At 44.0% G+C, this 255,176-nt stretch overlaps 1 pseudogene; it reads left to right on the top strand.

The window, feature by feature from the left end:
* Positions 1–40,763: 40,763 nt before the first annotated feature.
* On the top strand, positions 40,764–247,844 carry LOC138301708 (STE20-like serine/threonine-protein kinase; annotated as a pseudogene).
* The last annotated feature ends 7,332 nt before the right edge of the window (positions 247,845–255,176 follow it).

Below are 255,176 nucleotides of genomic sequence, written 5' to 3'. Positions count from 1 at the left end.
GGCATGTCTTTTAGGGCCATTTCTGCCCCCCTTGAGGGCAGATCAGCCTATTATTTTTAGGCTGGTCTGCCCCCAAGGGGGGCAGAAACTACTAGAACGCCAGGGATTTATTTTTATTTGTTTATTTTTGTGGGGGGGCGTCCCCTTGTTCACGGGGCGCCCCCCCAAGGGGGGCATTGACCTGTTGCCCATTTCTACACCCCCTGGGGGCAGATGGGCCTATTTTCTTAGGCCCACCTGCCCCCAAGGGGGGCAGAAGCCACTTAGACACCAGGGATAGTGTGTGTGTGTGTGTGTTAGTGGATGGGTGGGGCCTTGGGCAAGGGTCGCCCCCCACTTTGGGGGCACATGTACCCAGGCCATTTCTGCACCCCTTGGAGACAGATCAGCCTATTATTTTTAGGCTGGTCTGCCCCCAAGGGGGGCAGAAACTACTAGAACGCCAGGGATTTTTTTTTATTTGTTTATTTTTGTGGGGGGGCGTCCCCTTGGTCACGGGGCGCCCCCCCAAGGGGGGCATTGACCTGTTGCCCATTTCTACACCCCCTGGGGGCAGATGGGCCTATTTTCTTAGGCCCACCTTCCCCCAAGGGGGGCAGAAGCCACTTAGACACCAGGGATAGTTGTGTGTGTGTGTGTGTTAGTGGATGGGTGGGGCCTTGGGCAAGGGTCGCCCCCCACTTTGGGGGCACATGTACCCAGGCCATTTCTGCACCCCTTGGAGACAGATCAGCCTATTATTTTTAGGCTGGTCTGCCCCCAAGGGGGGCAGAAACTACTAGAACGCCGGGGATTTTTTTTTATTTGTTTATTTTTGTGGGGGGGCGTCCCCTTGGTCACGGGGCGCCCCCCCAAGGGGGGCATTGACCTGTTGCCCATTTCTACACCCCCTGGGGGCAGATGGGCCTATTTTCTTAGGCCCACCTGCCCCCAAGGGGGGCAGAAGCCACTTAGACACCAGGGATAGTTGTGTGTGTGTGTGTGTGTGTGTGTTAGTGGATGGGTGGGGCCTTGGGCAAGGGTCGCCCCCCACTTTGGGGGCACATGTACCCAGGCCATTTCTGCACCCCTTGGAGACAGATCAGCCTATTATTTTTAGGCTGGTCTGCCCCCAAGGGGGGCAGAAACTACTAGAACGCCGGGGATTTTTTTTTATTTGTTTATTTTTGTGGGGGGGCGTCCCCTTGGTCACGGGGCGCCCCCCCAAGGGGGGCATTGACCTGTTGCCCATTTCTACACCCCCTGGGGGCAGATGGGCCTATTTTCTTAGGCCCACCTGCCCCCAAGGGGGGCAGAAGCCACTTAGACACCAGGGATAGTGTGTGTGTGTGTGTGTGTGTGTGTGTGTGTGTTAGTGGATGGGTGGGGCCTTGGGCAAGGGTCGCCCCCCACTTTGGGGGCACATGTACCCAGGCCATTTCTGCACCCCTTGGAGACAGATCAGCCTATTATTTTTAGGCTGGTCTGCCCCCAAGGGGGGCAGAAACTACTAGAACGCCATGGATTTTTTTTTATTTGTTTATTTTTGTGGGGGGGCGTCCCCTTGGTCACGGGGCGCCCCCCCAAGGGGGGGCATTGTCCTGTTGCCCATTTCTACACCCCCTGGGGGCAGATGGGCCTATTTTCTTAGGCCCACCTGCCCCATAGGGGGCCAGAAGCCACTTAGGCACCAGGGATAGTGTTGTGTGTGTTTTTTTTTTTTTTTTTTTTGCTTTTTTTTTTGAGGGCTGTCCCCTTTGGCAAGGGTCGCTCTCCATGGGGACACACAAGTAAAGGTATTTTCTGGCTTCCTTGGGGTAGACAGGTCTATTTTATTAGTAGGCCCATCTGCCCCATGGCAGAATCCACTTAGGCACCAATTTCTAAATGTTTGATGGTGGGGTGTTTGTCAACTGAAGAAGTCTTTGCATTTGTGATAAAAAATGTTTTCCTCTTTTTGTTCTAGTTCAAAGCTTTTGCTTTATTTGCTGTGGCTCCTTGCGGTTTTGGCGGTGGTTGACCTGCAGTTTGCACAGTTGCATGTTTTAGGTAAGTAAAAACAATTTACTCCAAAGGAGTATTGTTGCCATGCATGAATGACATGTTTGTAGGGGGGTGTACTAAATGCAGGATTGTGTGTGAAATTGTCCTTAGGTTTGTGCACAATGATATTTGTTTTGTCTTATTTCTAATTTGCCTTTCTTTCTTTATTTTTAGTGGGATATCATTGGTGATTGCTGTGTAGTTGCTGGTGAATCAAGCTTTTTCAGGCAAGTGAGCGGTATAGTTTTTGAGTTTGTAACTCTTACTAACAAAGCTACACTTTGTCACTTGTCTTACACAGTGCTGGTTGTTGGTGGTGAATTTGTCCAGTTAATTTTAGCAGGAGATATCATGGCTAGCCGCAGGATGACCGCTCAGCAGGTGGTTGGTATGCTTTTTGAGTCACAGTCTGATCATGACTATGAGACAGACTCTGCATCTGAGGCAGAGGAGGAAGTCAGAGATTCTGGCAGTGATGTTTCTCTTGGAGGGGAATCTTCTGATGATGAAGCCACACTCAGTGCAGATGAAGGGCCTGTTGTAGAGGAGGACATTGATGTGCCAATAGTGCAGCAACCTGGGGCTGAAAGGTTTCCCGTTATAAGACCTGATGTCTGGGTTGCCCCAAACATGCAGCAGCCAGAGTTGCCTGCCTTTACTGGTCTCCCGGGGTGTAACGCCAATACAGAGAACTTTATGCCTATCAATTTCTTTGAGTTATTCATGGATGATGTGTTTTTGGAAGAGATTGTTGAGCAGACTAATTTGTATGCGGAGCAGCATTTGAGGGACAACGCTGCTAGACTTAGGCCACACTCTAGAGCTGCCCAGTGGATTCCCACTAATTTGGAGGAGTTAAAAAAGTTTTTGGGTTTGACTTTTTTGATGGGGTTGATAAGGAAGCCGTCACTGGCTTGTTATTGGTCTACTAGTCCCTTGATGGCAACAGCTATATTTCCAGCGACCATGAGTCGTAATCGGTATTTGCTTCTTCTTAGGATGCTGCATTTTGTTGACAATGCATTAGCCTTGCCACGAGATCACCCAGATTCTGACCGTCTTTTTAAGATTAGGCCTGTCCTTGATCATTTTGTAGATCGGTTTTCGGAGGTCTATGTTCCAGGCAAAGAGTTAAGTGTGGACGAGTCTTTGGTCCTCTTCAAGGGTCGTTTGGTTTTTAGGCAGTACATTCCTAGCAAAAGGGCACGATATGGAATTAAATTGTATATGCTGTCTGAAAGTAGGACAGGATATGTGTATAGTTTCCGTGTGTACACTGGTAGGGATTCCAATATTGACCCCCCTGGTTGTCCTCCCACTTTTGGAGTTACTGAGAAAATTGTGTGGGATCTTGGTAGACGACTGTTCAACAAAGGTCACCATTTGTATGTAGATAACTTCTACACTGGTGTGCAATTGTTCAAGGAATTGTTTAGAGTGGACACAGTTGCTTGTGGCACAATCCGTTCTAACCGGAAAGGCTATCCAAGGGAGCTTGTCTGTAAAAAACTTGAGAGAGGACAGTGCTGTGCCTTGCGGAACGAGGAGCTGCTAGCTTTGAAATTTTCAGATAAGAGGGATGTCTACATGCTAAGTACCATCCATGATGAGAGTACTTCCCCTGTGACTGTTTGGGGCCAGGTTGCTGAAGTGCGCAAACCTGTGTGCATTTTAGATTATAATAAGCACATGGGAGGTGTAGATAGAGTTGACCAGAGGTTGGAACCTTATACTGCTATTCGTAAGTCTTACGTTTGGTATAAGAAGTTAGCACTTCACCTCTTCCACTTAGCAACCTTCAATGCTTTTATTGTGTTTAGGGATAGGTCTCCAGAGTCAAAGACGACATTTGTGAAATTTCAGGAGTCAGTGATAGAGAGCCTTATTGTGGTGGAACAGGCCAGAGTTCCTAGAGAAGCAGTGGTGGAGGATGTGGCTAGATTGAAAGATCGCCACTTTGCTGAGCACATTCCTCCCACACCCAAAAAAGACTTTCCAGCTAAGAAATGTAGAGTGTGTTTTCGAAGAGGTATCCGGAGGGAGTCTCGAATGTACTGCCCGGATTGTCCTTCAAAGCCTGGGCTGTGTGTCGGTGCTTGTTTTAAGAATTACCACACCCAGAAGAATTTCTGGGAACAACCATGAGTATAAACTCATGTCTGTTTTGTATTTTCATGTGTTTAGTTTCATGGTTAGCATTTCTGTCATGTTCTTAGTTAGAGCTTTTGTGTTTGTAGTTTTGTAATTCTTTCTACTTAGTTAGGGGTTCCTCTGTTTAAAAAAAAAAAAAAAAAAATGATGCCATTGTGGGTGGAGTGGGGCTTGGCTGAGAGTGTACATATTGACTTGCTGTTGGCTACTGCAACACACTGCCAGCCAAACACCAGTCCACACACTCCCATCAGCTGGTGTGATTGTTGTATCAGGCACGTGGGCATATGTAAGTGATGGGCCCTTGAGTGGCGCTGTCTGTCGATGTGAGTGTTGTAATGTGCTGGGCCCGTGGCTGGCGGTGTGAATGGCCTTGTGTGTGTCATGTATGAAAGTTGTGTGAATGGACTGTAAAGCGGTTGGTGCCTTGTCGCGGCTTTACAGCTCACGAGCTGCGAGTCATTGGTTCAGTTTTTTGCCTTTCAGTTACTAACAGTGCATTTCATTTTTGTGAAAGCTCTTGTTAGTAACATTTGATCCACTGAACCATCACTCACCCTCGTGCCAAATCCAACCAGTATGTGTGGTAAAAATGACAAAACCTGCTCCGCTGTAATCAGGCGTCGCAGCACACCTGTGACACGCTAGGTGCCTCAGGTGGGACCCCGATGATGAAGCATGCCACCAACTTGGTTGGTGGGTGAGGGGTCTTTTTCACATAACCTAACTGTGTTTCTTTTCAAAATTTTAGTGTTTGGCACATCACGGACGTATGTGGGCACATCAAAACGATATATTACAAAACTACCTGTGTTTGGGGGGGAGAGGGCACCTATGTTTTTGGTCCTGTGTGCGGCCTTCATCTAGGAAAACCTACCAAACCCAGACATTTTATAAAACTAGACACCCCAAGGAGTCCAGGGAGGTGTGGCTTGCGTGGATCCCCCAACATTTTCTTACCCAGACTCCTCTGTAAACCTCAATGTGCTTAAAAAAAGCATATTTTCCTGACTTTTCTTCGTAGGATCACCACTCCAGCACAAAATTCCTACTCCCCAGTGTTCCCCTCAGCCTCCCAAGTAAAATGACACCTCACTTATGTGGGTCCCCAAAGCAGAGTCAGTCTAAAGATGTATAAAAGAATATGTCCTTATAAACTTGCTGTGCTATCCCCTCTATCTCTACAAGTTTTGGGCCTTATTCTGTTGCAGGCACCTGGCCCACCCACACAAGTGAGGTATCATTTTTATCAGGAGACTTGGGGGAACGCTGGGTGGAAGGAAATTTGTGGCTCCACTCAGATTCCAGAACTTTCTGTCACCAAAATGTGTGGAGAATGTGTTTTTTTAGACAGAATTTGAGGTTTGCAAAGGATTCTGGGTAACATAACCTGGTCCGAGCCACATAAGTCACCCCATCTTGGATTCCCCTAGGTCTCTAGTTTTCAGAAATGCACAGGTTTGGTAGGTTACCCTAGGTGCCGGCTGAGCTAGAGGCCAAAATCTACAGGTAGGCACTGTTTTCAATGAAAAAATGTGATGTGTCCACGTTGCGCTTTGGGGCATTTCCTGTCGCGGGCGCTAGGCCTACCCACACAAGTGAGGTATCCTTTTTATCGGGAGACGTGGGGGAACGCTGGGTGGAAGGAAATTCGTGGCTCCTCTCAGATTCCAGAACTTTCTGCCACAGAAATGTGAGGAACATGTGTTTTTTTAGCCACATTTTGAGGTTTGCAAAGGATTCTGGGTAACAGAACCTGGTCCGAGCCACACAAGTCACCCCATCTTGGATTCCCCTACGTCTCTAATTTTCAGAAATGCACAGGTTTGGTAGGTTTCCCTAGGTGGCGGCTGAGCTACAGGCCAAAATCTACAGGTAGGCACTTTGCAAAAAACACCTCTGTTTTCCTTCACCAATTTGGCTGTGTCCACGTTGCGCTTTGGGGCGTTTCCTGTTGCGGGCGCTAGGCCTACCCACACAAGTGAGGTATCATTTTTATCGGGAGACGTGGGGGAACGCTGGGTGGAAGGAAATTCGTGGCTCCTCTCAGATTCCAGAACTTTCTGCCACAGAAATGTGAGGAACATGTGTTTTTTTAGCCACATTTTGAGGTTTGCAAAGGATTCTGGGTAACAGAACCTGGTCCGAGCCACACAAGTCACCCCATCTTGGATTCCCCTAGGTCTCTAGTTTTCAGAAATGCACAGGTTTGGTAGGTTTCCCTAGGTGGCGGCTGAGCTACAGGCCAAAATCTACAGGTAGGCACTTTGCAAAAAACACCTCTGTTTTCCTTCACCAATTTGGCTGTGTCCACGTTGCGCTTTGGGGCGTTTCCTGTCGCGGGCGCTAGGCCTACCCACACAAGTGAGGTATCATTTTTATCGGGAGACGTGGGGGAACGCTGGGTGGAAGGAAATTCGTGGCTCCTCTCAGATTCCAGAACTTTCTGCCACAGAAATGTGAGGAACATGTGTTTTTTTAGCCACATTTTGAGGTTTGCAAAGGATTCTGGGTAACAGAACCTGGTCCGAGCCACACAAGTCACCCCATCTTGGATTCCCCTAGGTCTCTAGTTTTCAGAAATGCACAGGTTTGGTAGGTTTCCCTAGGTGGCGGCTGAGCTGCAGGCCAAAATCTACAGGTAGGCACTTTGCAAAAAACACCTCTGTTTTCCTTCACCAATTTGGCTGTGTCCACGTTGCGCTTTGGGGCGTTTCCTGTCGCGGGCGCTAGGCCTACCCACACAAGTGAGGTATCATTTTTATCGGGAGACGTGGGGGAACGCTTGGTGGAAGGAAATTCGTGGCTCCTCTCAGATTCCAGAACTTTCTGCCACAGAAATGTGAGGAACATGTGTTTTTTTAGCCACATTTTGAGGTTTGCAAAGGATTCTGGGTAACAGAACCTGGTCCGAGCCACACAAGTCACCCCATCTTGGATTCCCCTAGGTCTCTAGTTTTCAGAAATGCATAGGTTTGGTAGGTTTCCCTAGGTGGCGGCTGAGCTACAGGCCAAAATCTACAGGTAGGCACTTTGCAAAAAACACCTCTTTTTTCCTTCACCAATTTGGCTGTGTCCACGTTGCGCTTTGGGGCGTTTCCTGTCGCGGGCGCTAGGCCTACCCACACAAGTGAGGTATCATTTTTATCGGGAGACGTGGGGGAACGCTGGGTGGAAGGAAATTCGTGGCTCCTCTCAGATTCCAGAACTTTCTGCCACAGAAATGTGAGGAACATGTGTTTTTTTAGCCACATTTTGTGGTTTGCAAAGGATTCTGGGTAACAGAACCTGGTCCGAGCCACACAAGTCACCCCATCTTGGATTCCCCTAGGTCTCTAGTTTTCAGAAATGCAAAGGTTTGGTAGGTTTCCCTAGGTGGCGGCTGAGCTACAGGCCAAAATCTACAGGTAGGCACTTTGCAAAAAACACCTCTGTTTTCTGTGATGTGTCCACGTTGTGTTTTGGGGCATATCCTGTCGCGGGCGCTAGGCCTACCCACACAAGTGAGGTATCATTTTTATCGGGAGTCTTGGGGGAACATAGAATAGCAAAACAAGTGTTATTGCCCCTTGTCTTTCTCTACATTTTTTCCTTCCAAATGTAAGACAGAGTGTAAAAAAGACGTCTATTTGAGAAATGCCCTGTAATTCACATGCTAGTATGAGCACCCCGGAATTCAGAGATGTGCAAATAACCACTGCTTCTCAACACCTTATCTTGTGCCCATTTTGGAAATACAAAGGTTTTCTTGATAGCTATTTTTTACTCTTTATATTTCAGCAAATGAATTGCTGTATACCCGGCATAGATTGAAAACCCACTGCAGGGTGCAGGTCATTTATTGGCTCTGGGTAGCTAGAGTTCTTGATGAACCTATAAGCCCTATATATCCCCGCAACCAGAAGAGTCCAGCAGACGTAACGGTATATTGCTTTCGAAAATCTGACATTGCTGGAAAAAGTTACAGAGTAAAACGTAGAGAAAAATTGATGTTTTTTTCACCTCAATTTCAATATTTTTCTTTTTCAGTTGTTATTTTCTGTAGGAAACCCTTGTAGGATCTACACAAATGACCCCTTGCTGAATTCAGATTTTTGTCTACTTTTCAAAAATGTTGCGGTTTCTGGGATCCAGCGTTGGTTTCATGCCCATTTCTGTCACTGACTGGAAGGAGGCTGAAAGCACAAAAAATCGTAAAAATGGGGTATGTCCCAGTAAAATGCCAAAATTGTGTTGAAAAATTGGATTTTCTGATTCAAGGCTGCCTGTTCCTGAAAGCTGGGAAGCTGGTGATTTTATCACCGCAAACCCTTTGTTGATGCCCTTTTCAGGGAAAAAAACACAAGCCTTCTTCTGCAGCCCATTTTCCCAATTTTTTTGAAAAAAACTAAATTTTCACTGTTTTTTGGCTAATTTCTTGGCCTCCTTCTGGGGAACCCACAAAGTCTGGGTACCTCTAGAATCCCTAGGATGTTGGAAAAAAAGGACGCAAATTTGGCGTGGGTAGCTTATGTGAACAAAAAGTTATGAGGGCCTAAGCGCGAACTGCTCCAAATAGCCAAAAAAAGGCTCGCCACAGGAGGGGGAAAAGGCCTGGCAGCGAAGGGGTTAAGTAAAATGTGTTGATGAAAGGCAGTAATTCCCAAAATTATTTGTAGTGGAAAATCAGTGTAAACAGTTTCAACAAGATTATGGGAAACGTGGTAAAAAAAACGAGCTCTGGCAAAGGTCTGACGTTGGTGGTCAGTCTTTATGGCTAGGGCCACTGGATTTAAGTGATTGTGTGTCCATAGTGATTTTTGCATTATAGATTTGCCGCCTTTGACACATAATCCATCATCTGCCTCATAATCTGCTGATTTTAACAAAAAAAAATGTTTCTAGCTCAAATGGTTTAAAAGATACTAAAAATGCAAAGACACATTTTGCCACTCAGTGGAAGGCCCTTTGCAAACCTGGATTGGTCACTTGTCTATTGCTTATTGCTATATTTGGGTACTAAACCTGTACTAATAAGGTGCAACCAATGCCCAGAAAGTGTTACCAAGTTTAAAAATGACAAAATAATGAAGTAATACCATTACAGAAGTGCCACATTATGCAGCACATTATGCAGCATAATTTGCCTTTTCTTGCCATATAATTTACCCAACCCTGCTGCATAATTTGACTTTCTCCTGCCGCATAATTCCAGAGGCCCTGCTTATGGCTTTGTCCATGCATGTCTTGTTTTGACATTGTATTGATTCCTGTCTTGTTTTAATGGGATACAGGAGTTAGCTCTGCCTTTGGCTTGCAGATCCGTGCCCCCGTCACTTAGTGACTTTTACCCTACTTAGCTTGCTCTGTTTTAGCGCATTTATTTAATTAAATCTTTTAAGATGGCTGCCTTGTTTTTAATTAGGCCCATTTTTTTGTTTGTGTTATCAGTGCCACCAGGCTAAGGCGTCAATATCAAGCGACAAAGATAAACAAACTCGGTATTCACATTAGGTACTTTCCCTCTTTATGCTTTTGAGGGAATTGTCTATATAAATTACCGTCCCAAGCATGTCTTGTTATCTATTGTTTGGGAACAGACCTACATCAGGGGTCCAAACAGATCTGTATAAACACTTCTTACTTAAAAAGATAATCAGAGACCAGATGCCATCGCTGCTATCGATCCAAATCAGTTAGTGACACCAAAAAAGAGAAAAAAGAATTGGGGTTAAAAATATTGAAAACTTTTATGGTAACAAATGATAGGTTTCCACTAGCACCAAAAAGCTACCAAGAGAATCTACAAAATTACCTTCTAATAAAACCTATGATCAAATCCATTGTCCAGGTTTGGGGAGAATAGCTTACATATCTAAGAAATATGGTAATTCTGTCTCATAAATAAAAATGTTGGTGAAGAAAGACTTAACCTGTTGTCATCACTTACAGGGCAAAAATAGTAATTGCCTTGATAACCACCTTGATAAAAATGGCAAATAATCCCAAACAATGTATGAAACATATCAGACTAAATAATATATAAAAACCAGCTGTGAAAAGATATTTCTAAAATTAAATTTAAATTTACCATACATGATATCTTATATAATAGAATAATAACTGCATGTAAAATGAATAAAGGGCAAGCTTCGTAACATTAATAAACCTGTTACAAAGTGTCATGAGGAAAAAGGAACTTGAAAGCAATATGATAACAGGTAGATAAGGGGCGCTAGGTGGTAATTAATGTCATCATGTGCCCTTACTTAGCCTCATTGAGTCCAAATTAAATTGATTTGATAGCCTCAATCCGTTTGCCCTCTTGCAGAGTAAAAGTGGTTTCTACCTCAAGTGTGTGTGGTAATCAGTTTGATGAGCTGCCAACTTAAGTATTCTGTGATGTGAATGGTAGAATGTTGAGTGTGCATGGAATGTTAGGTGAAGCCTTGCAGTTCAGTACAGTTACAATGAGAACGGACCCCCTAACAGGATTTCTCTGGCTGGGAGTGTAACCTTAGGGCCTTAATGAAATAAATAGATTGCATGCTACCTGTGTTGCTACGGACTCTTGTGTGAAGACTGGAGAAACTGTAGAATTCTGGTACCAATGAGGAGCTGTTCCAGAGATAGGAGATGGGCTACGGAGACCCGGTGTGTGTATTGTCTTGCATGTTTTAGGGGCCCCCCAACGGACTCCATATCACTGTGACATAATCGCAGGGGTTCGTGGAGGGCATGGCTTGCACGGCTAAGAAGGTGGTCTTAAGTTAGCAAGCTCCGTGGAATAAGCCCCATTACCCTTTGTTTATTCCTGCACCAATAAGACATCTATGGCCAGAAATCGGCAGCAGCCATCTTAAAAGCAGCTGCCTCATTGATGGAAAATTTCAGCAAAGATCGATGCTCCAGAAATGAGCACTGTACAGACTTGGCCCAAAGCATGGTGCCTGTACATTAAACGTGGACCTACTGAGACTCATTGGGGTGATAATATGTCAACATAGGGCGCTCACTACAGTGGCTCACAAGGTGGGCACAGCGAGCTGCACTCTCACAGTGGACCCGGGTGAGAGTTCCAGTTGGGAAACAACTGGGGCCTCGCCTGGAAGGCACACTGAGATAACCTGCTCTGAGGTACCGTGTGGGCCCCGAGGGAGACGATCTGCATCGGAATGCTGCCTGGAGGTTGCCGGCGTGGATAGTATACATAGTGCGGGGGCTGCTGAAGTTGGGGAAGCCACACTTTCTCTCACACCCCCCCTCTTCTTTTCCATGAGCCCGTGCGATAGTCCACCTGAGCCACCCGTCGGAGACCGAACAAACTGAACGAATGTCAGAAACCACATTAACCAGATTAAAGAGAAGGTGCGGTGCACCACGATCACTTCACTGGGGACATTCTGATATGCTTCATCACTACTAGCAGACAGCACTGCGCAGCACCAGGCTCTGTCTACTGAGATGTGCTCCCTCGCATAGTTATTGACAGCAGACAAAAGACCATATATTGCAAGTGTTGAGGACTCCTGGACACCCCGCAACTCTGCTTTTCCAGACGGAGCCACAGATACCATCACCTGCGCAACATCCCAGACATGAGTGATCACTGGCCCCTTCAAAACAGTACCCCATCCATCGCTTTCGTGCTGCCAGTGACCTGTGATAAGAGTGGGGCTGCTCGTGCTGTGGAGTTCAAATCTAGACAGACACCAGCAAGCAGGCCGTCTCCACCTTAGACCTCTGACTGAGCCACAGTAATGTCTCCCCATTACTGCAGAAAAATTGTGCACACATACACCACTGCACAGGGCCCAAATATACGCACATCAATAATGACTGCAACGCATGCCAGTGTGCAACTGAACCAGAGCCCTCGGGTACACAACATATCACTTGACGCCAAACTAATCTCAGTGCTGGAAGCAATAGAACACACAAGAACTTCCCTGGAAAACAGAATTGATAACATAGCCGCGGACCTAACCCTACTACTGCAGACCACTGCAAACTTGTGGATAAAGTAACTGCAACAGAGCAAACAATTGCGGAAGTACAGCCAAAGACTCAGCAGATAGAATCATCCCTCCAGACCTTATCAGAATGCGTACATATCCTGGAGTGACGAGCGGTGGACGTGAAAGGAAGATCCCGGTTGAACAATGTACGTGTTGTTGATCTCCCAGAGGGAACAGAAGGGCAGGACGCAGTGGCATATACGGAGCGCTAGATCCGCAAACTTTCACAATATTTCTCCATTGAATGGGCACACCGAGTGCCAGTGCAGAAACCCTCACCTGGAACTAGTCTCACCTGGAACTAGTCTCACCTGGAACTAGTCTCACCGACCACTAGACTTATGTTTGCTTCATCACTTGGACAGAGATGCCATCCTGTGACAAACTTGAAAATTGGCTGAATTAAAAGTGGATAATGCAGACGTCATGTCTTAGACTATACCATGGCTGTACAGCATCAGTGCAACTCATTCTTAGCAGTGAAACACCTCCTCTGGGGACTGGAGATAGATGCTTGCTCCTATTCCTGGCGCACTGCGATTGGTGTGTGAGGGAACTACACACTTCTTTGATACCCCTGAATCTACGTGGGAATGGCTGAAATGCACTGGACAACGGACAATTCGTAGGACATCATTATCATGAGAAACCGCTCAAGCCACACCAGGGAACATTAGTCGTGAGCGCAGGAGGGGCCCGTGGCATGTGCCTTCCCCTAAAGCTGTGCCTAACCGTGAACATATATTTAAGGAACACCGTCAAGCACTACAAGTCGCTACGCTTAGACTCCAAGAGGCACTCTACCTCAGAAGATGATTCAGCTCGGACCTCTGAAGACGAGAGCTCTGTATCCACCTGGTCGTCTCCATTGAACTCTGAGATGCTACCAGAAGTGACTCTGCAAACAGCTGACATAGTTCTGTAATTCATATATGAGAGTCACCATACCGCACTATTTAATACATGATATTCTAACGTTCACTACTCTAAGGTGTTCTCCTGCAGATGCCCGAAGGCTGAAGAGAACTAATCACATAAGGATATGTAAGAAATGTCTTTATATAAATTTCTATGATAACTTAGGCCATGGTTGATGTAAGCGTAACAGACGAACATCGCGCACTGTTAATCTTGGGCAGAGATAACATTGATTGCCACAACATCTCACTGCACCACACAACAACCCCTACACTTACCACAGTGTGACCCTTCGAAGATATAAGTTTGGACGGACACTGGTCAGATGCATCCAGATGGTATTTTTATTTTCTTCACCATATTTGATATTAACAGTTACGTTCGTTATATTTGTGGTTATGCGCTTAGTAGTTAGTGGATAGCCCCTCAGCCGACAGCAATCAATGTCCCTATTGTGCCAGACCCAGACACAGTGAAACACTTGCTTGTTACCCCTGCAGAATACAAGATGACACATAGTAAAGTGATACCGTGCGGGGTATTCACTCTCCTGTACGTCAATACACTACCTACTCTTACCTCAGACGTCACTCTGCTCTCTTAAAAGAAACCAATCTGACACACCTGGAAGCAGTTAGTCTGCAGCACCAATAGCATGGGCAAACCTGTGCGACTGGTGTCGTTTTGTATGCTAGAGGAGTGCTCATCTGGGCTCGACTGGGTGTGCTGTTTGTGGCAAATGAGGTGAGCACTGATGCAGAGGGACGCTATGTGTTCATAAAAGGCAAATTAGAAGCTTGTAGTTTATTGCGGGGACACATCTATGCTCCCAGCACTGAGCAGATTTCCTTCTTGCACCAACTTTCACAGATGTTGTCTCCCTGGAACGGCCTCCTTTGGATTCTTGTGGGAGATTTCAGTGGTGTACTAAACTTGCACTTAGATCATTTCTGCCCTTACCTCGAACAGCAGCCACATCTAATGTGCACAACCTGCACAGTGGTTGCAGAACTGGCAACTTACAGATGTGTGGCACTCCCGGGATGGCACCATTTGAGTAAAATCCTTTTATTCGGTACCGCATCACTTGCATGTTAGAATAGACAGACCGGTTAGCACTGAGGACCTCCTTACACACTTCATGAAAGTCGAATATTTAGTACACACCCATCCAGACCACATCCCCCAATATTTAACACTGGCCTGGGAATTGGGTAGGCCTTTCGTTCCAACATGGCGATTGCAGCCGACAACCCTCGAAGACCCACCATTCTGGTCCTCGGTTGACACTGCTGTTACTGAGTGCTTTGAACACAACTCTAACACTACAGATGCTCATTTCTTAGAGTGGGATGCCTTCAAGGTAACAGTACGAGAACATTGCTTAGGTGTTAACTGGAACATGCGTCAAACTTGACAAAGGTATACTTAGTATAGTAACTAAACTACCACATCTTGAAACAAAGCCTACAAGGGAAGCATGCAACAGACTCCAACTAGCAGAGGCACAACAAGAACTGTCAGCATTACTAGACCACTTGCGCTTGTGCTGCTTTAACTAAACCAGCCACTCGGCCTGGACTCATGCCGCGGCTCATAAAACTGGTGCTTTCCTAACCTGGCCTGTGGGCCAGGAACAGACAAGCAGACCGGTTACAGGGTTGTGCTCTTCATAAGATGGCTTGCTTTATACGCAACATGAGTTAAATCGAGAATTAACCCAGTACTACACTTCAGTGTACGCATCTACAATCCGTGCTACTCCAGAAGCTGTCACCTCCTACTTGGAGCCAGTAGTCATTTTGGAAGTCACTTCCACGGACTATGACAGGACATATTGCATTACTTCAGATAATTGCTCTTTCCAGGCTACTATACCGCTTCGAGAATTTACCAATATATATTTCACCCCCATTCTTCCATGCTTCAGAGAGTGCACTTTGAGACTTTATATGGAACACCTCCTGCTACAGAGTGGCACTTTTTAAACTTTACCAACCAACCAACTGTCGTGGACTGGCAGTGCCAAACTTTGAGCACTGTTATCTGGCATCTCAGTTGCAAGGGGTGACAGGGCTGGATGTTCGAACTTCAGCTGTCAGGCACTGCAACCACGGCGCCAGCCTGGCGACAAACACAATTGCTACACTTATTTCTACCCCTGCACCCAAACCCATACTACTGCAAGTGGCATATTGTTGCTTTCACCAAAGCATCTACCTCACAAAGAAAACCCTTGAGCCCTGGCACTGGCTCTATTGGGAAGCACATTACCTCTAGAGCAGAACTGATGCAGTGGCATGAAGCGGGGGTACACACAGTGCACTATACTGTATATAGTGATGGGATAGTATGAAACCATGGAGGAACAGGAGGGACTTCAGCCTGGCCAATTTATCCTCTACTACTCGCTGATAAGTGCACTAAGGAAGGAATGGGCAGACATGACACACAACCCGCTGATGCATAACATCATCCAGTATCTTCATGTGCTAGGCAATGGCAGACACCTTGTACACTGGTTAGTGGATTCTGTGTGTGCACACGGTGCCCCCACTCGAGAGATTCCGCGCCGACTGGGAGCGGGATCTCGACAAGGCGTATTCAGACACAGAATGGTATGCAGTACTTGAGGGCCCCACACATGTCCGCTGCAATGCCAGGTTTAGTTTAATACAATTATAGATTGCAAAAATCAACAGGTATTCCCATCGTACAGATGCTGAATGTCCTAGATTTGGTCTGGTGGACGCGGACATTCAACACATACTGTGGTCATGTCCTTGACTGTGCCACTGTTGGCAGGGAGTGCAACACGACTTGTCTCTTTGCACCAAACAAAAGGTGTTAAACACGTAGGCAGCATGTATGCTGGGGCTATTCCACTTCCTGCTTCGTAGATCTTGGACTTTTACTGGCCAAAAGATTAATCATCTGCCGGTGGAAGTCATCCGACCCCACCCTGACTGGTATCTTGGACACAGTCACTCTGTGTGGTCACAAGCTGAGAGCGTTGCTCTGCACAGAAAGGATAACTTGGGACTACATAAACACCCTGTAGTTAATGCATGAGACACTATAGTATTGGATGTTCCTGTTGCATTACACTGTACTGCAGACACTACACCCGCAGCCAATGTAATCGCACCGCCATTAGAAAATACTCCCTGACCCCTGAGATAACAAAACATCAGACATGGAGGCAAAATGTACTACTCCCTAACACACCACACTGATTGAAATTAGAAATTTTCACTGTCATGTGTTACACCTCCACCTCATACTGTGAAAACCAAATCTTGGTGGGCCATATAGACCTGAGAAAACTGTAAAAGGGATATTCCAAAACATTGTTATACTAGTTATCTATGCAAAAACACACTATTTCTGTTGCTCCATATTCTAGCCACTAGTAAACCTTGTAACCAAAACCATACTATGTATTTGTATCGTTTGTAACACCTAAATGTCAAGATGCAGATAAAAATGCTCCTCTGGGACAGGGCTATCTTGTCGGACTCCATACTTGTTAATTCACTCCATTGTGCTCAGTCAAGTGTCATCGAGTGTCATCAACTGTTTGACAAGATACCAAATGCTGTAATGTGTCTTCAAAGTGTGTATCTGATTAAAGTTAAACCAGAATAAACAAATTTAAACAAAATCAGTGTAATCTAATGAAAACTTGGTTTAGAATGTTGGAGTTTACAGGTACATGCAGAGGAATAAAGAGGTGTCATTTACAGCTCAATGTGTATGATTTACAGTAAGCTTAGTTTGTGGCGCAGTCATTGGTGGGTACCCAGACTGGAGAGGACACTACAACAGGCGACAAGATAGGGGATGAGTAACCTGAAGAAGAAAGTGCTCTCCTGGAGAGTTTGCAGTGGTCCAAGGAAACTGCTCGTACATGCTACATGTGCCTTCGTCAAAGTGCTGAGACTAAGGTTGCCATATGTGGAGTCAAAGCGCAACTCAAGCTGGTATTAAGCATTTGATTGGAAAGAAAGCTTTACTGAGAAGTCTATACAATGTTGGTCAAGAAGCTACTCACAAGACCTACTAAAAGGTACTACGCTGCCACACCAAATAAAGGTATACATTGCACACTTTGTTAACACTAAAGGTGGATAAACCAGGATTACAAAGTGCTGCATGGCAAAGATCAACCGGGTGTTAGTAAATGGAAACTGGCGTGTACAAAGGAGGAAATAAATGACTTACCAAACCCGCTAGAGAGGGGCATTGTTCTCCTTGACAGAGTGGCTCAAGGAGAAGTGCTCAGGGTTGTGCTTACTAAGCTGACCATACCCGAAGCAGTTGATCATCAGGCTGCTATGCGGGGCTCAGAACAACTTATAAGGTCTTCAAAGAACTAAGAGTTAAATGCAACAGTTGATTTTGTAAAATTTGAAGATGGCGTATAAGAGAGAAGACACAATTTCAGTTAATGTAAAAGATGATCCTAAGGTTCACACAGCAAAAGACTTCAGCAAAAGTTTGCACAAACATGATAATCCTACTGTGTCAGGGAGCACTCTACTCTCAACGTCAATAAGTTCTATAATGGTTTACAATGCTGCCACCAGCATAACACCTCTACCTTTCAAAAGCGCCAAAAAGCAAAATATTTGTGATAGACTGCTTGGATAGAGATATTTGAAGATTTAATTGATACACTTGATATTTACCTCAGAAAAATATGCACGTCTGACTGGTTGCATGTGATGTAAAATGTCACTTAAAGAAAAGTCGCATACCAAAGCATACAAACTCTGTCCAAAGTTGACATCGAAAAAAAAAATGTTTTTTCGATAACTTGCATTATTGAGGGGTGCAATGATAAATATAATAATGCCTGAAGAGAAATGCAATGAACTGTCTCCATTACTGCGGCTTATTGGGCTGCCACGACACCCATAAAGAGTCAAGGTTCATTTGTAGCGACAGTGAAACATATAAAACAAAGGTACCAGCACCGATCCATGTGCTTCAAGGTACAGCATCAAGTGCCCGTTTGCTCAATTTCAACGCAGCTGCTGATATGGGACTGATTTCTGTGAATTGCAACATGAATGCTCATCACAAATAATAAGTCAGTTCCCTTTGTTGTTTCATAGTTTAGGAATGCTAAAGACTATTAAAGTAAAACTGCATATTAATGAGGATGTCAGTCCTGTTTCTCAGATACATAGACAAATTGCTTTACATTTACAAGAAGCTGCTGAAAAAGAAATTAAATTGTTACTTAAGCATGACATTATTGATCGTTGCACTGGTTCAACACCATGGGTTTCTCCCATTGTAGTACTGCCTAAAAAGGACAGTGAAGGAGCTGTGAGCATATACCTTGACATACGTCCGGCAAACAAAGCAATTGAATGAGAGCGACTTCCAGGGCTACACATTGCTGACATGATAATGTAATTGAATGGTGGCAAGGTCTTTTCTCAACTTGATTTAAATAAAGGTTATCATCAGTTGGAACTTGAAGGAAGCTGCAGGTACATTACAGCATTTTCTACACATTAGTTTGTTGAGATACAAGAGACTTAGTTTTGGTGTGCTATCAGCTGCAGAACTTTTCCAAGACTTCATTCAACGTATCTCACAGCCTGTTGTGAATGCATTCAACTATAGCATTGACATTTTAGTTTTTGGAGCTACACAGAAGGAGCATGATCGAGCCCCCACACAAGTATTTCGGTTACTCAGGTTTGACTTTGAATGCAGACAAGTGTGAGTTCAACAAGACAAAACTGAACCTCATTGGCCATATCTTTTCTGATGGGGGGGTATGTGGCCTGATCCTGCAAAAGTACAAGCTCTGTCAAATGCTGATCCTCCACAAGATGTTTCTAACATACATTTTTTTCTTGGCATGGCCAGTTACTGTTCAAGATGCATATAACACCTTGCCTCTGCTAGTGTTCCACTACAAGAGTTGATGAAGAAAAATGTTTCTTTTCAGTGGTCACAAGAATGTGAGAAAAGGTTCAATAGATTCAAGCGTGCCATTGAAAATGCGACTGAAATGGAACATTTCAGTCCAAGTCTTCATACAGAGGTTATGGTCGATGCTAGCCCGGTCGGGTTTAGCCACTATCCTTGCACAGCATAGTGGACGCCCAAATGCTCGACCGCATATTGTGGCCTACGCTAGTAGAAGTGTGTCCCAAACAGAGCATGCTTACTTACAACCTGAGAAAGAAAGTTTGCCTGTGGTATGGACTTGTGAACATTTCCATGTGTTCCTGTATAGAAAGCCTTTTACGCTGATAACTGATCATCAAGCTTTACTAACTATCTTTGGCAATCCAAGAGCCAAGATGCCCCCTCGCATTGAACAATGGGGACTGTGATTACAAGAGTATGATTGTACAGTTGTGCATCATCCAGGTAAGGATCAGAATCCTGCTGACTACTTTTCGCGAGTGGCTATACAAGGTCACGGTACTCCATCCAAGGCGGCTGAAGCTTACATCAATTTGATTGTCAAGTCAAGTACACCAGCTGCTATATTATTAGCCCAGATTGTCACTGCCTATAGCCTTTATAGTTATATGCTGAAGTTACAAGACATCATTATACATCCGTTGTGTAAAACACACATTCAGACTCTCAATAATAATGGTGAATATATCAAGATATAAAATGTCAAAGCTGAATTGTCCATAACTTAGGAAGGAGTGATACTGCAAGGGTCAAAAATCCTAATTCTGCGGGCTCTGGAATAGAAAGCGATTGAAGTGGCCCACAAAGGACATCTTGTTATTGTTGCCACAAAGAGGGCTCTTCACATATTTTAATGAAAGAGTTGAAAAAGAACTCCAGGCCTGTCAACCATTGTTACTCAATGTACTCTGAACATGTTGGAACTCCCTAGACGTGCATGGGAGAGAACAGCCTTCAATTTATTTGACCCACTTGATAACGGACATCCATTGAATGGTGATAGTAGATGAATACTCACAATTTCATCTGGTTGAAAATCTTTCATTCACAACTCACAAATTAGTTATTGAAAAACTAGATGGCATATTTGCAACATGAGGCATTTGAGTCATTGTGAAGTCTGATAATGGATCGCTCTGTAGTAAAGAATTCACAGAATTCTTAGAGCATCTGAACATCAAGCATTAAATGATTACACCCTTATGGCTGCAGGCCAATGGACTTGTAGAGTGCTTTAGGAGTACCCTAGAGAAAGCAGTTCAGTGTGCAACTCTTGGGAATCTCAATTTGAAAACAGTATTGAATTCTACTCCACAATCTCATTGTTCAATACCCCAATCAACCACAGGTGAAAGTCCTGCAACTTTGATGTTTGGGAAAGCAATGACAACCACGTTACCTCAGTGGACCCCCAAGAGAGTAAAGTGAAAATATGATTCGTACAAGGGACTTGGTTATCAAGCAGAAAATGAAAGCTTATACAAACAAGATGACCTGCAGAGGTCATCTTGTTTATAAAAGGAGATTTTGTGTTCACCCGACAGATACGCAAAAGAAAATCTGATGCTCCCTACAGTGCTGAACCTTTCCAAGTGGTGTCTATTAAGGGACACATGGTGACTGCCCAGTGCCCTGGGAAGTCTGTTACCAGAGAGACTACCTACGTTAATCCTGTGTTTCATCCGTCTTTGACTCAAAATAGTAAAAGAAGTGACTGCTGCTGATTCTTTACCAACTTTACCAATCCCAGACACTGAAGATGACTGCTTCCCTCAACCAGATCGGGTTGTATGATCAAAGCTCCATGAAGATTGATCAAAGAGAAATTGTTGTACTTTTGTGTGTGTGTGTGTGTGTGTGTGTGTGTGTGTGTATGTGTATATATATATATATATATATATATATGTCTACTGCTGTTTTTTGAAAAAATATAATGTTTCATTTAACAGAAGGGGAGATGTTGTGTCTTGCATGTTTTAGGACCGAACCTTTCTGGACCCCTGACTGACTCCGTAAAAATGCGATGTAATCACTAGAATGGTTTGGAATGAATCCATTGTTTAGATTGTTGGAGTTCGCAGTTACAAGCAGAGGAATGAAGACGTGTGATCTACAACTTAGTGTGTGGCGTAGTCATTGGCGGGTACCCAGACTGGTGAGGATGCTACAGAGTCAATCTCGGGGTCGTGAATGAACTAGTTTGAAGATGCCCAGCTTCACTTCTGCCAACAAGTGACGTTAGCAGGTGTTGCTGGGCAGAAGAGCTCAGTGAGGAGCACGGGCAAAAGAGCGATATGAAAATTTTAAAGAAACAATAAAAGCAGTTATACAATATGGTGTTTAGTCTCTCATAAACTGTAAGGGGCCAGCTGCTTCTAAGCTAAGGTGGGTTTTTGTGCTGTAGCATATTAAAGGCATCAATTTCACCTGTGGGATAGAAGTGATACTTTTAGGCACTGTCCAAGGAGGAAGGTTACAATGACCACAAAACCAGCAGGAGTGTGCCCTTTAGTATAAGGAGTGTCGTTCCCCAGTGTGACTGCACAGAGGCACTTATTTTCCTATGATGTGAGCCTTGTTATTTGTAAGGAGAAGCGTGAAGGGTCATGGGGACTTAGTGGCATTGTGAGCAGCAACGTGCAGCAAGTTCAGAATTAGAGGCTGCCTTTCGTTGAAACCATGATGGAAGTGTACTATGGCATGTGGCTCATATGAGGAATGACCTAGGCACTGTGGAGATTTGAGACCAGAGCACAAGTGAGGAGGTTGGACTACTGACTCAAAATCTGATGGAGACCTGTCTTCTGTGGACTTGGGTAGCCGATGTAGGATCTTGTGTTGGAGTTCTGTAGAGTATCAGTGCTTACCTTCTGGAAAAGTGAAATAGAATTAAAACGAGCTGACAGTAGAAATGATTTTTGGTACTTTAGTGGTCTAAAACTGACTTTACAGACAATATTCGCCTTAAGACAGTGGCACTGGAAATAGCGTTGAAAGTGGTTATTTTAGAGGTTCGAGGGGAATGGAACTGGTTATAGCACGGTCTTAAGCAGCAGGGAATATGTGAATAATGTTGGATCTGTTCACGTGAAATATTGAATTGTTTTCTATGTAATTTTGTGGATATTAATGGGTGGAAAATCTTATGTATCTGAAAGTGGTAGATGAATGCTTTAAAGGTTATTTCTTTGGAAGATACATGTTTATTTTTGCAAATTAGTATGCTTTTAAAGTATTTTGGAAAATGTGCATGTTTCTAATGTTGTGAAGTGTTTTCTGTATAACTGGAAGTATTGCTAAATTAAAGTGTATGTTGTTGCAAGTTTAAAGCTACAAGGCAGGTTTAGGAATTGTGAAGGTACCTTCATGTGTGTTGAATTGGACTTATGTTGTACACTAGTGTGTTGTAAATTAGAAGTGAGGGTGTGGGTAACAAAGTGGGGAGGTGGAATTTAGTGCTCATGTGTGTGAGTTTGTGAGATTGTTTTGCAGACGTGCGTGCACTAGTGCATGAAGATGAGGAAGATGAGCACGCTGTCATGTTGTGTGATCTTGACGTTGCCAGAGTGGGCAAATAGGGCACCTGTTTTTGATTTTGCAATGGTGGAAAACAATAATAGCCTGTTTCAAGAGATGATACTTTCTGAGTGTTTAGGAAAGTGTAGTACACTAGTTTATGGTGATGTGCAGAGGCGTACCCTGGAGGGAGGTCTATATAAAGGGTTTGGTAGCTCAGCAAACTAATGTATCCATTCCAGCAATCTGTGTTTAACGTGACAGACACAGGTTTGAATTCTGGCAGGTCCGCTCAGTCTTTCCTCTCTCTGAAGATGATAAAATATACCTGTTTGTTAATTTTTAAAGGTGTGAAAGCGGCCCACGATGTTGCGAGGTATGCATTATGGTGTTAAGAAGGAAGAGAAGAGTACTCTGTTGCAACAGGAAGCTTGGGGAAGTGTGGTACCCTTTGGTGCCGAGTGTTGAAATCACAGGCACCACTCATGTGCTCTGGGACCAGTCACCACTGTGTATGGGAGGGGAGTTTCTGCAGGTGCGTTGTGCTGGAAGCAGAGAACATGAAGATGATATATTTTGTATTTGGGTGTGTCCTCTGTATGTGATGAGACCAGTCAACGTTTTAAGAAAATGGAGGGATTGGACAGGTGCATGGAATTGGAGGCAGAGTACCTTGGCTTTTGACTTGACTTGACTTGTCTGTGTGTGTGTGTCTGTGTGTGTGTTCAGCTTTCATGAACTTAGGTCAGAAAGTGTAGGCTGTAGTATGTGGGTGCTTCATGACACTAGTGCCTTAGGACATTGGTCTTTTATACTGATATGGACCGTGGCTGATGGTGGAAGTACTTGCCTGCATTGGTGTTAGTTTTTCAGAAGTTCAGTCTGCTCATAATGGGGGCTACCATCATTATGGACTCAAATCTAGCCAAAAGGCAGCAGCGGCCTGCCCAGGGTGACAAATGAGCATAAAGTCAACAAGTGATAGAAGTAGTAGCTGGTTTGTGGATTGCTAATGCTTTGTGATTTAGTGTTCTTCACTAAACTCTTCCCTAAATTGGAGCAGCTTTGAGACAATCCTCATGGATACACAAATGCTGTTCCAAATCCTATTTCTGTAGATGAAAAAGTCCTGCTGCTTTGTTTTACTCTTAGTCAGCTTTCTGAAAGTATCATACTACATGTGTTCTGAGACCAACTAAAGATGGTAAGCCTCACTGCAGGTTAAGCAGGGGTGCTGGTCAAGACTGCTTTGTTAATGATGCAGTTGGATTTGTCATGCGTTGACTGGCAACTAGTGTTGCGTAGGCTCTCATTATTCTAATGAGACTACTGGATTTTGAGCGGCAGAATCGTCCGTGGTTTGGTAGACTAAGTCTAACCCATTGTGGGTGAGATCTGTTGCTCCAATCTGGGTTTTGCTCCGGCTAACAAGCAGTGCCTCATCTCTACCCAAGGATAGTGATGACTGGGCAGCCGAGCGCATGACATACTTGGCTTCTCAGGGAAGTCGTGGTCACTCTGGTCCCATCCGGTTCTCATTTACAATTCGATCTCATATATAAATGACAAACAGAAGCAGTATTCTTTCAATAATGAGTTTAATAACCAGGACGACACAGCATGACAATATTAAAATTGTAACGAGTGGAGTGAAGCATAAAAACAACACTATCATATTGTCACTATAATTGATGGACTAATCCCTACCTAGGTTATGATCGAGCACAGCATGTTAAGCTCCAGATCTGCCCACCAGGTTCCCCTGGGAAGACCTCAACCCCCCATACCTGAGCAAAGGCCTGCGGTCTGCGTTAGCATCTGTAGCAAAGCAATCAGCATACAGTTGTGGTTCCCTGGCTGGAATCTCCCTCTAACATGTAAGGGACAAGGAAGTGTTTTTATAACAACATAACTGATGTTCTGAGAAAATGTCCCTACTTAAGGATGTGTATTTTCTACGAATGTTGGAGACTAAACTTCTACTACGTTCACCAGCAATGTACCGTGCTGTGGCCTTGGAAGGAGCACAGAGTGATCAAGAATGTCTTGTTTGAGAACAGAGTACTGGCCTAGACAAAAAAAGTTAGATAAATGGAAAATAAAACAAGACCGTAAAAATGGTTATTGTAACAATAATAAGAAGAAGCTGCATAAAATATATCTAGGTTAAAGTGCACAACGGCCTAGTGTGTTAAAATAACGTGCATGGATCTATAACTAAAATGGCTACACAACAGTAGAGCCAGTGGAGTTCAAGCAGAATGAAGGATTGTTGGACTTGGCCCTTTTCTCAGGGTCATCCCCAAACTTTCTCTCTCATTTTTTTTTCTGACCATTTTTAGTTGACTTTAGGACTCTGGGAACTTTACCGCTGCTAACCAGTGCTTAAGTGCATATGCTGTCTCTCTAAATTGTATTGGTGATTGGTTTATCCCTGATTAGCATATTAGATCTTCTAGTAAGTCCCTAGTAAAGTGCACTAGAGGTGCCCAGGGTCTGAAAATTAATTGCTACTAGTGGGTCTGCATCACTGATTGTGCCACCCACATGAGTAGCCCTGTAAACATGTCTCAGACCTGCCACTGCAGTGTCTGTGTGCGGTTTTGCACTGCCAATTCAACCTACCACGTGTGCCCACTTGCCAGGCCCAAAACTTTCCCTTTTAGTACATGTAAGTCACTATAAGGTAGAACCTAGGTAGCCCTTTGGGCGGGGTGCAGTGTATTTAAAGGGTAGGACAAATGCTGGTGTGATTTACATGTCCTGATAACGAAAAACAAATTTGGCACTATTTCTCAATTGCAAGGCCTATCCCTCCCATAGGTTAATGTGAGGACTGCCTTTAAATATACTTTAACTGTAGTTTCCCATTGGGAGCAGATGAAGATTTGGTGTTTGGGGGTCTCTGAACTCACAATTAAAAAATACAACTTTTGGTAAAGTTGGTTTTTAGCTTGTCAGTTTGAAAAAAATACTTTTAGAAAGTGGGCATTTTCTTGCCTAACCATTCTGTGCCTCTGCCTGCCTGTGGAATCGACGTATGGGTTAGACTGACAGCTGGGCTGTTTGCGAATTCTTTTTAGACAGTGACACAAAGGGAAGCTGAGGTGTATCCTGGATATCCTAATGAGTCTTCCTGAGCTAGAGTGGGAGGGAGGAGTTGAATCCTGCACCTGAAGGGGTTGTGCCTGTCCTCGCACAATGCAGTCTCCAACTCCCTGGTGTGTCTGGGGCCAGGCCTGGACAATGCAGGCTCTTGTGAACAACAGAGACTTTCTTTTGAATTTTGCCTACTTCAAAGGCAGAAATGACTATAGTAGCACCAAAACCCCAGACTTTCACATTACTTCTGGATCAAGAGGAACCTGTGCCAAAAAGAAGAGCTTGATGCTTGAGGGGGACCTGCCACCCTGCCTGTTGCTTTGCTGTGCTGGCCTGCTACTGCTGTTTCTACCTTAAGAGGGAAAGGACTGGACTTTGGCTTCTGAAATCCGGCTTGTGAAGTTTCTCCATGGTCTTGGACTGAGCTTGCCCCCTGTTTTGAAGTCTCAGGGATATCAAAGACTTCATCTGCCAGTGCCTGGGCTGAGACCCCAGACTTGCTAAGTGGTGCCAAATCCAGTCCCTAGGCCCTTAGAAGTGGAAGCTGGTAACCTGCGGGAGAAAATTCATGCACTTCTGTATGCATGTTAGAAAAATCAACGCAGCGGCTGTTCGACTGCTAAAAATTCGACACAGCGCCTGCTTCGCATCTGGAGAATCGATGCAGCATCTGTTACCAACGCGGACCCTTCACACAGCATTTCTGAATTTTCCATGCATCGACCCTGGGCATCACAATCTTTAACATCACCGCACGGACCTGCTTGTCTGGAAATGGACGCATCCCTCCCCTGCGAGGAAAGAATCCTCTTCTGGACCCGCTTCTCACCGTGACCAAACAAGTCAACGCCATATCTTCTTTCTGCTTCCTCACTCTCTGCATGCTCCGAAAGATCTTCCGCTGGATCCCCGCCGACACCAGAAAAACTGTGACCCACGCCCTCGTCACAAGCCACCTGGACTATGGAAACACCCTATACGCAGGAACCACCGCTAAACTCCAGAAACGTCTGCAGCAAATACAAAACGCCTCCGCCCGCCTCGTCCTCGACATACCCCGCAACAGCCACATCTCCGCCCACCTGAGACACCTGCACTGGCTTCCCGTCAACAAAAGGATCACCTTCCGGCTCCTCACCCACTCACACAAAGCCCTCCACAACAAGGGACCCGAATACCTCAACCGTCGCCTCAGTTTCTACACGCCCACTCGTCAACTTCGCTCTGCCAACCTCGCACTCGCCGCCGTCCCTCACATCCGCCGCACCACAGCAGGTGGGAAATCCTTCTCCTACCTGGCAGCCAAGACATGGAACTCCCTCCCCGCCAACCTCAGGACCACCCAGGACCACCCTGCATTCCGGAGGCAGCTCAAAACCTGGCTCTTCGAGCAGCAGTAACCCCCTCCGCCTAGCGCCTTGAGACCCACATGGGTGAGTAGCGCGATTTATAAATGTTTTTGATTTGATTTGATTTGATTTGATTTGAATCAACGCATCTCTTACCCGGCAGATAAAGAATCAACGCATGGCCTCACTTGCGAGTAAAGAATCAACACATCACTTGCTTTTCCGATGCATGCCCGCCCACCCGTGCAGCTTTATTTTTTTCGTATACCAGATAATTTGTGCTAAAACAACGCATCCATTGATTTCTATCTCTACTTGTGTATGGTTTTTTGTCGTTTTGGTCTTATTTGATTTAGATAAGTATTAGCTATTTTCCTAAACTGGTGTGGAGTCCTTTTGTGGTGTTTTCACTGTGTTACTGTGTGTTTTGGTACGAATACTTTACACATTGCCCCTGAAATAAGCCTGACTGCTTGTGCCACGCTGCCAAGGGGGTGAGCTGGGGTTTTCTGAGATGTGCATCTCCCTTACCCTAACTAGAGTGAGGGTCCCTACTAGTACAGGGTTTAAAACGACTGCCAACTAGAGACTCCATTTCTAACAGGGATGATGTGATCATATTTCTTCAGGTGCTGAGTGAGGCGCTGCAACTTGTAGGATGCCCCTAAGAAGTGCCATTGTGAAGTATGGGAGGCAATGGAGCAAAGTGCAAGTGTATGACTGATTGACCTGCGATAATGAAGTTGCTCTCTCGAAGAAACTGTTTCACTTTCTATAGAAGAGAGAGCTGGTACCATGCTGTCTTTGTTTTGCCCAGGGTGAATCCAGTGACTTGGCATTCAGTGAACGTTAGGGTTTCGAGCCATCAAAGGTCATGTTATTGAGCCAGGTTTCTACTATGTCTTGTGTGTTGTTCTTGGCATACAATGGGAATTCTGTTTTGGTCGGGGTGAGCTTCAGGTAGGCTCTCTATTTCCATGTCTAGATGATGTGGAGACAGTGTTTGAGGCATTGGATGTATGAAGCAGAGAAGACTTTTAAGTGGAGTAATGCATCATTGGTATATTGGTGAGTCTAGATGCTGTTAATTGTGAGTAGGGGTCCAAGTGGCTCCAAGATTAAAGATGACAAGGAACCTGTCATCAAAGGAATTTTGCAGACTCTGCTGTGTTTTGAAAAATTTTGTGGAGGGTACCCCAGACATCCATCAGCTCTACCAGGCCATAGTCATACTAGATTGTGCTCCATACGATTTTTTTGAAAATGTTTTCATCGTTACTAAAGACATTGGCAGAACAGATATCTATTTGGTGGTACTTAAGGGTTTGTAAGATTAACCAGGATTAGGAGGCAGACTTTCACTTGTGAAAGAGATGAAACATGAGCAATTTCCTGCAGACATTTAAAGATGGTCTAGTTTACATTGTGTGGCGTCAACTGTCAACAATTATTGGCAAAACCAAAAGATTTGTCCTTGGCAAGCTGGTGCAATGTTATTGTTTTTACGTTATTTATTGCAAGTGCCACAAACATATAAAATATGCCACCTAAATGTGATTACCAGGAGCTTAAAATATAAAAATGTAAATTAAAAAAAATGACAGTTGCATATATATTTAGTAAAAAGAAGTATGTGCTCCTACCAGGCAGGTGTATTCAGAACTTATGGAAAACCCTTTTTTTTGTTTTGATCCACATCACACTAAAATATGATTTCAATTTGTTTAAAGAAAATGTACTATTGACTTTGAATCTATTGTACTTCAAAGGCATTGTTCAAATTCAAAAGAATGTTTATACAAAAATGAATAAGGATGGAGAATGGGAAAAAAACATTGGCAAATTAAGGTGTTGTCTTAATTGTTCTGACACTAAAATGTACTTCAGTTTAGACAGATGTCAACATGTGGAAATGAAAAAATGCTGTTGCACTGCTAAAGAACTAATTGCTGCAATGGGCTGACCCATTCTGCATGCTGTTTTGGGTGCATGGAAAATATGAATGACAGTTAGGTAGGTCAAATGAGGTTGAGTACTGACCTGAAGCCTCACTTTGAATATGTATGAATTTTTAGGTTGGATCCTACCAGGCAGCGCAACTGAGTGGTTGCAAAGACATTTCAGGGATATGCTGAAAGCTTCCTTTGAAATGCATTCCACCCATTGTTTAATCTTGGCTAGGAATTTTGTAACTCAGGAGCATCCCCAAACAAACATGTTGGAGTTCAGAAGTGACTAAGCAATAAACAGGTTTTTAAATTTAGGTTTTATCTTCTCATATTTGCTAGCAAAGAAAGAGGTTAAATGTTAGGTTCTGATGGATACAACTACCTGTGGATACAACTACCTTATGAATTCTCCCAGTGCGCCAGCATTCAATGTAAAAAAAAATCCTAGCTCCTCACGCCGACGAAGACGTCACAATTGCACGGGTCCGCATGCAACTCTGTCTTACGTTATGGCAGTAAGAAGTCCTCGCTGGTGTGCTGACGTCAGTTCCCTTTTTTCTGCGCCTTCAACGTTCACATTTTTTTTCCTACCTCTTAAACAGTTACTGTTTTGAGGAATTGTTGGTGAGTGTTACAATGTCTCCATTGGAAGAAAAAAAAGGTATTTAAGCCTTGTTATGAGTGCGGGGGTCGCATATCAGTGACGGCTCCTAATGAGAATTGCTTGTGGTGCCTGAACTCGTACCCCGACATGGAGGGATGTGTGTCCTGCCAGCGGATGAACCCGAAGGCCTTGAAGGAGAGAGAGGCTAAGCTCTTCTTGACAAAAGCTTAGAAGGAGAAAAGGCGAGGTATACTTCTTCACATAAGTCCTCGAGGTTGCATAAGAAGCGACGCAGGCACGAATCTCGACTCTGTTCTTCCAGGGATCGGTCTCGGTCCCCTCTGAGACGGCGGGGTGGGAGATCAGTCACACGGTGACTCATCAGCCTCAGAGTCCACAGAATTCTCCGGCGCCGACTTTGATAGAGGTCTCCGAGCCCCCGGTGAACCCTACGGCTCAGTTTTCTCCTGTGTCCACTCATGGTCAGGAGTCGGGTGTGCAGGCATTGGAGTCTGTTAAGACACGTCAGAAGGAGCAGAGGTTTCCTGCCTTCCCGACTCTGGAAGCGGATCCATCAGCTTTCCTCAATGCTATTTTTAACATTTTTAACAGAGCTATGGCCACCGCTAGTGCGAATGCTGGTCCCACGGGTCCGCTAGCATTCATGCTGGGTTCGCCGGTGCCGTACAAGCAGGCTCACTTTGTACACTTCTGTCGGGGTGAAGGTGCTGGTTTGGTGCCGATGACTTCGCACCCCTGGATGACGCTGCCGATGGAGTCGATGCTGGTGCCGGATGGATCCAGTTTGACCCACAGTATTCCTCCACCCTCTCCTCTGCAGGAGAGTCCATCTACTTTGAGACCAGCATCGTCGACGACGGCTAATTCTCTGTTGACGCCGCGTTTGGAGTCTAGACTGAGGTTGAGGAGAAGGGCCTTGAGGCTCTTGGAGGAGAAGGAGTATCAGCAACAGCTGATGGAGGAAGGAGAAATTCTGGAGTCTATGGGTGAATTTTAGGGCCTAGACTCTGCAAGTGGCTTGGATACATCCCTTGAGTGGGATTTCTCGTCCACTGGTGAGCTCACAGCGGAGGCAGATTCTTACCAAAGTGTCAAAAGAAAGGCTGCTGAGTTTTTGAACCTTCCTTTTCCGGCATCAGAGGCAAAGACAAACATTTTAACTGAGGTGTTACATCCATTAGCTACGTCTTCTGGGCATCTCCTTCCTTTTTAATGATGCCCTTACTGAGCCAATTCTGGACATTTGGAGGAAGCCTGCGGTTTCCAGGACTGTGGATAGGAGGTTCAGAGTTGCATCAGTGGATCCGCAGTTTCTGTCACAGCATCCAATCCCTGAGAGCTTGGTGGTGCAAGCCTTGTTCTGCCAGGTCTGCTCCTGGTTCGTTCCCTGTGACTCCTTCAGATAGGGAGTCTAAGTGTATGGAGCAAACAGCTAAAAAGGTCTTCTCCTTGTGCAGTATGACCTTGAAGTCTCTTAATGGTAAATGTGTGCTGGGGAGATATATCCATGCCCTGATGGACTTGGCAAGAGCTGTTGTGCCAAGATTGCCTCAGTATGTGCAGGGACAGTTTGCTGAACTCCTGTTGTACAGTCAAGCGGCCGCCAAGCAGGTTATTCAATCTGGCTTGGACACAGCAGATCCGGTTGCCAGGTCGATGGGCACTTCAGTGCAACCAGGAGGCATACCTGGCTCAGGGCTTCTGGTTTCTTCACTGATGTTCGGGCTACTCTTATGGACCTTCCTTTTTGATGGCAAGAAGGTGTTTGGGTCCAGAAGTGGTGGATGTTATCTTATCGGCCAGGCAACACTCCACCAAGACTGTCTATGGCAACAGATGGGCAAATTTGTTAATTAGTATGGAGAGAGGCAAATTGATCCCTTAAAGGCCCATTTGTCTGATGTTTTGCTTTTTGCCCTTTCCTTGGCACAGAAAGGTTGTGCAGTTGTGACTGTGAAGGGTTATTTGTCAGCGCTGTCTGCCTTTCTTTGCTTTCCTGATCAGCCTTCCTTGTTTAAGTCCCCTATAGTCATTAGGTTCCTTAAAGGCTTGACTAACAAGTTTTCTCCCACTCCGTTTGTCATGCCTAAGTGGTATTTGAATTTGGTTCTGACTTTTTTGATGGGTTCACAGTTTGAGTCTATGCTTTTTTGCCCGTTGAGGCATTTAGTTTTAAAAACAGTTTTCCGAGCGGCTATCATGTCAGCTAGACGTGTATGTGAAACCTTCTTATACAAGCTTTCATGCTGACAAGGTGGTCTGAGAACCAGGGCGGCTTACCTTCCTAAAGTGGTCACTCCCTTTCATATGGGTCAGTCCATAACACTCTGGTCCTTTTACCCTCCTCCCCATCCATCGAAGGAGAAGGAAGGACTTCATCGCTTGGATCCAAGAAGGGCTCTGTACAGAACAGAAGGAGGGTACATTGAGGGGGCAAGAAACTTTAGAGTTGATGAGCAACCTTTTGTTGGATATGTTTGCAAGATGAAGGGCAGAGCCGTCCACAAGAGAACTCTTTCCAGGTGGGTCATTCTTTGCATAAAGATTTGTTATTCGCTAGCCAGGAAGGTTCCTCCAGAAGGTATTAGGGCCCATTCCACCAGGAATAAGTCTGCCACTTCGGCCTTGGCTAGAGGTGTCCCAGTTGTTGAAATTTGTAAGGCCGTAACTTGGGCTTCCCTCCACACTTTCACAAAGCATTATTGCTTGGACTCAGAAGTTAGAAGGGACGGCCATTTTGCACATTCTGTTTTGCAACATTTCTTGGTTTCAGCAGTCAGGCACCCACCTCCGAGTGCGGAACTGCTTTGGGATTCTATTCATAAGGTGAGGAATCAACAGGTAGTTGTATCCATCAAAAGAACAAGTTACTTACCTTCAGGTAGCTACTGTAGCCACCAGAAAAAGCATTACTGAAGGTAAGTAACTTGTTCCTCTGGCTTCCATAGGTGCTGAAAGTAGGGGCATTTGAAGGGACGGGCGCGGGGGGGAGGGAGTTCTGAAGCACCCCCAAGATAACCATGTTGGATTTTAGGAGAGAATGAGTAATCAACATGCCTTTTAATTTTTTTATCTTGTCATATTTGGTTGCAAAGAAAGAGGTTAAATGTTAGGCTCTGTCTTCCATAGGAGCTGGAAGTAGGGGCATATGGGTGGGGAGTTCTGAAGCACCCCCAAAATAACCCTGCTGGAGTTCAGAATTGAATGTGCAATAAACAGGCCTTTACATTTTGTTTTTATCTTGTAACATTTGCTTACAGACACAGTGGTCCAGTGTTAGTCTCTGTCTTCCAGAGAGCTTGTTGTGTACTTTTCTTTCTCTGACTTCAAAGTGAGGTGATTTATGTTACAATCATGCAGGTTACTGGGGATGTAAAAGGAAAAGCTTTACAATGATCTTGTTTTCTAGCACACAACATAATTTAAATACCAGTTAATGAACTGTAGGAACATTTCAGTATATATTATATTTAGGATAGCACAAATAAAACACATATTTTGTAACTCTAAAGTGTGGTGAAAACAATTATTTTATTTTAATATGCTCATAATAAATCAGTACAGTAGGTGATGCTGATTTCCACACATTATTGTATTATCATTTGTAAGCTGTATAGTTTTATCAGTAAAACTGAATGCCTGCAAATGTAATGGTAATTTCAGTTAAAAAATGTGTTGACTGTAATGACCGTGCTCTACCAGACCATGCATATGTAACTTTGCAACACAACTCCACTCAGTGATACTCTACTCCACTTTACACTACTATACGCCACTCTACTCTTCAGCATTCTGCTCCACTCTATGCCCCTTCCAATCTACTCCCCTCCGCTCTACTTCACTCTGACACTCAACCTTACACAGCTCCACTCCCCTCCATGCCACTATACTGCACTCTGTGTCACTGCACTCCACTCCATTCTAAGCACCCCACTCTACAGCACTCCACTCTACCCCAGTCTGTGACACTCTACTCCACTATGTGACTCTATGGCACTCCACTCTATGGCACCCAACTCTATGATTCACAACTCTGTGCTACTCCATGACATTGCACTCTGCGGCATTCACCTCAGTGATACTCCAGTCTACGCCACACCAATCAACTCTACGACACTCTATGCCACTTCACTCCACTCTACAACAGTCTACTCCACTCTACGACTCTTTACTCTACACTGTGCCATTCCTCTCTGACCTGCTCTACTCCACTCCACGCCACTCTAAGCTACTCCCTGAGACACTGCTCCACAATATGCCAGTAAACCTCACTCCATAACTCTTTTCCACTCTGCCAATGTACTCCTCTCCGCTCTACGACATTCTACACCATTCTGCTCCTCTCCATTTTATGCCACTCCAGTCTGCGACACACCACTCCATTCCATGACACTGCACTCTAAAATACTCTGCGCCTCTGTACTCTACTCTGACACTCCACTCTGACACTGTACTCTATTCCACTCTACTCAACTCCAATCTACTGCACTCCATTCCAGTCTGCACTACTCCACTACATTCCAGTCTGCACTACTCCACTCCACTAACTGACCCTGACTTATTTTTTTATTTTTTATTGATCTAGGCACACAAGAAACCTAACGTTGTTTCTAACCACATCTAAAAAAAAAAGAAATTGAGCCATTTCAGATTGCTATCGCCAATTGGTAAAAACTGCTGCAACTAAAACGGGCAAAAGATGTGGAAAGTGGATGCAGAGCTACAAGAAAACAAGTAAAGAAAATAATCTGTATGAGAAAAAATGAATAAGAACATGGGGTGATCATTAACAGGCGTGGAGGCTGAAATCTGGACGTGAATGAAAGCTGGAGTGATTTCAAGAGATGACCGAAGTGCTCGTTTTTGTGTTCGTGTTAAGCATCTGCACCGTCGTTAGCAGGTGAAAGGGAGAACGGTGCAATCATTTATATTTCATCACTTGCTGAAAGCAGAGATGCCCTACACTTTCTTTGGCCGGGACACGAAGAGACGAATGGATAGATCACTGACCAGATATATTATTGCATGTGTCCATTTTGCTGGGAACTCCTCAAAGTCCCCAGAATAATGTTTTTTGTAAGAACAATATTTTTCAGTATGGATATAATCTTTGACCATAGGACTGCTTGCACTGATATCCGCAATAAAAGCAAGATGAAGAGTTCCCCATAACGCTCTTTCACAACTGCACAGAAAGCATATTGAAGTTGCTTCACAGTTATAGGAGCTTGCTGGTGCGCATTCACCTAAGAAACTTTATTGGAAAACAGACAATTTCATTGACAACGACAAACTAATATTGAAACTTTCTTAAAGAGTTTATCCCATGGAGTACTGAAACAGTGTAGGAAACGTGCATGGTTTGTCCCCAGGGGATATTTACTAGCTCTCGACAGACAACAGCATTGACAACCCATTTTTTGTAAATACATTTAATCCAGCTAGGAAAGATTTGAGGCAAATCATCCACAGTGGAAAATTGTTCAAGATGTACTCAGTATGTGTGACGAACCCCATGTGCTATTTCGAAAGGGGTCAAATATTTGTAATAGGAGCTCTCCACCATCAAGCCACCAACCATGCCCTCTAAATGGGGCCTGCCACCAGTCATTGGTCATTACAGGTGCGGCACTTGCAGTACTTGAAACCATTGTTTGAGACAAAAAAAACATTTAAACGCAATGAAGTAAAATGTGCTTTAAAGAAATTCACGTACTGCAATTTCAGTGCAGCGGTATATGCTGTTTGCTGTCCCTGCAGTGGGATAAATGTTGGTCAAACTACGCAGAACGTGAAAGCAGGGACCTGAGACATCGAAGCAGCCTGAAATGTGGAACATCTGGGGCACGATTGGTGGTACATAAAGATGTGGGCACTACAGCATGCTCTTGCAGCCCGTGTATACACAGACCCATCACCTCACTGCTGCATTACCTTTCCGTACACAGAGGACGAACCAGACATGGTTGACCCCACTCAAGATCACTGCTTTTTGCTCCTGATTTCCAGGCTTCATACCTACGCAGGAGACTGCTATTAAGTCCGTTAGACTTGCTGCTAGCTCATTGTTCGTTTTCCTTATCTCCCTTGGAGTTTATGCTCCCAGTGGAATGTTTTTGCTTTAATCTGTGCTACACTGTCTTTCAAGTCATGGTTCTTTTCTAGGACCGACTGCCGACATTATTATGTAATTGTACTGAATGCGCAAAGGCCTTGATGCCCCGTGATTGATACTTTACCTTTATATCAATTCCAGAGCAACCTTTTGCTGTTTAGGGCAAAGCCCACCAGACAGTGCAGCTTTCTGGTTTGTGAAAGACATCTTGCAGACATTCGGAAAGCTTCAAAAGAGATGTATTCCTCTGCCCATTAGTTACCATTGGCTTTGTGGTTTGTAATTTACATTAGCTTGCTTTCTGTTTGCTGACTTTATCTGTTTTAGGCTGTCCAGCTTGAGTTAATCCTTTCCTGTGAAGCATAGCCTGTTTACAGTGGCCCCTAGTATTCTTCCAACAGTGCTTATTTCTGTAAAGGCCTTTAAATCGTGTTCTTTCTTGTCACATTTGCTGTGCATTCAGCAACAGATGTCAAATGTCAGGCTCTGTCTTCCGAAGGAGCTTGGGGCCATATGTACGAAAGCTTTTTCCCATAGAAACAGAATGGGTAAAATCCTTTGGTACATCTGGCCCTTGGTGTTTGCTTTTCTTTCTCTAACTTCAAAGTGAGAGTATTTATGTGAAAATCATTCTGCGTTATGGGGGCGTGGTTGAGGAAGGCTGTACAATGCCATTTTTTTGTAGCACATAACAACATTTTAATGTTTGTAAATGAACTGTGCAGATATTTCTGAATGTATCCAAATTAGGAAAGCACAAATAGAGCAAATTTTTGGGGTATTTGTGAAGGGCAGTGGAAACAAATAGTTTTATACAACCAAAACAGATCATTACAATAGGTGATGTTACTCCCACACATGTTCGTTTGTGCGCTGAATGGGGCTAACTATATGGTTACATGACAATGTTTCTTGCTAATGTTGTTTTTATTGTGGTGTCCTCAAGGGGCTGTTGTAAGCATTACAGTCAACATATCAACATGGTACAATATTCACGGCACTCAGAAACTAGCCCATAATGCTTTGCAGGGCATTAGTTTTGCAAAACATTTTTGCTCATAACTGGCGGTCCTAGGACAATGTGACCACCTTCAAGACATTCAGCACAGCATGCTATTTTGTCTACATCATCGCTGGGTCCCACCCTAGGTTAATGGGAGCCCCAAAATAATACCCCTCCCACCACTCAGTGTCTCTGTTATTTCATGGCTGGAACTTTTGTTTTACAGATGACAGTAATTTTGTTTTAAGGGCCATATTTGTTATATCATTGCAGTAGGCCTGCTAGCCTTCAACATGTGTAATGCTCTATGCCCTCTATGGGCTAAATATATGGTTATACTGCTTTGCTTTCTGCCGTTCTCTTTTCATGTAGTTATGCTCTGTAGGGGCTAACTATACGGATACATGACTATGGGGGTTATTACAACTTTGGAGGAGGTGTTAATCCGTCCCAAAAGTTGCGGTAAAGTGACGGATATACCACCAGCCGTATTACGAGTTCCATAGGATATAATGGACTCGTAATACGGCTGGTGGTATATCCGTCACTTTACCATCACTTTTGGGACGGATTAACACCTCCTCCAAAGTTGTAATAACCCCCTATATTTCTTAAAAGTGCTATTTGTATTGTGGTGTCCTCTAGGGTCTGTTCTTAGCATTAGAGACAACAAACTACAATATTCGCAGGCACAAAAACTCTCCCTATGATGCTTTGCAGGGCATTACTTTTAGAATTTTTTTTTGCTCGTAACTCAGCATGTAGTGGTCCTAGGACAATTGGGCCACCTTCAAACGTTAACCACAGTCTGCTGTTTCGGTCTACATGATCGCCGGGTCTGCACACTAGGTTAGTGGGGATCCCAAAATAATAACCCCTCCCACCATTCAGTGTCTTTTTAAGTGCTCTTACGGCTGTAACTTTTGTTTTAGAGCTGAGACTAGTTTGTGTTTTAAAGGCCTTATTTCTATTTTTTTTACAGTAGGCCTTCTAGCCCTAAACATGTGTAATGTGCTATGCCCTCTACGGACTAAATATATGGTTACACTGCGTTACCTTCTGCCATTGTTTTTTCATGTGGTTATGCCCTCTATGGACCAACTATATGGTTACATGACCATGTTTCTTACACATGCTATATTTCATTGTGGTATCCTCTAGGGGCTTTTCTGCCCATTATAGTCTGATGCCAAAAGTTTAATGTTTTTATTGGGTTTACATGCTAATTGTATATGCTTTACTAATCTCGTCTTATTTCTGTTATGACCATGATTCAGGCCAACTTAACATCCTTATTACACTATGACTGTTTGAACACTCTTGAAATGTTTGGGTGACCTTTCTAGTTCATTTATCTCACTTCTCCTCCGTGGCTTTTCTTTTTTCTTTTAAAGAATTGTGCCAGCCAGCAACTCTGTTGGTGGGGTGGGGGAAGTGGTATTCTATTGGAAGTAGCATAGCATATTTAAATTAGGATGCTAAATAGCAAATTTTCATTTGTAAATGCAGATAGAGGAAGAAGGTAAGCGGAAGTGCTTTAGTTGTATGCTGGGCCACTGAATGTATGTGGCAGGAAAAGGCTAAATTATAAGGCAGGTTTAACCAATTTATGTGGAAAAGAAAGTTCAGTTATGAATTTACAACACAATATCTCTAACCTAAGCACATGTGAGACTCATTACATTGCAAATGCTTGTTTTCTATTACAATACATGGCTGGCAGGTTTTTGATAGATGAATTCCTCTGCATCATTCGCACTCTTCCACCCACACCGATCTCGCTCAGTTCACACTGCCAAGCATTCAAAGCTTACACTGCCAAGCATTCAAAGCTTACAATGCCAGACAGCTTTTTTCCTATTCTGTGCAATCCTTTTTAACTTTATTTAATAAACACTGCTACCTTTTAGAGAACAGTTGAAGTGATCGTGTGTGTAAAAGGGCAAGTACCAAGCCCATTACTATTCCAGCAGGACAGTTAGACACGTGTTTAGTTTTTTATTCTTTACCACAGATAACCAAGAAATCTTGCAGTTCTTGTTACGTTTTCAAGTTTCCCCACCCACAACACCATAATGATGCTCATGTCATGTACGTTTGTGTAACACTTAATACCTTTTTTATGCTGCAGTAGCACTTAAATAGTCTTGGCATTGTTCGTGGGTCTTGGGATTTTTCTTTTGACATTGTGTATGGTTATGTCTTGTACTTTTTAAGGTTAATGTTGGGTACATGGTGTCTAGTTATGAACAGGCTATTGTATTGTTCAATAATGCTATGGTGTCTGGAGCCATTAAGAGGGTAAAAGAAGAATTTTAATTCCACCTCTTCCAAGACAGATGGTGCATGGATGTATGTGGAGGGTGCTGCCTACAGAAAATCGGCTACTGGACCCAAATTTTAATTGATGATTGTCTTCGATACCAGCTTCTTTCTCTGGGGAAGAGGTGCTGTTGTTATGATACTATGCAAATAAGAGTTCTTCTGCGTCTTAAGTTCGTTATTGAGGAGAGTACTTTGACAAGGCAAATACCAGCATGAAGGCAGATAGACAATTAGAAGTATAATGGTTTATGAAATGGTCAGAAAGGGAAACAAAAGGAAAATTATGTTAGGCAAAGGCAAAAGGAGAGATGACTGAGGTCTACCTTCTCATGTAACTGATCACATTTTGGTGAGGCTTGCCAGTATCAAAGTCCAATCAACAATATGAAAGTGAAGCTGGAAATTTTTAGATTGAAGTGTTGTCACCCTTAAATAACAAATCTGTTAACATGTACAGCAGAATCAAGGAAAACTGCAACTAAGCTGTGTGAGCGCAACTCATGGTGGATATCATTAACAGAAAAATATGTTAGCTGATCAGAGACCGGATACTTGTAAATCTGACAGGCCTATTACCAATTCAGAGATTTAGGAATTCCAGGTGGAGTGACCTGCAGTGATCCATGTGGATTTATGTCCAGTCATTGCAAAAGAAACAGAACTTTGACAAATCTGACTGTTTCTTCTACAGATGACCTAATATTATTTTAATCACACAGCCACTTAGAGTCATATATTGACATGTTGTGGTTGTGAGCCTTGTGACTGAGTTGTGACTCTCTTCATAAAGATCTCAAGCTATGGGAATTTATCCATGATGCATGCAGTAAGGAGCCCCTGGTCATGATATCATTAATCTGTTAATCTAATTGTTTGGAAAAATGCATGAATTGAATTCGCACAGGTGGCAGGAGAATTGCCTCTATAAATTAGACATTTAACCCTCGCCAGAGGACAGAGCGCTTTGGATATTGCGAAATCAGTTTTTCATTTTTTTCAGTTTGTCCGGACAGTGGAGCTCAAGGAGGTTAAACCATCTAAAGATAAATGGTATATACTTGGCACTTAAGTTCGTCCTACAAGATATCCAGTTGTCTTTCACTGTATTTAAAGACACCTAGGGAGAAGCTTCCCCAAAAAGATTTGGTGCTCATTCCACCAAATGTGAGACGGTTTACCAGGGACCTATCATAACTGAGGTAGGATAGTCAGCTGTTTGTCTGTTTACGCAAACCCTCTTTTCATTTGCTTCATTTGGGAAGTGTTGCCACATTGGGTCAGACTCTTCTTTACAAGATATTTGTTTCACTGTTAGAACATTACACCAATTTTGTGTCCACCCCACAATTTTCTTTCTACTTGTAGTCTTATGTCCATGCTTGGCAACAGGAACGTCTTTTTGATATTAAAAAGTGGAATTCAGGACTAGAACGAGGGAGAGAAATGTAATTTCATTTACATGAATGTAGACCCTAATGTAATTGTAGTTCCATGCCTTGATAGTGAAATCACAAATCGGTACTACCAGTGAAGTCAGGATGAAACCACTCATAAATAGACAAACCTTAAAACAGCATTGTTGGGGGGGTAGGGTGGAGAAAATAAGTTCACCAGAGACCTGCCAGTGTCACAAGCAACTTTATTTCTTATGGCAAAGGCAGAGTATTTTACATGGACTCATTCCACCATCTGACCACTGAAGTATTGGATGAAAATAATGCAGCAGGGGTGCTAAAATGGCCTGCCTGGTCATTACAACTGATGTGGCAAGATTCCAATAACCAGCCCATTCCACACTCCCTTAATGTCTTTCAAGACAGCTGATTTATGTGGAGATTCTTGAATTGTCTTTGCTGCATTTACAAACAAAGTGTTTATTCCTAAAGCGGTCTTCAAGTGAATGTTGCTTTTTAATATGTGATTGATGATTTGTAGAACATCACTTGTCAGGATAACATGTAGGGCGCCTCATATCTATAGATGTTGATTTAAACTTTGTTCTGTTCATTGGTTTGTCTAGGCTCAGAATAAAGAGACTGGCATCATGGCAGCAGCAAAGGTGATTGATACCAAGTCTGAGGATGAACTTGAAGATTATATGGTGGAGATAGACATTCTTGCCTCCTGTGATCACCCAAATATCGTAAAACTTCTAGATGCTTTTTATTATGAAAACAATCTTTGGGTAAGTGCTGTCTTTTATGTATTGATCGTATGTTATGCCAAGTTATACTTATACAGCGACAAACTAAGTTTTACGTTTTGTGGGATGCATTTTATTTGTTATATTTTTGCATTTCTCCCTCTACCATAACATCTTATTACAAGAGGATTTTAGAACTTTTGTTTCGAACAGGTATATTCTTTAAACTGCCCAAAAACCTAAGACATTAATTGATGTGCACAGTTGCTCCTGCTTGTTTTGCAGTTACATTTACTTATCCTATGTTATGTCCCATCTTCCAGTATAGTTAAACAAACAGACTTTCACATCTGTCAATATGGCTCCCAGACTCTTGCCCCCAGTTGGCCAGGCAAGCTATCATTTGCACTGGCAACCTCAGCAGATTTCATTACTGAGCACAGTTTTAAAAAGTGATAAGCCTGTATGTTTTCTCAAAACAGTTTGCCCCCTTTGGGAATGGAACAACTAAGGCCCATGAGCTTGCTTGAATGAAATCAAAATTGTAAATGTGAAGCAGGAGCTGAAGGAGTTAGTGCCAGCCACTCTGACATTTTTCAGGAAGGCCTGTCAGATTATGTATGTATGAAATTGTTTCCACCCTTCATTCCCTCTGATGATCAGTACGAGTGGGAAAGCAGTGAAGATCTGTTTCACTTATAAAGGCATGGATAAATATGCTTAATTTTATGTAAAGGGTAACAGAACTCTCATTAGTTCCCAAAATATTTAAGTAGCATTGCAACTGAAATGCATCAGTCTATCCAGAAGTGTAACAGTGCCCACAGTTCTAAGCCGATAAAACGGACCCCCCAAACCGCTTGTTTGATAGTAAAAAAAATTAATTGGGGTGCTTTGGGTCCTTCACGTAACTGGGCCCCGTCACTCACTCTGCAACCACTGCACTAATAATATTTATGCCCCTGAATCTACCAGCAACACTCAAGATTCGGTATTCTGGCAACATTTTTAAGCATTCCATCCAAATGAAGCCAGAAATATACATCATATGTGCATGCTCCATTCCATGCAATGTCTTGTAGTCTTTCATTTAATAACCTGGATAGAATGTAGAGTGTTTAATAGTTTATCCATTGCACTGCTTCATTCCTTGAATTCAGGAAGAGGTTTAGGTTTGAGACATTCATTTTTTGGAACATGGAAAGCCGGAGAGGCGCTTTTAGCCAGTGGGCACTTATCAGTATGCTCAGGAAGACTGAAGATTGCTGCAGTGTGCTAACATGGATTCCATGTTTAAATGTAGTAACTTGTATTTTTGGTTTTACATCTAGTTTTTTCAAGTATTTATTTACATCAACATTGTGGACTGATTATTTATAGTTGAACACATTTTTTTGTTCCACACATCTCAGTAAGATATGCACTCTACATCTTTATGGCATGCTGTCTGTCACTTCAGGCCTCAAAGCCCACTTGTATATTCTTCAGCGTCTCAGATGAGGTAGTATAAACATCATAATCGCAAAAGCCCCTGCAACTCTCCCTGGTAATTGCATTACCATTTCTGAAACTTTGTGCCAAGGTTCCCAGGTTATACCTCTGGGCTCTGTACACTAGAGGTTTCCACTTCTCCCTTAAATTCTTATATCTGGCCAGCCCATATATACAAATCATGTAGAACGTTATAGTCCTTCCTGCATTCTTAGCTTCTGAGCTCTTCAGCTAAAGCCCAATCTCTTTCCCAGTGGGATATTTCAAGGGCTTTCTGGTATTGCCATCCAAGCACTATACGTCATCTAGCCAAATCTAAAACTAGGAGAGCAGACATATGTTGGATGTTCTTGTTTTTGGTACACGGATAATCCAAGAGACCTTGCCACACAATGCTGTCTAGGTTTACCCCTGTGACGTTTTTCATCATGGTTATTATCTAACCCCAGTAGTGTTGTAGCTATATGTCCACAGCTATGTAACATGTAGGAATGTAGCTTCCGCTGCGCTTCACCTAGGGTTAGCCAGGGCATAGGCGGTTATATCCTGTTCAGTTTTACTGGTCTGAGGCAGGTTAGATGTAGGTAATTAAAATGTGTTTTAATTTAAAACATGAAATAAAACATACCTCCTGCACTTGTGCAGACAATACCTTGCATTCACTATCTGTCAGTGGGGTGTTCAGGTCTGTGTCCCAGTGTTGTCTGGCAGTCAGTGGTTTATCCCATCTATTTTGTTTTAGGACTTTGCAAGACTATGCACCGATATTGGACTATTTCCAATAACCCTGTCAAGGTGGGAGATGTGTCTGGGATCCTCAGGAACCCCATCCGCAACCTCCTTGCAGTTCCAGCCAACTTTGCCTGTTGCAGAAACTGTCCAGAGCCTCCTGAAATTTCTTTAACTCCTCACTAGGGTACAAATACCAAAGGAAGAAGTTCCAAGTTGCCATCCACATGTTTCTAGAAATATCACAAAATAGCCACAGCTATCAAATTTTCAGGTCTCTGGCAAAAGGAGCACAACCAACAGTTCTTTTAACCAATGTTTCCCATACTGTCGCTGTTTGACACACTACATGTGGTGCTTGTCCTGAAGCACCTACTCCCTTCATAAGGAGTATCTGTAGCAACCTCCACCCTAGTGTTCCACAGAGTAATCTTTTCTTCCAGTAATCAGTTTCTTCATTCCATTTTGCAGCATGCTGCAACTGTGCCACCATGTAGTACAATTCTAAGTCTGATAATCCTAGGCCACCCTCTTGTCTGTGTTTCTTCAGTGTTTCTAGTCATGCCCTTCTTTTTTTCCCGCCCAAACAAGCAAGACTAGGAGGTTGTCCAACTATTTGAATGTGGAATGTTGCATGGCACAGACATGTTCTGTAGAGTAGATAGCAGAAGAGTCTTCCACAATCTCACTGACTCGCTGAGCTCCCCTCAACACCCTGCTCATATGATACTTGTATTATTTTTCTGTGTTAGAGTCCAAAAACAGGTCTCATCATCCACACTGGCTACATAGACATTAACGAAGCATATCTCAGCACCATCCAGCAGCCTGTAAACCACAAGATATCTACCTTCTACATCTGCACTAGTGAACCAGTGCAGGAAGGGAGCACCTGGTCCCTTAATTGATACCCCTCATATGAAGAGTTTATGGATGAATATAACTGGCTGTGCCATTTCTTCCAGACCCTCCCCTCCATCTCTTTGGTCAAATAAGTTTCTTGGAGGATGGCAATTTGTATAGCTTGCCATCTGAGAAAAGTGTATGTTCTTCATCGTTAACATAGTCATTTAGGCCTCTGACATTTCAAGTACCTATTTTGATCTCTGTACTCATCTTGTATTCATTTAACAAACTATATGAGTGGGCCCCATGATAGGTGAACCTTTGGTCGTCGGATGACCATTAACACAATAGAGTAGAACATATCATATAGTGTGGTTGCTGCCATAAAGTCTATAAGCTCAGTCAGTGTTGTACAGTGTATCAAACTACATCTGACTTTTGATTCTCTACCCCAGGTAAACACTAAAACAAATTTGCTCATATTTTACCACTTAACTGGCAAGCGTTATAAGAGCAAATCTCTGCATAAAAACACATTCCCCACAATGTAACCATAAACGAGACCATTATCAAGTTTGAGCTGCTTAATGTGGTAATCCACACGGGCTGCAGATCTAAGGGCTTTGCCAACATCAACAATGCAACGATCGTCCCCAGGGATCACTGTTTTAGCTGCCCTAACCAATGTAGATGTAGAAATGAAATATTCTCCTGACTTGGAAGCACTTAGTATAAACCAGGGTGTTCACTGATGTCCACGCCAAATAATTCCGTGCACATAACCACTACAGCCACCCCATCTTACATGGCCTCAGTTGTAAGATGTTACTAATCCTGGCACAATTATTCAGAATGTAATATTCACATATTCCCTTGGGGGATAACTCCTACCCCTGCACCACATCTACGCACCTTACAGTGCAATTAAGTGAAACTGTTATTCAGTTTTCAGGACCAAGGTGTCTCTGTTCTCACTACATCCCTTTTCTCTGTCTTGATTAGTCCCTCAACAGACTCTACAGTCCCCACTGTATTGTGGTCATTCCGCATTCAAGTTGTCCACTTTTTAAAAATGATGGACTTTCATTCCCAGTATTTCATCATCCTGAACCACAATTCATTCAACATTGCAGTGAGATCTCCATGCTCTAGGCTGTCAACTGGAATCTGTTGTATACAGTGTGCTTAACCTTCCAGTTGCTATTGATGATGCAGGTGCCATCCCAGTCCCAGGCCTTCCTCTTAAGTCCAGCAAATCTTCAGAATGGTCCCAGGATGCTTGTTTCCAGTCCAGGGAGGACCTGGTGTGGCAGTTAAAGCTGGACTATTCCCATGGGGAACAGGGTGAAGACTAATTTGCATATGGCTGGGTCCAAACCTGGTTGGCATGGTGGGCAAAGAAAAACGATGGATTAAACCCAGATCTTTGTGACTGGGGGTGAATGTTTGCATTGTTCAGCATTCCATCCACCATTTATTCTTTTTGCTTTTGTCATTGAAGGGGCTTTTTAGGGGGCACAGTGACTGTGCGACCTGACAGCTCCTTTGGGCCCCTGTCTTTTAATATGGCACGGGTGCAGAGACAAACTGTTGGGTAAGGAAACACTCCCTTGAGTTCACCTCAGCATGAATGTAGCACAAATGTGATCTACATTGCAGAAGGGGCTAAACAAGTGTCTGCTGCCCCTTGTGTAATACCAAAGTGCCCCGGAGTAGCAGAAAGTGTGCACACATGTTGTCCGTCACGCCCCTGGGGCTTTTACTTAAACAGCTCTGGTATGTAACATACATAGGCTGATTTGCAACACTCAACAGTAGGAAATGCCAGAAATGTTCCTCATTATTGAAGCACCCTTTGTGAAACGTGTTGAGCCTGGAGTAAACATTCAAGAGCCATAATGCTTTTCCTGTGACCTCTCTAATTCGGAGCCGTTCAGATTAGGCTCAAAAAGGCTTGAGTTTAGACTTTGAAACACATAATCTGCAAACTGCAGTGCTATCACATTGCTGCATCTAGAAAAGTTCTCAACTTAAATTCACTTGATATTATTAATCATACCAGCAAAGCCTTTGACTGCCTAATGTTTGCTAGAAGAATCTTATTTAAAGGTTCCTGCATCACCCATAGTGTTGGACCTGTATTCAAATTAAACTCTGTCAAAGAATGAACCTTCGCTCATGAATTGATCTGTTCTTGATCACCCTCACTCTTCTGTATGTGCTTCAAAACTCTGCAGAACCATTTCTCTGAAAATAATAACAATCAGTAATTTAGAATTGAGAACACCAGTAAAGACTTGGCTGTGTAAGCCTCACCCTGCAAGAACTGCTGATCTAGCTGATCTAGCTCTCACATTCCATCTCTCCTTACCTTTCACAGTAACGTAGTGTGACATGCCTGCTGCATCATGACTGAAGCACTCTCACAGTACCATACCATCCCACTTGTAAGCCACACCTCAACCAAATCTTTTCCAAGCATGTGTAACAGAATTAGTAAATATTTAAACTTTCACCAGGAGAAGTGACACTTAAGCGAAAAGAAAGTACTTTGTAAATGCCCATAGAATGCAACCATCCAATGCTCATGTGATTTAGATTGCCCCAGCACGGGCAAGGCTCCACTGATACCCACAAACTCCTGCACTTGAGCTGCAAGCCTCATGGTCTCTTTCTCTGACAATCTGTTGTCTTAGCAACGCTGTTAGTTACTTCACCCAATGGTATCCATGATGGCTCCAAGTGCTTAGAACTTGAGAGGTTAGCCCTCTTATGTAGGTGATCCGTGGGGAAGCTTAAGAGATTCTCTTCTGTGATGGGGTTGTTAACTAGGGCAGTCCACTCTACCATATGAGCTACATCTGCCTCCTGTTGTAATAATACCTATTTGGACCCTTTGTAAATAATTGTTTGGACACTTGGATGCACTTCATATCATTCAGATTGCTGTCTCTCTAGCGCCGAGAAGCTTAAACCTAGAACCTGTAAAAGAATAGTTAACTGCTATTTCCAGCTGTACATTTCGCCTGACCTAAGTACTTTATTTAGATTTTCTTTTGTAAACTGGTTTCTTAAAGGACCGCAGAATAAATATCTGTGGTTTCCATTATGGAGTTCTTCAGAAGGGCCTGAATTTGACTCTTATGTATCGCCTCTCCTCTGAGGTTTTTGGCTTGGAAGACTGTTTTTCTGTTAGCTGTTGTTTCAGCTAATAAAGTAGAGGAGCTAGATTCTGGTAGAAGAGTTTGGGCTCTGCCGACATTATTGACCTCCCCCTAATGTTACTGTATTATGCACGGATAACCTGACTCTGGGGAGTTAAATGCACCTTTCTACGCATTACAGTTTCTGAATTCTGTCTGTCCTATGTAGCATTCTTACCATCCTTCCTTCCTGTTCCTCATCCTTCTAAGGAAAGACTGACATAATAAGTTAGTGTGTCTTTTTTGGAGTTTTGTGGTGCTTCTTGTTATGTGAGCATGTTAAGATACTCGAGTATAGCTTTTTGATGAAGATTAACATAACCAGTCTATTCCCTCTATTGTTCGCTGCACTTGAAACTTGTCTAAATAACTGTTGATTTCTGTTCTCAAAACAGATCCTCATTGAATTCTGTGCGGGTGGAGCAGTTGATGCCGTAATGTTGGGTAAGTAGCTGTTCATGTATACCTGCTGCTGGAAAACAGAGTTGATCTTTAAAGCTGTCAAGCTCTTTTGGCCTTTGCTAGAAAAATGCTGTAATTTGCAGTTGAGTGTCATAATGTTTACTAACTGCTGTAATCACCTGTAGTTTAGTAAGGACGTTTCTAATTTGCAAAATCTCTTCTTGATAATTGGAATTGGAATGAAAAATTACCGAACACAATTATTCTGTGTTGATGAAAGTAGCAGGAAGTGTTGAAGATTCATGCGGCCACACCCAGAGAGAGGCAATATGCCGAAGATTGAGGGGGTAGGAAGTGGGTGAGGCAGAAGGGGGTTGAAGAACGGTCATTGGAAGGGAAGAGAGGGGAGGGAATAATCAAATGTTTGTCAAGGTTCATTTTCCACGCATTGTTTTAGGAATATAGAGCGAGGAGACTCTTTGATATAGCATGCAATCTGAGGATCTAAAACGGAAGGAAGAAACCATTTTTTTTTTTTCATGTGAGATAGTCCTATACATTTAAGTGCTTACTCATAGGCACTTGAATCATTCAATCATCTGGCCCAGCAATAAAAGGTGTTTGATTACACAATCAAACAAATAGGAATAATTTGTCACTAGGGTGACCAGATGTTTTTTAAAAATTGTTAAAGGACAAGCAATAGAAATAGGACTACCACTGGGCTGCTAGCATGAACACAAAGACATGTTTACAATAGCAGCCCCTGCACCCCCACCCCAATCAAAATATATGGGATACTTTTTCTTCTCTTCCACACCTTCTAATTAACATGTTATCACTACCAGGCCTTCTAAATGTTTATGCCACAACACTAGGCATTTTTTATGAGCAGCTGATGCTCCTGGCATCTTGAAAAAGACCTTTAATTAAAAACTCACAAAGCTGGCTTATCTTTATCTGCTACATCAAGAACTTTGCAGAAAACGTGTCCCATTTGGAATATGACGGTAAAGAAAACAAGATGTAGGGGAGTGTAAACAAGCAACAGAATTGGATGCATTTAATCCCTAGCTGTAGTATTAATGAAATGGAAACTGGAGAGAACTGGGGCTTCCATAAAACAGATGCTCTTAAGATGCTGGCCTTGGGTATTGTTTAGTACAAGTAACATATGGTCCTGTTGGGGCATGACAGTTTCATGAAGAATAAAAGTTTTTAAGGACTACTGCGGTTCTTCTTGGGGGAGGGGAACATCAGAAAAGGAATATACTGTACTAAAGAAGTACATCAAAAGAGATTAAAGTGTGCTGCTTCCTTGGTTTAGGGCAATAACACATTTGGAAAATATAAATATATTATAATGTGGTGCAATAGTGACAAAGTGTTCGTGCAATGTGACAAGTGAAAACATTTGTGACTGAGAATATAAGATACAAATGAAAATCAAATATAAAATTGTAGTTCAGCATTAATCTGCTCAATGTATGCCCGAAATATTGTGACTGTCTATTCCCATATATTCCGGGCAACACGTAATTCTCCTTGAATGCCCTTTAGGGATGTAACTCAGTACAAGCCAATAATCAGATTTTCGACATTCGACCCAGACTATCGCAGTTACTTGGAACCATCAAATGTGTATGTGGGGCAACCTAAAGTTGCACGAAAAACAGCTCTCCTCTGTGGGCTTCCATATATTATGTTGGCAGAAGGTATGCTCCTCTGAAGGCTAGTAACCTTCGCCTTGCAGGTCTAACACTTAACAGCTCTATGGAGTGCCGGAAAACACGCACTTTCAGGGGCATCAGGAGGGTGTGCAGTTCGGTGGGGGGGAAAGCCTTGCTCGAGTGCTCATCCGTGTACTTATCAGAGTACAACCAGCAATACCCCCGCATAATATGCCATTTAACATGTCATTTCCCCATTGTGTACACGCCTATTGTGTTACTTAATTACTCAAGAGGGTGGACTTGTGTCAGTTGTCAGGAGGCACCCAACAGCCTACCCCAATATTACGGTCCCTTCCATTCTTGTGTTGCGCATATTATTTCCAGCAACATTCAAGGTTTTTATTAGCCCAAGTGCTGGTAAACCCTCAGAGGACCTTTGAAATGTTTTTCCTTTTTGAGGACTTGTGTTGTAAGAAGCTTAATTCATAAGTTCAGAGGCCAGTGTAAAGAAGTCCAGATGTGAGAGGTAGTAATAGAAGAGTGTATTGGTGATATTGCATGTGATGAAGTAGATTTGTAAAGATTTGGCGAACGAAAAAAAGCTTCAAATTGACATGACTTTGTGTGTTATTGTCAATTAGCATTTGTTTCAATTTGAAACATTTGAGAAAGTTCATTTTTTAAAAAACAATTACATACCTTAAATATATTAGGTATGTATATATATATAGTTTATTTTTCTTTTATAAATGTAAAATATTTATAGTACACAACATCATATTGTACCTTCCTCTATAGTGTAAAAAGTGTTCAGGGAAAAACCCTCCCTACTAAATAAGCATTTAGAAAAGGGGTTGGTTTTGTCTTGCCCAACCTTGTTTCCAGAGCTCAGACTGGTACTTGGAAAATATCTGCTTTAGGCAGTGCTTAAGTTAAAACAAAATGAGTGCCAGTTTCCTAAGCTCTGCTCAGAAGTCTGTGGCCAGCATTATTAAGTGTCAGCACCCAAATCCCAAGGCTGAGTAACCTGGAATCCACCTCATGCCTCGCTAATTGACTACCAGACACACCCTGCCCCTTTATCTCAATTTTGCAGGTTCCTGTTTTCTCCCTTTGTGAGGGTTTTCCCTTTTTCTCTATCTTTTTTGTGTGTTTTTCGCTCTGTTGCTTCTGGGAAATAACCAATGGGGAAAGTGCTGGTTCCCAAAAATCAGTGCCGGTGGCCCCCACCAGCAACCCCCTGCTCAAATTAAGCTCTGATTCTAGGTTATAGAAGGAGAGTTGGCTAGTCGTCTATACTGATTTACAGATTGCATACTTATGTTAACCCTCACTAGATCCTCTCTTTTGAGCCTCTTTTAAATTAAACGTATCCAGTCATGTTTATTTTCTTCCCTTGGCATTATCATACCATGGCTATACCCAGTGTGACAGAAGTACAGTGAATAAGCCAGGGCCAAAATTATGCTAATGTGAGCAACACCGTGCCATGCATGGCCACAATGTATCCTGCATTACGGCCCTGAAGAAAAGGCCAGCATGTCAGCAGATGCCCACAAAATGTATAATTTCCACCATTGTAAAGAGGGCACCCATAATGTAACATAAATTGCCTCAAGCATAACAATTAGGCCATTATTGAGCAGCATGGTGCAATAGGTAAATACAATATGCCCAGCATTACCACCATAATACCCAGGACTGCTGCAGTTATGCCTGGGTGAGATGCATAGTTGAATGGATGCCACTGACAATCTAGAAATTACCACTATATGCCAAGAGGAAGCATGTTTCCGACAGTGGGCAGCATCCCATGGATACCTATATGTTGAAAAGAAACACAACCACAGTTTGGGAGTGGCATCATCACATGGATGCCCAGAAGTTGGCAAAATTGCCACCATTGTGTCAGGGTTAGCTCTGCGCACCAACATACAAATACTCATACACCTACTATCAGCAGGGCCGACATACTCATGGGCAGGCACACACTTACTGTGTTGTTGACATTCAGCTGCTGTTCTGTACTGCCTCTTATCTCCAGACTGCTTCTTTCGCATCAACTGTCCCATGAGGAAGAACAGGGTTGAGGGGGCAGTCTTGGGTGGCTTTATGCTTGGGCAGATGCTTGTGGCCAGGATTAATAGCTAAGTGAAAATGTCATTGGGGCAAGCAGAACACATCCCAGGCAGCCTGGGGGGAGGGCAAGTGAGAATGCCTGGGGGAAGCAGGAGGGTTTACATCGAAGTGTTCGGGCAGCCAAGGGCACCAGTCGGCCATAGCCACTCCTGGCACGGGAGAATGAACAGACAGGATCTCCTGAGAAAGGTGTCAGTGTCTCGGGCAGATAGGAGAAAAGTGGCAGGTCTTATGGGAGGAGGCAGGAAAGGAGTCCACCAGAAAGCGTCTGATGGAGGGAGAACCAGTGTTGACACACACAATCTGGGGTGAGGGGGTCAAGGGAGTGCTTGTGGAATATGGAAGCAGGTTTAACTGGCGTGGCTGGGTTGCTGACAGGAATGCTTTGGGCTGATGTGGAAGGGGCTGATCAGCTAAGCAAATATACTGTCCAGAGAAGCACCGAATACACTTCTTTAGTGAGGCTGCTGAGACGGATTCTCTTCCCTGCATCAGTGCATACAAGTTAAGTACATTTGTAGCAGATGATGTGAGGATATTGCCAGCAGAAGGGACTCCTTGCAGTGCAGGCAAGAGATTTGTTTTCCCCCTCCCCTGCATGGCAGCATATTGTACGATGCACACTAGCAATGTGGTATTCAGCCTTGATTTAAGAACCTCTAGATGTAATATCTGTAATCTGATTTGTCATTTTTAGGTCCAGAGTACTAGGCTGTGCTTTCACTGTCTATTGCGAAGCATATTGTGGTTTGCCAAGAACATAGAGGGGCTTGGAGCCCACCAATTGCTTTCCATTGGTAGGCCTTCCTTGTCACTCACATTTGTCTGTTTCAATCGATGCCCCAGCTTGTTAATCTTGTGTTGCGCATGGAGCATTGCCTCTTTACAGTCTGTTTTATTGGCTGGCATCACTTCCACTTGACGCTTTCAAGCACTACTTTTTTTTGTATGCGAAGTACTCCATTAGAGTGCGGGGGGGCGAGGATTTAATAAATGTATCTATCTATACATGAGACAGGTTGCTTCATAAATCTGTTTGTCCTGTAAAAAAATAAAAATCCACTAGTCCCTATGGGGTCTCGTAGTGTGGTAATACATTCTCATTATATAACAGCCTCTCTAATTATTCCAGTGCTCATACTATTCTAGAGCTTGAGTACTAGCAATTTTCTTATTTGCCACCTTCCCGCAGAACTACATACTGTGGCTGGAGGTAGCTGTCGGCAATAGTTCCAGTGTTGGAATTAACTTTTGAATCTGTACAAGCCTACTAACTCCGCTATTTTAGGGGTTTACCAGCTCTTCTTTAACCTTTTCCTGCCTGTACTGAGAGGTTCGAAATGTACTCCTGACAAGGACAGGGGTAAAAAATTTGGGGTGGGGGGGGGAGGAGCAGTTGGAATGGAAGTGAACTTATAAACGCTCAGCAGATCTTTGCATAGGCAAATCTACACATGCAGACAGTGCAGTTCTGAAAACTTTTCTAGGAGTATGATTTCCTAGCCTACTTCTGTAAATTTTTGTGAATTCATGAAAGCTGTAAATCTGGACTAATGCAAGGGCATATTACATGGGTGCACTTTGAGGACTTTCCTTTTGTTTTTATGAAAGTCTCTCTCCCTCTCCCCTACTCTTTCACAAGCAGCATTACTGCACACAAAGTAGTTTTGCTCAGTGCCAGGGACTACTGTGGCAATGTGTGCATTTGAAACTAAAAACTATTTTTGCTTTTTGCCACTGTCTGTCATACCGGTGAGGGCCCAACAGCTCCCACAATAATAAAGTTTTACACAAATCATGTCAAAACAAGACACCCATTAACAAAATCATAAGGTTGACCACCAATGTCACACCTATTCACTTTGCGAGTGCTTGTTTATTTTTCGTATTTCCCATGATCTTGTTTAAAACTGATTTTCTGTTGCAAACACTAGCATTTATCAACACCTTTTACGAAGTGATGCTTCAAAGAAGCAATGCCTATAATTTCGCAGTAGTTTAGCAGAACGTTTTGTTTTCTACTGGCATTTTATTTTCATAGCAAAGAATGATCAATCCTGCTTTCAAGCTTCTACAGATATTTGCATCTAGTAAGGGAACATGCCGGGAGCATTATACAAATCCTCATATTGTTAAACTGTAGATGTGTGTACACATTTGTATACTGGAACCACTGTAAGTAGTGCAGTCAGAGTTTAAAACATTTCCTTGAAGCTCTTACCCTAAATGTAAAGGCTTTGCATTAATGAGACATAAATTCAAGTTTGGACAGCATTAACATATGGATACAAATATTACAGTAACCTCAGACAGTGCTCTTCCCAGATCCATAATATGGTACTATAAACTGGCAGCCAAAGGGTTTATGCTACAGTGGGTTAGGCCTGTTTCTCTAAAGGACAAAATAAACATGAACATTTGCTGTCCTCGGCCCCAAACAATATGTCCTGTACGTTGGGCTATAAGAATTTCACACCTCTGACTGCATGTATTTTTTAGCAGCCTCTCACCTTTCAATCTGTATCGCTGTCTGTCGCCCGACTGCCTCTCCCCGCCGCCCCCTACACTCGCCCATGTACTTCTCCCCATTGCGCTTCTCCCCATTGCTTCCCTTCGCCCGTGCCCTCCAAGTTGCTATCCCCCAGCCCCCACGTTGAAGTTGGTACTGCCCACAATCCCTTCCCCATTGCTTTTGCATCTTCTCCATTTCTCCCACAAACCTTTTGCTTCCGCATTCCCACTGGTGCTACTTTGGTGCACCCTACCTTACCCTGTGGAATGTCGCTGTTCGCTGGCTCTCCTCTGTATTGCGTCATTATCCCGTCCTCCCCATTTAAAAAGAAACACCCACTTATCTGTGTTTTTTTCTTTTTAGCTAGCAATCCAACTCAGATCAATAACGAAAAAGGAAAAAAAAAAAAAAAAAACAACCATACTATCTTGTGGGCGTGCAAATGCTTTTATTTTTTTTATTTTTATTTTTTATAACTTTTAACCACACTGAACAGCATTGCACATGCTATGCGGTGTGGCTAAAAACTATTTGCAAAGCCAGTAGGTCAGAAAGGAAATAACAGTTGACTTTCCCAGTGCTTGTTTTACTTGATTGCTGAGATTCGCTATGCCCTTGTTATCTAGATAAAATTAAAAGTACAGCATTTGTATAGTGCACAATGTGTTAACCTGTTTCTAGAATTTAGCTTTGCCATTCTCACTCGTGTGTATGTGTGTGTGTGAGAGATTGCAAAGGAACATGGTCTGTGTACAGGTTCAGCGGATGCAAAGTTTGCTTTTAATAATACAAGCAAATGGACTTATCTAAATGTGTGGATAAGAGAGTTATTGCTCTATCCAAATACAGATAATGTTAGAGGTTCTTCTGCCCCACTTGGGATCTGTACCTATACCTTTCTAGTCACTGTGGATGAGTACGTATTGGCAGTGTTTCAGTAACACGATGAGGAGTCTGTCTTTCTTAAAATGTTTTTATGCTGGCATTCCCCTTTAACTGGTAAGCCACAAACTCTAGCATCTGTGATGTTTTTCCTGCAAAATACACCACAATGAACATTTATTTTGCTGTGAGACAGAAAAGACAACAGTTTGTTGGACTGTAAGCATGATCGCTTAACATAAACTGGTAAAACTAATATATGGTTAATTTTGTGATTTATTTTTTTCAGAGCTTGAGAGGCCATTAACTGAACCTCAAATTCGTGTAGTTTGTAAACAAACATTAGAGGCCCTTGTCTACTTGCATGAAAACAAAATTATTCACAGAGATTTAAAAGCTGGCAATATCCTTTTTACAATTGATGGAGATGTAAAACTTGGTGAGTAACTAAAATGTAAAATAATGTAGCTGATCTGTCTCTTTAAAAGATGCACCTGTCTCTTTGATGGCATATGGATTCATATCATATTGAGTTAATTTTCTTCTTTTAACAAAATAATTATTGATACGTTTTCAGGGAGAACATAAATAAATCCAACATAATCAGGGGTATAACATGCCCACAATGCATAATGAGCTATCCACGGGTAAATAAAGGACTTTTTTTCACAAGAGACCTAAATTAATATAAATATACAACAGCCTACCCAGATGACAGTATAATATTCATTTCCCCACACTGCGTTGATCTTGATATTATAATCCATTATGTAGGTGTGCCCATCCTTGACTGAATGTATCTTAGAGTCCTGCTCCAAACATGTTTCTCCTGCCTATTAGTAATTGTTGCCTCTAGGACCTGATGATTTTCTCTCTGCTCTCTGTTTGAATCAACCAATGTAAGTATTACTATTTTTTGTAAGGTTTCAGCTCGGATCATGTCGTCCTCATCCACCTTAAATCCATCCAAACCCCTCATACGTCTTTCTTCACCTTTGCCCATTGAGATATCTCCCTGATCGATGCCTGTATTGTTGGTCCACAACTGGACAGCCTTCGAACGGCTGTTTTTTTCTTTTTTTTTTCCTCAAACAGCTGAGGCACAGTAAAGCAGTGGTTTATTTTCTTAGCTTTGGGTGATGGGATAATCCCTAAAAGGCGATGTTGGTCCGATAACTCTGTGTTAATACCTTACACTTTCCTCTGTCTCTTAACTATTTCTCTTCAATAGGGTTCAACTGCAGATCAACACCAAGTCATATGTAGAACACCTGCACCTAGCACCTTGCATCTAGGACATATATCGTGCCTAGCAGGGAAGAGTTTTTGTAGCGTAGTAGGTGTGAGATAAGTGCAGTGCAGTATATAGAACAGAGCAAGTTTGAATTGAGCATTGCTAGACACATCTTTCCTTGAGTGTGTTTTACTCCATTCTTTATCTGATAGAGGCTACTTTAAGTCCTCGTCCTGCTTTTAGCCTCTAGGAGTATTTGGATTCTATCTTTCTCTAATACATAATACATACGTGAGGCCAGGCTTGCGGCTGTCCCTAATATTCAACAAGACTACAGGTGTATTTGTTTCCTTGGCACTAAGGGGAAACCCATCCATATGCCCCTAATCGCTGTGGTCAGTTTGGCGTACTGCAAAAACTTGACAGTGCCTAAATTACATTGTTGTTGTGCTTCTTGAAATGTAAATGTTTTCACTTTCATATAGCAGTGTTGTTAAGTTGTATTTTGCTGTTTTTACAAATGATGATAGGCTAAGGTCATTGGCCTTTTTACTGGCCATGACTGTTCCATTAGTCAACCTCTTGTGAGTTACCTGCTCTCATGCTAATATGAAGTGTTAATTTAACAGCTGCCCTTTATCTGTTACTTACTTGGCAGGCTTGTGCAGGTAAGTTGTGCAATTTTGGAGACCCCCAAATGCTAAAAAAAGAAAATGTCACAAAGAAGTTAAACAGGATCTTTCCAGAGTAACATTGTCATCTCCATACATGGTTTGGGGAGTGTCAGTGAAGCCATGTCCCAGGGAACCTGCCCACATCATGCCCACAGGCTTGCTCTCTGGATTTAGCCCCTCCAAGTTATGGATTCTCATTCACCACGTTTATTACAGTACTTAAACGTCTGGTAACCAAGAAATTAGTTCTGATGGATACATCTTCCTGCATACATCTTACTTTATTAATTATCCTTCCAGTGCCCAGAGTGTACTGAAAAACATTTCCCACCAATGTCTGTCCAGCTCTGTCAGGTGGTGGTATTCATCAGCTTCAGCAGCTGTTTCTCGGGACATGACAACACCAGAGTTTATCAAGAGACAACTGCTGCTGTGGTGTCAGATTTAGTTTTTTTACACCACCTAATCAACATGGGTCCGGAGCTTTCGCTGTGTCTCACAAACAAAATTCTGTTGCATTAGGCAGGAGCTACATCAAATTTCTCACTCAAAACTTTGTTTCATGCTACATGAAGATTCCCCTTTTGTTTCCACATAACTGGCTATGGTGTCTCGGATTGGAGAACAATGCCATACCAGCAATTTTTTGCCTCATGCACCCGAAGGGCACCAGAGAGCGAGAGGCCACACTTGCCAATGTCGGCATAGAAATCCCAAGTGAAATCCCTTATCTGTCAGTAAGTCACCTCTGTGGAAATGATCGCCCCAAAGTTTTTCTCACAAAACGTCCCTATGGAAGGGGAAGTCCCCTTCATCCTTGAGAAAACTGCAATGATCAGAGGCTCAAGACAATTTCCAGACACCAAACTTCTTTGTTGTTGGATGTTGGAGTAGATACCCATGCCAACATTGATCAGGCTGCAGTTTCTAGGTCCATGAACCAGTGTAGGTTAAGGTTGATTTCTTCCTGGTGCGCTTCAGGAGCAGTGGAGCTACACCCACACTTTGGACTTAACCTCCTCAGTTTATAATTCAGTCAACAATGTAAAAAGTTGTATGGTTGCTCAAGGGCAATACAGAGACAGCTTTCTCTCTCTGTCCAGGCAGAGGACTGCTCATTTCTGGGGAGGGGTAGATCTAGGGGGCAGTAGCTGCAGCCTGCACTTCCCTCTGTTTGATCTGCTGCTTCATAACATCTTTGACATCCTCCCTCTGGAATTATCTTTTGGTGGGGTTGTGGAGGGTCTTTTTCCCATTAGTTGTGAGGCAGACAAGAGAGATGGCTCTGTCATCTGTTTAGCTAACGTACAAGCACCATGCCCTGACCTTGCTGTTCCTTTCTCCAGATGTCCTCCTTCTATCAGGACTACTGTTGAGCACATGCTTCAATTTTGAAGGCAGAAGTCCTTGCCTTTGTGAACAAAGGGACCACAGACATGTTGCCACTGAGAGAAAAGGGCACTGAAGTTTATTCAGTCTATTTTGTGGTCCCCAAGAAGGGCAGTCTTCTGAGACTCCTTCTAGATCCTTGGCTTCTAAACTTGTTTATTTGACAAGACAAGTTCAAGATACCGTCTCTTAGCCAAGTATACAGGCCATGAATGCAGTTGACGTGATGGCATATTTATGGTGCCTATTTACATCTTACAGTTCTGCTCACCAACTGACTTGGGTACACTGTAAGATACTGGCACTGCCAGTCAACATTTCTACCATTCGGGCTAACTACTTTCATGTCTTTATGAAAGTGGTGGCAACCTTATTGCAGTACTTAAAAGTCTATGTATTTCTGTACTGGTACAATTGGTTCATTAAAGTGGGGTCAGTGGCTCTTGTCAGGGATCATCATCAGTGCATAATGACTCTCTTCAATGGTTTGGTTTTTTTTGTTGACCCCCAAATTTCCACCCCTCTCCCATGTAGAGGCTAACCTTCATAGTGGCTGTGTTGGGTCTGATCCTCATGAAGACTTTTTCTTTTCCTCAGAGGATTGTGGTTATTGTGATTCTGAAATTTCTGGGCCCCATTACTGCAGGTCTTGTATCTTCTTGGTCTCATGGCCTTGTGCGTTTTTTGGTTCTTCATGACAGTTGGTGGATGAAAGCACTTGAGTGGTGTCTGACATATCAGCGGCTCCAACAACTGGAGAGTCTCTCGGCTCAGCTATATTTCTTCCACTCTTTTCATCCAGATGTGCACGTGTGGATAGACCCCCTTCAAACCTATGGTGGGTTTACCCTTCAGCTATCAACAGGCTCAGGCTTCTATGGTCACAGATTCCTCGTCTTTGGGTTGGGTACCCATCTGGATAGCATGAAGGCATGTGTCCTTAGGTGCCCATCAGTGCAGATTTTACACAAAAATGTGTTTGAGCTGGAGGCAGTCAGTCTTGCTGTTAAGGCAGGTCTCCATTCTATCTTTGGACACCCCATTACAACACCAACAGACCTGGTGGTGTGATATTGTGGGCTGGACGTTAGAAGGCAATTTGCATGCAGAATTGGACTCAGCGGCAGGGAATGTCCTTGGTATCTGCTTATCTAGCAAGTGCCATCAATGTGAGGGCAGAGTCTCTCAGTCACCACTCACTGAAGGACCACTATTAGTAATTACATCCGGAAGTGTTGGAGATTATTTCTTCCAAGTTGGGGTTTCTATGTGTGCATCTCTTCACCATAGCCTGGAACAGGAAGTGTCCTGAGTTGTGTGCCATACACTTTTGTCTGAATAATTCCTTGTAGATGCTTTCAGATTCAGCTGGTCTCAGGGCCTACAGTTCTCTTTTTGTTAAAATGTACTGCGGAAAGTACCGGAGGATCAAGTGCTTTTGCTAAGGACTACAGCTTTTGTCTCAGACACTCAGTGATGAACACTTTGCCCGAACTGTATAGCATGAATTCCTTGGTTCAACCTGCACTACTCCTACCCTCCTCTGACGGAGATGTTGCTGTGCGAGTTGTTGATAAGATGTGAAATTTGTTGGTATAGGTGTACATCAGAAGTAGTTAATTTTCTTCAGTAAGAATATGTTTAAGACGTGTGTGGCTGTAGATAAGCATTCTGTGCATACTCCTGCAATCTAGTGTATGGTAATTGCTCATGAAGAACCATAGATAAATCAGGCACACAGACCCGAGGTCGCTTAATCTTGTGATCTGGTCCTTAGGTCTTAGATTATGGATACCTTAACCTTCCTCCTGAACGCATGAGCATCTTTAAACAAGCATTTGCAATGCACTAGGGTCTCGCATTTGTCGGAGTTACAGCTGTTCACAGTTGTAAACCCCCAACCGGATTTTTCTTGCTGCTATAGGTCACACTAATAATAACTATCAGTAAAAGTGCAATTAACTGAGTAACAAGGTCGATAGTATGCGAAGCGCTGGACTTCTGCCCAGCGAGATCGCGCTGAGAAAAAGTAGTCCACAAACCCAGCGAGCCTCACATGTTTTCTGTACTTGGTCGCTGCACTCGAGGAGGGCTAACCACCGGAAAAGGCATGACGTATGCATGCCTTCCACTAATCATAAGAAGCGGATTCTAACAGGCAAGCCAACTTGCCAATGAAAGACACTGACGTGACGTAGACGGGGCTCCGAGCCCTTTTCTAATACCTAGAGCGTCTCGCAGGCTCGACCCTAAAAAGCACACAGGTCTACCACACATGCTTTTTACGCTGCCAAATGGAAAGGCTTTGTCCATTATTGACGCTCTAAGCAAATCGCCTCTTTAACTTCCAGGGTCCAGGGCATTGTCTGCTTCCACTTTCATTTGCAGACGTGTGGTCTGGCCTTTACTTCCATTCACCTTCACCTAGCTGCATTAGTTGCCTATCCTCAGAACAGACAACACTTTTCCTTCTTCCACCTGCCAGTCATCAAAGCTTTTGTGGAGTCATCCTGCCCCAGACCCCGACGTGGAACTTCAACATTGTCCTCACAAGGCTAATGGGTCTCCAGTTTGAGCCCCTTCACTCTCTATGGAAGTGGAACATCCTTTCTTCCTTGAGGTGGCATTCCTCAATACTTAGGCACGTAAGTTAGCTTCTGGCATTAACACTAGAAAAACCTTTCTTTTAGGCACTCAGGGACAGGGCTGTCCTGCACACAATCCCTAGATTAACTCCCAAAAGCGGTCCCTTCTGTTCCACCCTAACCAGTCCATTGACCTTCATGTGTTCGCCCCACAACCTGCCTCGGTTACAGAACTGACTCTCTTCACCTTAGACGTAAAACAAACCCTCATGTGCTACATTGGTAGGACACAACCTTTCAGGAAGCTACAACAACTCTTTGTTGGTTTCTCTAAGCCACATAATGGGAAGGCCCTGTCCAAATCAGGCATAGCTAGAGGGACAGTCAAATGTATCCAAACATGCTACATTTTGACTGTTCCTCCTAGAGCCCACTCTACAAGGGAAAATGTGGCCTCCATGGCCTTCCTAGGCAATATTCCCCTAGCTGACATCTGTAAAGCAGCTATCATGCCACACACTATTGTGTGGATGTCCTGGCTTGCCAGCAAGCCAGCGTTACTGTCTATGCAGAGCATGTGTATCTACAGCCACACATGCCTTGAATGGAAAATGTTACTTACCATGTAAGCATCTGTTTATGGCATACAGTGCTGTAGATTTAAATGTTCCCTCCCTCCTCCCTGGACGCTTGTGGCTTTTGCAGTAATCACTTTTTCACATTTCTATCTTTTTGCATGGACATCTCTTTTTATCTTTATATATTGCTTCACTCCACTTGATCCTCATGTGCTATGTGGGAAAACAATCTAAGAACGGAGTCGATGCCCATGTGGATTACCAGCAAAAGGAGAAGTCACAAAACCTTGTGACTCAAAACATGTCTTCGAAGAAAAACAACTTGCACACATCCGGGCTTAACACTAGACGCAGGGGTATGCACAGAATTTGAATCTACAGCACTTCATGCCACAAACAGATAATTACATGGTAAGTAACGTTTTCCTTCTGGTGAATATATAGTTTTCACAGGATTCCTCACCACTGGCCTTCCTCCTCATTTGACGAGTTAGTGCTGTGACTAAAACGATCCCAAGGTATTCAAATATGTTATGTGCTCAGCTTTTCGATGTTGTTGCTCTCTCAGTTAGTCTCTGCCTACTTGGGGTTTGTAATAAGTCCAGGAACTGACACCAGCATACTGGTTGTTGCCTAATATACAATGGCATCAAGTCTGGGGGAGTTGTGGCTTCTGCTTCATGGGGTCATGTGGCAGCTCTGTACAGCCATTGCTGGATAAAACGTTTCCAGGCCAGTCTGAAACCGGGAAGGATAATTCCTGAGATGAGGCATTTGCCGGAAGATTATGTGGCAATGCAGAATCTCGTAGTGGTAGAGTATCATTAAAACCCTAAGGCCCTCATTCTGACCTTGGCGGTCTTTTCGCGAGACCGCCGAGTTACCGCCGCGGTGAAGACCGCCGACCGCGGCGGTATGCCGCTGTGCGCATTCTGACCGCTGGGAGCGTTCCGCCGGAAAACCGCCAGCAGCCACACTGGCGGTCGGCGGGAAAGTGGAGACTGGTCAACCTCCACCGCCACGCCAGCAGAACACCGCCCACAGAATTACGACCCACATTTCTGTGTGGCGGTCTTCTGTTGGCGGTCACCTCCCCATGGCTCCTGTCACCTCCCGGAGGACCAACGCACAAGGTAAGTTGATCGTCCGTGAGGGGAGGGGGTGGGGGGGTGTTGTGTGATGTGTGCGTGCATGGGGGTGTGCGTGTGAGTGTGTAGAGGGGGTGTGTGAGTGCGTGCATGCGGGCGGGGAGTGCTGCTGTGCCTATGGGCAATGTGTGTAGTTCGGCGGGTGCGCATGTCGGCATGTATGTGTGCGGGTATGTGTCCCCGTTGTGTATGTGTGTGTGTAGGGGGTGTGTATATGTGCATGTTGGGGGTGTGTGCATGTCGGGGTGCGTGTATGTGCATGTCGGGGTGGGGTGGGGAGGGGGTTCGTACCACCTCTGGGGGGTGGCAGGGGGGTGGAGGGTGTGGGGGGAGGACTCGGGGGTAGTGGGGGGTGGGGGAGACCCCTATCAGTGCCAGGGAAGGAATTCCCTGGCCCCGATAGTGCCTACCGCCATGGTTCGCATGGCGGGTCCCGAACGCCAGAAACCGCGGCGGTAAGCAGGGTCATGATACCGTTGGCGGTCTTGGGTCGACCGCCGGACCGGAGTGCGCAGACTCCAGCCCCTCGGTCATGACCGCCGTGGCTGTCGGAGTGGGGAAGTGGCGGTCGGTCGCGGCGGTGACCGCCGCGGTCAGAATGCCATTTTTAATACCGCCGGTCTGTTCGCGGTCCGACCGCCGACCGCCAAGGTCAGAATGAGGGCCTAAATCTTAATCCAGGGGCTTTCTGACAGTGCGGTTGAGTTGCTGTTTCCCAAAAAGAACATCTAAGAACCCCTCAAGAAATGAGGTACTGTGCTTTACAAATCTGTCATTGTCAATGAGTGAGCAACAGCATGACCTCATCCTCATCTGCTTCAAACTTACAAACCAATAGGAGGAAAATCAAGCTTATCTCATTGGCCTCAGTGGCTTCTCCAACCTCTCCAAAACGTTTGTACACAAAACAGGTAAAACAAATATATGAATAAAACAGATCAGCAATCGTAAATACACAATATAAATGCAAGCATAATAATAAAAGAGGGAAGTAATTAGAATTATATAAAAGCAATGATAAAAGGGACCAACCTTCATAAAAATAACAGGGGCAGTATAACAATCATATTCGATTGCCTATCAGTCGTGAAAAATCCTTCTTAATTTTAATGCTTGCCAGATTAAATTTGCCACCACCAACATACCAAGGGAGACAGCAGTTGCTGGAGGAATGACAACGCTAGTTGACCCTGGCAAAAGTTAAGTAGTTTACGAAGTGGCAGAAGGAGCTTTTTCCTGGGTCTTACAATAAAAAGGGCAGAAAAAGGTAACATGCAAATTTGACTGAATAGATTTACCATCACATGGACAGGGCGTAAGCTCTGAAAGCGTGTGACAATTCGATGGATAATCCGCCATCATTGGGAGATAATTAAAGGAAATCTGGTAAAAAGATAGTGGTGTTGATGATTCTGGATCATGGATAGATACATTTGGGTCCCTACCTGTGTGTTTGTCGCTGCTTATACTTTGATACTGTAGGTTTGTTACGATTAGCGGCTTTTCTAGAGGTTGTAGCTTTCTCCATATATTTCTTTCGCACCATTGATTTTGAGCAGCTGCTATATGTATTAGGCTGGGTGCCCATCTCCAGAAACCCAATATCATCTAAGGACCCTTTGACATATACAAGCCATGGGATGTCCACTGCTACAGACAGACTTAAGCAGTCTCCAATAACGATGTGATTTACTGGGGCAGACTCCCTGGCCCAAATAGATCGCCACAGGAGAAGCGGTGCCAGTTTGATTTTGTTCTCAGTATAGGGCATACCAAGATCCTCGTGGCACCTAATGGTGGAACAACCACGAGGTATAGCTAATACTTCGTTAAAAAAAGTGTTTTCTATTCTCTGTAACCCACCGGTGTCCACCATACCCCATATACCTGCCCTATTGGTCGTGGTAGACACAGACTTTGATGTATAGGCAATCAGTAGCTCTTTAACGAGATTAGTGCGCAGTGTTTTTGTAATTTTTTTTTTTTTTTTTTTTTTTACAAACGTTCTGTAACCCCACTGTGGTCTCTTCCAGCATAGAAGTACTATAAGACACCATTGGCTTCAATGTAAATTTACTCTCGACAAAGACACTGAGGTAAGCAAAGGCAGTCATAATCTTCTCAACTCTGACATTGCTAATAAGGAAAAGTGGGATTGTCTTAGGGTGCTTACCACACCTCATAATAATTCTTTTGTTTGCATTAACCTGTAAGTTGAGATCCCTCATAAAACTGATGTAATTGTCAATAAGCCCCTGTAACGCTCTCCCTGTTCTTGAAACTAAAACTGCATCATCCACGTAGAGCAGAATCAGGAGGGGGCGAGTTCCCACATAAGGGGCATCTCTTGATCTGGAGGTAAGTGCTGCCTCAATTCTGATTGTGTAGAGCAAGAAGAGGAAGGGAGTGAAGACACAACCTTGCCTCACTCCTCACTCTATATTGAACAAGTCCGTACACTCACCATCCTTTCCAAAACACTTTAGTCTTCAAATATAATTGTCTAATGAAGCTAATGATATATTCCCCAATACCCATCCCAATCATGAGTGGCCAGAGCTTAGAGTGTGTAACACAGTCAAAAGCTGCCGATAGGTCCATGAAAGCCATGAACAAAGTGCACTTCTTAACAACCGCATATTTTGCTATAACCTTGCTCAAGTTCAGGCACAGGTCATTGTGCCCATTCCCGTCGTAAACCCATATTGGGTATCTACAAGAATTTTATTGGTGTGTGCCCACTCATCTAACCTTTGGAGCAGGATAAAACCTTTTATTTTGGCTGGCGAGTCCAAAAGAGAAATGGGTCTATAATTCATTGGTTCAGTCATATTGCCTTTTATAAATGGGGACAATAACTGATCTTTTCCCCAAAAGAGGTGGGCTGACCTTTGCAATAGCATTAAAAACGTTGATGATCAATGGACCCATAACTCCTGACAATCCAGGTATACAGCCGCAGGGAACCCATCCAGGCCAGGTGCCTTCCCTCTACAGCTCCCTGTAAGGACCTCCTCTAGTTCGAACACCAGAGGCATAGGAGCAGCCTTGTTTATCATATAGACCCTACTCGCTACAACCCCTTGATCACATGAGTAGATGTTAGAGAAATGTTCAATCCATTGCAGATCCTGCACATGAATCTCTGTGGAGTGATCTGACCAATCTCTAAAATATGGGGAGTTCAGCACCCTCCAGAAGGTGGCACTGTCTTTAGTTTGACTCGCTTCCCTAAAGGATTCCCACCCCTTCTCCCTGATCTTCCTTGCCCTTTCCTCCCATGTTGTCTGATACTCAGCCCTTGCTCTTTTTTATCAGGCCTCTATCCCTCGGCTCGGCACATAAAGCAGCATGGAGTTTAGCAAGGGCTTTAGGTAATTCCGAATTAAACCAACCCCCAGGGAACGACTTCGCTAGATCAGGTACTCTTATGAATTCTAGACTTATCATGTCTGTAATATCCCTAAAAGCCTACTTAATCTCAGTAGGTTCGCCTTCCATGTCAAGACATAGGGAAAAGGCCAATTGCTTGTCATGGAGCAGGGAGGGCATAAAGATGTCCTTGCCCACCTTGGCCCATTTGATCGTAAAACCATTTTTCCTTCCTAGGATCGGCCTATACGCTGTTGTAGTCAAAGGCTTTTTCATTCCCACCGCCTTCCAACTACACCACAGCAATGCATGATCGCTGAAACCAATAAATTCAGCCTTGAATCCCACCAGAAAGGTTCCCCAACAACATTGAACTAAAGATTTTGTCAATAGGCGAGGAGCAGTTCCTACCCAGAAAGGTCAGTACCAGTCCACTCCCCTCCCTTCTCCCAATATTTTGTGATTATATTTTACAACAGAATAATTAAGGGTGTTACCATACTTGTCATGCCTAATGCGCACCATTGACTCTTCATTACTATCTGCTAAGCCACAGCTTGCTTTTGGAGATATTAGACTGTGATGGGCGTCAGAGCCTCCAATCCAAAGCACCTCCACTGGTTTCTGCTGGTCCTGTCTGTAGTAATTGGCTTGGATGATCTCAGCTTGAGTGGAATGCTCACTATGCTTTGTCTTGGGCTGAGGCCTCTATGACCTCATAGTAGAATGTGGAGTGGGAGATGAGAAGTGAGCAGAGTGAAGAGCAGGTTGTTCATGGTTGCTGATGGATGGGATGCTCTAATAAAAGGACCTACATTTCTTACTGGAAGATTAGTTGGAGTGACTCTTTTCTACACTGGTGACGAGGGTCTGAGGAGCATCTCAACACAAACGATAACTTTGAGGATTCTGGACGTTTTTTAAGCTTTTTATTTGGAAACCTTGTTTTCTCCATTTTTTAATCCTGCATGATCCGGTCCTTGAACTACTAAACATTGCTGTTTCTCCTAAGGACCTTTGCGAGATTCAAGATTCACAAGGTCCTTTCATTTTTTAAATTTATTTTCAATTTTTGCCTTACCTCTGCCAACCGTTTCTCTGTCTCGCGCTCCTTAGCGCGTTCTCTTCCTCCCTGACACGAGCAAGTCGTTTCCTTGACAACTGAGGCTGGCGTTGCACCCGTGCAGGAAATCTAACTCGCGCTCAGGAGGGCGCGAGTAAAAGTGTCAGCAGTTTCAGTTCCCTGACTCGCGCTTGTAAGGAAGCGAGTAAAACAGCAAGTGTTATAGTTTAAGCTAGTCGCATTACATTTAACTCACATTCAGGAGGGCGCGAGTAATTTCAAGTGCCTTTGACAGAGGAGAAAGGGAAAAAGGACGACTAGGAAACAAGATATATTTCCTATAGAAAATAATCTGATCAAACCAAAGTAAAACAAAGACAGTGTCTACTATCAGTGTCCACTCTGATGAGACTCTCATGAAAGTTGAATCTGCCCAGGCCGTGAGTAAAATCACACCACCATTGGAACCTGAAAACCAAAAGGAAAATGGCACAATATCTCCCCCCACATTGGATAAAATCTCACCACAATCAGAACCTCAAAGTCAGAAGGAAAATGACACTGTTTCCGGAACAGGTTCTGCAGCCGATAACAGCAGCATTGACCTCAACTTGTCCATTTCTAGTTTCCTCAACAAAAGCAAAGAATCAGGATCTATGTCTTTGCAAGTAAGTGCATCCACTCTGTTACTGGGTAGGGTTTATCACCACATCATTTCACATTTTGAAATTATGTCATGTTTCCAAATGTAAAGTTGGCTCACAGTAGTGAGGTTGCTGACATGTTAGTGGCTAAATAAATCAGTAGGTTTGACCGGATTCAGCTTGAGGTCATTGTTTTGGGATCAGCCCCAATAAGTTGGTCACTGAAAACATTGTGTATGTTTATGAAAATAACTTAGGTGGGCTCTGTTTAGTGTTCCTCCAAAATGCATCCATCATAGCTCAGCATTATGAGTGACATTTATTAGTAGACTTACTTAAAAGGCTTATTATGTCAAATGTATGTGATCTGAATGTTCTTTCCTTCTGTGATATCAGGTATCTTTTTTATTCCTTTGATTATTTGGATGCCATAATTTTGTATCCTAGTCTACCATTGTGATGGATCCTTCCTATAATAATTTTAGATTTCACTTTGGACTCAGTGCCACAGAACAGCCATCTCATATGCTGGCTGAACTTGCTCTCAGCTGAGTTTAATTTCTTGTGCTTAGCTTCTTAATGTTTATAAAGTGTATTTTCTGTACCTACATATTATTTTCCTTTAGACTAGTATCTGTATATTTTTAAAAAATAAGTCACCAGAGTGAGGGTCTTTTTCTATGACCTTCCCAATCTGTAGTTAATTGCACAAGAATGACATCTAATGGAAATGTTTTGGTTACATTTTCATTTTTTGCAATGGTGGCTTTGTGTCTTTCACTAACCTTATCAGGCTGAAATTTGCAATCCTTTGCATGGTTTGTCTAACTTAGGTGATTCTGCCTTGGGACCTCAGCAGAAGTTGCAACCTGTACATGTTCTGACAGAGCCAACCCAAACTCAGTGTGATTCAGACAAACCCCTACCACTACCCAGGAGTCACCCTCAAGCACTCCACAATCTTTTTCAGCTGTGATTCAGAACATAGCCATTATGACCCAGGTGATGACAATGGATCTTATGGACCTACAGAAGGCCAAAGGACTCGACATCTCTCCCGACACTGGGTTGAGTTACCCCCACCCACACTCAAGCCCCATCCCCTCTGGACTCCCCAACAGATGAATCAGCCTCTTTCTATGTAGTCGTCCAGCATGAACCATAAGTTACAGCTACCACCTACTGAGGTCAAAGCCACCATAGTAACAGAGGAGCTAGAGCCCATGCAGACCTTCACAAACCCACTTAACATATTCAGTGAAGCTCTGATTGACACTCTGATGGGCACCTGGGACAAACCATGCTCCTGTCTGCTGGTAAATGGGAAATTTGTTAGATGCCATAGATCTGCTCCAGGTGACACTGTCTTCCTCACACAGCATCCCCTGCCCAAGAGCCTTGTGGTCCAGACCTCTACCAGTAGGTTGGAACCAAACTAATTCCCTACAACTCATCTTGATCTTGGTAGCAAGTAGAAATATGTGGACACATTTGGAAAACAGATGATAACCTGGAGGTTACCTCAGCTAGGTTGGCCTTTTGTTCAGTAAATGCTTAGCAGCCTCTGAGAATGATATTCACATCCACTGTGTGACATGGTCAAGAAGAACTTGCTGGCAGTTCCTGATGAATTTAGCTTTAGCCTGGGGCAGATAATTCACAATGGCTAATACGCAGCAAAAAAGCCATCCACTCTGGGCTGATCACTACTGAATGCTTAGGCTATGCAGTTTGTACTGGTGTGGTGATTCAGCGCCACACATGTATGAGAGCCACAGGTTTTTCGGGTCATGTCAGGTGTGATTAATGGATATGCCATTTGACTGCACATGTTGCTTCAGACATTAGGCAGACCTTGGAGCACTTTAGAGAAAGCAGAGCCACAGCACACTCCCTAGGCCTTTTTTTCAGAAGCCCATTGATTCTCGGGGTCAGGACGATGCTACCTTGAGTCTGCCTCCTTTCACCACCAGTGAAGCTTGCTGTAAAGGCATCCAGTTTTGGAGTGGTCAGGAAATGGATGAGGAAAGGGACCTACAAGGGAGGGAAACCTGGAAAAGAAGACAATCCACTCTTATTATTGTTCCGTTGATAATCACTTCACACCTCCATATAAATGTAATAATGAAGTCTTGGTTCACTGTGATTAGCTGAAAATATACCCACTTCTTCTAATCATAGTTAGCAGGAGATCGTGAAACCTTTCAAAATGCTATACATGTAAAGGAAACAGTGTTTAACTCTTGTGCATCTTTTCTTCAAAAATGTACTCAATAAAAAGGCTAACAAAGAATAAGAGCATACCTAGAAATTTCATTTTTATATAGTTTGTTTCTTCTAAAGCTTGGCTCTGTTGTCCTCAATAGTTATGTTCAATAGTGTTCTTACTAGTTCAGTATATATCAGAATGTTGACACTACCTCAAGAGAATTTGAGCATCAGTGTGATTTGTTTTTGAACAGTTCGCATTAAGGTTTCTCCACTTGTTACTTTAGTTCCTTTGGGAGGTTTTAAATGATAAGGTTTTCACTGTTTAATTAACATATTTTTCTTTCCAAGTTTGTTCTTGTAACAGTCTGGTTTATTCCAAAGAAATAGTGTTGCACTCACTTTTAGTTTCATTTTTGATTTTAAACTTTAATTCACTGATTAGCACAAAGAGTTGCCTTGATGGCCACTTGTTGCTCCTTTCATCGAGATCGCACAGGATATTAATATTTTCTTTGTAATGAAATTGGTGGCAATAGACCAGTGGCTAACACCTTTCTGCACCTGTGCGGCAGTATCCCAAGGAGTTTCACCCCTTTCAAAGCTTCGTAAGGCATTTGACACAAACGCAGCGCCAAGGCGCACTGCCCCTGCAAAAAATCTGCCAGTCCTTTCGGGGTCAGGGTTTCAGTCGATAAAGTCCAGGCCAGCAATGTGAACTTAGTGCCTAGTCTCCTGCTCCCCTGACCTCTGTGTCTGCTTCCAAGCTGCTTTAGTTTGCAGGAGGCAGAATAAGTTATTAACTCCAAGTGACTATTTGTTGATTCTACAGCAGGTAGTTCATGTTCTTTTGGACAGAGGAGCCATAGAGAGGGTTTCAGCATTACAAATTGACACTGGATATTATTATTGTTCGTTTCTTGTGCTGAAGAATGATGGAGGCCTTTGTCCTAACGTTCTTCGACTTCACCCCGTCACTTGGACAATGCGATGCGTGAAGAGCGACAGCGCACTAGGCCTGCATTCTCAGAGCCTGCTTCTGGGTTGGCTCTGTGCCTCCCCAGGTTTCCGGGCACGAGAGCTACCACCGCCCAACTGAGTTAGTTTTATGAGGCTGTGCACCTCATTTTTGGGCAGACCATCACCCTGCGACACCTTCGGGCCCAATAGGGTTGGAGGGGGTGGCCCCCTTGAGTTCTGCGCCGGTGGTTCTGGAGAGCCCCTCGGGATCCATTGTTGGATCGGTGGTGACATCAGTCAAGCCAACACGACCTTCCTCGGCGCCGGCAAAAACATTGATGCTTCCAACGTCAGTCGGGCCCATGATCGACGTCTTCCCCATACTTATACCGAACTCCGGCCGGGAGCCAGACTGACATCGTTCGACACCAGTTCTGTCTTCGATGGGGCCTACATACCGCAGGTTAGATCCTGACCATTATTCTTATGGGATTAGGTACGGGTTGAAGTGTGAAGGGGTCACTGGACCCTTTAGAATTCTACCTGGAAGTGGACTGGGCACATGAATTGGGTGAAGCTGGCGGTCTGGATACCTCTCCTGTTGCTGTCATATTTTCTTCCCCTACTGTGGATACAGAGGAGGGCGCATCTGTAAAGTAGTCCAATACTTCAATAGTAAGGTAATGTCAAGTATTTACTTTAATCAGGATACAAAAGGAAACCTTCTTCTTTCTTCGGAAATCCCAGCCAGAGTGCCGTTACCAGCCTCCCCCCAACATTCCAAGATCCCTCCATTCCATTACAACGTTCTGTATCCCAAGTTATAACACATTTCCCTCCCTAAAACAACAAATAACAAGATGGGAAAGATAAATAAATTGTATGATCACAATCTTACAATAAATCACAGAATGTGATTATCAAAACAAATAAATAAAATAGAGATACAAAACAATATTATACAACATTAACACTAAATCTTCAATTAAACAAAATCTCTAAGGTTGAACGGTGGACAACGTTTCCTCGCATTAAATTTCACCCTCAAAGCAACAGAATCACTATTCATAACATTGCCACTATAATTCTTTTGATTTCCAGCCACCCCTACCTCCTCAGGAGTTTCCTCTGAGGCTTCTGCAGGATCCAACAACTCATAACCACTTCCATTTTCCCCACTCTCAACAGGTCGTGCAATTTCCTTACCAAAACCACTCCTCCCTCCTATCAGGTGATCCAAACACTCCCCTTCATTAAAGTCAACACAATTACCACAACACTTCGCCACTCTTCTCACATTCCACACTTTGCCATCCTGCGTAACCACACTATTCCTTAACACCTTGACCACCTTGAGAGCCTTTCCAAACTTACTTTCAGTCTTTCTTAAAAAACCAGGCTTACGTATCTTAACCCAATCTCCAACTACAAAGTTAGGTACCTTTACATTCCACTTTCTGTCATAAATGTCCTTAATCTTCATCTGTTTTCCTTTAACCCTTTCCCTGATTTCTTCCAAAGACACCTTTTCCCATTCTTTGCCCTGTTTCCTCTTGAACCACCAAGGACATAACTTCGACACCGGATGTCTTCCCCTCAACAATCTAAAAGGACTTACTTCTGTGGTGGATTGTGGAGTAATTCTGTAATGCCACAATTTTTTTCTTAACTTGTTCTTCCACAGTCCTCCAAAACCACGTGCCCATACAATGCTATCTTTAAGAACACGGTTAAATCTCTCCACCTGTCCGTTACCTTGTGGTTCATACAATGGAGTAGTAACATGTTTAATGTTGCTATACCTAAAAAACCTTTGTGTGTTTTCAGCAATCAATTGAACCCCATTATCAGAAATCAAGACTTCTGGATAACCTTCCCTAGCAAAAATCTCCTTGAAAAATTCTATGATCACCCCCGCTGTTACACATGGAACCATTTTTACCTCTGGCCATTTTGAAAAGTAATCAATAAGCACTAAAGCATAACGTGCATCATATGGCAGAGAATGAAACGGACCGGAAATGTCGAATCCCAATTTCTGCCAGGGAGAAGTCGGCCAAGAGACGGGAACCAGAGGTGCAGGCACCGTTCTTAACATTTTTTCAGCGTTCACACAAACATCACATTCTCTGACAACTCTATCCACCATTTTATCTAATCCCGGCCACCGAAAACACGTGCGTACCAAGCGTTTCATGGATGACATGCCCGGGTGCCTCTCATGAGCTATAGTCAAAATGGTCTGCAACAAACCTCTGGGAGGAATGCACTTCCCTTTCTTGAATAGCATCTCATTTTCCACTTCCAGTTCACCTCTAACCTTAGCAAACGGTTCTAATTCCGCTGCAACCTTACATTTAACTGGCCAACCATCTCTCACATACCCCTTTACCTCCTGTATTACATCATCATTTTTCTCACAATCCTTCCAAACTTCTTCTTTGATGCTCCCAAACTCATCAGTCATGTATCCTGACACAGTGGAAATTACTTCATTCTCCAACAGCTCATGAAATGCATTATCTTCTTTTGCCTCATTCTGTGGAAGTCTAGACAAACAATCTGCCACCACATTACTCTTCCCCGGTACATATTCCACTTTGAAACAATACTCTTGCAATTTTGACACAAGTCTGGCAATACGAGCCGTGGCATTCCAACCCCCACCTGGAGAAAGAATTCCCACTAAGGGTTTATGATCAGTTTGCAGAATAAAATTTGTACCCCAGATATAATCTCTAAAATGTTCAACGGCCCAGATGCATGCCAACAACTCCTTCTCAATCACAGCATATTTTCTCTCCGCATCATTTAACGTACGTGAAGCAAACGAGACATTCCACCTGTCCTTACCACATCTTTGAGATAACACACCTCCAATTCCATACATGCTTGCATCGACCGTCACCACACATTGTGCTCCCACACTGAAAGGTCTCAGAGTGGGAGCTTCCACAATTTCCCTTTTTATTCTCTCAAAAGCTTCATTTTGCTTTTCCGACCACTTGTACTGGACACCTTTCCTTGTAAGTTCCCTCAAAGGTTCAATTTTTGTGGCAAAATTTTCAATAAATTTACTATAGTACTCACATAATCCAGTAAAAGATAGTAGTTTCTCCCTATTATCAGGAGCAGGAGCCTTCATAATAGCATCCACCAAAGACCGTTTTGGAACTACACCATCACCCGATATGGTATGACCCAAATATTCCACAGATTTGGCAAAAAACGTACACTTTTTTACCTTTAGAGTCAGTCCATTTTTCTTCAAAACATTACATACATTTACCACATGTTCCTTATGATCTTTTTCATTTCTGGAAAATATTAATATGTCATCTTGAAAACACTTGACATATTTATCCATGTCTTTGAACAAGTGGAACATTGCTCTCTGAAAAACTGATGCTGCAGAGGCTAAGCCAAATGGCATCCTCTTGAATTGAAACAAACCCTGTGGGGTGATAAATGCTGTAAGATGTCTAGAATCCTCAGTCAACTATATCTGATGATATGCTGATCTTAAATCCAAAGTGGTGAAAATGTTCGCTCCTTCCAGCAGGCTAATCACCTCGTTGATCTTAGGCAGTGGGTGACAATTCACAATAATATTCGCATTGACAGCCCTCAAATCCACACATAACCTCAAAGATTTGTCAGGTTTACGGTTCAACACAATTGGAGATACCCATTCAGAGGATTCAATTTCTTCTATAACATTGTTATCTATCATCTCAGATAATATGTGTTTTAACTCTTCTCTTACACTTATGGGCACATTCCGGAGTTTTTGTACAACAGGTTTAGCATTATTCTTAACCTTTATCTTGTGGCTGTAATTCTCTAATTTACCTAACTCTTTGGCGAATACTTGTGGAAACTTGTCAATAATCCATTCCTTGTTCTCCCCGCTTCCTACTGCCAAGACATGTTCCTTACTCCTAGGGTTCAAAATGATGTTCAATTTACCCTGATCCTTCCAACCTAAAACATTCACTCCTTTTGCCGCCACATACAACTTAATGTTAGCTCTCCTTTCTTTAAATACGATTTCCGTCTCAACAAACCCCATCACATCAATAGTTGTACCTTCAAAACTCTCAGCCACAATGTCAGATTCATTTAAATCAGTCATGTCCCAAATTCCTTCAAACATTCGTTCAAAATAGTCCTGAACAATAATCGTCCACGGCGATCCTGAATCTGCCATAAGTACCAACTTTTTTCCTTCCACTAGCACCTCACACATAGGTCTTTTTGATCCATCGCCTTCACCACTCTTCAGTGACAACACCGTGCCACTTTGTATATCACCTCCATCCACCTCACATTTTCTAATATTCACACACGCCATTTTCCCTCTCGACATGTTAATAACTTTTTTTAAATCTCTGCATACCCTAGCAAAATGCCCCACTCTACCACATTTCTTACACTCCTTGCCAATAGCAGGACACTGAGATGATGATGCTAAATGACTTAAACTACCACACCGAAAACAAGCATATTTATCCGACTTGTCATACCTTTCTTTTTTTCCTACCACACTGTTACTGGCATTTACATAACTATTAGTGTTCCCTCTCACAGCGCCCACCACATCCAATTCCGTATTACTAGCCTTGTCTGACTCTTGTATTGTTTTTATCCATTTATCTGACTGCTCCAAGGCTTTAGCAGTTGCAATGACATCTTGTAACTTAGGATCCCCCATAACCCACAAATGTTCCTGAATTTTCCTGCTTTTTACGTGCACAATAATTTGATCTCTGATCATTTCATCAGTCATTGCTCCAAAATTACAATGTACAGATAAACCACGCAGTGCCGTCAAAAAATCATCAAAAGTTTCTTCAGGATGCTGTATTCTCGTGTAAAACTTGAACCTATTTAATGCTATGCTTGGTGTAGGCCTGAATCTATTTTCCAATCTCATTAATGCTTCTTTAAAAACATCCAATTCCCCATCCCCTTGTTCTAGGATAGTAACCGGTGGTAAGGTTCTAAATACCATTTGTCCTTCCGAGCCTAAACAATGTAGTAAAATATATTTTTTTCTTTCCTTCGACATGTTTTCATCATCCATCGCTTTCATATAGGTCAAAAATTCTTCCTTCCATCTGGACCAAGGCATAGGTGGATGACCTTTTGTTTGCAAAAATTTAGCCGGTGGTTCAAATTGCATTTTAATATAATGTGATGCTGGAGAGTTTTATTATATATATATATATATATATATATATATATATATATATATATATTTTTTTTAATTCCAACACAATTTGAACTCCAATCCACCTACTGTGTCTAGATGTGAGTCTTTCTTCGCCTTTTTTTTTTTTTTTTTTTTCTTAGTGCAGTCCTTTTTCCATTATAATTGAAAACAGGAAACCGGAAGACCCTTCTCATGAAGCACTCATCTAGATTAAGCCGATGTCTTAAACTAGCAACATAAGCAAATATGGTAAGCCACACTCGTCTTCTCGTCTTTTATAGTTTCAACGTGTGTTTATTTAGTCCCCCAACAGCGCGAGAAGAACTCCAAAGCTCGTTTATCCTGGCAACAGCGCGAGGAGAACTTCGCAGCACGGTTATTCTGAGCGTGCTATTCTGCTGTTGGAAAAATGCTGCCGCGTGGTAAAGAATGGCAGCGCGCGGCGTGTTTAAATGTTGCTGTATATCAACCACAGCAACCACCGCTATAAATTGCTCATAACCTGTACAGTAATTAATCCAGAAAAATAAATATGTATATATTCACCCTGCACGATCTGTCCGCAATCTGGTGCAGTAATAATCCGTTAAGAGACAGAACAACTTCTTAAACGCTTATAGGTCCACTTTAGAGATACTGTATTCCAGGTAAAAGTATCTCCAAACTCTCGTCGCCACTGTAAAGTAGTCCAATACTTCAATAGTAAGGTAATGTCAAGTATTTACTTTAATCAGGATACAAAATGAAACCTTCTTCTTTCTTCGGAAATCCCAGCCAGAGTGCCGTTACCAGCCTCCCCCCAACATTCCAAGATCCCTCCATTCCATTACAACGTTCTGTATCCCAAGTTATAACAGCATCATGTTCTATGGCGGTGAGAAGGGCGTCCTCTGCCTAGAGCTACCTTCTGTGGCAGTAAGAACTAACCTCCTGACAGAGGTGCTTCAGCCTGGGACTTCCACCTCAGAACCCTTTTCATCTTTTAACGAAGCACTCAGTGATTTCCTACTGGCTACATGGTCCAGATCTAGCCAAATGGTTTCTGATGGAAGAGATACAGCCAGATTCACATTACATTGTGGGCTGGACATGACTGACTCACTCGCAGATCGTTTGCATCGACTGTGGCCTTATGGCGCCTAACTTCGTCAATTTCCTACCAGCCACTGAGGTGTGCATGCTGCACAGCCTCTGCATGGCTGCAGATGCGGGTTTCCCACGTGCTCATGTATCAGGGAAGCAGCAGTCCACCACCGCCCCCACTGCATCTTCCAAACCTTACTAGTCTGTCGCTCCATCCCAGACCAGTTGGGGGCAGGATTCGCCATCAGCTGCCCCACTGGGAATCTATCATGATGGACATGTGGGTGTTGCAAATATTTCGAATAGTGGAGGATCACTTGGCACTTCTCCGTGAAGAGGCTATGGCTCTCTTGGCCAAGGGTGGGTCAGTCCATCCCGGGTGGGGGCAGAAAACAGCCAAAATAATGCCTGAAACACAAAGTGAAATGAGCCATTGTCACTGTAATGCACGCCAATCGTCATTACAGTGTAAAAAAAAAAATGCCTGGGGAAGCTCAAAAAAACAAAGGTGGAACAGAAACAGCAGAGAGATTTGGTGGTCATGTGATGAGGATGGTACGGTTCCGTCCTCAGCATGCAAGGGATTAAAATACCCAGATCTTTCACTTATCTGGGTGAGTGAGTAGGCATCTTGGCATGGGAACTGTATGAAGCATACAGGTGAAGGCTCACACTTGCCATAATATTTTTTAATTTTTTTTGTTTGTTTTTTTGTTTTAGTGCATTGCTCTTCTTTGTTTATCCTGATTGAATTGTATCCTGAAGTTTGCTCACAAAGACAGTGTGCTCCAAATTTTCTCTTGTCCACCAAATTGCGTTTTGAGCCTTACTTTTCATTCCCTACTGAAAACAGCAGACACATAGCATTCCTTCCTAGGGTCTTGACTCATTGCAGTTGGTCTGTCTGACGATTCTCCATGTGGCATCCGGTCTAAAACTAGCTTCTGATAACTTGGATTTTATAGCTTGAAATATCTTTATGTGATATGAAACATTTTCCAAAGAAACTAAGAAAAGGGCATTGCACATGGTTTAGCACATTTTTTTTTTTTATACATAAGTCCAGTGTTACTAGTATATCCTGGCTAACAATAAAATATTATTCTCATAAATTGAATCCTTCCTTGGTACAAATATCTTCTGATCACATGTATGTATTAAATCAATATTCATGAAATATATTGGCGAATAGAGCTCATGCGTTTTCTGGTTCTTATCCTTTTTCACAAAAAATGATAATGATTCTTTCCACAACACGATTGTCTAAACCGATAGCCATCTGAAAGATGCTCAGAATGAGCACCAGTTCATCAATAAATATAGTCAGCTCAGTGGGAGTCCTGTTTGTTTAAGATACCTTGTACATTTCAAGTCCCATTGATGCCACTGTTACTGCTACTGATGTAGTGCCCTCACATTTACTATTAAAGTGAAATTTAGGCAGTCAAGTGTCCTAGAAACATTGTTTTATTATTTATCATTGCTACCCATGCATTGTTTTTCCTTTCAAGTGTTATCCAAAGAATCCTCTTTCATTATTTCTTCTCTTCTCAATTGCACTATGTATTAAGGTTTTTTTAGTATTCTTATACTGCTTTAGTCAACATTGTTGATTTTTTTTTTTCTCATAGTTACTTTGCATATTCTGTCAATTCTACAACAGGTCTGGTTGAATCACTAAAGTTGAATGCATATTTTTTCTTTAAAGGCACTTTACTTTTTAGTTCATTATCTATTTCACCTTGACCTCTCGCCACTTGCCATTCAACAAAAAAAGCTTATCAGTTTACACTTAGTTTGGTTCTTCAAGCTGAATCCTGTATACATTCATATTTTTCAACAAATTGAGGATAATTGAGAGTAGTTCCCCCATACGTGATCCACCAGTCTTTTTTTTTTTTTGCTGAGGCGAATACCAATCCTGTAAAAAGTGTCCATTACAAAGGATGAATCCCTCATGTGGTGGGATGCAACATTTTAGGCAAGACACCTTGTGGCATGTTTTTAACCTGTATTTTCCACATAAGATGTATGTGTTAGTATTTCTTGTACATATCTTATATGCATGTGTCCCATACCAGCAGTTATATCCTATTTTTAGGTTAAGTGTAAGCGTTCAACCTTCTGTATATGTTTAGTATACTTACTGTGGGCTTAAAGCTATTTCATTTGTTAGTTTAAGTGTCACTTAAAAATCCTTTATTGCTAGTGGTCAGTCATGTGTCTTTGTCCCTCCTGTGTGGGACCAACTAAGGTAAAATTACACTTTGTCCTGTTTATCTAGTCTGTAGAGATTTTTTTCTTAACTTTGTTTCCTGCTCGTGTCCAAGGAAGCTACCCTTTTCACCTGCAGAGCATTCTAGCTTCGTAACATTTGGACTTTGACTTTGTGGGCTCTCTGCTTCCTCACTCAGCTGCCTGGCTCTTGTCATTCCTTGGAGTGTGCCTGCCTGCGATCTGGTGCAGACAGCGAGGGAGGATCTCTTGATAGTATGTGTGTCCACTTTTGTAAGCACTTTTATATTTTCATTTTAAACGGCAAAACACTACGCGTTTAATTTAACTATTTCACAGCATATATCTATTTCTAATTAGTAATATATTTAATTATACGCAATCTTCGGCGAACATTGCTTTTAAATGTACTTCCATTTGGGACTTGTAGGGATGCAATTACTTTGTTTTCTACTACTTCTGCTTTTGTATAATTTATTAAACATAGTGAATACATTTATATTATTTTTATTTGTATGTATATAAATATGTTTGATGGCATGTGTAGCTGCAGATACACATGCTGTGCACATCCCGCCATCTAGTGTTGGGCTCGGAGTGTTACAAGTTGTTTTTCTTCGAAGAAGTCTTTTCGAGTCACGAGACCGAGGGACTCCTCCCCTTTCGGCTCCATTGCGCATGGCCGTCAACTCCATCTTCGATTGTTTTCTTTCCGCCATCGCGTTTGGATGTGTTCCTCTTCGCTCCGTGTTTCGGTTCGGAAAGTTAGTTAAATTTTGGAAAATTGGACGGTATTGTTTGCGTTCGGTATCGGGTTAGTTAACGCAGATCGACACAGAATTTGGAAGAGCTCCGGTGGCCCTATGGGGTTTCGATTCCCCGGCGGGGCCTGGTTGGCCCGACCACATGCGTCTTCAAGGCTAATGGAACGGACCCCATTCCGCTTCTGCTCCGAATGCCACAACAAGTATCCTTACACAGATCAGCATCTGGTCTGTAATTTGTGTTTGTCTCCCGAACACAAAGAGGATACCTGCGAGGCCTGTCGAGCGTTTCGGTCGAGGAAAACGCTAAGAGACCGGAGAGCAAGAAGACTTCAACTGGCGTCGGCGCCGACAGGACACCAAGACGTGGAGGAAGAAGAAACCTTCTCCATAGCGGATTCGGACTCGGACGAGGCCGAAACCGAACAGGCGCCGAAAACCGTGAGTAAAACACCCATGGCCAAAACTCACGGAAAATACATTAAAGCCCAGGGGACGCCACCACCAGCAGGCCATGGCTTAACCCGAAAAGTAGGTGACCGACCATCAGCACCGAAAAAGGGCACGCAGGTGTCGAAGTCATCCGTCTACGGTTGAGATACCGGCACAGAACAGGCTCGACACCGAGACACCGGGTCAGAGCAATCTCGACATCGAGAAACCGGCACCGAAAAAGATCGACACTGAGATATCGGAACACCGAAAGCCAAAAAAGTGTCTTCGGAGCCGAAAAAGACAATTGAAAAAGTTTTGATACCGAAACATCCGGCTTCGGAGCCGAAACCAAGTTCCTACACTGAGGAGCAAGGACTGTCCTCACAATTGCAAGGGCACAAATTTGGGCAGGAACTAGAAGCTGGTGAGCCAAATTACACACAAAGAAGTCTCCACATTCAAAAAGAGACAGGGAAAATAAGAACTCTCCCTCCAATCCGAATGAAAAGGAAACTTGCTTTCCAAAAGAAAGACAAGCAGCCACAAGCAAAGGTGGCAAGACAAGTAACTCCGCCACCATCACAACATCGCTCACCACAGCCATCACCAATGGCCACTCCACCAATAATGCAGTCCCCAACGCATACAGGGATGAGCCAAGATGATCCTGACGCATGGGATCTTTATGATGCGCCTGTATCAGATAACAGTCCCGACTGCTACCTAGCGAGGCCATCACCACCTGAGGACAGTACTGCTTACACACAGGTGGTGTCCATAGCAGCCGCATTTCACAATGTCACCCTGCACGCAGAACCGATTGAATATGACTTTTTGTTTAATACTCTGTCGTCCACACATAGTCAGTACCAGAGTCTCCCTATGTTGCCGGGAATGTTGAAACACTCCAAACAAGTATTTCAAGAGCCTGTGAAAGGCAGGGCCATCACTCCAAGGGTGGAAAAAAGTACAAACCACCACCAACAGACCCTGTGTACATCACGCAGCAATTAACACCGGACTCAGTGGTAGTAGGTCCAGCTCGCAAAAGGGCGAACTCACACACATCGGGAGATGCACCACCACCCGACAAGGAAAGTCGCAAGTTCGACGCAGCGGGGAAATGGGTTGCAGCACAAGCAGCCAACCAATGGCGCATTGCCAATTCACAGGCCTTGCTATCAAGATACGATAGAGCTCATTGGGACGAAATGCAACACTTCATAGAGCATTTACCCAAAGAGTTCCAGAAGCGTGCGCAACAAGTGGTGGAAGAAGGCCAGAGTATCTCTAATAACCAGATACGGTCGGCAATGGACGCAGCAGACACAGCTGCAAGAACTGTAAATACAGCGGTCACCATACGGAGACACGCATGGCTACTCACCTCAGGATTCAAGCCAGAAATTCAACAGGCGGTGCTGAATATGCCCCTTAACGGACAGCAGTTGTTTGGGCCGGAAGTGGACACTGCTATCGAGAAACTTAAAAAGGACACAGATACGGCCAAGGCCATAGGCGCACTCTACTCCCCACAGAGCAGAGGCACATTTCGAAAAACGAAGTTTAGAGGGGGGTTTCGAGGACAGAGCACAGAACCCTCAACCTCACAAACAAGGCCCACATACCAGAGCCAGTATCAGAGGGGAAGTTTTCGGGGACAATACAGAGGAGGACAGTTCCCTAAAACTAGAGGAAAGTTCCAAAGTCCCAAGACACCGCAAAATAAACAGTGACTTCATTGTCACAAATCTCCAACACATAACACCAGTGGGGGGGAGACTCACAAATTTTTACCAAAACTGGGAGGAAATAACAACAGACACGTGGGTCCTAGCCGTTATCCAACATGGTTAGAGCATAGAATTCCTACAATTCCCTCCAAATGTCCCATTGAAAACACACAACATGTCCAAACAACACATGGATCTATTACAACTGGAGGTCCAAGCGTTTTTGCAAAAAGATGCAATCAAACTAGTTCCAATTCATCAGAAAGGAACGGGTGTTTACTCCCTTTACTTTCTCATACCCAAAAAAGACAAAACTCTAAGACCCATTTTAGATCTCAGAACCTTAAACATTTACATCAAATCAGATCACTTTCACATGGTGACACTGCAAGACGTGATCCGATTGCTCAAACAACAAGACTACATGACAACATTAGACCTCAAGGATGCGTATTTCCATATACCCATACATCCTTCCCTGAGAAAATACTTAAGGTTTGTAATCCAAGGAGTACATTACCAGTTCAAAGTGTTGCCATTCGGAATAACAACAGCGCCAAGAGTTTTTACAAAATGCCTTGCCGTAGTGGCAGCCCATATCAGAAGACAGCAAATACATGTGTTCCCGTATCTAGACGATTGGTTAATCAAAACCAATACGCAAGAACGGTGTTCACAACACACAAAATACGTTATAGAAACCCTTCACAAGCTAGGGTTCTCACTCAACTACAACAAATCACACCTACAGCCGTGTCAAATACAACAGTACTTAGGAGCAATAATCAACACAAAAAAAGGGATTGCCACTCCAAGTCCACAAAGGGTACAAGCATTCCAAAACGTAATACAGGCCATGCATCCAAACCAAAGGTTCCAGGTAAAATTTGTAATGAAGCTACTAGGCATGATGTCCTCATGCATAGCCATTGTCCCAAACGCAAGATTACACATGCGGCCCTTACAACAGTGCCTAGCGTCACAATGGTCACAAGCACAGGGTCAACTTCAAGATCTAGTGTTGATAGACCGCCAAACATACACCTCACTTCAATGGTGGAATACTATAAATTTAAACAAAGGGCGGCCTTTCCAAGACCCAGTGCCTCAATACGTGATCACAACGGATGCTTCCATGGTAGGGTGGGGAGCACACCTCAACCAACACAGCATCCAAGGACAATGGGACATTCAGCAGAGACAGCTTCATATAAACCACTTAGAACTACTAGCAGTATTTCTAGCGTTGAAAGCATTTCAACCACTAATAACCCACAAACACATTCTTGTCAAAACAGACAACATGACAACAATGTATTATCTGAACAAACAAGGAGGGACACACTCGACACAATTGTGTTTCTTAGCTCAAAAGATATGGTATTGGGTGATTCACACCCACATTTGCCTAATAGCGCAGTTCATACCAGGGATTCAAAATCAGTTAGCCGACAATCTCTCTCGGATCACCAACAGATCCACGAATGGGAAATTCATCCCCAAATACTAAAATCTTACTTTCAAAGATGGGGAACACCGCAAATAGACCTATTTGCAACAAAAGACAACACAAAATGCCAAAACTTCGCATCCAGGTACCCACAAGCTCACTCTCAAGGCAATGCGTTATGGATGAATTGGTCAGGGATATTTGCTTACGCTTTTCCCCCCTCTCCCACTCCTTCCGTATCTAGTAAACAAATTGAGTCAAAACAAACTCAAACTCATACTAATAGCACCAACTTGGGCACAACAACCTTGGTACACTACACTACTAGACCTGTCAGTAGAGCCTCATATCAAACTGCCAAACAGACCAGATCTGTTAACTCAACACAAACAACAGATCAGACACCCGAATCCAGCATCGCTTAATCTAGCAATTTGGCTCCTGAAATCTTAGAATTCGGACACCTAGACCTTACACAAGAATGTATGGAGGTCATAAAACAAGCTAGAAAACCAACCACAAGACATTGCTACGCAAATAAGTGGAAAAGATTTGTTTATTACTGCCATAATAATCAAATTCAACCATTACACGCATCTGCAAAAAACATCGTAAGCTACCTACTACACTTACAAAAGTCCAAATTAGCTTTTTCATCCATTAAAATACATCTGACTGCAATTTCAGCTTATCTGCAAATTACGCACTTAACTTCATTATTCAGAATCCCAGTCATAAAAGCATTTATGGAAGGTCTGAAAAGGATTATTCCACAAGAACACCACCAGTTACTTCGTGGAACCTTAACATCGTATTAACACAACTCATGGGTCCACCATTTGAACCCATGCACTCATATGAGATACAGTACTTAACATGGAAAGTAGCCTTTCTAATAGCTATCACATCTCTCAGAAGAGGAAGTGAAATACAAGCATTTACCATACAAAAACCCTTTATACAAATACACAAACATAAAGTGGTTCTACGCACAAATCCAAAATTCTTACCTAAAGTCATTTCACAGTTCCACTTAATTCAAACAGTAGAACTCCCAGTGTTCTTTCCAGAACCAGATTCTGTAGCTGAGAGAGAATTACAGACATTAGACATCAAAAGGGCACTAATGTATTACATTGATAGAACCAAACAAATTCGCAAAACAAAACAATTGTCTGTTGCTTTCCAAAAACCTCATACAAGGAATCCAATATCCAAACAAGGCATTGCCAGATGGATAGTTAAAGGTATTCAAACCTGTTATATAAAAGCAAAAAGAGAACTGCCTATTACACCAAGGGCACACTCCACTAGAAAGAATGGTGCCACAATGGCTTTTCTAGGAAATGTTCCAATGACTGAAATATGTAAGGCAGCCACATGGTCTACGCCTCATACATTTACCAAGCATTACTGCGTGGATGTGTTAACAACACAACAAGCCACAGTAGGACAAGCAGTATTAAGAACATTATTTCAAACAACTTCAACCCCTACAGGCTAAACCACCGCTTTTGGAGAGGTAACTGCTTACTAGTGTATGCACAGCATGTGTATCTGCAGCTACACATGCCATCAAACGGAAAATGTCACTTACCCAGTGTACATCTGTTCGTGGTATGAGACGCTGCAGATTCACATGCGCCCTCCCACCTCCCCGGGAGTATGTAGCCGTTCGAAGTTGACAAAAAATTAAACTTGTACATTTGTAAATCTGTAAATATATCACTTTTAGTCACATTATGTACATACATACTTACTCCATTGCATGGACACTATTACTATATACACAACTCCTACCTCACCCTCTGCGGGGAAAACAATCTAAGATGGAGTCGACACCCATGCGCAATGGAGCCGAAAGGGGAGGAGTCCCTCGGTCTCGTGACTCGAAAATACTTTTTCGAAGAAAAACAACTTGTAACACTCCGAGCCCAACACTAGATGGCGGGATGTGCACAGCATGTGAATCAGCTGCGTCTCATGCCACGAACAGATGTACACTGGGTAAGTGACATTTTCCATATCTCTCTCTCTCTCTATATATATATATATATATATATATATATATATATATTTTATAATTTAATTTAATTCTTTATCATTTGAATTTTATTTATAGATTTTATTTATTTTTTCTCTAGTACAGTAGGACTAGAGTAATAAATAGATATGTAAATACATAGTAAGGGAATATGGGGGTCATTCTGACCCCGGCGATCATGGACCGCCGGGGCCAGGGTTGGCGGGAGCACCGCCAACAGGCTGGCGGTGCCCCGCAGGGCATTCTGACCGCGGCGCTTTGGCCGCGGTCAGAAGAGGAAAACCGTCGGTCTCCCGCCGGTTTTCCGCTGCCCATAAGAATCCTCCATGGCGGCGCAGCTCGCTGCGCCGCCATGGGGATTCTGACACCCCATACCGCCATCCTGTTCCTGGCGGCTCTGCCGCCAGGAACAGGATGGCGGTATGGGGTGTCGTGGGGCACCTGGGGGCCCCTGCAGTGCCCATGCCAATGGCATGGGCACTGTAGGGGCCCCCGTAAGAGGGCCCCACTTTGTATTTCAGTGTCTGCTTTGCAGACACTGAAATACGCGACGGGTGCAACAGCACCCGTCGCACCTTCCCACTCCGCCGGCTCCATTCAGAGCCGGCGTCCTCGTGGGAAGGTTGATTTCCACTGGGCTGGCGGGCGGCCTTGGCCTTTTGGCAGTCGCCCGCCAGCCCAGTGGAAATCCCAGAATCACCGCAGCGGTCTGACGACCGCGGTGCGGTGTTCTGGCGGGGGTACTTTGGCGGGCGGCCTCCGCCGCCCGCCAAGGTAAGAATCAGGCCCTATATGTTTAAGGAATATAATGGGTATAATAATATGAGAAGAAAAGTAGTATTGTATAAACACAGACTGTCAAAATGTGTAATATTTGAAATTAATTTATAAGTGTACTTTTCTAACATTTAGGGCCAGATGTGGCAAACGGTTTGCGAGTCGCAAACGGCGAAAATCGCCGTTTGCGAGTCGCAAATCTGAGTTTGCTATGCAGAAATGCATTTTGCGAGTCGGGACCGACTCGCAAAATGCATTTCAGAGTCGCAAATAGGAAGGGGTGTTCCCTTCCTATTTGCGAGTCGGAGTGGTATGCAACTCCATTTGCGACCGCGTACGTGGTCGCAAATGGAGTCGCAGTTACCATCCACTTGAAGTGGATGGTAACCCACTTGCAAACTGAAAGGGGTCCCCATGGGACCCCTTCCCCTTTGTGACTGGACCCCAAATTATTTTTTCAGGGCAGGTAGTGGTCCAAGGGACCACTACCTGCCCAGAAAAAATTCCGAAACAAAAGGTTTCGTTTTTTTTTTTTAAGTGCAGCTCGTTTTCCTTTAAGGAAAACGGGCTACACTTGGAAAAAAAAAAAACTGCTTTATTTAAAAGCAGTCACGGACATGGAGGTCTGCTGACTACAGCAGGCCTCTATATCCGTGAGTGCCCATAGTCGCTATGGGGCCGCAATTTGCGACCCACCTCATTAATATTAATGAGGTGGGTCTTTGCGACCCCATAGCGACTCGCAGACGGTGTCTGAGACACCGTTCTGCATTGCAAATTGCGAGTTGCAATTTGCGAGTCGCTCGGACTCGCAAATTGCAAGTCGCAATTTGGAAAGTTGCTACATCTGGCCCTTATTTCTTTCCTCACTTTTTGAATAGTGCAATGCCTATAATAATACAACATTTGATCAGTGTGATATAAAAACGAGAGCAGGGATTCATAATTATCTAGTATAACAACTTATCTAGGAGCTATGCAATGACCTATGAATATGTTAAGCATAGAACAACATACACATATATATGTGTAAAATGTATATATGCACATATATGCATGCCCACACGCACACACACATATATGTATTTAACTGTGAGTAAATATACATTTGTTAAACAGGTTTAAAGAGTATGTGTATAGTTTATTGTTATGACACAGTAGCTATACATATTTCCTAAAGACCTATACAACTCTAGAATATACAAATAATCTGATTAAAATTATTTATCAACACAGGCATATGCAGTCCATTGCTGTTTGAATATGGTGGTTATGATGGAAAGAGCCAACTCTTGAGTAGTCTTTTGAAGACAAGATAGTTATCCGTGGATCTTATATTTGGGGTTAATGAATTCCATAGTTTGGCTGCACCTGTTGTCTTTTTCTTGTATGGTAGTTTTCTAAGGCAGGGTCCCAGTCTTGAGTGGAGGTTTCTTTGTTGAATGTATTTGGTTAGTTTGTTAATGATAAAAAGCGGTCCTGTTCCATGTATAGCTTTGTGGGTGAAACAAAGCAGCTTGAAGGTGGATCTTCTGGCAACTGGTTTCCAGTCTAGTGGTCTCAAGGCAGGGGAGATGTGGTCTTGGGGCTTTACATGTAATAGTAGCCTGGCAGCGAAGTTCTGAATATGTTGTATTTGTTTCATAATAGATGGAGATGATCCATGGTAGAGGCCATTGGCATAATCCAGTTTGGATAGTACAAGAGAGATAGTAGCCTGCACCTTGTGTGGAAATCTGAGGTGGGGGAAGATGCGTTGCAGAGTCTTCAAGGTGATGGAGTTTGTTCGTGTTAATTTGTCCACTTGGGCAATTATTGTTAACTTGGAGTCCATGGTCATTTCAAGGTTTCTATCTTCCTTGGATTGTTGAGGAGGTGGTCCGAGATCGTGAGGCCAGGCGCACAGTGCGTCATAATTCTTCCAGTCACCACATGTGAGTATTTCCATTTTGGAAGCATTTAGTTTGAGATGGCTCCAAGTCATAGACTGATAAACGGCTCTGAGGTAACTGAAGATTTCTGAGTTTTCAATGTTTTTGGGGCATTCCAATTTGAGTAGTATTTGTGTGTCATCTGCATAGTTGTAGCATGTGAGTTGAAAATCGTTGATCAATTCTGGTAATGATATCATGCAGATGTTGAAAAGCACAGGTGGGATGATTGATCCTTGGGGGACCCCTGCTTTGTTAGATAGGGTTTGGAGGAGAAGGGGGGGGAGAATAGATAATATTAGTTCTGTTTTGAAGGTAGGATGTAATCTAGTTGAGAGGTGTCCTTTCTGTTTTAAATAGGAGCCAAGTGTGTCTGCCATCACCCTAAGACATGTCTCTATCAATCTATCCTCCATCCCCACTCTGACTCATAATATTAATACTGTACTCATATTTCCCTATACTAATCCACCACTAATTCCTCTTGGGTTCCGGAGTAGCGTGCTACTCACCAAAAAGCGATTCGAGCCTCGTCGGGGGTAGTATTGCTACAAAAAATACTACTACAATTACAATAACATTGAGGAGCTTAAACACATTGCGCATACTTTTCTACCTTTTAAAAAAAAGAATTACATTTTTACTTTAAAATACGGTGCTTACACTATTTACAGATCTTTAATTGTCTACAGTTTGGTAACTGCTAAACAATACCATCTTTTAACCAGCCATATTGTTACTGTTTCACTTGGCTTGCTTTTCACTTTGATGTGCAAACTATAAACTTTAGTTACAACATTTGTTGCAAGTATGCTTTACGTCTGTGTTAGAGTCTCAGTGGGAGGTAGCTTTCCGGTTCTGATCACTCTGTTTAGCGAGTCCCTGAGGGAGGTCGCTTTCTGTCTCTTGATTACTCTTTAAAGATATACTAATTGTTCAATTTACAGATCCAAGCACTGCAAACTGCATTTGTTGTTTAACAGTCACTAGTCCCTTCATCCTGGTGCTTTCTACCATATAAATTATACTTCTTTTTATAAGGAACACCTTATATCTTCGCAGTTCTACAAACATTTAAAACATAAAAAACAATCACTAAGGTGCTAAATTTTCTCAACACTACTGCGGCTTTAGGTCCTATATTCAGTTTTTGTTGTTGCTTCCTCTCCCCATCCCTTCAACTGGCCTGGTAATTAAATCTTTTCATAAATCCCATTATACTATCTAGGAAAAAAGGTTTAACAGGGAAGCAAAGAAACATACGGCATGATAGTGAAATATAGCAATTTAAAGATTACAAATATGGTTTAAAGCTTGGTGTTTGAGTTACAGCATTTTATGATCGTCACCAAATATGTCATTCTGAACAAAAATAGGTGGTTATATAAAGCGCTATAAAACTTTCAGGTCTCATTTGCGCTACATACAACGTTTGTAGATATTTTCAGTTGAGCACTTTTCTTCTGGCACAACTGCTTATTAAAGCATACAAATGCTGTTACTTTGCTCAGATACGTAACTTACCCTCCACTATACCCACTTCAAGTAAACCTTGCTAAAATCAAAAGCACCCAACCACCCATTTCTCTCTTTAAAAATAATAATGTATTCTAATGATGTGAACGTATCTATTTGTAGGAAGTTGTCTGTCTGCACTATTTCAAAGTAAGGAATAGTATGCACAGAGTCAAAGGGTTCCCACTTAGAGGTAAGATAGTGGCAAAAATAGATAATACTAATGCTCTATTTTGTGGTAGTGTGGTCGAGCAGTAGGCTTATCAAAGGAGTAGTGTTAAGCATTTTTTGTACATACACAAGCAATAAATAAGGAACACACACTTGGAGACAATTCCAGGCCAATAGGTTTTTGTATAGAAAAATATATTTTCTTAGTTTATTTTAAGAACCACAGGTTCAAGATTTACATGTAATACTTCAAATGAAAGGTATTGCAGGTAGGTACTTTAGGAACTTTGAATTAGCAAAATAGCATATACAGTTTTCACATAAATCACATATAGCTATTTTAAAACTAGACACAGTGCAATTTTCAACAGTTCCTAGGGGGAGTAAGAGTTTGTTAGTTTTTGCAGGTAAGTAAACCACCTACGGGGCTCAAGTTTGGGTCCAAGGTAGCCCACCGTTGGGGGTTCAGAGCAACCCCAAAGTTACCACACCAGCAGCTCAGGTCCGGTCAGGTGCAGAGGTCAAAGTGGTGCCCAAAACGCATAGGCTTCAATGGAGAAGGGGGTGTCCCGGTTCCAGTCTGCCAGCAGGTAAGTACCCGCGTCTTCGGAGGGCAGACCAGGGGGGTTTTGTAGGGCACCGGGGAGGACACAAGTCCACACAGAAAGTACACCCTCAGTGGCACGGGGCGGCCGGGTGCAGTGTGCAAACAAGCGTCGGGTTTGTAATAGAAAGCAATGGGAGACCCAGGGGTCTCTTCAGCGATGCAGGCAAGGGGGGGGGCTCTTCGGGGTAGCCACCACCTGGGCAAGGGAGAGGGCCACCTGGGGGTTGCTTCTGCACTGGAGGTCAGATCCTTCAGGTCCTGGGGGCTGCGGGTGCAGTGTCCCAACCAGGCGTCGAGTTCTTAGAAGCAGGCAGTCGCGGTCAGGGGGAGCCTCGGGATTCCCTCTGCAGGTGTCGCTGTGGGGGCCCAGGGGGGTCAACTCTGGCTACTCACGGTCTCGCAGTCGCCGGGGAGTCCTCCCTGAAGTGATTGTTCTCCACAAGTCGAGCCGGGGGCCGTCGGGTGCAGAGTGTCAAGTCTCACGCTTCCGGCGGGAAACGCGAGTTGTTTCAAAGTTGCTTCTTTGTTGCAAAGTTGCAGTCTTTGGTGAACAGAGCCGCTGTCCTCAGGAGTTCTTGGTCCTTCTAGATGCAGGGCAGTCCTCTGAGGCTTCAGAGGTCGCTGGTCCCTGTGGAAAGCCTCGCTGGAGCAGTGTCTTTAGAAGTGGGGAGACAGGTCGGTAGAGCTGGGGCCAAAGCAGTTGGTGTCTCCGTCTTCTCTGCAGGGTTTTTCAGCTTAGCAGTCCTCTTCTTCTTAGGTTGCAGGACTCTAGTTACCTAGGTTCTGGGAGCCCCTAAATACTGAATTTAGGGGTGTGTTTGGGTCTGGGAGGGCAGTAGCCAATGGCTACTGTCCTTGAGGGTGGCTACACCCTCTTTGTGCCTCCTCCCTGAGGGGGGCACATCCCTATTCCTTTTGGGGGAATCCTCCAAAATCAAGATGGAGGATTTCTAAAGGCAGGGGTCATCTCAGCTCAGGACACCTTAGGGGCTGTCCTGACTGGTGGGTGACTCCTCCTTGTTTTTCTCATTATGCCCCTGGACTTGCCGCCAAAAGTGGGGGCTGTGTCCAGGGGGGCGGGCATCTCCACTGGCTGGAGTGCCCTGGGGCATTGTAACACGAAGCCTGAGCCTTTGAGGCTCACTGCTAGGTGTTACAGTTCCTGCAGGGGGGATGTGTGAAGCACCTCCACCCAGAGCTGGCTTTTGTTTCTGTCCTCAGAGAGCACAATGGCCCTCACCACATGGGGTCAGAAACTCATCTCTCAGCAGCAGGCTGGCACAGACCAGTCAGTCCTGCACTGAACAATTGGGTAAAATACAGGGGCATCTCTAGGATGCCCTCTGTGTGCATTTTTTAATAAATCCAACACTGGCATCAGTGTGGGTTTATTATTCTGAGAAGTTTGATACCAAACTTCCCAGTATTCAGTGTAGCCGTTATGGAGCTGTGGAGTTCGTTTTTGACAGACTCCCAGACCATATACTCTTATGTCTACCCTGAACTTACAATGTCTAAGGTTTTGCTTAGACACTGTAGGGGCATAGTGCTCATGCACCTATGCCCTCACCTGTGGTATAGTGCACCCTGCCTTAGGGCTGTAAGGCCTGCTAGAGGGGGGAATTACCTATGCCACAGGCAGTGTGAGGTTGGCATGGCACCCTGAGGGGAGTGCCATGTCGACTTAGTCATTTTCTCCCCTCCAGCACACACAAGCTGGCAAGCAGTGTGTCTGTGCTAAGTGAGGGGTCCCTAGGGAGGCATAAGACATGCTGCAGCCCTTAGAGACCTTCCCTGGCATCAGGGCTCTTGGTACCAGGGGTACCAGTTACAAGGGACTTACCTGGGTGCCAGAGTTGTGCCAATTGTGGAGACGAATGGTACATTTTAGGTGAAAGAACACTGGTGCTGGGGCCTGGTTAGCACTTTCATTACCACAGCTTTCACATTTTTCACTTCCATTGCTATATGCCTATGTGCACGCTTTCAAAGAGGATTGTACTTTTTTCATTTCAAATATAAATACGCTATACATTTAAAATGATGTTTCTAAAGCACTTACTTAGTGTATTACGAGGATAAAACCGCACATTTTTCAGCTTTATCAATATGTAATTGTTCATGAGCTCGCTTCAGTAACCTACTCTTACATGTACATCGACCTACCTCTACTTCTACTTTCATCAACCTCTACTTACCTCAACCATTACATACACTCAACTCTACTTACATTTACTTGTACCTACACCAACTTGTAACTACCTGTAACAATATATACAACTACCTCTACCTACACCCAACTCTGCCTCTGCATATACCTATCTCTGCCTACCTCTCTCTACCTACACTTCTACCTACTCCTGTCTCTGCCTTCACCTACCTACACTTACCTTTAACTGCGCATAGCTCTACCTGCACCTCCCTTGACTTTTACTTACCTCTATTTCTGCCTACTTCTAATGTTAACTATCGTTAACTACCAATACTTCTTCCTAAACCCACTTCTATCTACATCTACCTCACATACAAATGCCTTTCCCTACCTCTACTGCTATTTATCTATACCTACCTCTACTTACTTCTACCTTTACTTACACCTACCTCTATCTTTACCTACACATACCCCTATTTACACCTATACCAACCTCTACCTACAGCCATCTCCACTTATACCTACACATACCTTTACCTCTACCTACCTTCAAATTTATAATTTTGACTACCTTTCTCCACTATAACCTACCTTAACTTAAACCAACCCATACCTACATTAACCTCTACCTACATTTACCTCTACCTATCTCTAATACCACCTTTCTCTACTACAATCTACCTCTACCTACAATTACCTTTATCTATACATACCTCTGTCTACACTATCCTACTTCTACCTATCTCCATCTCAATGTACCTCTATCACTAACTACCTCTACCTACATCGACCTCTACCCACAACTTCTTCTAGCTACCTGTACCTATAATTACAACTACCTATACCTACACTTATCCACCTCTGTGTACACCTACCTCTACCTCCCAATACCTACACCTATCTCTACCTACTTCTAATGCTGACTATGTTTACCTACACCTACTTCTTCATATACCTACTTCTACCATTACATGCAAATGCCCTTACCTACCTCTACTGCAATTTAGCTCTACCTGTACCTACCTCTACTTCCACTTATCCTCTACCTACTGTTACCTTTACCTAAACCTACTTCTACCTACACATACCTCTATTTACACCTACACTAATTTCTAGCTACACCAGTCTCTACCTATACCTACACATACATTTCCCTCTACCTACCTTTCCCTCTACAAACATTATTACTACCTTACTCTAATATAACCTACCTTCGCCTACACCAAACTGTACCAAAATATACCTTTTCCTACACCTATGTCTAATACTTCCTTTCTTTACTACCACCTACCACTACTTACACCTACCTTTATCTATACATACCTCTTCCTACGCCTATTCTACTTCTACCTCTTTTCTCTACATATCTCTAATACCTACCTCTACCTACACCCACCTCTACCTTAAAATAACTATTCAAACTTGACTTTATCTACCCCTACATTTAATACTACCTTCCTATACCTACGCCTAAGTCTATATACCTGTACCTACACAAACAACTACCTCTACCTACACCTAGCTCTAGCTCTACCTATACCTCCTCTTTTTACACCTATCTCTACCAACACGTTCACCTATACCTTCCTTTACCTATACATATCTCTACCTACACCTATCTCTACCTCTTACTACTTTAACTAAGGCCTACCTATACCTACCTTTTCCCATAACTACCTTTAACTCTACCTACACCTGCCTCTCACTACACATACACCTGCCTTTACCTCTAGTGATATTTACCTCTAATTATACCTATCTACACCTACCTCTACTTATTTATACTTTTACCTACACCTACCCCTATAACAACCTACACATACCCTTATTTACACATAATCCTACCTATACCTACACTTATCTCTACTTATGCTTACACATACCTTTACCACCACCTAATTTGACATCTACCTAGTTTTATTAGTATCTTTCTTACCACAACCTACCTCAACTTACATCCACTTATACCTATACCTACCTTTACCTACCTACATCTATCTTTACCTCAACATACACCTATCTGTGCCCCTACGTTCACCTAACTCTAACTACATACCTTTACGTCTATTACTACCTTTCACTACCACTACCACCCTCTGCCTAAACCTACATCTACCTCCAGCTGCACATACTTTTACCTTTACATACCTTTACCTCTACCTATCTCTAATAAAACCTGTCTATTACTTCCTACCTTTACCTACACCTACCGTTACTTATACATACCTCTGCCTACACCTACTTTACTTATACCTATCTCTATTTCTACGTACCTATATCGCTAACTGTCTCTGCCTACATCTATCTCTATCTACTCCAATCTCTACCTACACATACCTCTACCTACACCTACTTTCATTTATATATACCTTTATCTACACCTACTTTTCACACTTCCTGTTCTAGCTCTACTTACCTTTACCGCTAACTACCTCTACTTAAACATATCTCTCTTTACCTACACCTGTGTCACCTATACCTACCTACCTATGTCCACACATACCTATGTACATCTATCTCTACCTCTAAGTAAACCTACCTCTACCTCCATCTACACCTAACTCTACTTCTACCTAACTTTACTTACACCTACCTTTATTAACACCTACAACTCCACCTACATAGACATCTCCCTCTACCTACAACCACATGTACCTACCTTCACCAACTTCACCCTTCCCTACCTCAACCTACACCTACCGTTACCTACATGCATCTCTACCTATATCTACCTGATTTATACATACCTTTATCTACACCTAGTTTCTACTCTTTATCTGTATCTACCGTTACCTCTACCAAACCTCTATCTACACCTACCTCTACCTGCAACTATTTCATCTATACCTAACTCTATCTACACATAACTCTACCTACCTCTACCTCTACTTCTATCTACACCTTACTCTTTCCCTACTTCTACCTACCTTTTCTAACTTTGCTTACACCTACCTTAACTTACACCTACCTCTACCTACATATACACCTACCTCTACACTCACCTGTACCTACCTCTACACTCACCTCTACCGTTCTCTCTTTACCTACCTCTATTACCTACTTTATCTGCCCCTGCCTCTATGTACACCTACCTCTGTTTATCTACATCTACTTTAAGTACACCTTCTTTGCATACTTCTTTAAAACACATACATTTAAAATAAATTACAAGCGCTACCCTTTCAAACAAAATAAATATTAACTAAAGTGCTACAGTTCTTCACCCTTACTACAGCTTCAAGTCTTTTGTTAACGCTATTTTTTTTATTTCCCCCCTACATCGTTGGACCTGGCCGGTAACTACATTTATTATTCCACTTAATAAAGCAAAGCAGCAGAACAGTAAAAAAAAAAAAAAAAGAATGCTAAGCAGCCTAAAACAGCAACTTATCTGGGGAACATACACTTCACGTCTTCCTGTTGAATTAACAGAATAGGCTTATGGGCACAAACAATGTGTTATATAACCGAAATAATTGCTTAAGTAAAGCGTTCCAAAACCTTCAGGTTTAATTTAATCTACATATAAATTTGGTCTTTAATTTTAATTGGGCCCTTCTGTTTTTGTACTATTACATACATATGCGGTTAGTTAGTAACTGTAAATACTTTTTTAAAGTCTATCTGTAATGCCTTACCATGGTTGCATATTTTGCTTTACTTAGCAGCATTTTAAACACACGTTTACTTTTCATTCTCAAACCTAAACTAATTATATGCTACGAAGCACATCAGGTGCTAATAAACTTTTTAGGTCGAGTCTGCAAGCGCTCTGACCTGTTGCAATCTACCTGTGGCTTTTAACCACGCCCACTTCACGCTCAGCACTATCACTCATTCGTGGGCTTGCCTTTAAAAAATTATTTGTTATCATTGGTAAATGCTTACGCTTGTCCCTCCTTGGGCGGTTTGGTTACTGCCTTGGACATCGACCCTGTTACATGGATAATTGCACGTTTGCCAATACGTTTGACTGTGGGCAAACTTATTTTTCCTTTTGTCTCTCTTTTTCGCACTCGTGCTCATGGCGGGTGTGGCGCTTTGAATCAGCTCACTTATGTCAACTGTTACTTTTTGTTTTCAATTTAAGTGGCAAGAAAAGTCCATTTAGGAATTTACAACTTTAACACCTGTAACATGCACAAAGCGAGGCCCATTGCAAATGCTTGTTTGTACATTGTCAAACAAGTATGTTCTCATGGCCATTCTCTGGGTAGATATGGTGCTTTGACTGTTCAGCTGTTGCTGTTGGTTGTGCATGTGGGTTCAAACTGTGCTATTGCTCCAGAATGTTTTCTTTGGATGAGTTGTTTCATTTTGTTTTCAATGGTTATCTCGATTGGAGTGGCCTAAATACAGAAATAAAAACCTTTGACTATGGACAAAGTAACATAGGATTTCTTGGCTGTAAAATTCTTATAGGAAGTGAACAGATACGAAGCAAGTAGGATATATAGGTAATGACATAATGATGATGACTGACTTCTATAGAGTGTAGAAAAATACCTTGAGTGAACAAGCTTCTAAAAATGTGCTTACTATGCGCAGTGGTAGCTGGAGTACACTGTAAGTATCTGGTGAACAAACAACGCCTGTAGAGCTCATTGCTGTACATTTTCTTAAACCTCTGCTCAGGTTTCTGTTCTTGACATTTGGCTTCAAGTTCTTAAGTAGCTGGCAGCCTGAAAATCCGAACAAGTTCTGTTGGTTATGAGAGTGTTCTGTTTTCCAGATCTCTGCTCGTCATTTAGGGTACCCCCATTTTTTATCAATGTTATCTTTTTCGATTTTCATATCGTTTTGCTTTGAATCCTCTTCAGGCAACCCAAAAGTAACCAGTGTTTTTTTGTAATAGTTCTGTCCTTGACTGGGCAGGTCCTGAGCACGCCATTATTTGTAAAACCATAATATAAAATGTCCATTGGGATGTCGTGCAGGTTCCCAAGTGCCATTGCTTATTCACAGGATTTTACTATAGATTACTTTGTTGTAGACTTGACAAGAACCAACAGCAACAACTAATTGCTTTATGCGTTCAGTCTTAGATCAGTGGCACACAGAAAAGACACAAGAGCCTGCATGAAAAATTTAATAAAATATTTCTGAAATTATATGGTGTTTAGTCACCTCTGAAAAGAGTGAGCTAAATTAATAGATTTAACCATACAACGAGGATGGGCTGGCCAGATTTTGGTTTGGAGTTTGGGGTACTGTATGATATGGGATGAAATACTCCAGGTATTCAAGGCCTCTGGACATTGCTGAAATGATTGAGCATATTAGTACAGTTGTGACTAATAACTAAAACATTTGAAATCTTCTTCTTTTGATTCCTCCTCTGATATTGAATTCCTTTGGTGACTGAAAAGCTTTCGTCAGCATTCTATATATGGAGCAGTGAACTTTCTGCCTTCCGGTCAGTATTGATGGACAGTGCCTCAGCCTTGCAGGACTCTTTTGCTCGGTTTTCAGACAAGGCACAGTGTAGCCTGCATACAAAAGCACATAGTGAACGAATGTCTAATTAATTTAAATGATTGTTATAGACGTGTAAATTATGAACAACACCTTAAGGGGTATTGTGGTACTACCTCCAGAGGAACTTAAAGATGTGGGGGCATTAAGTTCGGTGAAATGAGCTTTGCAATTTCCATTAAGAGCTCACAGCGCTTGTCATTGTTATTGAAAATCCCACGAAAAGCATTACATGTAATATTGCCCCTTTCCTCATTCTATAAAATAACACCATAACACACTGTTTTTAGTAGGTGTTTTCTGTTAACGTTTAGCAAGGGGTTGCCATTATTTTGTTCCTTATATTTTTATGGCAAAATAAATTGGTTTCTGTTTTGAGAAATAAATGACATAACAAATGTTTATTTTAGGAAACAAGAAGGCAGAAGAAAACCTTAAAAAAAACTCGTAGATTTATAGTTGATGTGGTGGAAGTAAGTGGCACAACTTCAAAGATAGTGACAGATAATGATTCAAGAAGTGAAGAAATGCGAGATCTTAGGTGAGTACCACACGTAAAAGTAATGAGAGAAATTAATATATTTTGTTCTTTACCAGAGATCCAAAAGTATTGTGATTTTGTCAAATATGTTTGTATTATTGTTTTCCTTTCAAACACAATGAAACTGTGTACTAGCTTTTCTAAATTGTTGTTGCTCTAAAGTGTTTTTTTTTAGCTTTTGCAACTAGTGCTTCTGTCTTAGGCGAAAGCATTTTTTATCTATGCTATGTGCATTTTGTTCTTGTCTGTAAAGAGCATGGTGATTTTAATTTCAAGTCATTCACCACAGTATGATGCTTCCACCCACGTACTCTGCTTGTCTGGAGTATTGCTTTCTATTACAAATTACTCACACAGCAGCAGCATCATTATTAGTTACAGCTCATCCAAATGAGCCTACTGTATTGAATTCTCAATTCCCTTTTTTAATTTGGGGAATTAGCTAATGTGGTGTATTTAGTTTCCCTTCATGTTACTAGCATGTTCCTGCAACTTACTTACCATTCTAGGTATTTTTGAAAGATCTGTTTATTGAGCCAATCCAAAAACCATCACATAATTGAGCCAAAGAAAAACACTGCTATCAAGTTACATTTTGAAAAAAGCCTCCATAAAACAACAGCACTGAAACAAAAAGACTTGCATCCGCCTAAGGAATAGTCAATAATAAAGGGGAGAAGAATAGAAGAGCTGGAACACAGAAAATATCACAGTTGTATCCCCTTCAAATATTATTTCTTTGAAATCCCAAGACTGTTATAGCACTTAACATCAAGCGCCTCATAAAGTGACATAAAGAAATTACAGCGAAGCTCAAACGTACTTAAACCTCAAACCCCTGGAGCCCACCCTCGCCTTATTGCTGTCCTGGAGGTCCAGAGCAATCTGGGACTGGGTAAAACCCAGAACACCTGTAGTCTGGCAGAGAACCAAAAGTAGGCTTCAGATTAGTTTGTCAGCAGTCTGGACTTCTTGGTTTTGCTCAAATCTGGGAAAACCAGCAGTTTGCAAGCTCAAAATGTTCTAAATGTGATGCACTGACTCTCTGCAACGGTTCTTCCAGGTCAATTATAACAGCCCCAACCTCTGCTGTCAAGTCCCTTGTGACTTGGTTGGAATCATGTAAGCCCCACTGGCCTTCTGTAAGGTCTTGAAATCAGCATCAAGAGAATCATTTCTCAGTAAAACAGCACATCAGGAGTTTTAAGCTCCTCTCCATTGGCAAGGGGCAAAGCCCAGGTACTCTGATTCCTTTTTGTGTTTGCTATCAGTGTTATCCGGACACCCCAAGTAGTGCCACTCCAGTTTCTGGACTGAGTTATAACACAATTTTAAACTCCTCATCAACTTGTGTTTTCTCTTCTGTCGATTTGACATGCTACTCCACTGCCAGAAATGTCTAGTCTAAGCACAGACTCTGCTTCTTTCTGCAGTTAACCTTCCGTTTCTGTTCTTCAGTTTAGTTTTCATCAATGACACTTTCTGGTTAATGACATTGGTAGTTTCTCTCATGTCCTGAAGGAGGTAAAAAGGTACAGATTCTTCCTGAGTAAGGCCAGCCAGGAATCCCAGGCCATGATTGTCTGTGGTTTTCTAGTTGTTACCATGATATTCAGAACACTGCAGAGCATGACCTTCTGAGATGGCAAGGGGGAAATCTGAGTTCTTCCTACCCCCCCCCCTTATGTTTCTCGGTCTTGGATGGCATGATGGAGTCCCAGAATCACATTGCAAATATCAAAGGCTAGGTGCTCCCTGCTAGTAGTCGGGGGCACCACAGACTTCTCCATAACTAACAGTTTTGCTACTGCTGCGGAACTGGGCTGGCAGATGGATTCATCCCTCCACACTCAATACTGCTTTAGCAAAACTGAATTGCAAAAAACATCACTGCTTCCTATCACCATACTAAGCAAACCCGATATGGAGCTACTGTAGGGGCGCTAGTTTCATCACAAAGCTCTCCATGTGACAGCAGCTGACGAGCTCCTGCCATCCCCTTCAACTCTTTGTCTCGTGGGTCTCCCCTTCTGGAGGCTCCCTTCAGCTAGAGTCTTCGTTCTCCACCCAGTTCCCATCTTTGGAAGAGGAGGGGGTAGTGGCCACTACTGTTCCTCCAATTTAGCACCTTTTCGACCAAGGAAGAAGCTCCTTTCAGTTATTCAGTCCTCTGAGTCACTGCAGTGGTCCCCCCTTTCAAGGCTTTAGCAAGCAGAGCCTCCATGAGCCCTATGATGGAGCACCGAGTCCCAGCAAGGGAGCCACAACAGAGCACCACAACAAGACTTCAGAATTACTGCCTGGCTGTCTGCGCCCCTTCTCACCTTGGTTTTCACGGCAATTTAAATTCTGAAACAGACCAGCGATGGTTCTCCTTTCAAGTTTTAAGAGTACCTACCCCTCAACTCTACTGAAAAAAAACAGTTTTGACTTACCATAAGCAATAGTACAATCTTAATAATTTTGGTAGTCTAATGCCAGATAAAAAATTAGTGCTCTTGTTTATACCAACATGTTTTGTGAATATTTCTCACCTTATCAGGGCAAAACATGTAATTCATATCCACTTTCAGCCTACTCTCCATTTACAACATCTTATTTACAATATAGTGAGTTAGATGTGACATGTCGATCATTTTCATTTAAAGATTATTTCTGTTCTACATGGCTGCTACTTTATTAGCAGTACCTGGGGCATGGTTATCCCTTCTTTCAGCTTTAAGAAGTTTTCGAATATTATTAAACAAAGTAAGGGTGTGGAAGGTTCCGCCAACTCTCAACAGTATCTTTTTGACTATTGAACTTCCCAGTTTGGTGGGTTGTTTGGGTGGGGAAGGGACGTAACAGCTCTTGGTTAGGTCGCCTCTCTGCAGTCAAATAATGGTGCCATTGCACGTCCCCTCTAGCATTCCAATTGTGTCTGCTCCACCCAAATTCACAGGGCTCTTTGTACCTTTCTCCACATTGATTCTCTAAAGACAAGGGAGGGGCAGATCCTGTTCAGTTTCTTGTATCTACACTTCAGAAAATGAACAATTCCTCTGTTAGATACTTACTCGAAAGGCAAGCAGCTGTAACCAATTCTACTTCTTCGTTACTTCCAAGCCGGGTCCACACAAGGCTGGATGGCCTTGCAGTGCTAATCACTGCATGTAGCCTCTGAACTGAAGAATTGAATATTTCTTTCTGATCTGCTTCTGTTAAGTTTGTTAGTGAGACTAATTTCAACCTGTAGCTGAAATAATATACAATCGCCACACTCTGTTAGCATGGCCAAGAAATCCCTGCACACAACAGAACTGCTGAAGCACTATTTGATTCCTGAAGGACACTTATTCATCGGGGCACCCATAGACTGTGCCTTTTCATTGAAGCTAAAACGTATTATCTATTGGCAGGTCTGCTCTAGAAGACAGATCCTGGTGTGTCTGTTTGCAGACTCCTCTGGATTTGCTTTTCGTTTTGGAATGGGGAGTGCATATGTGTGTTAATTATCCTAGTGTGGATGGGTTCAAAAATAGAAAACCCTTCATGTAAATATTAGTAAGTTAACTGTCAACCTAGATCTCATGTTAATTAAGGTTTTGCTGATGGGGCATGGCCAGCAAGCGGCAGCACTAGCAGTGTGCTCTGGCCCGTCAGCAGAAATCCTACAACATCCTGACTCCCCACCCCGCATCAGCAGGTGGTAAAGCTGTCTGGGACTGGGGCTGTGGCGGTCGAGGAGGCAAAGGGCCGAGGACAAGGGACAGCTGGGAGGGCCCTGGGCCTAGCCAAGCAACGCAGCCGGAGGTGGGGCCACGCAGCAGGGAGTGCGGCAGACCCTGAGGCCTTTTGCGGATGACCCGGAGAAGGCATGAAGGGGAGGTGCGGCCTGTACGAAGCGGGTGCAGCAGAAGGTAAGGCCTAGAGGAGCAGTGCGGCTGGAAGTGGGGTCCTGCGGCGCAATGGGGAGCGTGGCAGCCTCTGAGGCCTTTGGCCCCCCTCAGGCTGGTACGAGAGCTGGGGGCAGCCCTACCTAGGCAGAGAAGTGACAACTGAAAGGGGGCCTGCCCCCTCCCCCATTGGCCGTAAAGATGTGTGGGCCGACTGTCAAGAACTGGCAGCCTGACCTTGGAATGGAAGCCATTACGGGGAGGAACAGCCTGCACATAGCGGGCCCATCGGGTAGTGAGGCCTACTCTGGGGACCAGTGGGGAAAGGCAGTGTTTTGTTGGTGGGGGGTGATAGGGGAGGACGCACCCACCCGCCTTCCTAGAATATCCTAGGGCTGAAGACCGTGAATGAGCCACGGTGCTGCGAGGCTCCACCAGGAGTAAGATTTGGCACCCAAACCGAGTGCCTTGAAGTAGATGGTGTCCCGGAGCGGAGTAGATGACGGCAATGAAGTAGGTTTCACTGGTGTTACAGTTGTGGGGGGGGTTGCACTGAACTGGAGAACCCCCATGCCGCCTCGCCCAGTGGCGGTCGCTACCCAAAGGCAAAAACATCAATCCAAATGTGGTGGCCTCCGAGATTGGCTAGCACAGAGTTGCCCATGCGACTCCTGTTGTGGTGCAGATGAGTCCCGGGAGATCCGAGACTTGAGCGGAGGGCACAAACGATGACCACGGGGCAGTGCAGGGAACTTGGGATCCCCCGCCCCTACTGAACATTGAGAACCCTCTTTAGTTCCTGTGGCTCACCTGCCATAGAACCTGGTCAACAGCACCAGCAGGGCGGACAGACTTGAAATAGTGCCCAGGTGTCGAACAGTCTGGACCATCATTTAGGGTGGGCCTCTCTTCACCAGATTTATAAAACATTACAGTATGGGTAAAGACAGAGCGGCCAGGAGTACACAGCAGACACAAAATGGATCGATATACTGTGCAGGCCGCAGGTGGTGGTCAACATGATTGAGGTGGGTGGGGGAGCTGCGCAGACCCTTGCGGAGCCCTGTGGGTCACAAATATTAGCAGCCATAGAGTCAACGGGGCAAGCGGTGCAAATGAAAATCAACGCCATTGCACTAGCTGTGAATCTTCTCCCGGCTGACCTACGTAGGGTGGAGGAAATATTAACAGAGACAGAAAATCAGGTGAAGGAACAGCGCAATTAGATGCCAAAACTTGGAGCCACAGTGACAACTCTTAAAGCCCGCTCAAAATCACTGGAGGCCTGCATCGAGGACACAGAGGTTAGATCCAGTAGAAACAATCTCAGGTTCGTGGGATTCCCTGAGAGGTCAGAGGGGAACAGGCCGGAGACATTTCTGGAAGAATGGATAGCGTCAGCCCTCCCGACAGTGAATCTCTCTAAAGTTTTTGCAATTGAACAGGACCATTGGACTTTGGCCCCGCCGCTTCCACCAGGGTCACCCTGTGCACTATCATCCTGGACTAGACCAGAGCAGTGCAGCTGCAGAGACAGTCCTACAGTGGGATGAAGCAAAAACTAAAAGCCATGGGACTGAAATATATGCTTATGTACCCTGCTAAACTAAAGGTACTTCACAAGGGCTGCATGCACTTTTTTGCAACACCAGAGGATGCCTGGGACTGGTTGGAGGTCCATGAAGATGACTGCATCCCAGAACAGAGCACTGGCCTTGCGTGCCTCGGGCTGGCATTTCAATCCCACAGAGATCTTGACTCAGCAGCAGGAGATGTAGAAAATCCCTCCCCTCTGCAGAGGGGATTGCTGTGTGTCCGGATGGCTCCTTGGAACATGAGTCACGGAGGCTGGAGAGGGAAGAGGTGAGGGCCTTGGTTGAGTCCGTCACTTGCGCTGGGCTGCTTGAAGAGACGGCCGACATGCAAGTAGGTTCCCTGTGGTCACAGGTGGAGGCGGAGGCGTGTCAACAACACCAATAGCAGCAAAATTACTACACGAAGGACAACCACGGAGGGGTTTGTGCCTGGACGGGAAGACGCAGTGAATAATACAGCAGATTACTACTGATTACAATAATGCCCCCCCCTGGCCACATACTGATGCAGGGGACATTTATGATGGTTACCAGCTTGGTTCCCTTATTGTTGGCACTGGGTAATAGAGAGACATAATAGCAGGCATGGGCCGGTGTGTATGGGGGTACAGGGGCATCATTAGAGAGGGGGCCAGAGGAAAACATAAGGGGGAATCTTGCTCAACCTCTCTGCAAATTTTCATTTTTTTCTTACACTTAATATTCATAATCTATTCTTTTCTATTCATTACACCTAGCGTTATTCAGTCTACATCTTCCCTGTATCCTTCGCTTATCTCTAGGGTGTGGGATACGCAGTGGGAACCCTAAACATACACTGGGTCCGAAGGGACGGGACACGCAGTTGGTGGAGCACCTCTTTCCCTTGTAGTTACACAATGTAGGGAGTTTCCTCCTTGTGAACCCCACTGTGCCTAGCTAGACTGGAGAAATTTTAGTTTTGCTATTTATTAGGGTTGGGCTCTACTGGGGGTTGGGCAAACACCAGTTATGTTTCAGAATGTTTGCCCGGGGGAGGGAGGTTTGTTATGCTGCTGTTTTTGAATAACTATGTGCACAGGAGGAACAACATTATGTCAAGTGGACAGAGGGGAGGTATGGGCACAGAAGTCTCATGCATGGAGAACACAAGGTATTGCTTGAGTTATGGCTAATACAGTTTGAATGCTTACTTGGAATTTGAGAGGCCTGAATACGTTTATAAAAAGATATCGAACTTGCACATACCTTAAGAGAACACATGCCAATATAGTGTTTGTTCAAGAAACACACCTGCCCAAAAACTCAAAAAAAAAAAAAAAAGATGGCTGGACAATTCTACTCTTCTACCTATTCCTTATATGCCTGAGAAGTGTCTATAGGGGAGGGTCCGGGTACCCTGATCCAGCTGAGGGGAAACGTGCTCAATATCACTGGGAGATATGTGCTGCTGCATGGCTTGCTGATTTGTGTGGAAGTATGCCTGATAAGTGTGTATGCTCTCAATACAGACAACAGGATTTTTTTTCCAGCACTTGCAACTGAATTAATACCATACATGGGGTTACCTACGATATGGGTGGGAGATTTCAACTGCATCTTAGATGGTCAGCGTGACAGACACCCACCGCAAAAGGGCACAAAGCCCCATATGACAGCAGGGCTTGCACGAAACTCCGTCTAAATTACAACTAATAGATGTGTGGAGGGAGCTACACCTCAGACTTCAGGAATACTCATGCTGCTCTCCCACTCATGGAGCACATAGCCGCCTAGATTGTTTCCTATTTACTAATGAGGGAATCATAAACGTTCTGAGTGCGAGCTACCAGGTGTGTTTTCTATCTAACCACCCCCTTAGTGGACCAAGTTTGCCATATTGGAGGCTAAACCCGGGGATGCTAGACTACACTGAATATAATTTAGACTTGAGGGAGGCTCTTGGTGGGTACTTTGCCACAAATTGGAACACGGCAGGCTTGAGGGGCGCAGATTGGGGGGCATTTAAGGTAGTGGAAAGGGGAGTCACCCTTACTAAAACATATAGTATCCGAAAGAAACTTGTAAAGGAGTGGTGGAGGGTCGCCTCGCAGCAATGCATGGTGAGCTTAGGGGTACTGAAAGTGGGAATGAAGCACTTGCAGACCTCCATAGAAAGGTGGCAGAAATTTGGGATAGATTAGATTGCTACGTTTGGAAAGACTACTGACAGAAACTGCATAGAGGAGGAGATAGATCGGGTTGTCTATTAGCTTAGCTAGTTAAAAGGGAGCGTCCGCCACCCCTTATACTTGCCCTAAGCAGCACTAATGTAACCCAGGTACTAGGACAAAGGGCAACTGTTGTGCTGTCATCTGGCTCAGGTGTAAACCGCCCTGGGCGGTGTCGACACAGCTGACATGACGAGCTTCTTAGCTCTGCAGCATCTCCCGTGGCTAACAGAGGAACAGGCGAAGGAGCGGATCCCACGATGGAAGATCTGGGGGAGGCCCTCAAGGATATGTCTCACGGCAAGAGTCTGGGCTGGATGGTCTCCCTGTAGAATACTATCAACGGTATGCCGCCCGTATACTCCCGGCACTGAGACTATGTTGGAGGCAAAGAAGCAGACTCACACCCTCCACACATGAGTGAAACTATTATAATCATGCTACCGAAGCCAGAAAAGGCCCACAATGGTCCTGGGTCGTACAGGCCATTATTAATGCTTAATGTGGACATAAAGTTATTGGCCAAGGTGTTGACCCTCCGATTGAACAAGGTCATTACGAGATTGTTCCCTGCCGATCAATGCGGTTTTATCCCAGAGTGGGGGAAGCATTACTCTGAGACATCTGTTGCATGTTATGCATGCCACGGGGCCCTCAGCCCTATAGGTTGCCTTTGGGGTCTTAGATATTGAAAAGACTTTTGACACCCTCTCCTAGTTCTATTTGTAGGAGGTACTCAGACAGATGGGACTTGACAAGGGTTTTGTAGGCTGGGTGGGGCTGTTGTATCACAGGCCGATGGTGCAGGTGGGAGTGGAGGTTTCGGAGATCGACAGCAGCACGCAACAGGTCTGCCCTCTCTCCCCACTCCTATTTTCCCTGGCCATGGAACCATTGGCGATATACCTTAGGGAACAGATGAGAGAGTGGGGGATGAGGGTGGGGGACCAGACCCACATTGTGTCTATTATGTATGCAGACGATATATTCGTATTTATACGGGTCCCAGAGCGGTTGGTCCCAAGACTGCTGCGGGTGATGGAGGACTTTGGGAGGGTGTCAAGGCTGATGGTTAACCGCAGCAAAACAATACTGTTCCCGCCTGCTGCACTGGCTAGGACTAATGCTGAGGGTCTGCTGGACTTGGGCCCCCTGTAGGAGTTACAAAGCTTTCGCTATCTCGGGCTGCAGATGAGCCACTAATGCAATACGACCTTAATATGGGTAGAGTGCTGGCAAGTTTACATGAATCATTCCAGTTCTGGAGGTGGCTGCCATTGTCTGTTATGGGCAGAGTGGCACTTAATAACATGATCTTACTACTGCGCTGTCTTTATCTTATGCAAAATTTGTTTTGCACTCTGCCTGCATCATTGTTTAAGCAACTAGATAAAATAGTGATGAAATTGGTCTGGGCGGGTGTGAGAAAACAGGGCTGATTGCAGAGGCCCCATAACTTTTTGCCCCCATTTTCCTCTTTTTGCTGGTGTTTTCCTGACTTTGATGGTGCCCTGGGTACTGCTAACCAGTCCCAGGGCCTGTGCTCTGTGTAAAATCAATATGCAAATTAGGCTAATTATAATTGGCTAAGTTAACCTACCTATAAGTCCCTAGTATATGGTAGGGCATGTAGGTTTAGGGACCACAGCATAGGTGGTGCACACCTAGGTGCACTGCTGAGGTGCCCAGTGTCATTTTAAAGGCAGGCCTGCTTTGCTGGCTGCTTTTAAATTAAAGTTATATGCAAATTCGACTTTGGAATTAAAGGTACTTCCAAAGTCTTAAACTACCTTATTTTTACATATAAGTCACCCCTAAGGTGTGCCCTATGTGCCCCTAGGGCTGGGTGCCATGTTACTATAAGCAGGGACTTTATAAAAATAGATTTATAAGCCCTGGTGAGGTAAAAACAGCCAAATTCGTTTTTCCCTCATTGAAGTAAATGGCCTTCATAGGCTAGAATGGGCAGACTTTATTTTAAATTTTAAAGTCTCCTTAAATGTTACATACCAAGAATTTGGTATCAAATTGATTGTTGTAATAAATCCCACAACTTCCAGTTGTTGGATTTAATATAACTTGTCCAGGTAAAAAGTTTAGACTTTACCTAAAAAGTTGCCAATTTCAGCTCTGCATTGTTTTTGCTGCTGTGCTCTGATTGGCCAGCCTGCAGCAGCTTCTGCCAGGCTGCCTTGATGAGGTGTGAAGTGGCCGGGCTTCACACAAAGGAATGTGCTTGGGGGAGAGAATCTCCCCTCAGCAGATGGTGAGGCAGGAAGGGGGAGGGCTGCCAAACTGGTCTTCAAAGGCAGAGAAGGACATTTGGAGCACCCAGCAACACCCCCACATCCTGCAACCCCAGACAATTAGGTGCCCCCTTGATTAGATTATTAGAGGGCAGGAGAGGGGTGTGTTTATGATTTTTAGCCACACCAGTGGGTGGGCTTAGCCAGATGTAACCTCCAAAAATCAGATTCATCCATGTTGGATTTTTAGAGACTGTTGCCTTCTGGGATGGATTTTTGCCACACTTCCCAGGAAGTGGTCATCACAGGGGGACGACCCTGTCCCTGATTGGAGAACCAGGGCCCCCCTGCTTTTCACCCAGGAGCAAGGATAAAACTGGCAGACCTGCACCCACACCTCAGATCCCTACCAGATTTCAACAAGAAAAGAACTAAAGGAGAAGAAGGACTGCCCTGCTGGACCCCTGGCCTGCACCTGGACCCTGCACTCAGAAGGACTGCACCAGCTGCACACTTGGGCTTCACCACAAGAAGGACTTTGCCTGGCTTCAACTGGTTCAAGGAGGGACTCCCTGTTTGCTACAGGTGAAAAATTGCTAAACCAGAGTCCCCTGCACCAACTCCTGAAGAAAGCGACCAGCTGACCACTGTCCAGTGGCCAAAAAGGAGTTTGCGCCAGGTGCATTCTGGGAGTTGAAGTCCGCACCCCCCAAGGACCATCACAGAACTTCTGGACCCTTGGGGTGAGCTGTGGACCCCAAAAGAACCTTAAAAGAACATCTGGGTGAAGCCCCAGAAGTTTGGAAAAGATTTGAGAATTTTTGGAAAAAAGCTCCAGAGAGGGACCGACCCGCCGCGGAAATTCTAGCCGGCTTGCCTCAACCGCGACCCGGCCTGACTTCGTGGTTCGTCCCGGTAAAGAAAAACATCCAAAAAAGAGACTAAGTCCGAACGTAAAAAGTTGACCGGGACCTCCCAGCCATCGTATCCGAGAAGGGCTCCATGGACGTGAGATCAAGATCCAGGTTTACCCCGGTCGAAGGATTTTCATCTCGAAAAAACGACTAAGTCCGAAGGTAAAAGTCTCCACCGAGGAAACCCACATTGCGTATCCGGACAAGGGCTCCAGGAGGTCGGATTCAACTGGCAGGTTCGTCCCGGTGAAGAAAAACTTCAAAATAAAGACTAAGTCAGAAGGTAACTTTTTAACCGAGGCCTCCCGCGACCTGTAGCCGAGCAGGGCTCCATCGCGGTCGGCCTGAAAGTTTGACTTTGCCCCGGTCGAGGTGCAACCAGATGACCCGATTGGCGCTTTTTGTTTCTAAGCGCTAGAAAAGTAATAATTCTATAAAAATTCATATCTCCGGTTCCCCTGAACCGATTTTAATCGTTTTTGTGTCATTTTAAAGATAAAAATATAAACTATTTTTATAAATTGGTTTTGGATTTTTAAACTGTTTCCTGTGTTTTATTTAATTACTGTTTTGTGATATTTGAATGCTTTACACTTTGTCTCCTAAGTTAAGCCTTGACGCTCGATGCCAAGCTACCAAGGGTTGAGCTGGGATTAATTTACTGAGACCTAACTGTACCTAGGTGGAGGTTAGTGGCTTGTTGCTAGGTGTAGGTACCTACCTGCTCTACCAATAACCCATCTTCCAACAGCGGGCAAATGGAACAGGGGGCCCTCGGACTCCCTGACCTTCAGTTGTATTACCTCGCGGGAAGACTGCAATACGCCGCACTAGGTGCGAGGACACTCCCAATTGAGAAAAAGATTTGCTATCTGGGTCCATAGGAATACAACAGCTGCCTTAACTCTGGTGAGTGGGAGGGGCTGCCCTGAGCAGGTTCAGCTGATAGTTAAACTGGTGACACAAGTTTGCGAGAGGGTAGTCTGCATTGTTCTTCCGCATGTCCCCTGTGCTAGACACCTTACCATTTACTACCCTTTCACCACATCCAGGAGGCCATGGATTTTACTTCACGGATGAGAGGTGGCTGCCTTAATGCAAGCGACTTGTACCTTAACAGTGCCTTCATGTCTCCAGCAGAGGTTGAACTCAAGTATGTTATAAACAGCAACTTATCTAGCAATTTATACAGTATTTGAGTATGTCCAGCACTGCGCGAGAGATATGGACCTCGTATCCGGATAAGCTGGGACAATCCTCACTACTGCAATTGCTTCTAGACCCCAGTTTGTCCAGGGGCATCATATCCCATCTCAGTATGGCCCTGAAGAGCGATGGACAAACTAGCCTCACTCATAACGGTGCAGCCTGGGATGATATACTAGTCAACCCCCCCCCCTTAACATATGGAGAATGGCACAAAACCCGGTCGCAGGTTCAGGAAGTGGCCAGTAACGCCCTTTTTAAACTAGTGCAATGCTACTTCACACCCAGGGCTTACTTTACACCACAGCGCTTGCAAAAAGCATACACATCGGACCTGGCCTGCTGTGCCAGATGCAACAAAACTACGGCTGGGTTTGGACATGTGGAATGGGAGTGTGCACCCGTCAGACAATTTTGGGAAGAAGTAAGACTGGAACTAGATAGGGTAATGGCATGCAGGATGGACTTCTCAGCTCCACACTGCAGCCTGAGTCTACTACCTTTACTCAGGAATGGGAAAAAAAAATAAATACAGGTTTGCGCAGCTGGGACTGGCACTCTTAGGGTAAAATATAGCTATACACCGGGCCACCTGTGAGAGACCGGGGTTGGAGATATGGAGGGTGGATTGCTTGCAGTGGGCTGCGGCTGAGGAAAGTAGACTGTGGCAGGTGTGCAATGATGATGAAGCTGAGAGAGATCTGTAGGAGTGGAAGGATAAAATAGAACAGCTGGTATGCGCTGCATCGGATGGTGAGCAAGTGACTACCCTGTCAACTGCTGTGGAGGGGGCGGGCACACCCGGGGCTATACCTCCTTCCTGATGCACATCACAACCATCCAAATATAACAGTTCATAGCATCCGCATGGGGGCACTCCACATGACTAGACACCACACAGGCTCCCTGAAGCTAGAGGTCAGTCTCGTTTATTGACTGAACCTGAGATTTGTGGCTGGTGTGTGGGGGGGGGGGGGTTTGAGGGAATGGGCTGAGTAGGTACGACGGTGCCTCAGTGGGTCCTTCTACCCTCTTCCCCCTCCTCAGTGTATGTACTTCATGTGTTCTAGATAATCCAATGTGCACCATGGTTTCACATGCCTTTCATGCATAACTTTTGTGTTTTTTTCTGTAGGCTAAAATCTTAATGAAATATATATTAAAAATAAATAAGGTTTTGCTCTAGCCTGCTTTAATGTTGGTGTACATGACCACACTAGTGAAAGAGGAATAGTGTCATGTGGAGAGGGGCTCATGCAGTGTTCTCATGGTACTGAGAGGAAAATACATTTGATGGCGTTGCATGTCTGTTTAGTGACGTAGCAGATTAATTGAGTAGATATATTTCAGACAGTCATGAATGGGAGTTTCACATGAAAGTTTTACATTGCTGATTTGTAATATAGGGCACCTGGTGCTGTAAAAGTTTAGCATTTGTGCTCAGAGTAGCCAAAATATAGACTTTAGTCAACACCCTTTTGGTTTATGATTAATCCGTCAAATTGATAACTAGCTGCACAGTTAACATGCACATGTCAATGTCTGCTCGTTCGGTTTTCACTTGGATCACCTTTGCTTTCGAGGATGGGAGTACTGTATAAAGTCCCAGTCTTCACAGAACCTTGTGAAATGGCATTTGAGGACCTCTTGGTTATTCAGCCAGCTGTGAGCATGACATGGTGTTCATGTGAATAACATTAGATTTAGGTACTTGGAAAAATGATATTGCAGTTGAGTAAAATTCCTGTTTTTTAATTTTGTGAGATTAGAGGGAAGACTCTGTGCTTCTGTTGGTACTTTTGAGTCAGTGTTATTCTTTCTGAAATAGAGGTGCACTATGCTTCGTAATTTTTACTGTTTTGCAAACAATTTTGCAGGCCTTTTTATTTTTTTTACGCATCTTTGTGATTTCTTTTCAGGCGTCAGGAACTGCGGGAGCTGCGACTTCTTCAGAAAGAAGAGCAGAGAGCACAGCAACAACTTAGCAACAAGCTCTTAAAGCAACGAGAGCAGATCTTCCGGCGCTTTGAGCAGGAAATGACAGTGAGCTTTAAATATTTGACATATCAAGAGATGTGCAAATAAAGATTTGCTGTATAATGTTTCCAAGTTGCTGCTGTATTGTTTGAGTTATCCTAAGTTTCGCCTGATTATTCTAGAACAGTATGCTATAACAAGGGACGAATTAAGTGTTGTTATTTCAGAGTTAATAATGCTAATGCTCTGTACAAGCTGCTCAAAAACCTATATGATCATCACTCCTTAACCCAGCAAAATGACCTACTCCTTTGCATAATTTGCATGTCTCTTAAACATCTCATCGTTTCCATTCATGCCTCTGCGTGTGTGGCCATTTCTGTTCCAACTAATTAAAAAACACCATAAATGTTCTTGCCTCACTTTTCCAGAATGCTGTCTTCAGGTTAAGCTCCCAATTCTTTCCTGTGTTTAGAGTTAGCCCCATGCTAAGGTTTGTTTGTGCCTGTGAGTGAACTGTTGCTTGGAGAGTATACAATGTAAGTGTAGAATGCCCTCTTTATGTTAGTTTCACTACTCACTGCTTTGCTTTTCAGTAGTGCCAGGGTATTGAAACTATTTAAAGGCTGTGTCAGAGACCAGACCTGGTGCAGTTGTGTTCAGCCCATTCAGTACGCCCAGATTTTTTGCTTTTTGGATCACCCGTTTTTAGACTTTTTTTTGTGGGTGAGTTTCACTACGTGTGTCACCCATAGTAATCACATGACAAATGGACTGCATGTGTTTTCCCCCAGTGCCTGCCTTTCAAGATAAGGGCACTATGATGCAGCAAGGTTAAGGGGCATTTGCCTGGTTACACGTGGGCACATGTGTGAGGGCTGCACGTGTGAACCTTCTGTCGTGCAGAGTCTGGTAACTGCCAACAGGTAGCCTGGCACAGAGGGGACACTGCAGCGTTAGATATTGCATAAACGGGGAGGACCGGGAGAATTTATCTGGTCCAGTGTACTTGCTCCCTAAACGTAAACTTGTAATCAAAACGTGTACACTGTTCCAAAGAGAAGATATTGTCAATGAGGACAGAGACAGAAGACTGAGAGAAGGTCTTGTAGGAGTACCCTCAAGCATCACGCTGAGATGCTAGGCATCATCATTGGGCTAACTCCTCGTCATACCGGCACTGCAATATCTGACGGGCCACCACCCAAAAGGTGGTGGCTCTACAACCGAAAAATAACACTACAGATCTTCTTAGGTCCGTAGGACGTGCTAACAGAGGAGGAAAGGAGAGTGAAGGGTAAATAAAATTGGCTCTGCACACCTGGTTGCCAAATTTATTGTTTGTAGTAGGGGTCAGGCCAAGGTTAAAAACAGGTAGGAGTCTCAAGGGAATAATGTCTCCTATACTCCTAAGAGAAAAGGAAGGAGGAAAAGAGTCTTCACTCCTTACACTGGGTCGACATGTTTCGCGCCAACTCGGTCAAAATCGATCCACTGGCGCTTCACTAAAAGTTTACCCAGCAGAACAACGATACCTATGGGTACTATTTAATTTAATTTAGTTGTATATATCAACCACACCACAGAGCATGTAGTAATAGTGCTTTCACTAGTGAGTTCCTAAAATTACCCCCTGGGGTGGACCAAATGTTAATCTTTAATTTTCCTGCGGAAGTGATGTCCATGGGGGGGACCCCTCCCCAGGCTCTTCATTGGTACCGGGTCCCCATCTTCCAGGTTGTATATGCAAGAAAATGGGGCTGGGACCTCATCTTCAACCCCTAATTGCGAAGAGAACGAAGGAACAATGTCGTGCTCCCCCAAATAAGAGAGATTGAGGCGGGCCCGGGATCGCATCTCTGGGCCCCAAGAGAGATGGAGAAGGATGGGTGATGTGAGCCTGCCCAGCTTGCCATGTCGGTGTCTAAAGGGAGTGGGCATCCCCAACACAAGATGCACACCCTGCCTTCGGGGTCAGAAGGAGCACCCTCAGTTTCTGCGCCAGCAGTTTTGGCCTAGACTCTGGAGGGTACCCAGGGATCCGTTACCAGATCTGCATCGGTCGTGCCACTGCAACCCTCCTTGATGACAGTGCAGATGTCAACGCTCCCAGCGCTGCCCGGGCCCAGGATTGGCGTTGATCCCATGCTTATTGCTAACACTGAGCCAGACTGCCGGCGCTTGAGACCGATTCCGACTTCGACGAGAACCTTGCTCTTTAAGTCAGATCCTGACCCTTATTCCTATGGGTGCAGGCATGGTGATAGTATGGAGGGGTCAATGGGTCTTTTACAATGCCAGCTTGATTACCCCATGGACTGGGCTCAGGACCTGGGTGACGCCAATGGTCTAGACACCTCCCCTGATGCTGGCATGCTTTCTCCCCCTACCGTGGCTACAGCGTAGGGAGTGTTGTATTCAGTGGTGGTGAGGAGAGCGACCAAGGTCCTGGGCCTTGAGCTGCCTTCGGTTGCCGTCTGGACCAACCTCATGACTGAGGTGCTTCAGCCTAGGGCTTCCTCTTCGGAACCTCTTCTGCCCTTCAATGAAGGCCTCACTGATGGTCCTGTGGGGGACTTGGTGCTAACCTAGCACAGGGGCTCCTGTTAGTGGAACAATCGCTCACTGCCATAGGCCTGCGCCTAATGACCCAGTTTTCCTGACCCAACACCCCACCCCTGAGAGCTTGGTTATCCATCCCCAGGCACATTCCTTTCCACACCTCCAGATAGGGAATCCAAAAAAATGTTCTCTTTCTCCGTTCTGGCATTGCGGGCCATGAACACAGCATGCCTTTTGGGCTGGTACTCCCATACTTTATGGGACCCAGTTGCACAAGTGCTGCCACAGGTCCTGGAAGAGGCCCAGGCCATTCTCTCTCAAGCTGTTGCTGATGGGAGAGATGCAGCTAAGTTCACTTTTGGACATGGACTGGATACGACCTACTCACCGGGTAGATCGTTGCATCGACTGTGGCCTAGAGGTGCTACACTTGACTGAGGACATCTGGCTTTTCGGGCCATGTCCAAGCTGTGCTTATGGACATGCCCTTCGATGGCACCCATCTCTTCGCAGACAAAGCAGACTCGACGCTCGAGCGCTTTAAGGAGTCCAAGGCTATGACTTGGCGCTAGGGCCTTGTTGCTGCCCCTCACCCCTTTCAGTCTGCTTTTTGCCCCTTTCGTGGCTATGAAAGGGATGCCCAACCATGTCCCTTTCCCTCCAGCCACTGTGCCACATGCTTGCCGGCCAGCCTCTGTGCGGCTGGGGTGTGAGATTCAATGTCCTCATGGATCAGTGAGCCAGCGGCCGACTCAGTCCACCACCCCTCCTGCTGCAGCCGCCAAACCTTCTTACTCTGATGCTTCCCCATTAGTGGCCAGTCGGAGGCAGAATTTAACATCACCTGCCCTGCTGGGAATCAATCATATGAGACAGGTGGGTTTTGCAGATTGTCCAAAGTGGCTGCTTCCTCCCCTTCAAGACTACCCATCTGTCCATGCCACTATCCTACGATTGGATGGCAGGGATCACCTGGCACTTCTTCGCAAGGAGGTTACGACTCTCTTGGCCAAGGAAGTCATAGAGGGGCTCCCTCTGCCAGAAGTAGGTCATAATTGTTATTCCTACTACTTTCTGGTGCCCAAAAAGGACAAGGGCCTCTGTCCTGTCCCAGACCTCTGGTCCCTCAAACTCTTCCTCAAAAAAGGAGAAGTTCAAAATGCTCAATCTGGCTCAGGTCCTATCTGTCCTGGACCCAGGGGACTGGATGGTAGGGTTGGACTTGCAGGATGCATATTTCCATATTCCCGTCCTGCCTGCCCACAGACGTTATTTGCATTTCACGGTAGGTCAGGAGCATTTTCAGTTTACTGTGCTCCCATTTGGTCTTACCAGTGGTCCTCTGTTGGTCAACCAAGGTGATGATGCTGGTTGCAGCTCATCAGCGTAAGTTAGGGGTTTCAGTCTTCCCCTGCCACGACGACTGGCTGTTGAAGGCGGACTTGCCACAGGCTATCGTTTCTCACCTCCCAGCTACGGCGGACCTCCTGCATTCACTGGAATTCACTATAAACGTGCCCAAGTCACACCTGAATCCTTCTCAGACGCTCCCTTTCATCAGAGCAGTTCTGGACACAGTGCGGTTTTGGGCCTATCCTCCTGAGCGCCGAGTCCTAGATATTCAGGCTATGATACTGATGTTTCAGCCTCTGTCCTGGATTTCTTTGAAAATTACCGAGGCTGCTGGGCCTCATGGCCTACTTCATCCTGCTGATGACATGCCAGGTGGCATATGCGGGCTCTGCAGTGAGTCATGAAGTTCCAGTGGGTGCAGCATCGGGAAAATCTCTCGGACATGGTTCAGATCTCTGGGGAAACTGTGCAAGATCTGCAGTGGTGGCTTTTGAGCAGTGATTGGGCCAGAGGCAGAGCCCTCTCCATTCCCCAACCAGATCTGACAGTAGTGACAGATGCGTCACTCCTGGGATGGGCCGGCCATATGGGCGAGGCAGAGATCAGAGGACTCTGGTCTCAGCGGTGTCCAGGCTCCATATCAGTCTTCTGGCGCCCCAGGCGATCAGGCTAGCATTGAAAGCATTCCTTTCCTCTCTCGAAAAAGTAAAGGGGAGTGGGGTCGTGGACACTTTGTCAGCAATCTCTCCACCTTTGGACATGGCTGGAGCATCAGGGCATATCTCTGGTGGTTCAACGTCTGGCAGGCTCTCTGAACGTCAGAGCAGACAAACTCAGCTGTCAGTGTCTGGTCGATCATCAATGGTGTCTCCATCCGGAGGTGGTACAAGGTGTCTTAAAGCACTGGGGAGATCCTTGGTTAAATCTGTTCGCCTCTGCAGAGAATGCGCAATAACAGCTGTTCTGCGCTTTGAAGTTTCCAAGGCGATGCGATACTCTGCAATGCTTTTCGTCGCGAGTGGAACTCAGTCTTCCTTCATGCCTTCACGCCTTCCTGCCAATACCACTTTACCCAGAGTTCTCAAGAAGATCAAGAATGACCGGGCCCAAGTAAATCTTGTGGCTCTGGCCTGGGCACAAGGAGTCTGGCATCCCGAGCTCTTGAGCTTGGCCATCGATCCTCCAATCAGGCTGCCCCTTCTAGAGTATCTTCTGTCGCAGCAGCAGGGGACGGTTCTCCACCCAACCCTGTCCAATGTCCGACTTCTTGCATGGAGATTGAGCCGCGGCAGTTGACAGCTTTTGACCGTCCGTCCGAGTCTGTGATGTTACCTAGGCAGCCAGGCATCCCTCCACCAAAATGATATACGTCTCTCGTTGGAACAAATTTGTGGCATGGTGTACAGACAAGTCTGTTGAACACAATCCCTCCCCCTCTTTTTGATCTCCTTTTGTTTGTGATGTCTCTAGCTCAACAAGGCTGTGCTCTGGGCTCCCTCAAGGGATAATTTGTCTGCCGTCTCGGCTTTCCTGAGAGTGCCTAACCAACCCTCTTTGTTTAAATCTCCTATTGTTGGTAGATTCTTGAAAGGTCTTACCCAGATGTTTCCTCCTCCTCCGTTCATAATGCCCAAATGGGATTTGAACCTGGTTTTTACTTTCTTGATGTGTGCGCCTTTTGAGCCACTTCATAACTGTCCACGTTGGCTTCTTACTCTAAAGACAGCCTTCCTGGTCTCCATTATTTCTGGTCGCAGAGTGAGTGAACTGCAGGCCTTTTCCTCAAAGCCACCTTTAATTTTCATCCATCATGACAAAGTGGTGCTACGTACCAGGGTTTCCTTTTTACTTAAAGTGGTCACGACCTTTCATGTAGGCAAATCCATCTCCTTGCATACTTTTTACGCACCCACACATCCTTCTAAGGAAGAGCAGAGACACGACCGCCTGGACCCAAAAAGACCATTGGCATTCTATCTTAATTGTTCTAAAGAGTTCCAGGAGGATGATCAACTCTTTGAGGGTTATGTGGGTGTGAAGAAAAGGTCGAGCAGTGCAGAAGAGAACCATCTCTAGATGAGTTGTTATCTGCATTAAAATGTGCTACGCATTGGCAAAGAAGCAACACCTGAGGGTTTGCGAGCTCACTCCACTAGAGCAAAAGCTGCAATTCAGAGCTCCAGTCTGGGATATCTGCCAGGTAGCAACATGGGTGTCATTGCACCCGTTCCCCAAACACTACTGCCTCAACAGTCAGGTTAAAAGGGATGGGGTACTTTACCCGTTCAGTCCTGAAGGACTTTCCAGTAATTTCTTGGTTTGCAGACCCGCCTCTGGGGTTGGTATTGCTTTGGTATCTTTTCTAAGGTGAGGAATCTACAACTAGAAATCTCCATCCGAGGTGAAAGTTATTTACCTATGGTAACAAATTATCTGGTGTTCTAGTTGCAGTTTCCTTACTGACCCACCCATCCTCCACGCTCTACAAACTGATTTCTATGGACAGAGACTTCCGTTTCAAGGCCATGGTTCTGAGGCACCAGGATCAGTGTTTTTCATGGCTCCGCACTTCTGGCGTGGAAACTCGTGAAAAGAAACTGACATCAGCGCACCAGGGTGGCTCCTATATACCACGCACCATCATATTTGGTGACCACAATGCCTACAACGGGCTGCGGAGTCCGCCAACGCCATCTAATAGCTCGCAGAGCTACTACTCGTGGAAAAACCTCCAGATCCAGACTGACACCTGGGGGGAATTCTAAGGTAAGCAATCTGCAACTAGAATGTCTCCACCATGTCATTTGTTACCAAAGGTAAGTAACTTGTTCTTCAAGGAAAGTCCATACTATTCCTCTGAAGTATCATTCAGGAATCCCTCCTCAAAACAGATGGAAGTGCCCATAGGGGAGCTAGGAGATAATTAAGCGTATCAGACCCAACTACTGCTATTTTGAAAACTCCAAGGCGGTCTTGTGCTTATGGTTGTCCAGCTAAAAAGAAACAGATATCAGGAGGCGTTCCACTGTTATCTTCTCATCAATACCTGCGTAAACGTGCCCTCATCTAAGAGGCATCAATGAGTAAAGGTTGATGATTTTCATGTATCACTCCTGGCACTCCTTTTCTGTTAAATAAGTCACAAAGTGTTTTGTTAAGGATTTTTCCTAAATAACAGTGATAATAAAGAATGATGTGATTTACAGGAAACTGAATAGTATATTCTAAATTGGATTTTTTTTAACTAAGTACAAAACAATGGTTCCACATATACCATTACTTCACTGTCCTGCCAACAAACTCCTTGAGTGCCTACATTATCATTTTATTCTGAGAAATCAATCCAGTTTCGGGTCAAATTGGTTCTGCAATTGTTGCACTACAAAGGATTCTTTAATCGTAACTTTGTATTCATGATGTTCAAATTGCAGTGCATTCACTCTTCCTGTGTTATGATCATAATATAACATGTTACCCATGCTTCAACCTTTTCCTTGTCTTTCTTCCTGCACTGCCATGCCAGACGATGAGGAAACACTCCATCTTTCAGAATGTGTTCTACTGCATTCTTTTGGCCATTCTCGAAAATAATGATTACCTTTGCTCCTGCATGTGAAATTTGTGCCCCTTTTTGCTGTTTTCGTGTCACAGGTGCATGTTGAGGGTGGCTTTGAGTATATTTTGCCTTGTGTGCTCACTGCATCAATGCCAATCAAACCAAAAAGGGTAAATCCTGAACCATGGTATTAGTAAGAAGTGAAGTGATTGCTCCCCACTTACACCATAATGCACATTCCAAACAGTATATCCATAACCATCCCTGCTTCCTAATGAGAACCAGAGAATTGTAAACTATAGTGTGGCTTGCAGATAATAACCCTCCATGTCCAGCAGCTACTGGTCACCTTTGCTATATGATTTTATCTCCTACTGTTACCTGAAGCACGCGTCTAGTCCATACTCTTGGGTTATCCTCGCTTTAAGTTTGGAAGATTTCCTTTTTTGGCCGCAGTTATTGAAGTTTGGACTAAACTTCTGTGGTTCTTCAGATGATTTCTTCCCTGCTCCTGTTTTACTTCCATTCTAAAAGAAAGGCCCATGTGTGGTCAAAGGAAATGTACAGTATTGACCTTAGGATGCTTAGTGTTGAGGCCTTCAGTGGTTTTAAAGGATTTGAGCATGACGCTCTACCAGAACTTTGCCTTGCATTTGCATCAGTCTATAACAATGACTTTAATGATCCCTTCTACAGTGCATGTATGGGTTTGCCTTTCAGTCTGTGTTACATATCTTTTGGCAGATTTTGGGGGGGGGGTCATTTTTGAGACAGTATACATGGCATGGCTATTGTAAACCTCCTTCAGGGTGTTGGTTTGGCCGACACTGATGTAGACAAGGCATCCAGGTTCATAGTCTTGTTGTTTCTAAGTTCACTAGTGCCATCTTCCATGAAGCTGCAGTTACTGCTCATCTTTATAATAGTTCCTCTTCAGATTATAAGACCTGCATGATTCTCAGACATCGACTTCATTTGTGCCACTTATAGACAAGCTAAATAGGAGTCTTAGTCTGTCCTTAGTGTCCTCCTGTGCTGTCTCCCTCTAGCTGAAACATAAACCTTGAAGAGTTTTGTTTTGATAAATAGGCCAGTCTGTTGCTCCTCTGGCTAAATATTTGTTTCATGACCTTTTAATTAAGGCTCTCAGCTGGTGCTGTCTGAGATTTTATTTTAAATGTTAACTAGTATGTGTGGGTTTTGCCCAGGGGTTCCTGTTTGAGGTTCCCTGTAGATTCACAATCTTTAAGTTGTTTTGGTTGTCTCGGGGCACAAGCCTAGCCACTTGCTTTTGGGGCTAGTTCTCCCTTGCATGCGCTTAAAGCAGAAATTCTACTGGGATTCTCTCTGCTGCTTATGGTAGATGGACTAATTTGTCTATTCCTTCTGTCTGTGGAGACACATTGTGGTACAGCAGACTATGTAGGAATGCCTCTTCTAACCAACTTCCTCTTGGCTAGATAGTTTGGGGTCCAGTACTCCCCCCCCCTGATGATTGCTCCTTGTTTACAATGGTTAGTTTCTTAGGCAGCCTCAAACTCTGAAATCTTTGTTCTTAAATGTCCAGTCTGTTTTGTTCAGTATCTTTTCTCTCAGGATTTTTCCTTCAGTTGGTGCTCCATAGAGGTATGTTCTGCATTGTTGGATACCCATATCTTCTTCAGGATTGTTCACAATTTCTTCAAGTCTGGAATAAAGAGGACCTAAAAAACAGCAATTAGAAATTATTCAGGGGTGGTGTAAAGCAAGGCCTAGGGACTGTGCTTGTTGACTACTGTCCTCATTTTACACTATCTTGGACTGGAGGAAAGGGACTTTGGGACTGTTATACTAAAGTGACATAGATGATGAATCCATACTCACTGTAAGTAAATGATAATTTCCTTTGCTTTCCTCAGTATTTGTTTTTGTACATGTGTTTTTGTGTGCTTGTGTTTTTCACTGAATTCCCCACACTTAGGTGTTACTTGGACAGGAAGTTAACATTATGAAGGTTATTTAGAGTTTAGTGGGTGCACGTCATTCCATCCCCTCAATTTGCAGTATAGAGCTATGAATCCATTCTAAATAGTGCATCAACTTGTTCTTTGTTAATACCTGCATCCATAAACCTTACATAATCTCCACTTTGAGTATTTAGACGTCACACATTTGGGCACTATCTGCAGTTCCCCAAGCCTAGAACTTGGCAGTTTTTACCTAATCAGAGCTTAAGTATGACTATCTCATGCTTTGAAATGAGTTTGATTATGTTTTATCTTCTTCTCAGGGTAAAAAAACGACAATTTGACCAAGAAATTGAGAATCTTGAAAAGCAGCAGAAGCAGACAATAGAGCGTTTTGAACAGGAGCACACAACACGCCTGCGCAACGAGGCAAAGTGCATCAAATCTGAACAAGAGAAAGAATTATCCAAATTTCAGAACATGTTGAAAAATCGAAAAAAAGAGGTAGGATCATATTGTTGCTAGTGCGCTTATGATTTTTTGTTTTAGTCAAGATTTGCCAGAATACCTTTGAAGATCTTTAGATCAATTTTCAATAAGGTGATAGGACAGTGTATGCTGCACAGGCTAATACTGTTACCATATCATCAAACTTAGAATGTAGATGTAAGATTACGCTCATTGAATGAGTCAAATCAGTTTCTGGAGATGCAAAACGTTTACCAGAATGATGGTGAGAACCGGTCAAGCTCGGGGATTCCCTGCTGTGCAGTTTTGATATTTTGGTATGCAGAAGATTGTGTCCTCTGGTCTAATGGCCTGTTCTAGGCTATCAGCTTGCTCGCTTATGAAAAAAAGAAACCTCTGTTTGCCTCCAGGTAGTGCTCTAGAGACTAAAATTCAGATCCTCTGCTCTGTTTACGTCTGCATAGTAGGTGGCAAAGGTGTCAGCAGTGCCTGGGTCAAAATCCTCTAGGGTTCACGTTGTGTGTCTGATGGTAGTTCCTATGTTTCTTGCGTATTTTACTCAAAGCCTGCAATTAGCCCATTTTGTTGCCCTGCATTTAAATTTTTGTTTAATCAAGAGCAGAGCATATTCTACCTTGTCAACATTTAAAGCTTTGACCTGTGATCAAGGTGATTTTTCTTCAAATCTTGTTACCCATTCTCTTGTGTATACCCGCTAATTTTCACAGCTGGGACTCTAGTCGAGCACTTCCGCTTTGAGTGAGACCCAAAGAGTACATACACACACCTCCCTGTTGTTATTATCTTCTGCCAGAAACCTTTGTGAATCATGGTGAATACTGTTTCTCAGTCTCTGTTGCCACTTACTGCTCAGTGGCAACAGCTGATTCTCAGTAGGTATTGGATCTTTATCAGATAGGTCTATACATCCATCTCTGAGGAAGTCACTTTCTACTTGAGAGCGGAGGTGACAACAAAGTAGTCCAGACCAGCATTGGTGTGATGGGCATAAGAAAAGAAAATATAATCTGCTGCCTCAGAAGGTTGGTCTCGCCAGATGTATATGAGCCCCATCTGAATCAACCAGTCATGTACTGCTGCAGAGAGAGTACCAAAGTAGTCAGCCCGTGACAGCACCTTATATACTCTTAAGGCTTGAGTCTTGCTTCAGCAATATAGATCTGATCAACGTTTCTTTTATGGAGTGTTCTTTATTGTCTTTTGATGCTACCATATTTTGCTCACCAGAGTGGCCCTAGGTCCTTCTTAAGAGGTGAGTCACCGCTGGGAAAGGTTATGCAGTCACCTCCAGGTCTCACAGAGGGCGATTCTTAAACTTAGGTTTAACTGTTTTTATAATTTGGTTTTAGCTGTTTTTATAATTAATGATCCAATGGTAGGAGAGGACATGCATTATTATCAAGGGGGAGTTGCTTTCCCCGTGTGATCCCCGAGGCAAGCTGTAACACATTGGGCGCTGTTCGCTACCACTCCTGGGCAGTTGATGTGTGACACAAGTACAAGGTAGTGGTTATCAGCGACTGTTGCCTACTTTTTCTCCATGTTTGTCTTAGTCTCTCATCACATTAGTTTATTTAACGTCTCTCCAGTGTGAACGTTTGACCATACCCTACTATTTACTGGGCTGTGTGGTTGGCCCTTGGCTTGCCACCTGACTACAGTCACTCCCCTCTAAGGTTTTCCACTCACTCCTTGCCACAGTAAAGGCTAGAGTCTCCTCCAAACCCCTCACTGATCTGTAACTCAGCTTCAGGGTCAGATATTCACTGGGGTGATTATTGCTACTCTTAGTTAATCTAAGTCACTGCTCCAACACGTGACCCAGTCGGAATCATCCAGCTGCACAGGTTCCCACAGCTGAACCTCTGCTCAATCATGACCTCCCAAAGTAGATCCACCCAATATATTGGGTGCATTATCAGCAGTCTAGTGCACTCTATTTCAGGCCTTCTCTGCTGTCCTATGAGGACTTGGGATTCACTTGCCGATTGTGGTCTCTTACTGGCCCACATGCTCTCCATCGCAATTTTGTGGAGGGGTGAAGGAAGGCATGTGCTGATCTACTTCTTGCGGTGTCTCCTTCCATTGCCTAGAGTGTTTCAGCTGTAATCTTGCACATTGGGTGTGCCCTGTAAGAGCTAGAACTTCATGTTTTGATGATCCTTTACTTCTCCCTGTTCCTCCTTACCTGTATATTTCTTAACCTCTGATGTGATAGTCTGCCAGGCTTCTCCCAAATACTTGGTGTGTCTTTTTTGCCAAGGCTCCTTGTCTCTCCTGCCTGTATGGGGACGTCCGTTACCGGAACGTGCCCCTGGGACACAGCAGAGTTGATCAGTGGCAGCAGACCATGCCATATTCTGCCAACGTCTTCCTGCTTCATTCCAACCAATGTACAACACAAAATTCCATTTTATCTGGTTGCATCTGTCTACAGCAGGGAGCATGCTACAGTGCGGGTGGGTGATCCTTTCCACCAGAGAGCTGTGTGTCTTGATGACTGATGGTTTAGCACAGGGCTAATTTAGGGACATCGGGCAGGGAAATACACCTTACACCTCCACCATGTGTTATATTTGTAAATGCTGCCAAGAGCTCATGTAGTATGACCACACGTTTACCCTTCATCTTGGATAGCTCTCCTCTGTTGCTCATTAACATGGTTTCTGTTTCATGGCATGGATAGAAGCCCAGGTGGACAACACTAAGCAAATTATTGGTCTATTGTTAGAGAAGATTAAGGCAGTTCTTTCTGTGTTCAGTATCTAACACTTCAGAGAAGGCTAGATACAGGTCCCCACTTAGATTTCATGTTTGACACTTGAGTTTTAGAGTAGTGTGGTAGTAATGATATGCATTTTATCATTCATCTGACATTGCTACTTTCTGTCTAGTTCATTGCCTCCATAGTGTAACGTTGCATTTGTAACAGCTAACGACATTGACGGTGACCTAAGCACGTGTCAGCCAAAGACCCTTCTATTGTGGCTGTCTGAACCTAACAACTGACTTACGTTGGCTTTATGTACTAGATTCACTCTCTACGATAATTCACTTATTATTTGAAGGTCCTTAAAATATATTTGCTTATATATTTACATAGCATTGTGGTTTCACCACTATGCCTCACATTGGTCTCCATTTAATTTGGATGGTCCATTCAATACATTAACATTGAGTGGCTCGCATAAATCCACATTTTATGTTAGAAAAGTGGAAACCCTGCCTAATTTGTGAATGGATATCAATGTTTACATCACTGTTATCAGGTATTTTGACATGAAATTGTACAGACAAACATTGTGTACAGCAAGATTTTCAGGTGACATGCACATATATATATATGTATGTGTGTGTGTGTATATATATATATATATCTCGAAGAAAAAAAAAATATTTCCAACTATTGAAGATGTTTTCATCTGGAAAATACCTTTGCTGAAATGGCTCAGTTGACCTCAGAGAGAGAAATAATGTATAGTATCAATTTAATTGGGACGATGTCCAATTGTAGTTTGTGCCATTCTTGCTAATGTGTTAAACAAAAAATGTATTAAGTATGGTAGTTTCTGCCATTTTCCAATGCAGAGCAGCACATAGACAATTTTGAGAAGCTTTCAGTGATGGACCCCTTCCTCTTCCTGCTGAATAGGTGTCTTTGAAGTACTGTCAGTTTAGCACTCATGTGCAGCAATACAATGTAAACTCTTGAATGAGTTGGCGTGATTGATTTATGTGTGTGTGTTAAGTGGGGTGTGTATGGGGGTACGTAGGTGTGAGAATGTAGCCATAGAATCTACCTTCTATAATTGTTTGTTCAACCATCTGTTTTGCATTGTATTAATTAATTGTTTTCTGTATTTTCTATATTTTTGAGTGTCCCTCTTTTACTGGTGGTTGGGTCTTTATGGTGGTTGTGCTGCAGCATAATACATTGCATTATTCCAACAATATAAACACAAGCGTGGTACTTTAGAGTCTTTTCCCTATGGGCAAAAAATATTAGTTTGTACTTAGTTGCACAAGTTTTAATTATGTCTCTTGGGGTTAGTCTTTAGTTGCCTAGAAGTTAATGTTATGGTTCAGATTTTAATCACAGAAGGTTAAAGAAGATTAAATAAGTCTGGCTATTTAATACTAATTTTAAAATGATTTAATTCCCTGCCTTTAGTGCATTTTTGTAGGTAGGTTAGTGTACAGTGCATCTAAAATCTGTACAGAGGGGCTCCTCTCCTCATAAAGGTGCCAGCCGCTGGCCATCTCTACTTTTCCACACAATTACAGTATTGCTAACATTAATTGAAAGAAACCCACATCATCTAATAGAAATCTGTGAATTATCCCCTTCATTGAACTCCCAAATCCCACTCAGTTTTAATCAAGTATCCAGAATATATTTTCTACAAATATTCTGGACAAGGTAACAACCAAAGGTGCCTGCAGCATATGACCTGACAGGAAAGTGACATTTGGAAATCTGTCTGCACTACTTGAGAGGGTCCTTAGTAAGCATCACAGGCACCATCCGTTTCCTGGTAAAGGAGGTGACATAGTTACTTGACTGGAACACCTGCATAGCATATCTTCCATTATCATGACTGATATGATGGCTTGCTGAAATATCAGTAGTGGCCCTTTTCCAATCTTCAAGCCACATTATTGTCTAAGCTCACTCTTCACAGATTGTGGCGCCACCCACTGTCTCTCCACACATTTTCTGGAATTCCAGAAAGATACAGTCTACTGGTATGTATAACACTTTGTGTTTCCCGATTGCATTGTTGCAGGGGGATTCTAACAAACAGGTTTATAGCTTGCACAGGAGAGACAATCTACAAAAATATCAACTATATGTTTTTGAATAAAATAGTGAGTAGCATAAAATATCTGAGAAGTGCCTCAGACTACAATCCTGGTATCAGAGACCTTCTAGAGTCAAAAGATAATCAGATATAATGCAGTGACTAATCTTCACCCTCAAATCCAGGTGGGGTCAACATATGCTTTAATGTATGCTTTAACGAAATTCAAACAACTAAAGAAGTTTAGCAAAGGCAATAATGTTTAGCCACTATTTAACTGTTATATCTGAAGTCTAAATGCCTCACCAAATAGACCACATGCCCCCCATCTTCCCACTCCTCCGTACAGCAGCAAGGTAGCCAAAGTGAAGCGTGATAATGCTCTTAGTCTCAGGTCCCACTCAGCATGATAAATCAAGGCCTTCAAAACATAAGGTTGCTATTTGTGGTTGCATTAAATAAACTATCCATTATCTCCCTCCCATTTTGAGATAACTCTATTGGCACAAAGTTTAGTTCAAATTACATATACAGGAAAACTCAAACCCACATTGAGCGGTCAGCATTAGTGTGTCCTCTTTCCCCTAGAAGTTGGGTTCAGCCAAATGACTTTGATTCTGACTTTTAGCACCATCGGTAATACGTTTCAAAGTCCTACTCTCATTCCAAAATAAGTCTGAAAGCAATTAAAAGTTTAGGGTAGGGTGTTTTGTCTGTGAAATGAGAGCTGTTTAGGGGAAGTAACTACTGTACTTTGTCACATCTGCTGCAAAGAAAACTAAAATAATTTTTTGCTTTTAATTTAAAATTACACTTCTAAAAACTTGTGTCCTACGTAACAATTGTATTCTGAAAAGTAACTCTAGTCAGTAAGGTGCCATATATTCTCTCTTAAAAATCATTACATGTTAAATCATCAAGTAGCTTACCGGGCCATTTGTTGAGCCTTTTTAACAAAAAGCATGTGCTTTTGTCTTTGAGCAATTTTCTGAAGATCTATGAAAGTTCGGTAAAAGGTCTACCAATCTCTTATTTGTATCTGTTGACATGAAAAGCAAGAAACTAATAGTGTAAGCCCAATTTTGGGAAACATGAAACCTGTTTTAATTGATTTCTTATTAATGCATATATGTATTGATAAACACATATTTAGTATACTCAGACTTACTGTAGAATTTGTATACAATTGGCCATCATCGAAACAGTATTATATGCCTATACAGTGCTTGAATATTCTGTTTCTTGCTTTTTTCATGTAAACACAACAAATGGTGCTGTTCACTGTTCATCGGATCTTGAGTCACTTTGCATGCCAACAGAATGTTGCCTTTGCCTCTGGTTATTTTCGTGCAACAGGTACACAAAGCATGTATGCACTCCCTAGACTTCACCAGATTAACGTACTCGCTTGATCTCAACGCAATGCATGCTGGAGGATGCTCTGTCCATTTTACATTTAGCGCTTGGACTTGAGAAAAAAGTTCTTTCCCCACCTTCTGTATGCTTATACTGTAGGTATTAAGTGAAGCTGAAAAAGCACCCAAAGAGCTGAAAAAAGAGCTTGTGAAGCGCAAGAAAGAGGAGCTTGCACAAACCCAGCATGCCCAGGTAATGACAGTAGCAGAGGTTTTCTGCTACTATGAAGCAGTATTATTCACATAGCTTGATAGCTGCCTTTTTTATTGTAATGTTAACTAATTGTTGTTTTGCTCTAACCCATCAGCGGATTCTTGTTGTGTTCACAAATTTGTGTTTGTAATTTGTAAAGCAGTGTAATGTCTTTGCAACTACATTGACACACTTTCCATAATTTGTTATCTTGCCTTGTAACACAGTTTTGTAAGCACGTGTGTATGTGTAAGGTGTGTTCACTTATCCTGTTGCAATGTCTGTATATCTGCCCAAAATGTTGTCATTTGTGAGTGAGATGTAGTCCGAGTGCCTTTACTTTTGCAGTCTAGTGGAATACACTGCAGTTAAGATTTATACCATAACACAGTCATGCACTTGGCCATCGTTCTAAATCAAAAAAGTAATGAAGACAAAAGTTAATATTTTATGTGCCATCATTCATATTCTGTTTCAGCACCAGATATCAGGAATGTAGAAATAGCAAACAGGAACATGCAGTTTTCTAGGAAGGAGCAAAATTGTATTTTCCACAAGAAATGCTTGTATTGTTAAATATTTGTTTGACTCTTCACTGGCATTGCAGTACAGTCATTTGAATAGAGATTTAATGGAATTCTAAGTATATATAGACACTCAGATCTGCAAAGTGTTCCTGTTTGGGCTGATGCACAGAGACACTGCGTATTTTTTATTTTTTTTTACAGTATCTTGTTGAGTAGATTTCAAGGTTGACCAGTTAACACGTTTCTAACAAGCTACCTACTGGTAAGTGTAGGTGAAATAAAACTAGTCGTCTAATTGTGCACTTGATCATTTTAACTTGGTACTAAAGAAAAGTATAAATCTTTCCTAAAAAAAATAGGTTAACGTGCTTCTGTACTTGAAAAATACCTTGTTTGCCAAAGATCAGAATTTGGATTTCTCTGAGCAGATATAGAAATCGTTTTGGAGAAGACGGCTATGAAAAAACGCTTGCGACTTTTGTGATAGAAAAAAATAATTTTGTGTATTTGATTTCTAAACTGTATTTGGTTACTGCATTATAAAGTTAAACAAATCACAGTAAGTTTACAGTTTTTTTAAATTAAATGTTTCTACAGAAAAATAGTACTGTTTATGTATTTACATGGGGGTAAATTGTATTCTGAGTCACAGGGTGTTGCACAAGTTATGATTCAGTCTTTTCAGTTGTCGTCTTGTTCACTGTTCAACGCTCCACTGCAGGATGTAAGTCTGTTTTGCCTGCAGCACAGTTTTTTTATTTGGTTTGTCCTTACCGTCTTTAAAGGACCACATGTGTCAGTAAACAAACCTATAGGATTTTTTCAATTATTGTTTGAAACTGGCCTCTTTATTTTCTGGAGGGACTAAATTAATCACCAAATGATCCACAGTAAATTAAGTTGCAATTATACTTTCAAATCAGGCCCAAAGATTAATTCAATTATTCAATTATATATTATACAGTAAACACATGTGATAGATTGACCGGGGTGATTTTTGGTCGTAAATCCAATTCTTTGTGTGCAGTGGAATTGTGTGTTGAATTCTTGCTCCTCTAATTGTTGTCTTTAGAATCATGTTAGCAAACTCAAAACCACTCTCACTAGGGAATGTTATTTTTATTTATTTTGTAAAAATGTAAAATAAAAATAAATTACATTGAACGTAGAAACACAAACACCATGCTGAAAAGAATGCCAGAGCTATATAGATTAACATAACAATTTAATTTTACAAAATGTCTGGTGATAGCATATTAAATTAGTCTTTTAGAAGCCAGCCACTATTCTTATTTGTTATAATTGTTTCCTCCCACTTTAAAAGTCTTAAACCCATGTTTTTTTTTTTTGCTAAACTGTCTTTGTTACTCCTAGAACCTGTCAAACCAAAACATTTTTGGGATTTTCTCTAAAGTCTTTTTTTCCAAACAGTGTTGCACATATTTATTTTTGCAGTGTTCTATAGGTGACATTTTATAAGAGCAGAGAACTGGTGTCTTTTCACGTCCTCTCACTTTTCATTACAGAGAAGATGAATGAGGTAGAATTTTCACATATACATAACACTGAGTTTTGAAATTAGGGTGACATTGGACTTGAAAGAAGGAGCAGGAGCTGATAGTGTTTATGAGGAGCAAAAAATCATACTTTTTCCTTAGTTACAGTACTTTGCAATTCATTTTGGGTTGCCAGTAGCACTCTTCCAGGTACCGTGAATAGAGCAACATTCAATCAATCATTGTTTTCCATTGAAATTTTCTAAAACATTTGAAGTGACTACACGCTATAAAGTGTACATGTGCTTTCTTTTCCTGCCATGGAACTTTGTTCTACCAATAGGCTTGGAGAGGAGTTTTTAGAAATTGGATTCAGCATCTCAGTTTTCAGCGTGTTGCATTGCCACAGAATTATTGGTGCCACCAGGAAATTGGTTAAGGTAAATTGTTGTAATTTCAGGGCACAGCCACTCCCCTCATAATCATTGCACCTGCATTATAATCCCCTCAAAGTCTGATCTCTGAATTATATTTAGTCCACTTGAAGTTTAGGTGAATGTTTATCTGGTCATTTCCTCATACATACCTTCCCTTTTCATAAAAGTACTATTCCACATAGTTTCTATGCTGACATTTAAACTATCTCCCAAGGAACTAATTCTAAGGCCAAACAATTTCTTCTTTACAGATCATTATAGCTCCCACCTTAAAACAGTATGTTCTGTTTACTTCCATAATTAGCAAGACAAATAAAATGGAAACAAATCAATCTGTTAACTCTGGACATGCCCGAGCATACCTATGACACTTACATTTAGGATCAGGCAAGATTGAACTTACCTTTTGAAGTTGGAGATTGCTGTTTCTAATTTTTATTTTGTTTGTGACTTATTTCTTTAGTTGAACTGGAATTAAGTTCTGCCTTTTCAGGAGTCTGCATTTTTATGTTCCTGGACTCTTCATTTCCAGGAGGACAGAGCACATATCTCAGACTTTCACTGATTTAATTCTTACCCAGTTGATTATTGAGTTCATTAATGCAACATGACTACTGTGAGATATCTTTACGTAGGTTGTGGATAGGAACATTGAAGCGAATTGGGGAAATGGATACAGGCTTCCTCGACACTAATGGGATTAGATTTCCTCTTCTTCAGGTGCCCTTCCACCACAATGTCTCAGTTGCCTTTTTGGGCTTTTCCACTGAGCCTCTCTTCTTGACTGGTATTTGCTTCCACTCTGAGTGTTAGCAAAGCCTTGAAAACTCTTGATATGTTCTTTAACTGTTCACAAAATCAAGCATTATCTTTCTGGTGTTTTTTGCATCTTCAGCCTTGCCTCAGAAACACACTTTGGGTTTCCCACACAGCTATGCCCATGGAGCCTTCTACTTTATTACTGTTAATACCTTGTGTCCCATAATGGACTACAAAGGGGCCCCTGAGTAATGTTCAGTTCAGCTCCTGCCATTTTCTAACTCCTTATGAAAATCTGGTGCCATAAAGGAATGAAGTAACTAATAGAACACATAATTGCTAAAGTTTAAGTAAAAAAAAAAAAAAGAAAAGGTAAGCTCCAGATCTTTTGAATTTGTTGATTGAAAACACTTAAGATGCACTTGTCATTATCACTTCTACAGTACATTGCTTTTGACTTTTAGATGTGTTTGTCAGAAATGGGGTCTTTAGTTTTCATTCGGTTTGCACCCTGTAGGGACTCTTATTTTAGTCTGGATAAGGGAGATACCTGCTCAGATTACCCCTGCTCACCCCCTTGGTAGCTTGACACGAGCAGTCAGGCTTATCTCAGAAGCAAAGTGTAAACCATTTGCACATAACACACAGCAATACAGTGAAAACATTCTAAAAGGACACCTCACCAGTTTTGGAAAAATAGCCAATATTTACAAGTATAAAACAAGACCAAATAAGATAAAAATCCAACATACAATAAATAAGCTACATTTTTTTAAAGAATTACTTGAAAAGGCAGTTCCTTGAAGTAAGTAGCTCCATCTCGGGCTATCACGGCGTCGTGAACAACAAATCCAACAGTCCTGGCCGTTGTGATCCTCGCAATGCAGTCCAGAGAGCAGCGTTGCGGTGTCGGTTCCAAAGGTCAGTGCCGGGGTCGTCGGGCCCTTGAAGTCACACGTGTTAAGGATCAAACTCTGGGCTGATAAAGTCAGGCGCGCTGGCGTGGATGGCGTTGAGGCTGTGGTGCAAAGTGGGACGAGGTGACGTTTGGTGCCCACAGGTCACAGTGCAGGCAACGGCTTGGTGACGGCGTCCCGCGGCATCAATGAGACCAGGGCTGCAGTGTGAAGCAGGGCGGTGCCACGTGCGGTGTCACCAGGTCACATGCAGGCAGGGTCATTGTCGTTGCTGAAGCGCTGTTGGTTGTACGTTCAAGTCAGTGGTGCGGCACGGGACGGGATCTGTGCGGCGTCCACGGGTCACAGTGCAGACAGGGATGCCTGATGACGACACTGGAGTCGATTGTGCTGGTGTCGGTGGACCAGGGCTGCGGTGCAGGACGGGACGGTGCTTTGTGTACCTCAAGAGCGATGGCCACAGTGCAGGCAGCGGCGCCGGTGTCAGCAGGAGTGTCATCTTCAGGGATGCCCAGGCTGTGGTGTGAGGCGATGCCAGAGTGGCGGACCCACAGGTCACAGTGTAAGCAGCAGCTTGGTGGCGGCATCAGATGGCGGTGTCGCTGAGACCAGGGTTGCGGTGTGAAGCAGGGCAGCACGGCGCGGCGCCGTGCATCGTCGGCAGGTCACGGTTCAGGTCAGCGGTATCGTTGGAGGCGTTGCAGTGGTTTTTCTTCTTGAACAGTACAGAACACACAGTTCCCAGTGCCACAGGCAGATTAAACTGAAGTCTTCTGTATCCCTGAGACTTTTATCAGGAGGCAAGCAATACTCCAAGCCCTTGGAGAACTTTCTCAAGCAGGATACACAGCAAAGTTCACCCTTTGCTCTCTTTCCAGGCAGAAGCAGCAACTGCAAGCCAACCCAGCAAAGCAACACAGCAAAGGTGCAGTACTCCTCCAGCTCTTCTCCTTGGCAGAGGTTTCTCCTGATCCAGAAAGTGTCACAGTGCCCTTTCCTCGGGATCTGCACGCTGCTGAACAAAAGGCCCACCTCCCGGCGTCACCAACTCAGAAAGATATTATAGCACAGAGTTATGATGAAGCCAGGCAGGGGGGAGGGAAAGTAGGGTAGGGAACTGCAGGGAGAGAGATATGAAAAGAAAAGATTAGAACAAATATGCATATACTCATTCATAACAGTAGAACTCACCTATTGACTCTTGAATAAAGGCGCCTCCGTGATATCAGATTGAGACCCTTTGTGAATTGGACGTAGCCCCTTCTTTGAATCATGGAACAAGAACAAACTGCACCCTCTGAACCTAGAGATGGCAAGAGCCTTGAACTATGGACATACTCTGAATATCAATCATGTAACCAATTATACATTCCTAAACATAAACGTTTGATCTCAGCGTAGAAATTCTCAAAGACTTAAATATGTATCGCACATATTCTCAAAGACTTAAATATGTATCTCACATATTATGCTTCCCAAAAAACAATGAAACTATAATTTGCTTATTTCCGAAATGTTTTCACATTGACTACCTAGGTCTGAAAGTTTTACTCATTGAACTTGAAGTGCTTTGTTCGTTGGGCCGAAGCGCCTTGCTTGTTAATACATGAAGCGCTTTCTTCAATATGCCTGAGAGCGCTTTTACTTGCTTTGTCTGAAGCGCTATGCTCGTTATGCTAAGGGGCGCTTTACTCATGTGGCCTGAAGAGCTTTGATTACCGTGTCAAGGGCGCTTTACTCATGTGGACTGAAGCGCTTTGATTACCGTGGCAAGGGCGCTTAACTCATGTGGACTGAAGCGATTTGATTGCCGTTCCAAGGGCGCTTTACTCATGTGGACTGAAGCGCTTTGATTGCCGTGCCAAGTACGCTTTACTCATGTGGACTGAAGTGCTTTGATAGCCGTGCCAAGGGCGCTATACCAGTGTGGCCTGAAGCGCTTTGCTCGTTGTGCTAAGGGGCACTTTACTCCTGTGATCCGAAGCGCTTTGATCGTCGCGCCAAGGCCACTTTACTCTTTGAATTGCAAACGCTTTGCTCGTTGTGCTAAGGGGAGCTTCACCTTTGAAAGTAACAGCCCCCTTCAAGATTGGGCTCATCAAGACCTTACTGCTACGAGTATGACCTACTCGTATCTGAATTCACCATGGAAACAAGGATACTCCAATTTACCCCGGTAAGGTTTATTATGGATTGTGCTACATTGGCCCTGACAAAAAACTTTTTTCGCTTTGAAGACCAGCTCTTTCATCAAATCTGCGGCACTTCAATGGGCAGTACTTTTGCCCCTAGTTTGGCCTGCTTATATATGTACGATTTCGAAAAGAAACATATTCTACCATCATCTAATCCTTTCCAAAACCATATTAAATTGTGGCGACGATATGTTGATGACATCCTGATCATCTGGCAAGGCTCCCTGTCGACCACTAATAATTTTGTATCTTGGATCAACACCATTGATCCCTTTTTGAAATTCACGTCAACAGTTTCTTCCACTCATTTACCATTTCTGGACCTCTTGTTGACTATTAACAATGGTAAAATATCCACTTCTGTTTACCAAAAACCTACTGATCGTAATAGCCTTTTGTTATATGAGAGTCACCATCCGAAATCTGTACGGGACAATCTACCAGTAGGTCAATTCCTGCGATTAAGAAGAAACTGCAATACATCCTGTGATTTTGATCGCCAGGCTGATATTTTACAAGTCAAACTTTTTGATCAGCATTATCCTCCACGAATCATAGATCAAGCATGTAAACGAGCTAGAAATAACCATTGCGATGCTTTGTTAGAAACCATTGATAAATCCCCTCAAATAAGATTAACTTGTGTATCTACCTACACCCCCATGTCTAATTTGATAAAAAAAACTGATTAATAAAAGATGGTCAATTTTGACCAGTGGAGGGACTCAGATACAGAGACCTGTATTTGCCTTCAAACGTACAGCCAATATTAAAGATATGGTGGTCCACACTCACCCTCGAACCACACAGACCACTTCAATACAGAGAACGCTATGGGATCTTCCCCCTGTAACTGGGCATCACCCCTGTGACCTCTGTAATGTGTGTTCTCTAACAAAACAACAGACGACATTGAACTTAGAACCGATTGGCCTGTGGCAACTGAGAAGACACACGAATTGCAATACAAAAAATTGTATCTATATGATCACCTGCCCCTGTGAGTTGCGATACATCGGCATGACATCGCGCCCAGTGAAGATACGCATCAACGAGCATAGGAGTAATATCAGATGCAATAGGATTACAACAAAACTCAGTGCTCATTTTCTCGACACTTCCCACACTCCAGATGATTTGTGGTGAAGTATTTTGGAGGCTCCAAGAGTGCGATCTGAGGATCCTACTTTTTTTTTCAGACTTGAACAGAGATGGGTGTTTAAACTAAAAACTCATGTACAGGGTTTAAACGATGACATACCCTGGTCTCTGGTGACCTGAGATTCATTCTAATCAAGCACTATCCACTTATTACTTGTGGCTGAGAATTTGTTTCCCTCCTATTTCCAAGGTGGCTTATTTGTAACCTTTCCGTTTTTCTATCTTTAGTTTGCATTTTTCATCTATCTTCATTTGGATCTCTAATAGAGTTTTCATCAAGGTCTTCTTGTCAATCTGGTTTCCCTCCAGCCCCGAGTCCTTCCTTTATTTCTACTAGACTGTGGCCTGTCCTCTATGGCAGACTCTCTTCCAATGTTTAACATAGAGTCCTTCCTCTATGTCTAGAGTCTTTCGTTTGGACCAGGTTTTGGTCCTTCCTTTGTGGCCATGTTTTTCTTTTGATGACGCGAACATCGGAAGGATTCCACTTCTGTGTTCATAACGCGTTTAAAGCGCCGACTCCGGTTGCACTCCCTGTCATTTGACAGGTAGCGCTCCGGAGGGTAGGTCCCCGGCTGAGGACCACGCTTGGAAAAGTGAGTAATTACCTGCTTATTTAACACATTGTGCCTATGATAGTAGCCCGTCGCGTTCCTTGCATATTAAGATCACTGTTGGCCCCCTCTGCTTTTGCATGTTGTTTTCTTTTCTGGGTATCACAATTTTGATTAATTACTACTATTTTAGTACAGATTGGAATAACAGCTGACTTACTTTGTGGCACCGGCCACATTACTTAAAAGTTATCTATTACCGATTACAATTATTATTTACCTAACCCTTTTTAACGACGTCCGGGCATTCGAAGACCGATTGCAGTCTTCGCTACTTAGGGTTTTTGACTTCTGGGTTTTAGGACCATGAATATGTGGACTATGATTTTCGAGCATACCATTTTAGATGCCTTACCATATGTCTTTTGACATATATATATCTTTTTCTTTTGCCTTTCTTTTTCTGTGGGTTAGTGTTCCCTTTAGTCCCCTTGAGTAGGCCTATTATTGTTTACTACTCTTTATATATGGTTACCTCAAAATTGTAGTGACCCACTATATTTATTTCAGATTCTTGCTCTTAATATTTGGAGAGTATTTGACCCTTTCCCCCTTTTCTATTTCCATAATATTCTTAGTATCTGAGCAGTCCTTGGGTTCGCGCTTCCTAAGGAGCCATCCCCCCTAATTGGGGTCGGTAAGCATCTCTGCTCTGTTTTGGTTATGATGATCACTTATTTGAACTAATATGCACATTTTACCCTCCACCTTTGGTGTCTGTGTTTGGTTTCTAGGCCCCCCCTTTTTAGATGTCACTGGACAAATGATCAAATGTGAGTGACTTATTTTCTAAATACGAATTGGAGAAGCGTTATTCTGGTCCTGAAGAAGCGTCATCTGATCCATCTGGACCAACAGACGCGAAACATGTCGACCTCTTGGTAGAGGTACCACACTTTTTGGGATCCTCTAAGTCTATTTTGAAAGCCGTTGAGCATCACACTCAATTCTTGCTTTCTTTTTGCATTTTTTAATCTTGGTCGTCACTTCCCTTTTCTGATTAAAATTACGAGTTTGGAAGTGATTAGCCAATTTTAACCTATTTTTCTTTCCTTGCTCTCCTTGTTTTGGTCTGGTGGTTAGCTTCTTCCATTAGCCTTTACACTAACAATTACGGCTGACAACTCCCGTTTTGGGAGCAGGTCAGGCATTGCAGTGCCGGCCTGGCGTGATGCAATTCCCGATGATGTTGCCTGTCATCCAATGTGATGCATGAGGGCTTTGCTCTAGAACACCTTGGTTGCCTAGACTTTTTTCTTTTTCCTTAGGAACAGTGTACTCTGTATTGGCTTTATGACGTAGATGGGAGATCTTACACTGGACCTTTAACCTCCCGGTCCCTCCCCCCCTGTTGATCTTGTGTACTCCAATTTACTGTCAATCTGCCATGCAGGAAATCTGCTCTTCTTCAGAGGAACCCCCACGAGGTCTGACCGCATCGAAGTCTTCAAAATAGTGAACAATGTGCTTGGGTGTGGCTGGGCTTTATAGGCCTGCCACACCCCAAGATGGCCGCTACCTCTAGAAACCTGGGAATTGTAGTCCATTCCTAAAATAGCACTGATAAGTGCATCTTGTCCACCATTGTCCTGACCCTGCAGCCACATGAGCTTTACCACAGGGCAGGTGACGCTGATGACCACTTTTAGAACACGAGGGGATGACAAGTGGTGGGCATTAAGCTCCGCAAATACGCACAGCGGAGTTTTGGGCGGGACCTGGACCGCGCACAGCTTTATTCCTGACAGAAAGATTCTAAAAGTCTGGGGTTTTGGGTCCAATACTTATACCCCTTTCTGCCTCTGAAGTTGCCCAACTCCAAAGAGAAGTCTCTCTTGTTTTCAGGATCCTGTCTTGCCCAGGCCAGGCCCCAGACACACTTTAGGGGGTCGGAGAGTGCATTGTGTGAGGGTAGGCACAGCCCTTTCAGGTGTAAGTGACTACTCCTCCCTCTACTCTAGCCCAGATGGCCCATCATAATAAGCTCCCTTTGTGTCACTGTTTAGAGGAGATGCACAAGCAGCCCAACTGTCAAACTGACCCATACGGGGAATCCACAAACGGGCAGAGTCACAGAACGGTTTAAGCAAGAAATTGACCACTCTCTAAAAGTGGTATTTTCAAACACACAATCTAAAAACCAACTTCACTAACAGATATATTTTTAAATTGTGAGTCCAGAGACCCCAAACTCCTCATTTCTGTCTGCTCTCAAAGGGAAACTATACTTCAAGAATATTTAAAGGCAGCACCCAATTTAACCAGTGAAAGCCAAATTTGGCAGTATTTCACTGTTAGGATATGTAAAACCCATCAGTACATGTACCAACTTTAACATACACTGCACCCTGCCCAAGGGGCTACCTAAGGCCTACCTTAGGGGTGCCTTACATGTATAAAAAGAGAAGGTTAAGGCCTTGCATAGTCGAGCTGGCAGTTTAAACCTGTACACACTGACTCAGTGGTGGGTCTGAGCCATGTTTACAGGGCTACTTGTGGGTGGCACACAGTGCTGCAGGTCCACTAGTAGCATTTGAATTTACAGGCCCTGGGCACCTATGGTGTACTTTACTAGGGAAATACCAGTAAACCAGATATACCAATCATGGATAAACCAATCACCAGTACAATTTACGTAGGGAGCACTTGCACTTTAGCACTGACTAGCAGTGGTAAAGTGTGCAGAGACAATAAACCAGCAAAAACAGAGTCCAGTATACCATAAAAACAGGAGGTCAGAAGGCAAAAAGACAGGGGAGACACACCAAAAGCTGCCAGGTCTAACAGAGTTGTTTAATTTGGAACATCGTTCCTTATGTAGTGAATATATGCATTCATTTATTTTTGGATTTATAACCATGTATGCTTTGTTGATAAGCTTACACAAATGTGAATGCCCTGAACCAATTTACGTATGTATACTAGAGCAGTGCAGTTTGCTTTTGGTCAAATTAGATTTAAAATCCTTAACTGGTATGTAGTTTTCTTAACTTTATTTGTTAAGATGATATATTAAGTCTTTTTCTTGAGTATTCCAATAGGTAGGACGTACGCTGTAAATTCTCAGCTCTCTAGAAAGGTATGAATTTAGTTATTTTTCAAACGGAGTATGTAACATTGTGCGTGTCACTAATTAAAATTTGTGTTCCTAATAGGAGCAAGAATTCTGTCAAAAGCAGCAGCAGGAGTTGGATGGGTCATTAAAGAAGATCATTTATCAGCAAAAGAACAAGGTGGCCAATATTGAGCGGGACTGCTTAAATAACAAACAACAACTAATGAGAGGTATTTAAATAAATCAAAGCACATTTATGAGGCTCACATTCAGTGTCAGTTTAGGTGACTCTTTTTCTGCTGCATTCTGTAAGAATTAAAGTGCAATCCTATTGCTATCAAACCTGTTGGATTCTTCCACTAAACATTGTTTTGGTTGTATTCATATCCTTATAATATTACCTTTGATTAGAGCAATTGAAATGTATGTGTTGTTGCTTTTGCTAAATGATAATTTAATTAATAGTCTTATCAAATAATGATTGAAAAAAAACTCTAAATTAACTTAGTGTTTCAGCAGTCTTGTATATCACGGGAGAGTTTAAAATGTCATTGCTACTCAGACCAGAAGTTATTTTAATAAAGAAAATTCCAGATCCTGGAAAAGATAAGTGTTTATAAGAAAAAACATGCAGCAAAGGTCTAAAGATAGGCTTCCACTTTTCACATAACCTTTGATAGTTCTTATACATATAGCCCATAGAATTTCTAATAGGAATGTTTGAAATAAGAAGAAAGGGCAGATAGGGAAGATTCCAAGCAGCTCCCTCACAAGGAAAAGCTGACTATCTAAAGATAATCATAATCATTTTACATCTTCAGTCTCTGCTTAGCTGTGCAACCCCTTACATGTATTTCCATATTCATCCAATTTTCCCTCCTTCCTCTTTTTACCACACTGCTTTTACTTTTCTCTCTCATTTGCTGTCATTCTCAGTCTCTCCTCTTCTCTGTTTGTGTGCCAATACCACCCTTTGCGAACTTGACACCATCAAAGGTCTCCCTTTACTTGACTGGGTCTATAAATGTACTGTTCCAGTTAGCTACTGATTTTGTAATTACTGTGTAAACCCTCTCTCCTACACTAACTTATACATACTTTACAGATCTTCTGACACCCACACTTTTCTTACTCTCGTCATATAACTGTTCTGTTTTTCTCCTCAGCATACACTCATTCCAGTCAAACTTCCAGGCCCTATACATTCACCCAAGACAGCATTCCCCATAATGCCTTCACTAGGTACCGGTCCTGTGGTTCCATGTGATGATTGGTTGATAGGACAACACTAAGCTCTTTCAGACATCTTTGTCAGCTACCTCCTTCTCTAATTTCCCATACAAATGCAGTCATTGAACATTCTAGACAAAGTTTTCAATATTCCACTTGTCTTAAGATGAGATAGGGGAGAAAATGCATGTACAATATGTTTCCCACCAGATGTTCTTTAGTCTCCTTTGAGACCATCTGCACTTCTTTGTAACAAATGTCATCACAGCAGCTACTGATATTTCTTGGACAATCTTGCATTCTGGCTACTTAAAGAAATGATCTTTCAGGACCACGACAAATTGAGGATGACTGGTGCTGCCATGAAGTTGAGTCATACTGTACAATCCTGCTGCACACACAGTTGTCACTGTTTACACTTTCTCTACCTACATTTGCTCAACTTTTAAATCCACAATTGCACACATCTAATCTTCACTGATTCTCTTTTTTTGGCTATATAAATACCCTTGTCCTCAAATCAGCCTTCTCTGGCAGTGTTCTCTGCAAATCCAACAGGATCACTCTGTCCCCACCCCCTGCATATAATGCCATTATTTGATGACAGTTTGTTTCGTCTTTTACATCACAATCTGCTTCTTTACTTGATGTGGCCTCCAAAAAAGCTATCCCCTTTCTTGGTGATGACAATTATATTATGTACTGTTCTTTCTGAATCCTATGCCCTCCTTATGGTCCCCTTTATAGTCTTTTTCAGAATTATTTTCCCCTTCAAGGATTTTTGAAACATTTGTGACACATTAGTATAAGCCTAGACCCCTGGAAGACAATCAGCTGATGTGCATTCCACTGTGGGGTATGCTATGACCGAACAGGGACCCTCACTAAGATCTCCTTGCCACCAGTTTAATGAGGTAAACTCCAGATGTAAGCTAATGAAACACATGATGATATAGTTATACAGAAATGATACAACGAAGATCCCATAACCAATGGAACCAGAGATGTGCACAATCTATATCTCACATAAATAAATTCATAGAATTTGTGACAACAGCACAACTATACCAACAAAATAAGAAAGATTGGACAGAGAACATCATCAGCAGGTGGCAACCATAAAAAATGGAAGCGCACTGTACACCACTGTGATTTCACAGCAGTGCAATCCAGGTATACCACTGTATGACGACCGAGCATGGTACATGACTTTTCCTTAATCCCTCCTTTTGTTTAAAGACCATTTTATGCACCCCCTACAAAATTCTTTGCTGCTGCCCCGCCTCCATCACACACTGCCATTTTGTAGTGCGGTAAATGCTCTACGCTTTACTGTAAAAAGAGGACTTAAAGAGGAGTGAGCAGTGTGCTTTGTATGATTGTGAGGAAGGTGGAGGAAATGTGGCTGGAAATCATGTGCATGTTCTGTGATGTGTGCGTCCTGCGGGACTCTCCTCAAAACTTGTTTGTTGCGCTATAATTTATTGATATGTTCACCTCCAAATACTTGGTGTTTTATTGTTCATAAGATCTGAATCTGAGTTGCAATTCTTCGGTGAGAAACAGAATATTTGGTGGCTGGCCATCCAAAGCGAGGGATATTTGTGGGAACGTGCCTCTTGTGCCTGATTGTCCGCTAGACAGAATATGAGTGGGTTTATAAAAGTCCAGATTTGTATTTCTGTTTGACGAAACATAGCCACCATTTGACTCCCACACCTATAAAAAGAAAGCCTATTTTACTTTTAAGTAAGTGAGAGGCAAAGACAATGCAGCATTAGAAAAATGATATGCATGTCAATATTCTCCAACACATATGCCACCTTCTAAATTTCCCCTTCTCCTAGACATAGCCCCTCTCTTTGCCCTCAGTCAAACTGAGTCCCAGTTGCACGATGACAGGCTCCTTTGGCTAGCCACTCGATTCTGCAGGTTGAACTATTTTGTCTGCTTTTTTGTCGCCTAAACAACTTGCTATGTATTTTTGTAAAACCTGCCCTGTGTACTTTGCCTTTAACTGTGCTGCTGACCTGACTTGAGGCAACTCTGTCTATCCTTAGAAAATCCCCCCTCAATTTTCATCTTGCAGTTAACTCCTGTTGAAGAGAATGGCTGTTATTTTCTTGTTACATTTACTTATTTTGAGTGGGTAAGTTTGACACTTAATTTTGTAGGTGAAAAGCTCAGTTATTAACTACTGATTACTTTTTATTATCTGAGAATGGCGAACTTGATGACAGTTGAAATCACTCTGCTTCAGCTTTCCAGGCTCTCATTCTTTCAGACAAATTGTGTTGTTATGTCTTCCTTCATAACAATGTATGTTACTGATTTCTCAGAAAATATTTGAAACACCGAACACCTTCAGTTATTGTTATTGGCGGATGTAGATAGATAGCCCTCATTAATACATGACTTCATCAGATTGTTTGGGGCAGGGTTTGCTATGTGCCACGAATAGCAAAACAAAACATGATGGAATATTTTATATTAATAAGGGGTATGCACATTTTCACCCAACTAAGGAATAGCATGAGTAATCAAAGGGAACGCTCAGAGGTACATCCACCAGGACATAGCTGAACAGTAACAATGTTACCACCCGTCAATACAGTTGGAAAACACTGAGCATACTTTTATCACACACATGTGTAAAAAGTTTGCACCCCATTTCTTTCCTTTTGGTGAGTCACAATCATTTAAACGCTATAAAAAGTGCCTCATGAAGTATAAACGGAAAAAGAGACCCAGAACAATGGTCACACCCCTTCCAATGTTTTCCCTGCTGGGGCCTTCTTTTGCACGCTTTCTCCTTCTGCACACATTTCCTTCAGTGCATTCCTTGCTGGAAATCTGTTTTCTTTACCTCACTACGACCCTGGCTTTCACCTCTTTAGCCTTGCGCTATATCAAGATAGAGCAACATTCATTGTTCCACCGAGTGTAGAGAAATAATGCTTCCGCGTAAATCATACGGCCTCATAATGCACATCTTACCCTTGTGGAGAAATCCAGGGTTTCCCTTTGAGATAAGATTCCCTCACTTCTGATTTCCAGTTGTTGGTTGAGAAAGACAGGTTTGCTGCTCCTGGCACCCTGGCTGAGAAACAGATACAATAGGAATTGGCATATTACGTTGATGTTCCAGATAGGCAAAATGTACTCCTAAACTGTCACCTGTCCCTTTGGAGTACAAAGGGCATTTTGGGTATCTTTTGAATTCTGAGGTTTCTTTTTGAAACACTAATGTGTAGATTCCATCTATTCTATGGCTGCATACGAAAAAGGGTTTCTGAAACAATAGTTCTCTATTTGTATTAATGCACTACTGCGACCCACGACGACGTATTGGCACAATTAAGTGAACAATTAAATATTCGAGTCAATAAAGGGGAAATATGGTGCTGCAGTCTCATCATTGTGGAGAAAAGCTGCTCCACATTCTATCCAGAAACCGAGTGCAAATGAGATGCATCCACCTAAGTAAAACAAATAATGCAGCTTGGTGAGGCAGAAAAGAAGTCCTCTCGTGTGAGAAAATTAAATAGTCTAAGAAAAAAGCAAGGGCATGCAAGAAAACTTCCAAAAGCTCTCCCTCCACCTCTCCAAATCTTCCCTAAAAAACCTGGGATAAGGCATGGCATGGGATCCCAGAGAAGAAACTCGAACAAAATAAAATAAAGTATGCAGCACAAAGACGGGATACTGACAGGCCCATAGCCAGAAGTAATAGTTTTGGGGGCCCTGGCCCCAAACGAAAACTATACCTTAAAAGTGGCCTTCAGGTGAACAGAGAAGTGGGTACCCCTACAATAGCTTTAAAATATATATATATATATATATATATATATATATATATACACTGAGGTTTTAAATAGCTAAATATAATCGGCAGTAGTTTTTAAAGAATTCTATCTTGATAGCTATTTGTGATAAGTAAATTAAAATTATGCCTTTTAAAGAAAGTGAGAAAGGAATAGAGGGGGCCTTTCAGGACGTGTGTGAAATGGTGCATTCAAAGAACGTTTTGACAATACTATTTTTTAATAGAACATGAATGCAAGCATACATGGGGTTGTGTATTTTCCATCAAGGCACCGTTCAGGAAATGTGTGTTAAATGCTGCATTTGCAGGCACATGTTAATAACAATTATTGATAATAACATAATTAGTTTTAAAGGTAGTTCTAAACACATTATCACATGTGAGAGTACAGAGACGATGTATACAACAGTGTGTTCCCACTGTCTGTCACACTGTACTAATTGAGTCTGGCTTCTGCAGGAGAGATCTTAGTGAAACCGTGAGCAGAACAGAAAGACAAGGTGAGCATAGGCTGTTCGGGGAACATGGGCACAACCCCGCAAGCAAGTTTGGCAATGTGCCCACTTCCATTAGTCAAAAGGAACTAGAACTAACCAGGCTGCTGCTCATCCATCATTCCACATCATTGGATCAGTGCTTCGATTGTGTCGAAGATTCGAGGTGATAGGCACCCTCACTATTTTTGAGGCCCCAGACTTAGTTTTCTCCATCAGACCTTCATCCATACTAAAAAAACAAGGAGAGTTATCAAATCTGGAAGATGTTTAGGGAAACAGCGACAAAAGGGTGTAGCATGGTTGAAAAATAGCCTGTAAGAGTAAAACAGATGACAGTAAATGTACAGTGGTAGGAGAGTGACGAGTGGAATCAGAATTCAGCAGCCTTTGGTTTTCGGCAGGAGAGTTTTCGGTAAAATGCTAAGACAGTCTCTTAAGAATCTCTGCCGCCCTGCCCCCTCCCCCCCCAAACACACACACACATATCTTGCAGATGAAATACATTTTTCATTCTAAACTGCTAGCAGGGAGTGGCAGTGATACAATTTGGGGGCAGACCCTCACTCTGTTGTTGTCTCTTTCTTTTGCTGAATGCTTCTGCATTGGCTGGGCAGGTGGCAGACATTGCAATATAAATGATGATGAAGGCTTAAACAATAAAAAAGGAAGAGTCTGTGTTCTCCCTAAAGTGCAACAGCCTTAGCCTGATTGTAGCTCCTTTCTTTACTGTGACATCAGTACGCATATGACATGCTTGCAGCGCTGTAAACTGTAAATCTACATTCAAGGAATGTACATTGACTGAGACAGACTTCTGGTTAATTCTGGGAGGGCTGAAGAACTTATTTGGACGCTGAAAGTCTGCTTTATTGTCTCAAGAATAAAACTTGGGAAGTATTGCTGACGAATAGCAGTTGCGAATGTTATGCCCTTTGGTGCTAAAGTATCCTCTGCATGATTAGAGAGGTGTACCCCTTTCCTGAGTACCAACTCTACTGTTGTCTGGTTCATTAATGCTGATATTTGTTGTCATAAGCAAACACAGTCATGCTTGTGCGCCATGACATATGTCTACCTCACGGATTGAGGTCTTATTGGACTGGGAGGGGTGCCCAAAGCTCTACCCTCATAGTGTTGGAAAACTACTGCCTTCACCAGTAGCTGAGCAGCACAAGCACCGAGGCAGCAGCATATAGTGGAGTGATCAGTATTAGTGAACAGGACCTTTTTACCCTGTGTCAATGGAGTGAGACCTGCAAGCTCACTTGCCTTTTTAAAAGTTCAGCTGCTGTGTGTTTAACTCACACTTGGCCGAAATCCGGTAGGTGTGGAGTGCTGTAATATGCAGGAGTAGTAACTCTGCAATAGTTTCATGTGTGCCTGGGAAGAATACAGTAATAGGATGGAGCAGTACTGTGCAGTAAAAGGTTCTGGCCAACCCTATATGCTGACCTCCCAACTTGAGCGAAAAGCTCACCATGTGAGGAGGGGGCAGGGCCTAGGAGGGAGCCGGGCCTCATACCGAGATGTACCTAAGAGGCACTTTTGGGTGTAACCTCTCCCCTCCCCCCCACCCCCCACCAAAATCTGGAAAAGTCAAAAGGGAACTCTTGAGTACGGCCTCATAGTTTGCATTCCCTGATGTAGCCACCAGTGAATATGGAATAACCCTGAACATGTTACATGAAAGAGGGTGGGACAAGGACTCACCTGACCTCAACGGGGACTGTGTTGTTGCATTTGAATGTCACCTCTTTGCATGTGCAGAGATAGAAATAAAATATTACTTTTTCTTATAAAGGCAAGTATTTAGCTGGACATTAAATTATTGTTCCCACTGTTGGCATTTTGAGTCATGAATCTATGTCTGCCTCTCCCCCCTCCTTCTGAGGGAGGCTTGCCTGCTCAAACCACAGTTACAACTGGGAGTCAAGAGTAGAAGGGGTGCTTGGTCCAGTAAGGAGGGATCCATAGTAAGTCGGGCCCCAGTACATCAGGAGTAAAAGGCCTAAACCTCCACGGTTGGACCCAGTAGCCTCTGTGGTCCTCCAAAAAGTGTTGTGAGTTAATGAATGTTAAAAAAACACATTGCTTAGATGGGACCATAGATTTGTTTGTACTTATGCCCCTGGTCCAAGTGTCCATGGGCTTCAAGTTTATATCACAAACCTAGTCTTTGTCTCCATGCATTAATGTCTCTATGTCCTCATGTCCCAGTGCCAGTGACCTTGTGACTTTTTCAGTGGCCTTCTCAGTGACAGTGTGTTTTTATCCCCATGCTCCAATGTAAGAGTTGTTGTGTGACTCTCAGTGTCAATCACAAGCTCCAAATATCAGTGTCCCCACATCATTGTCCAAATGGCGGAGGACAACCCACACACACCCTACTCTGATTCTGTAGACACCTGGAGATCATCCTCGTTGGACCAGGGTACCAATTAAAGCATTCAATCCCAGACATGATAAACCCTCGGCCCTCTGGTACACTGAAGAACTAAAAACACAAAAAAGACTGCACAAGACTCGAAAGATTATTGCGAAAAAGCTACAAACCATATTTGGAATAAATACACCCTGCCCATTTACATCTCTAATCTAAACACACCAGGAAATCAAAGGCAGAGTACTTTCAAAAATAGATTTTAGAATCTAAAAACCACACAGGGGTATTTTCTTTTTAGAAGATAGAAAGTCTCCCACACTAGCACAGTTTTTATGCAGCCGTTATCTTTCTTTTTTTCCCACAGAAATATCTTGACCTGATGATGAACATCCCTAAGGCTCTAGAGTCTGAACCTGTTGAGGTTAAAACCCCTCCCTGTTCACAAAGCTCCTTGAGACACTGTTAACACAATTAGTGAATCAGAATCATTTAAAAATGTTAACAAAATTGTCTCTTCTTTCCTTATGAATGCTCGTCCACTACAACAATTTAAGAAAGTCACCTAGCTCTGTCGTCCTGCCATATCTGAAGCAAACCTGCAATTGTTTGTTCCTCTTGGGTATAGTACGAGTCAAATGGAATGTAGTAATTGCTTCACCTCTTCTAAAGAAGCCTTCTTCAGACCCCGAAATCTTCAACAACTATCAGCCAATTTCACTTCTGCCTTTGTTTGCCAAAATGACTGAGAGATAGAGGTCCGTAACTAGCTCATTAGTCACCTGAAATCCTACAAGTTATTGCACAAAGTTCAACTGGGGGTTTTCACAAAGAGCAGTCCTTGCCAAAGCCTCTAAAGCATCACACACCTTAAATGGAAATGGGAGTGGTGGCTATGATTTTACTAGATCTATCTGCAGCCTTGATATTATCTCCTACTCCATTTTACTCCACAAACTTGAGACAGCCAGAATCGCAACCTTGGCCTGGTTACGTCCTTTTTACAGGGCTAGACCCAATTACTTGTTCTTTCTGGTGCTCCCCAGGGCACTGTGTTAAGCCCCACACTCTCTAACTTGTGTATGGCTCTTCTGGCTAATCTCATAGAATCCTTTATACTGATCAGATATAATTTATCCTCAAGTTACAAGAAAACCCAGAAGAAACTGCTCTTAATTTTAGGATCCCTCCCCTTGGCATTGCCAAACAGATGAGCACGAACTCCCTTGTGTTAAATTGCAACAAGGCTGAATCAGTCATCTTGGTAATAAAAAAGAGTTGGCCTCCAAACAGGTCACTCCCTCTCTCCGCGTGTAATTTTGGGATGATTGTCGTTTCAGCATTAACTTTTCCCACCCTTTTACCAAGCTGTGTTCCACAGGTTTCTGCCTTTTAGGAATCATTAAAAATCTTTCCTTTCATTCTAACACTGGCAAGGTATGATCTTATCTTAATTTTCACAAGGATGGATTTTTGCGTACTGTTAGTGGGATTACCAAAACACCTGTTACATAAAATCCAGATCTTACAAACCACAGCAGCCTGTTTAGTCCTGGGCGTCAAGAACTCTCCTCCCCTTTATCATGCAAGCTAAAAACACTTCACTGACTCCTGGTTCAGATAAGGTGTACGTTCAAGGCCTTATCTTTATCCCACAAATGTATATACAATGTAAAACAAAGTTCCTACTTATGCCTTCTGTTTTCATCTGGTTCTGGCCATCTCACCCTCTTAGGAAACAAAATGGCTTCCTGGGTAAGACACGCTGTTTCAGAAACTCTAGAATAGGGGGGGCACTCTTTAGCACTGATTACATCTAAAGTAGATAATGGTTTACCATGCAACTTATGCATCCACAGCGATCAATCCTTTTCAGACACCAATTAAAAACTACTGAATCTAGTTGGCTTCCGTCATGCCACTGTGGCAGTAATCCCTTGCAGCGTTGCAGTGCCCAGTTTTAGTATCAATGCCTGCATTCCTACGTTACTGTCTCCATGTCAGTGCCTGTGTCCTCATGTAACTGTACCAGTGCCAGTGACCCTTGTCTGGAACCACAGATCAGTACCTCATTATTGTGTCCCTCCAGTGAGTGTTCTGTTGTATCCCAGCATCAGTATTTTAGTGTGAGTATCCTAATATCCCTGTTTCAATCTCACAGTATCACTGCCCTACCCCTTCCATTGTCCTAGTATTGATGGTTGTGCTTCTGTCAGCTTTCTCATGTCACATCCTGTGTCTGTGTTCCAGTGACTGTATTATTCTATCAATGTTACATGCAATGGGGTCAATAGTGCCCCCACGTCAGTTGTTCCCAGTCATTGTTGATGCCTCTACGTCTGTGACTTTGTGTCAAGTTTGTGACCTGGGTCATTGTTCCACTTACACTGTCACAGGTCAAAATCCCCATGTCAGTGTTGGTGTCTCTGTGTCAGTTTTCTAGTATCTGTGCCCCAGTGTCATTGCCTTCATGTTAGTGTCTTTGGCCGGCTCCTGTCCGTATATACATGTCAGTTCACTAATGTCTTGTCCTGCCAGTCAGAGTTCCTATGTTGTGAACTGGTATAATGTGCCCAAATGTGTACATCCTTGTGCCCTAGAGTCCCCGTGTCAGTGTCTCAGTGAAACTCCCCCATACTACTGTCCCAGCATTAGTGACTGTGCTCTATGTCAGCACTCCAGAATCACTTTTCCTATGGCAGTATTGGTGCTCTTTTTTTGTGTCTCCTGTCCAAATACCGGAGTGTTAAGGTTAATTTGCCTGTGACATTATCATATAGCCAATAGCCATTTGTGTTAGTGTCCCCTTGTTAGACTCCTAGTGTCAGTCTACTTTTGTCATGTCAGTGTCCCTATGTCAATGTTGTGACTCCTGTGGCAGGGAGCAAGTGACACTGTTATTGTGCACTTGTTAGGGGCCTTCTGTAATTGTTGGTACCTCTGAGTCAGTTTTCTAGTGTTGATGTGTGCCTCCCCACCAGCCCCGAGTCAGACACTTTCAATAAGACAGTTTTTTTTAAGCTAACTACTCAGAAAGGGTACACCAGGGTTTGCATCTGTGATGTGGTCCTTTATTACCATTCATGATTCTGGTGACATTTACAAGCCACTGAGCCGTTAGCCTTGTGGTTTATGATGTACCAGAACTGCTTGATACCTGAAAACACGTGCCAAATATGTATATATGTGTGTGTGTGTGTGAGTGTGTATAGATTTGTTCGATGGCATGTGTAGCTACAGATACACATGCTATGCATACGTCTGCCATCTAGTGTTGGGCTCTAGTGTTACAAGTTGTTTTTCTTAGAAGAAGTGTTTTCGAGTCACGGGATCGAATGTCTCCTCCTCTTTGGCTCCATTGCGCATGGGCATCTACTCCATGTCAGATGTACACTGGGTAACTGACATTTTCCATATATATATATATATATATATATATATATATATATATATATGTTCGATGGCATGTGTAGCTGCAGATACACATGCTGTGCATTATCCTGCCATCTAGTGTTGGGCTCGGAGTGTTACAAGTTGTTTTTCTTCGAAGAAGTCTTTTCGAGTCACGAGACCGAGGGACTCCTCCCTTTCGGCTCCATTGCGCATGGGCGTCAACTCCATCTTAGATTGTTTTCTTTCCGCCATCGGGTTCGGACGTGTTCCTCTTCGCTCCGTATTTCGAATCTGGAAAGTTAGTTAATCATCGAAAATTCGACGGTATTGTTCGCACTCGGTACCGGTTTAGTGTTAGGACATCGACACCGATTGAAGAAGCGCTCCGGCGGCCGGGGGCCTCCACTCTTCAGCGGGACCTGGTGGGCCCGACTGCGTCCACCGTCCAAACTCATGGACCGGACCCCCTTCCGCTTCTGCCCGAATTGCCACAGCAAGTATCCATATACGGACCAACACTTGGTCTGTAACCTGTGTCTATCACCGGAACACAGGGAGGATACCTGAGAGGCCTGCCAGGCTTTTCGATCGAAAAAGACCCTACGCGATCGAAGAGCTAGAAGACTTCAGATGGCGTCGACACCGGCCGAACAGATCGACGTCGAGGAGGAGGAGAGAGTCTCCACACAAGAATCGGACTCGGACGACTCCGAAAGTGAGCTACCGACGGCACAAGAAAAAACTGTGAGTAAAACTGCCCCGGCCAAGACTCACTCCAAAATCATAAAGGCCAAGGGGATGTCACCGCCAACAGGCCATGGCTTAACCCGAAAACACGGTGACCAACCATTGGCACCGAAAAAGGCCTCCCAAGAGCCGAAGACATCCGACTCCGGTCGAGAAACCAGCTCCGAACCATCTCGGCACCGAGAATTCGATACACCCAAAGTAAAAAAGGTTTCCTCAGAGCCAAAAAAGACAGTTCCGAAACCTTCGGTGTCGAAAAAGGCAGTCTCAGAGCCGAAAACAGGCTCCTACACAGAAGAGCACGGACTTTCCACTCAAATGCAAGAGCACAGATTTGAGCAGGAATTAAGTATGGGAGAGCCAGACCATACTCAAAGGAGGCTGCACATCCAGAAAGAGACTGGTAAAATTCAAACTCTTCCTCCAATAAAAATAAAAAGAAAGCCAGCATTTCAGGAGTCGGAAATGCAGCCAAAGGCAAAGGTGGCAAGAGACAGTACACCACCAGCAAGGTTTTTGCCACAGCCTTCTCCACTGCACTCACCACAGCTGTCCCCGGTAGCAACACCCCCAATGCAGTCTCCAACACACACAGGGATGACACCGGATGACCCGGATGCATGGGACTTATATGATGCACCGGTCTCAGACAGGTCCTTGAAGAGTTTAGTATGGAATGGTCTGTCATTGTATAGAATGTTATGACATGTTATTGTATAGTATAGTATGATATGGTATGACATGTCATTGTATGGTATGGCCTTTTTATGGTATTGTAGGGCATGTCATATAGTGTGGTATGGTATGGTGTGTGTGTATATATAGTATGTTCTGGCTTGTCACTGTATTGTATGTTATAGTCTGGCATTGTATGATATAGTATAGTATGTTAAGGCCTGTCGTATAGTTTTAGTATGTTTTGGTATGGTATGGGATGGTATGTCATAGTATAATAGAGTATATTTTGGAATGACCTGACATTTTATAATATAGTATGTTTTTGGTATGGCCTGTCATATTTTGTGGTATGTTATGGCTTGTGGATTGTCATTGTATAGCATAGTATGGTATGGCCTGTCATTGTATGGTATGATCTGTCTTTGTACAGTACGGTACAAACTGTTATTGTATGGTATGGTATGGCCTGTCATTGTATAATATGTCTCAGGCGAGACGTAAAAGGAAAAAGTCAATAAAATGTCTGAGGCACACCTGTCTCTGGATTACACAATACAGTGACTGTTCAGGCTTTTTACAGATATGCATCAAATTGGAAGAGATAGAAGCTTGCATTGACTTCAGATTATATTTACTGCTTGATGGATTTAATAGCAGCTCCAATACAGATAAGCTGTATTGAATTATTGGCCTCTATTTAGCAGTGTATCTATCAGAGCTTGACTGTCCATTTAAGAGGAGGTGAGCTGGAGCTAGGCGAGGGCTTTCCCCGGCTCAGAAGAGGGGGTAAACGAGTGGCAATTAGTTTGAATAACAGCAAGCTCTGTGTGGGATGAGGAGAGAACAAATCAAGCCAGGCTCCTTATAAATGTTAATACCACAACAAAAAACTTATGGTGGATGCCCAGTGTATTATTTTTAACAGCTCCGGTTTTTCATAGTTTTTAATACGTGGTCAACACCACATACTGTCACAAAACACTACCTTGTGGATGTTCTCACACTCCAACAAGCCAATTGTAGGTCATGCTGTGCTGCAAACACTCTTGCAGACAACTGCAACTTCTACAGACTAGCCACCCACCGCTTTCTAGAGGGAGTGCTTTACAGGCTGTGCAGAGCATGTGTATTTACAGCCACACGTGCCTTTGAAAGGAATATGCTACTTACCTTGTAGGCATCTGTTCATGGCATGTAGTGCTGTAGATTCACATGCGCCCTCCCTCCTTCCCGGATGCCTGTGGCCATTGCCATTACTATACCCTTGTATACATTTGTACATGTGTATTTATACACTGCATGGGCATCTTCTTTTTTTCTATACTTTCTGTCACTCCTTTTTCACTTGCCTGCGGGAAAACAATCTGACAAAGGAGCCGATGTGCAATATCAGAGAAGCAAAACAACTTGCACCACTATGGACCCAGCACTAGATGGCAGGAGTATGCAGAGCATGTGAATCTACAGCTCTACATGCCACAAACACATCCCTACAGGAGAAGTAGCATATTCCTTACCATACGTAAAGCCCCCCCTTGCTGCGCACGTTCTTTGACTGTGCACGGCGGAACACAGCAGCAAACCTCTCACAAGCAGCCAACCCCACACTGCTCACGGCCTATTGCCATGCACAGGGGGTTGAAAGCAGGGCCTGGACTGTGGCTAGGTCCATTAACTATCCCACCCAGAGCCAGCATCATTCCATGTTATTACTACCCAGAAGCGGCAGGCCAAATAGGTGGCGCTTGTAGGTGATTTGCCGCAACTTCATACTCTGCAGCAATTACAAAGGAGATCCATGGACTCTGCTCTCGGGCCAGGGGGCAACAGGAAATAACCCACTGTCTTGGACAGGAACTACAGAAGAAATTGCACTCTAATAATTCCAGGATGCATTAATCTCCATCAAGGATTTCAGATCATTTTTCAATGTTGTACAGAAAACACACCATTCATCAGCCTGGAAAATGGCAGGTCCCTGAGTCCTGTAATGGCTGCCAGCAACATTTTTCTCATGTTGCTGGCAGCCAGTTAAAGCCCTCACTCTCTGCTTGACCCTGAATCCCGCAGAAAAAAGGCTCCGTAGGCCAATCTGAGCACTATGTTTTTAAATTAGCACTTCCACAAGACTCTCTCTGGCTTCTTGCAGACCCATCTGTCCAGATGTACAGTAATTTATTTACCTACATTTCTCAAAAACTACTGAACAGTTGTACACCAAATCACAAATAGGATAACCTGTGGGTCAAGATCTAGCTTCCTGCCAAATTTGGTGTAATTCTGTTAAGCAGTTTTTGCTGTAGCTCTGCCTAAAGAAGTCTATGGAAAAAGCATGTGGATTTTGCATTTTTGAACCCCCCCCTTTTTCGCAGCCCCCACTTGATGGATCGCCCTGAAACTGTCCATGTACAAACTAGTCGCAAAGTATCACCTCCGAGATTTGTCAAATGTGGCTAGAGTCATTAGCAACACACAAAAATTATTTTCCTACAGAGCAGCTGACCTAACCACAGCTACCCTACCCTCCCTCTTTTTATAATTTTTTTGTTGTCCAACCTCTGACAAGGGACTACTTCTCTGAGTCATGTAAGGGCTGGCTGAAACATTTTTCCTCATGTTACAGGGAGCAAAATGGCCTGTGAGTTTAAAAATAAATAAAAAGGTTAGTTAAGGCATTGTGTCAAAATGCCAGCTTTGAAAAGGCTATTTCCCTTACCAGCTAGACTGTGCCTTTCCTGTACATGGACATTCTGCTCCTGTACAAAGGGGAACTTACAAGGAGGTGAAACTGTTCCGGCGGTGTCTGTGACAGTGTTCATTGTCGAAAGGAAGTGGATTTGAACACCACCCAGAGGCACAATTTACCATTTTGATTTAATTGAAGGATGGTGAAACAAATATTTTTCTTATTTTTCACTGCGGTGATGTACACATCTATTAAGAGTTGAGGGTGCTTATTAAGAGTTTTTAACTTAACAGGTAGGAATGTGTGCATCTAGAAATTAATGATACTACAGAGAATATTAATTCCTTGCTTTGTTTGGATGTTGCTTCAAATTACAAGTTTTGTTGCTTGAACTGAGAATATCTACGAAATTCAGAGTTTGTACAGGGATTTCTGCAGTTTTCCCCAATTTATTGTTCACTTCTTTTCCTGATGAAATATCCATGTATGAACCCAGGAGGTGCGGACACTTCAGCAACTCTTGTAACCCCCGACTCACACTGAAATTACAGTTTCCTCCTGAAGCAGGGTATCCTCCAACACATAAGGGATACCAAAATGTGTTGATCTATTTTCACAATAAGATTTATGTTACCAGCCACAAATAATTTACTTAATACCAAGTGTGTATGCTTATTTTGCTTGTAGCCCAAGAAGCTGCAATTTGGGAGTTAGAAGAACGACATTTGCAGGAGAAACACCAGCTGCTCAAACAACAACTTAAAGATCAATACTTAATGCAAAGGCACCAGCTCCTTAAAAGACATGAAAAGGTATGTGAAATACGGTGCTACAGTCGTCTTCCTTTTTGCCAACCTTGTGTGTATGGCAGTATGCACTAGTATTACCCTAACTGATTCAGAGCGATTCACTACTTCTGTAGAGTTTCATCTGAAGTGTCAACTTTGGTCAACTCAAGAAATGCAAATTTTTCTTCAGCCACCTCCTTGTTTTCTTGAGACTAATTTTTTGTAGCTAAAATACAATAAAGTATGCTCCCCAATTCAAGGTCTTACTAACACATATGTTCATGTCTAAGTGTAAGAGAAATGTCAAATTATATTCACCTTGTAAACACACACCTCCTATTACGCTTGTCTAATTGTATGTAGTTGTTTTCATTGTGATTTAATTATTCATTCCCTTAACCCGTTATTCATTTTGTTAAGGCTTTCATTTTAAAATAATCGACAGCATCGTGTCAGCAGTAGATGCAGTGAAATTCACAACTTTATTTTTGTGTAAGTCTTATTGGTATCCATTGTTCTTTCGATATCCCAATGGTTTGTAGGCACACTTCTTTTCTTTATTTAGTTTAAGCTGTACAGCATAAATAAGGTGCCCAAGGAGCTAGTTTGCACTGTGTCTGGTTGCTCTTGTAGTGGGCACAAAGGTACTTGTCCAAAATATTTTTGAATGTAAGAAAACCCCGAGCTGCATTGACTGTTATCCTCATTGTAATATAATTGAGGTACAAATTATTACACTGTTTATGGTGCATGAGAATTTGTCACACACTGTGAGATGCAGGCCTGTTGGAAAATAACCCACTGTCCAGGCTACTGAATTTAACAGACTTAATTTAGCCTTTCCAGATCCCCTATCTCAGGCTAGCTGAACAAGGCTATCTTTGAAGAAAATGTGTGCAGTGTAATAAGTAACACCCCTACGAAGCAAGAGTATCATTAAGAACTAAAGATCATAATGGTACACACCAGGGTTAGTTAAAAAGAGAGGTGTTTGCTAAACAGAATATTTCAAAAACAGTAACAATGGGATTAAGTGATCAAACATCGTAGAAAAAATTTAACTGATTAAAGGAATTGGAGATAACTGAAAATGGCTAAAAAGCGATAACTCTTTATTCAAGATGCTTAAACAAGACCGAAACAAGAAAAATCCAACATACATTAATAATTTTGAAAGCATTAACTCAAACATCCATTTCCTTGAAGTCAATAGCTCCGTCTGGGGTTATCACAGTGTCGTGAACAACAAATTCAACATTTCAACCAGCCGTGGCGTCACTGGCCAGCTACAGTGTTGGGAAGACCTGCAAACAGTACCTTGGAAATGTAGGGCGTTGTGATCCCCACAATGACATCTGGAGTGTGGTGTCGCTGGTGTCCGTTCCGGAGGTCGGTGCAGGGGTCATCGGGCCCTTGAAGTCACACACATTGCAGATCGAACTCCGGGCTGATGAGGAAGCCAGGATCGCTGGTGTGGATGACGTTGGGCCTGCGGTGCAAAACGGTACGATGCAACGTGTGGTGCCCACAGGTCACGGTGAAGGTAGCGGTTCGGTGACTGTGTCAGTGAGACCAGGGCCGCGGTGTGACGTACGGTGTTTCCAGGTAACTATGCAGGCAGCGGCAGCGTTGTTGTTGCTGAAACGCTGTTGTGAGTAGGTCCAAGGCGGCAGTGCAGAGCGCGGCAGGCTCCTTGTGGTGCCCACGGGTGGCGGTTCAGACAGGGGTGTCTGTTGACCATGGAGTTGATGGTGTTGGTGGACTGGAACTGTGGTGTTGGATGGGACGGTGCTTCGTGTAGCTCACAAGCGGTGTCCTCAGGCCACAGTGCAGGCAGCGGCGTTGGTGTCAACGTGGAGCAGCATCGTCAGTGATGCCAAGGCTGCGGTGTGAACAAGGCGTTGCGCAGTCTGGGGCCCACAGGTCACGGTGCAAGCAGCGGCTCCTTGACCGCATCAGGTGGCGGCGTCAGTGAGACCAGGGGTGCGGTGCGAAATAGGGCACATCTCCTTATGATGTTGTCAGGTCACAGTGCAGTCAGGTGGCTGTGTTGACGGCATCACAGTGATTTGTTGTCTGTTGCAGCACAAAACACACAGTTCCCAGTACTGTAGGCAGATGAAGCTGAAGTGTTTGCTATCCTGAGACTTCCAACAGGAGGCAAGCTCTACTCCAAACCCTTGGAAAAGACTCACAAGCAGGAGCAAGGCAGAAGCAGCAACTGCAGACCAACCCAGCAAAGCACACACAGCAAAGAGATCAGTACTCCTCCTCCAGCTCTCCTTGGCAAAGGTTCTTCTTGATCCAGAAGTGGTCTCAGAATCTGGGGTTTTGGGCCCACTACTTTTATCCAGTTCTGCCTTTGAAGTAGGCAAACTTCAAAGGAATAACTCTGCTGTTGACAAGATCCTGCCTTGCCCAGGCCTGGCCCCAGGCACACACCACGGTGTTGGAGACTACATTGTGTGAGGATAGGCACAGCCCTTTCAGGTGTAAGTTTTGGCTCCTCCCTCTCTACTCTAGCCCCGGCGACTCATCGGGATATGCAGGCTACACCCCAGCTCCCTTTGTGTCACTGTTTAGAGGGAATTCACAACAGTCCATCTGTCAGTCTGACCCAAGTGTGGAATACACAAGCAAGCCTCTGCCTCATGACTGAATGGTTTAATCAAGAAAAGGTCCACTTTCTAAAAGTGGCATTTTCAAGCAGACAATTTAAAGACCACCTTTATAAGACAATATGTTTTTAAATTGTGAGTTCAGAGACCCCAAACTCCAAATCTCAGTCTACTTCCAAAGGGAAACTGCACTTAAACGTTATTTAAAGTCAGCCCCCATGTTAACCTATGAGAGAGAGATAGGCCTTGCAACAGTGAAAACCAAATGTGGCAGTATTTCACTGTTAGGACATGTTAAACACATCAGTATATGTCCCACCTTTAACATTCACTGCACCCTGCCCATGGGGCTACCTAGGGCCTATCTTAGGGGTGCCTTACATGTAGTAAAAGGAACGGTTTGGGCCTGGCAAGTGTGTACACTTGCCAAGTCGAATTCGCAGTTTAAAACTGCACATACAGACACTGCAGTGGCAGGTCTGAGACATGTTCACAGAGCTACTCTATGTGGGTGGCACAATCTGTGCTGCAGGCCAATTATGAATAACTCAATCATCATACAATTTACAGAGGGAGCACTTGCAGAGACAATAAGCCAGCAAAAACAAATCTGAAAAAATAGGAGGAAGAAGGCAAAACGTTTTGGATTACCCTGTAAAAAGGGCCATTTCCAAAACCCACATACTTGTAAGAAGTGTGGTGTTTCCGCACAGCGATATGAACTGACTTGGGGACGTGGGTCAATGAACACCTGTTTCGTTTTGAAATGCCAAACATTGTAAGTGAAGAAATTCCCAATCTGATAGTCAACTAGCCGCACATTCCTTATCTTAGAAATCTCCCCAGGTGCCATACTGGATTTTGGAAAAAATCTTCAGCAGTACCTGTGCGCATCAGTAGAGAGTGTTGTCCGACTCCGTATTAACATCATCCTATGGACATGACATCGGCGGAGTCCATATAATCCCGCCTCTGATGCGCTGATGTCATTTTCTAATTTTCCTTGCAGCAACGCAGATCCGGAGAAGCAGTTACCTCTAGACATTTTTGGCCCTTCCCTTTTGGAGTTTTTGACCCTGGAACAGTGTTAATACCTCCTGGCTTTAAGCCATCTGTGTCCTGTGCTCGACAAATGTCAGTCACAGACCCCCATACTGTTTGTAGGGGGTGCTTAGGCACTGACACCGAAAATTGCGACACCTGACAACAGTTGAGGCCTAAGGCGTTATGGAAGCTGCTGAAGCTCCTGGTGGCGCGGGCGTCGCAGTCTTCACAGGACCCTCAGACATGTCAAAGTGCTTATTCTTCCACAGCTCATCCTGGTGACCGTTCTAGGAGTCGCTCACCTACGGATCCTTTGAAGTCTCCAGATCCTGCGACATCTCACAGTAAGCTTCACCTGTGATCGAAGTCGCATCCTCCTCTGGCTTCAATGCCCCAGTGCGGCTCCACTGTTCCTCTGAGGAAGAGTCTGCCTTGGAGTCAACGCTGTGTTTCCCACTTTATCCAACGCTGGGGCAACTCTGGTCCAGATGTGGGACTATTACTTGTCCTTGCATGCCGTTTATAGGCCTACCCCTCCTTTTGCTGGACGCTTTTGGTTGTCAGATTTTTGCTTCATCTAGTTCTGCCTTGGGTTCAGTCAATACTTTGTGTCCTTGCTCGCTTCATCCACGTTTTGGGGGACTCATTAGAGCACATTTTGTCTTCTCTGACTGATGAGGCTAGAAATGCTGTAACACCTTTGTATGGGATTGTCAGCAGTCTACCAAGCTTAGTATCAGATGTGGTATGGATACCACATATTTTGTTGGAAGGATTATGTCTTCTTCGGTAGCTCTGCGAAGAAGGGCGTGGTTGCGTTCCTCTTATTTCTGAGAAGCTGTGCAGGCATATTTACTTGGGACCTCCTTTTTTAGCATGCATGCCGACTAGGCTTTACGCCGCTGTAGAGATGCACATGGTGGAACTGAGACTTAAGGCCACTTCGTGGTACAGTCTTCCTCTGGCTTGGTTCCTTTGTTCAAGGGCAGTTGTATTTTTTTCCCCTGTTGAGTTTTTTTTTTCTTTTTTTTTTTTACCGCCTTTACAGTGGTGTGCTTCTTGTTTATAGTGTGACACCCGCTGTGGTGTTCGTTCTCCTCGCAGGTGTTATTCGTCTTATGTTCTAGCACTCAAGGTGGTGCTCCTGAATTGCAGGCGTTGTGTTTCTATTTACCACTATAGTGGACAGTTTTCCTTATTCTTCATACCCTGTTTGAGTCCAGCTCCTCTAAAAAAGGGGGGTTCTGTTGTACTTTGCTGACAGGTGGGTTGTCTGAGTGATTGTGCTCTCTATGGGGTTCTTCCTTGTGTTGGAGTCATTTTCAGTCCCTACTGTTCGGAGCAATTGGTGTGGGCTTTTGGCCATTCTTATGAGTACGTGTTCCCTACTGGGAGCTTGCTAAGTGCTTCTTATGGAAGTAGTTTACTTCCTTGTGTCAATAAGGATTCTACTGCTGTTTTTTTTTTTTTACAGATGTCCTTTCCCATTGGTGCAGTGGGAGATGGCTTTCTGCCTATTTTTAATGGTCTGCTTCCATTGGTGATGTAGGTACCTCTTCTATTCCAAGTGCCCCTCTTCTGTCTATTATATGTGACAAGTAGGGAGCATAATCTGTCTTTCTTATGAGGGCACTAGTTTCAAAACCTTTGATTTGTTTTCACATGTTCTATTGTCTGGCCTTGTGCCACATACATCTTTCTTTTTCTTCATGGTCATCTTCGTCGTCCTTCTGATTTTGTGTGTGTGTGTTAGATGGCATGTGTGGCAATTGTCTGCCTGTTGTCAGTGTGTTTGACTGTGTTCACTGGGATCCTGCTAACCAGGACCCCAGTGGTTATGCTCTCTCCTGTAAATGTTGGTATCTGTACTCTTTCTTCCGACATTTGGCATACTGGTACCCCCATGTAAGTCCCTAGTATATGGTACATAGGAGCCTAGGGCATTGGGGTACCAGGGGATCCCTAGGGTCTGCAGCATGTATTATACCACCCGTAGGGAGTCCATGCAAAGTGTTCTGCAGGTGGGAGAGCAACCTCACTGACCTAGTCAGTGAACTGTTCTGCCTCAGTGTAGCTCCTCCAGTAAGTGCAGCCCGTGTCTGTTGAACTCTGACCTCGGTCAGAAGTTCGAGGCCCTCCTCCACCCACAGGCTCCTGCCTGTGTCTCATCCCTGGTGTCTAGTGGAAGAGTTTTGCTGTTCTTCTAGGTTGCCCTCCGGCCCTCAGCCTCTTTTTCTCTGTCTTCTCCTTTTCGTGCTTTTCTGCTTGCTGCATTGTGCTCTTGCGCTTTCTGTGCTTTTTCTATCGTATTCCTCTCTTCATATGCTTTTTACTCTCATGTTCCTATTTTTCTCGCATTCTTTCTCATTTCTCTTTCACTCTTTTTCCCAACTTTCACTCTTCCCTCTCCCTGCAGCTGCTGCCCCCCACAGCCCCACCCCCTTTTTCGCACCGTTTTTCCCACTCCCGCCTCCCAGCTGTCCTCTCCTCCCCCTCTCCCTACTTAATGGTGGCCGCTGGCGCGCCAAAGGCAAGCCCATCCGCGCCCATGACCAGGACCCCCACCCGCCTCCTCTACATGCCAGCAGCACTCCACGCACTCAATCCAGAAGGCAACAACAACTGCAAGCCCTCATCACCGGCAACACAGACGGACCCTTCGGCTGCCTCCGCTGCTGCCAATCGTTCACCACCACCAAGACCTTTGACCCGGCACAACCCACCTGCAACAACACACCCACACCGAAAATCCTGAAATAAATCCTCCTCAACATCCGCTTCCTCCACAAACACGGTACGGAAATATGGGACCTCCTTGACCGCACCATCCCAGATGTCGCATTCCTCGCCGAAACCTGGAGACCAACACCACTTCTGGCCCAGACATTTCCATTCCACAAGGATACAAGATCACCTGGAAAGACCACCCCAGCCACCTGGGGGGGAGGGGGTGAAATCACCATCGTCCACAAGTCTAACTCCGAAGACCCCACAACCCTGATATGCAGACTTCACGAGGCTAGCATCTGAGACAAGGCCCTCGACTGGATCTGATCTTTCCTCCTTAATGAGTAACACCTCCCCCACCAGACCCCACACTTACCACCTGCGGAGTTCCCAAGGGATCCTATCTCAGCCCAATGCTGTTTAACATCTACATTGCCCCTCTAGCCGCTGTCATCAGAAACTATGGGCTCAACATCGTCTCCTACGCTGATGACACCCAACTCATCCTCTCCCTATCCAATGAACCCAACACAGCCAGACAAAATTTCCGCGAAGGCATGGGAGCAGTCGCCAACTGGATGAAAAGCAGCTGCCTACAACTCAACGCAGGCAAAACTGAAGTACTCATTATGGGCCCTCAACTAGACGCATGGAACAACTCCTGGTGGCCCCCCACCCTCGGAGGCCTGCCCGCAACCTCTGAATAATCCTTGACTCCAAACTCAGCGTGGACCGCCAAATCAACTCAGTCGCACCCACCTGCTTCTGCACCCTTCGCCTCCTATGCAAGACGTTCAAACGGATCTCCCTCGAACACAGAAAGACCATCACACACGCCCTCATTATCAGCAGACTGGACTACGGCAATGTGCTCTACACTGGAATCAACAAGAAACTCACAGCAAACTACAGAACATCCAGAACGCCACCGCCAGACTGGTCCTTGACCTAACTCAACACTGTCACATCTCCCAGCACCTGCGCACACTCCACTGGCTGCCCATAGAGAAAAGAATCACCTTCAAGATCCTCACCGACGCACACAGAGCCCTCCACGACAGTGGACAAGGCTACCTGAATAGGCAACTCAATTTCCACGTACCCCACAGGACCCTATTCTCAGCTCAGCTCTCTCTCGCCGAAGTACCCCGCATCAGAAAAACAGGAACAGGGGGGCACTTATTCTCCTACCTCGCCACCACAGCCTGGAACGCCCTACGCCCCACCTCAGACAGACTACACCTCTCATCAACTTCACAAAAGAGCTGAAGACATGGCTGTTCAAAGAACCACCACAGAGATAGACGCACCGCCCCCCCCACCCCAACGCCAACCACCCCCACCATCAGGGCCTTGAGACCCTCACAAGTGAGTAGTTGCGCTTAACAAACACTGATTGATTGAGGGGATCCCTATGAGCTGCAGCATGTATTATACCACCCGTAGGGAGCCCATCCAAAGTGTTCTGCCAGTGTAGCCAGCGTGCAATAGCAGAGGTGCCCCCAAGAACTCCAGCTCCATTTTCCTGGACTTTGTGAGTGCATGGATGACATTTTATGCATGTACTGGACATAGGTCACTACCTATGTCCAGCTCCATAATGGTAACTCCAAACCTAGGCATGTTTGGTATCAAACATGTCGGATTCATACCCTAATACTGTTGCAAGTATTGGAAGTATGATTCCATGCAGTCTGGGGGCTCCTTAGAGGACCCCCAGCATTGCTACCACCAGTCTTACAGGGTTGGCCGGGCAGCCCAAGCTGCTGCCAATTTCTGCCCTCCTGCTGCTCGATCAGCAAGGCAGAACAAAGGATTTCCTTTGGGAGAGGGAGGTAACAACCTCTCCCTTTGGAAATAGGTGTGACTGGCTTGGGAGGGGTAGCCTCCCCAAGCCACTGGTATGGTTTGAAGGGCACATTTGGTGCCCTCTGTGCATAAACCATTCCACACCAATTCAGGGACCCCCAGTCCCTGATCTGGTGCAAAACTGGACAATGTCCATCACCATCCCAGGGGTGGTGCCCAGAGCTCCTCCAGAGAGTCCCTGGGTTCTGCCATCCTGAACCCAAGGTTGGAAAGGACCTCTGGGAGCATCTGAGTGGCCAGGCAGGTGACGTCAGAGCTACTCTCCTGATAGGTGCTTACCTGGCTGGGTGGCCTATCCCCTTTTCAGAGCTATGTAGGGTCTCTCTCTTGGGTGGGTCCTGAGATTTAGCTCGCAAGATTCCATCAGGATTCCGCTGCAACCCTCACTTCGACTTCTGGCCTCCGGAACTGCGACTGGACCCTCCAGTACCCGACAATCTGCCTCCAACAAGAAGAACTCTTCTTCTACATTGTTTCCAGGGCTACTGCCAGCAACTGCAACATTTCCACCTGCTGGGCATCCACTGAGGGTGGCGTGTCTTCAGTCTGCACTAGAAGAAAGAAGGAATCTCCCTTTGAGTGAAGGAGTCAATCATCTGCATCTGCAGGCACCTGCTGCAATGATGACCGTCTGCGTTGATCTCCCCTCATCTCAAGCTGCGTAGATCCTGCATCATAGGTGGTGGTCCGGAATAGTCCTCTCTGCCAGCTGTCCAACTTTGGTGGAGGTAAGCCCTTGCCTTCCCTGGCAGGACCGTACTCCTGTGCATCGCATCTCTTGCAGCTGCCAAGACTTGTTTGCATCTCCTCCAAGCAATCCTCAGGCGACGTGTAGCTCCAGTCCCCAGCACTCCTTTCTGCGATGCACAGCCCTCTGTGTGGTTCTCCTGCGGCGTGGATCCCTTTCTGTAGTGTTGCGTAGGTTCCTTCTGCGACTTGTGTCCCCGTTCTGTGGGACTCCTGTGGGTGCTGCCTCCGCTTCTGTGGGCGCTCTGTGTCACTAAGGGTCCCCTCTGATTCCCCCTCTGGGGTTGAGTTCTCCTTTGCCTTGCTGGTCCCAGGCAGCACCACTTTTTCACTAACTGCGAATTTTCCTTTGCCAAGGCTTGTTGGTGGAAGTCCTGCACCAACACCCATCTGCAATCTTCACTCAAGCGTGGGACATCTTCTGCATCCATCAGGAACTCTTCTCTGACTCCAGGACTGCAGTGCTGACCTTATCTTCCTCACAGTCGACCAACTCCTGCAAGTACAGCTGGGTGGGTAGTTGCTCCTACTCCTCCTGGACTCCATAGTAACTTTTGGACTTGGTCCCCACTCTCCACAGGTTTTCTCTCCAGTAATCCACCGCTGGTTTCTTGCAGTCTTGTCTGGATGTCTTCTTTTCTTCTTTTTCTTCCTTTTGGGTGATTTGGGGGAAATTCCAGTGATTTGCTCCTGCTTTCCTGGTCAATTTGGGGGGGTTGGGGAGGTACTGTGTTACTTACCTTTGTTGTTTTCTAGTACTCCCAGCTCCCCTCTACACATTCCACTTACCTAGGTGGGGGTCCTGTGTTTGTATTCCATTTCTTTAGTATATGGTTTGGGCTTCCCTCAGGGTCACTATTGCTTATTGGTATTTGCACTGTTTTCTAACCTTTTCTATGCCTATTGTATATAGTATTACTTACTTCCTATTGGAGGGTTGCCCTTCTAGTACTTTGTTGTATTGTGTGACCAAAACTAAAGTACCTTTATTTTTGTACAACTGAGTGTTTTCTTTCATATGGGTAAGTGATGTGTGACTACAGTGGATTTGCATGAGCTTTGCATGTCTCCTAGATAAGCCTTGGCTGCTCATCCACAGCTACCTCTAGAGAGCCTGATTTTTAGAGGAGGCCTTTTCATTCCAAAACTCTGACTCCGACATTGAGTCCGACATCGAGAGCCAGGAATTGCCGTCAGCGCAGACCATGAGTACAAGGGTCCCTGACCCACAACCAAAACTGTGGAAACCACATCTAAAGAGGTCACTGGTCCGCCACTGCCTTCCGGCCATGGTTGGATCCAAGAAACTGTTTCGGATGCCCTGCCTTTCCTTTCGGCACTGAAAAACTTTGGCATCGACCTCTGGGTCTATAAGCACCACCTCAGCATTGAGCTGGCCAGCTGAACACCCTGCTTCGGTGCCGACCACTTCAGTACCAACCAGTAAACTACCCTCCGCTGTTTTGGTGCCAACACCACCGCCCGACCAATAAATTTAGAGCCAAAAAAAAAAAAAAAACGTTTCCACTACTGCGGATTCTGGACAGTTTTCTACCACCCCTTCACTGGAGGAACCAATTTTAAAAGCCATGGACGCCCATCAATGCCGGCTTCAGAGGGAACAGGTCATATTCTAGCATCACCTCCGTCTCTATAAAAAGGAAATTTACTTCATGAGGCGCCTGACACCTCTTTGCCTCCAAAGAAGGCTAGCGGACATAAAGCACCACCTTTTCCATAGCCTTCTCCTCAATCCACTCCACCTCCACCTCCTTCTCCACCACTAAAGTTTCCCCCACATGGGACACAGGATTTAGGAGACATGCTAGATGACAAGGATTCCTGGGACACAGATGATCCGGATCCTATTACACCTAATGATCCAGATCCATCACCACCTGAAGCGTCTACCTCATACGGGCAAGTCATAGCTAGGGCAGTTGCATTTCATAATGTAACAATGCACACAGATCCTATTGAGGATGACTTTCTGTTTGGCACCCTTGTCACAACACTTGAAAAAGTCAGTTCCTGCCAATGCTCCCAGGCATGCTTAGGCATGTGGATGAGATCTTCAAGAAGCCAGTATGAGCACGCATTATCACTCCCCAAGTTGATAAAAAAAATATAATGCTGCACTCACTGATCCTTTGTTTATAAAACTGCAAATATCTCCAAATTCCATTGTCCTGTCAACTGCACGCAAAAGAGCCAATAGTCAATCTACAGAGGAGACATTCCCCTCCAACCCCGATAAAGCTAAAGGTTAGATGTGGCAGGCAAAAGGGCCGCACAGGAGGCAGCCAGCCACTGGTGCATTGCGGGCTTTACTGGCACACTTTGGCAGGTTGCACTAGGATGCCATGGAATAGATCCTTCAGTAGCTCCCTCAGCAGCATAAAAAAGGGGTTCTGAAATTGTAGCAGAAAGGCAAACCATCACAAACAATTACATCATGTGCTCATTAGATGCTGCTGATGCAGCTGCACGCAGCATTAATACTAGCGTCATTATTAGACGCCATGCTCGGCTTAGATGCTCCGGATTTAAACCGGACGTTCAGCAGTCAGTCTTACACATGCCCTTTGTTAAGGAGCACCTTTTCAGCACACAAGTCGACATAACTTTAGAAAAACTAAAAAAAGATAGTGAAACCACTAAAGCAATGGGAGCCCTCCAAGCCGCAACACAATGTTGCAGTTTTCGATGTCCAGGCTTCGCAAGAGGGTTTAGGTCATCCTTTACGGACCAGTCTGCCATACAAGCCGAGACTACCTCTCAGTCCTACACAAAGGGATTTTATTGAGGTTCAGACAGAGGGAACAATACTAGAGGCAGAGGAAGGACATCCAATTCTAGAGGCTCCATCTCAACTGCCAAACGATGACTGCCTCCACCTTCTACCGCTACACACCACTCCTGCAGAGGGAAGACTTCAACATTTTTACCTACAATGGGCAGACACCACCACGAGCAGAGGTTTATTTCCATTATCTGAAATAATTACTGTTTGGAGCTCATTTCCACTCCACCAAACATACCCCCTCACACTCAAAACACTTTCACAAGAACATCTCACGCTTCTCAAAGAGGAAGCACAGTCTCTTATCCTCAATGGAGCCATAGAGCAAGTCCTGTTAAAACATCAAGGTTCTGGAGTATACTTTCTTATAATATGAGTATAACGTAGTTTACTCTCCATTAACATAGCAAACATAGGAATGGAAATCTTAAATTCAAATATACAACATACAATATATTTCAATTTAGATATTTATTATAGCTAATTAAACATTCAGTTTGCACATAATATAATCAACATAGAATCAACCAAAAAAATTATAATACAACCCCCTACCCTAAATGAAACATACATATATGAAAACATAAATAACATACCAGTAAATACGCAAAAATAAACAAATAACACAGAACCAACAAAATCACAAAATAATATACATACAAATTTACAACCGCCTAATACATGAGAGGATATTTAAACCGCACAATAAAGTTACTGCTTTGATGCTACAATTATGCGTTGTAGTTTGGATTGTATAAATTTCAACATAATAACAGCCATTTCTAGGTTATAATTTCCTGATTCAAATTCTCGTGTTACAGGCCTGATGGTAGCCAATCCTGGTCAGGGCTTCAAATTTGCCAATTTCAAACACTTCATGCCAATGTTCAAGACATGCCAATTTACAAGCCGACGCGCGTTTCGGTGAGTGAAGAAAAATATAAATACACCTTCATCAGGACTTTATGATTCAGTATAATTGGCATACGTACATCTTGTAATCTGCCTATCAAAGAAACATCAAAATTATTCATTACAATTCTTTGCAAAGGGGGAAGGCTCGAATCATGTCAGATTTGCAACCAGACCAACTCAAGTGACTTAATTAAGAAAAAACACCGATAAAGTGCCCAAGATCAAAATCTATAAAACCAATGCTTAATAAAGGTAAATAAATCTAAAGATCCAAGGAAAGCACCATTAGTGTCCAGCAAAATACTAGATAAAGTGCAGAAATAGAATCACCTATAGCCTAAAAGTGTTGGATTACCACCGAGAGAATCTAGTCAAGAATAGTAAAAGACTAGTTTGTTTATATTAAAATAAGATAAAATACCTTAGATATGAAAGAACTTAGATATCCCTTACAGGCTGGATTAAACACTCTCCAACTTCAAATTTGTAGTCCAAAATGAAGGACTAACACATGGATATAGCTAAATGAAGCTATGCTTTCTCACTCTAAAAGCAAACATAATGAAATCATTAGCTTGCACAGGGCAGAAAAGTCCACAGGATAGAAAAGAAAAAATCTGCTCATATGTACAATCGCTAACTACAGACTTACCTACAAATTCACATGGTTTAAAAAACGTAATCCACAGGGGAAACCCACAAGGATACCAAACTGGTAGGGAACAACTTGCTAACTGCAAGGGAACAGGGGGGAGTCATGAGCCAGATAGAAATGACACAATCCAGACGGTATAAAATAATTCAATCCACAAAGGTTCAGCAAAGCTAGCCTACCAGTATCAGCAGGATCCAGGACATATGACCAGCACGATGATCTCTCGAGGAGCAATAACCCGTACTTCCCCAGCTGCCTCCTATTTAAACCAAATCACCACAGGTGATGCGATGAACATAGAAACAGGCCAGTAGGGGCCATCTAAGGAAATGGTCAAACATGCGCCATCTTAGAACCGTCAAAACAGCATGAAATATGCCAAAATCTACAGAGAATAAGAGGTACAATCAAACTGTAGAGTCATAGCCATATAGTAGTGGCAAAAGGAAATAACCAAAAATAAAAAATATAAAAAATAATGGCCAATTCTAAATCAAACCAAAGAGTAGATATCACTTACCAGCACGCCCAAAACAGTGGGCGCCATCTTGGAACGTCAAAGTACAGGGTACTCAATGTCCCAAGGGTAGGCACAAAATGGGTTAGTAAAATACAGTACGTATCGTGTATATAATACAAATCGATAACATAAGGTTTTATAAGAAAGAACCGAAAACAGTTTTATCGTATAAAGTGAAGAATTCACTTCAAAGTAAGATAAAGGGCCACTACAGGAGAGCACAAAGCAACCCTGTGGTAGGCACCTGGAAAATTATTGACCCCTCAGGCAATCCTGTACATAAGTACTCAGATGGCATTGCTCCAAGGGAGATCTTCGTTCAGGCCATTCTCGTATGTGTTTAAAGAAAAAATCCAAAACACTTCTTTCTTTTTCCTTTGTTTTTCAGGGTCCACATCGTTTCTTGTCAGTACTTTCTCAAGAATAATCCACCTGATATCTACCTCCTTGTGGTTTAAAGATAACTAATGAGCAACTAGGGGGGCATTGATCTTTTGTGTCCTAATCGCAGATTTATGTTCCGATAGCCTAGTTCTAAATTCCCTGGAGGTCTCACCTATATATCCCAGGTTGCAGGGGCAAATAATCAAGTAAATTACATTTTTAGATCTACAATTAGTCATGTCCATAAATGGGATAGTCTTGTCATTGAATGTAAACTCTTTTGCAACAATGGCTGAGTCACAGGCGTGGCATTGGCCACATTTGTAATTGCCCGTAACTGGATTAGATCCTGTTAGTGACTTTTGGCCAAAAGTAGATACAAAATTGGTAGCTGATTTCACCAAATGGTTCCGTAGGTTTTTGTTCCTCCTGAAAGCGAACAATGGTTTTTCAAGTTTATCCGCTTCAGTATTGGAATTCAAAATGTGCCATTCTTTGTTAATAATACCCCTGATTTGATTATTCAGGGTAGAATGGTGAATCACACAGGCTAGCCGGTCACTGGTCTTGCATCGTTGTTTTGAAAACAGGGCCTCACGGTTGTAAAACTTGGCTCTTTTTAAGGAATCTTTGATGGTTCTAATCGGATAACCTATCTGCTCAAATTTGCACGTAAGATCTGCGGCATGTTTCAAAAAGTCTGCCATGCTGGTGCAATTTCTCCTGAGTCTCAGGAATTGTGAAAAAGGAATAGACTGCTTCTGGTTACGGGGATGGAAACTATCAAAGTGAAGCAGCGTGTTCCTAGCCGTGGGTTTAGTGTATAGGGTCATAAGCAAGTGCCCTTGATAGTGTTTGATATACACATCCAGGAATTCAACCAAATGATGGTCGTATTTAATCGTAAATCTGAGGTTGCTGTCACACAGATTGAGCCAACTGTAAAATTCTAGTAGTTGGTCTTCACTGCCTTTCCAAATGAAGAAAACATCATCAATAAATCTACTCCAGGCCTGCACATTCTCATAGAAAGGGGCCATTTAGTTGTAAATGAACTTGTCCTCGAATGCTCCCACATATGGGTTCGCCACACTAGGTGCACAGGCAGCACCCATACTGACTCCTTTGATTTGATGATACATTTTGCCATTAAAATCAAAGTAGTAATTAAATAGTACAGTTTCCAAACATTTCAGAATGAAACTCAATGCTGGATCATCTCCCCGTCTGTTTAGATATAGTGCTACAACATCAATGGCTTCTTGCTGGGGTATATTCGTATATAAAGACTCAAGGTCCATGGTCACCAGATATTCCCCATCAGGTCTACATTGCAGGCCCTCAATCTTAGAAATGAAGGGGCCTGTGTCTCTGATGTAAGATGGTAAAAGGGCTACCATCGGTTTCAGAAAGGTATCAACGTACTTTGACAATGGCTCAATGGCCGAGCCTATGGTGGATACAATCGGACGCATAGGTGGATTACTGGCGTCCTTGTGAATCTTAGGTAGACCATAGATAATCGAGATTCTAGTATGGACTGGAGTCAAAAAATCAAATTATTTCTTACAAATAACGCCCGCTTCTAATGCTTCTAGATTCGTAGTTTTGATTGATCTCTTCAATTTGATTTCAGGGTGGCCTGGTATAGATTTATAAAAGACCGGACACTGCAACATGTTTTCCATACTGTCCATATACAAATTGGTGTCTAGAATAGCTATACCACCCCCTTTATCACATGGTTTAACAGTGATAGTCCTGGTATTTTTAAGACGATGACTGCCTCCACCTTCTACCGCTACACACCACTCCTGCAGAGGGAAGACTTCAAACTTTTTACCTACAATGGGCAGACACCACCACGAGCAGAGGTTTATTTCCATTATCTGAAATAATTACTGTTTGGAGCTCATTTCCACTCCACCAAACAAACCCCCTCACACTCAAAACACTTTTACAAGAACATCTCACGCTTCTCAAAGAGGAAGCACAGTCTCTTATCCTCAATGGAGCCATAGAGCAAGTCCTGTTAAAACATCAAGGTTCTGGAGTATACTTTCTTATACCCAACAAAGACGGTTCACTCAGGCCAATTCTAGATCTCAGACCACTAAACCAGTACATTCTATCAGAGTATTTCCATATGGTCACTCTTCAAGATGTCGTTCCCCTTTTCCAACAAGGTGATTTTATGACAGCGTTAGTTCTAAAAGACACCTACTTTCACTTTACCATCCATCTAGCACACAGCAAATACCTCAGATTTGTGATGGCAGGAAAACATTACCAGTTCAAGGTCTTACCCTTTGGGGTTACAACTTCTCCTAGAGTATTCACCAAGTGCCTTGCAGTAGTTGCTGTACACCGCAGAAGACAACACATTCATGTCTTCCCTTACTTGGACGACTGGCTTATCAAAGCCAGCACCTTACAACAATGTCAACATCATACTCCACTCACAATCAATCTCTTATACACTCTGGGATTCACAATCGGTTATCTCAAATCCCATCTCTAACCGCTTCAAATGTAACCTTATCTAGGTGCCATTCTCAATACACAGTTAGGGCTAGCCTTCCCCAGCCCAGCCTGTTTTCAAACTTTTCACTCATTGATTCCTCAGTTAACAGAAAACCAGTCATGCACAGTAAGGACTTTCATGCGCCTGCTAGGGATGATGGCAGTCTGTATTGCCATCGTACCCCATGACAGACTTCACATGCATCCCCTTCAACACTGTCTGTCTCGTCAATGGTCTCAGGCACAGGGTCAACTGGAAGACCTAGTGTTGTTGGACAGCCAAGCTCATCGGTCTCTTCAGTGGTGGAATACCACAAACCTCATCAAAAGGCAGCCCTTTCTCAATCCTGTGCCTCAGGTCATTGTTACTACAGATGCTTCACAGACCGGTTGGGAAGCTCATCTCCACAGCCTCAGTGCAAGGCCTATGGAATATCACTCAACAGTCCTTACACATCAATCACCTGCAATTTCATGCAGTCTTTATGTAATGAAGATGTTCCTTCCACACTTCCCACGCAAAGTAGTGCTAGTACATACAAACACAACGACTGCCATGTGCTGTCTTCAAAAACAGGAGGGGACACGTTCATCTCAGCTGTCCCATCTTGCACAGACTATGTAAATGGGCAATTCATCACCACATTCGCATAGTGTCACTGTATCTCACAGAAATGGACCATCAATTGGCAGACCTACTCAGCAGGATGCATCGACAAGTCCACGAATGGGAACTCCACCCACAAGTCCTTCAACAGTACTTTCTAAAGTGGGAAACACCTCAAATAGACCTATTCGCCACTGCTCAAAACACCAGAACTTAGCATCCAGCTAGCATCACCCTAAATCCAAGGGCAATGCCCTATGTATGAGTTGGTCAGGGATATTTGCTTATGCTTTTCCGCCTCTTCCACTCATTCCTTTCCTAGTTTGGAAACCCAAACAATCTTCCCTCACCGTGATATGTGTAGCTCCAACGTGGGCTTGCCAGCCATGGTTCACAACACTTCTGTTTCTCTCACTAGTTCCACTCCTGAAGCTCCCCATCAGGCCAGACCTTTTAACACAGAATCAAGGACAAATAAGACATCCAGAACCCAAGTCACTAAACCTAGCAATATGGCCCCTGCGGTCATAGAAGTTGGATATTTACAACTACCGCAAAAATGTATCGACATTCTTAAAGAAGCGTGTGGACCCACATCTAGACAATGTTATGGAGCAAAGTGGAAACGCTTTGTCTGCTACTGCCAGCCAAAAAACATTGACCCTCTCAACGCAACTGTACAGCAGATTGTTTGTTCATTCACACATAAGCTTTATTCGGCCAACAGACCATCAAAGCGATACAATACAATACAATATAAATATAAATAAACATCATAATATCATACGAAATTTAAAAAGAATAAAATCCATGTTTGCCCGACTTAGAACAATTTCAAATCATTGTAAATAAAAGATGGGTATGCGCCATGCCGTTACTAAGAACTTGCTTACTGCATAAATTGTCACATTTGAATTATAGCTTTTTAAAATTCTCAAAGCTAAAACATATTTCCTTAAGTTCAATTCCCGACAGATTTTGCGAATCCATTTAAACCTTGGGGTTGAGTAAGCGGGACAAAAAAACTTAAAAGGTTCTACTGTTTCGGAAGAAGTGCCACATGCAGGTCAAATATCAGAGCTTAACTTAGGTCCCCATCTGCTCGTCAGGGCCTTCAAAGGTAATGTTCCGAATCGAAATCTGGCATACAGACTTTTGCCTAGTAAATCAGGTATTATATCTAGATATAGTTCGAACTCTGGGTACCATTTGAAATCAATAAACAAATTAGTTAAATGACCATTTGATTTTTGGGAAATGTAATTATTACATATGTGGGACCAGTAAGCTCCTTTCAGTGCTTTTACATGGGACTTCACAAGTTGCTGGGGATTCTCCCAAAAGTTCCTCAATCCCAGCGTACAAAACCAACTGGATACGTGTTTAATCCATGGGATGGACATAGAGTTAGGGCTTTTTAACAATTCTAATAACGAAGACTTGTATATGGCCAGTTCGGGGACTATCCAAAACCTCACCCAATATAATAGAGGCCGTAAAATAATTAGGTCAGCCATTTGTTTAAACCCTAGGTCTAAAAATAGGGGGGTTAATGGGGTGCTAGTAGGGCAAGCACATAAAGCCCGTGCAAAGCTATTCTTAATTTTGGTTATCCTGCTGCTATCTGACATGCCCCAAATCTCTGCGCTGTAAACAGCAGCACCCTGTGCCTTAGCCACGTAAATCTTTACTGCTGGAGACACAACTTTAGTGATCGTATTCCTATAAAGGCGCAATATGGATGCTGCCCGATGTTGCAAAAGCCCAGCACTCTTGCCAACTTGTTCCTCCCAAAGGAGGGAATCTGTAAGTCTCACACCCAAGTAGTCAATGGAGCTAACCTGGTCCAAAATAGCTCCATCTAACCTCATAGTACATTTCTTACGAGGGCCAGAGCGAAGCACCATCAGTTTCGTTTTCTTTGAGTTCAGCTCTAGACCAAAATTCCAGCAGAATGATTTAAATCTGTCCACAAGAATTTACAAACCCATAGGGGTTTTTGAAATCAATAGAGAATCATCCGCAAAAAGGAGAATATGGATTTTCTGATTGACTATGGTGGGAGCATCATTCTGACATGTCATTAATTCTTGGACCACCTTGTTGATGAATAAAGAAAACAGAAGTGGTGCAAGCACACATCCCTGACGGACACCTCTTTTAATGGGAAATTTGTTAGTCAATTCTCCTTGATTGCCCCATCTTACTTGCACGTATGTGCCTTCATGCATGCGTATCAATAGATGGATAATATCGGGTGGCGCCCCTATTTGTGTAACACTCCCCAAAGCTTATCTCTTGGGACCAAATCAAAAGCAGAGCGCAGATCAACAAAAGCGACATATAAAGTTTGCTTTGCCAGGACTACGTATTTCCAGTGTAGCACGGACAACCTAAAAGCCTGGTCAACCGTGCTAACTCTAGAGCGGAACCCTGCCTGAAGCGGTGAAAGGATCTGCTGCTCCGTCACCCAGCTCGATAGTCTAACTAGCAGCTGTTTGGCAAAGATTTTTTGTAAGTTGTCGATTAAACTGACCGGTCTGTAATTGATTGGAAGATTTACATTACCCTTTTTATAGATTGGGATAATTTCTGCACCCTTCCACGTCTCAGGGATCTGTCCTCCTTTTGTGATTTTATTTGACAGTAGGTTAATATACCAGGTCCATATAGATAACTCTGATTTGTAAAGGTCGCCTGGAATTTTATCGGGACCTGGGGCTTTTTCCTGACTTCAAAGAGTTGATAGCATCTGCAGTTTCTTCTAAGGAGAAACAAATATAACTCTCAGAGTTATATAGATTCCCATCAGGTGGAGAAGTGGCAAGGTTAGCATTTGGTAAAATAAGGGGGCCTAATCCCACTTTATCGCAATCAGCAGCCCCAGTGGAGATAGTTCCTTCATAAAGGAGAGTGAAGTGCTCCACCCAGGTTCCGGGTTGGATATGGTTCCTTAGATTGGACCTACCCCCTCTCTCGTGCTTAGTCAACAGTTCCCAGAAAAGCGTATTGTTGTTTGCTTTTGTAGCATCTAACAAATCCTGCCAAATAACATCTTCCCAAGTTTTCTTTGATTGTAAAATTGTCTTTTTATACATACATCTTGCTTGTTTAATCACCCCCGGGGTCCCGGCCTTCATGGCCTTTTTTTGCTCAGTCTTAGCCCTCATACATACATCATTAAACCATCTACTGTTAGACGAAACCCCGTGTTGCCGGCTTACCATGGCTGCCTTTTTATAAAAACACTTTGAAATTTGACCATCATGTCTTCGTGAATATCAAGAAGTGGAATGGCTTCAGGCTCAAGGTCTTCGTAAGCTGACAAATTATCTAAAAACACTTGATAAATCTCACGTAGCAAATAGGGGTTTGACATAACTTTGGGCCACCTCACCTTTGTATTAACATTGTTTAAAATAGGGGGAGGGACCATTGATGGTTGCGTATTTGAGGTTCTACCAACGATATTCCCAGAAAGGGTAAGCAGCAGTGGGAAGTGATCACTCTCGCTCCTTGAATCTACCCTCATGTCTAGCAGCAACGGCCAGAGACGCGCAGCAACGGCCAGAGACGCACATCCACCAAAAAATAATCCATTACACTGGCCACAGAACCTCTTAGGAATGTCGGTGCAAGGTTCAAATCAGAAGGAGTTCGACCATTGCAAGCCCTTACGCCAAACTTTAAGCATAATGTAGCAAGCTGTGCTGCGACACGAGAGCGTGGACGATGACTATCACCATCCAATTGTGCAATCCCCCATAATTCGTCCTCTTCCACAGTTAAATCACTAAGAAATGCAGAGGGTTCGAAAGTGCAATTTACATCCCCGGCAATAATTAAATAGGGATTAGTTTGTATAGTGTCTAAAAAGTCAGAAAGTAGAGTTAAAATATGTGATTCTGAACCTCGTGCAACAGAACAGGCATAAACATTGACAAGAGTTATGTTAAAAGTTTGTTGAAAAGAAATTTGTAAGCCCATCAAGTCGGGACAATCAAATTCTAAAACCTTATAATCACATTGGAGCTTTAAATTTAAAAGAATTAGAAGTCCCCCTTTTGCACGACCGGTTGCTTTCTCTGATGGCTGTGCAGAGATATTAAAAGAGAGAAACCCATCCATACTTGATTGGCCCTAAACCCAGGTTTCTTGGAAAAGCCACACATCTTGAGACTTTATGTAGGCAACCCAGTCCACATCATCCAGTTTCCTAGCAAGGCCAGCAAGATTCCAAGTCATAATGGATAACCCATTAGTTCCTGTTGCAGTACCATGGTTTGAGGGTAGAGCATCCTTGTAATTCGGCTCATTGACAAAGGTCTTATCTGATTTATCTATTGTGGATGCCACTAAATTATCCTGATTGACGGCTTTCTGGGCGGAAGACAGTCATACAGGACCATGATGCAAAAATACGCCTTCCTCCCTAGAGCCTCTCTCATTAACATGGGCAATGGGACCAGACACAGAAACCTGTTTTGAGTCAGGTAGATTAGAAACTAGCCTAATGCCTCCTCCTTTTAGCCCCTTGTGCTGTCCCTTGCGTGCAACAGAGTCAATAAGTTGGTCTGCCAAGAATTTGTCCAAAAACACAATCGTAATTACATCAAGATTTGACCCAGAGGGGCTCCATCTTTCAGTTTTTAGAATGTCCGAACGTATAACTGAAAGGCATCCCTGACGATTGCGTAGCCAGTGAATAACCTTATTAAGTCTAGACTCTTGGTCCTCAACAGACCTGGATGGCAACTTTGGGACATTAGTTAGGAAAAGAGTGTTGGCTCTATGCCTAGGACCAATACTATTTGAAAACACATCTAAAGCATTATTCATTCTTCGAGAAGAAAAAATGCAAGCTGGATCCTTAGTTAGAGGGTTAACAAATATCTTTCTATTAGTGAGAAAGGGGCTATCCCTATTCTTTGGTATATTGATAGTAGGATTTTGCCTCGTAGTGGAATGACAGTTCGATGGGGCAAGGAAGCTACCAGCAAGGTCTTCCCCGTCTCTTGTCTTATCTCCACCGAGGGGGATACTGTTGCCCCCAGTGTATTTATTTTTTGGATGGATAATGTGAGAAGATATGTTACCTTCTGCGGCCCTTCTATAAGATCCAGATCTCTGGGCATGGTAAGTTGGCCCCTCACATATATTAGCATTATATGTAGCAGAGTCGACTACCGAAATTTCACCTGCCCCTTCTGCCTCTGACTTATGACATTTGCATCCCAGTTGTTGAGCCGTATTCCCCTGGAGCAGTTTAGTTAGCTGCAATACTAGTTTCTTGACTTCATCTTCTCTCTGAAGAATTAAAGGCAGGTTAGCTACACTGGCAGACGGATCAGAACACATAGCAATAGTAGTAGGAGGGGAAGTGGCAACTTCAGTAGCGATAACAGCCGTATAGGGGTCGTGGGCCTCAATCAGATCGCTTCCCTCAGTCAGAAGCTCAAAGCGATTTTTACATGGAATATTAGGGGCCAACCTTATCTCAGGACTCAATGGTAGGGGTATACATTCTATTTCCTCCACGTGCAAAATCCCCTGAGTTTGTGAGGGATTAGAAGTACTGCTACAAGCCACGATGCCCTGTTGAAGTGAGGGAACAGTGGCATTAACAGTAGGTGACTTCCCTACGCAATCAGTTAAACCCCCAGAAATCGCTGATCGAACTTTTCTATTCTTGGTGAAAAACTCCTGGATCTTTTTAGGTTAGATTGTTTGTTACTTACTGCATTTACAAAAAGCTAATTTACCTTACACTCCCATTCAGCATCATTTAGCAGCTATCGCTGCATATTCTCAAAATAGACAGCATACATCTTTATTTAAAGTTCCAGACATTAGGGCATTTATGGAAGGACTCTGGCACCATCCTGGAACCTTAATATTGTTCCCACAAGGCTCATGGATCCCCCTTGTGAGGCACTACATTCCTGTCCTTTACAATTCCTATCATGGAAGGTAGCTTTTCTAGTGGCTATCACTGCCCTTAGATGTGTCAGTGAGCTCCCTGCTTTAACCCTGGAAGAACCATTCTTTCAGATTCACAAAGAATTAGTTCTTCGAACTAGTCTGAAATTCCTTCCAAAGATAGCTTCACAGTTTCATATCAATCTATCAATTAAACTACCAGTTTTCTTCCCCCAGCCGGACTCTGTGGCAGAAGGGGCTCTACAAACACTTGATGTAAAAAGGGCTCTTGTGTATTATATAGACAGAACCAAACAGCTCAGGTAAACTAAACCACTTTTTGTTGTATTTTCAATGCCCCACAAAGTAAACCCTGTATGAAAAGCTGGTATAGCTAGGTGGATAGCAAAGTGCATTCAAACTTGTTACACTAAAGCAACACACCGTTTACCACTCACACCTAGAGCACACTCTACTAGGAAGAAGGGTGCTTGAATGGCTTTCATAGGAAACATACCTATAGCAGATAATTGTTAAGCAGCTACATGGTCTACACCACACACCTTTTCAAAACAGTATTGTCTAGATGTACTAGAAAGGCAACAAGCTAATGTTGGCCATGCAGTAGTTAGGGCACTTTCCCAAACAATTGCAACTCATGCACACTGGCCACTGCTTTAGGGAGGGACTGCTTTTCAGTGTATGCACAGCCTTTGTATCTACAGCCACACATGGAATTAATTAGAAAATGGTAACCAGTAGACATCTGTTTCTGGCATGTAGTGCTATAGTTTCACATGCACCCTCCCTCCTCCCCAGACGCCTGCGGCAGTTACAATTGGTAATATATAATTATTGTATATACATAGATACATTGCATGGAAATCATTCTCTTTCACTCCTTCCACACTACTTAACTCTCCCGACTGCGGAGAAAATAATCTAACAAAGGACTCGATATCCATGCACACTATCCCAGAGAGGAGAAGCCACTCGATCCCATGACTCAAAAACATTCTTTGAAGAAAAACAAGTTGTACCATTCCGAACCCAACACTAGATTTTGAGCTTATGCACAGCATGGGAATCTACAGCACTACATGCCACAAACAGATGTCTACTGGTAACATTTCCCATACATCCCACATGTGTGTGTACTTCTTCTTTGCAGTTACATAACTATAGCTCAGTGGAAGTATCTAGTGCCTCATTGGTACACAATGGCCAGGACAAGGGTTCTATCCTACCAACGGAGCAACACTTGCCTATTCTTTCCGTGCTGTTAATGTGCCTATTTATTTTTTCCCCTGCCCTGCTCTTGTAGGTCTGGGTCATCATCCATTTGTGTATGGATTCCTTTCTTTACGTTCCTGTCCCATTAGTTTTTTTTTTCCTTCCTGGGATTCTTTCCCCCTTCTGTGTGTGTCCTCGGTCATCTTTTTGAACACTATATTCAGGCATTTTATGTGCAGGATTCCAATCCCAGCATTTGCTTGTTCTTTCTATGTCAGCTGCAAGAAGTTAGTCATATTTCTTCCTTCCCAAGCTCATATTGTTTTTGTGTTTAGGTCTATTGTCCATGGATATGGACATCACATTTTGGCTTGCAGACTTCTGCAGGTTCGGTATCCAAACCACATTCTGGGGGGTCGATACCAAATATAACTTATGTTTCAAAAGATTTAATTATTGGGTCCACATATTCAATTCCTTTCTTATACGCTGGTTTTCCCTCCGGAATTTTTCCACTTTTTCTGTCATTCCTTTCTTCAGCTACTTCTTTCTGTCGGCTGGATTGTCATTGTCTTACCCTTTCTATGGTTGGCATCTACTCACATGGCATTTGTCTGCCTCGTGTGGATCTTTTTCATGTATCATGAGGTTTCTGTTGGTTTTTATCAGCAGGTGGTTCTATTATCCTCTTTTAACTTTTAGTCCACTAGCATTGATTTTCCTGCTTGGCTGGCTTTTCTTTCTTGAGGGGTGTACCCTCTCTTCCCCCTCTTTTCTTTTACTCCTGTGCTGTTGATGAGCAACTCTTTTTTCTTTCTAGGTTTTTCTATATAGTTAAAATTATATATGCTTCATGTCTATGTCTCTTTTTTTATATCTGCCTTTGTGTTAACCTGGCCCTATGCATATCTATAAACAGCATACGTATGGACACATCCATGTCTTTTCATCTATATCTGTGTGTATGGGTGTCTGGGCATGTATCTTCCAGACCTCCTCATTTAACCATTGTGGGGGTTATTACAACTTTGGAGGAGGTGTTAATCCGTCCCAAAAGTGACGGAAAAGTGACGGATATACCACCAGCCATATTACGAGTTCCATAGGATATAATGGACTCGTAATACAGCTGGTGGTATATCCGTCACTTTACTGTCACTTTTGGGACGGATTAACACCTCCTCCAAAGTTGTAATAACCCCCTGTATGCCATGCATATGGCAAACCTTTTGTGTTCCTGTTGACTGACTCTGTGTCACAGTTTTGTTAAACTTCTCCTCAGGTTTCCCCCTTGGGTGTTCCTGGAGATGTACATTCTGTCTTCTGAGTTATTCTCCCTTCCAGTGTTAAGCTTCCTGCTTCTTGCAGGTTTTGCTTATGCATCCTGGTGGAAGCAGCATATATGCATTGCTTCCCTTTTTTTCATATCCTCTAGGGTTACCCCTTGATGGGTGTACGATTCCTGTTATCTCAGTGACTGTTGGGGGGGATTTTGCAGCTCCTTTTTTGGGGCACTTCATATTATTTTCTTCTTCTTGTTCTCTACCAGCAGTTTAATTTTCATTGCCATACACTCTGCCCCCATGGCATTTCATATTTTCTTAAAATATTCTGTGGGTCGTCCACTGCTTTTCTGGTGAGGTGAATGCTTCTTCTCACCTTTGCCTCTCTCACATCTGGTTTACTACTCCTTTAGTTAGACCGGTTGTTTATTGCAAGACTTGGGGAGGATGTATTCGCAGACCCTTCTCCTGGGTTGAAATTGCTTTGGTATCTATATCTGCGGTAGGGAATCTGTGGCTAGTGGTCTGTATTAGATGAACAAGTTAGTTACCATCGGTAATGACTTATCTGGTAGAGATATAAACTAGCCGCAGATTCCTTACCGACCCACCCATCCTCCCCGCTCTGCAAACTGTTTTATCTTACTTCAGTCTTGCTTTCTTGGCATTCTATTGCCATGCTTTTCAATTTAGAAGTTGTAAATCAAACTCTTTTGTTGATTCACTGTTCCATTGCCAGTTTCTATAGTGGCTCTGCGTTGTTGCGCAGATTCTAGACACAGAAGAAACTGACGTCAGCGCTTCAGAGGAGAGATTACAATGACTCCGTCAGCGTCATATGATGTCGGTATGGAGTCGCACGATGCACACTACCGACATGCAGAGATAATGCTGAACTTGATGTAGGTTTTTAAGTGAGGAGACCACTTAATTCTTGGAAGACTAAATGTATTATTTTTGCCATTGGTTGCTTTTACCAGATCTCATAATCAGTTGGAAAATGGGTGCATGCCATCATTGGGAAACCACTCAAAGCACTAAAAGCACTTTGGTTTTTGTTGACTCATCCTTTAGTAAGCCATTGATCCTGGATGGTGATTGTTTTTTCATTTGCAGAGTATTTTGAAACTATATGAGTTTGAACGCTGCTAGATCCTGCCAGCTGGTCTGTACGTTTTTGTGAAAAAGTTCACCCACTTTGTATTGTGGTACATAAGCTGTGAGTGCTTCTTCTTTGACAGCCTGGTTAATTGTAAAAATGGGGTGCTCAGGGCACATACTAAATACAATCCAAATGTGGATTCTACTTTCATTTATAGGAAAAATCAGCCAACCTTCCAGTGTTGGATAGATTCGTCTTGGACCGCTGATTGCTTGTACATTTCATACTGCGTGGTTTGTAGTTCTCATTTACAGTGATTATGACCTTAGAGAAACATAAACCATTGTTAGTAGGTTTTGGAAAATATCCCTCTGGCAAAGCTTTTTCCACATAATTGTTTTCAAAATAGATTGAGGATTACATTTCCATATCTTTTAACAGGTGTGTGGATGATTTTCACACTGAATTAGGGTTCGTTCTGCTACAACAACAAATCAAGGTGTTTTTCTCAGGAACATTGGTTGGTTGTACATGACATGTTATGCATATATATTTACAAGACATTCTATTTATTGATAATGTACGTACTGTAAATATTTTTAGTAAAGGACTCTTTAGCTGCTTACTTTACACCACAGTGTTTTGCAGAAGTATTGGGTTAAAAATGCAAACACGCTAAAGTGCAGGAGGGTGACTGAACTCCTTACTGTAACTTCCTGTCATTATTAACAGGACCTGGACCATTCTATTTCCCTATGATATCCTCTTTTATTTGCAAGTAGATGACTACAGTCACGGTTCGAGCAAAGCAGAAGGGGTGAGATGATGCGCAGGGAGAAAGGCAGATTCGGAGGGGGGGATTAAATTAAATATAATTTTTTAAAAATACACTTACCTTACCGCACCGCTCCTCTCCTCCTTCGCTGCAGGAAGGCACGGGCTCCCAGCCTGCCATGCGCAAATCCTGCCGCTGCTTAGAACCCTAGCTGGGGGCTCCCAGGCAGACTGGAGCCCGTCTAGGCTCTCTCCAGCTCCCCAGCAACTGTGTTGCTGGGCTAGAGAGAGCCCTGTGCGCACGTGTGTTTGACTGGCCTGAGACGGCCGGCCAAACACACATTCGCTCTCACTCCTCGTCAACCCTGTGGCCCCGCCCCGTTTCCAGAAAAACAATAATAAACACAATACTGTGTTTATTATTGTTTTTTGGGAAAAGGTTTGCAGCTGCTGCTGCTGGCAGGGGGACAGCGCTCCTCCGCCCTTATGGAGGAGCCGCCCTTGGGTGAATAGAAAGAAGGTGATCCCTTCCTGAGGAAGAGATGTGGGACGCATTCACAGCCATTATGCCAGTCAAGTCTCCTCTCCAGTTCTTCACTTGTGTATCATTGGCCATATTTGTTGGCCTAGTGCATGGAATTGCATAGGTTGCCTTCTTCATTGAAAAATGAAAAGAGATAAAGCTTGTCTTCTAAAATCTACAGCCTTTCACAATGTGAATGTTGATGCTGTCCTTGAACCTGGGACACTAGTCTTGAGAGCCACTTTTCAGAAGCAGTTTCTTTTGCTGGGACTGACAGGAAGTAAGGTTTTTGTTTTAAAAAATAGGTTTATTGGCCCCAATAACGTGTAAAGACATTTCCACATTCCTGTTCAGGATCCTCAGTTCTTCAGTAAAACAATCTGCCATGTCCAATTTCAGATTAAGTAACAAATTAATATACAACACACTTTTAGATAAGCTATGTAATTTGTCGGATCGAAGCATATCAAAATAAATAACAGAGTAATAAAGAATGGAAGGGATGGGCAATAATATCAAAAGGAACAGTCAACAGTGTCTTAACTATTTGACCTGACATCCTTGGGGTGATCCTTGGTGTGATCCTTGGTGTGATCTTCCCACAAACCTTTTGCCTTCACCCCGCATGTTTTCTGATTTTGACTTTATTTACTTTAGGATTCTGTGCCCTTACCACTGCTAACTAGTGCCAAAGTGCTTGTGTTCTCTCTTTTAAGCATGGTGGAATTTACCCACACCCAATTGACACACGTAATTTAGTTGTTCATCCTTAGTAAAACCGTACTACATGTACCCAGGGTCGTTAAATTAAATGCTACTAGTGGGTCTGCAGCACTGATTGTGCTCCACACAAAGGTAGCTCTTTAAAACATCTTGAGCCTGCCACTGCAGCATGTGGTGCAGTTTTAAACTGCCATTTCGTCCTGGCAAAATAAACATTTCTGCCAGCTCCAAACCGTCCTTTTTTTTAGTACTTATGAAGCACCCCTAAAGTAGACCTTAAACAGCCCATAGGGCAGAGTGCAGTGTTTTTTAAAAAGTGGCATATTTGTATTTAAGTTTTACATGTCCTGGTAGTGATAAACTACTGTAAGGCCTATCTCTCCCATTAAATAATATTGGATTACCTTGTTATGTTTAAAACGTGTTAACTTTTGGTATAATCCTGCCTTAACCAATTGGTGTCTACTTCCTAAGGCCCTGGGTCTCATGACTTTGATTAGCTTAGTTGTTGGCCTTTCTGTATTCCTCACAAACATTGAGTCAAACGGAGACTAGATGTTGGCAGAATGGGCCATGCTGCCAGGATGGCTGGGGCAGATCACACTACTTACATTACAATGGGGCTGCCTCCAGCTCCAATATATATATATATACACCCTCCACCACCCCCTCAGAACACCTACCTGAGGGCATCCTTGTTCCCCAGAGGACTGCCCTGCTGCTTGAGGGCTGCCTTGCTCTCTGAGAAGGAAGACTGGACCTGCTCCCTCCATCCCATGCTAACCTGAGTGACTCCAAGGGTCAGTTGGCTGACCTCCTGTTCTGAACTACAGGAAAACAACAATTGGAGCTGCCTGGAGGTGCCTCCAGAGATCTTGGACCCTTGACTGGCATCAGAGTGTGATCCTCTTCAAAGAAAGGAGCATTCCTGAAGTTTTGGGCTCTTCGCAACCACGAATAATCTAATTCATGCCAAGCCTCTGCTGCCTGTGAAGGCCACCAACGCGAAGCTCTGGTGATCCAACCATTCATGCTACAGCAACTGCCAGTGACCCCAGCCAACATGAGATTTGCACTTCATCCTACAGCAATGACAGCCCACAGTGACCACTCAAGTAAAGCTCTAGAAACAACCTTCTGTGATGCTCCAACTGCTGTTTGTGCTACAGAGGTGACAGCCTGAGCCCCCAGGCCTGCTCGTCGTGCTACATAAATGACCATCCACCGTGCTCTCCCTGCTCCTCTCAGCCTTCTCCGTCATAAATTGGACTCTATGCACCTGACTTTGAGAAGGTAATTTTTTCAGCAGGACTGACCTGTCCCTGTATCTGGCCCTTGCTCCATCACAGTTGGCCTGAACTTGTGACAGTCCCTAGTCTAGCACAATCAGGTGACCTCGAATGGTACTATGTGCTTTTAGGCCCTCTACGTACCTAAAAGTTTGATTGGATTTGTATTGCTTTGCTCCTATTTTATTTATTAAAATGTATACTATTTTTTCTAAATTGGCTTAAGATTTTTCTTGTGTTGTATTTTTACTTTATGTGCTACTTAATACTTAATACATCCTTTAAGTTAAGCCTGACTGCTTTTGTGCCATACTTCCCGAAGGTTAAGGACAGGTTAATTTAGTTACTTTTATGGTTCACCCTGACAAAGGTTGTGGTTGTTGCTTGAGAACGGTTTTCATTCCCCTCAACCAGTAGCCAAATTTCTTAGAATGTCATTATTTAATTGTAGGCTGCCTCCATCTTGAGAAGAGTGTAAATGACTTGGACAGTTGTGCAAAGTCTGTGCAGGTAACACTAATCCCCATGAATAACAAATCAGTGTGCATGGCCACACTCATAAAAACAGTTTCTGCCAATACTTCTACCCCTTTCTGGTCTGGCCCTTCTTCCCAAAGTCAAATTCAAATTCTGCCAGTAAAGTGTTCAATGATTGGCAAACCCCATGGCCCCTTTCATTTTTCATGCAGAGCTATTGTGTCTAAGCTCACCCATTTGAATGTCTCTCTCCTCCACAGCACCAGTGAAGGCACTAAGCAAATTCCATTTCCCATCATTCCTCGCTCAAGGATGTCTGTGATGGTGTTCCAGTATTCAGTAATCATCAGACAGTTCCAGAGTATTTGCTTAAAGTCTGACGTATTATGCATGCACCTAGGAAAGCCTGCAAATGGCAGTAGGTAGCGTTTAAGTAACCTGCTGGGCTGAAGTAGGTCCTGTGTACTTTGATGCAGTGCATCGTCTTACATTTTTTTGACATCCTACCAAAATATCCCAATGTCAGTTTCCAGCAGTGCATCATTGCTCAATCTCTGCTGAGATCCCTTAACCAATTTCCCCTCAGTTCTTCAGTGTTACCGTTAGTGTTCTCCAGGAGAATCTGGCACAATAATGTCACAAGTATCTTACCCCTTCAACACTGACCACACCCACCCTGTGTGTTGATGGTTTCTGGTCTTCCATGCCCGTTATTGCATTATGGACTTGGCAGTCCTCCTATATAGTAAATGCTGTTTTGTTGGCATCTCAGAACTATGAGCCTGATAGAGATCTTGGCAGAGGAGTTATTCCGTCACAACGATGACGGATATCCAATCCCCTGAAATCGAAATCCCATAGGATTTAATCGGATTTAGATTTCGACAGACGTTGTGACGGAGTAACTCCTCTGCCAAGATCTAAATCAGGCCCAATGTCAGTAAATCTCAGTAACATCCCTGCTGCGTATGTTTTTTTTCTCTCTCTCTCTCTCTCTCTCTCTCTCTCCTCTCTCTCTCTCTCTCTCTCTCTCTCTCTCTCTCTCTCTCTCTCTCTCTCTCTCTCTCTCTCTCTCTCTCTCTCTCTCTCCCCTCTCTCTCTCTCTCCCCTCTCTCTCTCTCTCCCCTCTCCCTTCTCCCCTCTCCCATCCCCTACCCTCCCCTACCCTCCCCCCAACCCCGCCACAATTCATGAGTTGGTTCTGTTTGTCAATGTGTGGCCGGGCAGACCAGGCATTGGTGTTTTCGTTCCATACGCCACCCTCAAGTTGATCTAAGAATAGACTAACCTGTTTGTCTTTATGCCGACCTACAGTTACTTTCCTGGCTTCTGGTGTCTGTGATGCTTAGAACCATCTCAAAGCCCACTGAATCTTAGCTCCCATTATTAGAATTCCTAGTTTGGCACCCTCAGTCCAGAGGTGGAAAACAGACCTTTCACTCAACCACTCTATGCCTCTCGTTTCACCATTTTAAGCATGTATGCATCTGATTAATCTCTTTAAATAACAGCACCGGCAGATGTAGAGGGAGGGTGGCAAAATAATACTGCAGGTGCAGTAGAATGGCCATCTTAGAGCTTTTCAACATATTGCAGGAGGTGTGTCTTCCCGAAACTGTCGCTTCCCCTAAGGATGTGGCTGCTTTCAGCACATGACCGGCTATCATACCTGAGCCAAGTTGTAAGTGCCTGGACAACCAGGCAACAGAATTTTGTAGATTCCCATCTAACACTCTCTGTGCCCTCAGGTGGCACACCCGTGTATCATTGCATCTGATCGGGATATACACGAGTTTTCCAGTTCACTTCTGATACTCTGTTAACGTTAATGAAGTGAGTTACTGTTGATGTCAAACCCTCACCTACATCCCTAATATACAGCAGTAGGTCGTCCACATATAGGGTTACCTTGCAGATAGAGGCGGGTGGGATCCGTCTAGTACTAAATCACTGGTGGAATTAAAATTACCCACGCACCCCACCCCTCCACAGCCATGGAGAGCTGTGATATATATACAAATACAAACAATAGAATAAACTCCTCAACTCCTCTTCCAGGACAGAGCGCGATGGCCCCCTGTCAAGTAGATTATCAGTCAACCTATCAAGGCTTCCGTCACCCACTCATGTGAGGCAGGACTGTAAAAGGCTGGGGGTGGGAGCAACGCTCTAATCACCACCATCAGCCAATCCTCTGCTTTTCCATCCATCTTTCAGCACTCACTGCCCCAGTTAGTTGTAGATGTAATGATAGGATGTTCGAGCTGCAGCAAAAGTGTCCCTTTTGACTTATTTCTCACAGCTGCCTGTGTTGTTGTTATAAACCATATGTTGCTCTTGTGTGACATCCAGTAGTCACCCCCTCCTCCCCCTCTCTCACCCTCACATGGACCCTGTTGTCAAAGTCCAGTTCAGGGTCGGAAGGCATCGCTCCTGCACCTCTCGCTGAACTACTGTCAAGGTCGTCTCCAATTGTCTTTGCCCCTGCCTTCCATTCAGTTTGCATCCAGCGTAAATCCTGTGAGCACCCTGGGGTTGTGGTCTTCTCCTTCATTGTTTTGCAGAGTGGTGTTGTCAAGGTATGCACTCGGTACCACGTAGGCATTTTCCTCTAGTCAGTCAAATGCCTCTTTGGTGTCAGTGAAGAATCCTGCCTTTTTGACTTTCAGCAGCTTCAGTTTTCCAGCAAACAGCAGCACTTAGCAGATGTTGAATTCTCTCATCTTCCTCTTGACCTCTAGCATTGATACTCTTTGCAGCTGGACTGCTCCAGTGTAGTTTGGGAATAGTCTCACCATGCCATTCTCCTTCGTTATGCGTTCATATTGAGCCACTATATTTATAAGTATTCCCAAATTTGAAAGTATCAGGGGTGCTGACACTCTTTAGTATCATGTCTGTCTGTCATGGAAGTGGAGCAGCCTGGTTTCCACCAGCTGAGGAGGCGAGGGGTAGCCAAGCCAGCACCCTCTGCACTCTTTCCATGGCATGTAATTTTGGCAGTCCATGTGCTGCCACCTCAAGCGTTATCCAGTCCTATCGGTATTTCTTCATGTTCATCCCCGCCAGCCTCTTTGGAAGACTGATTACTAGAATATTGTTCCTCCGAGAAAATCCTCTGCCCTGTATTCCAGGACCCTCAACCTTTCAGTATTCTCTTGGACTTGTACGTTTAGCACCAGCAGGACCGGCTGCAGCTCCCCTCCCACAGGGTTCAGTCCTTTGCACCCACTGAGAGAGCTTCTTATCGTCTTCCCTTGGTAGGTTTATGCCAGTAACGACTGAGTCTATCTTGACCTCCAAGTCCCCTCCAGTGTTTGCTGTGAATTTCAATAGCATATGAAGTTTGTCCAGCTGGTCCCGCTCTCCGTTCTTCATTTTTGATGAATTCCCAATCAGTGCACTTTCCAATTTTGATGATGGCTCTTGTTAGTAGGATTGCTGTCTAGCTCCTCTAGGTATGCCCATGTCCCAGTGAGGCTGATATTCATGCTCCTAGGTCCTGCCTACAGACCGTGATGCTCAGGGACTCCGTTCCAGTCAAGAGCCACAGCAAGCCAATCTATTAGGGCCTGGCCCCTTCAGTCATCAATTTCTTCTGGGAGCCCCTTGTCTCCTCTGGTGCAAAATGTAACTTGACCAATGGTAGCCCTAACTCTCCAGGGGTTTGAAGGGCTAGAACATCTCGCCACACAACTCTAGAGGACAGACCACATGAGAAGCTCTGCATGGGCAAGAACCTACAAAGGGTCCCTGCAGGAGTAAATTGCTACATGCTCCACTTTGTGATGGCTGTGGCCCAATATTCAAAATGTCCCCAGTGGTATGCGGCAGGAAGTTTTAACACTGGTCCCTAAGCTCCAAACTCCTCTGGACCAGTGCTCAATGGGAAGATGTTGCCCTAGGGAGGCCTCTCATGTGAAAGTGCTGCTTCAGTCCCCTGCTCTGATGTGTTAGCTGTAGCACAATTCTGCTGCGCCATGACTCCTCATTCACCAACCTTGGCAGCCATCCTCACCAGCTGCTCCTCAGGAGCTCCGGCAGCCTAGAGGCCGGCTCCCTTACACCTGCCATTAATGTCATCAGATGTTGAGGGGACACTGCTGCTCTCTATAGCCTCACAACATCCAGGCTACTCATCCTCCTAGTGCGTGGTGAAGGGGGCCAGAAACTCGACCGTGGACCCCATTGTACTCACTATTATGCTTTGTCAGTCTCACAGTTCTGCATCTCTACCACGCAGGTCAGTTTCCCTGTTCTCTAGTCCTAGGGTTATCTTGGAATGGATTCGCAGTCAACGGTCCGAAGCCCAGTCCACCACCTTGTTCACCATTGTCCAGTGCAGTTCTCACTATGTGGAAGCAAATAGGGAAAGACTCAAAGTCTGCCATCTGCCCAATTGATGAATACTGTAGAAGATGTTGGAGGACCGGCGCTGCCAGCTTGAGGCCCCTTAGCTATGCCTTTGTTGATGGCAAACCACACTCTTAGAAATGGCATTTTTTCTGACATCCATCTTTTGATCCCTCAACTAAAAAGAACCTTCCCACAAAAATTCTTTGAAGGGTATTCTAAGGCAGAGCTGCTATAAACAATCTGTGAGTGAAACATTGACTGATTCCCTCCCATACCTGCTCACAGAACCTAATGTCTGGTAATCTGATGTTTGGCATTTCAGGGCAGATAGGATGTGCATTTTTAAAGTGAAAGCTCTGCACAACCTTGGTTTTTCTAATAATGACTTGAGGCTTGTTTTATTACCCATAATGTTGTTTACAGTTTTCAAAGCAGGGTTTTTACAGACTCTTCATAAGATCTCACTGAAAAAAGAGGATTGAAAAACTTCAATTCCATAATGCAGATCAGGAAGAATCAAGCAGTCTCAGCGAGAGTTGATGGTTGCTTATCTCTTCTAAACTTTACGTCCTGTTTGGGTTTTAAATCTTCAGTCATCTAAGAAATGAGTTTAAAAAGAATGCTCTGACAGTTAGGGCTTGGCTAGCAACCCAAAAATACCCTGATTTAGTTTTTTAATACTCATGCCGGACACTGTCGCAAGGATAATAATCGAGGTGCTGAAAAAATATATTTTTTAAATGAGGCCACACTCTGTGTTTTGTGGAGTAATTTTGATATAAATAGGTTGAAAACTAAGCCATATGTTTTCCAATCTGTTTTGAAAGGTCATGCACAAAATATTGCAATAGTGCTGTGTACCATACAAATATACTCCTCCCAAGCAGCCCCCTAATAAACTGGGAGTACAATGGGTATTTGTAATCTAATTGCCCTCAAAACTGCCTAAAATAAGATTACTGGAAGTTTAGGAAGCCGGGCTATGTAGGTGGGCATTGCATCTTATTTTAAAATGTATTTTGCCTTTTCCCTGATTTCTGCTTACAACTTCATTTCGTTTATTCTGCCTGCTCCTTCCAAGTATATTTTCATTCTCATATTATGGTGAAGATAGTGTTTAAAGTGGCCTGGGGGAACATTGAAATTAACAAAATTTACAGACTTTTCAGCCAACAAAGCACTCAAGTTGTTCTCACAGCAGATGTTGCTACAGAGACCTTGAAGCTTCAGAGAAAATCCCTTAATAGATTTACACTATTCTCAGAGGTTTTTACTTAAGAAAGCAACATTTATGATAATATCATCAAAAACATTATCAATTTAAATTTTGAAATTACTTCACACTGCACAGTAGCAAGCACCCTCCTGGCAGCAAGGAAATAATATTGACAGGGAGTATCCTCAATTTCATCACTTGGATATCTATTTTCTAGATTAGCAATTTTGACCGTCCAAATCTCATTTAGATATTCTCTGAAAATATGCATACTTTTCATTCTTTTACAAAGGCATTTTGAAGTTTGTGAAGTAGTACTCCAATAGTGCTCTTTTACATACTCCTACATGTCTTTGTGAATTGGCCCCAAAACATCCTAAATGGAAATATTCCTACCACCACCCATTTGCCCCAAAAGTGCAGAAGAATTATTAGTGCATCTCCTCTTCCGTACTGTCCCTGCTCCACTGAGCTCCTCATCTGCTCCTAATCTTACCTTTGGTCAAGAGACCTGTAGGTGGCACTGTGTGACTCAGAGTTGACTCCTTTCTGCTTTGGAAGTAATGTGCTGGAGCCACATTCAAACACCACCCATGCAGGCTTATGCTATTTCCTTTCTTTCTGCGCCTTCAGACATGAATCTGAAGATCCACTACTTCTAACATCTCTTTTTTGAAGAGATTTTCTCCAAATTTTAATGTGCATGTTACGTCTCCCCCTAAAATTACAGGTTTGAGATGTGCATCAGAAGGCTGTTTGCCAGTCCTGCTCCAAGTCGAAGTCAGGAGTGCAGACATACTCTCACTCCAGAAGTAGTTCCCAACGCATATCTTCCTTGCGGTTAAAGTTTTTGTATATGTTGAAGAAAAAACATAAGAAGTCCAAGCATGACTTGATCCCTTCCAGACATTCTTGTTCTCCATTAAAATAAAAGAAACAAGGGTGTCAGTGTGCATCCAGGTATTGCTCCTGTTACACAGAGGAGCCAATTCCATCCTTGGGTAAGATGCATCCCTAATGCTTCGGCCTTTCTGGTATACTACAGCCCATCAGAGCCTTTCAAGAGGCCATGCTGTGCCTCTTTGCCATGTTTCCTGATCCCTCTGGCACAACTTTGGGTCCCACGGATTCTCATTGACCCCTGGTTGGATTACTGCCTATGGGTTCACAATCTGGGTCTTTTGAACTCACTTCAGGTTCTGTACTGGTGTCAGGACTGGTACAGATACACACACCAGCCCCTCAAGTGTTGCTTCGAGCACCAACCTGGTGTAGGAACCACAATCCATCATGGTGATCGACTCCGAGTCGGCTTTGTCTCACCCTCAACTGAGGCCACATCCAGATCTTGATGTACTGTAGCCAATTGTGAATCCATCAGACTCACAAACGATTACACTTCTGTGCACCATTTTTTTGATTCAGACTCTGATCAGAGCCAGCCATATGGAGGCAAAAATGATGGGACTGGGGGAAGAGTTTGCCTCATTCAACTCATACAACTGGTACTTGGACCTACAGGATGCAGGTGGGCTGAGCACCTCACGCTACACTGGGTTGGTTTCCCCTCCTATGCCAGCAACAGAAAAAAGTACTTCCTTTATCACTGTGATAGAGGGAGCTGCTGAGATACTTGATCTCCACTTCCCCACTATGGAGATAATGATGAATGTGTCAATTGTGGTCCTGCAGCCTGGACATACTCTGACCAAACCTATTTTGCCCTCCAATGAATCCATTTCTGACACTCAGTTACTTGGGCTAAACCATGGCCTGCCCACCACTTAACCAATAAGTCTACAGCCCCCATGGACCTGCTGCCCACAACCCAGATTTGTTAACTCTGTATCATACCCTAGAAAGTATGATGGTACAGCATTAGAGTGAACCCTAACACATTCCCAGGCACTCCTCAGACACAGAGTCTCTAAATGGGTGGATATATTTTGTAAATATATAGTCCCCTCTGCCAGCCTTACCTTGAAGTTGGTTAATGCACGCTATCTGGTTGGTCTCTACCCCCACACACTGCGGGACATGGTGGGTGAGATTGTACCTGCAGACTCTGATGACTTAAGAGCTTTCTTGGTCCAAACCATTTTGAATGTTCGGAATGCGGCAAAGTTTGTCATCCTTTCAGGTCTTGACACCACAGATTGTCGGGGTAGGGCTATGGAAACCAGAGTGGTACTTCAATGCCATAATTGGATGAGGTCCACTGGCTTCTCTGGCGATATCAAGGTATTCTTAATGGACATGTCTTAATGGACTTTGCCCCGCAGCACCTTAAGGAGAGCCGAGCCACAGCATGCTCTTAAAGCCTTTCAGGTCCAGTCCAGCAATTCCCACAACAATTTTGCCATTTCGGGCATCTGCCATGGGGCAAAGCATATTGCTGAGGGACCAGAAGACAGTGACCTGGTCATCAGGTGCCACATTCATTCCAATCCTCTACTCCTTTGGCCTCAATCGCAAAACCCCTTTAGTACATCCTTAGAGACACACAACCATCATGTAAGTGGCAGCCACTTTCTGCAGGGTTGGCAGCGTTTTACATCCAACAGACTGGTCCTGCAGAGTGTCTAACAGGGGGATACGTCCTTCTCTTTTTTACCCACTGGGCCTACCCCATACATCCAACCTCCTTTCAGAAGACCATATGTCTGTTTTGTGCCAGGAAGTGAAGGCTCATTTGCCAAAAGAGAGGATGCTGGCTTTGAAAACGGGACACAAGTGCTATTCTCTCTACTTCCTTGTACCAAGGAAGGATAGATGTCTCCATCCTGTAGCAGATCTTCACCCACTCAACACCTTATTGCACAGGACAAATTCAAAAGAGATATCAAAGGAGGTCAACTGCTGTCACTCAGTCTCCACGCATGGAGGTGCAGGTTGCGCAGGATCACGTTAAGACCCTGCCTTGCTGCTGTGACAGAAGTTTCTTCCACAGTGGCAGCCTGAACAGATGATGAATGCTCAAGCCTAGAAACTCTGGGTACCACAAATTCCTGGTCAGGAAAAAAATCTTGAAAGTGCGGTGTCCAGGAGAGCTCCGATGAAAGTCAGCCTCTGCAAAGGAGTAAGGTGTGACTTCAGCGGGATGACTGGGAACCACAATGATCTCAACTGGTTTGCCGTTTTCAGGAGGTAGTCTGTGACTAATTGTGGTGATCCCACCTTCAAGAGCCTGTTGTTGAGGCAGGGGAAGATTGGTACCCCTAAAGTCCAAAGGTGGGCAGCAATCACCACCAGTCTATCTATGTGAAAAATTAAGGGGCGCTAGTAAAACTGTGAGGGAGCACCGCAAAAGGAAAATTCTCATGGCCCACCCTGAACTGCAGTTAGTATCTGTGGGGCTGCAGGACGATGGTCTGAAATGAATTGACCAGACTGTTCAGTGCCACCATCCAGTGTCCCGGGATTCAGGGCAAATAGAACACATCATTTTGGCAGACATACGCACTTCATTGAAATCTGTGTATGCAGAGTGCAAGGACAAGCTTGTCGCCTGGTGTAGTACCTGCTATTTGAATCCCATTACAGGAAAAACTGGCAGATGTGTTTTTGTTTATTTTTGGTCCAGCAAGGTCTTGCTTTGTAAAAAGTTAATGGTTAATTGGCAGCCCTTTCGGCCTTTTCACATTTGCTGGACCAACTGTCCTTGTTCAAATCACCAGTTGTGAGGCATTAAACCTGGTTCTCACATTTTTTAACGTGTACTTCTTTTGAACCAATGCAGTTTTGTCCATATGATCTACTCGCCATAAGAATGATCTTTCCGATTGCCATAATATCCACATGTCGATGAGTGAATTTTAGGCTTTTTCGGTCCAGCCTCCCTATACCACCTTTTTTCCAGGCAAAGTGATGTTAAAGACTTAAGCTAAATTCCTCCCAAAGGTGGCAACACCTTTTCATGATGGACAAGCCATCACCTTTCTGACATTCTTAACTCCACCTCACCCCTCGAAAGAGGAAGATGGTTTAAATTTTATTAACCCCAAGAGGGCACTCTGCTTTTACACTGATTGCACCAAGGAACCTGGGTGGACAAAGAAGAGCAAGGGGGGTAAAAAAAATGGGCCATATCTCATTGAATAGTCCTCTGCATCAAAATCTGCTACACATTGCCTAAGAAGCAACCTCTAGAAGGTCTAAATGCCAACTTCACCAGGGCTGCTAACTTTGTGTTGGAACACAGAATGCCTGTCCTGGATATCTGTCAGGCTACATGGACATCAGTGCACACATTCACAAAGCACTACTGACTCAGCTGATCATTCTTGCAGAACTTTTTAGTCTGAGTTTTTCTGCAGACTCAGTCTTGGGAAGTACTGCTTTGGTATCTATTCACAGGGTGAGGAATCAGCGGTTAAAAGTATTCATGAGAAGAAATAGTTACTTATCGGTGGTAACGCTCCTTCTGGTGGCTACTATATCTCACTGCAGAATACTCACCTCCCATTTCTGTGGTATGGTCTCTCAAATCTAAAAAACAAAATCCCAGTTTGGGAATCTGCATACTTGTACACAGGCTCATTCAATTTGCCAGTGGGTTCCAAGTCTTAGGGTGCCAACAGGTTAATGGAAGAAACTTATGTCAACTAACACGGTGGCACTTATACATTATCTATTGTAATTCTTAACTTGTAATATCATAGAGAAGATTGGAAATCATTTCATAGTTTTGAGATGAGGGAAGTGAGAGCTTTGGATGTTTTTGAGAGAGTGAGTAAAAATGCTTAATGCTTACTTGTTTATTTTTTTCAGTATCTTGCTTTTACCCAAAATGCTGCCTATAAATTATATTAGCCTTGTGATAACTCTTCACAAATTAACAGAATGCTTTTGAAAATATTTGCCCAGAAAATATTATTGAAGATGAAGGCAATTCTAGGCACATCAAACCGATAATCACAAGATATGTTAGACCAAGCAGGGGTGGATTGTAGCACTGTGGATACAGAGGGCATAACTAAAACACATTTAACACCCGTCTGAATTTGAACCTTAGTGGAGCACTCTACATATGCAGTGAAGGTATTTCACAACAACACTATGTTTATAACTGTTGGGCGTTTGAAGCCCTCAAAGGACAGTTTTTCTCAACTTGCTCTAGGTGTTTTCCAATATGTGGCTGATACGAACTTGCCTGTTCCTTGTAAATTCTTGAGGTAACCACTGTCTCTGGGAAAGATCTCTTGACAAGTTTACAAAAAGGCCTAAAGGCTACAGATTGCAGAGTAAAAACATAAAAATATAAGGTGAAAACTAAATGAGACATCAGCAAAAGTGAAATAACAGTTTTAAAGATTAAACATGAATGGGCTCCTTTGCTTGGTGTTATACAATTGAACACAATGGTCTTTTTATATCTATCAACATTTACCCTTGAAAAGAAAGAGAATAGTTAGACTAAAGAGTAGTCAGGCATGAGAATGAGACTTAAATCCAGTGATAACGAGGCTGTACACACTCCAATTTAATTTGTTTCAGTTGTATTTTATTGAATTTTTTTGTAATACATCAAGGGACTCAGCTTCACAGTAAACATTCGTTCAGCAGCCAAAGGGTCTGCTTGTTAATGAGTTGTGAATGCCCTAGTTTAATTTTTGAGGTATTATATTAAGTAATGCACAATCAACTGCTGTAAATAGATAAGTGTATGTTCAGAGAATGAATTGAGTATCTTATGCATAACGTAGGTTTTTTTCAATGCTTTGATCCACTTCTGGTCATGTCGATAAGGGTAAAAGGTTTTTTGTGATTGTCTTTTATTCGGGAGACCATCTTTGATAGATCATAGGATTTATGGTCATGGATAAGTAACTTGCTCTTTCAGATAAGTGTAAAAGGACTGTTTTGGACATGATTATAAATTCTGTGAGGACAAGTTCATTTGATTTTAAAGCCATTACAGTTTTCTCAAACTGTATTAGTATTTCATTTTTAAAGCAGGATTGAAACTGCATTACTTATGGATTCCCAGTGCATTAGCCATATTTATATCAAGTATTTGTTGCTTCTTGTTGGTAATGTGCTTCACAGGAAATGGAACAAATTCAGAGGTACAATCAAAGGCTCATTGAGGATTTAAAGAACAAACAGACTCAGGAAAGAGCAAGACTGCCTAAAATCCAGCGAAGTGAAGCCAAGACACGTATGGCCATGTTTAAGAAGAGCTTAAGAATAAACTCCTCTGGATCTCCTGAGCAAGACCGAGAAAAGATTGAGCAGGTATATACTACTTAGCCTAATATTATCATTTATTGCTATGTAATGAAATGTTATGATAAACAAGGATAAGCAACGCCTTTTTATTTCAGCCATATAAATTACCAAGATGTGGGAGAAAGTCAATTTAAATACAGTTTTTTTAATTTTATTTCTCTATGGTTTACTATTGGAATACCCCTGCTTTATGTATTTGGAATTAGAGGAATTGCAAATGCTTTGAATGTATTATCAGAAAAGTCAATAAGGAAGACTTTTCCAGGTGATAGCCTCAAACAGTAGAACAGGAGGTTGTACTGCTTTTTTCTGTATATTTAGGGCCTGGCTCTCAAAGGTAAACTTAAACTTTTGTGTACGTTTGTTTTGGAAATCACAAACTCCGATTTAATACTAAGTTTATGACTTTTACTTACTTTACTTTTACTTTATATTCTTTATTTCGGATTAATTCAAAATCCACAGAAGCACACATTAGAACAATAATTATTTGGACCTAGGAAACAGCTTAAGCTTAAAATGAATATTACCCAAAATATATAATTTTATGCTATAAAGCTGTTTTTAAAACATTTTTTAAAAATATGTAAGAAACATCAACATTCTACATTCAAATTTATCTTAGCCCAGACAGCGTTTGATAACCCAACTGAAATAAATTGAATTAAAACAATTAAAATCAATGATAAATATATCAAAAGTGTTGTGAGTCCAGAATAAAATATTATGCAACATACAGATAATTAGTCATCCCCAGCTCCTTAACCGCACTAATGTTTTTTCCGAAGTCTAATTGCACCTGCCAAAAAGCTAGCCACATTGTGACAAACTATAGGATAGGGGATTGCAGCCTTTGTAAGTAAATCAAGGCAGGTTTTACCTACCAATTTTTTTTGTTGCCCTTAGCAGAGGTAAAATATAACACAGTCTCAAGGTGCAGTAATGATCACAAAAAAAGATAAAGTGCATTGTGTCCTGAGTTGAGAAGTTATCACAAGAACATGGACTCTGATTATCCATGTTTTAATGGGCCTGCGGTTCTGCTAAAAGTCAGTGTAAAAGGTCTAATCTAAAACGTGTTAGTAAAAAACGGTGAGGAGAAGAGATCATTACTCGAAGATGGGGGGGGCTCCATACTTGGCCTAACGGTAGGTTGTTGCAACTCCTCTTCTCTCTCAGTTTTGGCTCTTACATAAATTGCCTTTTGATCCAAGTGACACATTTTTTTCTAGATTTGCTCAGGTGCCTCAAAAAATAGTGAATAACCTAATATCTCTAGGAAATCTTTAATATAATGAAACCATGGAATATCGAGGCCTTTATCAAGGGCAAGACAATCTCCAATAATAGCCTGGTTCAATTGCAGTTTGTGCATTCACCAGACTTTGAACCATCTGGCTATAGGGGTAAGAGCCAACTTGTCTGAGATGTAATCCAGGCCCAGTTCTTTTTGTGCTACAAAGGTGGAAGCCAACTGCAGGAAACAGTCTTCTTGCAAAAGCATTCTTAACTCTCTGTATCTCACCACAGTTCTTGTAGAACCATAACCCACTTCCATAGCTCACTATCGCCATGCATTTGGCTGGGTAAGCTTTCATCATTGCCTGTGCCGGTCTATCCCCCAACCTACCTGCAAAGTCAAAAATAGAGGCCACTGACCTGGCCAACAAGTTTATCTTGAACTTTTCTGGGCACAGATTCCTCGCTCATCAAAGATAACCCCTAAATATGGAAAAGTGGAGACCCTCGTCATCTCCAGACCACCCCCAAAAACTCTCTTGTAGGGCTTATTAGAATTCCCAATTACCATAGTATGAGACTTAGAGTAGTTTACGGCCATATGAAAGGCCATGAATTCAGTGAAAGAGTCCAGAGGTCTTTGGAGTCGCACAGTGGTTCTGGTTAGCAGAATGGTGTCATCTGCATACACCAATGCCGGTATTAACAGCATACCTACCCGGGATATATCCTTTGTGGCAGTAAATAGAGCCGGACACAAATTATTGATATGTAAAGTAAACAACAATGGTCCACACTACAACCCTGCCTCACTCCTTTTTTTTATTGGCACTGGCAGGGACCCTTCATGATTGACTCTGACTGCAGCTGTTAGATCCTGATGAAGGTCATGCAAGTAACTAACAGAGCTACGATCCAACCCATATCCATTAACATTGACCCTAACTCTGCTCCATTGATGCAATTGAAGGCTGATGGCAAATCCAAGAAGGATAGGTATATCTGCTCTCTTTTGGCCACTGTATATTTTCCCATGATCAAGTGCAGGTTCAGGCATTGGTCAAGGGTCTCCCCCCCACCCACTTCCCAAAACCCATACTGAAAATAGGAGATCACATTCCTTTGTTCTCCCCAATCTGGTAACCTAGCCAAGATTACCCTATCCAAAATCTTGACAGACAAATCAAAAAGCGAAATTGGCCTGTAACATCTTGGGTCCGAGCTAACTACTTTTTTTTAAACACCGGAATGATGATAGAGCATCCCCATGTCAGACAAGGGCCTGTCCTCCATGCTGCATTAAATACTCTAGTTAGGATCTTTATCCAAAGCTGGGTGTCATGGTAAAATAGATCAGCAGGTACCCCATCAGGCCCGGGGCCTTGTTCTTAGACATAGCTACAAATGGCAGCCCCAGTCTCTTCTTCCGTAAAGCAGGCAGCAGCATCCGTCCTAGACATATTAAACAGTACAGAAATCATACTCTCCGAGGTGTTGCTGTAAATTCCTGAAAAATACTTTACCCACCCGTATGCTGGAATGGTGCAGTTATAACCCTATTAGCCTCATCTGAAAAAACAGTGGTTAATAATCCCACAAAATGTAGCACTAGTGCTTAAATTAAGGTGATTCCCCAGATGTTCCCAGGCTTGTACCCTGATCTTTTTCATACGGGCTTGGGTAGCTAGCTTGTACACCTTCTGCCTTCTTACTATTAGCAACCTATCTCTAGGAGCATCCCTTAACGCTGCTTTCAGCTAATGAAGGGCCTTAGAGCAATTAGAATCAAACCATCTCTCACCTGTGGGTTGACCATGACTCCCAGTAGCCCTAAGGTTGCTATTAATGTGCTTGCAGATTCTACCAAAAGCAATCCATCATTTCCCGCATCATTCAAACACAATACAAATCCTGAGTCACATATGATATACAGGGAATTTAGGAAGGAATCATGAGGAACATTACTCCATTTTAGTCTGTGGCCCTGATCATGTGGGCTAATCTCTTCATTAGAAGGGACTCTATCTGCTGTCATGGTCTGTTGGGTTCCCCAGTCCATAAAATGGGTAAAGGATTATGATCACTAAGTGTGGACCACTCTAGATCAGAACTAGAGACAAACTGAACCAAGAAGGCTGAAACAAATATATAATCCATAATCGTATTGCCCCCTCTTCCATTAAAGGTTGGGGCTGTAAACCCTTCCATATCCTCTCTATTATGTGGCAAGTTAAAGTCTGCCAAAGCTTCCTCCAAAAAGCTGCCCTCTACTGAGTGCTCAAAATGGTTATCCTGCTCACAGCCACCGGTGAGGGTACGTTCAGTTCCAGAGCAACTGAGGGGACATAGGTGTGAATTAAAATCGCCCAGTCAGAGGACTGTAGAACAGAACAAACAGTACCTAAATGTTCGGTGGAGAATGTCCGATCGTGTGAATTATAAAAGTTTAGTTTCAAAATGCTCGGGAGACCCTCAAAAATCAAATTTGACTGCCAGCAAGTTCCTAATATCGTGTGCGATCTGGGACGGGGTATACCTTATGCCTAGTGATATCAATAGGAGCAAACCACCCTTAGCTCTTCCGTCCCAGGTAGGTTCAGCTAGAACTGAGAAAGAAATATGTCCCTCTAGCGAAAGTGATGCTTCGATTCCGAGGTCTCCTGAAAGCCGACGACATCAAAGTCTTTCATATTTTCGAGCCAGGCTTGTTACTCTCTCTTACTACCCAACCTGTCTGTGTTCCAGCTGCATATTTTAAGTAGAGGTATTTGCTTATCCCGAGCCTCAACCTGAGACTTAACTACACTCTGAGGAAGGTCTCTGTGGTCCATTCTGAATCCGTCATTACATTCCAGATCACCCAATGGCTGAAATCTGTCATGAGTTCCAGTGTCACTAATGGCCCGCTGTTATAAGGACTGTTCTCCCCCCAGTATGGTGAAGGACATTATTAGGAACCCTTGACATTTGCACCCAGATTGGAGGATTAAAAAAAGCCTAATAGGAGTACTTTGATGCCCGGCCCACTCACCCCACTCTACCGATTTGCGGGAGATCAGTCACCTGACTATATCCGGCTGTCTAAAATTCAGCACAATACCGGGATCAGGCTAGCATTGAAAGCAATTTCTTCCCTCTATCAAGCAAAGGTAGTGCCAGTGTACACAGTCAACACCACTGCCATGTGATACTGCAACAAGCAGAAAGGGGTGGGTTCATGGACCCTTTATCAGGAGGCTCTTCGGCTCTGGACGTGGCTTGAACACCAGGGCATTTCCCTGGTGGTTCAACATTTGGCGGGATCTCTGAACACCAGAGTGGACAAACTCAGCCAACAATGCTTGGTCGATCACGAATGGCGTCTCCATCCAGAGGTGGCGCAAGGTCTCTTTCAGCAGTGGGGAGAGCCTTGGTTAGATCTGTTTGCTTCTGCAGAGAACACGCAATGTCAGCAGTATTGCGCGTTGGCGTTTCCATGGTGGCAAACGCTCTGCGACTCTCAGTCTCGAGTGGAACTCAGGCCTCCTGTTGTACGCCTTTCCCCCATACCATTCTACCCAGAGTTCTCAAGAAGACCAAGAATGACCAGACCCAAGTAATCCTTATGGCTCTGGACTGGGCATGAAGAGTCTGGTAGCAACCACCTGAGGGTTTGCATTCTCATTGGAGCTAAAGCTGCGACCACTGCGTTAGCATGCAGAGTTCCACTCATTGACATCTGTCTGGCGGTAAGGTGGCCATCTCTGCACACGTTTACCAAACACTACTGCCAGGTCAGTCGGGTCCATAGGGATGGCCACTTTGCCCTTTCGGTCCTGCAGGACTTTCTAGTATGATCTTAGTTCACAGACCATCCTTCGGGGATGGTATTGCTTGGGAATCTATTCTAAGGTAAGGAATCTGCATTTAGCTGCCTCTGTCAGATGGATAAGTTACTTACCTTCGGTAACACCTTATCTGGTAGAAGCAATATCTAGTTGCAGATTCCTTACCCACCCACCTATCCTTCCCACTCTGTGAACTAATTTCTAGGGACAGGGACTCAGTTTCAGGGCCCTAGTTTTGACGCACCATGGGCTGTGTTCTTCATGGCTCTGCTCTTCTGCCGTGGAGAGTCATGAAAAGAAACTGATGTCTGTGCGCCGCCTGCATAGGACCCTCAATGTTGTATCTGGCATGGAGCGGATCGACGCCATCTAATGGCATGCATGGGTACTGCTTGAGGAAAATCTCCGGATCCAGACTGATGCTGGGGGGGAATTGCCTAGGGGAATCTGCAACTAGTTATTGTCTCTACCAGATAAGGCTTACTGAAGATAAGTAACTTTTCCCTTTATTAGGTTTGTTAGGAAATGGTGGGTCTTCTACAGTTGTAGATATCCAGGAGAAGTCCTTAGTCAGAGTTTTTTGAATCCCATAAAATTTGGAACTATATTCTATGCATGGGAGGGGAACTATGGAAAGTGATTTCAAACTATAGTTCAAAGAATATTTTGACTCTTGCCCTATCGATTTAGTAGTCCAAGTGTGTAAACGTGATATGGAAATTAAAATCCTCCTTATCGACCAATATTTTTAAACAAGATGAGATTGATTTTTTTTTGCCTGCTGTATTCCATTATGTTTACATTTACTACTGATTTATGCAGCTAAAACCAATGTTGGACTTCACATCCAGATTTTTCACTCGATTTCACACATGACAGCAGGTATATAGAATTGACAGACATTCCTCCCAATCACACTTTGAATCATTTTTGGCACCCTCATTTCCGTAAGATTTTCTGAAAGCTGGTTTAGGTTCCTATCTTTCCTTTCGGTCCACACTCTGTCACATCGGCAGTTGACATTACTCGTGTTTAATTCACACAAGCAGTCTTCATGGAGACCCTGAGACCACCTGCTGGTGTCCAGATACCCCGTGATGACACAGCAGGAATTCAGCTAAGACCAATAACCCTGCACTTACACACACACACACAAATGGCTACAGAAGGTGTGGATACATGCTTGTGATGAGAAATTGAAGGAGTAATGCATGAGTTCGTTTTTCACAGAATGCTTAGCAATGGGACTGCTCTTCAGGCCAACCTATGGTTGAGGAGGTCTCTGAAGAGGGAAGGCCTGAGGCAACTACAGTGCCATGTGGAAAGCTAAAGTAGAATGGTATGATACATTCCTGTTACCTTGTAGCTCTTCTTTGGAAGTACAAGGGGTTGCTCGTATTGCATTGCAAAGGCGTCCTTGATGCATTGGCCAGTAAGTGGACTGCTAGTTTTTTTTTATCCACACTTGAGTCTTGTATTCCTTTTGGATTTGATTTTATAATGGTAGTTTACTTGTCACCATAGTAACTAATTTGCCTTCCATCGTCTTTTTCATTGTAGTTTGCAGTTCAAGAGGACAAGAGGCAGAAAAATGAAAGGTTGGCTCAGCACCAAAAGCATGAAAATCAAATGAGGGATCTGCAGCCGCAATGTGATGGCAACATCAAGGAACTACAACAACTACAGGTAGAGCAATCAATGACTTCTTAACAGCTGATTCAGCCAGCAGTCAAAGCAGCCCTAGTGGAGCATAGCCCTCCCTTTATAAAATGAGCACAATCTCTGCTTCATGATAAGTGAAACTGCTTTTTTTAGGTTTTCATTTATTTTAACAGCAACCAGGTATTTTTGTGTGACAAAAGCATTCACTTACAAACATTTGACACCAGAAGCATGTTTTACATAATATCTAAACATCATAATTCACATATGTCCATCATAAGGTAACAGCTTCAATACGTAACCACTTCTCAACCGTAATTATGCAGCAACTGAAAATAAATGTATATCTTTTTACAATTATTGACTTGCTCTATAAAGACCTACTGATAAACCACATAATTGGGTGTAGACTGCAGTATCAGATCGTGTAGTTGCGACTCCTGATGTAGAGACATACAATCTATAATTGCAGAACTTTGCCTGGCATCTTCACCCCAGTCCCCCAGCACCAACCTTCCTTAGGGCCAGATGTACAAAAATGCAGTTTTGCATTTCTTAAATAGCGACTTCATAGAAATGGAAAATGCTAAGTACAAATATACCGACTTCCTAATTGCGATTCCTACAAAGTAGGTATTAAGCAATCCCATTGCATTTGAATCAGTGGGCCGGTTTTGCATTTCCTAAATAGCGATCTATTATTAAGAAATCCCTATTTAGAAAATGCAAAACCAGTGATAGCTACGGGAAAGAGACCCCTCCTTGTGCACCCCAAAAACAGTGGTGCACCTGTAGAGCACACACATGCATAAGGGTCATGTGTGTGCTCAATTGCCTTTTTAAAAAAAATAAAAATAAAAAAAGGACCTTAGGGTGCTTTTTTTAAAATTTCACCTGGCTGCCACCGACTTGAATTCAGTGGTACTTGCATCTCCAAAATGCCCAAGCCGCCTTTTGGAAATGCATGGTAGATCAGAGTAGGAAATTTATATAGGAAATCCTTATTTGCATTTCCTATTCTGGGAAAGGCAAATTGCAATTTCTTAAAGGGCTTTGTACATTAGAAAAGCCTTCTTTGAATTTCTTAACAGCACAAAAGACAGATTCGGACCATTAACCTCTTCGTTGCGGGCGTCGGCCACTGGCCGACGCCCACACACCCTCCCTGGTGCGGGTCACGACCAGTGGCCGACACCAGGAAGGGTATCAATAAATCCTCGGGTGCGTCGCACCCGAGGATTTTTTTTTTTTTTAAACCCCCCCCCCGGGAGACACGGAAGCTTCCGTGTCTCCCCCCGCCCCCCCACCCGCCCCTTTGTGACGTCAGCGTGCCTCGCGGCGCGCTGACGTTGCAAAGGTGTTTTCCCCATCAAAGCAGGAAGCAGCCTTGCGGCCGCTTCCTGCTTTGATGGGGAAAACGGCCTTTCCCACGTTCGGGAAGGCCTCGTAAGAAAGGGGAGTGTCTCCCCTTTCTTACGAGGCCTTCCTGAAAGTGTTTCCTGGCCCCCGATCGCAGCACAGCTCCCCTTTCTTACGAGGCCTTCCTGAAAGTGTTTCCTGGCCCCCGGTCGCAGCTGTGCTTTCAGGAAGGCCTCGTAAGAAAGGGGAGCACAGCTGCGATCGGGGGCCAGAAACAGTTTGAGAAGGCCTCGTAAGAAAGGGGAGAGTCTCCCCTTTCTTACGAGGCCTTCTCAAAGTGTTTCCTGGCCCCCGATCGCAGCACAGCTGCGATCGGGGGCCAGGAAACACCACTAGACGCCAGGGATTTCACTTTGGGGGGGCGGCCCCCTCGGAAAACGGCCGCCCCTCCCGGGGGCATAATTAATTAAAAATAAAAAGGTAGGTGCCCCCTGGGGGGGGGGGGGGCGCGATCGCGCCCCCCCCCCCCCAGGGGATTGTTTTTTTTTCAAAAAAATAAATAAAATGACGGGGTCGCCCGTGGGCAGGGTGACCCCCTGTGGGGGCAATTTTTTTTTTAGATGTTGTAGGGTTTCCCTGGGGGCCATTTTGGCCCCCAAGGAAACCATACAACAACTAAAAAAAATAGATCTATATATAGATCTATATTTATATATCTAGGTAGATAGATATATCTATGTACATGGATATATCTATAGATATATCTATGTACATAGATATATATATATATATATAGAGATAGATCTATATATACCAAAGAGATTTATAAAGTGTGCTACTCACCTGTGAGGGTCTCAAGGCGCTTGGGGGGGGCGGGGGGAGGGAAAGGGGCTGGGAGGTTCACTGTTCGAAAAGCCAGGTTTTGAGGCCCTTCCTGAAAAGAAGTAGGTTTTGGGTCTTGCGAAGGTGGGTTGTGAGGGCGTTCCAGGTTTTGGGTGCAAGGTAGGAGAAGGATCTGCCCCCGGTGGTGGTGTGTTTGATGCGGGGGACAGAGGCGAGAGAGAGGTCAGCTGAGCGGACGTTTCGTGTGGGGGTGTGGAAGGTGACTCTCGTTGAGGTAGGCAGGGCCTGTGTTGTGGAGTGATTTGTGTGCAAAGATGAGGATCTTGAAGGTGATCCTTTTGTCAATGGGGAGCCAGTGGAGGGATTTGAGGTGTGGAGAGATGTTTGTGTCGGCGGAGGTCGAGGATGAGTCGTGCTGCTGAGTTCTAGATGCGTGTAGTTTGCGCTTGAGTTTTAGAGTGGTGCCGGCGTAGAGGGCGTTTCCGTAATCAAGCCTGCTGCTGATGTGTGCGTGAGTGACAGTTTTTCTGGTCTCTGTGGGGATCCATTTGAATGTTTTTCAGTATACGGAGTGTGTTGAAGCATGAGGAGGTGAGAGCGTTGATTTGTTGGGTCATCGAGAGGGAGGAGTCTAGGATGATGCTGAGGTTGCGTGCGTGGTTGGCGGGGGTGGGTGCAGGGCCTAGCGTGGTGGGCCACCATGAGGGGTCCCAGGTGTTTTTGTGTGGGCCAAAGAGGATTATTTTGGTTTTGCTTGAGTTGAGTTTCAGGTGATTGGCTGTCATATATATATCACTTTTGTCAATATGTGTGTGGTTTCCCTGGGGGGAAAAGGGTCTGACTTGTCTAGTGGCAGTTTTAGTGCCATAAAGAAGCGCAGAAGGTTTATATGCCTACTGCAAAGAGCAAATCTGTATTTTATGTAAATAGCTGAGTACATTAGCAAAGTCTATGGAGAGATGAAGGGCACTTTTGGTGGGGGGTAATGAGGGAATCCGAGGAGGAGGGAGTGGGAGAACCAATAATGATTGTTGGACTGGGCGCAGGAGGTGCTAAAGACTGTGACGAATGGTATGTGACAAGGTGTTTTTTGAGTGTCTTGAAAGTACGTGCTGATTGAGGGAAGAAGCGCAGGTAAGGTGGCCTCTACTGTTGCACGTATCTCACACACCATCGATTTTGTGACTGTCTACGTAGGCTAGTGTTTTAGAGCAACAGTTTAGCCAATAGCAGAGATGGCATCTTGATGGATGACTGCTGCCTGCACTCGGGTTATAGAGGACCGCTCTGACATAGGATCAGAGACTGAGACATCAGATACTGAGACAGCATCTGAGGGATAGGACAATGGCGCAGACTCTGGGAGTGATTTTTCAGTCAGAGGAGTCCCATTCGATAACTCCTCTTCCAGTACATTATGAGGGAGGTGATGAGGACAGTCCTGCTGTCCCTTCGCAAGCTGTTTGTGCAACTGGGTAATAGTGGGTTAGGCCAACCCAGAGAGCAGGTGAATGCGGCGGCAAGCAGAGAGAGAGTGCTCTCTTGGGAGCTCCCCAATTTAGTTCAGCCCCAAATTCCACCACCCAAATCATATTGTGGAGACATCAAAATTATCCATGGCAAAACAAACTGGTTTTGTAAGGCAGGCACCTGTGTTTTTGGTCCTGGATTCGGCGGCCATATAGAGAAACACACTAAACCCAAACATTTCTGGAAACTAGACATTCGGGGGAGTCCACAGAGGTGTGACTTGTGTGGCTTCCCCAAAGTTTTCTTACCCAGAATACCCTGCAAAGCTGAAATGTTGAAAAAAAACTCAATTTTTCTCGCATTTCTGTCACACAAACTACAGGAATATGCTGGGATCCACAATATTCCTACCACCCAGTGACTCCTCACCTGTCCTGATAAAAACACTACCCCACTTGAGTGCCTACACCTAGTGTCTGTGTCAGGAATGGATCACCCCAGGGTCAACAGCTGCCTCACGTAAGGACCAACATTGACCGTTGTGTGATCTATTCCTGTCGCAGGCACCAGGCCTAACCACACAAGTGAGATATCATTTTTATCGGGAGGCTTGGGGGAACGCTGGGTGGAAGGAAATTTGTGGCTCCTCTCAGATTCCAGAACTTTCTGTCACCGAAATGTGAGGAAAACTTGTTTTTTTTAGCCACTTTTTGAGGTTTGCAAAGGATTCTGGGTAACAGAACCTGGTCAGAGCCCCGCGAGTCACCCCATCTTGGATTCCCCTAGGTCTCTAGTTTTCAAAAATGTACAGGTTTGGTAGGTTTCCCTAGGTGCCGGCTGAGCTAGAGGCCAAAATCTACAGGTAGGCACTTTGCAAAAAACAGCTCTGTTTTCTGTGATGTGTCCACGTTGTGTTTTGGGGCATTTCCTGTCGCGGGCGCTAGGCCTACCCACACAAGTGAGGTATCATTTTTATCGGGAGACTTGGGGGGACGCTGGGTGGAAGGAAATTTGAGGCTCCTCTCAGATTCCAGAATTTTCTGTCACCGAAATGTGAGGAAAACTTGTTTTTTTAGCCACTTTTTGAGGTTTGCAAAGGATTCTGGGTAACAGAACCTGGTCAGAGCCCCGCGAGTCACCCCATCTTGGATTCCCCTAGGTCTCTAGTTTTCAAAAATGTACAGGTTTGGTAGGTTTCCCTATGTGCCGGCTGAGCTAGAGGCCATAATCTACAGGTAGGCACTTTGCAAAAAAACAGCTCTGTATTTTGTGAAAAAATGGGATGTGTCCACGTTGTGTTTTGTGGCATTTCCTGTCGCGGGCGCTAGGCCTACCCACACAAGTGAGGTATCATTTTTATCGGGAGACTTGGGGGAACATAGAATAGCAAAAGAAGTGTTATTGCCCCTTATCTTTCTCTACATTTTTTCCTTCCAAATATAAGAGAGTGTGTAAAAAAGACGTCTATTTGAGAAATGCCCTGCAATTCACATGCTAGTATGGGCACCTCGGAATTCAAAGATGTGCAAATAACCACTGCTCCTCAAAACCTTATCTTGATCCCATTTTGGAAATGCAAAGGTTTTCTTGATACCTCTTTTTCACTCCTCATATTTCAGCAAATGAATTGCTGTATACCCAGTATAGAATGAAAACCAACTGCAGGGTGCACCTCATTTATTGGCTCTGGGTACCTAGGGTTCTTGATGAACCTATAAGCCCTTTATATCCCCGCAACCAGAAGAGTCCAGCAGACAAAACGGTATATTGCTTTCAGAAATCTGACATCGCAGGAAAAAGTTACAGAGTAAAACATAAAGAAAAATGGCTGTTGTTTTCAGCTCAATTTCAATATTTTTTTATTTCAGCTGTTATTTTCTGTAGGAAAACCTTGTAGGATCTACTCAAATGACCCCTTGCTGAATTCAGAATTTTGTCTAGTTTTCAGAAATGTTTAGCTGTCCGGGATCCAGCATTGGTTTCACACCCATTCCTGTCACTAACTGGAAGGAGGTTGAAAGCACCAAAAATAGTAAAAATGGGGTATGTCCCAGTAAAATGCCAAATTTGTGTTGGAAAATGTGGTTTTCTGATTCAAGTCTGCCCGTTCCTGAAAGGTGGGAAGATAGTGATTTCAGCACCAGAAACCCTTTGTTGATGGCATTTTCAGGGAAAAAACCACAAGCCTTCTTCGGCGGCCCTTTTTTCCCATTTTTTTGGAAAAAACTAAATTTTCACTGTATTTTGGCTATTTTCTTGGTCTCCTCCAGGGTAAACCACAAACTCCGGGTACCATTAGAATCCCTAGGATGTTGGAAAAAAAGGACACAAATTTGGCGTGGTTAGCTTATGTGGACAAAAAGTTATGAAGCCCTAAGCGCGAACTACCCCAAATAGCCAAAAAAGGGCTCAGCACTGGGGAGGAAAAAACCCAGCAGCTAAGGGGTTAAGAAGCGCAAACAGGCTTTGTACATCTGGCCCTTAGTTGTTTGAAACAGGGCAGGGCTACTAAAGTAAATACATCTGATTGTGCTGTGCCGCATATCATGGACACTGATAACGCTCAGTGCGGTATTTTACATGTACTCTTATCAGAGCTACTGGTGACAGTAAAGCCTTGGCTCAGCCTGACCGCTTCAGCTTATCTTTGCTTGGTTACTAGACCTCAGGTGGCGTTTGTAGGAGCACAGAAATGAATTGTGGGAAGTCATCCCCAGCTTATCTATCCCACCTAGAAATGTCTTCATGATGTGTGCTGCGTTTTGGAAAGTCACCTCATGTCATTTGTTATGGCTGGCAGCTTGCATGGTGCAATCTGATAGTGTTCAGCAGGGTCTTAAGTTGGTGCATGGCAAGTGTGAAACACTGGTAAGGATTGTGGGTGCTTTCCGTTCCTCACCTGTGACATCACAGACCAGGATCTCATTTATGCAAATCAGTCTTTGGTTCTCCCACTGGACACCTAGTCCAAACTGCCAACCTGAGTCCCATCTAAATAAGAATATAGGTGTCCCAGGACAATTGCAGCATTAGTTGCCTCATCAGTGAAGGGTCTATAGCAGAAAATACTCGACAGACACATCATGATATAGCACTTGGCACAGCAAGTTCGGTAGATCAAAAGTGATGAATGGAAGTACTTCAGCCGGTACAACTATTATGTCTGGGTTCAAAAATGTCCAAACATGTGGATTGCTCTCATTAAGAAGAAGCATGGCCTACCACTTCGGGCTAAACAAGCTTGCCTGCCCCATCAGAAGCTTGGAATAGCCAAATCCACGTTGGTCTTGCGAACCATCCTGTAAGGAATTGTTCACCTAGAATTAACAGGCCATGCTCCTTCTAAAGGAGAGCAGCCCACGTGTTTGGGCCTTTCTGAGCTTTATCAGTGCAGTGCTTCTGGTGATCTTAGCTCTTTATTCGATTTGTTGACTGCACTTCGGTCGTATTGTCTAATTTTACTTTTACAACCCTGTACTTGGATAAGTTGGCACAGAACTTTACAAATGAAACAGCTGTAGCAGGTGTGGAATTTGGATCTTGTGATGCCTGGACATGTGAATTTTCACAGATGACAATAATTTTCTCTTTTGTCAGCAGACATCATCGTTCTCTTTTGCACATACTTCTACCACACCCAAAGTTATTTCACCTTCTATTCTGAAATCAATGTAATTGGTTCTTTCATTCACCTGTAATTATTGTAAGCTTGCTTGGACCGGGAGATCCTTGTACTTATGGCTAATCACATAGAGAGGGAAAGATCCCTTTAGTTGTGTGAAACGTTTTCTTCCCCCAGAACGTGATTGACTCTCAGTGTTCTACTCTCTTATGGTCTGGGTGAACTCAGTTGTCAGGGCACAGAGGCCAAAGTGCTTGTCATGTGCGACACACCAATGATGAAAGTGGTGGATCTGTTAGAGGAAACAGTTTTGCCTCTAGGTAGAAACTGTCTGCCTCTAGGTTGATTAGAATATGAGCCTAGTCCAGGTAAAGCATTGCTCTCTCTTAGCAAAGACTGCCTGGAGGTGGACCCCGGGATGCTTGCTGTGCTGTTGTTTGCTATTAAGGGTGACAACAATAATAGCCTGCCCGAGCATCTCCCTGAAATGCACGACGACCAGAGCCAATGTTGGAGCTGCACCTCAAATAAGTATTATGATCACTGCAGGGGTTGATTTCAGCGTATTTGTGCTCCTTCTTGACCAGAGCAATGGAACTCTGCACAGCACACCTCAAACTCTTGTAGGAGATAGCTGCTGGTGAGAGTTTTCACAGCCTGCGGAGGGCATAAGTAAGGTTTCAAGGATTAAAAAGATATTAAGTAGAAAAAGTAGCAGAAAGGGCTTGTTTCATGTCATACAGAGGAAAGTCAAAATATTCTACGGGGTGAAAACAGATTTTTGTTAACTATTCGGAGTGCGCTCAAAGCCTTGTTTACCAAAGCTGGGCCACCTGAGTAAACCTTACCAGACGCACTGTCTAACCTAACCTTACACTATAACCGGGTATTCAGAAATGAAGAAGTGATGCCTCAGAAAGCACACTTTCACATCGATGCTGGGTTCCAGGTCATCTTCCATATCCCAGGTGTTTACAATTGCATCCACTGCACAAGAGAAGCCCCTTTTTACCAGGCTAATGCAGAAGATTGCCAGTCCATTTCGCCGCAGTTAATTGGGTGCAATACAAATTCTGCACTGTGAATACTAAAGGTTCGAAGTTGTGATCAAAGAGCAGTAATAGTAAAGTTGTCTTTTTTTAACAATAACTAATCCCACTTCACACACAACTTCAACTAATTTCTAGTCTAATATGCAAGAGCAGCTTCCACTTGAGATCTTTCACAAACCTGTATTGTGTTGTAAATGCAACACAATAGAGATAACAAGCAGTATAACAGCGTGACTCATGGTGGCCGAGTAATCGAGGCATAAGACTGGCATGTTAGTCTTTGCTCTGTTTTCCTAGGCCCAAGAAAGAAACATCGTTTGTCTTGTTAACCATTAACATATTGCTTTGTGATCACTTAAGATGGCTGTTACAATCATGAATGTTGGGCTTTGGTCTTTCTGGCAGTTCCTATGGTAGATCTTTTGCTGGAGTTACGTATACGTTGGGTCCCATATACAGCATGATAGCAGGTGATAGGTTGGCAGTGAGACTCCCAAGGCCTGTATTTCTACAAAGTAGGCAAATTAAGGAGCAGCTGGGCAACCTTTGGTGAGAGTGTCGGGCATGGATAAAGAGAAGCATTTGACAAGAGGTCAAAAAAGGTGTTGTGGCGGGTGGTTAAAGCCAGAGTGAGAGTGGAAAGGGAAATACTTGGATCCTATGGTGAAGCAATGGAGGAGGACTGTAGGCCTGTTTTGAGAGAGTGTATAAGCAGATATGCAGCCTGGGGTGGTAAAGGGAAGGAGTGGTAAGCTAAATAATGTGGAAGAGTGGAGGCCAGGTTGTTGTAGCATTTGACAGAAGAATAGAAGTAGGAGGGTGGAGGGGAAGGAAGTTTTGAGTATATGGTGTGGAAGAGTAGGAGGCAAGCGTGGACCTCATGGTGAAGGGGTGGAGAAGATGGGGCATGCAGCCAACTTGTGGGGATAAATTATAGGTTAATGGGGTATGGAGCCCCTGGAGAGAAATTAGAGCGTTTAAGGGGTTGGAAGCTGTGTCATGACTGAGTGGAAGGAAAGGGTGAAGAAGCCTATGGACGGAGTGAGTAGGTGATAGTGAGTTGCAGAAGATGAAACAAAACAATTGGTCTTATCATGAAATAGGTGATATTTCATGATAAGACCATGGTATGTTTTCACACCCTGGATGAAGTCTGCTTTATTCAGGGTTGTTTTTAAACTCGGCTCAGCGAAAAGTGCTCTTAAATCTAGTGAAAGGTCTCACTTGACATCCCCTTCCGAAGTCTAGCTATCTTGCTGTTCTTGCAAATCTTTTAAATCCTCACTGGTCCTTATGTGTTTGTTTCTAACTGCATGTCAACACAGTTTAATACATAATTGTCTCATATAAAAGAAACAGAAGGAATACAGGCTGCCTTTGATATGGTTGACCATGACGCCCTAACTCAAAGACTCCATGAAGCCCGCATACAAGGGATTGCTCTCGACTGGATTACTTCCTATCTTTAAAAAAGAGCAAATATCATCCACTCGCCCCCCTTCTCATCCGAACCCTACCTCACAAAAGCAGGGGTCCCCCAAGGGTCAATCATCTCACCTTTGCTTTTCAACATCTACATGATATCTTTACCAGAACTGATCAATGATTTCCATCTCACATGCTACAACTATGCAGATGACACACAAATACTACTTAAATTAGAAGACCCCAAAACATTGAAAACTCACAAATCTTCAGTTGCCCCAGAGCCGTTGATCAGTGGATGACCTGGAGCCATCTCAAACTAAAATACCTCCAAAACAGAAATACTCATATGTGGTGACTGGAAAATTTATGACCCTCTGTGCGTCTGGCCTGACGATCTCGGACCACCTCCTCAATTATCCAAGGAAGTTAAAAACCTAGGAATCACCATGGATTCCAAGTTAACTATGAATGCTCAAGTAGACAAATTAGCACGCACAAGCTTCATCACCTTAAAAACTTTACGACGCATCTTCCCCCACCTCGGATTTCCACACAAGGTGCAAGCTACCATCTCACTTGTACTATCCAAACTGGATTATGCCAATAGCCTCTACCATGGATCATCTCTATCTGTTATGAAAAAACTACAACGTATCCAGAATTCCACAGCCAGGCTACTACTGCATATAAAGCCGCAAGCCCACATCTCCCTTGCCTTGAGAGCACTACACTGGTTACCCGTTGCCAGAAGATGCACTTTCAAGCTGCTTTGTATCACCCACAAAGCTATACATGGAACAGGACCGCTTTTTTATCAGAAAGAAAATGACCAAATACATCCAAGAAAGAACCCTCCGCTCAAGACTGGCACCCCGCCTTAGAACACCACCATACAAGAAAAAGACTATAGGTGGTACATCCTTCTCCGTCCAAGCAGCCAAACTATGGAATTCATTACCCCCAAGTATAAGAGCCACAGATAACTTTCTTGTCTTCAGAAAACTACTCAAGAGTTGGCTCTTTCCTTCATAACCACCTTTTTCAAACAACTATGAACTGCATATGCCTATGTGGATAAATATTTTTTTCAGATTATATGTATATTTCTATTTATTTATAGTTTCTTTGGAAAATATGTATTGCTACTATGTCATAACAATAAAATACACACACACTCTTTAAACCTGTCTGACTAAGTATTTTTTACCCATGATTCTAATTATGTATTGTATGTGCATATGTGTGTGTGTGTGTATATATATATATATGTATATATATATATATATGTATATTTATATGCATGTGTATATGTTGTTTCTGTGCTTGGCATGTTCGTGGATCATTGCATGGCTCCTGTTTTTTTTTTTTTGGGTTGTTATACTAGATATCTATGAATTCCTGCTCTCATCTTATCACACTTATCTACTCATCACTCTTATGTCATGTCTCTATCAAACTATCCTCCATTCTCACTCTGACTCATCCCAAATCCCTTCTACCACTTTCATCTCCTAAATATCTCTGCCTAAGCTCTTCCCTCCACATCTAACTCACCAAACCTCACTCTACCTCTGTGACCTCCCACACAACCCTACTAAATTCTCCTGCATTCATCTCACCCTGCTACTATGCTCTCCCTAACCCTTCCACATACTCTTCCCCCTCCACCCCCCTTTACTCATCCCAAGCCTTTGGGTTGAGTAAATGAAGGATATACTCCCAATTAACACCTCTGGATTTTAGTTCCTCCTCCACCCCTCCAATACTCCAGTCTAACTAACAAACTCTCATATCCGCGGCTCAAATTAACTCATAATAACACTAAAACTGTACTCATTATTTAACGATACTAATCCATCACTAATTCTTGTTGGTTTCCGGAGTAGCGTGCTACTCATCGAAAAGCGCTTCGACGCCTCATCAGGGGTAGTAAGCGCTATATAAATATGATTACAATTACAATATAAATACGTTAATGTATTGTTTGCCCTCTTCGACAAGGTGCAATATCCCATGACCACCACCTGGGGGCGATAAAGGCATTTGGACACCTTCTTGCAGACTTTACTGTACAATTTTGTGTGGGTTCCTTCCTGAATCTCTTTTCCCTCTAGTTTATGACTTGGACAGCAGATACTTACACATCTGGGATATTGGTTCACTACTCGAAGCCCTTGGATGTTAAAACGTTCAAATGAAATTCAATGTATTAATTGAAACTCTTCTACCATTTGTTTTAACTTGTCTGTTCTGTGTTTCGGAGTCCAGTGTCCCTTTGTGAGGACCAAGTTGGTTTGTTCTTACCATTGATGAGCACATTTTTAAAGTAAGGGAATAATGGTGTGCAGGCAAGGACATTTTTCAAGCAAGGCAAGAATGTTGCCAAGCCGCGCTTGAGGCATTTTATCACCAGTCCAGCTTCAATTAAGCATTTCGGTTGTTAAACATCATCATTAAATAGATCAGTGATGCTATTGTGTTTAACTAATTGTTCCATAGCAAGACCTTGTTCTTCTAGAAGCCAAAATAAGTTCTCCCTGCAATTTTTATTTTTGACTTTAAATTGGCAGGAAGGATCTAAGTGTCTGATTAACCTCCTTAGTTGAGCACTTGCCATTCAGCTGGTCCCTCCCTGATCACTGGGTGCATTGTTCTAAGATTCCCAATTACTGGGCACAGTTCACATAGGCAGCTTACATGAGAGCCATAGACCAAAGTATTCTCCATATACCTTTCACGCATGATTGGAAAATCTGGGACATAGTGGATCATTGTCCATGCCATTGCAATTGATATCACTGCAGTGCTTGTTCTGCTGGTTAAATGAACCTGTGATTTGGTCTCCTTCCCTGTACTTATGGTCATAGAGTTAAAACATTGCCAGGGACTGCTGTCACAGCGGTTCCTGACGATACTTTTTGGAGTTTGGCGCGCAGCTTCATCAAGCATGGCTGAGCCATGTGGCAAACTGTTTCTTTTGCATTGTCAAAAAGAAAATCTCGAAGCAAGATTTTCTTTTTGATAATAAGACAGTGCTCCCCCGCTATGGGAGTCCTCTCCTATAGCGAGGAGAGCATTTTGTATTTTTCACTGCCCCTTAAACCCAGTTTTTTTTATTTTCTGGTGGTGACAGGCAGTGAAACTGGCCTCTAAGTCTTCCCATCTAAATTACTTGGGCGTAATTAGAAGTCAGTCTCCGGCCTTTACTCTGTTAGGCCGTCAGAGGGGGTTAAGCACTGCAGAGTCGGGAGTAGTCTCGGCCATGATTAAAGCAAAGATCTGCCTGCATTTACATCGGGCCACGGATCCTAATCTTGGCGATACAGAAACTCAGTCGCAAAAAGCAATGTAGCATCCATGCCACCAAGATATAAATCAGGCCCTTTGTCTTAAAATAAAACAGGGAGCCAATATGTCCGTTAGAAACTTTGTAATTTTGTTGGTTTCACAGACAGTGTCACAGGCTCAACGGCCTTAAACCTAAAACATGCTACCAATTGCACACCAGTCAAATGGCACAGTTTACGCATTTAGCGCAGCGCTGTCACAACGCACCAGTAGCTGACCTCCTTTCAAGTTACAAGAGCCTATCCTTTTCTAGAGTTCTGCTGGTCCCGCCCTTCTGTGATGGGAAGGCTGCGCAAGGAGTGATGTGTAAGATGAGCATGAAGGTCTGAGCGATGCAGGTACCTCCAGAGGCAGAGCGCACAGTTGAAATAAAGCTGCCTCTTAAGCAAAGCATTCCAAATTTGTATTAAAAACTAATCTTGTCCATTTAGGAAGTCTTTAAATTTGCCTCTAAACACAGATGCACCATAGTGGAACATCTGTAGTGTATAGAATAAATCACACTCATAAAATGTAAACTGTAAAAGTATTCCAGAGTGCATGCATGTTGGTATAAAACATAACTTGAACCTAATAATTGTCTTGGTTTTAGAATGAAAAATGCCACCTGCTGATTGAACACGAAACCCAGAAGCTCAAGGAGCTGGATGATGAGCATTGCCAGGAATTGAAGGAATGGAGAGAGAAACTGAGACCGAGAAAGAAGGTAGCACAAACAACTGGAAATCAAGACGATTTGTCAGATACTAGAAAAAAAGTCAATGGTCTTTATTTCAAATGCTATTCAGTTATCTGTCTCTCTCTCTCATAGCTCAGTGTATTCCTGTTTATCAACGCAAGTTTTTGTTTGATTGGTCTTATATAGCACCTTGACTAATGCGCTTTCCTTCATTATGTACGGCGGTGTACTTGAGTTTGGAATGATGTAGATAAACAATAGCATAGTGAGCAGGTGAAATGTACCTCGTGAAGCCTACTGCTGCAGTGAGTCCCGGTTACTTAAGAGTACAGATCCGTCACTTTCAAAGCATGGAAGACACAAAAACTTCTTCAGGGAAGTGAGCTTTAACCCTTTCAGTGCCCAGCTCTTTACACACATCAGTGCTACTGTTAGTATGAGGCTGCCTAAAGACCTCCGCCTGTTTTGATTACACCCATCCAAAGATGTTAGCAGTATGCAGGAATGTGTATTGTTATTCTGTCAAATGCGAATATTATTACCTTCTTTCAGCAAAACTGGTCAGTAATTCATTGCAGCTATCATAGACATAAATCATGTAATCCTAACATTAGAAATTCTGCCCTGAATGTACTGAGTTTGGCAATACCAAGTGCGTGTGGGTTTTCATAGGAATTGTGATCTGCACAGAGCACTAATGTAGTATTTCCACATATTAGTTAATTGTAGTTGAAACATTGTTTTTATGGTCATTTTGGTTGTTTGAAACCGCAGGAATGTAGGGAAATACAGGCAAATAAAATTTTCAGAATATTCACTTCTGAACCAAATCGAATGGTTTTCCACCATGATAACTTGCAGGAGATTGGCATTTTTTTTTTCTTTCTTGAAGTTGTTAAAAAACGTAAGCTATGCATATATATGTTCGATGGCATGTGTAGCTGCAGATAAACATGCTGTGCACTGTTCCTGCCATCTAGTGTTGGGCTCGGAGTGTTACAAGTTGTTTTTCTTCGAAGAAGTCTTTTCGAGTCACGGGACCGAGTGACTCCTCCTTTTCGGCTCCATTGCTCATGGGCATCGACTCCATCTTAGATTGTTTTCTTTCCGCTTGTACATACTCCTGTTGGGTGTGGACATGTGCAGGTCGTTTTTCTTCAAAGAAGTGTTTATAGTCACAAGTTATAGTGACTCCAGTTACTGTTAATGCGCATTGGCATTGATTCCATTGTTGATTGTTTTTTCTCCGCTCCGGTTTAGACGTCTCCTTTTGAGCTCTGGTTCGAAGCCACGTGATGTTCACGCTGAGCCTGCTCAGATCCTTTCTTACTCGCAGAACAATTTCAAAGCCCTGTATGGGGCCTAGCCCCTCCGGGGCTCCATCCATTGCTCGGCACAAGAGAATGTACACATAATGGAATGGACTCCTTTCAGATACTGTCTGAAGTGGCAAGTGAAGAACTGGATGACAGATGTGTAACCTCTGTCTGTCCTTGGACCATCAGGACAGACCGGATTCCTGCTCAGTGAGGCCTGCCTTCAGGAACAAGAAACTTAAGCGTTGATGGCCCGCCACCCATCAAAGTCAATGGTGTCCACCTCCGAAGAAGGCTAGAGTACCAACATCTCTCCTCCACCCCTTAACACTACTCAGAAGCTGAGCATCTCCTTGGTGGAGGCTGAGCATCGAGCTCACAGGCCAGTCAATGTAGCTTCCGGTCCACCACTGCCACAATCCCAGGTTGAGCACCGAACTACAGAGTTGGAGTTTGTGAGAAAGTAACCTCTTTCTAGCCTTGTTACCCCCACTTTTGGCCTGTTTGTGAGTGTAAGTCAGGGTGTTTTCACTGTCTCACTGGGATCCTGCTAGCCAGGGCCCAGTGCTCATAGTGAAAACCCTATGTTTTCAGTATGTTTGTTATGTGTCACTGGGACCCTGCTAGTCAGGACCCCAGTGCTCATAAGTTTGTGACCTATAGGTATGTGTTCCCTGTGTGATGCCTAACTCTCTCACTGAGGCTCTGCTAATCAGAACCTAAGTGGTTATGCTCTCTCTTTACAAATTGTCACTAACAGGCTAGTGACCAATTTCACCAATTTACATTGGCATACTGGAACACCCTTATAGTTCCCTAGTATATGGTACTGAGGTACCCAGGGTATTGGGGTTCCAGGAGATCCCTATGGGCTGCAGCATTTCTTTTGCCACCCATAGGGAGCTCTGACAATTCTTACACAGGCCTGCCACTGCAGCCTGAGTGAAATAACGTCCACGTTATTTCACAGCCATTTTACACTGCACTTAAGTAACTTATAAGTCATCTATATGTCTACCCTTTCCCTGGTAAAGCTTGGGTGCTAAGTTAATTAGTGTGTGGGCACCCTGGCACTAGCCAAGGTGCCCCCACATTGTTCAGGGCCAATTCCCCGGACTTTGTGAGTGCAGGGACACCATTACACGCGTGCACTACATATAGGTCACTACCTCTGTGTAGCTTCACAATGGTAACTCCGAATATGGCCATGTAACGTGTCTATGATCATGGAATTGCCCCCTCTATGCCATCCTGGCATTGTTGGTACAATCCCATGATCCCACGGGTCTGTAGCACAGACCCGGGTACTGACAAACTGCCTTTTCGGGGGCTTCACTGCAGCTGCTGCTACTGCCAACCCCTCAGACAGGTTTCTGCCCTCCTGGGGTCCAGCCAGGCTTGGCCCGGGAAGGCAGAACAAAGGACTTCCTCAGAGAGAGGGTGTTACACCCTCTCCCTTTGGAAAATGGTGTGAAGGCAGGGGAGGAGTAGCCTCCCCCAGCCTCTGGAAATGCTTTTATGGGCACACATGGTGCCCATTTCTGCATAAGCCAGTCTACACCGGTTCAGGGACCCCTCAGCCCTGCTCTGGTGCGAAACTGGACAAAGGAAAGGGGAGTGACCACTCCCCTGACCTGCACCTCCCCTGGGAGGTGCCCAGAGCTCCTCCAGTGTGCTCCAGACCTCTGCCATCTTGGAAACAGAGGTGCTGCTGGCACACTGGACTGCTCTGAGTGGCCAGTGCCAGCAGGCGACGTCAGAGACTCCTTCTGATAGGCTCCTTCAGGTGTTGCTAGCCTATCTTCTCTCCTAAGTAGCCAAACCCTCTTTTCTGGCTATTTAGGGTCTATGCTTTGGGGAATTCCTTAGATAACGAATGCAAGAGCTCATCAGAGTTCCTCTGCATCTCTCTCTTCACCTTCTGCCAAGGAATCGACTGCTGACCGCGCTGGAAGCCTGCAAAACTGCAACAAAGTAGCGAAGACGACTACTGCAACTCTGTAACGCTGATCCTGCCACCTTCTCGACTGCTTTCCTGGTGGTGCATGCTGTGTGGGTAGTCTGCCTCCTCTCTGCACTAGAAGCTCCGAAGAAATCTCCCGTGGGTCGACGGAATCGTCCCCCTGCAACCGCAGGCACCAAAGAACTGCATCACCGGTACCCTGGGTCTCCTCTCAGCACGACGAGCGAGGTCCCTTGAATCCAGCAACTCTGTCCAAGTGACTCCCACAGTCCAGTGACTCTTCAGTCCAAGTTTGGTGCAGGTAAGTCCTTGCCTCCCCACGCCAGACTGCATTGCTGGGAACCACAACTTTTGCAGCTACTCTGGCCTCTGTGCACTTCCAGTGGAAATCCTTTGTGCACAGCCAAGCCTGGGTCCACGGCACTCTAACCTGCATTGCACGACCTCCTGAGTTGTCTTCCGGCGACGTGGGACTCCTTTGTGTAACTTCAGGTGAGCACCATTTCACTCCTCTTTGTAGTGCCTGTTCCGGCACTTTTGCGGATGCTGCCTGCTTCTGAGAGGGCTCCTCGTCCTGCTGGGTGCCCCTTCTGTCCCCGGACACAATTGGCGACATCCTGGTCCCTCCTGGGCCACAGCAGCATCCGAAAACCGTAAATGCACGACTTGCAGCTAGCAAGGCTTGTTTGCAGTCTTTCTCCAGGAAAACACTTCTGCACAACTCTTCACAGCGTGGGGCATCCATCCTCCAAAGGGGAAGTCTCTAGCCCTTGTCGTTCTTGCAGAATCTTCAGCTTCTACTGTCCAGTAGCAGCTTCTTTGCACCCACAGCTGGCATTTCCTGGGCATCTGCCCATCTCCGACTTACTTGTGACTTTTGGACTTGGTCCCCTTGTTCCACAGGTACCCTCGTTTGGAAATCCATCATTGTTGCATTGCTGATTTGTGTCTTTCCTGCAGAATTCCCCTATCACGACTTCTGTGCTCTTTGGGGAACTTTAGTGCACTTTGCACTCACTTTTCAGGGTCTTGGGGTGGGCTATTTTTCTAACCCTCACTGTTTTCTTACAGTCCCAGCGACCCTCTACAAGGTCACATAGGTTTGGGGTCCATTCGTGGTTCGCATTCCACTTTTGGAGTATATGGTTTGTGTTGCCCCTATTCCTATGTGTCCCCATTGCATCCTATTGTAACTATACATTGTTTGCACTGTTTTCTAATACTATACTGCATATTTTTGGTATTGTGTACATATATCTTGTGTATATTTGCTATCCTCATACTGAGGGTACTCACTGAGATACTTTGGGATATTGTCATAAAAATAAAGTACCTTTATTTTTAGTATATCGGTGTATTGTGTTTTCTTATGATATTGTGCATATGACACTAGTGGTACTGTAGGAGCTTCACTCGTCTCCTAGTTCAGCTTAAGCTGCTCTGCTAAGCTACCATTATCTATCAGCCTAAGCTGCTAGACACCCTATACACTAATAAGGGATAACTGGGCCTGGTGCAACGTGTAAGTACCCCTTGGTACTCACTACAAGCCAGTCCTGCCTCCTACAGAGTTCATGTGTGCTCAACTCTTGGCATTGAAGCATCCAGCCATTCAACTTCATCTAGGTCTTTGGTTCCAGCATTATAGACACCCACAAGGCCACTCTCGGAGTCCAGGCCTTTGGATCCGAAAAACGGCTCGGTGACTGCAGGCCAACAGACATCCTGAGCTCTGAGTAAGTTGACGTACAGGGGTACATCCACTTCCGAGGATCAGCCTATCCTCCAGCACCTTGAGGAGGAACTCAGTGCCAGGCAACAGCATATACATATTCATCCTGAGACTGGTTGAATTCCAGCTAAGCCCGCTCCTTAGGCAGAGGACACTGTTCCTCCAAAGAGAAAATTGACTTTAGAAGAGGCAGTAAATCTACCACGGAGCTGGGAGAACCTTTTTACCATGTTCACCACAATAGGGTTGTCTTCTGGACGAACCCCAGGTTCCTTCCTAAGGTGATCCGTAGTATCTACCTTAATAAAACTATAGAACTGCCTGCTTTCTTCTCACTTCCACAGTCAATAGCAGAACAAGCTCTTCATACCTTAGATGGCAAAAGAACACTTATGTATTATATTGACAGCACAAACTTCTTCTGAACGACACAACCGTTTTTTGTTTCTTTCTCCACATCACATAAAGGCTGTGCTCTGGGCAAAGCAGGACTAACATGCTGGTTGATCAAACATTTACAAACATGTTATGCCAAATCAAAAAGTCCTTTGCTTATTTCTTCCAGACTCCCCTCCACTTGCATAAAAGGAGGCACTATAGTTTACTTTGGTAATATTTCTATAGCTGACATCTGTAAAGCAGCTACTTGGCCTACTCCCCGCACTTTTACTAAACATAACTGTGTGGATGTTTTAGCATGCCAACAAGCTAGAGTTCGCCAGGCTGCTTTAGGCACATTTTTCCAGTCTTTTGCAACATCCTCAGGCTAGCCACCCCTATATGGGAGTACTGATTTACAGTCTATGCTCAGCGTGTGTATCTACAGCTACCAATGCCATGAATGGAAAATGTTTACCCTGTAGGCATCTGTGACATGTAGTGCCTACTGTCCTCCCTAGAAGCCTATGGATGTTACAGACACTTATCTTTTGCATATATTATTCTTTCACATTGTCATCTTTTCTGTACCTCTATGATCCATCTACATCCTCAGCCTTTGGGCGGAAAGAATAATCTAACAATGGAGTAGATGCCCATGCATATTATGAGGAATGAGTGGAGTTACTATAGCTTGTGACTCGAAATCTTCTTCATAAGAAAAACAACTTCATAAAAAAACAACAGGGTAAAATTTTACATATCTATCTACATCTATATATACATATGGTCGATGGCATGTGTAGCTGCAGATACACATGCTGTGCACTATCCTGCCATCTAGTGTTGGGCTCGGAGTGTTACAAGTTGTTTTTCTTCAAAGAAGTCTTTTCGAGTCACGAGACCGAGGGACTCCTCCCTTTCGGCTCCATTGCGCATGGGTGTTGACTCCATCTTAGATTGTTTTCTTTCCGCCATCAGGTTCGGACGTGTTCCTCTTCGCTCCGTATTTAGATTAGGAAAAGTTAGTTAGTTATCAGAAAATTCGACGGTTTTGTTCGCGCTCGGTACCGATTTAGTGTTAGCACATCGACACCGAAGAAAGAAGCGCTCCGGCGGGCTTCGGGGCTTCCACTCTCCAGCGGGGCCTGGTCCGCCCGACCGCATCCATCTTCAAACCTCATGGACCGGACCCCCTTCCGCTTCTGCCCCAACTGCCACGCAAAGTATCCTTATACAGACCAACACTTGGTCTGTAATCTGTGTTTGTCTCCAGAACACAAAGAGGATACTTGCAAGGCTTGTCAGGCATTTCGATCCAAGGAAACACTACGAGATCGAAGAGCTCGAAGACTCCAGATGGCGTCAATACCGACCGAGCAGATCGACGTCGAGGAAGAGGAGAGATTCTCCATTCGAGATTCGGACTCGGACGAGTCCGAAAGTGAGCAGCCGAAGACGCAGCAACAAACTGTAAGTAAACCAGCCCCGGCAGACTCACTCAAAAATAATAAAGGCCAAGGGGATGCCACCGCCAACAGGCCATGGCTTAAACCGAAAACACGGTGACCAAACATCGGCACCGAAAAAGGCCTCCCAGCAGCCGAAGACATCCGACTCCGGTCGAGATACCGGCTCCGAACAATCTCGGCACCGAGAGTTCGGCACCCCAAAAGTCAAGAAGGTTTCCTCGGAGCTGAAAAAGACTGTACAAAAAGCTTTGGTGCCGAAACATGCAGCCTCGGAGCCAAAACCAGGCTCCTATACAGAAGAGCAAGGCCTTTCAAGTCAGTTGCAAGGGCACAGATTTGAACAAGAACTGGGAATGGGAGAGCCTGACCATACCCAGAGAAGGCTGCACATACAAAAGGACACGGGGAAAATCTAAACTCTTCCCCCAATAAAAATCAAGCGAAAGCTAGCTTTCCAGGAGACGGAAATGCAGCCAAAAGCGAAAGTGGCTAAAGACAAAACACCACGAAGGTTCTCGCCACAGAAATCTCCATCGCATTCGCCACACCTGTCCCCGGTAGCGACACCCCCAATGATGCAGTCGCCAACACACCCTGGGATGATGCAAGATGACCCGTATGCATGGGACTTGTATGATGCATCGGTCTCAGACAGTAGTCCCGATTGCTACCCGGCTAGGCTGTCACCACCTGAGGACAGCACTGCATATATGCAGGTGGTTTCAAGGGCAGCTGCATTTCATAATGTAGCAATGCATGCAGAGCCCATAGAGGAAGACTTTTTGTTTAACACATTGGCATCCACTCACAGCTCATACCAAAGTTTGCCAATGCTGCCAGGCATGTTAAAACATGCCAAACAAGTGTTCCAGGACCAGGTAAAAGGCAGAGCCATCACGCCTAGGGTGGAGAAGAAATATAAACCTCCCCCAACGGACCCTGTGTTTATCACACAACAATTAACTCCTGATTCGGTGGTAGTGGGAGCAGCCTGGAAGAGGGCGAACTCCCAATCCTCAGGGGACGCACCCCCGCCCGACAAAGAAAGTCGGAAATTTGATGCAGCAGGCAAGAGGGTGACAGCACAGGCAGCCAATCAGTGGCGGATTGCCAATTCCCAGGCTCTACTGGCTCGATACAACAGGGCACATTGGGATGAAAAGCTACATCTCGTTCAGCACCTTCCCAAGGAGTACCAAAAACGTGCCCAACAGGTTGTTGAGGAAGGACAAACTATCTCGAACAACCAAATAAGGTCGGCTATGGATTCAGCAGACACGGCGGCAAGGACAGTGAACACTGCAGTAACCATTCGTAGGCACGCATGGTTACGGAGCTCCGGTTTTAAGCCTGAAATCCAGCAGGCTGTGCTGAATATGCCGTTCAACCAAGAACAATTGTTTGGGCCGGAGGTGGATACGGCAATAGAAAAACTAAAAAAAAACACGGATACGGCCAAAGCCATGGGTGCACTCTACTCCCCACAGAGCAGAGGCACTTTTAGAAAGCTGCACTTTAGGGGGGGTTTTGTTCCCAAACCACAGAGCCTTCCACATCACAAGCCAGACCCACATATCAGGGCCAGTATCAAAGAGGAGGTTTTCGAGGAACATATAGGGGTGGACAGTTCCCAAAGACAGGAGGGAAATTCCAGAGCCCAAAAACTCCACAAAACAAATAGTGACTTCAATGTCACAAACCCCCACCACTCAACACCAGTGGGGGGTAGACTTACCGCATATTACCACAACTGGGAAAACATAACTACGGACGCATGGGTCCTAGCCATTATCCAACATGGTTACTGCATAGAATTCGTAACAATGTCTTGTAGTAGGTTTTCTAGCTTGTTTAATGACCTCCATACATTCTTGTGTAAGGTCTAAATGTCCAAATTCTAAGACTTCAGGAGTCAGATTGCTAGATTGAGCGATGCTGGATTCGGGTGCCTGATCGGTTGTTTGTGTTGAGTTAACAGATCTGGTCTGTTTGGTAGTTTGATATGAGGTACTACTGACAGGTCTAGCAGTGTTGTGTACCATGGCTGGCGAGCCCAGGTTGGTGCTATGAGTATCAGTTTGAGTCTGTTTTGACTCAATTTGTTTACCAGATAAGGAAGGAGTGGGAGAGGGGGAAAAGCGTAAGCAAATATCCCTGACCAACTCATCCATAACGCATTGCCCTTGGACTGAGGGTGTGGATACCTGGATGCGAAGTCTTGGCATTTTGCGTTTTCTTTTGTTGCGAAAGTTAATTTTTAAATTGGTCAATAGCTGAAATGTTAGCTTTGAGTGATCGTTCTTTAGAGATACGAAATGTCAAACTCATGCATTTTCCAAATTTTCGCACCCTAAGGAATCTGCCAAGGATTTTCTGAATATTGGCTAAATTTCACAAAAGGTGACAATTCCTTATTTAAATAGAAGTGTGTCAGTGTAAAGATGAAAACAAATATATGTTTGCATAGGCTACCAAACTATAAAAGATGCCTACAAGGTTTGAGTAGGTTTGTGGTGCCCAATGTTGTTGGTTGTAGATCTCCCTTAACTGGATTGGATGTCCACAAGACCTTGTCACTTCTGTTTATTCTTATTAAGTTTTCCAGTAACCTACAAGGACCTACAACAATAAGGGCAGACACAAAGGAGGTTTCAGTAAAGGAGCCTCCAACTCCAAACATGGACTTGATCACCAGCACTCATTTCCTCACCTTCCTCAAGAAGAGGAGCAAGCTCTCCTTCAGATGATTGTGGCCATAGCCCCCCCCCCCACTCCCCCCTCACTTCACCACCAGGACTAGGGGGTTTGTTCCTTTTACTTCTTCCTGCCAATGTAGGGCAAGTCTCCCAGACCAATTTTAGACCTTAGGACTCTCAAACGCTCCATTGTGCCGAACACTTCCACATGCTACTGCTGCAGGTTGTCACACCTCAAATGCAACAATGAAATTATATGATGTTAGATCTCAAGGGTACATACTTCCACACACCCATCCGTCCTACTCATCAAGGCTACCTCCACTTCATGATAAGTGGTCATCTTTACCAGTTCAAGGTACTCCCTTTTGATGTGAACAAATCTCCAAATGTTTTCACAAAGTGCCTGGCAGTAGTAACTGCCCATCTAGGAAGGAGGGGTGTCCACGTTTTCTCCTACCTCGATTGTTCACTGAGCAATAGAGCAAGCAAGTAACAGTGACAAGCAAACCCCCAGGCTTACATTTCCCTTCTGTGCAGCCTTAAGTTTACAATAAATGCCTCTAAACCCCACTGGCAGTCACTTCATATTCAGCCCTTCCCAGGGGCAGTCCTATACTCAGTTGCATGCAAAGCCTACCTAAGCTACAGATGGTGCTAGTCTTCCAGCAGCTCTTTTTTTAACCAAATGGTCATCTCGCAGTCAGAACTGTTATTCGATAGCTGGGCAAGATGGATTTCTGTACCACCATTGTACCCCACACCTGGCTTCACATGTGCTCATTTCAATAGTTCCTCCTGACCCATTGGTCACAAGCAGAGGGTCAAAGGGAAGATAGAGTTTTGGTAAGCCCCAGCATCCTCTGCAGTGTGAAACAGTAGCAATCTGCTGCAGGGAAAGTCCTTCCTAAACCCCATTCCACAAGTAATCACCACCGATGCCTCTCAAGTCAGGTAGGTAGCACATCTGGAATACAGGACAATACAAGTTGTGTGGGCCACCCTCTCTTTAATATCACAAAAAATAGACATTTCACCATTGCATTCACCTTATGGTGGGTACCTTCCATGGGTGGACAACAACCTTACTGACCACCTCAGTAGGACACATCAACGAATCCGCAAGTGAGAACTGCACCGGCAGTTCTGCTCCGCTATTTCCAATGTTCGGGCATGCCACTCAGACCTTTTCGGCTCCCCCCACCAATCAAAAAACAAAATGCCCAAATTGTGCCTCCAAGTTTCCACACCCTCAGACCATGGGAAATGTACTATTGTTGAACTAGTGAAGGATCTTTGCTTACGCGTTTCTACCTCTCTTACACCTTCCATTTGTCATCTGAAAATGCATCAACCCTCTCAGTTTTTCATCCTAGTAACTCTCACCTCGGCTGTACAGCTGTGGTAAGGGGCACTAATCACGATTTACCATATGAAGCTCCTCAACAGGCTGGAACTTCTCACCAGGTGCCAAGGCCAAATCAAACATCGAGATCCTGAACAGCTCACTCTAGTTATCTGGCAACTGAGGTCCAAGAGTTTGGATACCTGTCTTCCACGAAAATGCATGGACATAATATGGGAGTTCCGAAGGCCTGCCTCAAGGAGTGAAGGAGAGTCACATCAGACAAGTGGATCTTCAACATATAAGCATGGATCTTGCATAGAACTCATAAAGATACGTCCAGGGGTCAAACAAAGAAAGAGGGCACACTCTAAAGAAGAGAGAAGTTGCCTAGAAAGTGAGCTGCAGAACATCCTAAAGAAAGGGGCTATAGAGAGAGTGCCAACTACAGGAATGAACCAAGGAAATTACTCAGCATCCTTGCTTGTCCCAAAGCATGACAAGTCGCTCAGACCAACCTTGGACCTCCCTTCTTTGAACAAATTCCTAAAAATACAAACATTCAAAATGTTCACCCTAAAAGAGATACTCCCACAACTATGGGAAAAGAACTACATGGCTACTACAGACTTGAAGGACACCTACCTACACATTCCTATCAACTACAATCACAAAAAATAGCTTCTGTTCGTCGTCAGCCAAAAACATTATAAATTCAGAGTGCACCTTTCGGGATCAATTCAGCACCAAAAGTATCCACAAAATGCGTGGCTACAGTGGCTGCCTATCTAAGAAGGAAGCAGATCCACATATATCCATATGTGAATGACCGGCTGATAAAAGCAAACTCCTTCCACAAATGTGAATAGAACATCAGAACTGTCATGGACACCCTCCACAGGCAAGGTTTCACAACCTAGAGAAATCATCCATGAAGCCAGCAAGAGGAAAGACTTTTCTGGGAGGAAGGATAAAAATAATGGAGGTGAAAGCGTTTCCCACCCTCAAGAGGGTTCAAGTGATCACAGCGCTACTGCAAAGGGCAGTCTCTCACAGTGAGGACTGTGGGAAAAATGATGGGAATGATGGCCTCCTGAAATCCCATTATACCATACCCCAGACTACAGATGACACCCCTCCAAGAGTGGATTAAGAACCAGTGGTCACGAGTGATACCCAGGAAGTTGGGAGGATCTAGTTGTTGTAAAGGATAAAGTGCAAGAAGAGATGAAGAACGAATTACTTACCTTCGGTAACGCATTATCTGGTAGAGACTCTAGCTGTAGATTCCTTAGCTTAGAATTTCTAGGCATCAGCTTGGAATCTGGAATTTGTGCTGAGCAGTACCCTACGTGCACAGTCATGTGGCATAGTTCGGATCCACGTGGCATCATCGGTGTCGTTGTAGCCATCTGTGAAGTCATAATCTCCTATAACAGCACCACCCTGGCGCGCATACGTCAGTTCTTTTACCCACAAACTTCCACGGCAGAAGCGCAGAGTCATGAATGGAACCAACACCTTATCTGTGCAAAAACTAGGGCCCTGAAAGGTATAAACCCTAACCCTATTTAGACATATCCGCAGAGTGGGGAAGCCTGTGTGGGTGTAAGGAATCTGCAGCTAGATCGAGTCTCTACCAGATAATGCGTTACCGAAGGTAAGTAACTTGTTCATCTGAAAGACTTCTGGCTGCAGATTCCTTACCTTAGAATAGATACCCAAGCCATAACCTCCTGGTGGTGGGGTGCGGATAGATCTTATTACACTAAAAAAATCTTCTGGAACCGAACAGGCAAAGTGTCCGTCTCTTCGGACCTGACTGTCCAAGCAGACTGTCCAAGGGATGCCCACTTTGCTGCCTGACAAATATCCAGGATTGGAACACCTCATGGTAGCGTAGTCGTAGCAGCCTTGCCCGTGGTGGAATGAACCTTCAGGCCCTCAGAAGTGGTTCATTAACCACTACTGCATGTCTTTTGCAGTTCCCTCCAAGATCTGAACTGTCGGTGAGATTCCCCTGATGCTGTGCCCACTGGAATTTCAGGTCCCACTGCAGAGCCCACATATGCCATCTGACATGTTTGACGAACAGGATGCGGGAGGCGATGAGTCCCAGCAGCCTCAGGCTGTCTCGCCGAAATCCAGGATAGAGGCCGAAACATCGGTATCATACCTTGAATATCCTGGACTCCCTGCTCAGGAGGATAAGCCCGAAACTGCACTGTGTCCAGAACAGTTCCGATGAAAGAGAGCCTCTGAGAGGGAGTCAGGTGTGATTTTGGCACGTTTATATTGAACCCCAGTGAATGCAAGAGGTTTGTCATAGTCAGAAGGTGGGTGACGAGAGCCTGGGGCGTAGAAGCCTTCAACAGCCAGTCGTCGAGGTAGGAGGAAGACTGAAATCCATAACCTGCGCAGATGAGTTGCTACCACCGCCATCATTTTTGTGAACACCCGAGAGGCACTGGTGAGACTGAAGAGGAGCAAAGTAAACTGAAAGTGCTAGTGGCCCACCTTGAACCGCAAGTAATGCCTGTGGGCAGGCAGTATAGGGAAGTGAGAATATGCATCCTGCAAAACAAGCGTTACCATCCAGACTCCTTGGTCTAGGGCAGACAAGACCTGAGCAAGAGTAAGCATCTTGAATTTCTCCTTTTTGAGGAAGAGATTAATGTCCCGTAAATCCAGAATAGGATCTCCCATCTTTAACAGCTTGTAAGAGAGTGTCCCGCACGTTCAGGGACCCGAGGCAGCACCTGTGCCACCGTATCCCATGAAGTATGGGAAAAATAGCCCAATATGCATGATGGGTTTACAGACCTCAATGCCAGGCTGGAGAAAGAAAGCATTTTCTTTCCAAGTTGATCCAGCTTCTTGGATTCCCTATCTGGGGGAGCGGAAGGGACGGCACCATGCGCAGTGGAGGCCTGGACCACCAAGCTGTCCGGGGTGGGGTGTTGGATGTGGAAACGAAGATCTTTAGGAGCTGGTCTGTGGTCGCGGCTGATTGTCTTATTTACGGGAGCACATGTGCTGGGTTTGGGCCAAGTCTCCATCTGGACATCAGTGAGGGCCTCATTAAAGGATAACAATGGTTCTGATGTGGAAACCCTCGTCTGAAGCACCTCAGTCAGGAGGTTAGTCCTGACTGGCACTTTGGGCAAATCTAGGTCCAGGACCTCAGTTGCCCTGCGCACCATAGCATATGAACCTACCTCCTCCGTAGCCACAGTAGGAGGTGAGAGTATGTCAGTATCTGGAGAAGTATCCAGTCCACTAGCTTCCTAGTTCCTCATACCAGTCCATATGCTCCAAACCATATTCTAAAGGGTCATGGAACCCCTCCTACTTCTCACCTGTACCTGGCTGATCAAAATAAGCCTCAGGCACTGATCTGGCCCCTGGCGGCACCGTCAAAGTCTGAATCTGCGCCGAATGACGTAGGTCCGGCTCCTGATCATCTGGAATGAGGATGGGGCTCACACCACTGGTGGGTGTCGGCACAGCAGGGAGCATTGACGTTGGGAACGATGACGGAGGAGGCCGATTGTTTGGACTTAATGTCGTTGCAGATCCGGTATCTGATTCATGAGTCCCCAACGGTGCCGAAGCCGCTAGTGTGGAATCAGATGAGGCCCCTGCCGACCCCACAGGGCCCAAAGGTGCGGAGGCAGGCCGCTCCAATACAAGGCGCATGGCTTAGTAAAACTCCTTGAGTTGAGTGGGGGTCATTCCAGCTCCTGGAAAGGGGGGGAGACTCGAAGTCGGCCCTGGCATTAGTTCTGCAGAACTGTGCCTGAGAACGTCTACGTTCCCGAGACACCTCGTCGGCCGAACTAAAAGGGCCGAGTAAAAGAAGGTGCTATCCAGCAAAATGGCACTGATGCTGTAATGCGGTTTAGGAACGCAAAACAGAAGACACCAAAGTAATCAGATACCTCACACACCTACTAAATGACAACCTCATGTAAGTCTCGCTAAAGGTACACCTAGCGGTAGTAACCTCAACAAGAGGAAACATAGGAAGAATCCTCTTAACTGCCCCAGTGATTAAAAGGTTACTAGAGGGGGCAAAGAGAACACCCAGGTCAGCAGTAGCACCAGCGTGTGACCTTAACCTGTTGCTGACACAACTAATTAAGGTGCCCTTTAAACCATTGCACGAGGCAGCGCTGCTGTTCCTGACCTTTAAAACTGCCTTCCTAATGGCAAACATCATTATGTAGGGTTAGCAAGCTGCAAGCCCTAACCACCCGTGAACTCTGTCATAATAGTTCCACGTGAATCAAACAATTCTTCTCCCAGCTTTTTTTCCAAAAACACAGGTCGAAAGAGCCCTACACTCCCTGGTTGTCTACAGAGCAGTAATTTACTACATGTAAATAATTAAAGAGAATTAAAGAAACCACTTCTTCATATGAAGCAAAGGATCATCAGTAACAAAGGGCACCATTGCAGGAGGGATAGTGCAACAATACAATGTTGCTACTAGGTAGCAGGCACACATTTGAAAGCAAGGCCTAGAGCACATTCCACAAGAAAAAAGGGGCTACTTTAGCTTTCTAGCAAACGTGCCGCTAAGCGACATGTGCATGGCAGTTAACTGGTCTTCAGTCCACACTTTCACGAAACACTATGGGCGTACAGTTGAGCAAAAAATGGGACAGAGGTGGTAGAGCACCTGTTTGCAAATTCAACCCTATTTTGACACCATCTCCAAGAGGAACCAGAGACACCTACAGAATCAATACACTGAATGTGAATCCAGATAAGGTGCCATTCAGCAAAACACAATGGTTACCTACCAGACATTGGCCTGGTCTGTCCTTCTACTGTGGCTACAGAGGAAGAGGCTACATTTACAAGCTAGTGCGGAAGGGCGGCTGAGGTCCTGAACCATATGGCAGTCAAGACCAACATCTTCACAGAGGTGCTTCAACCCAGAGTAGTCTCTACAGAGCCTCTTCTCCCCTTTGATGAAGCTGTCACTAATGTCCTGCTTGGAGCCTGGGCCAAGCCCTGCTCCTCCACACAGGGGGATGCCCACCACCACAGCTCCGCTACTGGGGATACAGCTTTCATCCACCACCTTGCCCATGAGAGCCTGGTCGTGCAGGCCTCTACGTCTAAGGTTAACCCTGATGTGTTACCTACCACACCACCTGATAAGGAATCCAGAGGCTAGACACCAGTGGTAAGAGGATTTTCTCTTCTATCAGAATTTCACTGCGGTCTTTGAAGGCTGCATGCATCTTAGGCTGGTATACCCATACAGTGTGCTCCCCACAGTCTTGGAGGAAACCAAGCCATTTCCGATGGCCAGTGTAGGAAGCTGGCCTGGTGTGTGGTGGGTACCTATGGTACTTAAACCTTATACCAGGCCCAGGTATCCCCTCTTAATGAATTTAGGCAGTGTCTAGAAGCCAGGCTCTATACCTAACTGTGGATGGGCACCCAAGGCTTATCTAGGAGATATGCAAAGCTCATGCAGTGCCACTGTAGTTACACAGCACTTACACACATGAAATAAAAAACTCAGTTGTACAAAAATAAAGGTACTTTATTTTTGGAACCAATCACCACAAATTACTAGACAGGTGACCCACCCTTATGAGGTAGGTAATACACTAAATATATACACTAGCAATCAGAAATAGGAATAGAAAAGGTTAGAAAACAGTGCAGTGATAACCAATAGTAACCCTAGAGGGAGCACAAACCATATACAAAAAAAAATGGAATGCGAACAAGGCACCCCCACCAAGGTAAGTCAAATGTGTAGAGGGGAGATGGGAGTACTAGAGAACCACAAAGGTAAGTAACACAATACCCCCCCAGCGACCAGGAATGCAGGAGTAAATCACTGGATTTTCCCCAACCACCCAAAAGGAGGAAAAGAAGTACAAGAAGACACTCTGAGAAGACTGTAAGAAAACCAGCAGTGGATTCCTGAAGAAAAGTCACAGTGGAGTCCAGGAGGAGTAGGAGGTACTACCCACCCAGCTGTGGGTGCAGGAGTTGGTTGACGGTTCTGAAGAACAGGTCAGCACTGCAGCCCCAGAGCTGGAGAAGAGTTCCAGATGAATGCAGAAGATGTCCTCCGCCGGAAGGGAGATTGCAGACTGGTGTCGGTGCAGGATTTCCACCAACAAGCCTTGGCAAAGGCAAATTCAGGGTTGGAGGAAAAGAGGTGCTGCTGGGGACCAGCAAAGTCCAGGAGGAATCTACCCAGGAGGGGGAGTCACAGGAGACCCTCTGCATCGCAGAAGGCCTACAGGAGCAGAGGCAGCACCCACAGGAGTCCCACAGGACAGGGACATAGGAGTCGCAGGAGCAGACCACGCAGCACTACAGAAGTGGATCCCACGCTGCAGGAGAACCACGCAGGAGGCTGTGCTTTGCAGGATGGAGTGCTGGGGGCTGGAGCTACAATTTGCCTGAAGATCCCTTGGAAGAGATGCAAACAAGCCTTGGCAGCTGCAAGAGATGCAGTGCAGTGTCCTGCGTGGGAAGGCAAATGCTTACCTCCACCAAAGTTGGACAGCTGGCAGAGAGGACCAAGAGGACTACTCCGGATCACCACCCATGGTGCAGGATCCATTCAGCTCAGCAGGAGAGGGGATCCACGCAGACGGTCGTCGGTTGTTGTAGATGCCCGCAGTTGCAGGGAAATTACTCCTTCACTCCAAGAGAAAATTCCTTCTTCTTGTGCAGGCGGAAGAGTTGCATTCTTCTGTAGATCCACAGCAAGAAAATTGTTGCAAAGCTGGAAACAATATTGCTGAAGAGTCCTTTCTTCTTGGAAGCACCTTGCCGGGTCCTGGAGGTTCCAGTCACAGTTCCGGAGGCCAGAAGTTGAAGTAAAGGTTGCAGAGGAGTCCTGCTGGAATGCTGCAAGCCGAATCTGAAGACCCACCCAAGAGGGGGACCCTAAAAATCCTTGAAAGGGGGATTGGTCACCTAGCCAGGTAAGCACCTATCAGGAGGGGGCTCTGATGTCACCTGCCTGGCCTGGCCACTTAGATGATCCCAGAGTTCCCTGCCAACCTTAGAATCAAGATGGCAGAACCCAGGGACCCTCTGGAGGAGCCTGGGGGGGTGATGGACAGGGGTGTGGTCATTCCCCTTTCCTTTGTCCAGTTTTGCACCAGAGCAGGGATGGTGGGGATCCCTAAACCGGTGTGGAATGGTTTATGCAGGGAGGGCAGCAAATGTGCCATTCAAAGCAAACCAGTGGCTTGGGGAGGCTACCCCTCCCATGCCAATCACACGTTTCCAAAGGGAAGAAGGTGTTACCTCCCTCTCCCAAAGGAAATCCTTTGTTCTGCCTTTCTGGGTTTGATCAGATCAAGCAGCAGGAGGGAAGAAACCTGTCAGTTGGGCTGCCTGGAAAACCCTGTAAGACTGGTGGTAGCAATGCTGGGGGTCCTCTAAGGAGCCCCCAGAGTGCATGGAATCATACTTCCAATACTTGCAATAGAATTGGGGTATGATTCCGACATGTTTGATACCAAACATGCCCAGTTTCAGAGTTACCATTATGTAGTTGGACATAGGTAGTGATCTTTGCCCAGCACACGCATAAAATGGCGCCCCGCACTCACGAAGTCCAGTAAAATGGGGCTAGTGTTTGTGGGGCACCTCTGTTAGTGAAGGGGTACCCTCATACACAGGTACCTGTCTCCTACCCTCTGAGCTGAGAGGGCCCACAATAGGGGTGACTTACAGTGACCTGTAGTTAAATTGGGTGCGTGCACCCAGTTCACGTAGGCTGCAATGGCAGGCCTACAGAACCCTCTGCATGGGCTCCTTATGGGTGGCAGAATAACTGCTGCAGCCCATAGGGATCCCCTGAAACCCCAATGCCTTGGGTACCTAGGTACCATATATATGGGGGGGGGGACCAGTATGGCAATTGTGGGAAGAAAAAGGTACAATTTAGAGGAGAGAGCAAAGCTACTGGGGTCCTGGTTAGCAGAAACCAAGTAGACACAGTCAAACATACTGACAACAGGCAGAAAATGGGATTAACCATGGCAAGAAAGAGGACACTTTCCTACAGCCGGGATGCAGCATAGTTCACAATCCGCTGTTGACTGGACATGACAGACTAGATAGAGCAATTGCATCGTCTGTGGCGCTTTGCTGTCATGCATAATGACTTCTCAGGGGCTGTCCAGACATCCCTTGTTGACATTTCTTTTGTTGGTACTAGCCTCTTTGGTGACAAGACAGATTCAGCACTCAAACTCTTAAAGGACAGTAGGACCTGGTTGTTGGGACTCTCAATGTCCCCAAGCCAGGCCCTTTCTGCCTTATTCTCCTTTTGTGTCTGTGGTCGGGGTTACCAGCTGTGTCCATTTCCAACGAGCCACCACAGGCAGCAGGCTTCCCAGTGTTTTTTTTGTGGCCACGTACATGGCTCCTACAAGCTTCTTTTGCACCCTTAGTACCACCCCCCCTTTCCCCTCTAACACCCCAACACCAACACCCGGGCAGCGGCTGCCTCCCAATCTCTTTAATATGCCCTCCCAACATTATGGGCAACTGGTCGGCAGCAAGATCAAGCACCACCTGCCCCACTGGCAGTACATATCTTCAGACAAACGGGTGCTCCAAATTGTTTCACAGGTTATGCCCTTCCATTCAGAGAAATCCCACCACCCATGCCATCTTTCTCATATTGGCTGATGGAGGATTACCCATCCCTACCGCATCAGGAAGTGCAGGCTGTTTAGGCTAAAGGAGCCATCAACAGGGTGCTGGCGTCAGAAATACGTTGTGGTTTGCTATTCCAGCTACTTTCTGGTGCTGAAGAAGGATGCCTCCGTCCTGTAGTAAACCTAAACCCATTCAACTACGTACTTGGAAAGGAGAAATCTCATGTTGCCTCAGGCCCTGGACTCAGAGACTTGATGGTAGCGTTCTTCAAGGACACATTTCCACATACCCGTCCTGCTGGCCCACAGACACTGCCCAAGGTTCACAGTGGACCATAAGCACTTTTAATTAATTGTGCTTCCCTTTGGCCTTACCAGCATCCCTCAGGCTTTGACGAAAGTGATGACAGTGGTTGTAGCCCACCTGTGGAGGTCAGAGGTTCCAGACTTCCCATACCTCAACATCTAGCTGTTAAAGGCAGGTTCACCCAACAGGTGTCACCCACCTCAATACTATGGCTGATCTCCTGCATTTGATGCAGTTCTCAGTCATTGTGCCGAAGTCACATCTGACTCCCTCTCAGACATTCCCTTTTATCAGATCTATTCTGAAAACAGTGCAATTCCGCGTCTGTCCTCCAGAGCAGTGATTTCCAGGGTATTCAGTCCATGATTGCGAATTTCCAGCCTCTATCCAGGATTTCAGTGAGACTAACTGAGCCTCCTGGGTCTTCTGGCCACCTGCATCCTTCTGGTACAGCATGCCTGCTGGCATATACGAGGTCTGCAGCGGGACCTGAAGTCTGTCGGAGAGAGTGATCTCTCCAACCTGATCAGATATCAGAGGGAACTGCAGAAGACTTGCAAGGGTGGCTAACAAACCACAATTGGATCAGCGACAGACCCCCTCTCCCTTCCTTACCCAGATCTCACAGAGGTGACATCTGCCTCTCTTCTGGATTGGGGCGGCCATCTAGGAGAGTTTGTTGGAGTTGAGAGCAATGCGCTTGGCATTGAATGCCTTTCTCTTTTCTGTCAAGGGAAGGCTAGTCCAGGTGCTCATGGACACCACCACCATGTGGTCTTGGAACAAACAGGGTGGGGTTGTGGACCCAGTGCCAGGACCGTCTCTGCCTCTGGACATGACTGGAACATCAGGACATTTTCCTGACTGTGCAACATCTGGTGGAGTCTATGAACACTAGGGCGGGCGGACAAACTCAGTCACCAATGCTTAATGAAACATGAATAGTATCTACAATAGGAGATGAGGCAAGGTCTCCGCGACTGGGGATAACCTTGGTGAGATCTATTGCCGAGAACGTGCAATATCAGTGCATGTTGGTGTTTTCAAGCTCTTTTGTTTCATCTCCTGCCCCAAGTTCTGAAAAAGATCAGGACAGGTTGGGCACAATTCATCCTTTTGCATCAGATTTGGGTAAGAGAGTATAGTAACCTGAACTCCTGTGCTTGAGCATCAGTCCTCCAATCAGCTTGCATCAGTAGGGCTGGGTCCTTCACCCAAACCTGCCCATGCTCCACCTCCATGCATGTAGATTGAAAGATGGCAGTTGAGAGTCTATGATCTTCCTTGGCAGTTGAGATGCTGTGATCTTCCTCTCAATGTCTGTGAGGTCATCTTTGGAGCCTAGCATTCCTCCACTAACACTGTATATGCCTGCCATTGGGCCAAGTTTGTGGTTAGGTGCACTGACAAACATTTTGGCCCTCTTTCTGCACCCTTGCGCAAAGTGTTGCTGTCTGTTTTGTCTGCGAGGATGCTAGTGCACACTGCAGGCTACAGAATTGCTGCCGGCTCGATTATGAGCCAGAGACAATGCTGTAGCTTGGTTCCCTCGTTTCCGCCCTCCGACCTAGCAGGAAACCCATAATAGCTCTGGCAGTTAGGTCGCCGCATAGGCGGAGGCCACCCTTTCTGTCCGCCAAACTCATAATGGGGCCCTTTGTCTCATTTGCATCCCAACACCTTTGAAATCCCATTCCTAAAAGGTGTATAGCCAGAAGGACTGTGTACTGCTTTCAGTGCACTCAAGTTTGTTGTGCACAAGTAAATAGGTGAGCCATGGGTATTCCACAGTTATTTTCACGATTAAAAAACAGATACCATGGCTTTACTTTGGCGCAATCCTCTTATGGATATTTGCAAGACAGCATCTGCTCACACATTCACAAAACTACCGCTTTTACAATCATTGTAGAAACCAGCATAACGGGGTCACACTGTTTTAAAATCATTAAGTATGGCTTACTTCTACTTTCTGTCCACCTCAGGGCAATGGGAAAGGGGCACTGTCTTCAGGTTACTGCAAATCATACAGTCTATAACAACACGCTGCAGGAAGAGAATGCTGCTTACCTGTAACCAACTGTTTGCAGCTTGGAGTGTTGTAAAGTCACATAAAACCAACCTCTCGTGTGGCTGGAAATAAGTAGACTGGTTAGTTTGACTTTACTAAGCTTTTCTTTAAATCCTCATGCATAAGCAGACACATCTATTACAGTGATATCTGAATAAAATAATTTCAACTGGAGTCTCCATGCTGATACATTATAGCTTTTGGATATATGGTCACAAGTCGTTCTCGAATCAAAACTTAATTCTTGAAGTAACCACTGTGTAATGTTCCAAAATATCATGAGATTGCCGGATAGTATAAAGGATATGATCTATGAAAACAACAACAAGGTGTTACTCTTAAGTACTATTCTATCTGATAGAGACTTCTAGTTGCAGATTCCTTACCTTAGAATTTTCCCCCAGGCGTCAGACTGGATCCGGAGATTTTTCATCAAGCAATACCCTTGCATGTCGGTAGGTGGCGTTGGTTGGGAGTAGTATATAGACGCCGCCCTCGCGCAGTGACATCTGTTCTTTTCTTTCCACGCCACGCGCTGATCCGGAAAAGAGCTACCCTGGCCGAATTCGACCGTTTTGTCGAGTTTTTTTCTGTGCGACTTTGGTGCATCGAGGATGTTCCCAAAGACCGGGTTCAAGCCATGCGAGGACTGTCATCGGACGATGTCGGTGATGGATCCTCATCGGGCTTGTCTGTGGTGTCCCGAAGTCGTGCTCGGAGTGCTTGGCCATGCACCCGAAGGTTTTGAGGGAGCGGTCCCTAAAGCTAATGGCAGCCCGGCACTCAAGTCCGCGTAGGTCCTGGTCTCGAGATTGGTCGCAGAGTCATCACCACTCGTCTTCTTCCTAATCGTCGGTTCAAGGTAAGAAGAAGTCGAAGAAGTCCCATTGCTCTCTGACTTCGCCCTGTTGCTCGGCCGACGCGGGAAGAGCGCCTACGCACTAGGCCTCCTTCCTCACATCCTGCGTCTGGGTCGGCTCCGCGCTTCCCCGAGTTTCCCAGAGTGACCCCCGCCCAGCTTAAGGAGTTTTATGCGGCCATGCGCTTCATATTTGGGCGGTCTGACCCTGATACGGCGCCTTCGGGCCCAAGGGCTTTGGCTGAGGTGACTTTGGGTTCCGCGCTGATGGCTTCGGCCACTGAGGTCACCTCCGGATCTCTGCGCTGATCCGCACCGGCCGCACCCTTGAGACCTTCCCCGGCGCCTGGTCGATTATCGACGGTCTCGAAAGTGGTGGAGCCCACTATCGAAATCGACCCAATTCTTATCCCCGACGACTTGGAGTCAGAGCGGCGTCGACTGCCGCTGCCTACGGCTTCAATGAGGTTTATTCGCACCAGGTCGGATTTGGTCCCTTTTTCTTATGGGTATGAATATGGGGAGGAATTGGAGGGGTCCCTGGCCCCTTATGAATACCAGAATGACCCTGCTATGGACTGGGCTCAGGAATCGGGCGAAGCCAGTTGACTGGATACTTCTCCTGACTCTGGCATGCTGTCTCCTCCTACCGTGGCTAAGGCGGAGGGAGCAACTTAAGGTATGGTGGTCAGTAGGGGCAGCTGAGGTCCTTGGTCTCAAGCTTCCCTCTGTTGAGGTCACGTCTAATCTCCTGACGGAGGTGCTTCAGCCTGAGGCTTCTACTTCAGAACCCCTTTTGCCTTTTAATGAAGCCCTCACCGATGTCCTTTTGGCTACATGGTCCAAACCCAATACAGGTCCTCCTGTGAATAGGACTATCGCACGCCGCCCTCAGCCCGCTCCGAACGACCTTAAATTCCTGTTTGAACATCCCACGTCCGTGAGTCTTGTTATCCAGGCTTCCTCTTCTTCGGCCCATTCCCTTCCGCACCCTCGGATAGAGAAACCAAAAGACTGGAACAGTTTGGCAAGAAGTTGTTTTCTTCCTCTAGTCTCGCGCTGCGGTCTGTGAACACTGCATGCCTTTTGGGCCGCTATACCCACTCTTTGTGGGATAGGTTGCGCAAGTCCTGCCGTAGATACCAGAGGGGGTCCGTGCTATCGTCTCCCAAACTGTGAACGATGGGATATGCGACAAAGTTAACAATCTGTTGTGGGCTGGACACGACCGACTCTCTAGGTCTCGGTTGTTACGATGGTGGCCTTACGACGCCACACTTGGTTACGTACTTCTGGTTTTTCAGGGGATGTCCAACAGTCACTCATGGACATGCCCTTTGATGGCTCTGTCTCTTCGGAGACAAAGCAGACTCTGCCTTGAAGAGATTAAAGGATTCCCAGGGTACGGCTCAGTCCCTCGGTCTTTCCTCAGCCTCTCGACCATCACAGTCCGCTTATCGCCCCTTTCGTGGCCACAGAAGGGGCTCCCTGTTGCATCCTCCACACAGCCACTGTGCCTCACACTCTGGTAAGTCTACGCGTGGCTGAGGACGCGGAATCCCACGTGGCCGTGGGACAGGGAACCAGAGGTCTCTTCAGTCTACCTTTGCCCCCGCTGCAGCCTCCAAACCCTCCTAGTCTGTCCCCTCACTCCTGTCCAGTTGGTGGCAGGATTCGCCATCACCTGCCCCACTGGGAACATATCACCACGGACAGGTTGGTTTTGCAGATCGTTCAAAAGGGCTACTCCCTCCCTTTAGAATCTGCCCCACCACACATGCCCACCATCCTTCTATCACCTTCTAGAGGATTATTTGGCGCTTCTCCGCCAGGAAGTCGCAGCTGTCTTGGCCAAGGGAGCTATAGAAAAGGTCCCTGTGCCAGAAGTACGTTGTGGTTGTTATTCTAGCTACTTTCTGATAGCAAAGAAGGACAAGGGCTTTTGTCCTATGCTAGACCTTTGGGACCTAAACTACTTCCTCAAGAAGGAGAAATTCAGAATGCTCACCCTGGCTCAGGTTCTGTCTGCCTTGGACCCAGGCGACTGGATGGTAGCATTGGACTTGCAAGATGCTTATTCCCACATCCCCATCCTGCCTGCCCACAGACGTTACCTACGATTCGTGGTAGGTCACAAGCACTTTCAGTTTACCGTGCTCCCATTCGGCCTTACCAGCGCCCCTCGGGTGTTCACGAAAGTGATGGCGTTGGTTGCAGCTCATCTGCGCAGGTTAGGGGTTTCAATCTTCCCCTACCTTGACGACTGGCTGTTGAAGGCAGACTCACCTCAGAAAGTCATCTCCCCCCTTAAGACTACGGGTGAACCTCCTGCACATGCCGGGCTTCACTAGAAACGTGCCGAAGTCACACCTGACCCCCCTCTCAGTCGCTCCCTTTCATCTGAGCGGTTCAGGACACAGTGCAGTTTCAGGCTTATCCTCCAGTCCAATACATTCAGGCTATGATTCTGATGGCCTCCTGCATCCTGATAGTAACACATGCCAGATGGCATATGCGGGCTCTGCAGTGGGACCTGAAGTTCCAGTGGGCGCAGCTTCAAGGGAAATCTCTCCAACCTGGTCCTGATCTCGGAGGGGACTGCGAAAGACCTGCAGTGGTGGCTTTCGAATCGGCATTAGGTCCATGCCAGATCCCTCTCCCTTCCCCAACCAGATCTCTCTATAGTGACACATGCGTCACTTCTGGGTTGGGGTGGCCACATGGGAGAGGCAGAGATTAGAGGAATCTGGTCTCCAGCGGAGTCGGGGCTCTATATCAATCTGCTGGAGCTCTGGGCGATCAGGCTTGTGTTGAAAGCATTCCTTCCCTCTCTCAAAGGGAAAGTGGTGCAGGTGTTCACGGACAATACTACCGCCATGTGGTATTGCAACAAACAGGGCGGAGTAGGGTCCTGGACCGTATGTCAGGAGGCACTACGCCTCTGGACATCTGTTGGAACATCAGGGCATTACCCTGATGGTTCAACATCTGGGGGGGTTCCCTCAACGCCAGAGCGGACAAACTCAGCCGTTGATGCAAAGCCAATCACGACTGGCGTCTCCATCTGGAGATGGCCCAAGGTCTCTTTCAGCAGTGGGGAGAGTGGGGAGAGCCTTGGTTAGATCTGTTCGCCTCCACAGAGAATGCGCAATGTTGTCTCAAGTGGAACTCCGGCCTCCTTTTTGCCTATACCTCTTCTGCCTAGAGTTCTCAAGAAAATCAGAAACAACCGGGCCCAAGTCATCTTGGTGGCTCCGTACCGGGCACGGAGAGTATGGTATCCAGAGCTATTGAGCATGTCCACCGATCCTCCACTCAGACTGCCTCTTCGGCGGATCTTCTGTCACAGCAACAGGGGACAGTTCTTCACCCGAACCTGTCCAACCTCCACCTTTATGCGTGGAGATTGAGAGGCAACAGTTGACAGCTTTTGCCCTTCCACCCTAAGTCTGCAATGTTATCTTGGCAGCCAGGTGTCCATCAACTACAACTGTACACACCTGTCGTTGGAATAAATTTGTGGCATGGTGTCTCAACAAATCTGTTGATCCCCTTTCTGCCCCTCTATCCAAGGTTTTTCTGTTCATTTTTTCTTTAGCCCAGAAGGGCTCTGCTTTGGGCACCCTTAAAGGGTATTTATCTGCCATTTAGGTCTTTCTTAGGCTACCTGATCAGCCCTCACTCTTTAAATCTCCTATTGTGAGTAGATTCCTAAAAGGGTTCACTCATTTATTTCCTCCCACTCCATTTATCATGCCTCAGTGGGACCTTAATCTGGTACTTACTTATTTGATGTGTACTCCCTTTGAGCTAATTGTCCCTTGCGGCTCCTCACCTTCAAAACTGTCTTTCTGGTCGCTAACACCTCTGCTCGCAGGGTGAGTGAGCTACTGGCCCTTTCCTCAAAGCCTCCATACTTGTCTGTGCACCCTGACAAATTTGTGTTGTGCAGTAGGCCGTCCTTCCTTCCTAAGGTGGTTACACCCTTTCATGTAGGCCAGTCCATCACTTTGCCTACTTTCTGCGCACCCCCACATCCTTCCCGTGAGGAGGAGCGACTCCACTGTCTGGACCCAAAAAGTGCGTTGGCGTTCTACCGCAATCGTACTAAAGATTTCTGGGTGGACGATCAACTCTTCTTTGGGTATGTGGGTGCGAAAAAAGGGAAGGCATTGCAAAAGCGTACCATCTATCTATGGGTGCTTCTTTGCATCAAAATGTGCTACGCTTTGGCCAAGAAGCAACCTCCCGAAGGCTTGCGTGCTCATTCCACCAGAGCAACTGCTGCTTCCACTGTGTTAGCACGCGGAGTTCCTGTCCTGGATATCTGCCAGGCGGCTATGTGGGCGTCCCTGCACACATTTGCTAAGCACTACTGCCTGGACAGTCAGGTCCGTCGAGACTGCTATTTTGGTCGTTCGGTTCTACAGGACTTTCTATTATGATCTTGGTTCGCAGCCCACCACCGAGGATGGCATTGCTTGGGTATCTATTCTAAGATAAGGAATCTGCAACTAGAAGTCTCTATCAGATGTACAAGTTATTTACCTTCGGTAACGAAATATCTGGTAGAGACAAATTCTAGTTGCAGGTTCCTTACCACCCACCTATCCTCCCCGCTTGCGAACTGATTTCTAGGGACAGGGATTCCCCCTTTCAGGTCCTTATCTCTGACACCAATCTCAGTGTTCTTAGCAGCTTTGCACTTTGGCGTGGAAAGTCATTAAAAGAAACTGAGGTCACTGCATGAGGACGGCGTCTATATACTACTCCAGACGTCATCACAGCGACTACGACGCCTGCGGAGTCGACCGAAGCGCAAGGGTATTGCTCGATGAAAAATCAGGGATCTGCAACTAGAATATGTCTCTACCAGATATTTCGTTACCGAAGAAAAGTAACTTGTGCTTTATTTCTTGGAAAATACTTAAAGGGCAGTGGTTCTGTTTTGAAATTGCATAGTACAAATATGTAATCTTCAGGGCGACAAATATTCCAAAAATGCTAGTTGGTGAAATAGATAACTACCATTTCTGAACCAACAAACACAGCCTAATTTATGTATTTTTAATCATTATGCTCTTCTTATTCCAGATCCTTGAAGAGGAATTTGCTAGGAAGCTTCAAGAACAGGAAGTATTCTTCCAAATGAGTGGTGAATCAGAATACCTTAATCCTTCAATGCAAAGCAGAATATCTAAATTCTACCCAATTCCCAGCCTTCACTAAACAGGATCATAACTTATGAAATGTGTAGTTTTATTATATTATATATTTGTCATTTTGTCATCCAGCTTTTTTCTCAATTTATTCAGCCTGTATGAGAGAAACTCGAATCTCGAACATTCAGTTGAGTAAAATCAGGCATCATATCTAGTTTTCTTGCACATTTGGGAAAGTATATGCCAATTTAGCTTGATGGATAATAAATTGTATCTCTAACCTTGTTAAAATCCTAATGGTTTTCTCCATGTCCTTTTTTAACACTATGCTGGCTCGCAAACAAAGAAATGAAGTTTAAAATATGTTCAAGTCTATATATTGGAATGGACTATTATGTACCATGTTATATTTTTTTTGGGCCTAAGTATGAAAATTTCAAAATATGTCAGCATTATGTAATCTTGAGAATATTTACATCTTTGTCAGGTTTCACTTTATTTGTGTTGAGTAAGAATTAGACACATATATTTTAAATAGTTTATTCTTCTGTCAAATAACAAGTCTTCAAATAAAATATATTTGAACTTAAATAGATCAAATTGCTCATTTCTTGATCAGTGTTTTGTCATTTTTGACTTCATACATCCATAGTTGTTTTTGCTTACCTTGAAAATATTCTCATGTTTGATACCAACATTTTTAGAAATGTTTCCTAAATAACATTTTTAAGATTGGAGTGACCTCATTTATGAAATGTAGAAACATCCAGTTTTTGGAGAATTCATAAGTGTGTTGTTGGAAATCTTGCATCATAAAGCAGTCTGTACATTTTTGGCTGTATTTGTTTTTTACTATTGAATTACATTCTAATATTATATTTCAAAGAGTTTACTATTTTTTAAAGTATACATTGGAATATTAATGATTTCCTATCTTGTGACCTTTCCAGTTAAAACTACAAAGGTGCTATGCAATTACTAGCCGTGATGATGCACTTTGTAAGGAGACTAGTATGCCACAGAACTGCACCAAAAATCCAACATTGGTAGAATGTAAAGATTAACATATGAACAGTTTACTCAGTTTGCAAAGATAATGGTGATCGGTTGGCCCTTATCACAGTGAAGTTTATGTAAAAGCACAACCTTTGTTTATATAATGAAATATTGATATCAAGGCTTTCGCGCGCGAACTTGAATGATTATTGTAAATAAAGTATACAGACTGATGCATTGGATTTGTATTTTTGTATCTTTCCTTCTTGCAAGGAAGGATGTTTTTCTAGCTTCCTTTGTTTAGGTACTATTCATACTGTCCAGCAAAAATGTATCAATATTAATTGAGATGACTAAAATTGTATGTAAGGGGTGTGCTGATGATAATGAACCCTTAACAGTCTCAACCATGGTCAACCTTTTTTTAGGTTTGGCTTGAGAGCGCAGCTGTTTGGAAGATTTTTTTATTATTGTTTCTTCTACGCACAAAGTGGTCTTTGTTTTGTCCCAAAAAAGATGATTTCTCTCACACCTCATGCTGTTGGCTGTTTCATATATCATTGGCCTCCTTGTGGAGTGCTTGCATTGCAATATATGAGGAATTATTTCACATATCAAAAGTACACAATCATCACACATTATATATGTTATAGATGGTTTGTATGCAGAAAGCAGCCTTTTGTTTTGTGTTTTTCATTGTGTGAAGCTTTTTAAAATATTTTAGTCGGGATTCAAAATTCAAGTCAGACTTATCGGCTTTCCCAATGCTTGCCTATATTTTTTGCAGAGTATAACTGTTTGGTCTTACATTGATCTGCCTAGTCATTGGTGGAGCTACTTCTCTGGAATCTTTTTTTACCTTATAGATTGCTGATATGTCATTACGGACGCTGTAAATGATGTTTAACACAGATGGTGATATTGCTCCGATACCTCAGCATCAGTTTGCCAAATAAATCAAAACTAAGCACATTCAAGTGAATATGAGAATATAGAGCGTGTTAATATTAAAGGAAAGATTGGTTCACATGAAAAAAAGTAAACATCCATAATACACACCTGTGTAAAAGCCATTCATATGAAGCTGCGGCGCCCTCAGTCGTAGTACTTGTAGCTGGTGCAGGTGAAATGTGCTGTAATGTGCTTCTGGGCACTTCCCTATGTTTAAATGTTTTTCCATGTGTTTCCATTGGCTGTAGAATGGTGTGGAGAGCCTTGGGAATGGAAGACATATGGTGTTTAGGTTACCCACAGGCTTGATAAAGACTGGGAGGAGATGAAGGGTGAACCATCATCTGGGCCCAGGCAGCGCATGTAGCCACTGCCTTAGAGACTAATGTTAAGACTACATGCCAATACCAACTAAAGTACAATACAGAATGAACGATCCTATACAACATAGAATTTTTTTCCTTCAACCTGTGCCTAAAGTAGGCGTGAAAACCAGTTAAAGAACTGTGTCCATTCATTTGAGTCTGCTCCGGCTTGCCACTGGGAAAGGGGAGACAGTTTGCAAATACTTGTAATTATCTGGATACCCAACTCAAGACCTGCTTATGCCTCCTCTCTCCCTACAAATTGTAAAGAAATGTGGATGTTTGTATGCGATGGAAACAGAAGTGCCCGAGAGTTTGCAAATGGTTGTGACATGAAGTTTTCCATCAGTCTGGTTCTTTTTTTGTTCAGTGCCAGGTCCCCCGTCACAGTAGTTTTGCTCTGTTTGAAGAGTACCAGAGTATTAGTACATTTACAGACTGCCTTCTGGGACCTCCACCAAAGACCAGCATAGCTATCTGGGGTGAATTGTTCTGCAGTTAAATAGGACACAATTTGCAGGGCATATGTATACGAGAGGCATTCACAAGGACCCTTCTGCTTTGGGAATACTGCAGCTTTGTCCCATTTCACAAATCAGTACCACTCTCACAGACCTTTGTATTATTACACTTCTGGGTCAATTTCTATATGGCTGCCCTGCACTAATGGCCTGATACACAGAAACGTTTTGTGGTTCCAAAGCCGAAGATTCACAAAATCACAGACATTATGTGTCCAAGACATTTAACACAGGCTGATGAAGTCAGTTTTAACGTAGTAAGAAGTGAACCTCCAGACACATTGCTGCAACCATCTCAAATAGAGTCCAAACACTGGTGTACTAAAGTGGAAGACATTAGTAACAATATATTGCTCCTGGGGATGAACACGAACACAGACATCCAATCCTAGAAGTAAACATGAGATAGACTTATTAGAAAATAAGTTAGCATACTGCGTTTTGTGACTGCAAACAGCTATGTTGCAACATAGCCTAGTTAACCATGGAATCGGAAAAATATTTCATACTCTTTTTTTATTTATTTATTTTTTTAGCAAACTTGTGCAAAATTAACACGTTTTAGAACGGCAAATGGTAAAAAACACAATGCATTGTCAATAATCTTCAGAAACGAGGTAGTTAGCTGCCAGACTGTGCTCAAGAACACACTAGCTGTGCAAAAGGGCATTAGAATAAGCAGAGAGGTAAATGCATACATCCCATAAAAGTGCAGACATGTTATAGCTCCCGACTATAATTTATTAAACATATATCATAAATCACGATTTACAATGGTTTCCATCAGCAAAGATAATAGATCCATTGCATTATCAGAAGATCATTAAAAATAACAGTTAAGCTCCAGGCTGAGCTGAACAACAAAAAGTTGTGCAAAGTTTGCAGATATAATTTTTTTTAAATTAAATAAAGTGCAGGCATAGTATAAACTCACAACTAAATGAATTCATACATAATCCCGATGCCATTAATAAAATGCGAGTGTGCCAGTTATCTATCATTAATGCAGGGTGAAAATATCAAAAGTGGACTAGATTATAACAAATTTAAAAAAAATATAGAGCCAATCCCCGGCACCCTGCTGCTTACACCGGAAGCAACAGCCAATGGCTGTGTAGGGCTTCAGGGGTGTAGTAGACCATACAACGAGATAAGAAGGTATCCTTTTAAAGTTTGCCACCTTTAAAGACTTGTGACGTACTGAAAGTATAGTCTGCCAACCCCCCAATGAGAAATAACACTGTGTGGTTATCCATATCTTCTCAAAACATTAATTAGATACTGCTGTGGCCGTTGATTACTTAGTAACATATACCAATTGCTGATGCCCAAAGGTTTGGACCTAAAAATGTAGCTTAAAGCTGGATGAATTTCCTGACTAGCTTCTTGATAATGGGACTTCAAAAAGTGCACAATCTCTTGGTATCCTAAATAAAACGCTTACAATGATCGCCACAGTGGGTGGAGATCTCTTGCCATGTTATGCATTTACCCCGTTGAAGAAAATGCCCCAACACCTTGAGTCTACAGAGTTCCAATATCTGATCTGGGTACGAGGACTTAACAGGCCTGCGTACTGGGACTCTTAGAGTGTAAGCAATCTGAATCCTGATGAAATGTGATTGGAGTTATATAGAACTGTCAGTCAAGCACTCAAATCTTGCAATTGCTTGTATCTGTGTTTTTTTAGGGGGTGGGGGGATAATTTTGGAACATTAATAAAAAAAAAATAGAGGCCTGGTTTCAGCATCCTGCATCATTATATTTAACATGTTAATATCAGTCGTCCCTCTTCCAAGTAATACTTTCACCACTAGATCTAAAAAGGCATCCTCATAATATGCCTGAACGTGGGGAAGGGCCATTTCCCACCCTATGCAAAATCCAATTGAAGTACAGTATATTTGACCCTGGGTACTTTTTTATTGCCGATTAACCGTCTAATAAGTGAACTAAAGTAACTCCTATTAATTTTAATGGTAACATTCGAAAAGCTGAACAATAGTAATAGCAAAGCAGACATTTTAATGAAGGCTACCCTGCCAACCATTGTTAAAGGAAGAAGTGCCCGTCTATCAAGTAGCCCCTTAGTTTTACGAAACATCAGAGCATAATTTAAATGAAAAAGCTAGGAGTAATTCTTTATCACATATATCCCCCACGTATAGTGTCGGGCTTTGGGATCGAGCTTGTGGCAAAGAGAAAGGGAGACTACTAGCTGAGGTATTAAAAATAAGGAGCTTGGTTTTCTTTTGATTGATTTTATAGCTCTGTATACTTTTAAACTGGTGAAACTCATTGAGCAACTTCTAAACATTCTCCTTACAGGGCTTCAAATAGAGAATGATATCGTCTGCGAACATTTTTTAACTTGACGATATCGAGACGGGGGTCTTGGTTGATTGACTGGCCCGAATCCTGGGTGTCAAAGGTTCTATTAAAAAAAGTGAATAAAATAGGAGCGAAAGTGTACCCCTGACAGGTCCCTCTGTTGATTTCCACTGATCCTGCAAACTCAGAATTAACAAATATCTTTGTTTGTGCGCCTTGATTTCAATTCACCAGCATTCTAGTGAATTGAGAGGGAAAACCAAATTTCTTCAAACCAAAAAACAATGCATTCCAGTTGACCAGATCGAAAGCTTTCCCAGCATCGACTTTAATAAGTGCTGCACTGGTCTGGTTAACTTAGAAATAATCCAGCTCCTGCATTAAGAAGACTGTGATTACAGCCACCAACCGACCCCCAGAAAACCAGCCTGGTTTCTATGAATTAAAGCCTGGGCAAGCGAGTTAGTGCAAATAGCGCAAACATTCATCAAAAACTTGTAATCAGCATTAAGTAAGCTGATAGACCAATATGAATTAACATCCCTCTGGTTCTTGCCCTTCTTTAAGAAGCTATTATAGATTCCTTAAAAAGAGAAGGGACTTCACCTCCCTCCTTAACAAAATTAAATACATCGCTCAAAAAGATACTAGATCGGTGGCAAAAGTTTTATAAAATTTGGTTGGAAAGCCATCATTGCCATAGGCCTTCCCCACTAGGCATGGTTGCGAGAGCTGCCTGCACCTCTGGCACAGATATAGTAGAGAAACTTTTCAGCCTGGAAATTCGGCAGACTTGGTAACCTGATGGATTGAAAATATTGAGATATACTAGTCTGTGAAGTTGCATAGCTAGTTTCATTAACAGCTTTATAATGCTGAGGAAAAACTCGAGAAACCCTGGCCTTTACTGAAACTGTTTCTCTTGTTACTGGACTCTGCAATTTCCTAACAACTGAAGCCCCCTGCCTCACCCGTGTAGACCAGGCCCAGCATTTCCCAATCTGTTGACTCTCTTCATATAGTCTCTGATGGAATGCCCTGGAACTGTTGATTACCTACAAAATAAAACAAATCAGTCAGGTTTTGCTTTCCATTTTCAAGATGGTTGTCCGTGGGCAAGAGGACACCTTGGAGTCTTTTCTTAATCTGTAGGGTTTGACCTACTGCCAATTGTAAATGAGTTACATGCTCTCTACGCTTCGTGTTGCTGAGCCTTATAAGCAATTATCTGGCCCCTGACGGAAGCATTAAAGGCTTGCCACACAGAAACCAATGAGGCCTTCCCCTTTTTTAACTGAAAATAATTCTGGATGAATTGCTTCATGTTTATGGGCCAGTCCTGATCAATGGAAGTGTTCGGTCCAGCTGCCACCTGCGCCTTTCACCCCTTGGTGTCTCCAGCTCCACTGTAAACGAGGCTAAGGAATAATCAAAGAAGGAGTTAGCCTAGATATCAGAGCTCATCCTTTTAATATACTGGGAAATGAAATAAAAAATCAATCATTTTAAATCACCTTACTAATGGCCCCGCTGTACCCATGTTAATATTATAGATCTGCAACAATGCATCTGTTTCATCAAGGACAGGGGCATAATAGTTGACCAGATTTAGCAGGGCCCCATTTACAGTGACCTTCAACCATAACCATCTGCCCTGTGCATCTCCAATTAAATCACTGACCAACTAATCAAGCCTCCTTCCCAGAAAAAACGCCACCCTCCCTTACTGCCAGACCAGTTGAAGCAAAGTAGGCTTGAGAGTAGTGCTTCAGAATAAAGGTATTGGGCGAGCTGTTCTTAAAATGGGTTTCCTGTAGAAACAATGCTTTTGGGGAAAAGGAGCCCAACCATCTAATCTGCCCCACATATTTCTGTCTATGTGACATGCCATTTACATTGCACGGAACAAATGTAACATTACGTCCCATCACAAAGATACCTTTTGCCAGCTTACCGCCTCTTTCACATGGCTGGCCATCAGTATTTCACATCCTACTAACTTTCTGCTCTTTTTAACTCTGAGTGCACACCCTACCTAAAATTCCACCCAAAAAGCCCCCCAATTGACCCTTGGAACACCCCAGCCCTGACAGGGTGGTTGGAGAGGGTGTCAATTGCCCACACTACCCCCTCTCACCCTCTCTTCATAAAATAAGTGTCATGTTATTGCAACCCGCTGCACACATGACCCAGAAACACACCCACCCCTCTGAAAATTATTCTTGTATATGAAACTACAGAATATAG

This window comes from Pleurodeles waltl, chromosome 6 (assembly GCF_031143425.1).
Source record: "Pleurodeles waltl isolate 20211129_DDA chromosome 6, aPleWal1.hap1.20221129, whole genome shotgun sequence".
Lineage (NCBI taxonomy): Eukaryota > Metazoa > Chordata > Amphibia > Caudata > Salamandridae > Pleurodeles > Pleurodeles waltl.
This window is presented reverse-complemented; position numbering and strand designations above follow the sequence as displayed.